The sequence below is a fragment of the Apostichopus japonicus genome, chromosome 9 (assembly GCF_037975245.1).
Source record: "Apostichopus japonicus isolate 1M-3 chromosome 9, ASM3797524v1, whole genome shotgun sequence".
Taxonomy (NCBI): domain Eukaryota; kingdom Metazoa; phylum Echinodermata; class Holothuroidea; order Aspidochirotida; family Stichopodidae; genus Apostichopus; species Apostichopus japonicus.
The window spans coordinates 6,387,684-6,651,749 of record NC_092569.1 but is presented as its reverse complement, the minus strand read 5'-3'; the positions used below and the strand labels follow the sequence as shown (position 1 = coordinate 6,651,749).

The window sequence follows — 264,066 nt, the reverse complement described above, 5'->3', positions numbered from 1 at the left end:
TCCAAGGGGAGGGGTGTCGTGCTTTCCCAAAGGCGATTCACAATATGTCTAATGCCCCATTGTTTGTCCTTTGTACACTGTATAACAATGTGCAGCGTATTGTCTGCAATTTTGAAAAATATATTATTATTACCAAGTACTCACTCCACATGTTCTTCAGCACTAGGCTATACTGTACGTATTTCGTGGACTTTTGTGGATGAAATTGGAAGCCCTCAGTTTGTAATGACTTTGTAAACTGCAGTGATTGAGATCCTTGTTTGGACAAGGTGTTGAGCTATTTTAATAAAATTGTGACAGGTGATCAGCATGAGATCCAAGAGAACTTGATACAGTATGTCATTCAAAAGCATGACTATACAGTCTGGCCTTAATTTCAAAAGATGGTTTACTGACAACACACCCTGGCAGAAGATGTCAATGATCGTTAACATGCTGATAAAAAAGATAGTACTAGCAGTATAGAAGCACAACCAAAAAACATTGGAAAGGAAAGTTAAGCTGCACTCAAAGACACACAAAATATTTTGCATGGTTCCATGACTGGTCTATGGAAGTTGCCATCATGGTATTGTATGAATGGAGACTCTGGAGCAAAATGTTGTTATTCCATATTTAATGGAGTGGCACCTGGTTAATGGAGATCAAGCACAGTGTATGTAAAATACTGGTGTAAGTCTGAGCAACTGGATATTCGAAAGACTCCCCCATATTGGAATGTTACTTTTAGCTCGAACAAGCTATGCCACTTGAACTGTTATGACTCAGAATCTTCACTCTGTCAATCTATCTAGCTGTTATCCATCTGTTATTCATCTTTCTATAGTACCTTTTTGAAGTAACTACCGAATGGGTGGTGTGAAAGCCCCTCATAGCACTGGGACTGTATGACAGCCTTTGGCTTAGCCATCCTTTACCAACTTTAAACCGTGCAGTCTTGTGTTTGAGCAAGTGGGATTGCTTGACAAAAGATTGAACTATTAAGTTTATGTAGACAGCTCAAAATTGGCAAAATACAATTAGCTTCCTAGTTGTGTTAACATGTAATAGATAACCATCAAGGTGGTAATTTTGTTCACCATACATGTATCTGTGCTAGCAGCCTAGGAGTCATCATTTACAGTTTGTATTTAGGAATTCTATAAAAATTATGTCTATTTCTTTCAGGTTGACACACGATATGGTCGAGTACTTATTTATGAATCAAGTAGAGCCTTGTTTACAGGAAATCTGCAGCATATCATACAACATGCCAGTTTCAGGGTTTGCAAATCAATCAATCTTTTGGTATATATGACCAGTTTACAGCACTTGGTAACTTATCAGTAGTATTGAAAAAGCTATGTAAATTTAGGGTTAAAATTTCACAACTTGAGTGTGGTATTACATTTATCTATGGTTGTTTAAGTGCTCTGGAAACTCTTTTTGTGATGGATTTTTGTGAAAGTTGGATGCAATTTCCTCTGCAATGTCACAATTGCAACCACAAGCATTCCTCTGGCAACTAGAAATGTTCATCCTCTCAGTTTAGTCACTGAGCCGGTGTTTGTTCAATCATCTGTTGGCAAAATTTTCAGACATTGAATGAGAAGAAATTCAATAATTTCACCTATGGCAGTTTGCAAAACTTTTGCCAAAAGTGGTCAAAACTGGCAAATACTCTACACAAAATACAAGACATCACACTCATATTTTCATGCATATTGTGTTGAAACTTTTTATCTTTTCATTCTATTTATGTCAAGAGACATGCTGAAGGGCATAAGAAGCCTCATAGAGAAAGTTTCATGAGTGCAGTAGTAGCAGAAAGAAATGACAGTAATCACATAGAGACTGATTTGGCTGGACATAACTGAAAATTATATGTTCTACTAGTTTTATCAATTTTTATGTCTTTCACCAGCCATGATTGCTAATAATGAAGGCATACTGTGCATACCTGAAAAGGCAATGGGTTGGGAGGAGGCATATTTCTTGGTTTTGCAGGTTTATGTGTATGTAGTTGTTTAAAGCTGCAGTATGGTATAATGCAGTTGAACCTCATATTGTGATAAGTTAAATACTGTCCCTGGATACAGTTAGTATTTTACCTTTGCAGACATTCTTAGATGTTTACTCATTTAGGTACTGTAAAACTTCATAGGATCAAGCAAATGATCCAAATAACTATGATTGATCACAATTCAAGTCAATTGAGAAAGCACTGTATGCAAGCAGAATAACAATTAGAATGGTTGTTCAGTGATGATAAAAAAAGGGGGTGTGGCAGAAAAGGTTTGTAGGAATTTTTTCTCAAGTTACTATCATAATTATCATATTTCTGCCACCTAATCATACAGTTAATCAAGAAGAATTTTATACTAGTGACTAATAATTAGTAAGCAATGTTAAAATAAATAACAATTATCAACATTAAAACGCTATAGAAATATGCCCTTTGCAAATCACAGGTGATATATGTTCTGTTCCTTTATTGACAGATCTATTTAGTCTAAAAAGGTTCTTTTCACTGTGAAAAGGTATTTTTTGTGGCATGAAATAGTTATCCTTCAGCAGGGTTCATATTATGTTATTTTCTGAACATTGCAGTAAATGAACCCACCCATTGTATGTTAAGCATTCTGTGGTTTCAGTCAGTCTTTTCAGTCAATTAAAATTTCCTTGCTGTCAAGGTAGTATGCAATTACCTCTTTGTTTAATTAACAAGACATATCATGTTGCATTGTGCCTGGATCAAAAACAGCAGTTAACTTAAATTTATGTGCATTTTGTGTACGGCATTTTGTAGTTTTGGTTCCTTGCTGAAAGCAAAGGAACCTTTGTAATCAGGTCGGTGTGGGTGTGTGTATGTATGTATGTGTGTGACACTTAAGTTTTTATGTACGATAACTCAACAAGGGCTATGATTGATCAATGCTATATTTGGTGGGTGGGTGGGTGGTCCATAATTTGTTGATAAAAATATTGATTTTGGTGCTCATATCATGAATATTAATGAGGTCACAGGGTTAAACCTACAGTAGACAACCATAAGTCACAGTCCCATCAAAAGTGAGTGTGTTATTGATAGGTAGCTTACACATGGTGATGTGTGTTACAATTGATAACGTGTGTATTTATGAGGAGGTGTGGCTTTGTAAGGCAGTTATTGATCTTTCTTCATAATTACATAATTGGAGTGTTCCCTGTTAATCAATGAGCAGCAGCAGGAACCATGAAATGTTTTCATTCTGGTTGACAGTACCTTGCTATGCCAAATGTATCTTGGAAATACCATAGCTGGTTGTGTTTCATATGTAAATTAGTATGTGTGCTTTGTGCTTGCTTATTTCTACTTACGATCTAGTTGCTGGAAAAAAGCAGTGATTTGTTTTGTTATTCAAGTGATATCAAAGCATATTTGTGGTGAATAAAGGCAATACTTTAATCTGGTGACATTGCAACAAGAGGACTGTACTTGGTGATTTCAATAAACTCAAGTCTCAATTGATAATGGTATTTGGTTGTTTATTTCATTAACTATTATTGACAGATGGATAAAAATCCACATTCTTGACATTTTTATTATTACGGAAGGGACTGAAATCTTGTCAAGGTGCTCTCTAGCATAAAATAATTCAAAATTATTAGATGAACCCAATTGCCTGTGATGCTACATCATTTGATGTTGTGACAACTATCTCACATGCAACCAGCCTTCACACTAACTCCGTCAGCATGTCTACAGCACATACTGAGCAGAACATTTTGGGTGTGTCTCCCCTGGGGATACTGAGCAGAACATTTTGTGTGTGTCTCACCTGCCCCCCCCCCCACCTATCTGTCATACCCTCACACTGGATGTGAATGACTTTGCAAGTGTGAGGGTCCATTGTTTAATGTTACCACAAAAAACATGACTCTCTAGGGAGGCTGATTTATTTATAACATTTCCACTTTGCCCCCTCCCCCATACCCAAGTGTTTTCGTAGGGAAAACTCGGAAAGTTGCACCTACAACAGCACTCCTATAATGCTAACAACAGCCCGATCATTTAAGTTTGGAAAAGGCAATGGTCAGGCAAAACTCTTCTTCGCACCAACATCATGCAGTATACTACTGCCAAGGGGAGTGGGGGGGGGGGATCAATAACCTCTCATAGGTTGGTCTGATAGGATGAAGAATCTCAACACTTTAAGGCTTATAGCTTTGAAATATGACAGGTTATGTATCTTACATTAATGTAAACAAAAAGGTATACATGGCTCTGAATGTAAGTAGAACATAAATTAGCTCTAAATTTAAGCTAACAAGAGCGCCCTCTACTAATATTTATCTGTTCCTTGGCCACATTTGCATGCCATTTTAATCACGGGACATTTTAAATCGGGCAAGACTATAAACAATAGTGAGTCCCATCTGTGGTCTTGTACCAACAACATAAGTTCTAAGTCAACGTGGCCTCCCACTGTGGCGTAGCCAACATTCAATTGTTAGGGGGCAAGATTTTTCTTAAGAGGGGTTGATGGTAGGAATTACCAAGAAATATATGTATTAACGGGCACCTCGTCTGCTCAAATACACATCTAATGGTTCAGTGGAACATGACACACTTTCACTTAATTTACCTCTATTGCGGAGACAGTCGTCTTGGTTTCTGCATAATTCCGCACAATATGAAAAGGATACAGTGAATAAATTTGCTACTCTAATTCACAACATGCCCAGATTCCCACAGAAACAAGTTTCACTAGGCCTATTCTCCACAAGTGGCATCATTGGTCGCTGAAAATAAACATGGGTTGCTAGCGTTAGTTTGTAACGGTTATACAACTGGCCAAATTATTGGCGCTTATTCTGTAGGACGATATTGATCAACGGTCTCCGTATGTGGGTATGATGAAGGCCCAAAATGTATAATATTTCGGTTTGATTACCAAGTTCTGACCTTACATGAAGTATGAACATGAGCCCTGAGGTATGAATACTTGTGATCAGAACTCGAAGAAATGTTAAAAAAAGTATAATTTTGAATACATCACTGGATCTCATTTGGGGGGGGGGGGGGGCAAAACTGTAGCACAAAGCAAATTTGAAGAAGCAAAAAAAAAACCTGGCTACGCCACTGGCCTCCCCTAGCTGTATAGACTCGGAATGATATCATAATTATATACCCTTACATTCTCCTCTCAATCCCTACAATAATGCATTTGATCGTCCTGATCATTGCATCAGTGGACCCAGCGAGTCCAATTCTATCACAAACAGTATTTTTATCGATTTTTATGACGTTATATTGTGGAGCGGTATTTTGCGCCAATGTAAACTTTGCCCGACTGGCTTGAAATTTTATATTTAAATAATAAAGACAAAGCTCAGTTTTGCAATGTCATATCGATTGCCTCCGACCTCTGGTAATTTTTTTATTATATTTTTTAAATTTTTGTATGTCTTTTTTAACATGCCGCCTTTTATTCAAGTATAAGAAAAGATGTGAAACTTAAGAAGTAAGAGAAAATGTCATGCTGTATATACGCCACAAATTATCATGCCATTGAATGTTGCATTTCCGACTTATTGACGTACACGACTACGTCACATCCGCTTGGAGTTAAAAGACGGGAAAATCGGGATTTAATTGACAAAACGTACCTTTCCAATTAGCTTTCAAGGTAATTATAAGTTTCAAGTTCACAGATCTTTCCAGTGCTGTGGGGTTTGCCTTAGAAAGTATTCTTATGAAGCGCCCTCACATGGAGAGCAACTTCCAATGAGCTTATACATGGATATCACGTGAAAGCATCGGTCTGCCATAATATGCATTCGAAGGTTCAGCTTCCTATAGACCTAATTCATTTAGACACCATAATTAATCAGGCTCATCCTAATGGTAAACCTATAGGGTGTGGGTTAACGCCATAATTGTTTCGAAAATTCTTTTCGAAGTCGAAATCCTTTCCACTGAATGCCGCACATGTAAATTTTAGTTCCAACCAAGATTTTGACTTTCTTAAGACTTTAATATTTTGGACATGCCATTCTCCTGTGATTCTGTGACGTTATCACACTCGTTTGGAAGGTGGGGAAGTTTTCCATAGAAACTATTAGTTCTGCAAGTTTCTTTCGATTTTTAGCCTCAGTTTGAAAATATGGCCAGTTTAGCACTTTAACCTTTAACCTTCTAAACCAGAAATGGTATGAGCATCCGTCTCGAATATGTTTGGGAACTAGTGACCCACTAAGCCATACAATTAGAAGATCGATCGGACCCCCACCCCCTTTAAAGACCCCCCCCCCCACTCTTACGGAATACCTTTGAGAAAACAGGTGTATTGGACTATATATGCTACAAAACATGTGCATTATTGTGTACGTATAGCTGATCATGTGAAGGTTTATTTAGAAGCACTCCTTCCTTCCGCAAATTGTTCTCATCTGTTATTGGTATATTTCGAATCAGCCTGCTGAACTTTGGTCCGGGGGTTAGCTATTCAAACATCTTACATCACTGCTCATTTATTAGCCGTGCTGCTGTGGTATTTTTCTTTATTATTCACTTTTCTTAGAGGATAAGAACATCATTTACAAAAGGGCAATGAGCAGCCTAGTAATGAACAAATAAGAAAGCAGAAAGTCAAAGATTTAGTGATTCCTTGCCGGGCCCATAGGAGAAATTTTGTTAGGGCTTTGATTTCAACTAGAGATTTGGATATACCATGTTTGTAGGTTATTCACAGTTTGGGCTGTATTGACCTTCACCAAAACAATAGGGTTATTTAATTGATATGGATCATCGACATACCAAGTACATATCAAAATCTTATTGCTTACTACAAAGATACTTGCCAGAGAGAACCTACAGGCAGGGGCGTAGCGAAGGGGTTTTTGTTGGGGGGGGGGGGGTGTGGAGAATTTGATTTGCCGACGGATCTGGAAGTGGTGACTGAAATGGGGGAGGGGTCTAAGGGGAGGGGGTGTCCCCCTCCCCTTTTGAAAATGTTTAGTTTTGAAACGTCCTTAGATGCAATCTGGTGTATATTTTAAGTCAAATTTGATTTGCCGACGGATCTGGAAGTGGTGACTGAAATGGGGGAGGGGTCTAAGGGTAGGGGGTCTACCCCTCCCCTTTGGAAAATTTTTAGTTTTGAAACGTCCTTAGATGCAATCTGGTGCATATTTTAAGTCAAATTTGGCACGGAAGAAGCTCCCGTTCTCCTTTTCTCTATTCAGCTTTCCTTCTTTCTTCCCCTTCCGCTCTCTTCACCTTTTCTCGTTTTGCCGACAGACCCAAAATTTGCCGACAGCGACCAAATTATTGGGGGGGTGTGACACCCCCCCCCCACACCCCCCCCCCCCCGCTCGCTACGCCCCTGCCTACAGGAACTCAGCAACTTACGCGAAATGCAGCTCGTACACCGGTTTCGTTGCGACAGTTTTGTACGGATGTCTGATCCAGACGACGAAATGATATAAGCTTGTGCATCATGATCGTAATGCAGAAACATGTATGTGATGACAGTATGGTCGATGTTGGGTACCGTAGATTGGGTATTCTGAAAACTGCTTCTCTTGACCTCAAAGGAAATTTGACACGCATGAAATTCCACAGCGATTTTGTTCTCACCAAAGGCAATCTACGTGCTTTGTTTGTACATTAACGCAATTTCACTTTTAGAGTAATTTCTCACAAGATTTTCAGACTTTCACCTCAGATCTGCTGACCTCACATGACTGTTGACCCGCGTCCAATATAATAGGGATCTCCTACACAATATGGGCCATCTACATACTAAGTATGCAATCCTTCCAAGTTACCCCTTCCTACAAGATATTGTGTTAACAAGCAGTTTAAGAGGTTTTTTAGTTTGACCTCTGGTGACCTCAAATGACCTTTGACCTCCACCAAAAACAATAGTAGTCTTTTTCCTAATATGGGTTACCCATATGAAGAGTATGAGTTACATACAAGCTTCAATTGTTGAGATATCGTGTTTACAAGAAAGTGTCTCATACACACACACACACACCCACGCACGCGCGCACACGCACTAACCCACACAATCACCATCGCATTGATTTCTTCAGTCTTTGGCAAGGAATCAAAAGAGGCCTCTTTCTGGATATAATGCCCCAGAGAACTACAGCAACTGAAATACAATGACTCAGACTTTTCTATTTTATTCTTTTTATTTCAAACCAAAAATATAGTATAAATGTAAAAATACACGAGGTACACAAAATATGAATATATAGGGTAAGAGAAAAGATGTGATAAGGAGCTTGAAATAAACTTGATTGAAATGTACTGTAAAAGTCATTACAATCCCAGTTACCTATACCACTCCACCCCCTCCGAAGACTTATAATAGAAATAATGATGATAATGATGATAATGACGATAATAATAGTAACAACAAAATAATAATAAGAATGATGATGATAAAGATAACAATAGTAATCATAGTAACAACAACAACAAAAATAATAATAGCAATAAGAATGATGAGGATGACAATGACGATAATCATAATAAAAGTAATAATAGTAAAAACAACAACAATAATAATAATAACAACAATAAGAATGACGATGAATAATAATAATAAAAGGCATTTATACATTAAGTTGCCCATGGATTGGTGTACCTGAAACTCTCGACCCGCCCACCCTCCCCCACCTCACCCCTCCGCTTTTCTTAATGGATGGGTGTAAGTTATCATGGTTCACTATTTCACTCAACAAATGCTGCAACATGCTTGGACCACAGAAACAATGAGTGCTCCAAACCACCGTACTTCAGATGTTGTCAGCAACTGTTTCCATCGTCGAGGCATCTCAAGTAACACACTTTGCATTGAATTGGTGCCTTCATGAATAAAATGTAGTAAAATAAACGAATAGTTAGGAAGCAATACAATATATTTCGTAGATTTCAGGAAGTTTAGAAAACAAAATTAACAACTGTTCATAACTTTCTGCAGATCATTTCTCATGCTTTTGCTTTGTCGTGGCTCCTGCTTCAAGGTGTCCTTGTTAATACAGGGTATTAAACAAAGTCATTGCCCACGAAACCATGAGTATGATGCATTGAATTCAATGAATTTTTAATTATTTCTAGAAGTATAGAACAAATTAAAACCATAGGATAAACACAATCATTTCACATACTGAAAGGTGCCTTGTACTTACTGCATTGGTCAGGAGAGAAAACCCATAGGATACCTTCATGTTTAAAGTTAAGCCTCTATTTTTCCATTTCTTCTTTGTTATAAGTGATTTGCTTGTAATCCTATCAAGAATATTGTTTCCCTGAAGACATACTGTGTTTATGCTTCTAATTGGCAACACCTCTCAGTTTTAGTCAGATACCTCCAGCCCCTCAACCTCCACCCTAAAGTACTACAAAGTGCTTACTGGCAGGTGGTGGTTCCCAGTGTCAGCCACTATAGAATAACAATACTTGTTCATACTTTTGGGGGTATTTTGGAACAGAGATTAGTCGAACTTTTGGCTTTAAAGGTAGTCAGTATAGGCCCCAAATTCTAGCATGCTATAACTGCTAGAAGTTTTCAAAAATACTTTCCTGGAGGTCTTTACTATACAAACTGTTCTCAAAAATTTTAAGGAACACACAAGATGACTAAATGTCCCAGTTAGGAATTTTCCTCAAAGTTTGTAATAAAAAAAAAGTTTAAGAATATTGACCAAAGGTGACCATATTTGAATATCTAGCATAGTTAGCCAATAAAGTACACCTTTAAGAGGAACCCCACCTGGAATTAGTGATTTACTTGAAACACTCTCAATGCATATCTACTTTCTTTACCGGGCCTCTATACTGCACAAAACATTTTACTCATTAACTTTTTCCTTGCAAGAATATAAAGAAATTACAAAAGACCTTTACATAGCCACAGGAACAGTGACACCAATTTATGTGTTCATTATGCTGTCCCCAATTCTCCATAGGCTTATGTATGCTGTGTCCACCACTTTCCATTTACCAGTTTCAGTATTAAACACTTCTGGGGTGGTACAGTGCCCTAAAATGGACAAAAACTAGACAGATAATATATGTGATTCAGTGACTAATGCTTGTCCTTAATGGAAAACTGGGGAACACAGAATAGCAAATACGAAGGGAGAATTTATGGAGAACACTATACAAGATGAACATTGTTCATGATAACTTTATCTGGGGTGGTTAGGTGCAAAGTTAAGCACAAATGGATTACATACAAGTGAAAATATCGGGTTTTTTTCCAGTCATCTATAATGGTGCTTATGAACACATTGGCTTTACAAGAGGTGCTCAAAATCATCCAATGTTAGCTCAGCCATGCCAACATGCTGTAATATTTGCATAGTTCAACAATTTGTTTCGCTGATGAGAAATGTATGCCTATGTGTGTAATAAAAATTTCTTTTGTTTAAACATATGGGCCTACACTAGCCTACAGAGCATCCCGGTGGGAAACTTCAGGTCCACTAACTACAGACATTTCCATACACATGGCTTATGGTGGATAACCAGTTTGCTGAAAGCTATTCTTCTCTATAATAGTTATCTGTTCCAGTAGTTCCAAAGTCTGAGATGGCAACATCCAAACACATTTTCTTTAAACAGTTTTTGTTGTTGTTTAATCTGAAGTTAGCTGCCGAGCTAACAACTCATTTTGAGCCTTTCATTGGAACACCAGTGGATGGTCTATAATGAAGTCATGATAACTTTAAAATAACCCCTACTGTTCGCATTTGCTATGTAGAGTGATTGACACTAGAAAGCTAGATTACTGTATCACAAAGAAAATTCCTATGTAGACAATGTGAGGAAATTCAACGAGAGCTTTGCGATTAAAAAATCCTGTAATTCCTTTTGTTACAAGTCTCATGATGGTGCCGAATACTTGACCTTCTTTTTGGAAACTATATGGCTGTATGATATCTGTTGATGGAATTGAACCATCTGCTGAATGAATTCTGCATCACCAGAACAGATTATATAATGGCCTAACAAGTTCCAAAAAGAAAAAAATCAATTTGGTCTATGTTTCTAGCACCTGGAACTTTAAAACTGAAGTCCAATTTTGTAGTTGAATGTCAAAGAACAAATCATACCTCAATACAATTGCCACACATACTGTAGGGAATGAAACTTTGGAGAACCATCAGCAGATGAATGTATGAATATGATGAATGTGGAGTAAGTCATGGATGTGGAGTAAGTCTCCACTATATGGAAAATACATTGCATTCCACACAGCCCACCTATTTTGAGAAGACTTCATCAGGGGAAGAATAATCTTGTGCAACCTGTAAAAATGTTTTTTTTTGCAGACAATGTTATTAATGGCACAATCAATTTACAACGAATATCATAACATGTACAGGCCTATTGAAGTTCAATGAGTTTACACAGTTGGAGACCATTGCATTTCAATATCTCAATCAGACCTTTGTTTGTCTTCAAATCTATCATATTTCTGAAATATCATGGGGAAGTAGGAATAATATCTTCTTGTTTGAACAAATGTAGGACTGGAGAAGAAACATTATATAGCCTAGACCAGGGTTGTCCAACCTACGGCCCGCGGGCCACAGTCCGACCCGCCTCAAGGCTGCGTCCGGCCCGCCAGAGATTATCTACGGTGCGAAATTTTAGTGAGCAGATATATTGATAACAATTTGAAGCTATATAATCATCATCCGAACCTTCTGCGTCCAAAAAACTGCATACAGGTCAGTTTTTGTGACACTCTCTCAGTGGAGGAGGGGGGAGGGGCAGGCGGTCCGTTCATCAGGACGGAAAATAAATCAGTACCATTAGGGCCTGACTTTAGAATCTGTACCATATGAATGTGAAAGCTTACTTTGAATCGGCAGAATAACAACTGTATAATCAGTGCGCTCTGCTCGCAGTGCTCACATTTTGTTGCCTTGGGCTTCGGGCAAAAAATCGAGCGTAGGCTATGGTTCATGCGGCCCCCTCCTTCATCATAATCATTCCATGTGGCCCTCCTCTGCAAAAGGTTGGACAACCCTGGCCTAGACCTACCTGCCTGGAAGATCCACATGAATCTTCAACACGTCCCTCATCATGAGTTTGGTTTTCAGATAAATAGGTACAGGTGCCATACGAGCTGTAAACGTTAGGCCTTTGCCTATTTAATTATTAGGGCCTAGCCTACTCCAGTCTCACGTCTCAGTGTGTAACTGACTCATATGGACGAATTATCAATTTGTCAAGTAACGCAATAACGTTATTTTGTGAAAATCCGACCACTTTTACCTGCTAGTCCTCAGCACAGTCACCGGGCACACATTGCGTTCATATCAAAAATAGGAACTGAAGCCTTCACTTTGGTTGTTCAGCGTAATAAAGTGACTGTAACTAGTATAGGCCTTGGCTATTAGTACGTAATTCCATGTACACTACTGAAACCGGGATCGGCATAAGTTTACACAAGGGCGCAGACATGTTGTTTATCCAGGAAATGCCTGCGATTGGCTGAAACCCTAAATCTTTTCTAAGATCTATTTTGATTGGTGCTAACACTCTGTGACAACGTCGTAGTGGTATCACTACGACGTTGTCACAGAGTGTTAGCACCAATCAAAATAGATCTTAGAAAAGATTTAGGGTTTCAGCCAATCGCAGGCATTTCCTGGATAAACAACATGTCTGCGCCCTTGTGTAAACTTATGCCGATCCCGGTTTCAGTAGTGTACATGGAATTACGTACTAATAGCCAAGGCCTATACTAGTTACAGTCACTTTATTACGCTGAACAACCAAAGTGAAGGCTTCAGTTCCTATTTTTGATATGAACGCAATGCATGTGTGCCCGGTGACTGTGCTGAGGACTAGCAGGTAAAAGTGGTCGGATTTTCACAAAATAACGTTATTGCGTTACTTGACAAATTGACAATTCGTCCATATGAGTCAGTTACACACTGAGACGTGAGACTGGAGTAGGCTAGGCCCTAATAATTAAATAGGCAAAGGCCTAACGTTTACAGCTCGTATGGCACCTGTACCTATTTATCTGAAAACCAAACTCATGATGAGGGACGTGTTGAAGATTCATGTGGATCTTCCAGGCAGGTAGGTCTAGGCCAGGGTTGTCCAACCTTTTGCAGAGGAGGGCCACATGGAATGATTATGATGAAGGAGGGGGCCGCATGAACCCTAGCCTATGCTCGATTATTTGCCCGAAGCCCAAGGCAACAAAATGTGAGCACTGCGAGCAGAGCGCACTGATTATACAGTTGTTATTCTGCCGATTCGAAGTAAGCTTTCACATTCATATGGTACGGATTCTAAAGTCAGGCCCTAATGGTACTGATTTATTTTCCGTCCTGATGAACGGACCACTCGCCCCTCCCCCCTCCTCCACTGAGAGAGTGTCACAAAAACTGACCTGTATGCAGTTTTTTGGACGCAGAAGGTTCGGATGATGATTATATAGCTTCAAATTGTTATCAATATATCTGCTCACTAAAATTTTGCACCGTAGATAATCTCTGGCTGGCCGGACGCAGCCTTGAGGCGGGTCGGACTGTGGCCCGCGGGCCGTAGGTTGGACAACCCTGGTCTAGGCTATATAATGTTTCTTCTCCAGTCCTACATTTGTTCAAACAAGAAGATATTATTCCTACTTCCCCATGATATTTCAGAAATATGATAGATTTGAAGACAAACAAAGGTCTGATTGAGATATTGAAATGCAATGGTCTCCAACTGTGTAAACTCATTGAACTTCAATAGGCCTGTACATGTTATGATATTCGTTGTAAATTGATTGTGCCATTAATAACATTGTCTGCAAAAAAAAACATTTTTACAGGTTGCACAAGATTATTCTTCCCCTGATGAAGTCTTCTCAAAATAGGTGGGCTGTGTGGAATGCAATGTATTTTCCATATAGTGGAGACTTACTCCACATTCATCATATTCATACATTCATCTGCTGATGGTTCTCCAAAGTTTCATTCCCTACAGTATGTGTGGCAATTGTATTGAGGTATGATTTGTTCTTTGACATTCAACTCCAAAATTGGACTTCAGTTTTAAAGTTCCAGGTGCTAGAAACATAGACCAAATTGATTTTTTTCTTTTTGGAACTTGTTAGGCCATTATATAATCTGTTCTGGTGATGCAGAATTCATTCAGCAGATGGTTCAATTCCATCAACAGATATCATACAGCCATACAGTTTCCAAAAAGAAGGTCAAGTATTCGGCACCATCATGAGACTTGTAACAAAAGGAATTACAGGATTTTTCAATCGCAAAGCTCTCGTTGAATTTCCTCACATTGTCTACATAGGAATTTTCTTTGTGATACAGTAATCTAGCTTTCTAGTGTCAATCACTCTACATAGCAAATGCGAACAGTAGGGGTTATTTTAAAGTTATCATGACTTCATTATAGACCATCCACTGGTGTTCCAATGAAAGGCTCAAAATGAGTTGTTAGCTCGGCAGCTAACTTCAGATTAAACAACAACAAAAACTGTTTAAAGAAAATGTGTTTGGATGTTGCCATCTCAGACTTTGGAACTACTGGAACAGATAACTATTATAGAGAAGAATAGCTTTCAGCAAACTGGTTATCCACCATAAGCCATGTGTATGGAAATGTCTGTAGTTAGTGGACCTGAAGTTTCCCACCGGGATGCTCTGTAGGCTAGTGTAGGCCCATATGTTTAAACAAAAGAAATTTTTATTACACACATAGGCATACATTTCTCATCAGCGAAACAAATTGTTGAACTATGCAAATATTACAGCATGTTGGCATGGCTGAGCTAACATTGGATGATTTTGAGCACCTCTTGTAAAGCCAATGTGTTCATAAGCACCATAAGATGACTGGAAAAAAAACAGATATTTTCACTTGTATGTAATCCATTTGTGCTTAACTTTGCACCTAACCACCCCAGATAAAGTTATCATGAACAATGTTCATCTTGTATAGTGTTCTCCATAAATTCTCCCTTCGTATTTGCTATTCTGTGTTCCCCAGTTTTCCATTAAGGACATGCATTAGTCACTGAATCACATATATTATCTGTCTAGTTTTTGTCCATTTTAGGGCACTGTACCACCCCAGAAGTGTTTAATACTGAAACTGGTAAATGGAAAGTGGTGGACACAGCATACATAAGCCTATGGAGAATTGGGGACAGCATAATGAACACATAAATTGGTGTCACTGTTCCTGTGGCTATGTAAAGGTCTTTTGTAATTTCTTTATATTCTTGCAAGGAAAAAGTTAATGAGTAAAATGTTTTGTGCAGTATAGAGGCCCGGTAAAGAAAGTAGATATGCATTGAGAGTGTTTCAAGTAAATCACTAATTCCAGGTGGGGTTCCTCTTAAAGGTGTACTTTATTGGCTAACTATGCTAGATATTCAAATATGGTCACCTTTGGTCAATATTCTTAAACTTTTTTTATATTACAAACTTTGAGGAAAATTCCTAACTGGGACATTTAGTCATCTTGTGTGTTCCTTAAAATTTCTGAGAACAGTTTGTATAGTAAAGACCTCCAGGAAAGTACTTTTGAAAACTTCTAGCAGTTATAGCATGCTAGAATTTGGGGCCTATACTGACTACCTTTAAAGCCAAAAGTTCGACTAATCTCTGTTCCAAAATACCCCCAAAAGTATGAACAAGTATTGTTATTCTATAGTGGCTGACACTGGGAACCACCACCTGCCAGTAAGCACTTTGTAGTACTTTAGGGTGGAGGTTGAGGGGCTGGAGGTATCTGACTAAAACTGAGAGGTGTTGCCAATTAGAAGCATAAACACAGTATGTCTTCAGGGAAACAATATTCTTGATAGGATTACAAGCAAATCACTTATAACAAAGAAGAAATGGAAAAATAGAGGCTTAACTTTAAACATGAAGGTAACTATGGGTTTTCTCTCCTGACCAATGCAGTAAGTACAAGGCACCTTTCAGTATGTGAAATGATTGTGTTTATCCTATGGTTTTAATTTGTTCTATACTTCTAGAAATAATTGAAAATTCATTGAATTCAATGCATCATACTCATGGTTTCGTGGGCAATGACTTTGTTTAATACCCTGTATTAACAAGGACACCTTGAAGCAGGAGCCACGACAAAGCAAACACATGAGAAATGATCTGCAGAAAGTTATGAACAGTTGTTAATTTTGTTTTCTTAACTTCCTGAAATCTACGAAATATATTGTATTGCTTCCTAACTATTCGTTTATTTTACTACATTTTATTCATGAAGGCACCAATTCAATGCAAAGTGTGTTACTTGAGATGCCTCGACGATGGAAACAGTTGCTGACAACATCTGAAGTACGGTGGTTTGGAGCACTCATTGTTTCTGTGGTCCAAGCATGTTGCAGCATTTGTTGAGTGAAATAGTGAACCATGATAACTTACACCCATCCATTAAGAAAAGCGGAGGGGTGAGGTGGGGGAGGGTGGGCGGGTCGAGAGTTTCAGGTACACCAATCCATGGGCAACTTAATGTATAAATGCCTTTTATTATTATTATTCATCGTCATTCTTATTGTTGTTATTATTATTATTGTTGTTGTTTTTACTATTATTACTTTTATTATGATTATCGTCATTGTCATCCTCATCATTCTTATTGCTATTATTATTTTTGTTGTTGTTGTTACTATGATTACTATTGTTATCTTTATCATCATCATTCTTATTATTATTTTGTTGTTACTATTATTATCGTCATTATCATCATTATCATCATTATTTCTGTTATAAGTCTTCGGAGGGGGTGGAGTGGTATAGGTAACTGGGATTGTAATGACTTTTACAGTACATTTCAATCAAGTTTATTTCAAGCTCCTTATCACATCTTTTCTCTTACCCTATATATTCATATTTTGTGTACCTCGTGTATTTTTACATTTATACTATATTTTTGGTTTGAAATAAAAAGAATAAAATAGAAAAGTCTGAGTCATTGTATTTCAGTTGCTGTAGTTCTCTGGGGCATTATATCCAGAAAGAGGCCTCTTTTGATTCCTTGCCAAAGACTGAAGAAATCAATGCGATGGTGATTGTGTGGGTTAGTGCGTGTGCGCGCGTGCGTGGGTGTGTGTGTGTGTATGAGACACTTTCTTGTAAACACGATATCTCAACAATTGAAGCTTGTATGTAACTCATACTCTTCATATGGGTAACCCATATTAGGAAAAAGACTACTATTGTTTTTGGTGGAGGTCAAAGGTCATTTGAGGTCACCAGAGGTCAAACTAAAAACCCTCTTAAACTGCTTGTTAACACAATATCTTGTAGGAAGGGGTAACTTGGAAGGATTGCATACTTAGTATGTAGATGGCCCATATTGTGTAGGAGATCCCTATTATATTGGACGCGGGTCAACAGTCATGTGAGGTCAGCAGATCTGAGGTGAAAGTCTGAAAATCTTGTGAGAAATTACTCTAAAAGTGAAATTGCGTTAATGTACAAACAAAGCACGTAGATTGCCTTTGGTGAGAACAAAATCGCTGTGGAATTTCATGCGTGTCAAATTTCCTTTGAGGTCAAGAGAAGCAGTTTTCAGAAAACCCAATCTACGGTACCCAACATCGACCATACTGTCATCACATACATGTTTCTGCATTACGATCATGATGCACAAGCTTATATCATTTCATCGTCCGGATCAGGCATCCGTACAAAACTGTCGCAACGAAACCGGTGTACGAGCTGCATTTCGCGTAAGTTGCTGAGTTCCTGTAGGCAGGGGCGTAGCGAGCGGGGGGGGGGGTGTGGGGGGGGTGTCACACCCCCCAATAATTTGGTCGCTGTCGGCAAATTTTGGGTCTGTCGGCAGAAGGAGAAAAGGTGAAGAGAGCGGAAGGGGAAGAAAGAAGGAAAGCTGAATAGAGAAAAGGAGAACGGGAGCTTCTTCCGTGCCAAATTTGACTTAAAATATGCACCAGATTGCATCTAAGGACGTTTCAAAACTAAACATTTTCAAAAGGGGAGGGGGACACCCCCTCCCCTTAGACCCCTCCCCCATTTCAGTCACCACTTCCAGATCCGTCGGCAAATCAAATTCTCCACATCCCCCCAACAAAAACCCCTTCGCTACGCCCTACAAACCTACAAACATGGTATATCCAAATCTCTAGTTGAAATCAAAGCCCTAACAAAATTTCTCCTATGGGCCCGGCAAGGAATCACTAAATCTTTGACTTTCTGCTTTCTTATTTGTTCATTACTAGGCTGCTCATTGCCCTTTTGTAAATGATGTTCTTATCCTTTAAGAAAAGTGAATAATAAAGAAAAATACCACAGCAGCACGGCTAATAAATGAGCAGTGATGTAAGATGTTTGAATAGCTAACCACCGGACCAAAGTTCAGCAGGCTGATTCGAAATATACCAATAACAGATGAGAACAATTTGCGGAAGGAAGGAGTGCTTCTACATAAACCTTCACATGATCAGCTATACGTACACAATAATGCACATGTTTTGTAGCATATATAGTCCAATACACCTGTTTTCTCAAAGGTATTCCGTAAGAGTGGGGGGGGGGGGGTCTTTAAAGGGGGTGGGGGTCCGATCGATCTTCTAATTGTATGGCTTAGTGGGTCACTAGTTCCCAAACATATTCGAGACGGATGCTCATACCATTTCTGGTTTAGAAGGTTAAAGGTTAAAGTGCTAAACTGGCCATATTTTCAAACTGAGGCTAAAAATCGAAAGAAACTTGCAGAACTAATAGTTTCTATGGAAAACTTCCCCACCTTCCAAACGAGTGTGATAACGTCACAGAATCACAGGAGAATGGCATGTCCAAAATATTAAAGTCTTAAGAAAGTCAAAATCTTGGTTGGAACTAAAATTTACATGTGCGGCATTCAGTGGAAAGGATTTCGACTTCGAAAAGAATTTTCGAAACAATTATGGCGTTAACCCACACCCTATGGGGTTTACCATTAGGATGAGCCCGATTAATTATGGTGTCTAAATGAATTAGGTCTATAGGAAGCTGAACCTCCGAATGCATATTATGGCAGACCGATGCTTTCACGTGATATCCATGTATAAGCTCATTGGAAGTTGCTCTCCATGTGAGGGCGCTTCATAAGAATACTTTCTAAGGCAAACCCCACAGCACTGGAAAGATCTGTGAACTTGAAACTTATAATTACCTTGAAAGCTAATTGGAAAGGTACGTTTTGTCAATTAAATCCCGATTTTCCCGTCTTTTAACTCCAAGCGGATGTGACGTAGTCGTGTACGTCAATAAGTCGGAAATGCAACATTCAATGGCATGATAATTTGTGGCGTATATACAGCATGACATTTTCTCTTACTTCTTAAGTTTCACATCTTTTCTTATACTTGAATAAAAGGCGGCATGTTAAAAAAGACATACAAAAATTTAAAAAATATAATAAAAAAATTACCAGAGGTCGGAGGCAATCGATATGTCATTGCAAAACTGAACTTTGTCTTTATTATTTAAATATAAAATTTCAAGCCAGTCGGGCAAAGTTTACATTGGCGCAAAATACCGCTCCACAATATAACGTCATAAAAATCGATAAAAATACTGTTTGTGATAGAATTGGACTCGCTGGGTCCACTGATGCAATGATCAGGACGATCAAATGCATTATTGTAGGGATTGAGAGGAGAATGAAAGGGTATATAATTATGATACCATTCCGAGTCTATACAGCTAGGGGAGGCCAGTGGCGTAGCCAGAGGGAGCCAGGTTTTTTTTCTTCTTCAAATTTGCTTTGTGCTACAGTCTTGCCCCCCCCCCCCCAAATGAGATCCAGTGATGTATTCAAAATTATACTTTTTTCAACATTTCTTCGAGTTCTGATCACAAGTATTCATACCTCAGGGCTCATGTTCATACTTCATGTAAGGTCAGAACTTGGTAATCAAACCGAAATATTATACATTTTGGGCCTTCATCATACCCACATACGGAGACCGTTGATCAATATCGTCCTACAGAATAAGCGCCAATAATTTGGCCAGTTGTATAACCGTTACAAACTAACGCTAGCAACCCATGTTTATTTTCAGCGACCAATGATGCCACTTGTGGAGAATAGGCCTAGTGAAACTTGTTTCTGTGGGAATCTGGGCATGTTGTGAATTAGAGTAGCAAATTTATTCACTGTATCCTTTTCATATTGTGCGGAATTATGCAGAAACCAAGACGACTGTCTCCGCTATAGAGGTAAATTAAGTGAAAGTGTGTCATGTTCCACTGAACCATTAGATGTGTATTTGTGCAGACGAGGTGCCCGTTAATACATATATTTCTTGGTAATTCCTACCATCAACCCCTCTTAAGAAAAATCTTGCCCCCTAACAATTGAATGTTGGCTACGCCACAGTGGGAGGCCACGTTGACTTAAAACTTATGTTGTTGGTACAAGACCACAGATGGGACTCACTATTGTTTATAGTCTTGCCCGATTTAAAATGTCCCGTGATTAAAATGGCATGCAAATGTGGCCAAGGAACAGATAAATATTAGTAGAGGGCGCTCTTGTTAGCTTAAATTTAGAGCTAATTTATGTTCTACTTACATTCAGAGCCATGTATACCTTTTTGTTTACATTAATGTAAGATACATAACCTGTCATATTTCAAAGCCATAAGCCTTAAAGTGTTGAGATTCTTCATCCTATCAGACCAACCTATGAGAGGTTATTGATCCCCCCCCCCCCACTCCCCTTGGCAGTAGTATACTGCATGATGTTGGTGCGAAGAAGAGTTTTGCCTGACCATTGCCTTTTCCAAACTTAAATGATCGGGCTGTTGTTAGCATTATAGGAGTGCTGTTGTAGGTGCAACTTTCCAAGTTTTCCCTACGAAAACACTTGGGTATGGGGGAGGGGGCAAAGTGGAAATGTTATAAATAAATCAGCCTCCCTAGAGAGTCATGTTTTTTGTGGTAACATTAAACAATGGACCCTCACACTTGCAAAGTCATTCACATCCAGTGTGAGGGTATGACAGATAGGTGGGGGGGGGGGCAGGTGAGACACACACAAAATGTTCTGCTCAGTGTCCCCAGGGGAGACACACCCAAAATGTTCTGCTCAGTATGTGCTGTAGACATGCTGACGGAGTTAGTGTGAAGGCTGGTTGCATGTGAGATAGTTGTCACAACATCAAATGATGTAGCATCACAGGCAATTGGGTTCATCTAATAATTTTAAATTATTTTATGCTAGAGAGCACCTTGACAAGATTTCAGTCCCTTCCGTAATAATAAAAATGTCAAGAATGTGGATTTTTATCCAACTGTCAATAATAGTTAATGAAATAAACAACCAAATACCATTATCAATTGAGACTTGAGTTTATTGAAATCGCCAAGTACAGTCCTCTTGTTGCAATGTCACCAGATTAAAGTATTGCCTTTATTCACCACAAATATGCTTTGATATCACTTGAATAACAAAACAAATCACTGCTTTTTTCCAGCAACTAGATCGTAAGTAGAAATAAGCAAGCACAAAGCACACATACTAATTTACATATGAAACACAACCAGCTATGGTATTTCCAAGATACATTTGGCATAGCAAGGTACTGTCAACCAGAATGAAAATATTTCATGGTTCCTGCTGCTGCTCATTGATATACAGGGAACACTCCAATTATGTAATTATGAAGAAAGATCAATAATTGCCTTACAAAGCCACACCTCCTCATAAATACACACATTATCAATTGTAACACACATCACCATGTGTAAGCTACCTATCAATAACACACTCACTTTTGATGGGACTGTGACTTATGGTTGTCTACTGTAGGTTTAACCCTGTGACCTCATTAATATTCATGATATGAGCACCAAAATCAATATTTTTATCAACAAATTATGGACCACCCACCCACCCACCAAATATAGCATTGATCAATCATAGCCCTTGTTGAGTTATCGTGCATAAAAACTTAAGTGTCACACACATACACATATACACACACACACACCGACCTGATTACAAAGGTTCCTTTGCTTTCAGCAAGGAACCAAAACTACAAAATGCCGTACACAAAATGCACATAAATTTAAGTTAACTGTTGTTTTTGATCCAGGCACAATGCAACATGATATGTCTTGTTAATTAAACAAAGAGGTAATTGCATACTACCTTGACAGCAAGGAAATTTTAATTGACTGAAAAGACTGACTGAAACCACAGAATGCTTAACATACAATGGGTGGGTTCATTTACTGCAATGTTCAGAAAATAACATAATATGAACCCTGCTGAAGGATAACTATTTCATGCCACAAAAAATACCTTGTCACAGTGAAAAGAACCTTTTCAGACTAAATAGATCTGTCAATAAAGGAACAGAACATATATCACCTGTGATTTGCAAAGGGCATATTTCTATAGCGTTTTAATGTTGAGAATTGTTATTTATTTTAACATTGCTTACTAATTATTAGTCACTAGTATAAAATTCTTCTTGATTAACTGTATGATTAGGTGGCAGAAATATGATAATTATGATAGCAACTTGAGAAAAAATTCCTACAAACCTTTTCTGCCACACCCCCTTTTTTTTATCATCACTGAACAACCATTCTAATTGTTATTCTGCTTGCATACAGTGCTTTCTCAATTGACTTGAATTGTGATCAATCATAGTTATTTGGATCATTTGCTTGATCCTATGAAGTTTTACAGTACCTAAATGAGTAAACATCTAAGAATGTCTGCAAAGGTAAAATACTAACTGTATCCAGGGACAGTATTTAACTTATCACAATATGAGGTTCAACTGCATTATACCATACTGCAGCTTTAAACAACTACATACACATAAACCTGCAAAACCAAGAAATATGCCTCCTCCCAACCCATTGCCTTTTCAGGTATGCACAGTATGCCTTCATTATTAGCAATCATGGCTGGTGAAAGACATAAAAATTGATAAAACTAGTAGAACATATAATTTTCAGTTATGTCCAGCCAAATCAGTCTCTATGTGATTACTGTCATTTCTTTCTGCTACTACTGCACTCATGAACCTTTCTCTATGAGGCTTCTTATGCCCTTCAGCATGTCTCTTGACATAAATAGAATGAAAAGATAAAAAGTTTCAACACAATATGCATGAAAATATGAGTGTGATGTCTTGTATTTTGTGTAGAGTATTTGCCAGTTTTGCCCACTTTTGGCAAAAGTTTTGCAAACTGCCATAGGTGAAATTATTGAATTTCTTCTCATTCAATGTCTGAAAATTTTGCCAACAGATGATTGAACGAACACCGGCTCAGTGACTAAACTGAGAGGATGAACATTTCTAGTTGCCAGAGGAATGCTTGTGGTTGCAATTGTGACATTGCAGAGGAAATTGCATCCAACTTTCACAAAAATCCATCACAAATAGAGTTTCCAGAGCACTTAAACAACCATAGATAAATGTAATACCACACTCAAGTTGTGAAATTTTAACCCTAAATTTATATAGCTTTTTTAATACTACTGATAAGTTACCAAGTGCTGTAAACTGGTCATATATACCAAAAGATTGATTGATTTGCAAACCCTGAAACTGGCATGTTGTATGATATGCTGCAGATTTCCTGTAAACAAGGCTCTACTTGATTCATAAATAGGTACTCGACCACATCGTGTGTCAACCTGAAAGAAATAGACATAATTTTTATAGAATTCCTAAATACAAACTGTAAATGATGACTCCTAGGCTGCTAGCACAGATACATGTATGGTGAACAAAATTACCACCTTGATGGTTATCTATTACATGTTAACACAACTAGGAAGCTAATTGTATTTTGCCAATTTTGAGCTGTCTACATAAACTTAATAGTTCAATCTTTTGTCAAGCAATCCCACTTGCTCAAACACAAGACTGCACGGTTTAAAGTTGGTAAAGGATGGCTAAGCCAAAGGCTGTCATACAGTCCCAGTGCTATGAGGGGCTTTCACACCACCCATTCAGTAGTTACTTCAAAAAGGTACTATAGAAAGATGAATAACAGATGGATAACAGCTAGATAGATTGACAGAGTGAAGATTCTGAGTCACAATAGTTCAAGTGGCATAGCTTGTTCGAGCTAAAAGTAACATTCCAATATGGGGGAGTCTTTCGAATATCCAGTTGCTCAGACTTACACCAGTATTTTACATACACTGTGCTTGATCTCCATTAACCAGGTGCCACTCCATTAAATATGGAAACAACATTTTGCTCCAGAGTCTCCGTTCATACAATACCATGATGGCAACTTCCATAGACCAGTCATGGAACCATGCAAAATATTTTGTGTGTCTTTGAGTGCAGCTTAACTTTCCTTTCCAATGTTTTTTGGTTGTGCTTCTATACTGCTAGTACTATCTTTTTTATCAGCATGTTAACGATCATTGACATCTTCTGCCAGGGTGTGTTGTCAGTAAACCATCTTTTGAAATTAAGGCCAGACTGTATAGTCATGCTTTTGAATGACATATCAAGTTCTCTTGGATCTCATGCTGATCACCTGTCACAATTTTATTAAAATAGCTCAACACCTTGTCCAAACAAGGATCTCAATCACTGCAGTTTACAAAGTCATTACAAACTGAGGGCTTCCAATTTCATCCACAAAAGTCCACGAAATACGTACAGTATAGCCTAGTGCTGAAGAACATGTGGAGTACTTGGTAATAATATTATATTTTTCAAAATTGCAGACAATACGCTGCACATTGTTATACAGTGTACAAAGGACAAACAATGGGGCATTAGACATATTGTGAATCGCCTTTGGGAAAGCACGACACCCCTCCCCTTGGATCCACCAGTACGAAGCTAAGTATTGATCCTAGGCCCTAGGGTACTAATAATTATTAAAATACCAGAGTGAATTGCCGTGCATGACACTGGCAGTACAGTTTGCAGGCCTAAGTAAGGCTAACACAGTTACATTCCTAAAATACAGTTACGCCTAGTAGTAGTAGGCTAGTACTAGTAGTAACTACAGTAGTTAATACTATGCCTACTACTACTAGTTATAGGTAGGCTATATCGAAATTCGGACTTCTCCATCACTTCCAAAGCGCCCGAATCGACCGCTCGCCATTTCTCTATTTCTATGCTCCTTCACCTTGACTATACACGCTTGAAGCACTGATCTGTACAGATCAGTGGCTTGAAGCCGGGCTGGAAGTCGCCATTCTTCTCGTATACGCTTTGCACTTTGTTTACATCTATGGGCGCAGACATCTTGATTTGGGGTGCTTGACAGCGATTGGCTGAAACCCCAAACCTTCTTTAAGATCTATTTTGATTGGTGCTAACATACTGTGACACCGTCACCCTCGAAGGTAGCCTGACATCGTCAGAAATGACATTGACCCATATAGAGCAGAATTGACCCAATCAGAAAAAGTATCCTAATGCACGCCATTTGTGTAACAATTCAAAGGCTGTGATATACGGCTCTGCAGGGTGGTAGTTCTTCTAAATGCATGAGTTCTTATTGAACGACAGGGGAAAATATGACTTATTTTGCATGAATTCTACGTAATAAGTTGATGTTAAAGTAATGAAACTTTGCTTGTTTTCTTTCGTTAACAGTGAGCACGAACTTTCATGTTTCGTTAAACTTGTCATAATCTGGTAAGTGTTACCAGCTCACTACTCTAGAATTTTTTCCCTGTATACGTTCTCTATAAACGCATCCCATCAAAATCGTATCATGTGTCATAAAATATTTTCTAATGTAAAATACTTTAGTTTTGTGGGACATACGGTCCAGTTTAAGTCATACGTGGAGCAATGCTGCTGCATCCAGGCTTCAACCATGCTTTACAGTTACGGTGTGCTCTCGAAAATAGTCTCTCGAAAATAGACAGGTATTAAGGATTGCAACAGGAACTTGAATTTTCTAGCTGTGGTAATGCTTTTACCCTAATGTTTACTCCCTGGCCTTTATTTTGGCGGGAGGGGAGGGGGACGTGGTGGTCGTTCGACGTAAATCATAACTTTTACAATTACGATGGTGTGTGTATGTGAACGGGTGACACGATATCTCAAAAAGGATATCGTTGATGAATCTCTGTGAATACCGCATTAAGTTATAAACCGTTTTGTATATGGTAGATGTCAAGGTCATTTGAGGTTAGTAGAGATACGAATGTGAAAATATTGTTTACACGATATTTCAAGATAAAATTTGGGTGAATCTCATAAATAGGATGTGGATGCTCTTGATGAACGGTACTGTTTTCATTGGAGGTGCAAGGTCATTATATGTCAATAGCTGAATATGTGAATATGATATTTTTAAGTGGTAGGCGTATTTTTAACCAATCACGAGTTAGTATGTAATATCCCATCATAGTGGTATCCCTTATCGATCTGCAGTAAGCTTTGTCGCAATCACCCAGCCTGCTTGTCATATCTGCATTATAAATCTAATTGGAAGGTCTCTTAATGACTTTTGTTGATAATATATTTAATTAATTACCTTTCCTCTAACCGATGTCACAGGGAATCCAACATTGTAACGTAATAGAATTCACTACTATTCATCATTTTATAAAATAAAATACTGTAACGACACGTCAAAGCTTTTTTTTTTGTCGTTAGCGTTAACAAGTATTTTCTCCAATCAAATGTTAAAACTTGGGTTGATTCTTTACAATATTTGACGCTTTACGGGAATTGTTTGTTAGATAAAACCTTGTAAGGGGTGTCACTTGTTTGATTTGTGAACAACTGTTAAGGGGAACTCTCTCAATTTGCCCGATTTTGGACGTCACTGAGAAGGACGTCTAGGTCACGTTCCAGGGGCCAAAAATGTTAGGTGTGGTTAAATCTTAACCAGCACGCATGTCGTATTTAATCGTGTTTTATTGGTTGGTGGTTGTAGACTGGGCGTGGCTTATGTTTCTAATAGGGTTAAGTGTAGGTTCACACGTTGTAGGTATAGGGAGTAGTTTCTGTTGAAAAGCAATTGGGATCGGAGTTAACAAGAGGCGAACCATTCTGACCATGAGTTAGGAGAAGAACGAGTCATCTATTTGCGAAAACAGTGGTGCACCAGCCCAGGAAGTCGGATCGGACGCCGAGTACCAAAACAGTCTAGAAGACCAGGTTTAACATTCCGTCGACTGCACCGTCGTTCACCATTCCGCCATCTGCGCCGCCGTTCATCATTCTGCCAACTGCGCCGCCGTTCACCATTCCGCCAACTGCGCCTCCGGTCACCATTCGGCCAACTACGCCGAGGGTCAACCCCAATCTTCAGCGCCGAAGTCTATCGTTCTGCCCTCCGTGCCGAGACCCGCCATTAGTAATGTACTGTGTTATATTGAACTTCATCGACTTCTGAGCATGTGTTAAAACATGGTTTCGTAATTTAATAATTGCCTCTGTAGTGCACTACCACTTTGCACCATCTTTACATGTATATAGATCGTAAATAAACGTTTTAAACTCTAATATCTCCCGTCGACACTCGACAGCCTCATTCCTGTGTTCCCGCATTTCCTCTCTTCCTTGCGCACACCACCGAGGACGGCGCGTTACAATACATTGAAAGGGAATTTCTTGACGGACCCAACAGGCTGACAAGATGGATTGAGACTGTGAATGGAAAATCTTTTTTGCTTTGTCACGGTGAAGTGATGACAAATATGTACTCCTGTGATACGATGCTTGGTTAATATTCGTTTTTCTTGCATGGTTTAAACATTGACATACAGAGCGAATCATCCACCCGATAATGGACGAATTATCGAGTTTGGGTATTGTCGGCGTTCCATAGGTCTAAAGCATGTGTTCGTGTATGCCAAGCCGTGATGTTGCAATCAACGCATTGTCCGTCCAATGTGAATTTTTGTGGTCCGTACACGTACAATATCTACTTATATCACATCTGTGTTAGTGTTACTGTATCTTCTACAGACCGTAGGAGTGGAATTATTACTTTGAGGTTAGTACGACAATTTAATCCAAGATGTCGAAGACAGTTAAGAGAAGAAAGAAGAGGGATTTCGTCAGTAAAGCGAACCACAGCATGAATCCTGGTAAGAACGGTTGATGCTATTAAAAACTCCTTGCCTGGACGAAATAGTACTTGGTTAGGCTAGGCCTAACACTAACAGTAACACTTAGCAGTTTGGCACAACTACATAGCGTACCGAGCTAGTACTCAGTTCTAGTAGGCCCTAATTGTACTAGAACTAGTAGTAATACTAGTGGAACACTAGTAGTAGTAGAACACTAGTAGTAGTAGTACTAAGTAGTACTGTCAGCCTATGTAGAAATGCTAGTAGTATAGTAAAGGCTTCATAATTGGAGAGGGGGCTAAAGCGCTTTCGAGGGCTAAATCTCTGCGAAAACAACTAACAAAGTGGCTATTCTTACGACTAGTCGTAAGAATAATTTCCGACTACGCATGCGCAGTTGCTATTTATATGACCAGGAGTACTATTTTTACGACAAGGAGTAACAATAATTTCCGGTTAGGGTTAGGATTGAGGTTTAGGGTTATGTTAAGGGTTAGGGTTACCCCTACTACATGCGCAGTTGCTTTATTTACTTTCCTGCGCTTGAATTCGCCTTTGTCGTAAGAATAGCTTATAAATAATTGTTACGACTAGTCGTAAGAATAGCCACGGCCAACAACTAAGTCCATGATCACTGAGAGGTTGACAAAGCTTTCGTCCCCCCCCCCATGTGAATACCGTGACATCCTTTCGCTCCCAAATTCATTCCACGTTTAGAGGGTGTATTCGAAATTTATAACAACCCCCTCACCGGGCTCATTCCCTTGTTTTAAAGGGGCAAGGGGCCCGTCAAGCAAGTCAGCTTTGCCAATTTTACACCCATTGACTTTGCACGTAAAGTCTGTGATCACTGAGAGGTTGACAAAGTTTCGGCCCCCCAAGGGAAAACGCAACATCCTTTCGCCCCCAAATTTATACAACGTTTAGAGGGTGTAAACAAAATTTATTACAACCCCCTCACCGGGCTAATTCCCTTGTGTTATATGTTACATGCTGAATTCAATACATGTGCAGTTTTTAGATGTTAAGGCTTGTCAAGTTTCAGTAATTTCTCACCAATTGTCTAAAGTTAAGTGCTGTTTTGAAGAGCACATATATGTTGCTGCTATGTTACATTTATTCATACATTCATATTTCTTTTACCTCAGATCGCCCAAAGGGTGCAGGTGGCAATAATGCAAGAGACAAAGCCACCATTAAGAGGCTGAGGATGTATAAGTCAGGGAAGCCAACCAGGTACTCTATTTTACCTTCTAAAATATAAAAGGAAATGATTTGCTTTAGGTAAAAAGAATATTGGCAAGTGTGAGACATATTGCGATGTTACTGTTTCAGAAAATTCCAGACGTTTTCCTTTGGTTTGTATTAGTTACAGATCTATTTGGCATACTCTAGCGTATTACAATGAAACACATCCAAGGAAAGGTCAACAAAACATACCACAATTGTCATACCAAAATGTCATCATTCTGCTGGAGGTGACACTGATTGTTCTGTAAAACGATGAATTGAAACCACAAAACTGTGAATTGGATTATTCAGAACTCTAATTACTCTATATTTGCATTGTTTTTTATATGAATTATTTTAGGGGAGTCCCACTGTCTAAGTTACTGTCACTGCTAAGTTGACTTATACACCATCATTTATGTAAGTAATCTATATCATTTATTCAAGTAATCTATCATCTAGATATAACAGACTTAAACAAATTAATCGTGTGCAAAATAAGTGTAACAAAAATGTTGGGACTGCTATTGGTCTGTACCACTTTTTTTCTTCTTTTTTTCTGCAACCCAATGAAATTTTTACTAAAGAACAAGAAAGCTAATGGTCTAAGAAATCAAAATAGCATGATTATTTTTTTTAACAACTTTCATTTCACCTTTTTGGATGGACATACCAATATTCTGACCTCTGTGACACAAGCTTGTGACCAGCCCAGGCCAAACTCAATTGTGCATGTACAGTATGAGTAGTAATAATATTAATCCCACAAGACACATGCTTAGTCTCTTGTGTTTGCTCACAATTATACAAATACACACCCTACGACCACACCAAAACTTGTAATTGAAATTGGTTTCTTCTGAGTATCATTGACAAATATACAGTATGTACACAAAGAGTGGATGGCCATATCTAACAATGTTTCATCTACCTTTCCTTTGTCTATTGTGAAATATCTTTTTGATTCTATTTATTGATATAATATGTATATTGATTCTTTTTAAATCAACAGAGATAGGAAAGGAAGAATTGTGCAAGCTGCCCCCTACCAGAATAGATTACCTTCAGGGACAGTAGCAAGAGTGGAACCAAACAGAAAATGGTTTGGTAAGATTATTATTTTACAGATTTCTGGTTGGTACTGATGTCTGTCCAGTAAGTCTGGCAGTAAGAAGGCAAGTCAAGAACACACTGTGACTGAAGCATCACTTAACTGCATTTTAATTTAGCCACTGTTTGTCAAGGTGACCTGTTTAATAGTTAACCTGTGAAGAAGGTCCTGCTACCATTGGACTGAAGTGTTGGGCCCTCTAACTTTTACCTGTGTATAATTTGGCAAAGTCTCAAAGATAACCAGAAATATGCCTGTCAAATAAAGTGCTGTTGAAATCTGCACCAACTTTTTATCAATTTCCTAAAAGTATTCAGTATTAAGTTACCATTTTTATATAATTTAGGAAGGAAAGCTGCAGGCATCAATTGTTCTAAATGTACTAATGTAGGCAGTAAACCCGGAAAGGAAGAACCCCATTGTGCCTGATTTTTCCTCCCCCCCCCATCCATACCCTCATCATTTCCATTCATCGACAAACCTTGATTTATGTACAAATGATGGTACTTAGAAGTATACAGCCCAGGGTTCAGGACTTTAGATTGTACACCTCCAGATGCTCATACTGTCAACTAAGCTTCCACACCAGAAGTCATATCTTAGTGTGTATTTGTAGAATTGGTACATGTATGTATGTGCTATTGTGTTTATATATTCATTACAATGCATTCACAGACTGAAATGATCCTTCTTCAATCTTTAAAGGAAATACCAGAGTGATTACTCAGACTGCTTTGCAGACCTTCCAAGAAGAGATGGGTAAAGCATTGAAGGATCCTTACAAGGTAGTCATGAGGCAGACCAAACTACCCATCACACTGCTGCAGGAGAGAGCAAAGGTAACCACTACTCATAGCCATGACTGTGGAAGAACTTGTGTGGGGTTCCCCCATCCACCACACTCACCCCTCTTAACCCCCCCCCCCCCCCCTTCAAACACAGAGAAATAGTGTAGCTCATCATTCCAGGAAGTAATCAGGGCTTAACAAATGAAAGTAATATATATATAGGGAAGTTAATATATATATGCCTTTAGCTTTTGGTAGACCCTCCATCCTGCCCCCATTTCTGTTCCTCCACTTCCCCATTCTCTCCCTCAGTGAAGGGGAAAGAATGATGATTTCACATGCTGAGAATAATGAGGAATAATAATGATGATAATAATAATAATAATATGTGACTATTATATACGTGACAATCCTCCAAACAATCCATGAAGATACAGGCATTATTCCAAGATGATCAGAAAGGGACTTATCTTCTTATCTACCACACTTTCACTTCTGTGTGACATTTAAATGAAATCTAAAAAATAAATAATTCCAGATGTGTATTATTTATCATTAATTGTTGATTGTTTTTTTCATTTTCAGCATCAAAGGGTTCATGTCTTAGATACAGAGAGTTTTGAGACAACATTTGGACCTAAGAGGAAAAGGAAGCGAGTGAATTTAAAGGTGGCAGATATTCAGGTGAAGATTGTGTTGATATGACTTAGTCCTATTTGAATGAAATCAACTTCCAATGAAGACCTAGTAGTGGATGTTTGGTTTCAATTCTAAACTTGCTTTGCTGGTTTGAAGTCTGGACACATTGTTGCATAATGAGTCGTCCCATATTAAAGCAAGCAACCTGCTGTCACTATTTTACTCATCCCATCTGTTATGTAGTCTAGTCACATGTTGATCAATCAAAAGTACCATGTTTGAACTATTGGATGTAACCTTGGTGAAGCCTTTTATTCATTTAAGTTTTTGAAAGCTGATTTTAAGGTTTAGAGCTTGTCGGTTCTTTAATGTTTGAACAACCGAGTTTGTATGCATCATAACTTCTATTACCCTGAAAATACACTTGAATGTAAACTTCCCCCTTTTTTGTTGTGGTCCATCAATGTTTACAACATTGAAAAACTCTTTGAAAATAAACAACAATACTACACCTACCACACTTACATAGCATATTAACCTAGCCTAAGGTACACTGCATACAAGAATTGCTGTTAAAAATGGTTACTTTAAATAAATGATATCATAAATATCATGGTATTGCATTATTGTGGATATAGTTTGCACAGGCTATTGCTCTATTAACTTGAGAGAATTTCATGGGAACTGGAATAAGAATTATGGTAGATAACATTTGGTTTAACTCGATTTGTGTTTGAATATTCATAGTACCATGTGTGTTGCAAGCTTTTAAATCATGTACATATTTAGCTGCATTTTTGACAGCAGACTGTACTCTTAATTCTAACGTCTCTGTAATGTTGTTCTCCAGGATCTGGTCAGCTCAGTGGAGAAATCCCACGATTCGTACAGTGAAGAGAAAGATAGTAACATCGTTGTGGAGTATGATGGCTTTAAGGATGCAGCAAAAGAGCCAGTGATGGCAGCTGGACAGTCCAAGAGAATCTGGGGAGAACTTTATAAAGTAAGTCTTAGTTTACTCTAGAATGTTCCTAACATTTTGTGCCTTCTGTAGAATCTTCCTAACATTTGTTTATAAAGTACGTCTTAGCTTACTGTGGAATCTTCCTAACATTTGTTTATAAAGTAGGTCTTAGCTTACTGTGGAATCTTCCTAACATTTGTTTAGAAAATAGTTGTCTAAGCTTACTGTAGAATCTTCCTAATTTGTTCTAATATCTTTCTATTTCAGTTGTCATCTTTGATTCTTTGCAGGTGTGATTCTGGTATCAGCTTTTTCCAGTCTTAGGCTGGAGTTATGTTCAGTATTCAGTTGTATTCTTTTAAAGGAATATTAATATATTTCTTTAATATATTTCAAGCAAGGTGATGGCAATTCCTTTTTGCCGACGTAGAAATAAATTTATTCCCAAGCTAGTCATGAAAATAGTAATTTGGGTATTTTCTATTTTTTATTTTTACAGGTTATAGATTCCTCAGATGTACTTTTGCAAGTTTTAGATGCCAGAGATCCAATGGGAACAAGGTCAAAGTTTATCGAAAATTACCTACGGAAAGACAAGCCTCATAAACACCTCATGTTTGTCCTGAACAAAGTGGATTTGGTTCCTACATGGGTTACGGTAAGTTTAAATCGATACCAGAATTTTTTTGGGTGAGAAAGAAGTAAAGATAAGAGTTTAATGGACACAACCCCAACCATCATTATTGATTTCTAAGATACCCAGATGCTAATAGGACACACAAACTCAAACATTGTTATTGACTTGTATGATACCCCAGCTGCCTATAGGATACACAAACTGAAACGTTGTTTTTGACTTGTATGATGCCCAGATGCTTATAGAAGACACAAACTCAAACATTGTTATTGACTTGTATGATACCCCAGCTGCCTATAGGATACACAAACTGAAACGTTGTTTTTGACTTGTATGATACCCAGATGCTTATAGGAGACACAAACTCAAACATTGTTATTGACTTGTATGATACCTAGATGCTAATAGGACACACAAACTCAAACATTGTTATTGACTTGTATGATACCTAGATGCTTATAGGATACACAAACTGAAACGTTGTTTTTGACTTGTATGATGCCCAGATGCTTATAGAAGACACAAACTCAAACATTGTTATTGACTTGTATGATACCCCAGCTGCCTATAGGATACACAAACTGAAACGTTGTTTTTGACTTGTATGATACCCAGATGCTTATAGGAGACACAAACTCAAACGTTGTTTTTGACTTGTATGATACCCAGATGCTTATAGGAGACACAAACTCAAACATTGTTATTGACTTGTATGATACCCAGATGCTTATAGGACACACAAACTCAAACATTGTTATTGACTTGTATGATACCCCAGCTGCCTATAGGATACACAAACTGAAACGTTGTTTTTGACTTGTATGATACCCAGATGCTTATAGGACACACAAACTCAAACGTTGTTTTTGACTTGTATGATACCCAGATGCTTATAGGACACACAAACTCAAACGTTGTTATTGACTTGTATGATACCTAGATGCTTATAGGACACACAAACTCAAACATTGTTATTGACTTGTATGATACCTAGATGCTTATAGGACACACAAACTCAAACATTGTTATTGACTTGTATGATACCTAGATGCTTATAGGACACACAAACTCAAACATTGTTATTGACTTGTATGATACCTAGATGCTTAAAGGACACACAAACTCAAACATTGTTATTGACTTGTATGATACCTAGATGCTTATAGGACACACAAACTCAAACATTGTTATTGACTTGTATGATACCTAGATGCTTATAGGACACACAAACTCAAACATTGTCATTGACTTGTATGATACCTAGATGCTTATAGGACACACAAACTCAAACATTGTTATTGACTTGTATGATACCTAGATGCTTATAGGACACACAAACTCAAACATTGTTATTGACTTGTATGATACCTAGATGCTTATAGGACACACAAACTCAAACATTGTTATTGACTTGTATGATACCTAGATGCTTATAGGACACACAAACTCAAACATTGTTATTGACTTGTATGATACCTAGATGCTTATAGGACACACAAACTCAAACATTGTTATTGACTTGTATGATACCTAGATGCTTATAGGACACACAAACTCAAACATTGTTATTGACTTGTATGATACCTAGATGCTTACAGGATACACAAACTCAAACATTGTTATTGACTTGTATGATACCTAGATGCTTACAGGACACACAAACTCAAACATTGTTATTGACTTGTATGATACCTAGATGCTTATAGGATACACAAACTCAAACATTGTTATTGACTTGTATGATACCTAGATGCTTATAGGACACACAAACTCAAACATTGTTATTGACTTGTATGATACCTAGATGCTTATAGGACACACAAACTCAAACATTGTTATTGACTTGTATGATACCTAGATGCTTATAGGACACACAAACTCAAACATTGTTATTGACATGTATGATACCTAGATGCTTATAGGATACACAAACTCAAACATTGTTATTGACTTGTATGATACCTAGATGCTTATAGGACACACAAACTCAAACATTGTTATTGACTTGTATGATACCTAGATGCTTATAGGACACACAAACTCAAACATTGTTATTGACTTGTATGATACCTAGATGCTTATAGGACACACAAACTCAAACATTGTTATTGACTTGTATGATACCTAGATGCTTATAGGATACACAAACTTAAACATTGTTATTGACTTGTATGATACCTAGATGCTTATAGGACACACAAACTCAAACATTGTTATTGACTTGTATGATACCTAGATGCTTATAGGACACACAAACTCAAACATTGTTATTGACTTGTATGATACCTAGATGCTTATAGGATACACAAACTCAAACATTGTTATTGACTTGTATGATACCTAGATGCTTATAGGACACACAAACTCAAACATTGTTATTGACTTGTATGATACCTAGATGCTTATAGGACACACAAACTCAAACATTGTTATTGACTTGTATGATACCTAGATGCTTATAGGACACACAAACTCAAACATTGTTATTGACTTGTATGATACCTAGATGCTTATAGGACACACAAACTCAAACATTGTTATTGACTTGTATGATACCTAGATGCTTATAGGACACACAAACTCAAACATTGTTATTGACTTGTATGATACCTAGATGCTTATAGGACACACAAACTCAAACATTGTTATTGACTTGTATGATACCTAGATGCTTATAGGACACACAAACTCAAACATTGTTATTGACTTGTATGATACCTAGATGCTTATAGGACACACAAACTCAAACATTGTTATTGACTTGTATGATACCTAGATGCTTATAGGACACACAAACTCAAACATTGTTATTGACTTGTATGATACCTAGATGCTTATAGGACACACAAACTCAAACATTGTTATTGACTTGTATGATACCTAGATGCTTATAGGACACACTAACTCAACTATCATTATTGATTGATGTGATAGAGATAAATATCATGAACAACGTCCGTTTGGGCGACATCTCAAATCGAATGTTCCTTAACTCACCAGGCTGAAGACTTGATCAGTCTTATATGACATCATCAAGCCACATGTGGTTCCTTTCTATTATGGTTGTCTTTACAATGTATATTTTCTGTAATGTTGAGTGAGAAATTTTTCAACCATTTCAGCCAGCATTTCGACTAGTGCTGTGCCGTTTACATGTTTAAACGTGTAAACGAACGAAACATCGTTTAAACGTTTAATAAAACCTGATGAACGTTTAAACGAAACTATAATATCAACTGAAAATTAAATTATTGGCAAAAATCGATAATCAATTCCTGTGTGTATTTTGTCTACTACGCAAAATAACAACACAACTTACGATCAGTCGAATCATAAACTGCGAACGTAATCCTACTTTTGTCCCCCCCCCAATGTATCCGGCGATATGAATGGCTTAAATTTGAACGCTGTTATCCTTTTGTGAAAACTTCCTGATTCGCGGCACAAGTGTACTTTAGATCGAGCTGACAGCGGCGGCGCAGATAAACCAGTCAATGCATGTTCGATTGAAATGATTACAATCCCTGTCCATCACGTTGAATTCTCCCACCAGACAATACCGGGTCGAATACTCGACTTGGTAATAGTTGTTCAAATTATACATGATCAAAGAAAATGTATCGATTGGAGATTGTAAAAAAAAGTCTGAAAATCAGTAGAGAAATTACCAATTGTGTACGAAAAGTAAGTTGGTACACCTTTCAAATTTTACGAAAGATCGAGCAAAACACTTTCGAAAAATTCACGCGAAACTGGCATATTGTGCTAAATGCAACTAATGTCATGTAAACAAGGCTCTAGTACACCTATTTATGAATAAACCGTAAGACCACATCTGGTGTTAAGCGGGGGGAATAGAAAGTACTTTACAGAATTTCCAAAAATATGGAAAAAATAATGTCCTACCATAGTTAAGTGTATAGCAAATAGCCTAACCACCTCGTCGGTTACGAATCTCACGTAACTACAAAAACACCACTAATTGTATTTTGCGAACTTGACGTTTTCTACAAGAACATGGAAATAATGTTAAGCATTAGTTAATCATGCCGTGTGGCCTAAAACATATTTTATTACAAGGTTTACTTTCATAATGATGGCCATAGCTTGATATCTTGTGCTGCGTGTATGGTATGACTGTGCCTCGTGTATCATGGGGGAATACTCCATGAAACGTTTCTTAGAAACGTGCCAAAAATGTTAACAAACAGGTGTTAGACAGGGCATGAGCGCACAGTTGTTTGGCAAGGTACCTGGGAAAATTCTGAGCACATGTACAGTATCCTACCGTTGTATTTAAGTTGGGTTAAACCGTACTGCAGTTGTAAGCTGATGTACGTTTAGTGCGCGCTATTCATTGTTAGGCAGTCTAGAAACGGGGCTTTGCCGAACGTTTTTTGATTCATAATATCGGAGGTTCTGTAAGTTAAACTTTCTAAAGATTGTAAGACAGATTAAATCTCTTTTCATTTTATAACATAATATAGCTACTCTAACTTTTCATTTAAAATTTTTCATCAGCTTCGTGACAATTTAAATTTAAAAAGTTGTCAGTATTTTGCATCCTCAACTGCGATTTTTTTTATCGCCAGACATGCAAAAATTTAATTTTCATTTTCCGGGGTCTTTGCCCCACCAGGGCCCTAGGGCGGTCCCCTGGACCCCACGCCTTTATGCTTGCACGCTACGCGTGCTCGGCGTTTCGCGTTTAAACGTTTAAACGAACGAAAAATCGGCCGTTTAACGTTTAGGTTTTTAAACGAAAACTCACAGCCCTAATTTCGACATTGCGTTACCTGGCATCAACATTTTGTATTTGTCTTAATCTAGCCAGCCCAATCCTATTATAATGCAATAAGTGTTGAATCTCCTTCAAGGGCACACAGAGCCAACTATCATTATTTATTTATGTGATAGAGGTAACTGTCATGAACAACTTCCCCAAACAGATGAGAAAAAACTCATTCCATTTGGAGATATCATAGATTGAATACTCCTTAAGACACAAGGCTGAGACTTGATCAAGTCTAAATATGACATCATCAAGCCACATGGCTTCATTTTGTTTCTTTCCCTTTATTTAATACAATATTTGTTTGCCGTGATAGAGATGGGTTTTGCTGAATTTAAAGTATTCAAGTTTTTAACATGACCTAGAGATTATTACAAGCAGTTTCATTGTCAACAATGTCAACCTTTTACTTTGGAAGAATGAAAAGAAACACAAAGGGAGAGTAAAATGTATCAGATCTTAAGATTTACAACTCACAGATTTACAAAATGGCTGCTCCCAGACACAAAATTTTAGGCTAAGGATATCTCCCAAACAGAGTTAGAATTTTTGTTAGCTGTTTGTTGTTCTCTCAAAAGTATGACTCAAAAGTCAAACTCGACACAATTATGTGTTGACATAGGGAATGCATTAATTTAGAATCATGACATCCGCAAAATCAAAGTATTTATTTGTCTTATTCCTCCAGAAACGTTGGGTTGCCATTTTATCATCCGAGTACCCTACCCTTGCATTCCATGCCAGTGTCAAGAATCCTTTTGGCAAGGGAGCCCTCATTCAACTCTTAAGACAGTTCTCAAAGGTGGGTAGTTATGTTAAGGGTACACTTTATAATGGTGAATTCACAGCGTGTATCATTATGTAATTATGTATTCATAATATCAAGTTTCATAGTTACATCATATATGCCAATTTAATACTATGGAAGTAACATATGTAACTGTTTGTGTAAACAATATAATGCAGGCCTTATAATGATTTATGATTATTAAGGAATCAATAAGCATACTGTGGCAGTGAGACTATTTATAGAAAATAGATCAATAAAGAAGATAAAATTCATCTTTTCATTTTACTCTTAAATTTGCATTAAGATCTTGACTTTTTATGTTTGTGTGTTTTTCAGCTTCATTGTGACAAGAGACAGATCAGTGTTGGTTTCATTGGATACCCTAACGTTGGTAAGAGCTCTGTCATTAACACCTTGAGATCTAAGAAGGTCTGTAATGTGGCACCCATCGCAGGAGAGACAAAGGTCTGGCAGTACATCACTCTGATGAAGAGGATTTACCTCATAGACTGTCCAGGAGTTGTGTATCCAACCGGTGAAACAGAAGCAGAGACTGTTCTGAAGGGTGTGGTGAGTCTGGTTTTGATAATCTGTCAGAAGTATATAGCTGGTACATTCTAACAGAGTATGTAGCAGGCATAATCTATCAGAAGTATATAGCTGGTACATTCTAATAAAGTATGTAGCTGGCATAATCTATCAGTATATAGCTGGTTCATTCTAACAAAGTATGTAGCTGGCATAATCTATCAGAAGTATATAGCTGGTACATTCTAATAAAGTATGTAGCTGGCATAATCTATCAGTATATAGCTGGTTCATTCTAACAAAGTATGTAGCTGGCATAATCTATCAGCATATAGCTGGTACATTCTAATAGAGTATGTATCTGGCATAATCTATCATTAGTATATAGCTGATACTTTCTAACAGAGTATGTAGCTGGCATAATCTATCATTAGTAAATAGCTGGTTCATTCTAACAGTATGTAGCTGGCATAATCTTTTGTTTCGTTAGTATATAGCTGGTTCATTCTAACAGTATGTAGCTGGCATAATCTATCAGAAGTATATAGCTGGTTCATTGTAACAGAGTATGTAGCTGGCATAATCTATCATTAGTATATAGCTGGTTCATTCTAACAGAGTATGTAGCCGGCATAATCTATCAGAAGTATATAGCTGGTTCATTCTAACAAAGTATGTAGCTGGCATAATCTATCAGCATATAGCTGATACATTCTAACAGAGTATGTAGCTGGCATAATCTATCATTAGTATATAGCTGGTTCCTTGTAACAGTGTATGTAGCTGGCATAATCTATCATTAGTATATAGCTGGTACATTCTAACAGAGTATGTAGCTGGCATAATCTATTATTGGTATATAGCTGATACTTTCTAACAGAGTATGTAGCTGGCATAATCTTTCATTATATAGCTGGTACATTCTAACAGAGTATGTAGCTGGCATAATCTATTATTAGTGTATAGCTGATACTTTCTAACAGTATGTAGCTGGCATAATCTATTATTAGCATATAGCTGGTTCATTGTAACAGTACTAGTAAGTAGCTGGCATAATCTTTCATTAGTGTATAGCTGGTTCATTCTAACAGAGTATGTAGCTGGCATAATCTATTATTAGTACAGTATATAGCTGATACTTTCTAACAGAGTATGTAGCTGGTATATTGCAACGTTAGAGTATGTAGCTGGCATAACTTAATAGAGCGGTCTGCAAAATTTTAGGCCTTTGGCCCAGGATCTTCAACGAAGACTGAGCCACCACCCACCCCTCAGAATTGATGAACAGAACCTAACCCTATAGTACCCTAATAGAGGAGTAACTGTTACTGCAATGCTCTAGCAGCACTGCTTTAGCTTAGGTACTGTACTAGAGGCTGTACAGTAGCTGTTATGCTGTTTACACAGAGAATATACAATGCAGGTTTCTAGTCATTGCTATGCCTACAGTGTCTCAGCATGCACTTTGTTTTTTATCATATTGGTCATTTGTACGTTTATCATGCAATTATAAGTGCAGCATGAAGCGTTGCTACTAATATGCTACATTTACATGTCAAAAAGTAATGAAATGCATTACATAAGTTGAACTTACCTGCTTACATGCTGTAATACCTCACCTTATTCTGTCCATGCATTTGAATAGATAAGTTTGGAGTGTGTGGTTGTAAGCTATCTGATCTCTGACTACCACTGAGACTGGTGAAGCTATGCACACTGTACCTATATTTGTGACATGGTTTTCTCTCTATGACCTTTAACCCCTAGGTAAGAGTTGAGAACATTAAAGCTCCCGAAGATTACATCACCGATGTTCTAGCGAGAGTCAAGCCAGACTACATGAAGAAGACGTACAGGATAGATGAATGGAAGGATACGGAGGACTTCCTGGAGCAGTTAGCAGCGAGAACTGGCAAACTGTTAAAGGTATGCTAGACAACCAACTGTAGGAATTAGAATGATTTAATAGGATTCCCTCATGCAGAATGAGCTACGATCACTCTAATGCAGGGGTGGGCAACTTTTTTGAATAAATGGGCCAGATATAAGGAGTGAATAATTGAATGGGCCGCACCTAACCAACGACCTGCTGTTGATTTCAAATATTTGATTCCGAGGGCTTTCAAGCAATAGGTGTGTGTACTAAATCTGTATTCACAAAAACAGAATGTCAATACAGTACAGTTGATAATTAATGGGGATGATAGGCCTACCTGACAGCATCGTTAGTGCCGTTAAATTCTAAGCAACTAGCTCGTTTCTGTGATGATGTAAAATAGATTGAGTTTTTTTCTTTTTCTTGAGACATCTCACAGGCTGCAAAAAAATCACTGGCGGGCCTCATGTGGCCCGCGGGCCGTAGGTTTCCCACCCCTGCTCTAATGGCATGTTAAAAAACCCTTCTCAATAGACCAGATGAAAGCAAGGTATGCTATTTAATAGTAGTTTGCTCTTATTTGGAAGTGTGTATGTTCTAGTGAGTGATCAATAAATATTGAAATGCAGCTGGGGCAGAACCTATCTTGAGTAGAGGCTATTGTACAAACAATCCAGGGAGGGCAGTTTAAATGTTTTACTTTTTAAATTTAAAGCAGGTAATTCATGTTTAGTTTGATACAGTACTTCACTGAGTAGTTTAATTCAGAAATATGATATTTCTCCTGTCTCCAGTACTCCTCAGATGGTAATAACAAGTCATGACTTATACACCCAGTCACCAAAATGAAAATTCTTCGTTAGGTTTGTGATATTTTCACCGTAGAGATTTTGCAGTGCTTCAAGTCAAGAGAGTTACTGGTAGTGGTGACCTCCTGACTCAAGTCAACATCAATATGATGTGGCTGGTTACAACTTAAACCGAGCACCCTTGAACTGCGTTAAACACGGTCGATCTGTCGCTAGTAATTCGATTAAGTTAACCAAATAACACAGCAGAGGATATTTTGAAGGTCGTGGCCACAAGTTCAAATCTATCGTGTGGAAGAGAAAGATACGATAGTAATCAACTGGTTTTGAAGATGTTAGGCTTATTGCAAAGGAAGGTGCTCATAACAGTTACTGCATACCAACTGCCAGTGCTCGATAATACATGTAAGTGGTTTAATTATTTTCAATATGCAGAAAGGAGAACCAGACATTTCAACTGTTGCTAAAATGGTCCTGAACGACTGGCAGAGAGGGAAAATTCCTTTCTTTGTGAAGCCACCAAACTGCGAGAGGGTGAGTCATCATTGAGACTTGTGTTGGTACTTCATTGTTGATGTTATTTGACGTTTAAAATATGCAGAAACCAAATCAAAAGCATGTGGGTAAATATTATCATCATTTGTACCTATTAAGAATCTAAATATTATGATGAGTACTTACAGTACTAAGAAAACCTTATTGTATCTTTTGATTTAGAAATAGATCTTTTAATTTAGAAAGAAGAGGAATTTGTTCATCATGATTTGATTGATTCACTGTATGTATTTTAGATCCTCCTGCGAGCAGGAACTCGCGAAGAAGCCATCATTGGCTTGTCAAAGTCGCAAGCTGACCGAAGTCAGTCTCTTAGATCCATATTTAACGTCCATGATTTTGAGTTGTCAATTGTCGACAACTCTGTAACTGGACGACATACGTTAATCTTGGAGTGACTAAAATTGAGGACCTTATTATTGAAAGGCACCGGCGTTAACCACTGAGCTAACACTCCTATTAGAGTAGATGGCATAGAGATGAGCTTTCTTGGTTCTTGGTGTCTGTTATTCTTTAAAGTGGTAATCACATTTTAGTCATTCATTAGACATAGGGTGTGACTTTTCAACTTGGGGGGGGGGGGGGAGAATGAGAAACTGGTGGTTGCAAAATCCTTTTCTTTCTTTCCGTTTTAGCTCAATAGTTGGTATAAGTTCCACCCACTCCTCCATCATCCCCTTCTAACCTGTCTGTTTCATAGTTGCAAGTCTAATTATGCTGTACTAGTCTCACCTACTACATACAACATCATAACCTGTGGTACTGAGGTAACATGGATAGATAGGTTGATTCTGCAACTTTCATAATACAGTTTTCATCTTTAACCATCATTTTTAACCATGATCAGGAAGCTCCAAAAGATGAAATCGTACCCCAAATAACCGACTCTGCTGCAGTGACTAAGGACACTGGCACTAGCTCATCCAATGAGTCTGCTGTTGAACAGTCGTCCACCGCCAAAGGAGAAGAGAACCCCGCATCCACCAACATAAAGACGATGACGATACGAAGGGTGAAGCAGAACTGGGGCGACATTAAAGTAGATCCCCAGTTTACAGGGGAGGACTTGGAGAACACAGATGATGAAGGAGATCTGTCTCTTGGTGACGAAGAAGTCATTGAAGAAGATGAGGAGTTGAATAAGGAGGAGGAGGAGGTGAAGGATGAGGTTGGAGAGGAAGGGCAAGCTGAGGGAGTGAAACCTGAAGAGATTAAAACAGAGGAAAGTGATCTTCCAAAGGAGGCTACTCCGAACACAGGTAAATATTACAACATTGGTGGCTGCAAACATATTGATTGGTAATTTACATTGTACATATTAATTTGACACTTGAAGTAATGGGACACTAGACTTGAAGGCTTTTGAGATGTTTGTATAGAGGTGTTGAAGGGGTATTTACGAAAATTTATTTAGATTCAAATTAAAGCCAAACACATTGATATATGCTGATAGGTTAAATGTCAATTTTTTTTTATTAAATGTTCTCTGCTGACAAATGTCTCAAATCTGTAAGTATTTCTTGACTCTTATATTTTCCGTTTCCCTTACCTATTGTCATTGCTGGCATCATCCAATGGAGATGAATTGACAATACAGATATAAACTAAATTGGTACTCACTTCATGTTACGGAAAAGCTTCAAGCGACAAGTCTTAAGGGTACCCATTGAATTTACAAGGTGAAACCATATTATTCCGTAAATAATGTAATCCTGATGTATACTTGTTTATTTAATATTAATGTCATGGTCATGGACCAGGGGGAGAATCCAGGGATGTGTGTGTCTCACATGATGAGCAAAATATCTGATGAAGAGAGGCTGTTACACTCAAAGGTCTTAATTCTTGTTACATTGCTTCTTTTGCTCATCTGGGGACAGGCAGCTGAGGGTGATAGTTTTGTGTGTATCATACTAGGTTTTTTCATATAAGTCTGATGGTATGATTTTCAAGTAACTTTATTCGGATGAAAAGATGACATTTTTCTTGAAAAAATGTGGTGAAAGGTTTCAAAATACGTAGACAGTCCTTTCTACGGGAATTACTGCCCGGTCGTTTACTCCTGTTTTGAGTTTGATGTTTTATTCTGTGATACGTAGCAAATCTGTTTTTGCTTCTCCCTATTCTACATAATAATCAGAGAGAAGCAACAGCCCTGTGGATGAAGATGGAGAAGTTGCCTCCAAAGATCAGACAGAACCGAAGAAGCGGCAGTACGCCCCGGGGATGAATGTGTCGTTCGGAGCCAGAGCTTTCTTGAACATGAAGAACCAGAAGACTTTAAAGACAGTGAAACGCCTCAAGAAGAAGGAGACGGAGAAAACAACCAGCCCCAAACAGCAGCCGGAGAACCTGACCGAGAAAAAGAAGAAAAAGAAAGGTACAGTAGCACCGTTAAACGTCGTTGGTCAGTCTTCTCTGAAGTTAGGATATCGAACTGACGAACATGAGAAAGGCAACAATCGTTAATGTGCAAAATTAGTGCTTTGTAGATCAAAGAGTTCTAAGAGATTGTCACCAGACATTGACAGAGGATGCATGGTACCAGAGACCAGAAAAAAAAGCCTTAGTCTTTACAATTTGTGGAACCAGTGACGGACCTTAAAATTCCATTTCAATACTTGCCAGTTGTTCAGTTCTGTCAGAAGTAAACCATCACTTTAAAAATATTCACTGCTATTGGTCGGATCGAGAAATCAAAATTGAAAGCTTGGTTATCGGACCACCAAGCAACCGACACTTGTGTATAGCTAGTTTGCTGTAACTATGTGACTAAGGAACTTAAATTGATAGCACACCATTTCCTTGTTCTGTTGGGGTGGATGGAATAGGTTTTCAACGTACTTATAACAGTTTGGTGAAGGGCATATAAATTTAAGAAACAAGACAATAAACACCTAGAGTTTGGCAAACAGGAGCAATGTTGGAACTGTTTGATACATTCTTGTGGAGAATTCAGTTTCATTGCAAGTGTTGGTGAAAATCCACCCATGAAAATATTTTGTTTTGACCTTGTACCACCGTGGCTCATTAAGTGTCATGTGATGGTCATATTCCTGTGAGTAAACATGAATATTGAATATTGCATCATTGTGATGATTTGCCGTAGTGTTTTATCAACACTCTTTGTTGGAATGCCATAAGTGTTTGATAGCAGCTTCAAGTTTTTTGAAAAAGTGGTGAAATTTTAATTTGGTTATATCCCAGCTATAAACAAGATGGCTGTAATCACTGAAAACTGATCATTTTGTATCATAGAGATTATTCAAAGACTGGATTTTAGTCCCAGACTTCTCTGTTTGTATGTCATGTAACAACAGAATGGATAGGTAACGTTTGAGGTTTTTCTTGTTCATCAGTGTCTCCAAAATAGGCTTGACAAATATTATTAGAGTTATCATTTGTTTTAAATTTTGATTATGTTCCGTGAAACTGTCTCTCCTCTGTACAGGACTTGAATCATTCGTTCCAATGTCAAATGATGCAGAAGATGAGGACACTCCACCAATGTCAAAGAAAAAGAGGTATTTTGAGGAGAACGAACCAGAGGGAGAAGGTTCAGGGAAGAAACTTACATCTAAGCAGGTAAGAGAAACATAATCCACTATCTTATGTTAGGTAGAACTTACATCTAAGCAGGTAAGAGAAACATAGCCAATCAATACACTATCTTATGTAAGGTAGAACTTATACAGCCTTTGGAAATATCAGTGCTCTCATTTTGTATTTGCTTTAAAACTGTTTCTGTACTCCGTTTGAACTATCAGAACAAATTCCATTACCTTGTAGAACTTGCATATCAATCAAGCCTTTCTTTTGAGTAATTTTGCAAGCATTGTTGCAATTCAATTGCCTAGCATCTTTAAGCAAAACTACACTCACTGTAAACAATCTTTTAATTAATACTGATGGGAATTAATGAAAGTTTGGGGGTTTGACTGTTTTTGATGTAACTAAAACCAAAACAAGAATTGATAGACATTTCATGACATGTTTCTTGTTAATAAACACTTTACTGGCTTGGGGTATCACTTCTGAAAGCTGTCTTTTCACAGTTTGGTTGTAGACACTCAAAAGAAAAACAATGTTCCAAAATGCAATCCATCAAAAATCATACCAGGAATGTTGAAAATATGAAAAAACAAATGCAGAGGTTTGGGAAGGACTTTATGTGAAAGGCATTGCTATTCTCAGACACAACACTCATTGAATCAAATTGAAAATGTTTGCAGTTGACTGATTTTGGAGAGAGACATATAATAGTAATAGTATACAGGGATGTGCTCAGGAATATTTGAGTGCCGGGCAGATTGTGCGGTAGTGTGATCCACACTCTGGGAGAGGGATCTCATGGGTGGGGTATCCCCCTCCCCACTGGAAAAATTTTGCACATGAAGTGTGCTTTGGTGGTGCTAGTTTTCCTATTCTGTGCCATGTTTTCTCCCAGATTTTGGTTATGGTAAAATTTGTTAAATTATCATCAAAAAAGTGCTGGGCGGAAATGTTTAAAATACTGTGCGTGCTGGGCGGCATTCAGAACTGATGGGCGCAGCCGCCCGGTGCCGCCCAGTGTGAGCACAACCCTGAGTATAGATCTCTTGATGAGTTCAAGGATATACAAATAATGTATGAATATTACATGACATACACAAAACAAAAGCATTGATGTTAAAGGAGCCTTAAAATACTTTCAAACTCCACATCATGTATATGCTGTTTGAAGTAATGTTTTTGTTTTTGTTAAATACAATATTTCTGTTGATTGCCCATTTTGATATTTTCAGAGGAGGAAGAAAGAGAGAGAAGCCAAACCAAAGAAAGTTGGTCAGCACTATTATCTAAAAGTAAACGTCAAGAACAGGAACAGAAACAGGCAATTACAAGAACTGGTGGAGAAGAGAAGGAAGAAGAAGAAGCAGACAACATAATAGCAAGTCATCTAGTAGCTGGAGGAGTGTCTACTGGCTCATGGAATCAGAGCCCAGGCACCATTCAGCTGAAGGAGTCCGTCGTAGTCTGCTGAAATTCATCCAAGTTCAGCTGAATGAATCCATGCTATCTCTGCTGCAGGGTTCATACTCAGCTGTTGGGTTCATACTCAGCTGATGGTTTCATACTCAGCTGTTGGGTTTATACTCAGCTGTTGGGTTCATACTCAGCTGTTGGGTTCATACTCAGCTGTTGGGTTCATACTCAGCTGTTGGGTTCATACTCAGCTGGTGGGTTCATACTCAGCTGTTGGGTTCATACTCAGCTGGTGGGTTCATACTCAGCTGGTGGGTTCATACTCAGCTGATGGTTTCATACTCAGCTGGTGGGTTCATACTCAGCTGGTTGGTTCATACTCAGCTGTTGGGTTCATACTCAGCTGTTGGGTTCATACTCAGCTGGTGGGTTCATACTCAGCTGGTTGGTTCATACTCAGCTGTTAGGTTCATACTCAGCTGATGGTTTCATACTCAGCTGTTGGGTTCATACTCAGCTGGTGGGTTCATACTCAGCTGTTGGGTTCATACTCAACTGGGGTGTTTATACTCAACTGGTGGGTGACTACAGGTCCATGCTCTGCTGGATGGGGCGGGGGGGGGGGGTGGTACAGGATATTTGTATCTAAGCAGATTTTCCTCCATGGGACAAGTAGCAAGACAGACTAAAAACTGCTCATAGATACATAAAATACCAGAGAAATAGAAAACAGCAGAATATTAACCAAAGTATATTGCTAGAGGTTTGTGAGCAGAACCAGATGGGAACACACAAGGCACACTCAGTAATTCAGCTGCCCTACTGGAGCATTAGAGTTATATCCAAGACATTTAATAGGATTCAGAGATGGTTGTATCCCAAGATTCTTGAATGGCTTTCTCTGGACAGGTCATACAGGTCTGTACATCATCAATGGTCTCTTGTATTTCCTCTCAGACTGTTTTACTATAGACATGTGCAAGTATACTAGTAACATCATTTCTATCTCATGCAATAATTTAAGGCATAAAAACCCACTTGGGGATTAATTTTCTTTATAAATGAAAGTTTGTATCTGTGCTTATTGACATGCCTCACAACCACTGGTACCAAGTAAACTTTCCCTATGCCAATGCATTGTTATATCAGTTTGTGGTTTCCACCCCGGAAAACTTGTGATTATGAATTACAATTATATTATAAATAGGCTGTGCTGCTTACTTGTATTATTTAATGATATTGCCAATCACCTACCATCTATGACAAAAGGTGGGCAGAATTTTACCTGTTTCAAAAGTAGTTGTTAATAAGATCAGTTTGTGCTGAATCTGACCACTGTATGAAAGTACTTTCTCTACTGTACGGCTTTTGATAACTTACATTTTCTCAACTGTGATGTACAATTTGATTGATTCTCTGTAGATAATATTCCAATGTATGATAATACAGGGATGTGCCCAGGATTTCCTGAGTGCCTGGTATAACGATCGCCGTCCTGGGGGAGGGGTTTTGAAGGTGCCCAGATGCCAAATGCTGGCACTTGTGTAGCTTTTTAAGCACATACACAAGTACTAGTTTTGCTAACAATTTACATTTTTACATTTATTTTTAGTGAAATATATTACGTAGCCTACCTGGTAAAAGTTATTAGTTTGTTTCAAAGAGATTTTACAAGGGACCAATTGAGAGCCGTAAGTAATGTCTCTTGCATGTGTAACTGATGCATTATTAGTCTGTATGATTTTGGCATAGGCTAGGCTCAATTAATGTTGAATATATTGTTAGGAATGTCAGGTTTTTAGATGAAAATAGTGTTGGGCGGATTCACAATTTTTAAGACAGTGCTGGGCGGTAATTTTTAGTGCTGGGCCGGGTCCCCCAGCATGGGCACATCCCTGATAATATTATCTGTGTTATGTCAGCATCAATACTCTCTGCTTAAGGTCAGGCATCATCTGCATTTACATAAAGTGATACGCCAGGGGCTGAAGTTGATTGCTTCAAAAAAGAATCATGGAACTCTTCTGCATCTGTGGTATGTAATATTTTTCATTCCCATGTAGTTTTCAACTAACAGCATGGACTATTTTTCGCTGCCATATAATGGTGTTAAATTGTCTGCCACTGGAATATCTTTTAATCATGCAAGTTAGATCAATAAGAAAGCTGTTCGTTTGTATCGGTAATTTACGAAGAAATCAGTAATTACCGTTCTAAACTTCGCAATTAATGTCAATGCCAATTCACTTTTAAGTTTGCAAGATTCTCAAACAACAGTATGCAGAGTACAGGACTAGTATTCTTTTGTTAGGGCCAATTGTTCAATTTCTGTTGATACCAAACATAGTTTGCCCTCTCAAAATGTTGCTTCTCATTTCCTAGTCATGATTCTGTTCACAATATGGTTAGTCATCATATTATGTACCTCGCTAGATATCAAAGTTTGTTGTATAAGATGTGTTTACATTATCAGGACATTTCAAAATGGGATTTATTTATCACTCTGACAATTTCAATAAAATATCTGCTACTATATGCAAAAAGTCAAAACTTTTGTGTCGATGTAATTTCATATCTCTGATTTGTGGGTTACTTGCACAAAAGAAATTGATTAAACTTGTCACATTGACAGACATGGAATCCATAAACATTTGGATGGGTTTCTCAGGTCATAGAAATTGGAACTTTAGTCTTAAAGATTATATACCTTGATATAAGTATGATGCAATATCTAGTTAGAAGAAGTGTGTACAGTGTGTAATATCAAGCAAAACCCTCTCCATACCTAAGAGAAAGTGAAACAAGTCCTGTCAATGAGATTACACACTGCCCCACCACCCCCCATCCCACCACCTCCCCCATCAACATTACTGCCCTATTTCTCCATTCCACCACTACTCCATCCCCAATAATGGCAGGACTACTGAAGGCCGAGGGGCCAGTGATGTTCATGATATATTGTTTGTGAAATGAATTGATTATTGGAGGCTTTTGCTGGTGTTTTTATTATCACTTAAGTTTGGTGGAAATGACAAAGTAAAAGAACACATATGATATATGAAATACACTTATCTTATTTATTGAATAAAAGGCATGATACACAGACCTTGTGTGGAATGAATACAACTTACAATAAATGTAATACTAGTGTTGCCAAATACACACCCCATACATGGTGCAGTCCCTAGCTGTGTGTTTGAATAAAGTTACAATAAAAGTAACACTAGTGTTACCAATAACACACCTCATGCATGGTACACAGACCCTGTGTGGTTTGAATACAACTTACAATAAATGTAACACTAGTGTTACCAGTAACACACCTCATGCACATCTCAAAGGATGATTGTTGGCATGGTTCTTTTCCTCATATGTCATGGTCTAACAAAAAGTGAAAACTTGGTCAAACCATAGCAGTCTTCTGTCATTCTACTCAGTTTGGTGTTGCATTTGAGAAAGTGATCTCATCGACTATATATTAGATTGAATAGTCTAGTTAGTACTTATAATTAATGATATTCACATGATTAAAAGGGTAATATTCTTAAAAATTCAGAGTGGTATCAAAATACAACCTGAACTGATAGCAGTCGTTTTTATTAATGGTCTACAAGATTCAAAATTTATTCTGTGCAAACTTAAAGGCATTGAAGACTCGCCCCAAACAGCGTTCTGCCCTGTGAAAAAGTTAACTTTCCGTTGCTTGCAAGTGAAGTTTTCTTTTTGTCGCTACAAAATGCAGACAGTAATGAAACGTGATACCTTGTTATCTTTCATCTGGATATCTGGACCTGAGATGTCCATCGCTGCTATGTACACTGTGTTAGAGGTATTGACCATAGCTGTATGTATTGACTGTACACTAGTGTCTAATTACCAACGGTAGCAAGCTGTGTGTGTATTTTCTGGGCTCAAGGGGGGTGTCTAATACTTTTCACCTCAGTCGAAACTAGGTCAGATTACCAGCATGAGACGTTACTTTGTGCGCGAGTCTTCCCACCCTTTAAGTCACCCTTTCAGCAGTTAGTTGGATTTACAATTAACATTATTTCATAAACACCCACCAGGCTCACTCTACTAAACAGTCGTATATTCTGTACAAATACTATTTATTTCCTAATTTTGCCACAAAAAGAGGATGATGAAAAAATCATATTGCTAGTCTCTGGACATCTTCAATATCTTGTTGGTCTCTTAACTTCCTACTTGTACAAATTAGTTAACTATCACCTTTGATTGGTCACTCAATACCTCTCATGTACAACACCATTACTAATCACTTTAATATGTACATAATAGACACCAGGGGTGTATCCACTGAGGGGACCTGGGTCTGTTCTTATTTGTTGTAATTTTGTTCAAAACAAAGCACATGTAGTAGAAACATTTAGCAGGGTTTGCACACAGACATGCCTAATACCAATGTTGTCTCTTACGCAGCGCTTCTTTGTTAGTCATTTCAGCATCTGCTGCTAATTGCCTCCCTCTTCCTAGATCCACCACTTACATACAGACCAACACCCTGCAGCCATCTTAGGGCTAAACAGGCATAATAAGATTGAAGTAAATAAATATATACAAATATATATATATATACAAAGACAAATATTCAGATGATATTAAAATATTCAAGAAAGATCTGGACTTTTCTGAGGGAACAAATTGCACTTGGATAGTTTTCTCTATAATAACAACAATAATTTCTTATCTCAAAGGTTTACAAGAGACGTATAAAAATTTGAAAACTCAGTATTTGATCTAATCTTAAAATGTCAACAAATCAACACTTATAGTTGTACTGCATCAAGCACCAGCGTTAAAGCAGAATAAACCAAAACCATTATTAACCTCTTTGACAGAGAGGGATCACTTTGAACATTTTCATAGAACACTTATATAATAGTTCTTACTCTGATTGAGAAGAAAATGTTGTCACATATTCACATTTTCAAAACTGGAGGTAATTTAAAAACAAAGAAGAAATGGACCATCCCATCAAAGGAGTTACATTTTGAGGTCATGTACATAGCTGGGTTTACATTTCACTAATACAACCAAGTTACAAAGTCCATGTTCAGTTAAAATAATACATTTTTATATTTTTAGCCAAAGGAGTTTTAAATTTACTTCTAATTGCTCATTTCAACATTTAATGACAATTACAAATTCAGCCCCAATTCCTATTTGCAAAATAGGATGGGCTTGTAGTGACATATAATATGGAAACATGGTAGGTGGACCGGAGATAAATACATTTATACATAATAGTTCCAAGTTCACTCATAGCTTTAATTTTTGATATGTAATCATCTTTAACAGGAGATCAGACTTGTACTCACTTTACCACAATATTTTAGTCTTTGAAATTATCATGTTTACAATGTTTTTAGACTTTGACCTACACTTCAAAGAAAGATTGACCTCTCATGACCTTGTAACAAATTTTCAAATGGTCTCTTTAGTTGCCATGGGGATCTACATACCAAGTATCAAGTACACATACCCAAGCTGTTACATATATACAAACACATACAAAATGCACAGGCACAGGTGCAATCAGCATTGCATCGATTCCTTTAGTATTATTCAGCAAAGAATGTACAAATGGCAGTGACTCTAACAATGCACAAAGCTAAGGAATGACAGGCAGGCTGGTATTTTAATTCAAGGTCCTGAATATTGTCACAGTTTCAATACTAAAATTAAATCAAATTAATTAAATCAAAATTAAAACTGTAAACAGCCTACCCTCAGTTCCCTACTTTTTCCCTACTTTAAGGGTATTCAAAGCATAATGGTCCTTGATATAAGCTCTTGAGGAGTAAAGGTCATTGTGGAAATCTCTCGATTCTCCTGCCTTGGTTCCTCTCGTTCCTTGTTTGTCTCACGAGAACATGGGTGACATCGTCCCTGCAAGGATAAAAAACACACATTCATCAAATAGATTTCATTATGTCTGAGTGCTGAACTGTTAGTGTATTTCAGTTCTAGCAAAAATAATTAAATTTGCTTAAATTAAATTTTACTGGTAAGAAGATAAGTTGCTTTTCCAATGTACATGATAAATATACTTCGTTCCTCCAACAAACTCTATTTAACTGTTCCTAAACCACGGTTGAAGACCTATGGTTACAGAAGCTTTGAATACTCTAGCTCTTATTTCTGGAACAAGTTACCAGATCACATTCGAACTTGCTATAAACTTTCTACATTCAAAAGTCTACTTCAGACCAATCTTTTCACTTGTTCTTTTGTAAATTAATCTGCTTTCTTTGTAAAGCGCCTTGAGCAGTGACTTTTGGCTACTGATTTTGGCGCTATATAAGTCTCATTTATCATTATACATCGCACAGGATATAAAATAGCTATATAAGCAACATATATGGAGCTTGTGTGAAGAAGATTTGAGACTACAGGAAGACCAGGGATGTGTCTTACCTCCCAATAAATACAAGAGCAATGACCACATAACTCCAACAGCTCTGGATGAGCGTCAGGAACAAGCTCTGTTTTTCGCAGATTCTGAAACCCTTTCTTCCAATCAAGGTAGCCTCCGATGCTTAGAGCTGGAACAGCTGGTAGCTGAAAAAAATTGAGCAAAGCAAAAGATTGGTTGATGCCTACTCAACAAATATAATAACAAAAATACATGTAGCTTCCTATGTATGATTCAAAAGACATACAAGCCTAATGTTAAGTTTGATCAGTCAAACGGTGATTCCATACAAAAATCAGAATAGGCCGTGGCCTGAATAGGAATAGGCCTCTTTACATACGAATCAGTCTAATATATGTTCACTTCAGGTGTCAATTCATTCAACAATTTCTGCTGGACATGTTGGATTTGCTACACTAAGCTTGAAGACAATTGTAGATAGCAAATATGTGAAAAGTGTGGATTATATTTGAATGAAAACCAACCCAACTATGGCAAGTCAGGTGTCACAGTCAATGACCTCCCAGTTAATAGGTCTTCCCCTTCCACCCCCCCCCACCCAGCCCCTCTTATGGTGCTAAGGGGGCTCTCCCATCCAACACCAAACATACAACTGTCTATATACATGTACTCACTTGGTATAGCTCAACCCATTTGCAGCTTTCAACTAATCGTGTAATACAAGGGATTGTCCAATTTACATAATACAATAATTAATTTAAAAAAAATACAAAAAAATAACTTATTAGCATGTATTCTTTGCTGTCAAACTTGGGGTTGTTCTGCCAACAGAGACACCATGTAATGATGATAAAACAAGTCTACAACACGATTCTTTTAAGCAATAAAACAGGCATAATTGCAATCCAAACATTGAAATTAATATTCACGAATCTATATTATTATGTTTCTTAATAACTATTTATACAGCCTCTAATTTACTTTTGATAGCAGAATTGATGATATCTTGCAGTGGAGTTACCAGTTCTATGAGTGGGGAGAATTAAAGCAGTGGCATAACAAGGAATGAAACCTAACATTGTGAGGTGGTAGGTTTGAGCACTGATTGGCTAAAGTAAATTGGTATTTGCATCCAGAAGCAGTCCACCTGAAATGGTCTTCCATCTGATAAAGCAAATCCAATGAGCTATAACCCTGTAAATTCAAACACATCAAATGTGTAGTACAAGCTACAAGCCCATGGGATTTCTACATATATGAATTTAAAAGGCAGCTAGCTTAGTGTTACAGAATGACTGCCTCCCCGGATGGGACTAACACCGTTCTATAAACTGAGTCAATAATATTTGGGATACTGAGATGATTGAATTACCTGTGCATCTGTAAAATGATACCAAAACAAACTTTCCCAGAGAAAGGTGTCGTTTCCAATCGTATGTAGGTGCTGGCAGGTTTGTGATAAATGAATGATATCCCTCGGTTGGGAGAAACATCTAAAGATCCTGTGCAGACAAGCCAGAGGCAGATCAAGCAATGTTAGCAAACCATCTTCTTCTCTCTGCAAAAGGAAAATATGATAACTTCATTTACATCTAGTAGTAGTAGTAGTAGTAAGTTGAGTCTCGTCTATCCGACATGCTCAGTGATCGTATCACGATCTTGTGCAAGGTTTATTGCTTCCTCGAAATTGTTAATGTTAACCTCCTTAAATTGCGACTTTATTTTTCCAAGCAAGGTAGTCACAGGCCGTCCTACTGGTTTAGCAGTATCTCTAAATGCTTCTCTTAAAGCAACCTTTGCTGGAGCGTCCTCATGGAGTCTTGCTACATGACCGAAAAATCTCAATCTTCTATGTGCGACTATGGATGACCAAGATGTTTGGTTGGTTTCATTGTAGAGCTCATCGTTTGATAACCAATTGTTATTGGTCCATCTAATGTTGAGAATATTACAAAGTAGTCTCCTTTGAAAAGTGTCGGTTACATTTACCATTTACATTTACCACTAAAAAATATTTCATGAATAAAGTTTGTTGAATATTATTATATATCTGAGGTTCTGGGCAGTTTTGTTTTGGTGTATGATTCCATATATGCTTAAGAAGTTGAAGTACAGTAATTCATGTACTAGCTATGTCCTGTCTATACACGTAGCCAGTACTGTAGGCAGAGTAGTTGCTTTACAAACGACATTACAAAGGACGTAGGGACATTACAAAGGACATTACAAAGGCTACGTAGTTGCTTTGCAAAGGACATTACAAAGGACAAAGAGTAGGTGCTTTACAAAGGACATTCTGCAAACTATGGTGCAGGACCCAAAAGTGGATAACAAACACTTTTGGTGGGTCTTGAGCAGATCAAAATATAAATTATCACTGGATTATTTTTAATGGGGTATCAATGCACGAATTTTGGACAAAATATATCATACTCTGTTGTCACGACAACTTAAGGAGGATAATGTTATGGTTACCTGGTAAAGTTCCATTTGTTCTATTTGCCCCAACCACAGGTCAAGGAGGTGCAGACGACAGTTATATGTCACTTGGCTGCCAATGAGCCTTCCTTTATTCAACATCATCTTGGTTCGGATGTCGGTCAGTAGTCGTATGACACGTCTGAAATGTAACTGGGTACCCACAACTAAATCAAAACAAAAGCAAATGAAAGGAATATTTGATGCAGTTTTTTATTCAATTTCCACAATCGGTAGAACGATATTCCGTTATTTTTTTACGTTCAGTAACGGGACAATAAAGGGATGATAACAATGGAATCATATGACAATGACTCTACAAGCAATATAGTAGTTGATGTGATAGATTACTTACACATTATTACCAACATGTTTAAATAGTTATTTTAATTAATATGAACAGGTACAAAGCACTTTACCACTCCTGACAAGCAAAAAGACAGACTACACTTATGAAGACTTTGTAGCTATCAAGTGTACAATATTTGACCAATCAGTGCAGCTGTTACCGTAGTGACTGGCTGTTTCCACTTACCTTGGTCCACAGCTTCCTCCAAGATAGAGAAGAGATGCTTCATAGCTGATCCACTCAAAGTACCAATATAATCCCTGGCAACAATTTCTAACAGCTAACACAGGAAAGGAAAGCAAAGATACAACAATGAGGGTGAGCAAAATACTATTAGGTACAAAATGTAACTTAAAGTGGTAAAATTAGCAATTCATGTGTGCAATGCAAATAGTGACAGCTATACACCTCATGGAACAACTGGAAACACTCATGAAAGCTATAAAACATGGGACTCATGGAGTCTAGTGTTTGCACGGGTTATCCGGGTATCCGGGTACCCGCCCGACGCGATACTACCCGGTTCCTAACTTATTACCCGAATCCTACGTAGTGTGATTTAAAATATAAAAAAAAATGGCAAATCGACGGTTAGGCAGATTTCCCATTGACTTAGTGTGTTGTTAGGCTACCATGTGGTCGAAGATAACAGCAATAACGAAGGTACCCGCCCGACGCCATACTACCCGATTCCTAAATTATTACCCGAATCCTATGCAAAGTGTGAATTTTTTTGGCAAACCGATGGTTAGGCAGATTTCCCATTGACTTAGTGTGGTGTTAGGCTACCATGTGTCGAAGATAACAGCAATAACGAAATTATTCCATAAATATCTTATAACTGCGTCACAATTTCAGCAGTATAGGCTAGATTTCCCTCATTGACTTAGTGTGGTGTTAGGCAACCATGTGGTCGAACGTAACAACAATTATGAAAATATCCATGGATATCTTATAACTGCGTCACAATTTCAGTGAATAAACATGGTTAGGCCTAGCTAGATTTCTCATTGACTTACTGTGGTGTTAGGCTACCATGTGGAAGAAGTTATTATTTATTCATTCGTTCGTTTGTTTCATGGAAGGAAAGGCTGACAAGGAATTTTACGAGATGTGTACGGATTATAGACAGGATAACTAAAAAATAATAATAGCAAGTGGCTGTTTACTGATCGTTTATTACAAATGCGATGAAATTGCGCCATAGGCGTACGGGACCATTTCAGTTTGGGGGGGCAGAACTTTTTGTGCCCGAAAGTTCCCGTGACACTATCTAAGCGGAGCGCCACCATCGGTTGGCGCGTAGCGTACAAGAAAATTTTTGGCACACAATGCCTCTCAGATTGCCGGAAACGGCACTTCTGAGGCCTTGCAAGTTGCATCTAAACATTCTTTATTTTATAATCTCACGTTTTAGAAATTTACACTTCCCCAAAAATTTGGTAAGTTAGAAGAAGAAAAAATGGTACCATCACTTTGAAGGGGAAAAATGGGACAGTATACTTTTTAAGCTCCTATTTAGTTACCTTATTTATTATTTTAACACAGTACTCAGCTACCTCCAGAAAAAACATACATTGTTCAACGACACGTAGGCGGGATAATGTCGCTGTGTCGGGTGAGACTGCAATTTGTCTCACAAACAAGTATAAAATATAACAAAGAATATGATAAACCTGTACTTCTAGGCTTGTAGGCACCCCCCCCCCCACCGTCCATGAACATGACGTTTCTTATATACACTCATGTTGGGGATGTCCAGGTCAAGGGCGGCGGAAGCACTTTTAATCTTGGGGGGGGGCACCGACATCAAAGGGCACTTTGCAGATATTCGATTGGACTGATGCAGCCTTATATTTAGTACCCCTTATAACTCTTATTGTATTATCTTATTCGTGTAAACACATCACTCCATCAACGCCCCCCCCCCCCCCAAAGGAAAATATGCATACTAGCACTGCAATATCCAATGCGCAAATTGGGAAACGAAGAACAAGTTTTCTTTTGAGACAAAATGAGGTGAAATCATGCTAGTTGCTAATGTAGGAATCTTTCGAATTAGAGTTTTTTTCTTGTTAATATCTAAACAAATCTTTTCCATTCGAAATAGCTTTGAGTTTGACCCACAGAAATTCATGAAAAGTCACGGGCTTAGCCAGGATTTGCAAAGTTGTATGCACGATTATCTGAGCGGAGCGCCACCATTGGTTGGCGCGGAGCGTACTAGAAAATTTTTGGTTTTACAAAGCCCTCAGATGGCCGGAAACGGCCCTTCCCGAGTGTTCATTCTGGTTCCCTGGCCTCTTGCTAACTTGAGTCACCTCAATTTTTATGTAGAAAAAAAGGCACATTTTTAACCTGAGGAAAAGTGGGGGGTACGTGCCCCCTGTGCCCCCCCCGGTTCCGCCGCCCTTGGTCCAGGTATACAATTGACTAGTTAGAAAAAAAATTGATTTCAAAAAGCGTGGTAGCCCAGATGAACTGCGCTTATGGTGGTGTTACACGGAAATATTCGGGCATCATGATGCTAAATAAAGAAAATCATGGAATTGTCGGGCAAAAATTTGAAAAAAGATTCGGGCAAGCTACTGCATATTTATATATATATATATATATTTCCAGAGGACAAGAAATTCGGGCAGCCTAAGAGCAGAAAAAAAATATATATATATATATTTTTTTTCTCCTCTTAGGCTGCCCGAATTTTTCAGGACTTTTGCCCGAATTTCTTGTCCTCTGGAAATTTGGGGGGGCAGTCTGCCCCCCCTGCCCCCCGCCTCGTACGCCTATGAATTGCGCGAATCGCGAAATCTCGCGGCTAATGCGAACCCTGGGCCTGCATATTAGATAGTAGTAGTAACAACTGTTTACGAGCCTAAAATTGGATATTTATATGGTGTGATCAATAGACGTGGAGAGCAAGCATAAGCAGCGACGGCAGTGCGATGTTAGTAGTAATGTTAATTATATGAAGTTATTAACAAGTTAATGAAAGAAACAATAGCAAATAGAAATTATTGAGGAAGGTTTTATACCTTATCTTACACCTACATTTTTGAATATGAAAACATTGTCAGTAGAGAATATGATTCATTTTTAATAGCATCCAATTTGTCATTTCTTGAAAATCGTGATACTCGAGGGTAAACAATTTTTTTCTGGGTACCTGGATACCCGACGGGTAACGGCTCTCGGGTACCAAGTTCCCGATTTTTGGACCCGTGTAAACACTAATGGAGTCTCCCTTGAAAAAAAGATACAGTTCTACAGGAGGCTTTTAAGCTGTTCAAGTTAGGCCTAAGGGTCTCCATGCCCCCTTGTTGCTATGTGCAAGGGAGGCTTGTAGGCTGATAGCTTGCTCAAGCTATCGGCCTATGGGTCTCCATGCTCCCTTACTGAGCTGTTCATGGGAGGCTTGTAGGCTGATAGTTTGCTCAAGCTATCGGCCTATGGGTCTCCATGCTCCCTTACTGAGCTGTTCATGGGAGGCTTGTAGGCTGATAGTTTGCTCAAGCTATCGGCCTATGGGTCTCCATGCTCCCTTACTGAGCTGTTCATGGGAGGCTTGTAGGCTGATAGTTTGCTCAAGCTATCGGCCAATGGGTCTCCATGCTACCTTACTGTGCTGTGCAAGGGAGGCTTGTAGGCTGGTTGGGTGATCCAGCTTATGGCCTTAGGGTCTCCATACCTGCTTATTGCAAGATTATGGGCCAGTTAACTTTTTGTTGACCAGACTGAAATCTTTCAAAGGCTGCCTATTGAGAACGTCTACTGTTGGAATATAGAAGATAATGCTGCTATCATTGTTGCTGCGTTGTTGTAATAAAGAGCATCGTTACACTAAGGATGAGGTCCCTCCAATTTTACCTTATTAAGATACTATTTTTCTATGCATGGTGTCACATAGGGCCTACAGCCCATCATGATTGCTTATGTTTATGACTGTTACCGAAGCAAAATATTACCTCACAGACAAAGTGGAACCTTCTTGGATCCTTCACTGCGGTGCAGAGGTCAAAGCTTCTAATTATATCACAAGCAGTCACAAATAATCCACTCTGAAATAAATCACCAAGATAGTTTTGAAAGTGGTGTGAGCATACTGTATTATATGTCTATATAGTGGCTTACGGAAGCTTTGTGCTATATGGCACTTACACTATAAACTATGGACAGCTCTTTGAATTTCAGAAAATAAGTTCAGTGTTGATCATCCACTGATCATTCACTCCCCTTACCCCTTGCACCTTCCCCGACTACATCTCAACCTCCTTTCTAAACTGTTATATGAATTCTCCATGACCCCTTATTGCAATGTGCAAGGGAGGCTTGTAGGCTGATAGTTTGCTCCATCTTACAGCCTAAGGGTCTCCATGCTCCCTTACTGCAATGTGCAAGGGAGGCTTGTAGGCTTGGTTGGGTGATCCAGCCACTGAGTTAAGTGTGGCTAATCTATAAAATTGATGTTTTATTATTTAAATTTTAATTAATATTTAAATTTTAAAATTTAATTAAAAGTAAAAATCATTGTACACCTTGAACTACTTTACCTGCCTCGATGATCTCCATGCACATGGGATAAACAGATAGTTTCTGGTAGTGTCCCCTTCATCTGAAATGAAGAACAAGGAAACATAGCATCATCTTTACTGTATCAAGGTATAGTTTACCCTCCATGCAGAGAGACACTTAATACAGTACCATGATTTACTAAAGGCTGCCATTTGAAAGAGATTTTTTATAACAGTGATGGCTTGATAGAGTATGTATACTGTTATGTTTCGGGTTCGACTTGACCGATTGAGAAGGATCACTTTCTGCTTTGCTTACCAGACTCAAGAGGTCACATTCAGGTCAATACAAGGTGTACACATATAAATTATCATCTAATAAGATTCCATACTTAAACAAGGGTGCGAGTGAACACCACGATTACCATATCAATACATTACACATACATGTGAGCAACCATCAGTGGCTGGGTATACTTATTAACACTAATCTGAAGCAGCTACATGATGGTGCTAGAAGAGCAAAGGATCAACAACATAATGAATATTGAGAAAGGTTTCATAGATGTACTGTACTTACATGAATGATCTGGGATACTTGAAGGGAGGAGGCTAACATCTCTGTTGGCCTCTGCATTATAGTTGGTACCAAACTTGGCATTGCTGGCAATCCTGCAATAAAAAAAATAAGAATGGTAGTGATTGTTAGAAATTGTTTGATGCTACTTTATAGTTTTATCTCATTTATTAATTCATTGATTTGACTATACATATAGAAGTTTATCTAAATAGTGGAAAAGCACTTGTAATATTACACACTTAAATTAGGTGCAAAGCCTTTCACAAGATCTTGTCTGGGCTATTAAACTCAAGATATGGTTGATTGGATAAAAACCTATTTTAGCTGGCTTAGCATAATACCCTGAAGTAAATCACAGAAGGTGGTCCACAATGTCACGTCGACAAATCTTCCTCAAAAGCTTCACTTTTCTCATTTTTCTTGTTCAATTATCCCTCAAACTTGATACACTTGGAATTTACCCTGAAAAGTTCTGTCAAATTGCATCTGTGTTGTAGAAATAACATTTCCAACTGTGAATAAGTGAGCAAACATTATAAATAGAGAAACAAAACATATTTAACTGAATTAACTGTGAAAACCTAGGAATCCATCTTTGTCCAAGTTGCCGGGTGAATAAGATAACAGGTGCATAACATGGCTGAGAAAATAACATGGCAGCCACATGACTGTGAGGGCACTGATGTACTTCTTATATGTACTGCAGCCTTGTGGATAACATGACACATTTCCTTTATACTGTACATCTTATTGGCAGAGATGAACGCAGAGACGTGATTCGTAGCCACAAAACGACTAGTTGACTGAACTTTGTAGCGTTGAGAGAAGTACAAAACAATTCCAGAAGAGATTAAATAGTCAAACACGTAAATGTAGTTTACTTCAAAAATAATAAAAGTGTTCATTTAATCCCTGCTTCTTATCGGGAGGTTTTCAGCATTGGAACATGTAGATGGAAAAAACATGACGAAATATCAATATGATATTTCGCAATCGTACAGTAGCACGTAAACAAAATATCTCCTTATAGGTTAGAGGACTTGCTTACTGTACACTTATATATATACGAGTTAAACAACTGGTTAAACAAAGTAGGTACATAAAAGAAAACAAGAATAACAGTCCAAGAAAAGTGGACTTTACCAACACATCTGACTGTCAGACGAAGAAGTCTGACATTTGTGCAATATGGATGGAACTGTACAATAAGAAGTAGAATTTAGTGGAATTCTAGAAGTCTGTTAGATTACCTAAGACACTTCTTAGCCATCAGGCCACAATGTTACATAGCCATCTATATTTATATACTAGGCCTATAGACCCACTGATTATTGTGATACTGTACCCAGACGTGGACAAAAACTCACCATGCATGGGCTAACTGATGGTCAGACTATGTCAATTAGTGCACCAGCTTTAATTATTTTTCCTGCATATCTAGGTCCAACTTTGAACTGGATGAAAACTCACATATATCGAAAGGCTGGTCAACAGAAGTTGGGGATAATGGGCCCCTAGCCTAGGCATTTAGTATAACCACAGGTGATGTCAACTATGTGTTAGAATCACATCGCAGCCAGACACATTTCGATATTAGTGCTAGGCCTACACTTAACAACTACAACTACTGTACTAAGCAGCTCAGTCCAAGTTAGTTTTAGGCCTAGTGACTATAACATGAACGTTAGGGCCGACCGCCTTGAACCAAGCTAGCCTAAGCCTATCTTAGCCTGCAAGGCTATAGCCGTATACTAAGTACATATAGCCTATAAGTATAGTACTAGGCTAAATAAATGTAGCTTATGACTAATGTAACCAATTCTCTATTCATTAAAGTTAAGGGTACTTGTACTACTACGGATTATAGAATACTCTTACCGATCCCTTGCAAACTTCTTAATCTGGCGATTGAGCTGACCACCGACCTCCGTTACCTTACGCCACCCGGAGCTTGTTCGTATCCAAATACTCCCTGGGCCTGGCCCCCTTGGATCTTGACCGCAGAAAGGCATAATAATTGTATTTATGAACAATTGGTCGTCTTTCACGTACTTTAAAATGTATGTAACTTAACGCAAGTGGCAGTGTGGCTGTGCATCTGGTCTCAATTGGTCCAGGATATTTATAGTTGAAGTCGTATTACATTCACCTGGGAAAATCCTTATACGGTATTTGCACCAAACTGCCTAACCTTATATGGTAAATCATATGCACGTTCTGTAGTCAAGAAGATAAATTACGTCATCGTTATAAATATTGTGCAACTCGTGAAGTGTTGCTGATGGTAGTATACGCTTATTTAAAAGCCCATTGACTTATACACTAAATCGTAAAAGTAATGTGGTCTCTAAATCCAGATCGAAGTTCTCACAAGTTCTCACGCTACCCATCACTGTTTATAGCTGACAAATTGGCCATTCATAGCATCATCAATTTCGATATCATGACCATGCAGAATTTTTGGCTATGAGAGCCTGAAGTTTTCGTCACTTGTTAATGAACCTTTTTACTCAGATGTAAACTATTTCGTACGCTGTCTAAAATTCAAGTGCCTCAATTGACCCAACTTTTGCACAACATGTAATTCCAAGAATGATCTTCAACATCCAAACCACAAAAACATCAGATTCTGCAGGTCAAAAGATGCTACTTGCTGGAAATGATTAGGCTAAATGAATGAAAATGAAATGAAATTTTAAAAAAAGGAAAGGGGGGGGGGGCGAAAATCTTTCAAACACGATAACTCAAAAAGTGAAGGTTGGATGAACTTACTCGTACATGTTATTTAGATCCCGCTTGGTTAGTACAAAACTTTTTTTTTTTGTAATTTGTTGGAAATCAAAGGTCATTTGATGACAACAAAGGTCAAAGTCCGAAAACCTCTAAAATATAATAACTCACAAGTAAAGCTTGGATGAAGGGTTTACTTGAGAGGGTACATCGATACATCTTGGTACTAAGTGCAATTATAAGAACCCTATATCGAAATGGATGCGGGTCACATGTCATTTGGAGCCAACGTTGATCACTAAAGTCTGTAAACCATAAACACTAGAACTCAAAAAGTGAATCTTGGTTGAATATTGAATAACGAGTTTTTCCTTCTTGTTGATTGATAGGGATGTGTGGGAGGGTGATCGATACACCGCTGAGAACCTGGTCGTCTTTTTCGAGATAGGGGTATTGGTCAGAGGGGGCAAGAATGGTCTGCAGGGGCGCTTTTGACACTATCTAAGCGGAGCGCCACCACAGGTTGGCGCGGAGCGTACAGATTTTTTCTTTTGAGTAAAGATACTCCCTAGATTGCCGGAAATTACCCTTTCAGGGCCTTGCTAATTTGCAGATAAACGAAGAATAAATAGCCGTTAGAGCATTTTGTCAGAAAATTACACCAAAAAAAATGTGACAAATGTCAATAGGTAGATGAGAGCGCAGTAAAAAATGTCAATAATCGCGAATAAGTAAAAAGTGGTAAAAAGCTGAAAAGGGCGCCAGCAGTCCATTTGAGTCCGTCAGGCCGGAGGGGGTGGGGGGGGGGGCATCCGCCCCCTGTCTGTATGGACGCTCCGCCACTGCACTGTCAATGGTGGCACGTGTGCATGCACAAGAGAGGGAATCCTTTGGACCGATTCACATGCTAGTATACCATACCATTTTACTGTAATAATAAAAAAAAAATTGACGATATAATTGTAATCAAAATATAAGATTGCACCATGTTATACTAATGCCTATATTTAACAATGTTATTGTGAATGCTACATTATTATGATACAATATTATTGAATGATACTATGTGAAACGGGTGGACCGGCCTGGTTAACCATGAGATGTGAGTAGTGCACGCACTCCCTGAATACAACATGTAGCAAATTGGTGTCGCACTTCAACTTTCCAATTGTTGAATTCAGAGTCCTATAGCCAGCCTGTACTGTAGTTAATCTAAGTTCGTATTATTCGAACTAACTCGTTCATGTTAAAATCATGAGTTCTGAAATCAAGGGCAGGATCATTGTATATTCCATTGTGGGTTGTCCACACTGCAAAAAAGCAAAGTCAACTCTTGAGGAGTTGAAATTGCCATATCATGAAATTAGCCTGGACTCGTACGCCGACACGGTTCGGGAAGAAGTGAGAGAGAAAACCGGTAGCAGAACTGTTCCACAGATATTCTTCAATGCTACACTTATTGGTGGCAATGATGAATTTCAGAAGTTGGTAAGACTAAGACTAGTGTAGTAAGACATGGGCGTACAGTGCAATTAACGAAATAAAAATGCAGTTTATTGCAACCCTTCTCTTCACCAAGGCCCAATTCAGTTTGTCATCGACCACCTAACACTACTGCGTTGACTGCAGTAGGCCTACTGTAGGCCCTGGGTATATACCAACTGAACTGGTAACAAATGAAAATATCCTAACTCAAGTTAGGCTACCACAGTACCAGTTGTACTTGTACTTGTAGCCTACAGAACTCTTAATCTAAGGACTTAGACTGTGTGTCAAGACTGTCAGAGTACGAGGCTAGAACTTAAAGGCATTGAAGACTCGCCCCAAACCGCGTGCGGTCATCTGAAAAGTTAACTTTCTGTTGCTTGCAAGTGACATTTTGTTTGTGTCGCTACAAAATGCAGACAGTAATGAAACATGATACCTGAGTGAGATGTCTATAGCTGTATCGTTTATACACTGTGCTGTGGGTATTGACCACAGCTGTATATGTACTGACTGTACACTAGTGTCTAATTACAGACGGTAGCAAGCTGTGTGTTTTTTTTTCTGGGATCGATGGTGGTGTCTAACACTTCTGTTACACCTAATTCGAAACTAGGTCAGATTACCGGCATGAGACGTTTCTTTGTGTGCGAGTCTTCACACCCTTTAGAAAGGGAAAAGAAGACACCCAAAAAAATTGAAAGCCTACTGTAGGCCTAATGTTAGGCCTAGCGAATACAGGCCCGTAATCAGACCATGAATTCTTCTGGGCACAAATGTTGGCTAATGTCTGTCCTGGGGAGGGGTCTAACTCCAAGGGGAAGGGATCCCCCACTTTTGAAAAGTTTAGGAATGCATTGGATTTCTAATTTTATTCTTATGTTGTGATAAAATAAGAATTTTGCACCCAATTAATATCCCAATTAATACAAACTTCAGTATTTCAAACTAAAAATACAAGTTTCTTAAAAGATTTATTCAACCATAGGGCATACTAACCTAATATGAAATGAATATAACTTGAAAGGAAATTTACTGAAAAGCACTTGCCATACAAGATGAGCAAGTAACAAAACTTGTGAGTTACTAGTATACCTCAAGATGTATCAAGAAGTATCTACTGTAGGTAACTTAACTATAGCCTGATTATTTCTGTTATATCTGGACAACCTCTGATCCTGTCATGTTCTGTGAAGTAATAATCATGTCGTCTCTGGTTTATGCAGATTACAGAAGACAAATCAAAGTTTGAACAGCTTCTTGAAGAAGTCAGAAATAATGAGCCAACGTCTGATGCGCCTCAGATTCCAAATGAAAGCTTGTTGCTCAAGGATCAGGATGGTAAGAATTGCTGTTCAAAATGAATCACATCTCTCTCACCAATATTTCACAACCCAATTCTTGATCACAAAATATCTTCCTTGGAAGAGCAGTGTTTTCACTTTTTGCCTACATGTACATAGTTCTAATTAAGTCTTCCTTTTTTTTTTTATTAATTGTGACAGAGGAAAATTGGTACTATTGCTCAAGTGTTAATTGTAAAGCACAATATTACATTAAACAAGTAAGGCCTTCTACACGCTCACTATTGGATGTTGCAGCAGTCTGGACCGAGGCACGAAAGAGGATATAGCAAGTGTGTATCTCTGTATGTATCTCTGACATGGTACAGTCTACATAGAGAATTTAGATCAGGGGTGGGCAGCCTACGGCCCGCGGGCCACATGCCGCCTGCCAGTGATTTTTCTGTGGCCCATCATCTTCACAAACACAGAGCTAGCTGCTTAGAATTTATCTGCACTAATGATGCTGTCAGGTAGGCCTGTTATCACCATTAATTATCAACTGTAGTACTGTATTGACATTATGTTTTTGTGAATACAGAATAGTACACACACCTATTGCTTGAAAGTCCTCGGAATCAAAGGTGTGAAATCAACAGCAAGTCGTTGGTTAGGTGCGGCCCTCGTCAATCTTTCACCCCTAAACTCTGGCCCATTCATTCAAAAAGGTTGCCCACCCCTGATTTAGATGATCATATATCAGGCCACTTAATGTAGTATGTAACCAAAATGCACTTTGACGACTGATTGACTCATTTGATTGCGTTTTACGTTTAGGAGAGATTGACTTCTCCTGTGAGAAGGATGAGGATGCTCTTTTAATTGATGATCTGAAAGCCAGTGGTGTCATCAAAGACCATTCCTACCTGCTTGTCTTCTCCAACAAGAATACTTTTGCCGGGACAGATTTGGTGGATTGGATAATGAAACACAAAAGTATAGGTGAGGATGCAACTGATGTAGTTTATCAATATGAAATTAATCGTTGTCTCCCTCCCCCCTCCCCACCCCCACCCCCCTTTAGAAGGTGTACTGTACATCCTGTATATATATATGAGAGGAATTATAGCTGTCATCTTGTTGTAACTTACATACACACTGCTGTAATAGTTTGGTGAGAAGTTGGGTTTATTCTTGATGAAAACAATGACCAAGTCTAAGAAGCAAAATTGCACTTACTCAGACAGCTATGTTAAGCACTGAATACCTGACACCATGCAGCACGTTAGGTCAAACAGTGCTCAGCGTGCTATAGAGCAACAGTCAGCACGATCAACACAACTGTCGTTGTTATGTTTTATGTACCTGAGATTACTATAACAAAGACTCACTGATTCCTGACCTGCATCAATTGATGATGATGATGTGAGATGTTAATTATTCATCTGTTTCTAACTTGACAAGGTCCCAGATGCAGTTGTTTTGCTTTGGAGGGTCAAATGTCAACATCATCTGACACATGTACAAGTAAAGTCACATATAATCTTTACAACTAGTAAAGAAAAAAAAGATTTTTATTTGACCTTCCACTCTCTTCATATCCTAGCTGATCGAGACAAAGCGCTTGAAATTGGTAAGCATCTGTTCGATAAAGGGTTCTTCCACATTGTGAAAGGAAAACCGGTCGGAGAATTCACAGATAGTAGTAACTTGTGTAGACTGTATGAGCATGAAGAAACTTCAGCCCTCAACTCTGGTTTGGTTTCTGATTGTGAGTCCAGGCCTGGTAAGTTCTTATTTACTTTTGATAATGAGTTTATATATTAAGGCAGCGTGGAGTATTCAGTAATTAAGCAATGTGTCTTTCAGGATTAGTTCTGTTCACAGTTCATAATATTCCCCTCATGCTTGCAGCATCCTATAATTTCCAGATATATTTACAGTATACAGAGGATATTGAATGAATGTTGGCACACTTGGCAAGGAAGTTCTCACTATTGTGTCAAATATTAGCTTTGCCTAGCTATCTAATGATAAGACTTGGATATGTAAAGTATGCATCGATTGGATACTATCTGTTCATAAGCATACTAGTATTTAAATGTATCATCATCTTCTTACTTTGGTCTTAACGTTAAGTATGAAGAAATCGGCACCCAAGAGATGGACAAGATGTGGGGGGGGGGGTGGGGGAGGGGGTGAGGGGACCATTTAGATGTAGGTGAAAATAAATGTTTATGCAGAATAGAATAATTGAGTTACATTCCTGTTAAATTAAGGAATTTTATATTCAACACCAAAATCCATGTTTGTTTTTCCTTGCATGAACTCTGTTACAGCTTCAGGGCATTGGCAAAGTAAACTCTTCTTTTTAAAGCTGGCATCTCCTGGAAACAGGATAGTGACTTCATATATGTACATGACTTGTTCAAAGATTTGCAATGTTCACGTCTAATTTTGTTATTAAGTTTTATGGAGTATGAGTTCCATCATGCTTGCTTTTTTTTCCTTCCGTTTCTCTTCGTGTTCTTCTTGGGTAGCTTCGGAATTGAGTGAGAGCCTGAGAAAGCTGATTCTGTCCATATATAATGACTTCCTATCAAAGGATGGAAAGGTATGCAACCAATCATTAAATATATATACCGTGCGTATGGCCATAGATTCACTCAGAGATATATGTGCTGCTTTTGTGTGTTAAGCTTAAATGCTGTAGTAATTCTTCATAATTAATTTTTCATAATTAGTACCAGTGGATTTTCAAATTCTTGTGATTTAGTGTAACATCAGCAGGGATGTGCTCAGGAATATTTGAGTGCCGGGCAGATTGTGCGGTAGTGTGATCCACACCCTGGGAGAGGGATCTCATGGGTGGGGTGTCCCCTCCCCACTGGACAAATTTTGCACATGAAGTATGCTTAGGTGGTGCTAGTTTTCCTATTCTGTGCCATGTATTCTCCCAGATTTTGGTTATGGTAGCATTTGTGAAATTATCATAAAAAAAGTGCCGGGCGGAAATGTTTAAAATATTGTTTGTGCTGGGCCGCATTCAGAACTGCTGGGCGCAGCCGCCTGGTGTCGCCCAGTGTGAGCACATCCCTGCATCAGTAATACAGTAAGGTACAGCCATTATTACAAGCTGACATACAGTATATCAGTACTGTTATACATAAAGGTATCCTCATGCTCTCATTGGCAATAAAAGCCTCACTCCTGACAGCTGTGTATTCTACTTTCAAGAATGAGTGTTCAAACTTAAGGAGTTCCAGTTATTGAATGTTCAGATACATACTATGTTTTATTCACTGACATAAACTCACACATTTGTACAGCCTAACACAACCCACTTTCAGATAATGACATTGAATTGCAAGCCCCACACACTCAAACCACTGAAGCATCCTACTAAGCCATTTTACTTATATCCTTCAATACGGGATGAGTACCCTATAGGGCTGGAACACTGGGCCAGACGTAAATGTTGGGGACCCCAATGGCCTGCGAGGCAACCAAGGCAGACCTTTCGTTGACATGTTACTCAAGGTTCACTGTTAATTTATGTATGCAGTGCATGTGAAGGGGCCGGACTGCATGATATAATAGATGCATGCATAGCTTCCGATTGATTTATAATTTGCTATGCACTGTAATTGGGAAATTAATTATTTATGGAGAGATATTTGATGAAACTTTGTCACTTTCTTCACTTCACTCATTGCCTTCCAATGTAATGCCCCCCCCCCCTTCTCTGGAAACCCTGGGCCTGGACACATCTGGCCCATTGGTAAGACCAGCCATGTAACTGCCGACTCCAAAAGTGTAGTTAAGTTATGTAAAACAAGTATGTATCTGTATCAAGTATGCATTTATTTTATTGCCTTTTTTGTCTGTACATACTGAACTCTTTCTGCAGGGTGTAGACTATAAGGGTATTGCTTCAAGTCCCAAGTTTGAAAAATATGTCAAAGCAACTGCTGAGCTGACTAGAGTAGCTGTTGAAGATTCCTCTGAGGAGGAGAAACTAGCCTTCTTCATCAACATCTATAACGCCCTCGTAATACATGGAAATGTCCGAGTGGGTGCACCAAGGACCCTATGGCAACGATACAAGGTATGCCAGTAAAGAAAGTTATATAAATTGAAATTTCACGATTGCGATGGACTCATTTTGGGTAGATCTGATTTCTGGTAGGGTACCAGGTGATCTCTTACAATCAAAATGACACTCAAATACAATAATAATAGTAGTATACAGATTCATACATAGTGCAACACACACATACAGTATATATGTTTTGATGTTTTGTTTTGATAGTATAGTATAAGAGACTGCTGATAGGAAAGCTTGATGCTACATCAACCAGGTAAACTCCACTCTGGTGTTTGGCAGAGTTTAGTAGTTAAGAAAAGTCACCCAAGATAGCCCCTGAGCACAACAGATCAACAACTCTCATTTTCTCCAGACTTTAGCACACTCAGTTGTCAGGGATCCTGGTACCTCATCGCAAACTGCTATGCAAAATGTTCAAATTGCTATACAAAGTGCAAAGATGTACATAGCAGTTTTGTTTTACACAGGAACCAGGAGTACAGTACTTTATTTCGAGACAAAATTTAGAGCCTTCAGAACTGTCCTGTGAAAACTGATTACATGTAATAATGAATCATGACTTGTTAAAGGGGTATCATGGCTAGATGGAAAAGAACTGATACTGCACTGTATTGAATGCACAATCACTTAAAGGCATTGAAGACTCGCCCCGAACCGCATGCCACGCTCTGAAAAAGTTTTCTTCTTGTCGCTACAAAATGCAGACAGTAATAAAACGTGATACCTTGTTATTTTTTATCCAGACCTAAGATGTCCACGCTGTGTTGTGGGTATTGACCATAGCTGTATGTATTGACTGTACACTAGTGTCTAATTACCGACGGTAGCAAGCTGTGTGTGTATTTTCTGGGATCGATGGTGGTGTCTAACACTTTTGTTATACCTCTTTCGAAACTAGTTCAGATTACCGGCATGAGACGTTTCTTTGAGCGCGAGTCTTCACACCCTTTACTACCAAAAAGGTCTGAAAAACTTATAATCTTGATGATTGATTGATTGATGTTTGGATATGTACTATTCTGATGCATGAAACATGGAAACTGAATACGTCTTACGTTCTCAGAACTGAAGTTCTTTCATGTGAAAAATTCTGTACTTACAGAAAAAGAGGCCAATTTGAATAGAGTGGGGATGAAGGTAAGGTGGGGGGGGGATGGGTGTGGCTGGGAGGCAGGGCAGATGGAGGGATAGGAGGCATGTACACATTCCCCAAAGTTTTCATCACAACTATGCTCAGTAGCCTTCAACACTTGATGAAATGTTGCCTCAATTTCCTGCAGGAAGGTATTTGCTCATAATAATGAGATTTCCTGTCTTTTCTTGTCTTCTATAGTTTTTTAACTACACAAGTTACATCATTGGGGGCCACAGATATTCCTTACAAGACATTGAAAACGGTATCTTGAGGAGCAACCGTAAAGCGGTTGGCGCCCTCTCTCTCCCCTTCAAGAAGAACGATCCAAGATTGAAAGTAGCTCTCGCCAAGAATGAACCTTTGATTCATTTTGCCCTTGTCTGTGGAGCAAAGAGCTGTCCACCCATCAAGACATATTCTGCAGAGGTAAGAAATTAACCTACGAACATCGTAATATAAATAATTACTGTTAAAGGGTCTATAGAATGAATCCGAGAGAAGCATCGCTTGATGGGAGCGAAATGCCGTGTGCAAATCATCCCTATGGCAACACACTGAAACTCGACTCCCAACAATGTAGACAGATACTGATCTACATGATACAGTAGTATACACGCAGTATGTACGATATATATATACACACTGATCTACAGTACTGTATGTAGCCGAGTACCACATATACAGCGCTAGCTAGATTGCCGAGTCGCAACGCTCGTACGTACTATACTAGGGAATTGTGTGTAACAACTCCCCGCTCGTACGTACACGGCCGTAATTAACTTTACTATTACACTTATACCCAAATATCTTGGTCGAGGTGCATATAGGGCCGGGACACAGTCTACTCGAAATACACATCGAAATTGTGTCTAGCTCTACAAAGCAAAGTAGGACTAGAAGAATGAATTGAAACAAGACGGCAAAATCTCTCTGGTAGATTCTTTTGAAAACTGGAAAACGCTGAAGGAGGTCGGAAGTTGCTATACCGCAGTCGAAGTAGCTTAGGCCTAGGTAAGTCAAATAACTTTCATTACCGATTCAACTACGGTAAGGATGTTGATGGCCTAGCTACAAGTACAAGCACTTTTGGCTAGGCCTGTAATGTTAGTTAGGCCTTACAAGTTGCATTCAGGTAATCTTAGTTAGTGTCACTGTCAGGACACATGTTAAAAGTATCTGTAATACTGTGACTAGGCCTATCCTGAATATTTGATATGGGCCAAATGTAGTTGTATCTAGTCTAGACGATCGTGAATTGCAGCCACCATTGTCAGCTAGGGTATTCAACAAGGACTCGGGAGTTGAATAGGAATATAGTATTACTAGGCTACTCCTTACTAACCTAATTTTGTGCAACTATGGAATCAATTAAACTGTGCGAATCTTTTAGGCTGTGGCTATTCTTACAACTAGTCGTAACAATTATTTATAAACTATATTCTTACGACAAAGGCGAATTCAAGCGCAGTAAAGTAAATAAAGCAACTGCGCATGTAGTAGGGGTAACCCTAACCCTAAACATTACCCTAAACGTCAATCCTAACGCTAACCCTACCCGGAAATTATTGTTACTCCTCGACGTAAAAATAGTACTCCTGGTCATAAAAATAGGAATTGCGCATGCTTAGTCGGAAATTATTCTTACGACTAGTCATAAGAATAGCCACTTTGAATCTTTTATCTAGTTTCAAATGCCTTTCGTGTCTTAAACTTCTTACCTGCCAAAATTTCTTACAAAATAATACCTGTGTTTATTAGTGCAGTTAACATCACTGTTAGCCTTACATTTCTACAAATGGCAAAGATACCTTATTTCGTTCATGGTATTTGGCATCCTCCAAAAATCCACAAGAAGATAAATAAATTGATGTCGACCTACTAATTATACGAACATTTGATAGGCCTTCCCAATATCACAGATCTATGACAGACTGCATATCCCAGATCAAAGTACTAGGTAGCAATCTTTATTTTCTGTTGGTTTTGCTTACTTTGAAAAAAAGGTAATGCCTGGGCAGCCTGGCCCACATGCTTTATTGAAGCGTAAAGAAAGTGGATGATTTTCAAGTTTTACAAAATGATATTTACATCAGGAGTCATCATTTTGAAGGAAAGGATGTAGGTACATGTGGTTAAAATATGTATGCCTTCCTAGCTAGGAGCAAACATTTGGGTGCATGTAGTTAGCGAACATAGACTAATAGTAGTCTGTAGGTGACTAAGGACAGGCCTAACTTTATTACTAATGTGACTTCTTTTTTTCCCTTTCTGATTGATGTATAATTGACTCATGGCCCACTGAAAATCCAGAAATTATGATTGATATATAATTGACACATTGCTTGCTGAAAATGCAGGAAGTATGACCAAACTCAATGCAGCACTACTACTCACCCTTAGATATAAGCACCAACTGTACAAAACTAATGGAAAGTAGATGTTGTTTTCTTGCCTTCTCCTACTCCCCAGGCGACGTTAACACTCTAAAATCAGCAAAAAGACCTCCCAACAAAACAATGTTCCAAAGGATGGACATTTTGTGGTTAACTCCCAGCATATGATTCTGCCTATAACTTAGTGTAGCTTATGAAATAATAAACTGTATAAAGCAACAAGAAAGTTTTTAGCAGAAGTTTTGCAAAAGCAAACTTTAAAGTGTTCATAATGGTGAAGAATAAGTATCAGATTGCAAAAATGGTTAGGCTAGAATATTACAATGGACATTATAGAATAATTTAACATACTAGTGCATGAATTTAGGATAGTTGACGATACTATTAACTTGGTTGAAAGGCCAACTGAACTAATTTACTGTTTGTCCTATGCATGCATTGCAAGGTAGGTATAGGCTGTACTTCCACCACATTCACTTTCCTAGTTTCCTTTATAGATCTAGTTATTTTGCTTGGTATGTATAGCTAGGCTAAGCTTCATTCTAAGGTCAGTGAAACCCAACATACTGTAGAAAGTCACATTCTGTTTTGGTTCTTTATTTAGTCTGCACTATATAGCCCTATGGTATGTAACATTTTTTTGTGCCATGTTTTCATCAGCATTTATTTTTTTGTATTAGTTTTCAGTAGATCTATGCTTCAGAGATGCAAACTTCTCATAAAATCTATCAATGCTAATGCTACATGCATACTTTCCAATGGAACAAATTATACTTGGCCAAATTTGAATACACCAAGTTCTGTACTATTCATTATTTACTGTTTACCAAGGCATGCACTGTTGCAACAAGAGATGAAGGAGGATTAGATTTGGTCTATTTGCATGGAATACCCTTCTGTCACTGTTGTAATATTTGCAAGTAATACATCTAGTGTATTCAAATCCAGCTTTTGCCCTTCATCTCCACTTCACCTTCTACATGTACAACATCTGCGTTGAGAGCATTGACAGGAAGTCATCCTACATATAAACTACCTTCAGTACATAGAGTTACAGTAGTCTCTTGTTAGCAGTATAAAGTCATGTTAGCTCATTAGCTGATTGCAATGAATAGCCCATGTTGACACCTGGAAGTCCTTCCTCTCCTTAAGGAGAAATATATATTATGGTGGGATGGTGAGCCACTTCCTGGACATCCAGCCCAGGTGGCCCTTTATCAGAGTGAATTTAGAGAGTCAGGACAGTACATGCAGAAGTAGCATTGCATCATGGTTCCTTAATGCCCCATGTCAAAACCTAAAAGCCCTGTCATGGCAACAGTGGGTTGCATGGACATCCTTCAACTACCCTGCCAGCTGACAATTTTTTAAAATAATGGCTCATGACGGTCTGTGAATAATTGTTGAATTCTTGCCAAAAGGCCAAGAATTTGATGGAAATGTTGTGTGTGTGTGTATTTGTGTACATGGTAAGACAAATGCTTGCAAACACAATTACTGAAAAGGTAAATATTAGTATAAAATATATTCTGGCAAAGAAACCCTGATAAAAGTTTGCATAATCAAACCTTATAAATAACATACGACCCCAACTTTTTCGTTCTTTATCACAGCTACGTTGGATACTGTATGTGGCGAGAAAGTACTTGGCAGCCATTGATTTCAACTTTCACAGAAACCGTCCCAAAGAGAGATGGAGATGGGAATGATGAGTAAGTGTTTCTGTCTATGCCCTCATTATATGCTTATTTAATATGTGTAGTGAATGGCATTAGATGTACAACCCATTTCAAATGATACCTTTTAGGCACACTTCTGACTCACTTCACAACAGAATATTTACATTATTACCATAGATGCAATTGGTGGTTTGTGGATTCGTTTATGTCTTAAACCAGAGGTTAAATGCATAACTAAATTGAAACACTTTCAAGGTATTTACCTAGTACATGAACATACAGTTCTACACTCCTTTTGATGATGTTAATTGTTTCTAGGTAGTATTTCATAGTGAAAACCATAAAGATTTAATTGACAGCAGCCTTAGAGCTTTATTGAAGATATTTGTTAAAATACCCTGAGTTGATTATCTGGAGGTGCACAAAGGAATATGCAAATCACAACCACCTCTTATGATTTCTTTTCAGGGTCAAGGTGAAGTACTCCACAGCCACCAAACAATGGCATCTGGTACCTGTGCAAGAGCCCAAAACCTAGGGATACATTCTGCATTTCTGGAGAACATTGTGAAAGTTCTGGTAGTTAATCTATGTTCATCCAAACAGGCTTGATAAACCCTATTGATGAACCAAAAAATTATACCAAGACTGTCCACCGTCCATAAGCCAACAATTGAAGACTTTACAGAGCACACATAATCAGTGGTTGTAGATTCTTAAGCTCATTTCCACAAATATATGATATGATTAATCAAACATTAAACAGTGGAAGTAAAATTATTATTTGCAGTTAAAAGATCGGTTTGACAAAGGAACATTCAAAACTGTACTATAATTTGCTATTTTCTTTCCCATTCGTTATCACAGCTTGCATTAGACCAAATGTTATGGATGTAAGCTCTTTAATTTCACAGGAGATAAAATACTGCAAGCAAACATCAAACATCGTTGTTAAATTGATGCCCATAAAATTAAATCTCACCAACTGAAGTCACCAAAATGGTATAACACTTCTGAAGTTGTGCGTATAGTACATTTCTGGTGAAAGTGAGACACGTGAGGCAGTTTTTGTGGACATATCGGCGAGGTATGGATAGTTGCTTTGGAAGAAAAACTATCCCATTTTCCACAACTACCTATCCTTTGTTTTTCAAAGTTGTTCATGCATATGACATTGAGAAGTGTAGTCTAAATAGGTCAATATATTAAGGCCTACATATGTCAAAATAAACATGTCTAGCATGTATTGTCTTTCCCTTAAACAATATTTGGTCCTTTCCGTACCCTCAAAGAAAGTTATCTTACAATCCATGATATGCATTGAAAAACATAAATGTTTCTTAATTTGAATATGTTTTTCTAAAATATGCCAACTTTAATTCCTGTGTACTGTAGTGACAATCCTCTGATGGAAACATGTTCCTTATGCACCAAACTGCACAGGATGGGATGACAATACTATTGTAACGTCCAGTTCTGACGGCTTTCCAGTAAATAAAGGACCGATATGCAGTGTACCTGTAGGTACTATAACATGTCCTGTGTCCCAGTATCAGTAGGTTATATCTTTGGACCATCGCCAGATTCAAAGCTTCAGGTCCATTATTAATGACCGAAAATGAACGTTTGTTTAATGTAGGAAGCAAATGTCTTGATATGATCTGCTTGGTTCTCGAGTTCTAAATGAATGTTATGAAGGGGCTTTTGCAACCCTAATCTCAAATATAAATTAGCATGTAAAACTAGCAACATTAACCACTATAATATTATTTAGCAACTATTGTCAGCCAATACTCATAGCTAGTACAGTAACTAGGTACAGTACCTCTTGATTACAGTTACACCTCTCTTCAGTGGCGTAGGAAGGTACTTTTGAGTGGGGGGGGGGGCTGAAGACTGATGGCCGGCCTAGGGGAGGGGTCTAAGGGGAGGGGGTGTCCCCCTCCCCTTTGGAATTTTTTGCATTTCCAGGTGGCCTCAGATGCAATTTGGTCCAATATAGCACACTTTAACTCCCACTCCATTTTGTAAAGAATTTTGCATTTTCACCTGGCCTTAAATGCAATTTGGTGCTCCAAATGAGATTTTTTCTCATTTAGAAATGAAAAAGGGGTTTTCTGACTTGCGGAGCGGGGGGGGGGGCGGAATGATACTTCCGCCCCCCCATATTTTTCACTGGGGGGCTGGCGCCCCCCAGCCCCCTCGGTTCCTACGCCCTTGCCTCTCTTTAAATGACTCCAATTCGTCATGAAGATAACAAAGAAAGGCCATGTTAGGGTATATCAGTAGACCTACTTACAGCAAAAAATTACTAGATACGACTTCATATTACAATTAGTATTAAAGAACTCGCACTCAATGATTGGATACAACAACTACTCTCCCACAACCGTGCATCAGTAATAACTACTTTGTATTCTTAACATGTGTATCAGGACATGAACAGTAGTTACGAGCCATGAGTACCGGTTGTTTTTGTATACAATTAAGGTATCTGCTGTGACACTGTTTTAATGAATACTCCAGAGGCATGCTATGTACAGGAATACTCTAAAATAAGACTATATAAAATGAAATGTTTTTGTAAAATGATGTCCAATCTATAAAATTGTCCTAAATAATAGAAGGGAGTTATTTTCTGTATGGCTGATGTGATGAATTCTCTCACAAAGACTCACATTGGTGTTGCCATATATATACATTCTTAAAAGTTCACTAAATTATAAGATCACTTCTCCAAAATAAAATATGATTTATGGATATTGTTTGCAACATATGCCTCCAAAAAATGTATGACAAGTTGTTAATTCAATCATACCCTAATATCAGCCTCGTCATTATTGTAAAATGTTCATAGAAGCGGATTAATAAGGGGATTAGGGGAGGCATTAAACCCAGTTCCCTCTCCCACAGTGGATCCATCGCAAGGTTTCACAATAGAAAGAAAGTTTCAGTGAGATCTGGCCAGTCAATCTCATTACACTGCTCCTGCAGTAGGCTATACTCTGACAAAATATGGTAGGAAAATTGTACCAATTATTAGTGCCGGACTGGTTGCCGGGGGTACTTGGTAAGCACCCCAGCCTTTGCCCCTGAATCATCAATTTGAAATTAAAAAAGTAAAATTTTGAAACACTTGTCAGATCTCCTTTGTTTCTTTTTCACCTTTTTGTTTTTCTAAATTTTTCCATTTTGTAGCTAATATGGGCCTGCCCAATCCCCACCAACCTCCCCCCCTCCCCCATACCCTTATCTGAAAAATCTGCTACGGTGTCACACTTTTGTCGAAAGCGGAATTGTTGATCTTTGGAGGGGAACGCATGTCCCAACAAAATATGTCCCTCCAAGGTGAAGAATATTACACCCATACATATGTCATATAGAAATACCACTATGTATTACATCAGTAAAAATAACTAAAAATATAAATCGGCATCACATCATGCACTTGGCCGACCCAAAAATTTATAAATTTGTTTGCCCACAGTGCAGAGGTGAACCTTCCATGTGTGTAAAACTTACCCACATGTCCGACACTACAAATTGTAACAGGTCATTCCAAGTAGAACATATAACAACTCCCTTGGCATTCTCCAATAACATAAACATCTAGGCCTAAACAGCATTCCACAGTCATTCTACTATGATTGAGGTGAAACAGCACTTTTCACTGCCTGAGCTCCCCCCCCCCCACACACACACACAATGGTACAACCCTTAATCGGACAGAATCAGAAGTTGGAGAAAAATAGAGGGCGCCTGTCATTAATTGCTTGGATGGATTCATTGTATAGCCCCTTTAAAGGTGATGTCGTCTTACGACATTTGACTTTGAAGTGATCTAGACCTGAAGTTGGAATGTGTATGAAAAAAACAACTAAAAGAATCAGAGGACAGATAAAATACACATTAAATAGAGTTAGACTATATGTCAGGCTTCTGAATTATGCTGGATTTATGTCACCTAACAGCTTACCACTTCATCCTCCAGGCTATGAATATCAAAGATCTTGGTTATCATATTGTTTGTTTCTCCCCCACCACCACCACCCCCTCACTTCCTTATCAACCAAGTCCTTATAGCTTTGCCACTGTTGAGATGGCTATGGCTAGTAAATAAAGATGTTGGACACGATAGGTCAGATTTCCCTGACTAAAGAAACCCGGACCAGCATGGCTATGGCTAGTTAATACAAATTTCTTTACATACTTTCATTGGACACAACCAAGAAAGTGGCAGGCAATGGGATTTACAATATGCACTTCTTAGTGTTTTATTATACCTGAATCTTTGGGTTGAATATTTCCAGTTCACCAGTATTATTCTAGACCTTAAGCATTAATGCAATCTTTAGTTTGCTGTTATTGAGACGTGTGGACCTCTTCCATTGCGTTTGAGTTATGCTACAGGGATCCTCAGCGTTTCTGTCATAATGGTCCCAACAGAGCCATGGATACGGCTCTGGGTCCTAATGCTCATGATATATCCTAATTATAGATCTAGTTTGTAAAGTGTCGTAGCATATCTCAATCTATGTGCTAGTTTGGTCCAACAGAGCCATGGATACAGCTCTGGGTCCTAATGCTCATAATCTATCCTAATAACAGATCTAGTTTGTAAAGTGTTGTAGCCTACATCTCAATCTATGTGGTAGTTTGGTCCCAACAGAGCCATGGATATAGCTCTGGGTCCTAATGCTCATGATATATCCTAATTATAGATCTAGTTTGTAAAGTGTTGTAGCCTACATCTCAATCTATATGGTGGTTTGGTCCCAACAGAGCCATGGATACAGCTCTGGGTCCTAATGATCATGATATATCCTAATTACAGATCTAGTTTGTAAAGTGTTATAGCCTACATCTCAATCTATGTGGTAGTTTGGTCCCAACAGAGCCATAGATACAGCTCTGGGTCCTAATGATCATGATATATCCTAATAACAGATCTAGTTTGTAAAGTGTTGTAGCCTACATCTCAATCTATGTGGTAGTTTGGTCCCAACAGAGCAATGGATATAGCTCTGGGTCCTAATGCTCATGATATATCCTAATTATAGATCTAGTTTGTAAAGTGTTGTAGCCTACATCTCAATCTATATGGTGGTTTGGTCCCAACAGAGCCATAGATACAGCTCTGGGTCCTAATGCTCATAATCTATCCTAATTACAGATCTAGTTTGTAAAGTGTTGTAGCCTACATCTCAATCTATGTGGTAGTTTGGTCCCAACAGAGCAATGGATATAGCTCTGGGTCCTAATGCTCATGATATATCCTAATTATAGATCTAGTTTGTAAAGTGTTGTAGCCTACATCTCAATCTATATGGTGGTTTGGTCCCAACAGAGCCATGGATACAGCTCTGGGTCCTAATGATCATGATATATCCTAATTACAGATCTAGTTTGTAAAGTGTTATAGCCTACATCTCAATCTATGTGGTAGTTTGGTCCCAACAGAGCCATAGATACAGCTCTGGGTCCTAATGATCATGATATATCCTAATAACAGATCTAGTTTGTAAAGTGTTGTAGCCTACATCTCAATCTATGTGGTAGTTTGGTCCCAACAGAGCAATGGATATAGCTCTGGGTCCTAATGCTCATGATATATCCTAATTATAGATCTAGTTTGTAAAGTGTTGTAGCCTACATCTCAATCTATATGGTGGTTTGGTCCCAACAGAGCCATGGATACAGCTCTGGGTCCTAATGATCATGATATATCCTAATTACAGATCTAGTTTGTAAAGTGTTATAGCCTACATCTCAATCTATGTGGTAGTTTGGTCCCAACAGAGCCATAGATACAGCTCTGGGTCCTAATGATCATGATATATCCTAATTACAGATCTAGTTTGTAAAGTGTTATAGCCTACATCTCAATCTATGTGGTAGTTTGGTCCCAACAGAGCCATGGATACAGCTCTGGGTCCTAATGCTCATGATCAATCCTAATTACAGATCTAGTTTGTAAAGTGTTGTAGCCTACATCTCAATCTATGTGGTAGTTTGGTCCCAACAGAGCCATGGATACAGCTCTGGGTCCTAATGCTCATAATCTATCCTAATTACAGATCTAGTTTGTAAAGTGTTGTAGCCTACATATCAATCTATGTGGTAGTTTGGTCCCAACAGAGCCATGGATACGGCTCTGGGTCCTAATGCTCATGATCGATCCTAATTACAGATCTAGTTTGTAAAGTGTTGTAGCCTACATATCAATCTATGTGGTAGTTTGGTCCCAACAGAGCCATGGATACGGCTCTGGGTCCTAGTGCGCATGATCTGTCCTAGTTAAAGATTTCCAAGTAGTTTGTAAAGCATTGTAGTACAGTACATCTCAATCTATGTGCCAGTTGATTTCATATGTCTAAAAAGATTTAATCTTCCCTAATTATGAGAAGATTTGCAGGCATGACATGATTGAAAGTACCCGAAAGAAGCTTTTTGATTAGTTAACGACCAGACATTTGTTAAGTTTGCCCAAACGAAAGGATGGGCAACATTTTGTTGATAAAATGTGCTTGTACAATGTTAGCTGGAATATGTCACACTATGGGTGAAACTGTGAATTAGGGAATTTCCAGGTAGTTTTGCCAAAAGTGTCCATCACAAAACAGAATTCTCAGTGATTTCAGAGACAGTGGCTTGTCAAGTTTTGTGGAACTAGAAAGGATGGAAGATCCCCATTGGTAAAAACAAAGTAAATTAACAATGAAACTACAGTTTGTCGATACATTTGGTTTAATTACCTCATTAATCAGGGCGTTCACGACCAATTAAAAGTGGCCGCAGAAGCATTCCTGGAGAGTGAAGACGGATGTCATGTGGAAGCAGAGAAGAGTGAAGTCCACCTTAGTCGTATCTTTAAATGGTACCAAGAGGACTTTGGGGGAAATGACCAAGAGGTAAGTTCTCCAATTTAAAGGTCCAGTTGTTTATCTCATTTATCGACTGAGTTTGCTGTGTGTCTGAAATTACACCCGAAATTGTTTAGTCAGTACAGATATATAGCCAACCATAAATGGGGAAAAATAGCATGGCACAGTTCTGTATAGAATGGAGAGGTGAATTGGGGCAGCCAATATTTGGGCATGAAAGTCTTGCTTTAAAATATCATAATGGAACTTTATAGTTTGTAGTGAGGTGGTGTTGACATTGTTGGATGTATCTCTTGTCAGTACTTAAAGTGCTCTCAGACTTGCTTTAAGAGGTTTCAATTATGCAAGCATTAAAGGGAAACAGGTAGGACTGGCTCCAAGTGACCTGTGTTGGCAACGTTTGCTTCCTCTGGTTTGGTTGATGGACAATAAAGAACTTCTGACTCGATTGATTTTAACAATCTCCTATTAGAGTATAATTATTATTGTTATTACTTTTATTTTCAGACTGCGAAGTGGGTTTACGAATACATGGGAGAAGGAACCAAGAAAGATGATTTAAAGAAAGTAATTGAAAGCAATCAGTTTAAAGTCATCTACATGCATTATGATTGGTCAGTTAATTCTCAACATTAGCCATTTGAGCTATGAGATTAAAAGTATACCCCCTACAAGTACTTTCATTGTTTTCTGTGTAAATGTTTCTTTTACAAATTAACAAAGTCACAACACTTCATAGCTCTAATTTACAGGACTAGGGAAGTAACATTCTGTTGTTGTTAATAAAACCAGACTTTTTTCGGTGGTCAGGGTAATATTAAGATGTAATAATTCTCTAAAAATCTGTAAAGCATTGGCATTACGATTCATAAATGATGAAAGTATGTGAAACAGTTTCTTCCAGGTCATGGTTTATTATTGATGAGTTTCTTCTCAATCTTGTTAAACCTATCCTTCCTACTGTCTATTGTAATCCAGGCGCGTAGCCAAGGGGGCAGCCGCCCCCCCCCCCTTGAGCATATTTTTTACAAAATTTTTTAAGGTTTTTATGAAATCGCTAGTATTTTCAAAAGAGAAGATGCTAAGATGCAACTAACAACGCATGGGAAGTGCCATTTCCGGCGATCTGGGAGGCATTTACAGCCAAAATTTTCTTGTACGCTCCACGCCAACCATTGTGGCGCTACGCTTAGATAGTTTGCAATGCCGAATCTCTAGTTTCGCCCCTCCCTTGGCAAATTTCTGGCTACGCGCCTGTTGTAATCAGTGTTGTTATTAGCAGTAATTAATTGTGTTATACTCATCTACGAGTGCATTTGATACTTGAGGTAATCAGAGGAAACCAGCATTGTTTGATCAGCTAATTGATTTATAACTAGTTGTTATGAAAAGTGCGTTCTAAACCATGCTTTTGAATACTGTCAGCGTTACAGAGACAGCGTTATCGGTTACAACAAATATTTCCATTAAATGGAAATCAAAATTATGAGGTCAAGTTTGGACAGGAAGTAATTTGTAAAAAGTTCTGTAATATGTGACTCTCTAGCTTATCCAATCAACTCATTTCATTTCTCTGATTCACAGAAATCTTTTGCTATATGTAACAGTGTACTGAGGCACCTAGCACATCTTGTTTTGTCTGTACAAAACGGATTGCCTTGGTAGTTTATGCATCATTGTTAAATAACATTGATGCAACAATCTTTGTATTGTAGAATCTTTTAAGTAATACCCAAATTAGTTAATAGGTTCTATGTCTTTTATACACACAACCTAGAAGCTTTGCTATTACATGTAACCTTGCTTTTATGCTCTCTCTACTGCCAAAATAAGTTTCTTTCTTTTTCTAGTTAATCTAAGGCCATATTCTTGTGTAATCATTTTGGTGTAATTGGGTCGGATATAAAAAAAAACTGGGTTTTGTTAAAGCAAGATGTTACAAGTAAAACTTCTAAAGGTACATTATACATATCTGACATGAAGCTGGAAACTTGTTGAGATCATGGTGACACTGACATGTGAAATTGTTGATATTGTGATTGGGTCAGTGGTGTGTGCAAAGGGGGGCAGGGGAATGTGGAGTCATTGTTTCATCAAAGTTTTCATCAAAGCAAGTTTCTATGAATGATGAATGTGACAAAGTTACAATGTTTGCTACGATTGTTTCAATTTAATTTGGACAGTTTTATATTGTACATCGCTAATAGTCAGCAAAAATGAATGTGTAGATGTGTTTGTACAAGCCTGATAAGTCTTTTCATATAATAAATGTGCCACTTTTATGAATGTGCAATAAACCATTACACCTAAACTTTGAGATAATAATTACAGAGGACTAATAACTTGTTTTGCAAATATCTTTATTGAGAGTAATATATGTGTATGCATTGCCAGCGTCTTGCATTGAAGTAATATCAAAATCTCTTGTTACCAAACTTGAACATTAAAGAAGAGGTTCCTGAATACTGTTACCCAAGTTCACCAATGAAAGGGGGCAATAGCATACCTGGCAACTCTCACATGTTTAAACCATTAGACTTGCATTAGAATGTGTAGACTTGCATTAGAATGTGTTGTTTCATGGTGGGATCTCCAAAATCCCATTTGCCAAACATCATCAACCTTATGAAGAACTGGAGAGCTAATTGGCCTGGAATTATGGATATTGTTTGTGTAGTAAACGATGCAAGACTTGTGCATGCAGATAACCGAAACTTGAAAACAATGAGTTTCATTTGATCATTTTGTTAAATCTTTTCCAGGTTTTACACCTGTAGGTGTTGGCAGACTTGCACTAGGTGTCCAAAAGTTAGTCGGTCAATCGATATAATAAAGCCATTACATCATACAGGGATGAGACTGAGCCGGGGAAAAAAATCTGAAATTATCGATCGCTGTCCTGGGGGAGGGGTTTAAGGGGAGGGGGTGTCCCCCTCCCCTTTAGAAATTTTTTGTCAGGTAAGGAGGGCTTAGATGCAAAATGGTGGACTCTAGATGGAATCTATCACATCACGTAACTCGCCAAAAATGTGTGGAATTTCTGCTTGTATAATTTATCCATTAGCTTTTTTGAACCAAAAAAGGCTTTTTTGCTTGCTTTGTGCTACTTGATTCCACCACTGGTCAAATTCGGTGTTCCTTCCCTTCACAGTCCAGCATGTTCGGCAAAAAAAAAAAAAAAAAAAAAAAAAAAAAAAAAAAAATTAAATTAAATTAAATAAAAAAAATAATAAAAAACGCGAATTACGAGGAAAAACGCGAAAATGAAAAAAAAATAAAATCGGAAATCCGCGTTTCCGCGGAAGTCTCATGCCTGATCATAGCGGTCAGTACTAACTTTTCTGTGTTACGTTTCATTGCTAAGTTGGAGCAATAAAATTGTTGTAAATATTATGACTGGAAATGATATGCAGGTGTTTGTCCAATGATCATGACGAGAATTAGTCCATTAATAGTTGCATTTTTCAGCTCTCTCGACCTCAAGTTACTTACACTTTATCTCTCCTGCAAACAGACTACGATTGATGAGTTTGGAGCAGTTGATTTGTTCACACCTTGCCATGTCTGCCTTGATCTGATAGTGATTTGGCTACTATAGCTGTGTGATGAGTTGCATAATAGACGAATAGGCAGCTCAACTAAGGTGCGAAAAGATGGGACTGATCACTCAGCTAACCAACTGGAAAAAAAACCTGCCGTTTAGTACAAATGGCGGGTTTTTGGATGCAACCTATAGCTAATGGACACTTTCGCAGCATGATAGTGCAACTTGGACTTCTGTATTAACTGTCATATGTGGATAGGTATACTTTCCTCTAATTCTATTTAACATACCGGTGGAGGATGTGGGGGGGGGGTAGAGAACTTGATGACATCCAGAATCAAATCCACTCACTATACACAAAGGTTATATAACAAGCAGTGACAACTATTGGAAGAACAATTTTTGTTTGTCCATGTGGTAGGTTCTGCAGATTTAGTGATTGACTGAAGTAGGGAGTGCAGTAACACCACAGATGTAGTTGCTGTTGGGAGTATTTTGTCATCTAAATTATGCATTAGCATCACAAAGACAAAAAAAATTATGTTGTAAGGAGGCTTGCTCTGCAGTTACATTCTGCCTTACACACGAATGGCAGGAGTGTGCCTAACATATTATCAGTTGAGAGCAAAAATGAAATGTTTTAGTTTGTGAATAAACATCCCTAGTTGCGATGGAGAGAAAAAAAAACTCACTTTGAAAAGAGTTTCTACATTGACAATGAAAAACCCCCAAAACAAATTGACTTTCGTTGGTTGCAATATATTGTGTTTTGTTTTATAGTTGGATGCCGGTAAGAGTGTTGTCATAGGTATACTTAGATAAAGACCACAGACATACCATATGAAAAATTTTGTATCGGCATGTTTAAAATAATGACACCTTCCATAAAAATTTCCATAAATAATAGAGAGGTTGAAATCATGTGTCAATAATAAAGAAATGTTTTGAATTCATTAACATTATCATTTAAGAAACAAAGCCCAAACAATCACAATGCCCAAGCAGCATAAATATGCAATAGATATATGAATATGCATAGAACTTGCTGGTATCATCCTATCCAAAATCTACTAATCGGATTTCCTTTCCATTTAACACAATAAGAATACTAGGATAGTATTACTTTTATAACAGTGTTGTGTTGTTGAACATATTACATATGCATAAACAGTACAAACTAAGAAGAAAAGATGAAGTAATGAGAGTTAACAGAAACCATGTTGAATCTTAGAGGGTATGATCGGATATCACAGATAGCAGGCAAATACATCGGAATTCTATGTAATCGGTGGATGAAACCCGTTGATGGAGTAACCTTTAGAGGTAATGGGACTGTTTTATGTCACCCAAGATAGAGCCTAAGCACAAAACCAAACAACTTGTTATACTCCAGTCCCCTTACAATTTACCGTATATTGGACAGCCTCATACATTCCTTTTGCAATATCGTCAAAGCAAACGGCTTAGGCAATCTACATTTCAATGAAATGAACACAACTTTGGAAAAAGAAGCTTTAAATGCTTCTGAAAAGCAAAGGAGGTATTAAGCAACAAATAACACATTGCCAACAATAAGCAACATGATCAGGGAGTATTAAGACCAACCAACCAACACAATGAACAGGCTACACAGTGAGGTTATAGCCTGCAGAAGGCCGTCCCATTAGCCATATGGCAGCACACTGTCTTGGGGGTATACATGTACTAGTTAACCAGTGACATTGTTTTCTATTCGTAGCTTTATACAATTAGGTAAAAGTATTGTAATATACAGAACATGGGAGTGAATATATTGTGATCATGAAAATTGTGTGGTTATATTTGTAGCTAACAATTTGCATGTGAACTTACTATTTGATAGTGCATTCACTATATCAAATGGTGCAAAGTGCTTCAGATGGTTTTGGAGGGTGAAAGTGTTTGGTGCTAATTGGAAGTTTGGTGGGATGACATAAAATGGTGTATCCTTTTAAGGACTGCAATATGCAATATACATCTAAACTACATCATGAAATTTTTACTCTCAAAACTGAGACCAAACAAGTTACATGAAAATTCCTGTACGAGTTCTCCGTCATTTCTAAGAAAAGCACATTACATCTCTTTGCCTTTGTAGAAGTGACTCACCCGCAACGTGGAACTAATAGTACACAGGCTCTACTAAATTCCTGCAAACATGATATTGTAGCATCAGTATTATATCAACTGGCACGGGTAAACTCTCCTTGCATATGGTATGTGGGTACAACCTGCCGGTTAATTGGTGGCATGGATGCCGTTCGAAGTACTTGTTAACAGACGTAGAAATACTTTATAGAATATGTATTAATGTAATACACTAGAGTACATCCCAAAACGTGTTAACACGTTGGAAGGTACCATGATAACCTTTGTAATATCCAATGCATTATTGATAATCTATTAAAACTATAAACTAAGTATCAAAATCTACTACCAGTAACAGGCTTAGACATTCTTCAGAGAGATGCTGTCGATGGGACAGTTGATAAGGTAGTGTGATGGGAATGGACTGCAACACTGAGAACTGATACAAAATAAAATACAAGAAAAAAAAAACCAACAACAAGAAGAAGGAAAGAAGGTCGCTGGTGAAGTCTTTAAGTAGCACAAGCTCCTTTACTCCACTCGGATGAGCTCCACATCAAATACCAGGGTGGCGTTGGGTGGAATCGTGTTTCAGTTGTCAAGGATGATTTATTTTGCCAAAGTGACAGCAACAAGGCCAATAACACCGACATAATGATTAATTAATTAACATTAATTAATTAACATTACTTACTTTGGGGTTTTGTTACTTTATGTCAAAGCCATTGGCTGTGTATGTAGGATTTTATCTTACTACCACATATAACCACTTTATCCATTACTCTAGTCATAAATGATCATTTAGGTTATCAGTAAGCCTTGCTTTTTAAGAAATCAAAACCAGACCTATGGCCTGCCTTCCTCTACTATCGGTACCTAGCCTACTTTCCATATAGGAATTGGGGGCCGATAAAAGTGTCAGCACAAACCTTGCTGAAGCTTAAACTACTGGCTCATTGCCACTGTTTGAATAAAACAAAACTAACTTTGCAGACTGGGTAGGGAACACTGCCAAAGGAACTGAGTGAGCCTGATGTGCTATAACACATATTTATCGTAGGCTAGCCGATTTAAAATTTTGCTCGGTTTCCGTTGATTGTTTAAAAGTGATAGTAGGGAAGAGATGTGTATATTACGCAAGTCATTCATTTACTTCACACAATCACTGATATCGGTTTTTCTCCAGCAACTCAAGACCCAGACACCAGTATACAATAAACACAGAAACAACCAAATCAAACCAAAAATGTTCATAAGCTGCAAAACAATGGTCATTGTTATATGAACAAAAACATGCCTAGTCAAGCTAATGAAATACTTTATGAATTTTGAATTGCCAAAGCGACAAAGAGTCACCATGATCAATGAAAATATCTATTCATAACATCCATTTTCTTACCATTTTTACTTGACCTTCGGGTAATGAACTATGTTGACCTCAGGTGACTTTAGACTTTAACAAATCAAAAGTTGTTTGAGTTTATCGTGAGGTGTCAGTCGTAATATTAATTCACACTAAAATTGTGTATAATCATGAAATGGTGAACTTTGCTCTCATTTATGATGATATCTTTTGGTCATCAGCAAACTTAATCTCCTACTTATCAAAGGAAGACCACACATCAAGCATGAATTTCAATAGGGATGGCTACTGACCTATCACATAAAGGTATAGTTCGTTTAAAATCCCCCGGCACTTAGCGATATATGGCCCACATCGACAACAACAGGGATGAATATTGTACTTTTACAGAGGATTTACATTCCAAGATGCTACCATACAGTATTATGTTTAACAAATTTCACTAGTTCAATATTTGCCTTCCCTTGACAACCATAGAAGATGAAAAAGCTCTTGTACTAACCAAAGGGGATACTTAAAAGCCTATACAAATTACGCCCAGCTTGATCAGCCAGTCCTTTCATATACCAGACTTTGACCTTAACTGAATATTTTTTCACCTCCACAAACACCAACATGCTCCATGCATGGTCCTGTGCATTGACTTGAATCCAAGTTTTTCAATCTGTTCTCGTAGAATACCCAGAAAGCCAACTGACTCAGTGACTGCATGCCACATTTTGAAGTATTGACCACTACAGACTTCAAATTATCAGCTAGATTCTTGCACTATGTGGACCTACCTACTGTATTTAGTAGAAGTTACTGAAAGCTTTCCTTTGAAGATTACTCGAGAATTTGACCTCTGCTGATTTCAAATGACCTTTCACCTCCCAACTTTAATAGGGTTGTTTTACTCACCAAGGGGAACCTAACTAAATATCACACATGAAGTTCTACAAGGATGTACTCTTAGAATGACCATGTTTACAAGCTTGTACATTTACACATACATACATACATACACACACCATCATCATTGCAAACATCCCTTTAGCCCTTTGGCAAGTAATTCAAAATATAACAACACAGACAGGCCATCAAATGATAATAAATCATACTAAATTACAAGTTTTATGTGCTAATTTGACAAGTAATCAAAAGGATATACTCCAGGGTAACCCTTGGATCCGTAGGCATAATCAGGTGAACACGTCAATTTTGCATTCTCTCCTATACTCATCTGCAGAAAAGAAAGAAAAAAAAAATGAACAGTTCTTGCGTAACTTACAATAAAGTCTCGCCGCGCTGTACTTACCCCTGGTCATTGGTAACTTGTCACACCTACACACCAAAGTGTGCATAATTCAAACAATCTCTCCTGGGCATAGGGTGCAGCCACAAACCGGCGCACGCAACTTTATTTACGAGTCACCTCGCAAGTCCCCATTTATACACCTGGGTGAAGAGAGGCAATGGAGATAAAGTGCCTTGCTCGAACCTGTAATCCTTAGATCACAAGTCCACTGCCTTAACCACTTGACCACAACGCAAAAAGAATGAAAGATGTAGTGATATAGTGTTACTAATTACTGTGGCACACTGTAAGTACTGTTGCAGACTATAAGTACTGTTGCATACTATAGCATTGCAGTTATTATTTGTTAATGTGACATTGAAATCTACATAGTATAGAATTGAAATATCTTGAAGTACAATACCCAAGATAAAAACACATGTGGAACAGCACAAACAGGCAAAAATGTGTGTTTTTTTTTTTTTAAATCCCAAATTTTGAGGATTTTTCATTAATCAATAAGGCAAAATAGAACCCTCCTACAAACAAGGTGGTACTATTATCTCTTCTAGAAAAAATAATCAGATATTTCAACATGACTCAGTTTGAGTTAATAGTTGACCTTTTTGGTACATCAGAGCAACTTAACAACCTCATAAGTTAATATTGAGAAAGGCTAGATCCCTGAAGTTGTAAGAACATTATACTTATAATTATTTAAAGTAAAATACCCTCACAGCTCTCATATGGTTACCTTGGTAAAAAAATGGCATCAAAACCCCTTCCTCATGCTGAATCGCAGCATGAACTACTAACTGCTCTGCACAACTTGCAAATATATTATAGGAATTTAAGGAAGCATTGTACAGTAATCATTATTTTGTGTTGTATGGGACTGGATATAATATCCTCTGAAAAATCAAGTATCCTGAACTCCTGAAGCAATAGTTTAGGAGCAATTTATCACCCAAAAAAAAAAGCACATTTTTAAGCAAAAAATACCAAAATTGCATATTTTGGTATTTAAAGGGTTGACCTAACTCTACAAGACAATGCTTTTTTTTCCATTCTATAGGATAGAATCTATCTATGCTTCTGTAATAGAAAGGTAGTAGGATGTTCAATGGATGAGAAATCAGACCTCAAAAATAAAGAAAATATCCCAGGGGGGGGGGGGTGGTGACAAAAATCCAGAGTGTGATAGTTTGGCAAATGTTGAAGCAATGAACTGATATTTTCAAAATATGCTGATTTCATGACGTTCCAAGCATACAAAAAAGTTGGTAATTTTTTGAAAGAGGTCGAACTACAAACATACTGTACTCAACAATTGGGTGATTTGATATATGACTGTACTGGCCAGAAGTTTTAATTCAAATTCAGCTTTAAAACTAATAGTGAACATTAGTGAAAACAACAGAAGCATGACCAGAGCTGAAGCATGACCACTAAACAACATTTTTCAGAGCTATTTTATAAGCACCTGCTATGCATATATAAAGGTAAATCTTAATAACCTAGATTCTAATGCATGGACTCATGGGAACATTGACTATGACCTCATCAGTCACTCAGTTCATAGGGTAACATTACTACTACTGGAAGCAAAAGATTAGCTCTGTGAAGAAAAATAAACCATTTTTTCAAACCGAGAGGTAAACCCCCAATAAAAGAGACCCTTTCCCCATTGACGTCAAGTTCTGTTTGAATTCCTGTTACCATGTCTGTTGTCTGAAAGATTAATTGAAAAGACACACACACACAAATATGCTTCTTTGCTCATTTTGATCAGTTCTTTTGGATGTGCATCCTGCAATGTAATTCATGAGGTCTTAAAATGAAGGTAAAATGAGTGAAATACGGCTAAATAGTCCTCTTAGATGACTTGCCTGAGCAACACCTTCATCCCATCCTCTGATGACTTCTCCTTTGCCGATCTTGAACTTGAAAGGCTTGCCACGATCCCTCGATGAGTCAAATTTCTTCCCATTTGTCAATGTTCCTGATGGGAAATGGTTTGATAAACTCATAATATTGTGACGTTTAATGAAGTTTTATGAATTATTGGCAGATGATTTTGGACGGATTGAAAGCTATGTGTAATATTATAATATAAACTGTAATATACCATGCTCACATAGATTGGTATTTGATAACATGTAATATCATACATAATTGGATAACATATATGATGTATCATGCTTATAGCATTGTCTATAATTAATAGATGTAATACAGTACCTAATGCTTGCACATTTTGTTTATATGTACAGTGCTCACATAATGCATTTAAAAGACCTAGGTAAATATTGAGTACTCATACCGAGGGACCTCTTCAAACCCCATTCTTGATCCTCTGTAGCTTCCTGCCCCTCCTTCCCCACAAATTTTCCCAGATCCCTTACCAGTCCTCAGATCCCAGGGTGAGGAAGAATGATTTATAAGTATCTAGGTAGTAGGTACATACCAGTGTAGTGAACCACAACAGTCTGTCCGGTCTTGGGGTAGGTTTTTCCTGGTAAAAAAAAAGGAAAATTACAGCCATGAATGAATTTGGCACTTGAGATAACATGGCAAATGCAGAGTAGGATCATAGTTAATGATAATAACAGCAGTCGGGATAGAACCAGAATCAACATTTTTTTTATATTTAAGATAAAAGTCATAACTATGTTTCATTTCTCCTCAACAAAACAATAAAGGGATCAAGTCCCATCTTTCACCAGCTGAATTTTGTCCATTTTTTTGGTAGTAGGTCTTTCTTTACGGTAACAAAGTTGTTTGGTGGTTCTCAAATTGTTCTGAGCATGAAACTTCGTACCTCTTGTTCAATTTAATTTTGAATTAATATTTTGTCGTTCTCATATTATATCAAGAACGACACTTAACATACCTTAGTTAAGGCTAAAACAAATGAAAGCGTCAGACCGGTGAAAGATGGGGCGTGATTCCAATTAAGTGAATGTGGCAACGTCTACGGAACAATAGGCTTACAGGAGGCCTTATTATAACTTTTACACAAGGTTGTGGCTATCCATCTGATCGTTGTGTGATCAAGCACGGGGCAAGTATTTGGGTCTATGAATCCAATGAACAATCACACACAGCTTTTAGAAATTAACACTATCTCATTGTAGTGGTGAGTAAATACAAGTATGATTATATTACATTATGGAATGATGGTACGTAGTTCTTCCACCCTGCATGAAAAAAGTATGAGGGGAAATTTTCTCTGTATAATACTGCCAAAGCTCAGCAAAAGGCTAGCAACAAGGTGACTCTTGGCCTAAGACATTGCACCATGGCAAAGCTAAATAATTAATCTTGTGAAATATACTACATGTAAATACCTGTACAATGGTAGGCTTATCCCTATGGTTGTTGCCAAGAGAGTAAGGGGGGGGGGTTGCATTTACCTCTCACCCTCCCCAAAAAGTATCAACTTTTCTTCCAAATGACTTGGCATGTAATCACGATTTAAAAACACATTCAAAACCAACTGACTGCACAGCTGTAGTTTAAATGATGGAAATAAAGCACCATTTTGCAACTCAGCCTCCTTATCGATAAACACCCAAACAAATTTCTCATTAAAGAGCAACCCCTTCCCAGGACGGACATCGCCAACACTTGTTTCCCCCGCACCCCTCTTCCAATGATGAGGTTAACAAGCAGTACACTAGACAAGGATAGATCTGCTTAATAAGTGAGAGCGTTATTCTTATCTCAACGTGGATCGGTTAAGTCGGCACTAGTGCAACGCTTATTAAACATAAAATCAGGTACAAATGAACAAGAGCACAGGCTTCATTGAACCAGTGATCTGGTAAGTAAGCAATTGCGCCACCTTTATTGAACCAAGGAGCGCGATACACATAGCGGCCACCTTGTGATTCCCGCAGTGAAACTAAGAAACATCAATTTTGTACTTTAAGACCCTTTCGTGGATTATTTCACCCATTAAGCAGAATAATTACAGTGAACCTCAATGTATGATTGAAGGGAAATTTTTCATAGCTTCAGTTCTAGGCCTAGCAGTTTGACTCCTAACCTGTTAGTTAAGGCTTCGTTATTGACGCACCTTCAAATATTACTAGCAACGATACAGCAGACAACCTCAATCAGAGTGACATATTTGAATAGTTTTAATCCATTTCAGGTTTATGTTGATCAAATTGCGTTTTTTTTTAAGCTTTAAACAGATCAAATTGTGTTTTTTTTAAGCTTTAAACACCCTCCCCTCTGTTTTGCACATTTGTTTCAATGGCATTTGGAAATCTTACTCACTAGTAACCAAAATTACCTCAATATAACACTACTACTCTATGGGGCCAGACCTTTCTGAGCTTAGAGGCTCAGAGCATAGCAAACAACATCCAAAGTCAATGGATGTATATTACTTAGGCCTACAGTTAGCTTATTGATGAATGTGTCAATTTAGGGGTATGAAAGAACTTGACATGGCAGACATTTTGTGGTCAAATTCTGCTCAATTGTACATTGCTTAGGCACATAACTATAAATATTTGATACATTTCTGAGGAACTACACATAAAAAACGAATGCAGCTGAGTAATTTGGATATTTCCTTGCTAGACATCGTTAATCAAATCCTTAACCTGGTGCATAAATTATGAATGAGCTCACCATGCTTCTTCATGTATAATTCTATTTACGGGGGAATTTGGTCAAACCCTCTATTTTTCTACACTGATGAGCAAAATCAGCGATATCTTCTTCACCGCTACCCAGTAAAAGAATATTAATGCCATAACCATCGCTAATATACCGTAGGTCATATCATACAGTTCGGGAGTGCCTGTGGGTTTGGCTAGGTCTAAGTTCTAACGTTAGGCTAGTCTAGCTTGTCATGTTAGGCTAAACAGTCACTTGAGAGCTAGTCTGTGAGTTCCCTCGGTTAACAATATTTACAACAAAACACTTCATTACCATCCCCCGCGCTGATTAATTCCTTTTCAACACCCATTTCAAAACTGAGTAATTTTCCCACACGTAAGTCTTGTGTGAACTGTCAATCACTTCTACCGTAGGCTAATACGGATAACTCAACACAGCTTTTCGCGGGGCTACCTTGGTACTCTTCCCGTGGACTCGTTTGCCGTTACTGTACTGTATGATCGTAAGATTTGGCATAGTATGTACGGGTATGATTATGTTACCTTTCCCCAACGTGCATGATGTTACATGTACGGAAGCATAGAAGAGACATGTAAAATTGACGTTTTGATGAGATGCATCAACTCGTCAATATTTCAAGAAGGATTGTACGATACAGGTGCCAAAAGCCTACAGTTCCTTTTATGTATGTATTGTATGTATTTTAGATCCTCCTGCAAGCAGGAATTCGCGAAGAAGCCTCATTGGCTTATCAAAGCCGCAAGCTGACCGAAGTCAGTCTCTTACATTCACTGATATTCAACGTCCATGATTATGAATTGTCACTTGTCAACAACTCTGTAACTGGACGACAAACATTAATCTTGGAGTGACTCGAATCATCGGCGTTAACCACTGAGCTAACACTCCATCAATAGGTTTTAGTACCAAAAATTCATTCCAGAATATTAAACTAACACAGGTCACCTAAAGTGTCGAACTTTTATGTCAAAAAAATACAGGTTAATTTTAAAATTATTTGTATTGACATAATGGGAAAATCAAATCGGAGTTAATTTTTCAAATGTCATGTTGTTAGATTAATTTGAGCGTCCGCATGGACTCATGGGTATGGGGATGGATATACTTACCACTTAAAAATCAAAGTAGTAAAGAAAAAGGGAAGGAATATCTGAAAAATGCGATAGCTTCGGCGCCACTGAACCCCCTTTGGGACTTTAAACTACCTTCCAGAAAAAAACTCTCAAATGTATTTTGTTCTTAAACATATAAACAGCTGATGTCCCCAGGACCCCCCCCCCCCCTACTAAATACATCCCAGAGAAACTAAACTGCTCTCTCTGACATGAATAATACATATGTAATTCATGCATTAAAATCGCTACGAGAGAACAATAATTCTTCGAAACGCTGCAGCTTCCTAGGACTTAGCCCCCCCCCCCCCACGGCCCGAACCCCCACTCGCGCTGTAATCCAATGACAGAGAAAATTAAGAGTAATTCCTTTCTGATGATGCATTTGTTTGCTTCAAAATCTCTGAAAATGCTTCATCCATGTACTCCCAGCCAATAACAGTGCACACAATTGGAAATACTTCCTAATCGTCTCGGTATAGACCTACAGCTGAAAATATAGAACAAATTGTCACTTGGTCTGCAGTCTCAAAATCGATCTACAGGTATATATCTACTTGAGAGACACTCTTCTCATGTTGCCAGTTTGTAAGTGGCTTCATCTGACAAATTTACGGAAAGTACTTTCAGAATCAGACAGCAAAAATGACAAAATAGGGTATTTATTTTACTTATCTAAAATCTGAAGAAAGACCAACATACACTGGCGAAAAAAAAAATCTTGTGAAATCGGCTCACTAAAAACAAACTAGATAAAATGCTCTCACCGAAAGACAACAAAATGGGAATTGCAAAGAAATCCTGTCCTCAACAGAGAAAGTCTAAAAGTGCTACTTAGAGGTGTCAATTATTAAACATTTGCTCACCCAGGCTGCAAACCATGGTTGGGATTAGGCGAATCAACAAATGCAAGTCCTGAACTGCAAGTATAACTTCAAGTCAATTCAAAACTCTAGCAAAATTCTCATCATGGGGCACCTTCCCACTACAGTTTGATGTAAATCGGTTGCAGATGAAAAGTTGCAGATGTAACACCCACACCCCATCAACACCCCCGCATATACGGATACATGTTATCCCTCCTCCAGATATGGATTTCAAGGTACTTATGGACATCCCTGTATACTCCGAGCTTAATTCTCAAAAAAAAAAAAAAATTAATAATTGAAGAATCCAAATATTGAACTATGTGTTAGAAAACATACTCTTTTAAGAACACTTTTATTTACAGAGCAGCCCTTTTTTGTACAGAACGGCATTTTAGGTAATTTATTGTAGCTTTTCGATTACATTTGTAACGAATTTTATGGTTTTTTATTTCCTTAATCTCTTAAAGTATTATACGTCTTAACGACCCCTATTGTTGATGGTCTTTAATGTTGTAATTTTGTATGCTTGTTATCATTTTTTTCTGCATATTTATACTGGAATAAAGAAAGAATTACTGAAATGACCCTCGATATTTGCAGACCACTGTGTATCATGGCAACAGGCAATAATGAGCCACCGATTACAAAAAAATCATCTTCTTGTTTCTATAGGAACGGTACTATAATAATAAACTAAGTTAGCCTTTAACAATAAATTATGGAAAAAAAATTAGTCGAAGTTGAGTACCAAGTACATTTATTGTGAACAATATATATATATATAAATAGATACGGCATGAAGTCGACATGTGATTGGTTGTCAACTAAGACGAATGCGTCATAGTGTCATTCAAACAAGATAATAAATACATTTGGCTGATGTCTGCCACTCTGCTCGGACAAGCAAACTTCAGATCATTACCGTCAGTTTACAGAAAATTGTTTCCACATATTTTTGAACCCACATGGTACGCATGAACAGCGAGACTAGAAGAACGATGAATATGAAGGTTTTTACTAAGATTCTGGTGGTTAGCCTTGTCACTTCCTCGATAGGTAAGCTTTACATTCATCGCATTTTTGTTAGTCGTAAAGAAGCAGAGCTTTGACTTTAATTATTTCAAGAACCCATCGGCGAAGGGTAAAACCATAAAATGGCATTAATTTAGGGGTAACATATTTTCTATTCCAACGATACAAATAACGTGCGGAACTAGCTTTCTTGGCTGGGGAGATGTGATGTATATGTCATCCTGGGGGCAAGCGTACTGTGATGGGTGGACCCTTCTTTTTGAGAAAATTTTGACAAATTAAAGGTACTTAGTTTGCAAATTATTGCGATATTTTAAAAATGTTGAAGAATGCACAACACTTAAGTCTTCCTGGAGGATGGGGTCCCCTTTCTCGTTTCGCCCTTTCCCCGTTGAAAAACTTTTAGTAAAATAGAGGGTCCTTATATAGTGGTACTATATTTTGCAATTTTTGAAACAATGTTGAAGAATTTTGAGCTGTTTAGGTTGTACCGTACATGTATGTATAATCAATACACTATACACTAGGAACCTTGTCTAGTATTGTTCTGTCTGTGGAGTGGGGTGTGGTTGGTGGAGCGTGATGGGGGGGGGGGTGACTGATCTAATAATAGTGATCCTGTTCCTTGTATTCCCATGGCTGTCGATTGTGGAATAATTACTTCAATGACATTGGTTAATCGACTTATTGATTGCATTATATATGTAAGCCTGTTTTGTAGGTATAAGTGATCTCGTAAAATTGGGAAAGAATATAAAACAATTTTAATCGTATATAGACCTCAACTGATATATATATATATATATATATATATATATATATATATATATATATATATATATATATATATATCCTTGTATTGAAAAAAACGTCATGAGCAACTTCCAAGCATAAACTGAAAACAATGCAGTTTTTCCATTTAAGTTTTGATCTACGTAAAAGCAAGGGGGAATGTTAAGTGCCATGTAAAGCTTGGTTTAACGAATATTAGGGAGGAAAGATCGAACACAAGGGGTATGGGTTGGGGCGGGGGGGGGGGGGGGGTCCGTGAGTGATACTAGTCGTTATGATTTTTGTATACATATTGTTTTGTCTATACTGATGGCTCACTTGAACAACTTGATGATACCACCTCAGCCTTTCATACAATCTTAAAAGATCTCGGATCAAAAATACATTTTATGAACAGAAAATGAAATAAATTACGGAATTTCCTCAAGGCTGGCCATTAAATCAAACCCTTTAAACTTTTGCTCTCTCAACTCATTTAGTTTGACATCTTCAGCACCCGTAAAGCGCATTGAAACACGTTTGTTAGAGTCTGCGCTGTATAAGATTAGTTATTATTATTATTATTATTATTATTATTATTAAAACTTTAAATGTTTTCATCTATAACAGTGATCAATTTTAGTCTCGTTAAAGAGGCGTTCCGGTTTCAAACACGATGACATATATAAAATTAACGACCATGTTATTATACACCGTGTGATTTTTGCACAAAATGCATCAAAATCCTATGTTCCTAAAGGCGACTATAAGGGTGACTTAGCCGATAACAGGTACATTATTCTTAAGCATAACTGACTTTCTCTATTTAATCACATTGGAATCCTTAATTCAGTTTGCATCTTTCAAAAACATCACCTTTTTGACTAAAAGTGTTAACTATCTTCAACAACATTATAAGTATTTCTGCTCCGCTTTCAAGACTATCCTTACATTACAAATCTTAACATCTCGTTTGCTAACACCGTTCTCTCTCATATCCTCTTTCCACCCTCTATTTCAAACCAATACTTTTTGAAAAGGTCTTTTATATTCTCCATATACCTTTCTCACCCTCTCTGAGTATACACTCCTAGTTTATAACTTTTTACGAAAACTTTATATCATGTGTAAGGCGCTATTAATAATTGTTTTCATTTATTTTACACAGCACATCAATATATAAATCCTGGACCATGCCCAGGAACACAACCGACGCAGAACAGTCATTTCACGCATAAAGGTAATACACAATATTATTTTGTATGGTAACGAGATTTGACAAAAACTCATTCAGCAAATATTCGGAAAACCAAACCCAGCAAACAAACCTCAACAAAACAACCCAAGCAAACCAACCCCAGCTAGCAAACCCCAGCAAATTACAAACCCCAACAAACCAACCCCAGCTAGCAAACCCTAGCCAACAAACCCCAGCAAACAAACCCTAGGAAACAAACCCCAGCAAACCAACCCCAGCTAGCAAACCCTAGCAAACAAACCCCCTGCAAACCAACCCCAGCTAGCAAACCCTAGCAAACAAACCCCAGCAAGCAAACCTCAACAAAACAACCCCAGCAAACCAATTCCAGCTAGCAAACCCTAGCCGACAAACCCCCAGCAAACAAACCCCAGCTAGCAAACCCTAGCAAACCAACCCCGGCAAGCAAGCCACAACAAAACAACCCCAGCAAACCAAACCCAGTTAGCAGGCCCCAGCTAGCAAACCCCAGGTATAGCAAACCCCAGCTAGCAAACCCTAGCAAACAAACCCCTGCAAACCAACCCCAGCTAGCAAACCCTAGCAAACAAACTCCGGCAAGCAAACCTCAACAAAACAACCCCAGCAAAGAAACCCCAGCTATCAGGCCCCAGGTATAGCAAACCCCAGCTAGCAAACTCTAGCCAACAAACCCCAGCAAACAAACCCTAGGAAACAAACCCCAGCAAACCAACCCCAGCTAGCAAACCCTAGCAAACAAACCCCAGCAAACCAACCCCAGCTAGCAAACCCTAGCAAACAACCCCCATGCAAACCAACCCCAGCTAGCAAACCCCAGCAAACCAACCCCAGCTAGCAAACAAAAATCTGCAAAAAACTTTAGCATCAACAAATCTCAGCAAGCCATATACGGATGACGACGATGGCAATACCGATGACGACGATGTAGGTGACGATGACGACGATAATGACGATGACGATGCTTCGACTATTTTAACACAGAATAATCTTGTCACGCCCCAAAAAAAAAAACCTATAGTTTTAGTTTAGACTGAAAACACGTTATACTTTTTGCATGTGCTGGGAATAACTATTAATTTTAAAATAAATAACAATACAATTATAGTGCTTACAGGTTTATTCTGTCGTATTATACCTTTAGGTATATAAGAAAGCTTTTCGAACACAGTCGTGTTCCACTTAAACATTCTATGCAATTTTTAAGCTATGGGTATACATATGGCAAGCAAGGGCGGCGGAAACACTTTCAATCTGGGGGGGGGGGCACCGACATCAAAGGGCACTTTGCAGAAATTCGATTGGACTGATGCAGCCTTATATTTAGTACCCTTTATAACTCTTATTGTATTATCTTATTTGCGTATACACATCACTCCATCAACGCCCCCCCCCCCCCCCCCCAAGGAAAATATGCATACTAGCACTGCAATATCCAATGTGCAAATTGGGAAACAAGGAACAAGTTTTCTTTTGAGACAAAATGAGGTGAAATCATGCTAGTTGCTAATGTAGGAATCTTTCGAATTAGAGTTTATTTCTTGTTAATATCTTAACAAATTTTTTCCATTCGAAATAGCTTTGAGTTTGACCCACAGAAATTCACTAAAAGTCAGGGGCGTAGCCAGGATTTGCAAAGTTTTATGCACGACTATCTGAGCGGAGCGCCACCATCAGTTGGCGCGGAGCGTACAAGAAAATTTTTGGTTTTACAAACCCTCTCAGATGGCCGGGAACGGCCCTTCCCGAGTGTTCATTCTGGTTCCCTGGCCTCTTGCTAACTTGAGACACCTCAATTTTTATGTAGAAAAAGGGCACATTTTTAACCTGAGGAAAAGTGGGGGGGGGGGCACGTGCCCCCTGTGCCCCCCGGTTCCGCCGCCCTTGATGGCAAGTAAAAACCCTGGGCAATAATTTGAAAAATGGCAGGAAGTCTTTGTTCAAAGGAATATTCCGTCGACTGGAGTTGATTCCTTAAAGGATAGATCAGAGAGAGAGATAGATCTGAAACTATTCTGAGAGATGAAAGAGGAACATCTCCTAAGCATCCTAGTGAAGATTGCATGTAATTTCTATATACCGTTTTTAAGATAACAGCATTAGAAGTTGACACGTTTTTAACCCAAACTGAACATGACGAAAACAGGTGTGATGTCATGGAAGATCCTGCTAGGATCGAAACGTCAGGCCAACTTACTTTTGTAAATTCGTTGTTATGTATACAATATAACCGAATACCTTTAACTATACTACGCATATAATCATTTACAGCTTCAAGAACATTCTCTCCAAAACGGGAACGTGGCTTCCCCCCTAATTTCACCTCCTAAAACTTAACTACTCTTGCCTTATTTGCATTAACAAATAAATCACACGCATAGCAATATGCGTGGATTCCATTCACGGATATATATAGTTTAATATATCATTCACCTTCAGTCATAGCAACCGCGTTATCTCCTTATAGTAAAATAAAACAACGAATCCTGCCTGTCGTCTTCTTCTTGTGTCTATTAACATTTGCGTACAGTCTTGATTAGATTCGCGCTTAAAAATGTACAGTTCCATTGTTTGAAAGAAAAAACTCGATATATTGATTTTGGAATTTAAAATTGCTGTATCAATTGAAAACCAAAATATGAACCACTTACCTAGACAGCATTGTTCGCTTAGCTTCACCAGTAATGTGGTAACTATGAGATCATAACATGATTGGTTGTAGAATACACATTCGAGGAGTTTTATAAGACTTACGTGTGTGAGGGGGGGGGGGGTGGGGAGGGGTGCACGTCACATGACCCATGTGGTTGATACGGTTTTTGAAAGTCTCCTCATTGACTGAGTGTTCCATATTTACATATACGCCGATGGTTAATGCACGAACATATTCTCGGTTCCCCATCCCCCCCCCCCCCGAAATCAGACTTTCTTCCAAATGGCTTACATTTCATCCGCGCAATGTCGTATATACTATTATATTCGGCCTCGCCTTGTTGGCTAAGACAAGGCTTTTACCTCGCGGAAGCCATTATTCACTTGAACATCTATTGTTACCAATTCAGATAGAAATCACTTAAAGACGACACTAATTCTTGTAACTATTGATTTAAGTTTTGTTTTTTTACAATAAACCTTCCTCCGCCAAGAATTAACCTTATCCTCAAAGCTACGGTATTGTTAGAAAGCCATTAATTCACCGATCTTCGGTAGTGCCATCCATAGAAGATGTCATATCATAATTGGCAATTTTAATATTAAAAGATACGATTAATGTTTGCGATTGATCTCCATTCATTGATTACAATTACTTAAGAAGTTTGAAGGACTAAAACATTTGAACGAATGGTAGCTGCATATAATCAATGTATGCCGGTATCGATGTATGCCATTGTCATTTATTGAATTTCTTGTTTGTTGACAAACGGGTTACTTAGAGATCTATTATTTAAGTAGAAGCTATAACCTTGTCCATGTGTATTAAGAAACATTATGCATGAATTTAAAGTGAAAGTAATTAATCACATACTTACGAAGGCAGGATCGGTGAGGAGGGGGGAGGGGGAGGAGGTTACTCCTCATTGCCGTAGACTGGATTATGATCAACGGACGCTCTTCTACGAAACAAATGCCGCCATGACAACTGCGGCGGTAATTGTATATGTACCCTACAACAAGTCTGTGCTATGCATATGCATACATAGTTAATTCTACCAATAGCCCAAATTTACCGTCCAAACCACAAACAACACCCCTCCCCCTCAAAACCCCCCCCCCCCAAAACAAAACAAAACAACAACAACACAAAGCAATGTCAATAAATATAACATTACCAATGAAGAATTGGTGGGAATTTTCTTTAGATTACAATGTTGTTCGTCAACAACTTGAGATAATGAACTTCAGTCATTTACGACTGTGACTTTAATTTGAGCGCACTCGATAACTTTCTTGTTGGGTAGGCCTAATTGGATGTAGTGTTCACTTGCAAAAGAGAAACAGTATAGGTACTTCAAAAGTTGGTTGGAATTTAACCAAGTCTGAAACATCATTTAAATAAACTATATGTGAATGTTCAGCGATGCAATGTTTGAAAGATACTACTCTACTCATTACCAAGTATCATCCGCATGTTTAACAATATATTACTAACAGTGTTGTTGTTGACTCGAGTCAATGACTTGAACTGCAACAAATTCGAGTCATATTTCTCTTGACTTGTCTTGACTTGAAATTATTTGACTTCTTGACATTATTAGATTAAACGCAACACATGTGTTATAAAAAGTTGGAAAGATATGCCCACGTATACTTGTGGTGGGGGTGGGGATGGGGGGGGGAGGGGGCATAACAAATCAACGCTTCATCCCTATACCACCACCACCACCGAAGACAGAATATATATTACAAACAAAACAACATGTAACTTGAATGTATGTACAAACACTGGCGGATCCAAGGGGGGGCCAAGGGGGGCCATGGCCCCCCCAAAGGTGAGCCAAAAAGTGTTTCCGAACATCCGCTAAATCATATGATTGGAAATTAAAAAAATCGAGAGGAATAGCAGTGGTAGACTAGTCTAAACCTTTTCGTTTTCTGGTTTAAAATTAAATGCAGAGCTCCCAACTGACCCGCAATTCGCGGGAATTAGACCCGCATTCTAACACCCAAACCCGCTGACCCGCACAAGCGTCCGAAAAAACCGCATTGTAATTGTCAAGTATATACATAAAAAAATTTGCATCAAATTTTGACTTAGCAACCATCATTTCTTTAGCATTTAGCATAATAGAGTATTAAACCTCCTTTACAGCATCATTTGAACCTCAAATTATCCTATATTTCTTTTCATTGGGGCGAGCAGCGAACATTTTCATGCCACGGGAAAGAATGAATTATCACCTACTATTCAATTTATTGATGTTACACACAAAAAAATGCATATTTCTCAGAAAATTTTGGGTGACAAAAGCCTTTCTAAGTGCCACCATTTTACATGTAGGCATCACCAGGATTCCAAAAAAATTCAAAAGGGGAGGGGGACACCCCCTTCCCTTATACCCCTCCCCCAGGACAGCGATTCGTGGCATGGACCAGCATTTGCCTTCTCAAGAGTTGGGAGCTATGTAAATGTATGAGCATGAGGATTTACAGTTTAACACCATTTTGCAGTTACAGGCTGGTTGTAAGAAATTTATAACCTATGAGAAATAAAATTTCTTGAGAAAGATGATCCCAACTTTGTTTTATAAATATTTTAGAAAATTACACCTGGGAAACATTTTTTTAGAAGTAAATTAACATCACCATTGTACACTTTTGTCGCACCAAATTGCATCTGAGGGCATTCAGCAATAGAAAATGTTCCAATGGGGAGGGGGACACCCCCTCCCCTTAGACCCCTCCCCCATATCACTCTAATGCCACTTTGGCCCCTCCCAAACAAAGGCCCTGGATCCGCCAGTGTGTACAACCCGGACAGTTGAAAAATTCGTTTCTATCTTCTTCTTTTTCAAACTTGCAAACTATAGCACTATGTTTAAAAAAAAAATGTATCGAATTTTGTCCTTCCCTAAAACTAGTCCTCCCCACGAAGATACAATGTATCACCTGGCTTTAACAAAAATGGTAGTTTCGACCATGTATACGCAGGTTGTATATTATGTAGCAGCTGATCAGTCAAGATATTCTGAATACTGAATTGTGATTTTTTCATGATTGTAACAAGTCATAGCTTCAAATATCTAATTGAGAAAGGAAGGGATCAGTGCCTGGTTTTGAAGTAAAGTTCAGTTACTGTCCAATCCACTTGCAAGTTATTTACTTAGGCATTTTGTTGCAGCTGGAGTTCCCTGATGCATTCATAAACCGAACTTACCCACATCACATCACTTTACAAAACTATCTTGTTGGATCTATCTAGCTGTTGATGTGTTGTTTGGGCTATACCTATAGACATTAAAAGTTGCTTTTCTACGAAAGAAATGCCGCAATGAATTGCGCGAATTGTCATTGTACCCTCCAACGAGACTTGCTATAAAATCAAATGACTTAATTTGATGAAAATGAAATTGACTTGTGTCTTGACATGAACAAAATGTACTTCGTTACAACACTGATTACTCATAGAACCACTCGCCATATCTTGATTCAGCATAGCGCGTCGGAAGCTTACCCGATAGATCCGCTGACGTTATGTTGGCTTATGTATCGAATGTAACCAAGACATTAATGTGTAGCATGATATTTAGAGTTAACAGTTGAGATTTACTTACTCACTTATGTGTATTCAATTAATTATAGTCACGGATCGTCCATTCTCCACCAATTCCGATGAAAGCACCACAACAACCACGGCAACAACCAGCAAAGCCTTTGAAAGCACCAGCCAAGCAATTGAAAGCACCAGCCAAGCAATTGAAAGCACCAGCCATGCAGTTGAAAGCACCAGCCAAGCAAGTGAAAGCACCAGCCAAGCAATTGAAAGCACCAGCCATGCAGTTGAAAGCACCAGCCAAGCAAGTGAAAGCACCAGCCAAGCTAGTGAAAGCACCAGCCAAGCAAGTGAAAGCACCAGCCAAGCAATTGAAAGCACCGCACAAGCAGTTGAAAGCACCAGCCAAGCAAGTGAAAGCGTGACCAGCCAAGCAAGTGAAAGCACCAGCCAAGCAGTTGAAAGCACCAGCCAAGCAAGTGAAAGCACCAGCCAAGCTAGTGAAAGCACCGCACAAGCAGTTGAAAGCGCACCATTAACCGTTGAGAGATTCGTTCAACCAGCCGAAAGCACCACCCGCCCAGTTGAAAGCACCAGCATGACGGATTGCTTCGATCTTTACAATGCTGGGTCCACTACCGATGGGATATACACCATCCAACCAACTACCTGGAATGACTTGCCCTTTGAAGTATTCTGTGATATGACCAATGGAGGAGGATGGACGGTAATAAGTGTATCAGTAAATACAAGGGGCGGATCCAGGGATGGGACGGGGAAGGGAGATGGAGCGAATATTTAATCTAAAATGTTGCTTGCACTAAAAATTAGCTACCAGCAAGTTCGTACAAAATTGTATACATATACATATATAAAGGGCGGTTCGTTCGCGGTAACTTATTACTTGTTATTACGTGTTACCTATGTTTTCTTAAGCTCTTCAAGTTCGGTAACAAATTCGATAACTAACGATTCTCGTCTTCTCCGAGAATTTCTGAATTTGTCAATGATATACACTACATTTAGCCAGACACGTATAGCCAGCTTTATTAGTGTGAGGGGCCACGAAGCTAAACTCTTGTCCCATTTTAAGAGTCCGGGAATCCCTATTTTAAGAGTCCGGGAATGTATTATTACTATAATGGTTTACTTAAGGCATGCTATTTTATGACATTTCATGGCACCATTTCGGCTCTACCAGCTGTTACGAAGTCGAATTCTTAGGGTGGTGTCAACTTTTCAACGTTCAAATTGAGACATGTTGAATTCTCCAGTTGGACATTCCTTGGTGTTTGTAAATTTGTAGACAATATCGATGACCCTTAACCGAAGTTTGAGCAACTCCCCTGAGAAATTTTGAATTTATACTTATAAATTCCCTATATGTCAATAAGAACAATACGATTAAGTTTCTGATTACTAAAATAAACACTTGGTTACAACAGAAGCTGTTCAGTTAGTTTGTTGTATTGTTGACAGATGTCTTATAGGCCTACTTTTTGAAAACCAATCTGATGATATTTTTTCAAAGCAAACGCCATCCTTTAGCTTAAAACTTCCAGTCTTTCATATTAATGGATTAGATGCCTGGTTTATCCAACCTTTCAGGATTTGGGGACGAAATCAATATGATCATTAATTGTTGAATGTATACGTATGGACCCACTAATTAATGATTTTCTGTTTGGACGAAACGAAAAACTTGGTCGAATTCGAAAATAAAATAACTCAAATGAATCTGACAAAAGTTAGAATGTGTTGATGACAGCTGCCATATTATGTAAATTTTCTGGCCACAATGTAAGTGTTGTTTACAATTAATTGCTCCATTGACGTACACACTAAGTTTTGCCACGTTCAAAGCACACCACATCCCATATTAGCTGTCATCGACATATTCCATTGTACTTTTGTTTGTGTAAACTTCCATAACATGTCCGTTTAGATTTTGAGCTACAGCCGGAGAACTTGAAACCGACCCCTTCCGACAGTTCCTTCGGAGTAATATCCACATTACGTTAAATAGGACGTTAAATATGAATATAAGAGACTGACTTCGGCCAACTTGCGGCTTTGATAAGCCAATGAGGCTTCTTCGCGAGTTCCTGCTTGAGGATTCTAAAATGGTAGAAATCACCTTTAACCGTCCTAATTTCCACATCATCATGAGTTATGCTCTTCAACAAATATACATACAAGCGGAGGACCAGTGATATATAGATATGTCCTTTTCAAAGCTATGCAGATTACCAGGGGCGTATCCAGGATTTTCCAATAGGGGGGGCGCCAGGCATGAATGATCGCCGTCCTGGGGGATGGGTCTAAGGGGAGGGGTGTACAATTTTTGCTTTCGAAGAAGGGCTGAAATGCAAAATGGTGTCATATGCATGGGCGGCGATCCGTACTTCCGAGTGGGGGGGGGGATATGACCTTGTTGACTATCTAAGCGTAGCGCCACCATGAGTTGGCGCGAAGCGTACAAGAAAATTTTGGGATTAACAAACCCTCTAGATGGCCGGAAACGGCACTTCCCGAGGTTTCCAAGCGGCATATATGTCATGTCCGAAATATCTCATAATCAGGATCCAAAATACTTTTTTTTTAATTTCGGGTGTTATTTTGGGAAAATTGCCCCTGTCAATCTTGTTTCAGGCGCAACGTTAGAATGTTCGAGAGCTCTTTTATATTATTCGATGAAGAAAATGGCCTCATGCAGGCTATTATAGGCCTATACACATGCAATACACAATTACACATAGTTACATTCCTAGGTACCGATTGCTAGGGCATCCAGGTGAAACGTGTATTAAGCATTACCCTGGTTACATGAGATTCTCAGCTGTTCGAGGGAACATGTACGTGTGTAGGCCTACTATAGGGCCTATATGAATACTATGAGGGTGCATATATGTACTATATCAATACCGTGGGCGCAATAATACATTTTGTTGTTATAGGGCCAATGAAGCCTACAGTCAACTATTTTTGCTTTATAAAGACGCTTTATTTGAAAAGATCGCACTGCGTTTATGGTAGGCGAGAAATGAAGCTAAAAAAGAGCCGTACATTAACGAAGATGCATAAATGTAGGCATGAAAATATTCTTATCCCTGGCATTTGGTGGGGGGGGGGGGGATATGGTGCATTACATCCCCTCCACCCATTTTCATGGGGGGATATATCCCCCCTCCACCCAGGATCGCCGCCCATGGCCATATGTGATCCATTTTTCGACCTTAATAATAAGCAACATTTCCAGTAAATATGGACACAAAATGCACAATTTAGTATGGCTGGCATGTCACTTAGTGTTTATAGTGATAATACAAACACAATTACCATCTATGTTTCTAAAACTATTATGCCGCCGAACTTCGCCAGAACCTTTGTTTGGCAAACAAAAAATAAAGCATACGAGAGGGGGGAGGGGGGTTGAGCGATCACCGACATCTCACATAAAGGTCGTCATCCATTTTTTTTTTTTTTTTTTGCTAAACTTTTTTTTTTTGGTGACGGCCAATAGGGGGGGCGCGCGCCTGTTGCGCCCCCCTGGATACGCCCCTGGATTACTGTCATTGTGCTATGGTACCTGTAAAGAAACGGATTCACGATATTAATTAGTGTTATTTAAAAAAAAAACGCATAAAGTATACGTGTCTCTATAATGATTAACAGCTACAAGATTGATAAGCAACAATCACTACCAAACACAAAATAGAAGTAAACCTTGAATAAGAAAGGAAGTTCTCATGGCGTGTGAAAACTACCCCTCAATTATACCTTAATAAAATAATATTAGATTGAAATCGAGAATGACGTTTGCCATAAATGTCTACTTTTTTAGGACAACTTTCAGTATATTGCACATGCGTACTTCATATAAAGTTTCTACCTCATGTTTTCCCTTTTTTAACACAGTTTTCTTTTTTGGGTGATTTATCGAATAGGTATTCCAACGTCGTATTGATGGTTCTATTGACTTCTATCGTGACTGGGCCAGCTATAAAGAAGGTTTCGGTGACATTGGAATGGAGTTCTGGTTGGGTAATGATAAGTTATATTACCTCACCAATCAGCGTAACTATCAACTCAGGATTGATCTGGTGGATCAATTTGGATCTTCTTACTACGCTAACTATGGCTTGTTCCGTATTAATAACGAAAACGACAATTATCGACTTTCAGCACTAGGAAGTTACCAAGGAAATCCAGGTTCGTTCGTGATTTAGATCAAAGTCTACTTTTTTGCTAGTTTCCTATAGGCTTGATTCACAAGAACATCCACAGCATAAAAAATTATCCATATATGACTACAAGCAACTTCGGGTTCTTGAAGAATTGACCTGTTAAGCGGTTTACACCATGGGCGCAGATCCTGGTGGGGACAGCGGGACGCTTCCCCACCAACTTTTTCAGTGGTGGGGACATGATATATACCGTGTTCCCACCACTTTGTCTTGACCAAACGCTACATTTCAAATTCCCCTGTATTGAACTTTGGCGCAGTTTGATCCAGCATCGTGCAAATGACATGCAGCAGTTCTCATTTTATTATATTTATCCACAGTTGTTAAATATTGGACAGAAACTGCATTTGCGGCAGTCTATAATTGTTTTCTGTGAGAGGACCTCAGACCCATCGTATACAAAAGTCTACTTGGATTATTTGTCCCCTGATATTTTTTCTGCAGACGCCCATGTATTTCCCCAAACTTAATTTCTAAGCCATGAGATCTAAAATTTAAGGAGGTTTGGGAGCGTCATTGGGTAGTTATTTCCGGCGATCTGGGAGGTATATTTGCCAAAAAAAGTCTCTTACGCTACGCGCGAACACATGGTCGCGCTCCCCTTAGATAGTATCAGAGAACAGACACGCGTCCCCACCATTATCCAACACTGATCTGCGCCCATGGTAAACACTAAAATGTGTTAACCGGTTCAGAATTGTTAACGAGAGAGCACAATTTTTGTTCCATTCGTTTCCATACTTCGATTTTAAAGGGGGCGGTAGGAGAACTCCCCTCACCCCACCCCCATGCGAACGCCCACACCGAATCACTTCACTAAAATCGGCACAATACTGCCAATGTACAACTGTGCCAACATACCAATATACGCTCATATATATATATATATATATATATATATATATATATATATATATATATATATATATATATATATATTTATATATATATATTGATAAATATCTCGAAAATATGCATTTGCGCGTGAACTTGTCACTTAACCTGTCAGTGGATATTTAGATTACTTTCCTCTTTCAACAATCAAAATCTACTTCATTCTGAACTATTCTTTTTACGAAGACTTTATTGCATATTTACATATAGGCTACTTTCTATGTTTGTCTTAAATGTTTTACTCTATTTACAACCTTTTAGTGAGACACAGTTGTATTAGCTTCTTCTTTGTCCTTTTCTCTTTGCAGGTGATAGTTTTAGTTATCATCTAAACCTACCGTTCAGTACTTTCGACAAGGACAACGATTTGCACAGCATTTCCTGTGCCGAGCACAATCGTGGTGGCTGGTGGTACAGGACATGCACACAGTCTAACCTTAACGGTGTCTACAATGCACCGGATGGTTCTTTCTTAACAAGTATTACATGGGTTCATCTTCCTGGAGATAGTCCGTATCATCTCAAGTACACTGAAATGAGACTAAGACCTATCTAGATACAGAGAGTTCGGAGGCGCTATATAAGTATTACGTATTATTATTATTATTATTAAACTATTGCCTTGTTGTCGTATTAATCCTCTCAGCTGCACCAATCTGTTGAAAATTAGACCATCACTTTGAAGACATATTTGCTGATATTTATACATTACTTAACCGATTAGTCTTTCTAGTAGACCAAACAATCTTTTGTTTTTGCTTATGTGAAAATTGTGCGAATTATTACAATGTAAATAGAGAACTTCAGTGTTCCATTATTTCTTTGTCCATGGTGGGGTATGATAGTAAAAGGTTTTAATGTGAAGGTTTTTAGAGTGAATGCCATAGCATGCCATATTTAAGGTTAAATGCATAAATTTAAGTATAAAGGAAAACTACCGACAGGGCTAAATTTGATTTTGATTTCTCGTTTTGTGTTATCACTCCTACAACAACGACGTTAAATGGCCTATTGAGTACCGTTACGAGATTCTTATAGTTCGCTTACTATTCCTGAAATTGTTTATATGAAACATTGGTAATCCATTATCATCCCATTATTATTCCGTAGTTATATTATTGTTACTCATTGTTATTTCGCCTTTTGTTACATTGCTATGATGTTATTGGTACATTGTACTACTTATGCTCAAATATAATAGTAATTTCCCATACAACGTCAATACACAGGCGGGGGGGGGGGGGGAGGTCGTGAGCGACATCGGGGCCCCGGGGAAAATTATATTGCTGTGCCGTCGTTTGGATATATATATCCCGGTGGAGGCTGGAAGTTTTTTCGCCGTTCTGGATTTCAATGATTTTTCTATATATATATATATATATATATATATATATATATATATATATATATAAGCACCTCGTAGCTTGTTTTTTTTTTTTTTAATTTGAATTTAGATATAAATGAAAGGTACCTCTCAACTAGCTTTTGAAAGCATTGTAGCATTGTACTGAACAATTGTATGAAAATAGGATCTAAAATGAGCTAACAAATTGCATTGTAGAACATCAAGGATGTAAAAGGTTTTAAACAAAAGCTATACCAAAGGATCAGAATGTGAAAATATTGTCAAGAGGTAGGGTACGTAAATGGCAAGATGAATACAAACTGTAAATGTGTATATTGCTAATTATCTCATTGACTTAGTTTCAATACATTATTACTAAATGTTTCATTTAAATCATACGTGTTGTTGGGACCATTTCAGTTATAAAATTACGAAAAGCCTTTAACAACATATAAGCCAATCAGTCAAACTATCTGAAATTATAAAATATGATATAGTTGTGTGGTTACATCTTACAGAATGTCCCCGACGCACATGTAGGTGCAGGCATAGAATTGGAATTTAACGACTGTCTGAATTGTTCACACTTGCGAATGACAAATTACCACTTGATCAGGTCTTCCCAGCTCTTTTCTCGTAAGAAGACTTTGGTCTTGAAACAAGACTGTAAACTTTCAATCTGATTTTTCCTTAACATGGTAGAGAAAGTTGTTTAAGGTTTTTCCCCGATTTAGCTTCACGTTATACAATTTCTCTCGTACAATTGTACTAAGACATGATGGCCGTTTACACATGGATACTACAATAAAATCAAGATCACGTGTGCAAACTTACCATGAATATGACTTGTGTATCAATTATACCAGGCTTTAATTATTGCCAGAACCAGCTTATTAATGAAATTATAATTCTTATTTGTATCATTAATAAAGTTGAATGAGTATAGACTATACCAGTAACGCCTATATTTCGAAAGCCACTGACCAAAATTGTCTCTTTTCAATCTACCGCAGACTCTCGCATGGTTTACTAGAGCTTTATACTAAGGTCAAGGTCAATATCATGGGTCCCTGTGAATATTATTTACAAATTTTAATTACTCAAAATCCTCGTTTGGGCAATAGGAACCTATGCATTGTGGAAAGGTATTGAAAAGAAGTTTCCATTGTTTTCATAGTTGAGCTAATTACGTATGTAAATATGCAAAAGAGGTCATTCTAGATACACTGAACTTTACTTTAACTATTTGAAATGTTTTTGATGACATCTTCTTGATTTTTGAAAGCTTGCTGAGTAAAAGACATGTTTGTTAATATAATTTGATGTTTGAATATGAGGGATATGACTGATTTTTGGAAGTTTTGTTAAATTATCTGTAGTACTGTACACTATACCCCAACCATACTCCTGCTCTTTCCAGATTACCTCCTTGGCATCGACAAATTCTGTAATATTAACTCATATATAGACATAGGCGTAGAAGCAATATTTGATGAGGGGGGGGGGGGGGGGCTGTAACGACTTGCCTGAAAAATATAAACATTTTTTTTCGCTCGCTCCGTGCGCGTTCAACATGTCAATGTGCATATCATATAGGCATGTGTCGGCTATAACATTGCATGCCGATTACATACAATCATATGCCGTGTTATTAACCTTCCATATTGGTTATAACTTTTTGGGAAGTTGTTACAACAATAATGATAATAATATAAGTTTAACCATTGAAAAACACATTGCAATTTTTTTTTTCAGTAAGTGCCCGAAAAATTCTCAGAATATTACCCGAATTTTCACAAAACTGCAGCCCGCCATCCGCCTCCTACGCCAATGTATATAAATAAACATTTACAACAGCATATAGAGGATCTTCACGTGACGTCACATTATTTCCGCTTTTACTTGAACGGTCATACTGGCCGTCAAACAGCAAAACAGCGTAACACACGCAATAGTGACAATAACGTAAGTTAAGGATCAAAGATCAACATGTTTCATTGAAAATGGGTAAAGTTTATTATGCCGTAGCTTGCCATGATCGTGAAAACTCTTCTCTGGACCTACAATTTTATGAGATTCCAGCCAATAAAGAACGTAGAGCTATGTGGATTTTGGCAATTCGTCGTGAAAATTGGACTCAGAGCCCTTACACAAGACTGTGCAGTGCTCACTTCATATCTGGTGAGGCACATCACATTAAGACTCCGAGCCTTCACACAAGACTGTGTATATTGCTCACTTCATACGTTTTGAGGCACATCACATTAAAATCCCAATAACATTAGACAATGGCATATTTGACAAGCAGTTATTGTAAAGACTGGTTGGTTGTCGCAATCGTAGAAAAAATCCCAAAGAAATAGGAGTAAAATAGCTTAGGTGAAATTTTTAGTATGCCTAGCCTTGCATAACATATATATATAGGCCTAATAGTAAAAACAGTTGAGACTTAGCCTTTTGTGTGAAATGTTGACAAGAAAACCTAGGCTCAGCGTATATACATTAAGCAGACTAGACTGTTGAAACATAGTGTGATTATCACTTTACTGTTTTAAAACCAAACAAGGGGGGGGGGGGGGGTGATAACAGTCTAAACGGTATAGTATTGTGGTGACTATCAACAGAATGTAATAAGTAATTCAATTTAATAGAAACAAGAAGAAAGCGCTAAAAAGGGAAGGGTGCGGAATGGGGAGGGGGATCCACACAAGATCCTCCGTGTGCTTGTAAATCAAATTGTAAAGTATTATTTATCATCTTCTCAGAAAAATGATTTCTGGTGAACTATGGTAGGCCTATTCTTAAATCCCATAAAATATTAGTGTTACAGGACTGCTTGTTGGAATTTAGTGTTAGCTATGTTTACAACAAGAAAAAAAAAATCCTGCTTAGTGTAGTAATACACATTCAAGACACATATATGGTTTAAAGTCTCTAATATTTATTCAATTTGTGGCTGGAGATGCATGGTGCTATTCAATTTTAGGCATTTATAAGTATTCTTCACAAATTATAAGTACTCTGTACAGTTCATGAAACTTGCTTGAATGAGAAAACTTTTTACTATTCATACATGACACACATACCAATAATTAATTAGGTCTTTTGCTTTCCTTCCTCTCTCTTAGGTGCAAGAAACAAGAAAAGTTTGGAATATTTCCGAAGACAACAAATTCGTTACAAAAAGAGGATAGAAATGGAACAAAACTGAGCCGCTACTAAATATTTAAGGCAAGAAAGTAAAAATGAAAGTAATGTAGCTGTTTCTACTATCATGAGGTACAGGAAGAAGGTGAAAGCTTGCGGCAAGTAAAAGTACTCAAACTGAACTCAAAAGTGCATTAAAATTTGAGAAATTAAAATTTATGTCTAAATCGAAAAATGTTATTCACCAACTTTGATGAGTCTGGATTGGTCAATGATGACACAAATTGATTGCTCAGTATAATGTTCATAGTATCAAAGTCTTCTTCGCCTTGGATATAAGATCCCGAAGTCCAAGATTATAGTTTTCTTCACTATACAAGTCCTTAATTGTGACAGATATGTGAATATTTGGAAGAAATTCATTGGCAAAGAATTTCATTACTGGCAACACTACATGTTTCTTCCGAACGATAGTATACTGTTTTCGGAGGGCCCAATCGTCGTGTTGGTACACTTTTAGTTGGCACTTCAGTTTGCCATACTCGATGCTTTTTTATGCCGATGCGAGCTAGGTGCATGTATAAATGAGGTACATTGTCCTCCAATTTGTATGCGCACACCTTCACCAGCTGCAAACAGGACCGAAGATATGTGTGAGCATACCTCCCCTAAACCAGCCATACATGAGCAATCAGCACAGATGACCTCTCCATCTGGTTTTATCGCCAGCCTGCAAGACAGTGGTGTTTCGCTAGGATGTTGAGAGTGCGTCACCTGAAAATATATTTATATGAAATGCTTAAAAAAGTTTTGTTTTGTTTTGGAAGACAGATATTAACTGTTTGGAAGGGGGTAGGGATAGATACATTACAAAAGTACCCAGTGGCGTAGGAGGGTACTTTTGAGTGGGGTGGGGGGGCTGAAGACTAATGGCCGGCCTGGGGGAGGGGTCTACGGGGAGGGGGTGTCCCCTGGATTTTTTTGCATTTCCAGGTGGCCTCAAATGCAATTTGGTGCAATATAGCACACTTCAACCCACCCACCCCATTTTGTATATAATTTTGCATTTTCACCTGGCCTTAGATGCAATTTGGTGCTCCAAATGAGATTTTTTTCTCATTTGGAAATGAAAAAGGTGTTTTCTGACTTGCGAACCGGGGGGGGGGGCGGAATGATACTTCCGCCCCTCCATATTTTTCACTGGGGGGGCTGACACCCCCAGCCCCCCGGTTCCTACGCCCCTGAAAGTACCGGTTAAAGTAATGTTTTTGTATTTCATTTTTCTTGTGCAAAGGATTTTCAAACCATTTTTAGCTCTTAAGGGGTGTGACAGTTAATCATTCTTATGGTTTTTCTTAGGCATATATTTTGAATTAGCTAAAAATAAGAAAAGAATGCTGGAGTAACGGAGGTTCAACTATGTGGTTGAAGTCGATACTTATAAAGAAATAAGTATTACATGCACTTTGGGGTGAACAGGAATCAGTTTCAGGAAAATAATTACGAAACACTATATAACCAAATTTAAATTTGGTTTCTTTTATTGAACACATGTACGTATCAGGGGCGTCGGAGCCGGTACGGCAGGTCCGGCGAACGCCGGACCAATATTCACGGCGCAAAAAGGAAAAGAAAAAAAAGAAAAAAAATAGGACTAAGAAAACAAAATATGGCAAAAAATGATGCCATGGCAAATAATGATGACGGCTGGTAGGCTAAATGTGACTACTCTGGCATGGCAGGGGTCTTGTTTCCAAGCTCGGGAAGTGCCATTTCCTGCAATCTGGGAGGCATTTTTTCAAAATTTTCTCCATTACGCTACGCGCCAACCATGGTGGCGCGTAGCGTAGTTTGACCTACAAACGTCCCCCGATAATTATGATAGATGGCCACACTCTGATTTGCCGTACCAATCACAAATAGCTTCCGACGCCCCTGCGTATGCAACATTGTTCATTAAAACATATCAAGAAGCAAATGCCTTGAAAGAAAAACATGGAGTTGCAATTCACATGGAGGGCATGAGAGTCACATAATACTATTCACCCTCCCCCCATATTCCATTTTTTCCCACAAAATTCTTATTTCATTAGCTTAGGCCAGTTAGGACTTTTTTAATCCTTTATCAGTTGCCTACATTCCAAGTATTCCGAGATTTTAACGTTCGATCCAGCTGTGACCATCGGCAAGATCATCGATAGAACAAATTAGGCCTAAGATACTTAAGCCTACAAACGGAAGTTGTATTGAATGAGCATTGTAAGTTACTTTTTCGCGAAACTTAGTCTAACGTTAGGCTTGCTAACAGTTAACAAACAGCAAATTATGAAGAGTTCATACGGCCTATGGAGGTGAAAATTCTGTTGACTGTAGCACTTGTTTTATATTTATATATTGGGGTGGACTGAAACACTAAATATATTTTCCTTCCAGTTGTAACATGGCACCGACCATATAAACTTGGATATCCTAACGTTTTTCAAGTTCATTTATCTTTATTAACCACCCCTACACCATTAAATTTATATGTAATACAATGGTTTAATCCTGTGCAACGATGAGTCATATAGGCCTATTGTCATGGTAGGTGTTCTGACCATCTTCGTTTCTTGTTAGGTGATAATACCTTCAGCAAGTCATGGAGGGTACGGTTAAATCGTTCTGCTTGCCCATTTCCCTCCGGATGGTATGGTGTGGTCTTTGTCTTCTTGATGTTGTACAGGTGGCAGAGCTCATGAATAAGGTTGGACTCAAAGTTCCGCCCTTGGTCGGAGTGTAACCTCACGGGAGCTCCAAAAAGCAAAATCCAGTTGTCCAACAATGCTCGTGCAGTTGTTCTGGCGGTCTGATCTTTTGTAGGGATTGCCCTGGTGAACTTCGAGAAAACATCTGTCATTACAAGGACATTCTCCTTTCCCCTGGCATCTTTCTCAAGGATCGTAAAATCAATGGCCAGAATTTCGTTTGGCCTAAAAGACTGGATAAACTTCAAGGGTTCTCTTATCTTGGGTGGGTTTTTGGCTCTTGTACATCGGTCACAGAGTTGGCAATGCTCTACAACATCTTGCTGTAAACGTGGCCAACAGCAGCGACCACGAACTAGTGACAGAGTTCGTTTAGTTCCGTGATGTCCTGTGTTATCGTGACACTAATAGAAAAAACCTCTTTCCGCAATACCTTTGGTAGCAACAGTTGACAGCCATCTGCACTTTGTCTGTACAGGAGTCAATTCTTTTCTTTAAGCTTGTCCCACTCCCTCAGGTACAGCTTTAGTTCAGAGCCTGGCATAACTGTTTGGTGATGTGGCTTCTCTCCTTTGTTCCAGAAGGTCCACAGCTCTGAAAGTCCTGGATCTTTGTGTTGGAATTCCTGCAATTGCTGAACACTATATAAAGGCAACAGGATAGGGGACGTCTCAACTGTTGTTCCCTCATCAGCTGGTAAATCATCTACAGTATTGGCCCATGAAGCTACAATCAAGTCGTCGGGAACCTTTGTTAATCCTGCCACTGCTACAAAATTAGAAGTAGCAATGGTAGAACTATCGTTATCGTTGTGACGTCGCCTGGACAAAGCATCAGCAGCAATGCTAGCCTTACCAGGTTTGTATTTGACCTCCATGTCAAACATTGCTAGGGCACCTACCCATCTCTGTCCAACAGCATCCAACCTTGCTGTCCTCGGGTGGGCCAGAGGGTTGTTGTCGGTGTAAACCACAAACTTGTTGCCGATCAAGTATTCTCGGAACTTTTCGGTGACTGCCCATTTCAGTCCAAGAAGTTCTAGCTTCATGCTAGAATACTTCTGCATGTTCTTCTCGGCTCCTCGTAGGGTACGGCTGGCATAAGAGATAACACGTCGTTTTCCTTCCTGGCGTTGCGTCAGGATTGCGCCCAAACCTTGAAACGAGGCGTCAACTTCTACTTCAAACGACTGAGAAAAATCTGCATCGCCAGAATGGGTTGAGTACACAAGGCTCCTTTGAGTACTTCAAATGCCTGTTGATGCTCTAAATTCCAGTCCAATTCAGATTTCTTACTCTGTTTAAGAGCCTGCATGGTCCTGGCCACCAAGGCATGTAATGGCCCTGCAATCTTAGAAAAGTTCTGAACAAACCTTCGATAGAATGAGGAGAATCCTAAGAAGGATCGCAGCTCTTTGACGAATTTGGGAGTAGGCCAGTTTTTGACAGCTTCAATCTTATCTGGATCAGCCTTTACACCGTCTTTGGTAATTCATTCTATGACCAAGGTACTTAATTTCGGGGCGGAAGAGTTCACATTTGGAAATCTTGATCTTCAGACCATGTTAATGTAGTCTTTCCAAGACAAGTTCCAGATTAGCTATGTGATCTTCAAAAGTCTGTGAAAATACCAGTATATCATCAAGATAGTATAAGACAGATCTGAAGAACTGGTCACTCAGACAGGACTGCATCAGACGCTGAAAAGTCCCAGGGGCGTTACAAAGCCCGAACGGCATACGGTTATACTCGTAGAGACCAAAAGGGGTAACGAAACTGGTCTTGTGTTTGTCTTTCTCATCGACTGCTACTTGATGGTATCCTGCTAGAAGATCGATGGTTGAGAACCATTTGGCGCCATGCAATGCATCAAGGGATTCATCAATCCGAGGAATCGGGTAAGCATCTTTAATGGTTTTGTGGTTCAACTGACGATAGTCAACGCATAGCCGAAGGGATCCATCTGGTTTCCTCACCAGGACAATCGGTGATGCAAAGGGACTGGTACTCGGGCGGATCATATTCTTCTCCAGTAACTTGCGAATGTGTTCCCTGACTTCTTCAAACTGTGACGGAGGGATTCGCCGGAAAGCCTGCTTGACTGGGACATCATCTGTAAGCTTGATCTGATGAGTAATGGTATCAGTATATCCTAGGTCATCATCAGAACTGGCAAAAACATGATGATACCTTTGGAAAAGTTCCTCTGCCTGTTGGTGTTGTTAGCTGGTCAGTCCTGGCCAGATAGGTGGGATAACATTAGAAACAGTTGAGATATTGTTGACTCTTACTTGTATGCTCTCATAGGAGACCTTCCCATCATCTATAACAACAGCCTCTAACACTTTGCCGAGAGGTGTTCTGGGTGGAATGAGTATATCTTCATCAGAAACATTAGAGATTGGCAGCTTAATTTTGCCTCTCTCTGACAAAGCAAGGTTGCTCCCACGACGATTCCCTTTGGTAGGTAAACAAAAGGCTCCACTATAACCTCTACATCCCCCCTCACATGCTGGCAGGAAGCGCTTACGACTTGGGATGTCCTTGCTGGCACCACTGTCACAGCATTCCCTGGGCTCCTTACCAATCCTTGGATGAGTGGCTGATGCCTTTTATCCTTTTCTTTAAGGGGTACCTGGTCACAGAAGGTTTCTTGGTCTAGATTTTCCAACACATTCATACCAATAAGCATGGGAACTTGTTTCTCTACTCCTACAACAAGTATCCCCCTCTGTGGCACAGTGCAGTCTCCTACCTTCACATCTGCCTCGAAGTAACCGCTGTACGGGATATGGATGTTGTTGGCTGCATTTATGGATAACCAGTGCAATTTCACCAGGGACTCACAACCAAACTTCTCCATGAAATGCCTCTCGGTCATTGTCGTCACCTGTGAACCTGTGTCAACCACTCCCCTCACTGGAACACCATTGACATATACTGTAACTTCAGGGCTCTTGCCAATAATAGAAGAAGGGATACCTATCCGTGAGCCTGGTTGCCTCTCTCTTTTACCCAGATCCTGGCTCTCGGAGCTGGATGATATTAGATTCCCTGGGCTGGACGTTGAACTGGACACTGATTAGCATAGTGGCCTTTCTGGTGACATCGATGGCACTCTTTTTGACTCTTGTCGGTCCTGGGACGTGGCTTAGCTTTACTCAGCTCCTCCAGTCTTAGGAGCCGGGCACTGAAATCATCCTGGCGGAGCTTCATATCGTCCAGCGGCTCCGTCTGACTCTTCAGAGCAGTCGTCAGACCTCCCAAAGCTCCTAAGATCTGCGAGTCTACCTCTGTGTGGTACGAGTTTATCTTCCTCCCTTGGCGTCTCCTTCGGGTGACGAAGTCGTCGTCTGCCAAATCCAAGGCTCTGTCACGCAGTTTAATGAAAGTGATGTTGAGCTCTTCCATTAGGCATCTTTTTACTTCACGCCTAAGAACACCATCCAGCAGCCCATCCCGGAACTGTACCTTAATGGTTTTGCCTGAATCCGGGCCTCCAGCCATCTGTTTGAGCTTGTCCCCTAAGGACATAAGAGCAAATCTAAAGTCCGTAATAGTCTCGTCTTCTTTCTGCAGGCGATTACAGATTTCCCGCAGAACTCCTGCCAAGGTCAACTTTTCTCCGAACGTCTCGGCCAACGTGTAGAGGATTTGTTGAGGATTCGTCGAGACATCCTTTGGGTGGTGGCGTATTTCCTGTCTAGCCAGACCCTCGAGGTGGGCCATAATGAAATCTGCTGCTTCTGTACCTTTCAGTTTTCTCAACTTGGTTGCAGCCTTAATATCATCAATAAAGTCCCCTACCAGGAGCGACCCTTCCACACCTGAAAAGACTCTAACTATCCTTCACTGCGGGATGACCAGGACCTGGGAGGTTCTTCCATCAGTGGCCTCTTTACTCTTCCTCAACTCTTCCTCCAGAGAAGCCAGCTTCTTCCGGACATCCTTCAGAGTCGACATTGTTGTACCACCGTCCTCTTTATTTTGATATTTTAACGCTAAAATTTTGGCTACCCCACTCGTACTACCAAAATGTGATGCCGTACGAGAGCATCACGAAAGAAGAATCAAAACAGATAAATAGTTCTGCTCCAATTTATTAGGGGTTTCTTAGCCTTTACTGGGTATAAGAGCCAGTAAGATATAGAAGAGGATAAAGAGAGGACGGTGGTACAACCCACAGGACGGATGCGTAAAGCTCTGAAACTGTTAATAAAAATATGAAAAGAAATCATAAGTATAAATCCATAAATGAAACCTCAGTAATCAACGGTTAATAAGACAAAATACCTCCTTGCATAATATATAGGTCTATGAAACAACAACATCTCATGAATAATAAATGGCCATGACACAGGTATTTAACTCATGCATCAAACCTTAAACGATTCATAAAATAACACTTTAGAATTAAACAAGTAGTGGAGGTAACATTTAAGTTATGGCACGTCTGCCTCTAAACAACCACAATTGCATTCTAAAAACAAATTAACACAATTTAATATGACATCGTACCTATCCATTTCGATTTACCCTCGACTGATACAACGATTCATAAACTAAACTCATGACCATAAACCTGCAAGTTAATTTACTTTGAGATACGGCATCCTAACGTTAACTGAGAAATGCAGCTAAAATAACCTCCGAGATATTCATATAGGACATACTATGACATCGTTTCATTATTTAGGATACGATATTCAATACAATATTCAGCACAATATGCATATGGTGAACCAATACACTTAACGGTACATGGGCGCAGCCATCTTGAATATAATATATAATGTACATAAATCTAACGATACATGGGGGCCGCCATCTTAATAGGTGGCGCTCTTTCACCACGACTTAGCACGTTATTACCACAAACACAGTGTAAGGCATTTACAAACAGGCTCACACTGTATATACTTTAGACCTAGGCTACAAGAAATAGCGTAAATACGGTATTATAAACGTAACATTTGCAGCATGTACTAAATAAATTGAGTGTGATTTAGAAAACAATCATTTAAGTATAATTATACATAATACGTAAACACTCTTCGTAAGCGATCATTTACGATTAGCCTACATGACTATTACACAGTGAGTATGCAACAAGGAAAGTAACGTTGCCAATACTAGACTAACAAGCACACGTGAGGACCACAATTTGGCTATATTCATAGGCATACGAGGCGGGGGGGGGGGCAGGGGGCAGACTGCCCCCAAATTTCCAGAGGACAGGAAATTCGGGCAAAAGTCCTGAAAAATTCGGGCAGCCTAAGAGGAGAAAAAAAATATAAATATGTAGTAGCTTGCCCGAATCTTTTTCATATTTTTGCCCGAAAATTCCGTGGCGAGCGTTCTTTGTTATTTGTTTTGTGACATTAATATTAATATAGGCCTAATGATTTTCTTTATATAGCATCATGATGCCCGAATTTTTCCGTGAAACACCACCGTAAGCGCAGCTCATCTGGGCTACCACGCTTTTTGCACTATCGCCCAAAATTATTGGGAACGCCGCTCACAATTGTGGGGACAAGCATGCATGGCGATTAGCAGTCTCTGCAGTGAAAAAAACCGCAGTAAACATTTTTTCTAACTAGTCAACTGTATACCTGGACATCCCAGACATGAGTGTATATAAGACACAATTTCTTTTTCATGGATGGTGGGGGGGGGGGGGGAGGAGTGCCAACAAGCCTAAAAGAACAGGTGTATCATATTCTTTGTTATTTTTTATACTTTTTTTTGAGACAAATTGCAGTCTCACCCGACACAGCGACATTTTCCCGCCTACGTGTCGTTGAACAATGTATGTTTTTCTGGGGGTAGCTGAGTACTGTGTTAAAATAATAAATACCGTAAATAGGAGTTAAAAAATATACTGTCCTAGTTTTCCCCGTCAAAGTGATGTTACCATTTTTTCCCTTCTATTTTACCAAATTTTTTGGGAAGTGTAAATTTCTAAACGTGAGATTATAAAATAAAGAATGTTTAGATGCAACTTGCAAGGCTTCAGAAGTGCCATTTCCGGCAATCTGAGAGGCATATTTTGCCAAAAATTTTGGGGGTACGCTACGCGCCAACCGATGGTGGCGCTCCGCTTAGATAGTGTCACGGGGAATTTCGGGCACAAAAGTTTCTGCCCCTCCCAAACCGAAATGGTCCCGTACGCCTATGGCTATATTTCATGTGAATAAACCACTTCTTTACTTAAAATTGATATTGGGTGATCAAAGTGAATATTTATAATTACCTTTACAGCTTCTCACATCCCGAATGCGATAGATAAAACTTTAAAATAGATATATGTAGAAATAGTTGATTACTTAATAACGTGTTATTGCTGCAGTGGTTTGACGGCGTGTGTGCAGAAGCAACGCTCACGATAGCTAAAACGGAAGGGATGCTGTACACAAAAACAATACGAACCACTGTTCTAGTGAGTGACACTACAGATAAACAATAGAGTCCACTGTGCTACGCCCGTAGATACAGGCAAATTGTCGGGTCACAGGTCAAACTAGTCGCTACGGGGAGAGTTCATGAATATGGATTTCGCCACATTGCCTCACATATACATAGGGCTTCATAGGGCTTCTAATTGGATGAAGGCATTGAATACATCATTCAATGTTAATATCCTTTGTTTCCACGTCATGCCTGACACGTATACGTTGCAAAGACTATCAGTGTTTAATAGCGAAGTCCAAGTACGGAACTCTATGTTATTCGTCTTATTTCAGTAGCTGGTGAACATGGGGAGACACCACTGTAAGCTGTCACAGAGCATATATGGGTCGAATACCTATAATTATATATCATGATAGAAACCACATCATATTATTGAGATTGACATGAGATACTGAACATGTAAGTATGTATAGTTTTCAGTAGGTGCTCATGTAGGTTCTCATATAGAGTCTACACTGAGCTTCGTAGTTAAAACGAGGTAACCATTACTGGGCGTGTCAATTGCAGTCTTCCTATATATGACAAAGCCTTCTTGAAGTTATCGTTTATATTAATTAGTTGCAAAAAGGGTGTACATAGTTTTAAACTTATAGGACGTAGAGGTGTTCGCCCAAGATATGCTATGTTGTTTTTCATGTTTTGAATGTGAAATGGTTTACGTACGCCATTCGCTGTGTAGATATATGGCAATATAGAAACAAGGGTTAACGCTATGCAAATGTGAAGTTACAAACGCACACATACTTGGCGTTTGTAATATTTTTTGCATATATTGAAACTATCCAATATACGGTTCTTGATAACTTGAGACGTTATTTGACACGTTTGGTCGACGTATACTTTCAAAATTATTGACTAATAGTGTAGAAATGAAACCCTGTTGTAGTTGATTGTGTTATACTTCTCCCTTATACCACAAACGTGTTACTTCAGATACGGATATTGTCTTTGCAAAGATATAATTAACACATAACACATCATGTGCCCGTCAACCGTTATGGAGGCTTGCATACATACCTTAAAATACAAATTGACATATAGACCCTTGTGTATGGCTGATTGATTAGACATGTTTTGTTGTCTTAAATTGTATATGTAGAACTATTATACTCGGAAATCCATTACTTGTTTAGTTAGGGGTACAGCCAGTTTGCTAAGTTAAAATAGGTAACAATATATCAGAAGAGAAAACTGCTTATTCTAATATTCTATAGTAGTATTATTATGTGTAGGTTAGTTTCAGTAACTGTAATCCAAGTCGAATTTGGCTCTAGTCAAACTGTTCTAGCTAATTTCTTGAATCACCTGTTTTTGTATTCTCCACAATTGTACCGAGCCATATTAGTATTACTAACAAGACGTTTCCACAAATTAAAAATTGTGGAACGGATAACGTCTATTCGAATTTCCAATATTTAATAGACTAGACCAGTTTTCTTACCTTTTAAGGAAAAGTCGCCCAGGAAAGAACCTGGGCACGAAAACCAAACTACCGAACGACTGATCCGCTCTCAACCTCAGTCCCCTTGCATCGGGACTATGACTGTGTGATCATCGTCGGGGTGTGCATCACCATTCCCCTCTAAAGGGAACATATACTACACACCCAGGGACGTAGCTAAGGCCTGATGATTGGGGGGGTGTAGTGGCTGAAATTCCAACTGGATGGGTTTTGGAGCCAGAAAATTCTGACTGCTGCCTTGTACCCCCCCCCCCCGCACTAATCGTCAACGATACGGTCAGTGTCAGTCAGACACCCCATCTCTCGCGACTGCACTTATGTTCCGAACTTTTTTCGATACATTTGTACCTTATGGGGCAAAGTTTTTGCTTATGTTGATGGAACTTTTAAGCTTCCGTAGATTAGCATTGGTGTTTTAATTGTATACCGTAGAGACAATGTATACCCCAACGATGTAGCCAGGAGTTTGAAAGAGGGAGCACCTTTTGCGATTGATATGGGGGAGGGGTCTAAGGGGAGGGGTCTCCCCCTCCCCTTTGAGATATTTTTGAACAATTGAAGGTCCTTAGATGCGATCTGGTGCAATTTGTTGCCAGTTTCATCATTATCATATGATATCATATTATCAGCAGATTTTGTTTCCTGTTCGAATTCTTTTACATGTTCTTTTACATAATATACCAGAAATACATTTGACGAACTTAACTGATGGACAATATAAACTTTCATATTTTTTAAGACAGCCAGATGTGCAGTGGCGTAAAAACAAATATTGTTATCGCCGTGTATTAGCAGTGTAATAACAACAGTTTTTAAACATATTTTTCGACACTGAAAGGGGGGAGCAGTCGCTCCCCTGCTCTCCCTGGCTACGTCCCTGTATATCCTGAACTCACTTGAAGCTAGCGAACAGGGTCGACCCACCCAATAGCAAAATTGATACATAAATTATCCGAATTGAAGCTGGCGAACGTTGTATTTTTTTTTTAGAGTATTCAAAATCATACGAAGTTTTGTATGGTGGAGTATAAGGATCGCGAGATACAATTTCTCAATGTGACGAGGAAAACGTGGTAAATATGACTGATTAAAGGTCAATTTTGATCGAAAATTTTATGCCACTCACAAATTACAAGAACATATGAAAATAAGAGTGCGACAGTCAGAAAAATTAGAGTGCGACAGTCGGAAATTCCGAATTGAAGCTGTCGACAGTCGGAAATTCCGACAGTCGGAAATTCCGACTGTCGCACTCAAATTTTCCAACTATCGTCATTTTTACCAAGATGGGGGGGGGTGAGACACCCCCCCACACCCACCCTCTAGCGACGTCCCTGTACACACCAATGTTGTTTGCGTTACAATATAAAATATGAGAAAATATTTAAACTTTTGAAACTCGACCAGTCAAGATAGTATAGCACATAGGAATAAAGTATTAAACAGTATTGACAATAGATCACTTCAAATTCAAGGCAAATGTTTCCTTAATATTCAGTCTACATGATTTATACCTCTCCCGTAAGCTTAGTGGTCGTATTTTGTCTGATTTGCTCTTACATTTGAAACATAGTCATATTCGTCTTGTACTCGTGCTCATGGTGTTTTACTCGCACTTAGATACTGCTTGCAGTTATGGTAAGAGCTGTCATGAATATTAATAAACCTTACCTCTAAGGTCAGATCGACACAACTTTAAATATATGCGTCCTGACTAACATAACACAAGGTGTTAAGTCTTGGGAAATCCATGGAAAATGGATAAATACAACCCACCAGCGCCGCTAAAGCTGGAAGGCAACGTCGCTGACAATTGGAAGAGGTGAAAACAACAATTTTAGCTCTATTTAGAAGCCTGCGAGCTCGACAATAAAGATGATAAAGTCAAGTGTTCAGTGTTGTTGCACGTAATAGGCGACGACGGCCTAGAGTTGTACAATACGTTCAATTTTGAAGAAGGACAACAAGGGAAATACGATGATCTCATAAACAAATTTGAAGAATATTGCATCCCAAAAAGAATGTCACCTATGAAAGACATTTGTTTAGTACTAGAGAACAACTGTCAGACGAAACCATCGATCACTATGTCACTGAACTGAAACGGAGAGCCAAAACATGTGAATTCAGAGAGTTAAACGATGGGCTTATTAGAGACCGTATAGTGTGTGGGATTGCCAATAACAGGTTACGCGAAATTTTTTACGTACACATAACCTAACTTTGGACAGTGCCTTGCAACTGTGTCGGGCTAGTGAAGCATCACGTACTCAAATGAAAACTTTGACAGACAACCAAGAAGCTGTTCATGCGATTGGGAAAGGCACATACAAGTAAAAAACTACAGAAGTAGTACTGGTAGGCCTAGAAGCAATTTCAATCAAGATAGTCAAAGTGTATTCACATATGGGAGATGAAGCCATGACTCTAGTCATAGTATCTGCCCAGCACAAGGAAAACAGTGCAGGAAGTGTAACAAACCGAACCATTTTGCAACAATGTGTCACATAAAACAAACTGACCGAGGGAGACATAAGGGTGGAAAGAATAGCAGCTCGGCAAGTCAGGGTAAAACTACCAGCAGACCAGCAAACATGTTAATTCACTCCACCAAGATCACGATTCCGGGATGAACTGTTTGTGGGAGAGTTGAACAGTGAAAAAACTGAACAGCACAGAGTTGAGGATAAACGTGAATGGAAAGTCTGCCTCATGGTCAATGGTAAACCTGTAACATTGAAGATTTACACTGGTGCTGAGGCAAATGTGATCTCGTACCAGCTGTACCGAAAACTGAGACAAAATAAAGCTCGACTGAAACCAACAAACACTAAACTCACAACATATATAGTGGTGAACCGCTAGCAGTCATAGGAATGTGTCTATTACCCTGTTCGTATAAAGGATATGGACATTCAGTGAATTTCTTGGTGGTTAATTTGCCATCAGTTCAGCCAGTATTGGGGGCTAACACTTGCATGGAGATAAGCTTAGTTCACATAGTGTATATATGGTCCACAAAACAGATGATTCTGTAGGCAGTCAACTGACAGATGACTTCAAAGATGTCTTTGAAAGACTCAAAACTAAACTAGATAGAATGGAACAACTTAATGTTATTGTTAAGGTAAATAAGCCAACATCATGGGTCAATTCAGTGGTGGTAGTAGAGAAATCAGACGGAAATATTAGAGTATGTTTGGATCCTAAAGATTTGAACAAGGTTATTGAAAGGTCACATTATCAGCTACCTACCACAGAAGAGAAATCAACTAGACTAACAGGTGCACAATATTTTAGTTGCTTGGATGCATCTTCTGGGTTTGAGCAATGTTGTCTAGATGAGAAAAATTCAGAATGATGTACTTGTAATACCCCTTTCGGTCGTTACAAGTATCTCCGTATGTCATTTGGTATTTCAAGTGCCCCAAGTGTTTCACAGAGTTGTTAAAAAAATATTTGAAAGGATTGAAGGGATAGAATCGTATATGCAAGATATCTTAATGTGGGATCGTACTATAGAGGAACATGATACTAGATAAAGGAATGTTCTCAAAAGGGATAGAGAGAATAATTTTAAGCTTAATGGGAAGAAATTCAAATTTTCACAGAGGGAAGTTAAGTATTTATTGCATATCCTATCTAGACATGGGTTGAAACCTGATGGTTCCAAAGTCGAAGCTGTTCTAGGTATGCCAACACCTCAATGTAAAAAAGATGTGGAAAGATTCATAGGAATGATCAACTACCTAGCAAACTTGGTACAAGTCTTGCTTATCTTATAAGAGAGTTAACAAAGAAAGCAATTTTGTGGGAATGGAACGAAAAGCACAATCTGGCATTCCAAGAACCCTAAAAGGCTCATTACACAAACTCCAGTACTTAAGTACAATAATGTGACAAAGAAAGTAACACTTTCTTCGTCACGCATCACAACAGGTCTAGGAGCTGTATTAGTGTAGGATGGATCTCCTATTGGCTATGCTTCCAAAGCGTTAACTGAAACCGAGAAAGGCTATGCTCAGATCGAGAAAGAGTTTTTAGCCATTGTTTTTGGATGTGAACGGTTTAATTAGTTTGTTTATGGTAAAGTAATAGAGGTTCAATCAGATCACAAACCATTAAAAGTGATAATAAGAAAAGTACTTTTCCAAGCACCATCAAGGTTGCAACGGCTTTTGTTGAGGTTACAAAAGTACAATGTTAGTATTAAGTACAAACCAGGGAAGGAAATGTATGTCCCAGATACATTATCCAGGGCTTATCTAAATAATGCATATGAGGATTTAGAGCTAGAGAAGGAGCTAGAATCTCAAGTTCATTTACTTATTGCTAACTTACCTGTATCTAAGGAAAAATGGGTTACTTTTCAGGACAAAACTAAAATAGACCCAGTACTAAAACAAGTATCTTACTGTATCCAACAGGGATGGTCTGAGTCTAAAGATCAAGCTGATGAAAGCTTGAATCCATTTTGGGGTTTTCAAGAGGAACTTCATGTTTCAGATGATGTTGTATTTAATGGAAACAAAATTATAGTGCCAAAAAGTCCAAGAAAAAAAATGTTAACTATAATTCACGATGGTCATCACGGAAAACAAGGTTCAAAGCCAGAGCTAGAAAATGTCTCTTTTGGTCAGGTATGCAAGCACAAATAGAGGATGTGGTTGACAAATGTGATATTTGCCAAATATACCAAAGGAAAAATCAAAAGGAACCAATGATACACACAATGATACACACAATTCCAAAGTGCCTTTGGGAAAAGGTTAGAATGGATTTATTTTATTTTGAAGGTAAAGAGTAATGCTGTTTGTTGATTAATTTTCTAATTACATCGAAACTTCAATGCTCAGTTACCAAACAACTTCAAAAGTCATTACTCATTTAAAATCTATGTTCGCCCGTCATGGGATTCCTGAAACTGTAGTATCAGACAATGGTCCTCATGTGGAATTTTGTCCATGTCACCAGTAGTCCTGAGTATCCCCAGGCTGATGGACAAGCAGAAAGAGATGTTCAAACTATCAAGTCAATGATGAAAAAAACAGCATCTAGTAAGCAAGACATGTACAAATGTATGCTAGTGTATATATCTACTCCCATTGATGACTTGGGTGCAAGTCCAGCTCAGTTACTTATGGGTAGAAGGGTTAGATCAACAATGCCAATTAACAAGAAACTTCTTAAGCCAGAGGTTAATAGTAAGAAAAAGATCCAAGAGAATCTAGAAAAGCGACAAGCGTCCTAAAATGAGATACTACAATGTTCATACCAAACCATTACCAGAGTTTGAAGTAGGTGAATCAGTAAAAATGCATAAGAATGGCAAGTGGTATCCTGTTAAAGTTACATCAGTGGCAACACCCCTAGGTCATATGTGGTCACTACCACCGATGGTAACTCTTATCGAAGAAATCGAAGAGCTTTGGCTAAAACACAAGTTACTTGTACAGAAACGCATGATTATAATGAAGTGATTGACAAGACTGAGGAAAGTAATGAGAATATGCATGTTCCTGATAGACCAATTAGGAATAGAAAGCCATCTGCGTGGACTCAAGATTATGTTATGTATTGTATACCAGAGAACTGGTATATATGCTCTAAAAAAAAAGGGTTTCCTAATCTCGCATGATCAGCTTTTAAATCACAAGTTTCAAATTTGTTGTATACTGTAATTGCACATACTTTAATTTGAGAAAAAGAGAGATGTCATCAATACTAGTAAACCTGATCACTGAGGTCAGATCGACACACCTTTAATTATGGCGTCCTGACTAACATAACACAAAAGCCAAATGAAAATATTAGTGTGAAAAAACTGGCAACGTTACTTTCAGGGTTTGTTTACTTTCCGACAATCGTTTAACAGTATTAGTTAACTATTCCCTATAGTATGTGTTATACTCATTGTGGCCCTTCTTGACATTTTCAGGTGGATCTTAGATTAATAAAAGTAATCTCGTAACCTCGTAATGTATGTGTAGGAAAGATCGTCATTTCTACCATAGCTGTATTATGCTTACGTAATTTTAGTGTGTGTGATTCTATCGATATACCCCATAATAAAATTACAATGGAGCGTCATGGACGTTTATTCGACATTAAAGATGTCAAAGGAATGAAAAGTTGTAATTGCCTTTGCATATTTCGAATCAGAATGTGTTTCTTTACAGAATATGGCATCAAAGAGGAAATGTAGTCTACCCGAGGGAGAGGAACAGAGCAAATGCGCAAAGAAAAGCCATGACGAAAGTAAAACAGATGGTAAACCTATATGTTCTTAACCATCACTTCACCATTCACCCCCTTACATTTTCAGATTCTTTGGAAGTTAATAGTTCCTCATCCGGACAAAATTAGTTGCATTTGTAACTTAACAATTCTTTTATTTCCGTTATAACATATTGTATAGGGTATTTAAGATCATGGAACATTATATTTGAATCATTTTGAAACACTTTATGAAGTGATGGTTCATATGCTTAATTAAATTCTCCAATAGTTTTACAGTTTTATTCTTGTTTAACGCCATAATTCTTATTTTTAGCGTAAATATATAAAACAGAAATAATTTACTCATTACCTGTGTGTAGGTTGTTATTTGCGAATCAATGATAAGCCGGTTAGAAAAGCTTCGTAAAGTACATAGATACTTCACGTCACTTATACGAAATCACGACACTATAATGTCACAAGGATTTACTGTAACCAATCTGTGGTACTATCATTGTGTGCTTTGCTGTTCTGGTCAAATGTCATACATTGTAAATGAATTATAAATTATGTTCAATGCGATCTGGAAGCTACATCTCAGACTTTGGCCGAAGATATCATTCAGAGAGAACAAATGCGACTTGTTCTGAATCATTAGTAAGCAGTTTACTAGAATTGATCACCAATTTATTTGATATCGTGGAAAATGATTTGATCAGAGACCTTCTTCCATACAAGTTAAAATCTCTATTATTTCACACAGACCGCATATATGCATTTAGAGTCATGCTTGACAAGTTGGGACAGCACTTGGACGCAACGCATGTTGAAAGAATAGTGTATTTAGAAGGTTTAAGCGCGATGGAGAAAGAAGAGATTCAAAACTCTCCAGCAGCACTATTCCAACTCCTGGAGAGTAAGCAAAAACTAAACGTTGATGACGTCTCAAGACTGAAAGAGAACTTGCAAACAATTGAACACATGGCTGCTGTCAAACTGCTCGATGAATATCAACACCGTAAGTTATATAATAATATTAGGCCCAATTACGCATGTATTGCATGTTGCCGTCAACAAATTACCAAAAACTATTTTCAAAAGCATTGCATGAGCTTGTTCTTAGCTGAAGTTCATAACAGGTATGTGCTGTAGTACACTAAATGATCCAACCACCGCGCACACCTTCGACGAATTAGCACATTTTTATTAACCGCGCAAATCACATCTACGATGTCGTGTAGTTGATCAGTTGATTGAACGAAGCCATTTTTCAACTGCATGTGATATTATCACTTACATATTTGTTAAAAGCTTTACTAAGATTGTAATTATCGATCTCCTTGTAGATTTATCCTTGAAACGTGACAGACTGTATGCCTCGCTGTTAGGCTTCTGTGAAGAAATAATTTCTTCACAGTGCAGCATTTGAAAGAAAATATTACAGAATAAAACAAAAACAGTTAACAAACTGCTTTTCCACTAGAGAGCCTGTGTAAGAGAATGTGTAAAAGAAAGTTGGCCTGACGTTTCGATCCTAGCAGGATCAGGACAATGTTAACTCAATTATCGTTCCGGCATCGTTCATTCTACTCTGGTTAGCTAGGTGTTGGACATGCCTCCAGCGACAAAAACGGTCAACCTTTTAAAAACTGCCCGGCGGAATGCTCATGTCTCAATAACAACAAATGTTTGGGAGTAAGAGGTGTAGGGTCACGTGGGTTGTCGCTGAGTTTTGTCAACGGACGACCATTAACAATGCTTTCGACTTCGCAAACAAAGTCCCCAAGATCTCTTCTGTAAGTCTCACAGCAATAGGGAAGATAGCAGCCATGACTCTTTAAATTACACCAACCGTTCGTTCCCAGACTCCCTCATATGAAAGCAGTTGGGGGAATAAAACTCTATTAAAATGTTCTTTTACTGCATATGCGTGTATTACTTTATGACAGAGGTCTCTCATGCCCAGTCTCAACTCCGCCTAACCCCCAACAAAATTAATGCCATTATCAGAAAATACGGTTTCTGGACACCCTCTGCATGCCACAAATCGCCCAAACCCATTCAAAAAAGACTCAGTATCTTCGCTATATGGACAGCCCTGACTGTTAAACAACTGAACAAACAACCATAACGTTTGACTTCAGAACGGCCGAATTTGACGTAATATAGCCCAAACACATCATCAGGCTTTAAGAAACTAGATGATCTGACAGCCTAACCCTGACTAATTAGCCTTTCCAACTCAGAACAAAAACTAGTGGACTGACTCTTACGGAGGAAATTATCTCCAGCTCGGCGAACATTTTGGACAGATAATCTGCCTAAAGGTTAATGTCCCTTAAAAAACCGCACAAGACGCAAGAGCCACGCTAAAAAAAATTCTTCATCTCATACCATGAAGAGTAAGGATTCATTAGTCTACTCTACCATAAGAGTTACCAGTAATTACTAATTGGTTGACCAATGCACGGGAACAAAATGAATTACTGGATGCACTACCTACCAATACAAATGCATCACACAAACTATTCACGGTGGCCTAAACTAAAGGCATATGCGTACTTTTATTACGAGAGTAATTTGCATTAGACACCTCAACATCAGGGGAGGAATTTACAGTACTATCATCGCAATGAATGTCATGGTATCTTTCCTACCACAACCGCGCACACTACAAACAGAGCGCTTGCCACAATTACTAGTGTTATCAGAGGCACGAATAGCTATGACACAGCTTATGCTTAATTACAACAGTCAATATCTCTCTAGAGCGCAATTATTTTAACTTATCACAATGTTACAGACGGTGTGATTGTTCACATAGTACACAAGGAGGATCAGCTCTAGCGTACGTTCCATGTTTTGATGCCTGGACACCTTCACCAGTACACGTATTGGACTTAGACAAAGAGACAGAATAGCTGTTGGAAGTACTTATTTCTTCATGTTTACACTTATTTGAACGTTTGAGATACACGTCGCCATAAACTGGGTCATTTACTTCACTGCCGATTTCACCTGCGAATTCAATAAATTCTTTAAACCCTGGATAACAACATCGGCCCGTTTGGCCTTCAATGCAGGTTTCTTCCATCTCAACTGCACATAGCTAAGAAACCTGGCAACTATTTCGATTAAGACTGCTTGAGAATCAACCTTCTTCAAAGTTTTTAACTCTGAAAGTACAGGAAATGCATTTTGCATAACATCAGCTATCTGTTGTATGTCTTGCGGTAGTCTGACTTGTCTACCAACTAAAACTCGCGTATTAACCATTCTGTAACTAAATGCGAGTTTCCAAACCGGTTTTCAATTATGGACCTAGCGGTGGGCTTATAGTCGGCAGGAATTGGTGAATAAGAAAGGACGGCAGGATACCCGGACGGCGGAGGATATACATGAATTCCGGTTGTCGAAGCCCAACGATTTGTTCAAAGTCACCAAGACGACGCTCAATGATTGCTGAACATAAAAGTAGGAGGTTTAAACCCGTTTATTTTGCACACATGATTCAACAGGACCACGGTGAAAACTTAAAAGTAAAAAATATCAAAAATAATAAACGAACATTGTTGAAAAACACACATGAATTTGCACAAATCAATAATAACATAATACAGCATTTAATTTCCCCTTATAAATAATGAACAAAAGGAAGAAGTATAACAAATAACATTTGGTAACATGAAACAAAATATAGAGTAAGATTGACACAATTACATTCTTAATGATTATAACACTCCACGTACAATCGTTGCCGGGCAAAACTAACCGCACGACAAACTGCGACATACTGCAAGGGCTTACAGTGGCTTTCTGTGGTTTACTGCAGCTTTCTGTGGTTTACGGCGGCTTTTTGGTGATTGTACAAATATACCGACAAAATGATAACCTCTGGAGAAAAATTTTCAAAGACGATACTTTAAGTCAAGATACTCTAACAAATAAGCAAAACAACGAATACACAAAAGGCAACAATAATAACAGGCACAAGCACATAGCAAAACCACATCAAGAGCAAATCTCAAGAATGTGATATTAAAACAGGTATACAATTAGGATATCAAGCCCCTTAATACCTATATAAAACAAAAAGGATACTTAAATACTATTTACGATTTCTGCTATGAGAGCACATGCGACGCCCTCTGAACCAGGAGAGGAATGAAGCATGCATGTAACTCACATAACACGTAATTATGCATCGATTACGTGAGTATGCAAAGCAAGGAGACGGGTATAAAAGGTCACACCCTAAACACCATTGGGCGAGGGCAGCATTGACCTTTGCCCGACTTCGACCAAGCGGAAATTTCCCTTAACCACGCTAAGAAAAAAAAATCACACATCGGCAACGATGGTAGTGCGTAATAAGTATATTTATACCCCTTGCTGAGTGCCGGAATAACAAATATAATGTTGTAGTAAAAGAAAAATCTCAAATCCGAGAAAACTCTTTAACGTATCTAATGACATTACCATTGGAAAGAGTCGACAACTGGTTTCCCTGATTTTAATGATGCATGTGATTTTGGTGAATTCTTCTTCCATTATGTTGACATGATTCTTAACGATATTGACATGATGGATATCATTGCTTAAGCTTATGCTCATGTTGGAATGAATGCCATTACTACCAATGCTCTAACTTTTTCAAATGTTGAGCCTTTGTCTGAGAATGACGTCTGGGGCATCAAAATGTCTAGCACAAATGCATCTTGTCTTCTTGACCCCACTCCCACTTCTTTACTAAAGGGTTGTTTAGATGCTTATTACATGCATATTTTAGATGTTTACTACTTGTATTGCATATTACAGACCTATATATAATCTCTCGTTCGTTTCTAAGCTTACAGAGAAAGCTGTCGTTAGCCATTTGTTTGTCTCATATTAACCCTGTGATCTGGTCTGTGTGTGTAATAATGTGTATCAAGTGGTGTGACACATATATATAATCTATACATGTGTATGTTAGACCAGGAAGTATCGTCGTTCTAAATAAACACAACTGAAAGCAATTACTACATTTCTACATTATTTTGCAGTGTTTCATATAATATTATGAGTTAAACATAGTGCTTAAGAATTTTGACATATTTCCTGGCAAACACAATATCTTCTCTAAAGAAGGGACAAAGTATCCTAATTCCGATGCCCGAGTGTATTGGAAAGGAAAGTATAAAGACTGTTATCTTCTTAATTCCTTAATCATGTTTATAAGTTCTGATCATCTTTCTTTCAGATGATATTGATGACTTTCCACCTGAACCAGATTATAATGACGCAGAGGACGACCACAACAGGACAGTCACCTTTGACGATATTCTTAAGATGTTAGGTCTAGAAGATAAATTTCCTGGAAAACTTCAATTAGAGGATTTTCTTAGAGTCAGACGTACTGTAGAATCCACTCAAACTGTGTACTCATTTTGGCAGAAGATTACCTGTCTTGACTATCAAGCAGGGTTGCCCCAAAGCCGCTCAATGATTTCCAGAGTACAGTACAGTATGCGAGACTTCATCTTTGCAGTTCTTCACTGCTCTGATAATTTTCTTCGACAAGATATTCTCGAAAAAATGTCCGCCTGCCAGTTAGCAGTTCCATTACTTCTATCGGGTATTAAATCGAAGAAACAGCCAATATTTTTGAGATGGGCATGTAGGAGAATTTTGAAAAAGTGGAAGGGAGCACGCGACTTATTTGCCATAGAGCAACCAATCATTAGTCATTCAATTTTCACAGTTTCTGTTCTCAGAATTGGTGAGATCGGAATGTCCAAATCACAGTTATTAAATCACATGATAGGTCCTTGTCAGGGATCTGGCGCGCATCCTTATTTTCTGACAAATGACTTAGATACGGTGAGTTCAAAATTCTCGCTTGGTTCAATAGAAAGCATTTGGTTTCTCCCCACTTCTGCGAACAAAAATGAAATATTTAAGAATGCGATGGCATTTCTTAATTTACGGGGTGATTGCTCAATCCATCCAACTCAAAGAGAATTTGCATGTACTGCAGCAAATTTAACTATTGTATTTGTACCAACAGATGAAAGGCACAACTTTGTGGAAGTTATCCGAGATGTTAAGAAAAAAAGTTGTCAAACTTTGTTTATAGCAGTTAAAGATCCTATGGGTCCCGTTGAACAACTTCAACATGACAGAAATTGGACTTTTGTCAAAGGACTTCATGTCAAAACTCTGAGCAAATATATTTGTCAAGAAATTGAGACTATTTGTGATAAAAATGACGGTAAGATTTCTTCATTGTGCGATTTTGATGCACAAAATGTAGATATTGACGAGAACATTACACACATTAAAACAGCACAATCAGCCGTCAATAATATTTTCCATAACGCCAAAGATCAGGATGTAATTAAGTTTAAAAACGAAAACTTTAAACTACAAAAAGCATGGAAAAAATTAATACAACTTGACAAAGAACGGTTTAGCTTTGACAACCAAGATGGAACAACATTTGAACAAAAACGTTCAAAAGACAAAACTATTATTAAGGAATATCGAGAGGCACAGCTGCAATGCCAACTTTCAGATTCTGTACAATGTTATCTAAACTCAGTTAAAAATGTAAGTGACCAGGAAACATTTGTTAAATATTTTCTGGGTATTTTGCATGACAAAATTTTTCAGATAGTTAGCACCAACACACATGTTGACTGGAAAACAATTTTTAAACTGGAAGAGAAGATACGTCAATATAAAACTTCTCATCCAGAAACAGGTAATTGCGATGACCAAACAGGGCATCAGGGCAGAGCCCTGAAAGACTATGAATCGTCAGTCGAAGAATGCAATAAACTACATGCAAGCTGTAAAGTAAAAAACTTAGGCTGTGAACATTTTCTGCGAGAAATAGGCCAGCAGTATGAAGCTTATAAAGAGGCTTGTTGCGTTAGAAAAACGTCAATAAACTCCTCAGAATTTCCTCTATATCCATCTATAGCTGCTCAGCTTATCTTACAAATGCATTCATTTGAATTAATGGACGGCGATACCGGATGCGTACCAATAACATGGGTTACCGCCGTGCTTGATACACTGACACAAAAGCTTAGTAACCCTAAGGTGTTAGTACTTAGTGTTATTGGCGTTCAAAGTAGTGGGAAGTCTACTCTTCTTAACAGCATGTTCGGCTTACGCTTCCCGGTTCGTGCAGGTCGATGTACTCGAGGTCTTTTCATTAGATTACTCAAAGTAGAAGAGATTATGGCCGCAAAGTTAGGATTCGATTATTTGATTGTCGTTGATACTGAAGGTTTGCGATCCATTGACCACGATGATCATAGATTCGACAATGAATTGGTCACATTTGCACTTAGCATTTCTAACGTTGGAATTTTCAATATTGGCGGAGAAAATATTGGACACGATATGGTAGGCGTTCTGCAAATAGCGGCACACGCTCTGATGCGGATGAAGGAAGTCGATTTGAAGAGTAGATGCAAAATTGTGCAACAACGTGTGTCAGATATAACATCTGGGGACATGAACAAATCAAATACTAACAGTATTAAGGTGACTCTAGATGAGGCCACAAGGTATGCTGCAGAGGAGGAAGGGTTAGAAGGTCGATACTCGCAATTCTCTGATGTTGTAGACTTGCGAGTTGACGTCGATATGCAAACAATACCATGCCTTTGGACAGGAGGTATGTCGCCTCCAAATCCCTTGTATGCTGAAAAGGTGGCAAAGATAAGAGAAGGACTCTTTGATGACATTGAAACACAGATGATAACTACTGAATTAACACTCTCTACATTCACAGAACGTGTGAGAAATGTGTGGAAAGCTGTAAAAGAAGAAAATTTTGTTTTCAATTTTCAAGACAGTGTCAGAGCGGTTGATTTTAACCAGCTTTGTCTTCATTATAACGTATGGTTAATCCAAATGAGACAATCAGTCAGGAAAAAGTCTGAAGAGGTTCTTACCAGGGTATCCATCGAATCTGCAGATTTAAAAAGTCTCATAGAAGAACAAATAGAAGAAAGCAAAAAAACTCTGAAGAAGAAGCTAGACGATTACCTTACGAATCATCAACGCAGAAATATCATTTCGAAGCACAGACAGAACTTTTTGGGAGATATTGATATCACCATGAAAGAAGTGAAAAACCAAACAGATATGAGGCTCACTGAAGAAATAGAAATCAGAAATCTTGAGCGTAACCCACCAAAATTAAATGGAGAATGGTTAGTAAAAGCAATATCAGATGTAAATGAGATTGTACCAAACATCCGGGTAGAGATAGGAGAAGCTATACCTCTGCAACCCTATAATCAGTATTTTCAGAAATATCTGAAATCTCTCTGGAGTAACTGGACAAAAGATATTAAAATAGAAAGTGGCATAATCAGAACACTCAATATAACGGATTTACAAAGTTTGTGTGAGAAACTACTTTTGAGGGTTACCAGAGATATGGCGGTTGGGAGTGAAATAAAAAACTTATTATCGCATGAAGGAGGAATAAAAAACCACGTGAAACTACCGGATTGTTCAAAATACATTAACGAAAAATATCTGAAGGTGTGGATCATAGATAAGGAAATGAGTAAAAAGAGAGATTATTTAAGTAAAGAAACATGTGACCAACAAAGCGTTGAGCAAGATCTAATTATTCAACAGAAAAGCCGTATCGTTGACGCATTTGTGCAATCTGTCATTTCCAGCAGAATATCTGAGGTGATAATGGAAAGAAAAAGAAGTTTCGACAGTAATTTGTTTCAACTAATGGTCAGAAAAGCGCTTCTGGAATTATCAACTAAGTCAGACGGAATCAAATTACCACCGACCCTAATAGCGAAAGTACTTTTGCACTTAAGTAGCAAGTCAGTGAAGAATGTATTTGGCAATGCACACGTATGTGCTGATGATTTCCGTGACTTTTACGGTGATGAAGAGAACGTTATTCGTTTGCACTTGTTTCACGTCATCAATTATTCAGATCCAGCAGTTTCTGCAGCAAATTTTATTTACCACTTCATTAAAGCTGTATTAACTAAAAAAGCAGACTCATACAATATTTCTGAAGTCCATCAAATCAAAAGAGTCCAATTACCATGGGATTTACTGGAATTCATGTCCAGTGACGGCATAGACCAACACCAATATATGTACGGTATTGACACCAGTCTCATTATGCCTAGTTTGTCAGCGATTGTTAATAGTTACGTGATGCACCAAAACTCCATCATCTCAAACAAACTTAGTAATGTTTGGAGGAATAGTATGACAACAAAGTTAGTCACTTTGGAACAGACTCATTCAATAGGATCATACAAAGAATGGACAAAGGGTCTAGTGAGAGAATGCAATATTGATCCATGCATTGTGTCCACTGACGAACTGTTCCGTGAACCTAACCATATTTTAGTCTCTAAATATCTTCAACGTCACGTAGCTCAGTGGGAGTCAGACGTTATCATAAATGTTTCAGATATACAAGTTGCAGCTGGATTGACCTACGTATGTGACGAAACATGTCCCATGTGTGGAGTTTTTTGCGATAATGTAATGAAAAGTCACCAAATTCATTCGTCACATCTTCATCGACCCAGAGGAATGGCAGGAGAAACATATTCAGGGTCGAATCACTTGGTTATAGAGGACTGTAATGTATCAATTTCATTGCCCACAGCTTCGTTTACAAATGCATTTGGTAATATAATATTATGCAAATGCTACAAAAAGAGCTTCCCAGATTGGGAAATACAACCTTTAGATGATTACCCAGGTAAACAATTTTGGCAGTGGGTTTTCGCCAGTAAAATTAAAATGTTCGCTGGTGTGTTTGGGAAAAGCACTGAATTAATACCAAACCATTGGTACTTTATTACCAAGGAAGCCGCTCTTAACAGCTTACAAGTAGATAAGACTTTGAAAACCGAAGGAAGACGGATGTTTGATGAACATATGCCATGGTGGTGTGACCAACACGAAAACTATGATCTACCTTTCAATGAAGAACTACTGAGGGCAGTTCCTGGCACAAGTCGAAGTGGGAACAGTAATTCTTAAGCGAAAAAAAAATAATTGGGTTGCGAGATTTCTTAAGACGTCAAACGTAAGCTACAGTTTTAGGAGGCTTATTGGCGGAGATCGCTTAAATTAAGTAATCACTAGAATGGTTTAAAAGCTGTTAAAGCTGTGATAGACAACAATATGTTGTAATCAGAAGTGTAAATTCTCATTATCTTACCTTAAGATGTGGTGTTCCTAAAGGGTCTTTTTTGGGCCCGCTTCTTTTCATAATATTTGTTAATGATCTTCACAGGCCAGTGATAAATTACATGCTTTTAGTTACGCCGATGACAAAGCCTTTTTTATTTGAGTCATGACTTCAATTGTCTATTTGAAATTGTTCAGACGGTATTCGTCACGGTTCACAGGTGTTTTGGTATAAATAAGCTTTCCCTTAATGTATTGTTCAGTCATGTTAATAAGCCAATTGATCAAACTATTCATTCAATTAATCTATCTAGTACGGTGATACCATACTTCAAATGTTGCCAAGTTTTTGGGGATTTTAATTGATAGGCATGTTTCTTGGAAAGATCACAAAGAAAGAAAGCATCAGAATCTTCGGTCGCCTCCGTTCAACCCTAGCTACGAAAGTTCTCACCACTCTTTAAAACACTCTCATTCTTCCCTTTTTATTTTATTGTAATATTGTGTAGGGCTCCACTTATCCTTCCAAGTTACAGTCACTATTCATCCGTTATATTCTTAACACCCATTATCTCTTACACGCTACAAATTTGAATATTCTATCATTCACGATAACAATCGTTATCAATTTGGCACACTTGTCTACAATTTTCTAAATATCCAACTTACCTGATACCTTTGGAGATTTCTTCATGATGTGTAAATGAGGTTAAATCTTTACGAACCCGATCCGCTAACCTTATAAGTACACCACTGTTTAGACTTTCACTTCACAGTGTTCGTTATGTTGCTCCCCAGGTTTAGAAGTACTTTCCTATTAATATTACACATTACTGGTATGCTTTCTCCTACACCTTCAAAGGAAAACTGACATGTTTCCTTCCGCCCAGCAGGTTGTGAGAAGGTATTTTATGTTTACTAGGCTTTTGCAGTTTCTTTTCTGTTCTGTTTTGTTCTGAAATTGAACTATTCTTTTGAAACATCAAGTCCGCTACCATCCTACCAAGGTTTCATGCATACTGAGCATTGAATATGATTGTTGGGGTCTGGAATATTAAGGCTCAGTCCCCATGGACAGCCTATCTATCTCATGACACTGAGTTTTGAGGTCTTCCGCATAAAAAAATAGTTTCATTTTCTGTATATATTAATAACGATAAATTCATTATTATGCTAATGCACTGTACTGGGATAATGTAAATAGCAAATTTATATCAAATGAAACAACTAACAAATGTAAATATTTAATTAAAGTTTTAGTTTTTTTAGTTTTTATTTAAAGTTACACGTTCCAAAACCTTTAGCATAATGTCCAAATGGTTATGGGTTTCCGTAAACTTTTCTTTAATACTGCTTTTTAATTAAATGGAAAACTAGTTCATTTTTTGTATATATTTACTATCGATAAATTTATTATTATGCCAATGGACTGTACTGGGATCATGTTAATAACCACGACATATTTTTCATCAAATGAAACAACAAACAAATGTTCCTTTTCTAAATTCAGTTTTAGTTTTTAGATTTTATTAAAAGTTATAACGTCCCAAAACTTTAACGTAACGTTCAAAACAGCTTAGTTGTAATCCATATTTGAATTTTCGCATAAAGATAATTATGTTAAGAAGTACGTTGTGTGTAAAACGTGATTTTTCTTCTACCACAACTACCACAACCAATCCGATATATGCTACTTGTGGTACATATGTATATACATGTAGAAAGATAATATTAAGAGAAATATAGTTAAGGCCACAATCTTTTCCATTAATTATTCACTAGGCTTCATTACCTTTAATTGAGATAAGGTAAATTGATTTGTTTTAATTCTATTTGTTTGATGATTTTGAGTTCGAATAAATGTGAGTTTGTACTGATCACAAATCCAAACTGTTTGACATCAGGCCACGACTGGGATGTGATGGTAACCATGGGGATGTGTGTTCACCATCACCTACACTCTTGCGCCAAACTGAAAAGTCCATTTGTACCTATTTGTAAACTACATTGTGCCTGTCTTTAATCCCAAAATGAACAGTATGTAGCATAGAGGGCCGTTTCTGTAAGGTTTGAGATGGAGTTTGGGGATTTGACAAATCAAAATTACTATCCTTTAAATTTGGTAGCCTTCCAGAAAATATTCTTTCGCCGCTCTTTCAGTGTCAAAGAAAATTGATTGTGTTTGAGCAGTGAACTTGATAGCCCTCGTGTTGGCTTTTTCGTATAGAATTTAACTTAGTCATATCATCCTCAGTAAAGCATTATATTGGCTATTAGAACAATATTTTTAGAAATGTTTTCTTTATGTGTGTGTTTCTTTGATATTCATATAGTAAAAAATTATAGTGCAAATGCACTTGTTAATACAAATGACTTTAAGTTCTTTTCAACTTCAGATATCATTTTCGGTTACATTGTTCATAACTACTGTTTATTTTATTCCATTCATAATTCTGGAGTAACACGTTTATTAGATAGTGAATCACAAACACTTGAGTTATCTTGTGTTTATTTCTCTGTATGCCCGTTTCATTGTGTAAAGCCGTAGAAGGACCCAGGCCGACAATATGATGGTACCTATAATATTATGGTGGAAGATATTTAAAAAAATATTCAATGTGGATGGGGTGTGGGATAGGGGTGGGGATTTGTCCAATGGTAAATGGATGAGAGAAAAGTTCTTGCAATTATAAAATGGGTGTTGTATAGGATTGTCACAAATTCGGAAGAGGGGTACATTCTGGCCCCTTGAGATTTATAATAAGCTATTTCTTGGAAGAGGGAATTTCGCAACAATCTGTGTTACCATCAAGGGACTGCATTAACTAGTCTTTAGCATTTAGATAACAACATAACCCTGGAAAGTAATCTTATGTTTTTTTAGGTGTTATGACGGGACGATATCATTTCTTTATTGTCATTTCATTTATTCAAAGAGCGCCACCACTTAAACTGCTAACCCGGTACAGGACTCTGTGACAGTCACATTTTGAATGAGTTGTTGTCACATAGCCGCTTACAAAATTATCGACTCCGCTCCCACTAAACTCCAGCTTAGGATCAAAGAAAGTCTACATATCAATTGGGATAAACCTAATCTCAACAAGCAGCTTGACTGTCCAGTGTTATCTTTGTTGAATTAATCTACTTTTCCTTGTGTGTTATTGCTAGTGTACATTTGTCTGCTATTACTTGTTCATTTTGCGTCTGTAACCTGATGATGAAAGTCGCTACTTTCGAAACATGTCGTTCTTTTTGTATCAATTTTGGTAAATAGATGTATAAGTTAAAGTCTGTGGTGTTTTCAATTTTTTTATTATCGAGATTTGTGCTAGGTAGACCATATATATATATATATATATATATATATATATATATATATATATATATATATATATATATATATATATATATATATATATATATATATATATATATATATATATATATATATATATATATATATATATATTGTTCGGTATCTGTCCTGTATCACCGTATCAGTTGAATACTGTTGGTTTAATTGAAATCATATTAAAATAGTCTGTCAAATTAGTATGGTGACTGGGGAAGCATCTGTCTAAAAACAGAACATATTACGGAAGAGAAATACGACCATTATATTTTCACATGCAGAACAAGCAAAAGAGAATTTAATATTGAGGGCTTGCAGTGAACACATATACTACTTACATAAAAAATATTACTTATAACATCTGTAAAACAATTATACCAAATACACCGTGATTCAAGCCAATGGCAACCCGAGAAATAGATAAAATTACAAATGTCAACAAATAATAACTAAAAACCAGTTAATGCAAAAGCCCAGGATTTAGATCTCCGTTAAAACTAAATACAATATTTACTAATTTGATCATAATATTCAATAGCAATAGACAATCATTTTTACTACTTAAAGTAAAGAACATGCAAGAATAAATCAGAACATAAAATATATAAATATTTTGTGTCCCAACAAAAGTGTACGATATATCAGGATATTTATGCTATTGATAAATGAACAAGTATATATTAACCCATAACTATTAACATTGTTCTTAATTGGCAAACGGAAACTCCCACAAATCGAACTCCAACTATAATGAACCCTTAATCTACCATGTAACTAGCAGCTGGGAATATTTTTATCAGTAGCCCCTTCCTCTTCCCCAGCCCCTCCCTCCACCAGCATGACTTTCTTGTAAGTAATTATTCTTTGTAAATTGCAAAAGATCACACAATTTCGCATTTCAGCACCCTTACCTAATACAGAAGTTGATCAAAAGTGGGAGGAGACATCCCTTCTCATGAAACCATGATCAATTCAGCGCTTTGAAACCTCACTCAAAAGTTGAAAAACGTCATACGACTAAGAAAAATATTTTAACACATGCTCTGGTAATGATGATGCAATCGAAAACGTCACTTGGTACCTGGTTTCCAGTTAGTGATATGAAATAAATAAACAGTTTCAGTAGATCGCAACCAATACCATTGACTAAAGCAAGAACAATTCTGAACCATAATAGTTTAGTATGGTAAGGTAACACATTATTTGCACTGATTGACTGTGATAACCGCAATTATTGGTATTGCTTGATTCTTTGCATAAACACAACTTACTTTTTAAAAGTTTTAACCGTTGATACTGAAGTACATTCAAAATAAAACAGTAGAATGGAACGAGGAGTAACTAGGACGTTATAATGCTGTTTAAGGAGAACATTAAGCACTTCGCCATAATCTTTATATATGCGAGATATGAAACTGAATTTCCGGTAACTTTCAACATATAGTGTACAGATCCGACATGTTTTGTTCAACGTCCTTTACACATTTAATACAGTGTGCCATGAATCTTCTTAAACATCGTAAAATATATAAATCTATTAATTTTTAATTTAAATTTGTTTAAACGGACATTGTCAATATTTTTTTATTGGAGTAAAGAAGTAAGGATTTGGCTACCAATTTGTTATTTCAGGTTAATATGTACTATACTAACTTGATTGTCCTAATTTATTACAATATAAAGCCCGTCACCGTTTTGAATAAATTACGATTATAAAATAGTAAGATTAAAATTGACTTGTGCATAACCCGAATACCCAGAGTTTCAAATAAAGTCTACAGGCAACAACTGCATAATGAATTAACTCGCTGATTGTAGCAGTGGAAATGTTTAATGTCTTACCATATTTTGCTAAGAGTATGAATATCATTCAAGACCTTGACAATAATAAACATTCCTCTTGTGAGCTAAATAACTTCACAACACAAAGGAAAGAATAATAATAACCTCTTGTAAATCACTTTACAACCGGCTTTAGAATCACTCCATTTATGATCTCAAATACACCACAACCAATTCCTTCTACATATGTCTATATATAATATCTAAGCAATATAATGAATGTCATGCAAGGTACTGACACACAGATGAACATCGTCATATAAAAGAATATAATACTTAATTCCTCGTTAATATACTCTTGAATATTATATGCATTGATCGTATTTTCATGACTATTTCAGATCTGGTCAAATAGTTGAGTCGATTGCTAAGTTAATCACACACATGTTTCTATTCAAGTGACGCGACCAGAAAACGTTTGATAATTGTTGCACCTGTGGGAGTGTCCATGGTGGATGGATACCTTTGAATCCATATCGATCTAAATAGGATAGAGTGGTATATGAAATATATGACAAGTAGAACAAGTGAAGTGGCTGAAAGTCATCGTTGTTTTCTACAACTTTGTAACGCTTAACTTCAAATCTTTCGTTGTTTTTCTATTTACTTTATTTATAATTCGTGTAGTAAGTGTGAATGAAACGTTATTCAAAATTTAAAAATAAATTACCAACTAATCTTATTACTAATCTAGTGTATTTTTAATGCAGTTCGACCATGAAGACTGATCAGTCATGTCAATGAGCTTTACGATTTGTTGTTTCAGACTATGGATGATTATTGTATAACATTTACATATATCCTTATAACATCCCCGTACATGCGTGTGAGTCGACTTCAATAACCTCAGGATAAACTACCCCCTCACCTTGAAAAGAAGAACCAATCAATATAAATTGCACATGTGTCTATTCATCTCTTCGGTTTCCGTCTTTTTTTCTTTTCTTTTTTAAATAAGACTATTATTTTAAATGTTACAGGTCCTTCAAATTGACAGTAGGCCTCTATTTAAAAGGAAGTGAAATATAATTGATTTTTTTCATGTCAATTTGAAGGTAATTATCAATTAAATATAAATATCCTTCGCAAAGAGTAACTCTTCATGTCGTTTCACGGATACGATACAATTTCATAACTTTCATTTTAGATATGAGAAGCTGACTGCGTGTTTCAGAGTGGCTGCAATGTCCACATGACGGTATCTTACGTTTGCTGCATTCACTCATAATTACAAATTTTCATAAAACAAAGACTGATTGAAATAATTTTCCTCCTTTTCTTTTACAAACGTATTGTTTTCAAATAATATATTCCTTAAGTTGGTAAAATTCGAAATCATTTAATTGTCTACTTAATCGTCATTAATTGATCATCGTTCTCAGAGCTGCACCGATATGTATATATATATATATATATATATATATATATATATATATATATATATATATATATATATATGTATATTCTGTTCTTCACATGACCATTTGTGTGTATCCCTTTGTTCACGTAGCCAATCTCTGTTTTTTGACAGAAAAGTAACCAAAACAACATTTATATTAATAATTGAACAATGTAACCGTATTCACGAAAAATCGACTAAATAAAAGATAAAAGATAAAAGGAAAGAACTTAAAGGGTGTGAAGACTGGCGCAAAAAGAAACGTCTATTGCCGGTAATCTGACCTAGTTTCGAATGAGGTGTAACAGAAGTGTTAGACACCACCATCGATCCCAGAAAATACACACACAGCTTGCTACCGTCGGTAATTAGACACTATTGTTTATAGTCAGTACATACAGCTGCGGTCAATACCCACAGTACAGTGTACAAACGATACAGCGATGGACATCTCAGGTCCAGCTAAAGATAACAAGGTATCACGTTTCATTACTGTCTGCATTTTGTAGCGACAAGAGAAAAACTTCACCTGCAAGCAACGGAAAGTTAACTTTTTCGGGATGGCGGCACGCTGTTTGGGGCGAGTCTTCAATGCCTTCAAGAAGAGACAGGCAAATATTTTAAGTTTTACCGGGAACACATTGAAACTTTACATACCCCCCCCCCGCCCCTTAAATAGGAACATATATATGACAATACTTAAAAGTAAAACTTAAGGCATACTGATAAATTAAATAAGCCAAATATAATTTCCTTGATATAATACTTTTGTTTGAGTTACTGGGTACAAAATTTGCCATATATGTACCCAATTATTGTGAAAATAAACGCGGACCGGTATTAAATGTAAATATCTATGCCGTTACTGAGATGAATAAAAATCGTAATGATATATTAAGAGCAGAAAGCTATAAAATCGACAAAAATTATACATACAGAGGACTTCAGAGAAAAGAGACAGAACATATTTTATCATTGCAGTGATAAATCGTGTAACTTAAGCAAGATGAGTTTATTGACCCAAGTTTCGAACCACATGTACTTCCATTCATGGTCTTCAAAATGCAAGCCACACAAAACAAAAACCAGATCCTGATTGATAATCAGAAATGATGTTTACCTACTGCTTTTTGTCACTTTTGCTGAAGGAGAACATTCGGGCAGTCTGATGTAGACTCAAATAGGAGTATGCCACCATAAGTGTCTTGCTTTTATAATGGTGGCACTGTTTACAATTAGTTCACGGGAAGTATAACGATGTAGTACTGTATCAGATATAATTTTACAAGTATAAGATGACTCAAATATTGTGTTTCCATTTCAGAATTCGTGGCTACTGGCTTAATAGCAGATGTTGAATGACGTATGGTGTAGCAGATAGTACACACTGTTACGTCATTTATCAGTTAAGTACTTGGGGCCACATGAAGAAAGTCTTAAGATAGTATACCAACTTTCAAGGCTTGATTTGGGATCATCAAAACACTGGAACATGCATTTCACTGTATAAGCTGTAATTAACAGGCAGAATTGCAATGCAGAACTTTGCATTCAACATTAATGGAATAAATCTACTGTTGAGCTACACATTTTATTTCCTGTTTCTTCTTGTTTATAATCAATCTTTTCAGAGCATTATGAAAACAGGTAATATACTATGAGCGTGATAAGCTTATCCTGGACAGAAAGTAAAATTGTCAGTTTGGTATAACGGAGATGCGAAACCCTGATTCCAAATACAAATGGCTTATTTACAGTAACTTGTATGTTGACTTGAAGAAAAAAATAAATATTGGTCGACACACAGCTTGCATGTACGCTATGAGAGCCTAAAGTTTCCGTCACTTGTAAACAAACTTCTTCACTCACTAGTCAACAATTTTCGTACGCTGCTGTTGGGAAGCCTAAAGGGATCTTACATTGGCTCAATTGACCCAATTTATGCACCACATGTACTTCTATTCATTTTCTTCAACACGCAAGCAACAGACATATAACAAAGATGTTCTCCTACTGCTTTTTGGCACTTTTCCTGAGGGAGAACATTCGGGCGGATTGGTACAGACTATAAAAGGAGAACGCCACATATGCATACAATCTAGCAGATAGCATGGCTTGATAAGATAGGCTCAATCAATATCGTTACGGTACTGTACCATCATTACTAATGCAATGTTATAAACATGACTATATTGGAAGTTCTGCTAGTTGTTGGGAAGGCCCTGGATCAACCTACAAGGGGTGACATCTCCTTGGCTAGTGCCTGTAAGACATAAACACAACTATAACAGTAAAATATATGATCGCGTGTGCATTTGTTTATTACGGATAACATTCCGTCCTTTTTTAACCTCAATTTAAAGTACACCTCGGCTTCTTCGAGTTTTATTGAAATCATACATGATGCTCTTCTATAAGTGGTTGTTCTCATCAAAGTACAGATCCTTTTCCTCTATCTCATAAAGCCTAGCCTTGATTCAAACAATTAGTCACTTCTCGCCGCCATTAATGAATAAACTTACTGGTATATTGAACACAAAAGAACCTTTATTAAAGACGATATTTTTCCTTAGATTTTAGTTACTGTGAACAGGCATGATTATCGAGAGATTTATAGCAATATAATTTTAATAGAATGGTGTTCTTAATACATCTTTGTTGCGGTTGCCAATGAAAAAACTTTTTTTGATATATTCAAAAACAAACTTTATTAAAAACTTTCGATTTTCTTCCATTTTATTGATAGTGAGTAACAAAAGATTTCAATACATTTGCTACGATGTTGATTTCTGATAGGATGATATGCAGATAAACCTCCACAGCTGTCTTTTAACAAGAGTTTGAGCGATCAATTAATCACCGCCAATAACGAATAAACTGAATGTTACTTTGAACACCTTCGATGTCCATCCATCCATCCATCCATCCATCCATCCATCCATCCATCCATCCATCCATCCATCCATCCATCCATCCATCCATCCATCCATCCATCCATCCATCCATCCATCCATCCATCCATCCATCCATCCATCCATCCATCCATCCATCCATCCATCCATCCATCCATCCATCCATCCATCCATCCGTCCATCCGTCCGTCCGTCCGTCCGTCCGTCCGTCCGTCCGTCCGTCCGTCCGTCCGTCCGTCCGTCCGTCCGTCCGTCCGTCCGTCCGTCCGTCCGTCCGTCCGTCCGTCCGTCCGTCCGTCCGTCCGTCCGTCCGTCCGTCCGTCCGTCCGTCCGTCCGTCCGTCCGTCCGTCCGTCCGTCCGTCCGTCCGTCCGTCCGTCCGTCCGTCCGTCCGTCAATCCATCTATTTTGTTTCCCAATGTTCTATATATAGAGATATACATTACATGCGTCTACCTACCCCAGGTATGCAGAGGCATAGCCACGGAGCACTGGAACACGTGCCTTCTCCCTTCTTCATCACCCACCCTTCCCCTCACCCCTACTCGCCAATGATCTTACTTTCTTATCGAAACAAAGTTTTTATAAAAGTGAGTGCGCATCTCTCTTCTGAGGCAACGCGCAGGACTTACGCCAGCAAACAAGTTTTCCCTGTTCCTTAAAACTGAATGTTGTGGCAAGCCGCCAAAATTTGAAATTCTTCACGGATGTTAAAGCCATTAGTTTAAAGGAAAAAAAACATGTATCAACCGATGTGTTAATCCAACTTCAATTTTCTAACCCTTTCTAATTAGAACCGTCTTATTGAATGTGTTACTTTGAACGTATCCGCTAATATTCCGTGGTCTTTACAAAAAGTCAGAGATTTGAAGACACATGTTAGGGTTAATTTTGCTCTACTTCTCTATTTCTTTAAAATAATTCGAAAGTCTGATATATAATAAAATATTCCAAAAGTGTCATTAGAACATGTGTGAATGAAATTCTACAAAAACTGGGTCTAACTGAACTGATTTAATCTGACAGTTATTGTGGAAAATTACATCACGAGTATTCTTGAAGGTCAAAACAAGTCAAAGTAGTATTGTATTGTTCAATATGGTAGTTACAGTCAATTTCATATTTAACTTATTTGTTTCTCACAATAGCTTTCCGAGTTATGGGATTTTCTATCTGAAAATTCTCTCGCCAACATGAACATATACATTCTCAAGAGGATGGGCGAGTTTTCATCTAAATGGATATTAACTTGCAGTTACGGGGTGAAGGGGCGGGGGGGGGGAGTATAGACCCCTTACCTTAAGTAAAATATATAAAAGAGCTGTGAAGAGCTATTTAACTGCAAACTGGTGTAGTTATGAACTGTTGCAAAAAGCGCACGATAGCAACTTTGAAGAAACACAAAATCATATAACAAGAGTGTGAGGGCGACATTGTTAAAAACGAGATTTATTTCTCTTTCACAAGAAACGTCTCCAAGTCGATCGACATTGACTGATAACTTACGACGGACATTGTCAAAGAACATACAATTCACAGAAGTAATTATGATTGAAATTTACGAATGCCATGTAAAGGTATATAAATATTACAGTTTGTTACGTAACGTTGTCTTGTTGAAAACGTTTCTGCGTTCCGTCCTAAGTTATCAGTCAATATTAATTGACTTGAAGAAGTTTGTCGTGAAAGAGGATCATCAAGTTCATACTTTCTGGTCATGTTCTGCTCTAGTAGTAGTAGTAGTAAGTTGAGTCTCGCGTATCCGACATGCTCTGCTCTAGGTTAATTTAATATAATTTAATTTAATTTAGTTAAATATAAGTGCAATCCTATCGACGATAAGAAAATAAGTAACACGTGAAATGGCCACATTACTGTGTTTGGGGGTTATTAGACCTTGTGAACTCGCTGATTATTATTGCAAAATGAACACCAATAATAATAATAATAATAATAATAATAATAAAACTTATAAAGCGCTAAAATCTACGAAGTATTCAATAGCGCTGTACAACCCTAATAGAACGCCAACTTGAAAAAATGGGTCTTCAAACAAGACTTGAACTGACTGAGAGTGGGAGAACTCCGCAGAGATATGGGCAGACCATTCCAGAGTTTGGGCCTGCTGATGGAAAGGCACGGTCGCCATAGGTTTTCAGTTAAGTTCTGGGAACAGTGAGAGTGAGTGTATTGCTAGAACGCAAGGTATAATGAGTATTGACCCGGAAGGACAGATCGTCTGACAAATAGGCGGGTGCCATTCCATGAATACACCATGAGAAGTACTTTGAACTTAATTCTGAATTCTGATACTCAACGATGGTGTGTTGAAGTCATAGCAGTCTACAACAAGCCTGGCTGCGCTGTTCTGCAGACGTTGCAGTCTCTGAATCAGATACCCTGGAAAACCATGGAGCGAACTATTGCAATAATCCAAATGGCTATGAATGAATCAATGAACCAAGAATGCGAGTGCCACCAATCGCTACGGTGTCTCTCAGCACAGTTGAAATTACCGTAAGCGTCATTATCACGGTCATGCGTGCTAAGTGCCTCTATACCGCGTGAAAGAATTCCCGTGTTACACAAAAGAAAGGAATTTATGTTAGGTTAGCCTGAATATGCAACAAAAGTGTTACGAGGGCCCATTGTAGCCTAACGCTAGTTACTGCTATTGAGGAACCTAATGTTATAATATAGAAAGTATTTGAAATGGCCTACGTGACAATCATTATTTGAGAAATTAGGTCGGGTTACCGTGTCAGAATGTTATAATACACGATTGTTCTGGTATATTCCTTATGATGACACACTGGTCTCGGGTTAACGTCGGTTTACGTGAAATCGCGTGTAAGCTGTGCACGCATCTTTGTGGATTCTCTGGAATGTTCGCGAGATATGCAAAGGACTTCCGCGAATAGAGAAACCGGGTCGCGTTGTTACTCAGGTGTATCGAGAAAGATCTGGAGGATTCTTGACATGGCGAATCGTATATAAACCCGCCCAGATCGGAGAGTTTCTCAGTTTCTGAGCGAATACAAGCGACGACACATATTATACCATTCTACTATATATCGTCAGTGCTCAACTGCCAGTAGTTTCTGAAGGATTGAGATATCGATACCAAGATTGATTCTACACTTCCATTCGAAAGTTTGAAGAGGACTTTGCTGTGAAACTACAGTTTTCCAGTCTTTATTTCGGAGATGGTGAAGAATTTCAGTCTCCGTTGAGGAAGTTCGTTACGCCAGGAGTTAATGGCTATAAAGCTGATTTTGGACTGACTCTGGTAATATTTAGTCGGCGAGAAGTTCGACTTGTGCTTCACTCTATTGTGGCTGGATGTCCGTCTTCTATTTTGGAGCATCGCCGGAAAGAAGGTGACTGCTGTTTCTGGGATCGCGAGAAACTCCGTCGAGGACCAGTGAATTTCGCGGTACAACGGACCGAGAATCGTCGTCATCAAGGTCGTGGCCGCTGAGGGATATCACCGTTGGAAGAGACCAGCGTGTTTTAAAGTGTATCCTATCTTGTTAAAGGTCAAGCGACACGTAGACTTGACTTTACATAATATTAAACTTAACAATTCTTACATTAACAAAAACCCAACACCGCGATTTTTTTCCGTCTCCAAAGGGGTAGAAATCGGTAAAAAGTACTATTACGTAAAAGATTCAGTGACGTCACGGGGGGAGCGCAGAAGAGTGCAAACTGTATATGTTCTGCGCAGTGCATTGGGTATGTAGAAATCTCAAACTTCTCGAAAATATAACCTTTTTCAGCAGTCTGTTACAAGAAAGTTAAGATTTGGATTAAGATGAAAAATCACAAATTTATACATAAGACATCGAACAAAACATCCACTGACTTCGTTTTTCATAAATTCCTTGCATTTTCTTCCTATCAAGCAACATAAACTCCGCAAAAATCGGCTAGATTGACTCGTTCAGGGAAAGCCGAAACAAATGACGTCATTTGTTTACCAAATCGAAAGTGCATGCTTATTGCTACAACATACAGTTTCTACACACGCACTGTAGTACGCATATATACACAGCACAGCATAGCTTATACATATCGCGACATGGCTGCCGGTGGCATTGACACACAGTATTTAGATAGCAACAGCGAAGAAGTAAGGGAAATGGAGGACATGGTGGACTATCGTGGGGAAGTTTTTCCCTACATGTTCGAACCGGAGACCAGCGAAGAGGAACCGGGATCGGACAGCGATGTCGAAATTGATCGTCTTGACGGAATACAACGGTAACGTTACGCCTAGCGTACTACTATACTGTATATAGGATAGTTGTGTCACTAGTTAGGCCTAGAACCAATAAATGTTTCCTAACTTTGTTCATACTCTTAGCTAGCCAATTTGTTGATGGGGCAGCAAAATTAACATGAAAGTGCGGTCGAGTTAAAGTTAAGGAAGTTACTATTTTCCTTAAAAGTTGTGGCAGCACATGCCCCGGAACATGTCACACAGACATATTTCATTTGGTTAGTAGATTGAAGGAGCCAATTGGAAGAGTGCACAACAAATTCAGAGGTGGTCTATTATTAATTTCCTAGCAGTTATAGTGGCAAATTAGTGAAGTTACCACAAATCAGGGAAAGGGTAGGGGGATGGAGAAGGTGGCACCTCACACCAGCTTTTTGTCATTTCCGCTTGAGCTAATTTCATAACCAGATTTTCTCAATCTAGGGAATGGATTCAGAAGTGGGAAAGAGTTGGAAACGAGGCAACATCGGCCTGTTTTATTTTCCTTTGCAGCATTGTCCCAACAGAGGCAAGACTTATAAGAAGAGGCTACCCCCTCCTTACTAGTGATGTTACTTGTAAGGAGCTTCAACAGTAGATTGCCCTTCAGAGGTGCCCCTTTTCTATTTTGACATGTTAGTACAGTATGCCCCAATAATTGAGGTCGCTATGAAGTCATTGAATTGGCTCTTTATTATTTGAACTGGTTTGTATTGTTTACAGGTGTCATTGTGGCCAATGTGCTGTGATGCCTACAGCAAAGGAGTGTAGATGTTGCAGCGAAATAGATAAGTAAGGACTGTGATGGATGAAGAAGGTGCTGCATGCATCACCTTACACCCAGGTTTTGAAGCTATGTGCCTGAACCCATTGTTTCTTCAGACAGCCTACTACATGCACCGTCAACAGTATGGTGGATGTGCACAGGAAAACAGGATCCAAGAGTAAGTATAGAATACATTATTTTTGTTGTATACCTTTATTCATTGCTCTGACCTGCTGTTGAAAGATGTAACAATACAGAGGGTGTATTCATAGTTTAGTTTGTTTCGTTGTGAAAGGAATAACATTAAGATATTGATTTGATCAAGAAAATTTGTGCACCATGTTCAAAACCTGCTTCTGATGAGGTCATTTTGTCCAAAAACTGGTGTAATGCCCTTGAGGTTAACCCTTATCATGATGACTGACATAGTAGTCATTAACACTGAGCCATGGAACCAAGTGCCACACAAAAAATGTCCACCATGCTTGTGCACGATCCATTTACAAATTTTAGTCCCCGAGATACAACGATCAGTTTGTATAAATGGCATAGCTAGGCTTACTTTAGGGGAGGCAGATTTAGGGGCCAAGCAAATTCTGGAAATCATATAGAAATTTATTTTAAATTGACGTCCACAGATGGCTACCAAGCTTTTGTGTGTCTTCATCTTTTATAGCTGGTTTTCATATGATTATTATACAGGAAATATAGACACACAGCATACAGACAACTTCCACGGATGCGCTAGCAATTTTTAGGGAAGGAGATTTGTGTTGTTCTCCCATCCTATGCAGTAAGGAGGATTAGAGAAGCTTTACCATCTGAACAGTATGAAGGATTTAAATTATCAAGACTGTGAGAATGTGGACTGTTTATGCCAAGTCATAGTATCATTTCTGCAAAGTTTTATAGAAACAGGGTTCAGTCCTGTCTGTTTTGTGGCTGAATGGTGAACATTTTGGAATTCCAGCTTACATTTTTCTGGTTCATGGTATTAACTACAATCTTGGATGAAATTTTACATTTTCAAGTTTGCGAAGTACATAACAGTAATAAATAATAAAAACTCAAGTTAATTTTTTGTATGTATTCTCTCTTGTAAGCAAAGCTGTCACTTCTAGTAGCCTGCCAACAAAATCTGGATGATTGAAATCTCAAATATACTAGGTTAAAATAGAAGAATAGTTTGAATAAAGTACCCTAAACCACTATGTCAATGGGATCTGGAGAGCTTAGGCTTTCATTTTAATAAAAGTGTAATGAGAATCAATCTGAAATTGTTCATTAATCCATGGAATATCAAGGTTACTTGATCATAAATGGGATAAAAAAAATCACATTTTACCCCATGCGGGGAACAAACAGCAAATTTCTGTCAATTCTTTTCGAGAAAAACAAAAAATTGGCAACATGTATGAAACACCAAAGTTGCATACAAATAGTAAGTCAGCATGAAATTTATATTTATGAAGTCTAAGCTCTCTAGAGAGGAATACTTGTCATTGGAACTTATTTTTAAATATAATGTTATCATTTAGTTAGTTACAACGGAAACCAGATGTAAGTAAAACTTTAATGTAAAACTTTAGCAACTTCCCTAAAGGCTGGTAGCGACCTGTTAATTAACACTGCTCTGCAGCTGTGCCAAAACATCATGTGAACAGACGATTCACAGAGTCGATTGCTCCCCACTACAATGAAATAAAATTAGAAATTGGGAGGCCATCAACTACAGTACCTCAGCAAAGCTTTTGAAATCTGCTTCGGTGTTGGTTTATGGCATCCTCATTGTTCGGATGAACATAGGAGCTTGCAAGTGGTGGGGGCTCTTTTCTGACAGGAACAGGACACTCCTCTCCCGGAGTTACAATTCTGCAGAAGTTGTGGCAAGCAGTCAAGAATTTCACATACATAATCTGTAGAATAGTAAAGATATGAAGAATAATATAATAATAGTTCATAAAAACATACCATTTAGATAGAGGCATTCCAATCACTCCATTTCGGTCAATAGGCATGGCACAGTCAGTCAAGTCTTTGGATGCCCAACTAAGGCGACAGCTGAGTACACCTCAATTGGTGTGGATACATGGGTCAGGTTTGCAGGCAGGATGTGTGGTCATTGTCTCAGTAGCTTAACCACTGTTTATATAGTAAAGTAAACATGTGGACAAAGTAACATCCTGTCCCATCCCCTTGTAATCCATGGTAAAAGAGTGTATAAGATGCAACTTTCACCATTTGTATTCAGTAGCAGATATCCAGCCAAGTGAAGATATAATATACTCTGTTAAATCCAACTACTTGTTTTGTGCCTTTATTTCTTGTTCACATACAGCTGTGACAACTCTACCAGATACAGTATGTATATGCTAACTGAAGTAAAGACTGATGGCCTCACCACACATTCCAGACTGCCCCACAGTGTTGGTGTCAAAATTAATATTGATCCTCTTTCCAGAAAGTTATAGCACCAATTGATTTTCCAGACTTATCTACTATCAATCTTGAAAATTACCTTGAAGCGTCATCTTTGTCATGTTCAGATGAGTTAACTGATGGAGTGTAGTCCGGACTACCTGGCGGTTTTTCGATGTATCCCGATGTGGATGCCACAGCAGCAGACGGACTATCATCGCCACTGTGAGATGGCCCTGGTTGCTTTGATGGTGTTCTTGTCTCTGTTGGTCCAGTCAGCAACTTCAATGGTGGTAGGGGGACCAGTGAACACTGGACTTCTACATGTATTACATTCAGTGAAAATTAGAATAAACGCTTATTATACCACTCACATACAGTGGGATGCTCTTGGACAGGGGTCAGCTGCCTAGATGGTTCACTTATCTTTTCTGAAGGAGAGCATATCCTTCTGCTTTATGTGGCTGCAAAAATATGGGCCACTCACACCATGAGCATTGCAATTGACTTCAGCTTGGTTTCATATAGTATAACTACAATGTAATCTCCCTTCTCTCAGTAACTATAGATGTAGCCTTTATATTTTCCTGTGAAGCCATCAGGTATAGCCTCCTCAACCACTCTCGTCAGGCAGGTGGATATGATGGATAAAATACAATGTATATTATCCCCTAGTCAGCCTGCCCGATGTGCAGTTTTAATTGCTATTTTGCTTTCAACGAGTCCTGTTTCTAAAATTTTGGCCCCTGTACTCACTTCTGCTATAGAATACTCTAGATGTATGAAAGTTTTCCATTCTTCCTTGTATTACCCTAGCTTACACTTCTCTACCACATTTTCTCCCCCCCCCCACCCCCTCCCCATCCATCACTCTATTAAAGCCTATTTATGGGGACCTTTCTGCCGTAATACTGCTGCCTCCTTTTTGTCTGGTAGCTTGCCCCCCATATAATTGCCTCGATGTTTTACTGGTGGATTCCTTGTATCCCGTTCAAAACTGACTACTTAAATCTTTAATGCCTGTCACCACCCTCCCCTCCCCCATTTCCCAACTGTTTTTCGGTAATATCAAGCACATGTCTACAAGATCATGCTACCTTTAGATGGAGATGTACATTCTGCAGAATCCTGCCTTTATTTTCACTGCAGTTGGTTGGGGAACAGCTTCTAGATTAATCTAAGTATTGAAAATTGGGAGAAAAAAAAATAACAAGGAAGTTATGAAAGTTCATTTAAGAAGCAGTTTGATATGTTTGAAAGTACCTGTCACAAGCGTTTTCTCTTGTAACAAAAATTGCAGCCCTACCAACAAAAATGGCAAAATGTAAGGATGTAATTTACTGTGAAACATATGAGCTATGACTCTGAGTATATAGATAGGTGGGAGCACATTATAATATTGGGCAAAATGACATGCAAACATCTTATGCTTGTTATTCTGGATTTTTCATGATGTACCACAGATAAAAGTTAATATAGCCCTAGCCTACGCCTAACTTTATCGTCGCCGTACCTAATTTAGGGCCTAACTAACTGTACGAATTAATAAGAATTAGCCTACTGTAATTTAGTAATAACACCAAGTTAATCCTTGTTGTAGTAGGCCTAGGCCAGAAAATACACTTACTCTTTTCCGATCCAGCTTCGCAACTACTGGTCTACTTGTTTCTATATCTCCTCGAGATTTGAAGATACTTTCTCCAAATAGAGAAGGAACAGCATTGTCTTGTAGACGGCGAGCTGTTGGTGTTCCAGGTCCAAGTTGCGCGGATAGGCGATAGGAATCGAAACTTTAACTGGTGAAGGGCGCACTGCAAACATAAGATTCGCTCGAAGGTCCAAGCCAATCTTTACTTATAGGCAGTTATAGGCTGGCTGAGTGCACTGGTACTAAGATATCGCTGTATACAGTGTTTGACGAACACGAAACTTTCTTGTACTGTTGTGTACCCATTCTCATCTGATATTTTGTTAACTGTTCGTGACGTATTGTTTACGGCTTTGATCTCGATTAGCATATTAGGCATATCTAGTTTTGGTAACATTGGCGGTTCCCCCGTGACGTCATTATCTTACGGAATTAGCTTGGTTATTAACTTAATTAAAACAGCAAAGGAACAATTGTGGAACTCCAAATTTGGAATATAGGGTTTTGATATATTGCTTTTCAATTTGTGTAAGTTTGAAGGAAATCTGTTACGTGTCACTTGACCTTTAAGTTTGTGAGTAATTTTCTATATATTTGTAATTACCATTTGTTGTTGTTGGTTCAGACTCCATTGTTCAATGTAGTTTACGTTCTCATTCAAATTCTCTAGACTCGTCAATTTGTCTGTGTTCCTTACGGAAACTATTATCGAGACCTCTCGCATTCCAACGTAACAATAGGAACATAAGATTTCCGACCCTTATGTTTACAAATGAATCCATTGCTTAGAATTAGAGATTCATGTTTGAGTTGAATAGCATATGCGTCATAATGTTTTGGTTTAGCATAATAAAATGAAAAATGATGTTAAGAACTAAAATGGAAGAATTTCGTCATAACATCGGGCTTTTTTATACACTTAACCATTCTTAACAATATTATGCCACACCGTTCGAGTTGCTGATTGGGTGTAAATATAAAGGCATTTCAGTGACAGTGTAACAGCATAACGATTTTATATCTTAATCAGCGTCAAGGTAATACTTTAAAAGCAACCCTTGCCATTCATCTCTACGGACTTCTCTTCTTTAAAGGAGATTTGTACATTGCCAACAACTGCGGTCCCCACGGTGACAATATCAACATAGTATCTAAGTATTTCAATACCATAATTTATCTTTTCATATTTAACGCTAGAAAACATAGCAGGAGGAGGAAGCAGAGGGGTGGCGGGGTGGGGGGGGTGGTGGTGGCTCATTTCGAGTTTAAAGAAGTGCTAATTTATGGCCGTTAGATATTATACACACATCTTATGGGACACCATTACCACAAACGATCACGTCCTTTAATATGGACTTCATAGGTTACATAAATTTCGATACCTGCGTACTTTCTCAAAAAATATAAAAATCTTTCCACTTCAATGTTGCTTTCGTCATATTCATTTTAAAAGTTCTCATAGTAAGTTTTGACCCGTTGTACTCTATTGACCACGTGACATGTGGCGTTTTACATTAATTAATGTAGTAAACATGCAAACTCTGGTTTTTTAGATGGATTTGTGATTCTGTTTACCTTTTACCTTCGTTTAATGCATGGGCATCAATCCATTTCGATGGGTAGAGGACATACTATCAAATGCCCCCCCCCCCCCTCCACACACACACACACATTTGGAAAAAGAGTAGTGTCGTGGCTCTATTTGGTTAGGGCTTAGACATCTCAAGATTCATATCATCGAATATTAGAAGTTCATTTCTATGAAAAGTGACCGATGTCACATGAACTGACAGGCCAGATATACTGGCTGTGACATATTTAATGTCAGGGCCAGATATACTGACATGGCCAGATATACTAACAGGGCCAAATATACTGACAGAGCCAGATATACTGACAAGGCCAGATATACTGCCAGGGCCAGATGTACTGACAGGGCCAGATATACTACCAGGGCCAGATATACTGGCTCTGTCGCATGAACTGACAAGGCCAGATATTCTTGCTGTGCCGCATGTACTGACAGGGCCAGATATACTGGCGATGACACATTTAATGTCAGGGCCAGATATACTGACAGGGCCAGATATAATGACAACGCCAGATATATTGACAAGGCCAACTATACTAACATGGCCAACTATACTGACAAGGCCAGATATACTGCCAGGGCCAGATATACTGGCTCTGTCGCATGTACTGTCAGGGCCAGTTATACTGACAGGCCTAGATATACTGACAAGGCAGATATACTGCCAGGGCCAGATTAACTGGATGTGCCGCATGTACTGTCAGGGCCAGATATACTGCCAGAGCCAGATATACTGACTATGTTGCTTGTACTGACAGGGCCAGATATACTTGATGTGCCGCATGTATTGACAGGGCCAGATATATACTGACAGGGCCAAATATACTGACAATGCCATATACTGACAGGGCCAGATGAACTAGCTGTGCCGCATGTACTGACCAGGCTAGATAATCTGGATGTGCCGCATGTACTGAAAGGGGCAAGCATACTGACACGGCCAGATATACTGACAGGGCCGGTTATACTGACAAGGCCAGATAAACGTGCTGTGCCGCATGTACTAAAAGGGTCAGATATACTGACAAGGTCAGATATACTGGTTTTGCTGCATGTACTGACAGGGCCAGATATACTGACAGGACCAAGATATACTGACAGGGCCAGATATATGACCAACCATATACACTTGTAGGACCATATATACTGACAGAGCCAGATGTACTGACGTAATGATCGTCAGAATGACCTTCCCTCTTGAGCAAATTATTCGGTTTCCACATTTTTTGATGATGGCAAACTGTTACTTTTGAACGCAGTGTGAAGCGTATTATGGTTTGCTTCAGGATCAAGGGTCAAAGCCTCTGGGGCCCCGGTTGCCCTTCTCCCATCCATCCCCTCAGCATCCTGGCGTTACGCAACTGAACCACCCTTTCTCCTTGTTAAGTAACAACGTCAAACAAAAGCAACACAATTAAACAATGATTGCCAATTTAATTTAAACTCTAATGATTTCCACAGGATAACACAAATATAGATATAATATTACATTTCATTTACAAGAAAAAAGGGCATTTCTGTTGAAATCAATAAAAGATCAATTACTATTATAATAAACGACGCTACAGTCTCACAACTTTTTGACACGCAGTGGTGATCATAATACTCTATTCCGTCATTTCCACACTCCTATAAACATAAGGAATTAGTATCGAATTACAGGAAACCACGTGATACCAATTATCAAATTAACACTTTGATGGTTTATCTAGCAGTTATTGTTTCATGGAAGTTAGATATGTTTGATGAGTAAAGTTCAGTTTCCTTACTTTTCAATATATTTTGAAGTACATTTAAGAAATATTTGGATAATAAGTACTTAGGTGCTTAGTTAATTCACATGCAATAACGCGCTCGTCATCAAACCCGCAAGCTGTTATGTGTAGTCCCCCGAGATTTGACCACAGACGGGTTCTCATCCAGTGTTCATCTCGTGATCTGATGACGTGCACGATATCATCGATGACACCTCTCATATTCCCAGGAAAAGAGACGTTAACTACATTTTAATGTCTTTTAGCGCCTTCGTGCAACTGCTGTTGATATTGGGGCTATATAAATGTTTTCTGATTGAGTTATTGATTGAGGATCAAGGAAACTCAAATCAGGAAAATAATGATGGTAAAGAAATTCAGCAGCTTCAAGCTTATATCACCACGTTTCCACGAATGCTAAAGTTTAATTGCATACATGATAATAGCCTATTTGAAATCGCCTGACGCGCAGAAACGCGATTGTCACATACAGAGAATATCAGAAAGTTTCAGAATGTATTTTTTTGCAGTTTTATTTTCGAAATTGAATTTTGACATAATAATCGAGCTCATGAATCCATTGATGTTAGTTTTAGTATAATTAATGATCAGTTTTGAAAGCTGAATGAACCACAATGAACAAAGCTGCTTCAATTCAACGATTAGCCTCTCTCTATTTGTTAATGGTTTGGTTCAAACAGTTAATCTGACTCGTTGGACTAAATATTCAGTTACGTTTGAAGTCATTACGTTTAAGTCGGCCGAATTTTCATCTCGGTGAACGTTATATCGCAGTAGGAATCGTGGTTAGAGAAGATGTTCTGTCCCTGGCCCCCGTTGTATTTACCATTAAGGTTTTCACTGGTACAAACGGTGTAACAGCTTACTGCTGAGTAGAACTGGTCACAATGAGTACCACCAGTATCGCAAATATTGCACCAATAATTCGAATGCCACCAACCGCCTCCGTGTTTGGACGCGCAGTGGTATTTATTACATTCATCATTGTCTCGATCATACGTGCTGAAATCTTTGCCCTTGTTTTTTTCGAGAAAACGTGTACCTGCCAAAGGAAGAGACAATTAGGACGGTTCGTCGACGAGGACTCCATATAATTAACTTGAAAAAAAACCCAGTACATCGCGGAATATTTTTACTTGTTTACAATGCAAGTATGAAGATCACTTATAGGTTACCTATATTTCACAATATATATAAATATATATATATATATAAATATATATATATATATATATATATATATATGTATATATATATATATATATATATATAAATATATATATATGTATATATATATATATTAATATATATATATATATATACATGTATATATATATATATGTATATGTATATAGATATATATATATATATGTATATGTATATGTATATATATATGTACATGTATATGTATCTATATATATATATATATCTATATACATAGATAGATACAAATAAAACACGACAACTAAAGCGTATGACCGAAAAAAATTCTGATATAAAAGGGCCTATATTTTCCTTTTTTCATATTATGTAAATGTGCTATCTTCTTCTATCGTTTTACGAATATGCCCTGGTCTCATTACATCGCCGACCGCTTTAGAATACTGAAGGCATTTAATAAATATCACAGTTACTTGGCTAGTATCGATCTGTTTGTCTTTTGTGGTGGCTTACAGTGAAATATATTAAAAAGGTGAAATTAGAAGAAGGCTTAACAAACCTGTAGTTCCGCTATGGCTGCCAGGTATGTCGAGTCTGTAGTTATCGCTCTCTGACATTATTCGGAACTCCGAATATAAAGCATATTTAGAGTCTCCATTTGAAGTAGTAACATCGAAGCGAAGCGAGTAATCTTTCTGTTTTGTCAAGTAATAAAGTTTCTCGTTCCCAAGCCAGAAATCCGCATTGATATCACCAAAACCATCTTTATACGCAGCCCAGTTTTGATTAAAACTAGTACTGCCACCAATGCGACGTTGAAAAACCTGAATAAGAGAAAGGCAGCGAAATGATCTAAATGGACCTCTAAGGGAAGGCGCTGAGTAACATAAATGCTAAACAGTCTCCTAGGAACTTATGAAATATACCACTCATAGGCTTTGGATACATGTTTGTTTAATTATCATTATTTGAAGCATTTGTTTTAAATCTGTTGTAAAAATTTACTTTTGATTATCAGGCAATACAACTGTTTGAAAATACACTTTATACTACACTGTCACACAAAGTTGATTTATGCTGTAATAACTTACAGTCCATCCTCCACCATTATCCATTTTACAGTAGACACTGAACGCTGGACCGGGCCATTCAGTTGGAAGGACTGTGTAAACGCCATCTTTTGTATGACCAGCGTCGTAAACATCCTTACAGTCTGTGTACAAACATACACAAGTTTCACCGTCACCTTCATATCCTTCATTACAAGAACACTTTCGTACTCCATTCTTCAGATCACACACAGCATTGGTACTACAGCTGTAGTCATCTTCACAGATCAGTTGGTTATTGTTACAAGAACACTTTTGTGTGCAGTCATCGTTAACGTATGTTTCTCCATTCTTGAATTGAATAGAAGAAAATATAATAATGGCATTTATTAAACAATGGACTTTATACTTACATTTTGTGTTATCGCAAAGTCCGTTAGCTTAAGTTCATTTCTGATTCGTTTGCACATTCACGTGATATTTTGATCTTGTAAATACTCACTGGTATAACCAAGTTGGCCTCTGCTACGAAACACCCGCATTCACTCGCACTGATGCAGTCACTCCCTTGCATTAAGAAACCAGCTGGACAGGCACAGCCCTCACTTCCCAAACAGTCACTATTACAACCAGATTGTCCGTTGGGATCTTCACATGTTGCTTGGCAACTACAGGTTCCGTAGATCATGTTCGTAGGGCACGTAGGAACAAATGTACCTGCGAGTTGATTAAATCGAGACTTTACCATGATTGAATTTTCACAATAATACATGATTGTTTTTTATTCAATTTGCATGTACCGATAAGTCGTGAAAATATATATATGATAGCTCACACTACCGTGACGACTATGAAAGCATTTTGTTCAGAAATATATGGTAACATTTGATATGCATATCGGACTTACTTGACTCCGTGCTTTGCAGTTCGGTAGTGGATCTAGTACTTAGTTCCGTTGTTTCTTTGGTTGTCTTAACTACATTCAAGTGAGACAAAGTTAAGAAGAGAAGAAATGATGTTGATGAAAACATTTTTTTGTACTTATCAGTTAAACCTGAGATGGAAAACATGGAAACCCTCTAGATTGGACCTGGCGGTATTAAGCCCTATTCATTGGGTAGCTCACACCACAGTGACGACTGTGAAAGCATTTTGTTCAGAAATATATGGTAACATTTGATATGCATATCGGACTTACTGGACTCCGTGCTTTGCAGTTCAGTCGTGGATCCAGTACTTAGTTCCGTTGTTTCTTCGGTTGTCTTAACTACATTCAAGTAAGACAAAGAAGAGCAGAAATGATGTTGATGAAAACATTTTTTTGTACTCATATATCAGTTAAACCTGAGGTGGAAAACAAGAAAACCTTTAGCTTGGACCTGACGGTATATTGATTGAATTTTGCCTTTTTCATAGGGTAGCTCACACTACCGTGACGTTTATGAGAGCGATATGTTCCGAAATATATGATAACATTTGAAATGCAAATCGGACTTACTGGTTTGCGTTCCTTGCTGTTCGCTAGTGAGTCTAGTACTTATCTCCGTTGTATCTTCGGTTGTCTTAACTATATATTCAAGTAAGACAAAAAAAGGAAAGAAGAACGATGTTAATGTAAAATCAGTTCAACTGATACATCAGTTAAACCTGAGATAGGAAAATTGGAAACCTTTAGATTGAACCTGGCGGTATTTCAATTTAGCCCTCTTCATTGGGTAGCTCACACTACCGTGACGACTACGAGAGTATTTTGTTATGATATAAACGCCGTATAAGACTATGGAATATGAACTTTTTAGCAAATATGGATCTAACATAATTCTACAGAGTAAACTTTCTTTCGTCTTTAACCAAACATTGTTGTCCGTCTTTCTGAGTGTTGATTCAATGGTCGGAATATCATTATAAACGGAAAGGTGGATTCGACTACATTACTTTACCTGATATAAGATTGACAACAAATGCGAACATTGTTAACAATCGTCCAGCTTGTCATGAAATAACAAACACAGTGATAGCTGTCATTTACTAATAAACTTTGTCATGTCCATGTTGATAATTTCGTTGAAAGTTGTGAATTTTGTGAAAAAACAAAAATAAATAAATTAATGAAACACAGTGACGTCAGGCGTGGATCCAGATGAATATAGTGTGTAAACCTTAACCCCCTTTTAGACCTCAACATAATTTCAAATGTTTTATTTTCAAGCACGACTAAAATTAATGGACCATGGATTGTTTACTTAGCTGAAATATTGAAAAATGCAGGAAAAAAATCCAATTTGATAATTAATTTCGTCTCTTCAACAATGAAATGATTGTTTTTTCTTTTTCTATTTGTTTCAATTTGTTTTCTTCTTTAACAATGGATGATTTTTTCCCGTTTGTTTCTCTCGTGTTTCTGCTTTAACAATGAAATGATTGTATTTCTATTTGTTTCTCTTTGTTTCTGTTCTTGTTGAAAATTTAGGGGGGAATGCGAAACTTTCCGACCATGAACAATCAACAATGCCAAATAAAACAGTCAGTTCGCTGGAAAAAAAAATCATTAATTTGATTTTTTTTTATTTGCATTTGAAATTGCTAAACTAAATATATCAGTTTTTGACTTACTTTTGTCTCCCAAACAAGGTAAACAATGATCTCCTTTACATGGAAACTTCGAAGCAAAATCACACAATCCTGCGAATCGAAAATAAGAATAAAAAAGCGCAAAAACAAGATTTGAAAACGATAAACTAATTTTGGTAATGTTAACCTTTGAGGTTTTATCCTATTTTTTATAGTTTATGTTCGATCATTATTCAATGACACAGAAGGGTACGGCAGGACTGGAGTTAACTGACGTCACCAGCGGAACATCGGCGCGCTAACCGTCTTTAAAGGGTGTGAAGACTCACGCAAAAGAAACGTCTAATGCCGGTAACCTGACCTAGTTTTGAATGAGGTGTAACAGAAGTGTTAGACACCATCATCAATCCCAGAAAATACACACACAGCCTACTACCGTCGGTAATTAGAGTATTAGACACTAGTGTACAGTCAGTACATACAGCTGCGGTCAATACCCACAGCACAGTGTATAAACGATACAGCGATGGACATCTCAGGTCCAGCTAAACATAACAAGGTATCACGTTTCATACTGTCTGCATGTTGTAGCGACACGAACAAAACGTCACTTGCCAGCAACAGAAAGCTAACTTTTTAAGATGGCCGCACGCGGTTTGGGGCGAGTCTGCAATGCCTTTAAATGTCTACGAACACCTATGAACAACATTGTTTTAATCACTTTAATAGTCTTTAGAAGCCATGAAAATAGCTGCAATTTCCATCAAAATCCATCAAGGTTTGACCAATTTACAAATCTTTTCTTAATTCTAGTTTTATTTATGAATAAACATTAGCTACTTATGCACATTGAGGATGTAAAGGGAGTGACTGCCTATTTTTCTGTTATGTTTTGCCTTTGTTATCACAACCTCCTTTTCAAGGACACTGAATACGGGCGATTTTTTGAAATATTTTATTGTATTCTTTGAAAAGAAGAACGTCACATAATTCAAATGATATATTAATATTATTGTTTTTTGTTATTATTATTTACCATATTTATGTAGCGCTCTTTTCATGCTTAAACATGTTCAATAGCGCTTTACGATGAGAACAAAATGACAAAACCCTTAAAATATGGATATGAAAAATAAAATGGACGCAGCTTAAATATTAATATAAAAATATATATATATAGCTATATATATAATACGAAGGAATAATATATGTGGAATAATATTTTTGGGCTTTTAATTAGGGGATAACTTATTAAAGGCTAAAATAAGAAATATTGATGAGCGTAACACTCCATGCCATAGTTTGCATATATATATAATGAGTTTCTCGATTTATCAAAGCGTCAAATGTGTATATCTTGGAATCGAAAAGAGCTTTTTCAAAAATGTCAAGAGATTTTGAATGAGCTTATTACACACATCAAAAGGACTGAGTCTGTGGCAAATTGGCTAGGTATCCATATTCCTTACAAATTTGCCAGTTACCTACGGCAACAAATGTCGTGGCCATTTAAATAAGTTATGTATTATGAGCCCTCAGACGAATCTCGATCATTCAATTTCAACATCAAACCAAGGGTCAAAACTAAATTATAGGACTCAATATGTTATGCACGTTGAAATAGAAAGTCCTTAATGACGTTTCAAACTTTGAAAATTGTGTTTGTCATTTTTGAAAGCTAAAGAATTGTCATGGTGCCCTGCCATTTCAATGGATAGCCAAGGCAATTTCTAATTTGCCATAAAGAAATCATTGCTCCTCTCAATTCTTTATTCGAGCCCTATTGATTCATTGCTCGAATTACTTTAACGGTCAACACCTTCTGAGTAAGATGATGTTAGTGCGTCTTGTACACTCTATTCTAAAACGTGATGATGACGATGAAAGAAATGTCTTGGTAATAAATTGTTGTTATATAAACTCTTGAATTCAACCACCATTCTTCTATTATAATCTGGATTACACGTAATTCATGTGGAGTAGGCCTACTCTTAGGGAAAATCTCTTTCAGTAGCCTATAATCAAGTGAACTAAAATTTGATCTTTTATAGCAAGCCTCCTTTACGTGAACAGATACTAATGCGGAATTTTGATTAAGAAATTGAATTTCAGATAGCATAGAAATGACATATTTTAGGAACTTAAATAAGTATAAACAAAATATAGGGTACATGCATCGAAGCCTAGTGAGGGAAGTATTGAAAGATGCATTATCGCTCTCAGTCCTGAACTCGCGGACTGTTTTGCTCGGACTGGTTTGCTCGAATAACTGTATAAGCAAACGTGGACTACCTTCTCAGTAAGAAGCCGTTATGTAGATCATCCATAGTAAAACATGTTGTTAAAAGGGACGATGACGATGAAAGAAATATTTTGGTGTACAATTGTTGTTATTTAAACTCAACCACCATTTGATTATATTTCTTTATTATGATCTAGATTACACGTTATGTTGTTAGTGTTCTCTTATAACCCTGTTCGAAGCCTATATACTTAGCATAAACACTATTATCCCATACAGCCTTTCCTTAAGTAAAGTTCCATCCGAGTACAGATTTCTTTGAACCTAAACTGCCAATAATATGGAATACTATTCCATATAATGTTGCTATAGGACTATCTATTGTAACCAATTGAGGAAGTAGTGAAAAAGTGTGTAAAATGCAGATAGGCTCACTGACAGAATCATGTTATGATTGCATCCCGATATAGCATAGAAACATAACTGGGTGCAGAGGGGTATGCAAGAAACTAAATAGAGATATATAAATGATCTTGTTAGCTGCAAGATGGCTGCCAAAGAAAATTTAATTTCCATACAGCGATGCGAACACAAGGTTACAAAAGGGTTTAATCTGTAGTATTTTTTCTTAAATTCAATAAGACAGATACAGTATCCTGTTTACCCTATTAATCCTATTTACATTTAAAATAGAACAAAAATCATAACGTACTCTACTCCGTTTTTGTGGAACTGGATTATTTTTGGTTATTATGAAAGAGAAATACTTACTTCCGGCTTGCACCGTACCGATGACGATCACTTCCAAAAAGAAAAGTTGAAAAAACATCTTTCTCTTCATTTTTCTTACGTTTCGCCGTTCTACGTGTCACTGATGTTTGGCGTTGAGCTGTAATCTGTAACTTATTGGATGCTGCGGTATCTTAAATAGAGCACATGGAACTTAATCTCGCAAATATGGGCACCAATCAAGAGCACTTGATGAAAAATTAATATGCATAAATATTAGAGAACCAATTATAAAGCGATACGGTGATCACATCGTTTATTTCATTGGAGAACGTTTTGTGACAGCTCTCTAATTGGAGCTGTCTCGCTGGCCTTTATGTTCACAGCATTATTGAATTGAACTTATTTCCCAGAATAGGAAATTCGGCTTACACAGGTCGTAAAAGAAAAAAAAGCAATAGTATAAGTATCAATAGACTGCGATACAAGTATAGTATTACAAACATATATACAGCAAGTCCTACAAATAAGAAACTTATCTTCTCACTTGTGAATTTAATATATGGATATAATTAGGCACATATTAGTATCTGTAGCGGGCCCCAAGTGTACGTGGTGGGCATAAACGCAGTCCAGAGGGGTTGTAAATGTAGTGCTCAAACAAGGGGTGTTGGGTCTTGCATGATTTGTTTCAATGTATTGCAGACTCTCTCATGATATACGAGCAGTCTAACGGAGGTAAGTGAACAACAATTAACCCGCTGAACAACTTTCCTAGATTGCTCAGTCATCTTCACATCGATTCTTGTAACATTGGCAAAGTAACAAATTATGTTATACATCAAAACACTTTGAATGAGGGATTTATTGAACAAGGTCATGATTGTTTTTATCCACTCTGAGGTTCTTCAGTTTTCTCAAGAAATACAGCCTCTGGTTTGATTTCTTATGTACAATTGTGACATTACTAGACCAGTCAATTTTGTTACTCAGCATGGTTCTTGTATCTACTTATCTTCTACGTGTTCCCCATGAACATAAATGGGAGCGTGAGTTACTGGCTTGCGACGCAATCCATAATCAGCTCCTTAGTTTTGGACACATTAAATTAAGTTGTAACAAATGATCATCGCACCACTGGACAAACCTTACAATCGTGGTGGCGTATGAGTCAATGTCATCTGACAGGTAACCAGTAATGACAATATCATCCGCATATTTGATGACGCTACAATCACTGGTCATACTCTGACAGTCGCTGGTATACAGGGAAAAAATCATGGGGAGAGGACACAGCCCTGAGGCGCACCTACACTTAAAATCATTTCCCCTGATTAGACATCGCCTACCTTCACCCTCTGAGGTCTATTTCTAAGGAAATCATGAATCCATAGGGTAATTCGGGGAGATACACAGTATGCGATTAATTTAGCCGTAAGTGGGGGACAATTTTGTTGAATGCACTAGAAAAGTCTATAAAAGTAGATCTCGTAGACTGTCTACCATTATCTAAATGAGAGTAAACTTTGTGCAGATATAACAACACCGCATCCTCAATTATGTGACGTAACTGCGATGTACAAGATGCGATCATTATGTGTGAGAGTACTCTCATCGTGAGGATAACGTAAGGATAAGGCAAATTAAACAGTGCTGGCTCCAGCCTTCCCAAGTGATAGAGGGGGGGGGGGGATGGTGGGGGTAAGTAGGGTATAACGCATTGAAACAAATTCCAATAAGATAATCACATCACGAGATAATTTAGTAGGCTAGGGAACACGTCCTACCCCCCCCCCCCTCCCAACACACATACACATCGCCATCACCATCCAATATCTTCCTTTGCCCTCGGAAAGGGATTTAAAAAAATGAAATTGAAAGGTCAATGTTCTTAAAACCTTTTATTGCTCCTAATTATATATGGATATGTATATGGAAATGGATATGGATATATATATATATATATATATATATATGTGTGCGTGTGTTTGTGTGTGTATACAGATATCCATGTATTACAGATCGATACTAAGCGCTTTAGATAGTCTAGCTGTTTGTGTCGTTTTTTATCTCCAAAGTTTCGAAGGTTCGCTTCAGTTTATTGTTCCTGTTGCGATTACGATGGAATCATGTATGGCATCAGCTTTGGCGATCATTATCATTATCAAAACATATACCACGTCTGCGTGTTATTTTTGGATATAATTTATACTCTTTATGCAGCCTGTATTCATCTGTCAAATTAAATTTCAATTAAAAAAGGGTCGTTAAATCTTTTATCACGTCGCCTGATCGAGAACGAGTTGACACTGCAGCTATAATTAATCAACAGCAAAAGAGTTTCTGCCAAGTTATTATATGCATTACTTTCCTTGTATGACAGGCATCTATTATCGATGCAATAATATAGCAAGGACATGTATACATACGACCGACTTCTTTGTTTGTACCATCATTATAGTAAAAAATGGAGCATATTCTATGAAAACAAGCGCTATATGATATTCAAATAAATCCGGTCGAGTTACTTTCAATTAGTACGAAAGCTTATATTGAGCTTACAAGAAATAGGCTAAGTATATTACCATTAAATATGGAATATGATAGTACAATCATGGAGATATAGAATTAATAATAATCATCGGTACACGCCAATCGTTGTATGTTTTAAAGGGATATCCGACTGCTGGAGTTGCTTGCTAAATATAAATGCTGGTTATTAAAATAAAAAAAATCCTGGGGTCAAAACAAAATCCTCTTAGTATTTCGTTTGGTACACGTGTTAGGTTTTCAAATTTTGTGTTATTTGTGAATCTAACTACAGCAAAGTGAATGATGTTATCACGGCAATTGAACTGAAAAATGTTTTTCATTCATCATAATATTTTACTTGCATATGCACAGAGAAGAATAAAGTTTCCACAAAAAAAGAAAAGTTTCATGTTGATGAAATTTTAATGCTGAGAACGTTGACAACTAAGCAAATCTTCAGACTGTAGGCCTATCAGGTTTATGGATACATCAAACGGGAGATTATTATAGAAAAAGCAAAGGTCTCGAAAACATTTGCCATTATGACATCAATGCAGACCACGTATTGTGATGCCCACCCTCGAAGAATGAAAGATTAAGCAAGTCAAAAATAGACCAATACATTCAATCAGCAATATTATTTATATTCATATATATATACACTCTAAAAAACAAAGTGCTGAAAACAGCACATAGAGTGCTATTTTATAGCACTTACCAAGAGCCCTATGAGGGACTGCACCCTAAGTGCTATAAACAGCGCTCTCAAAGGTGCTAACCATACAAGCACCTGAAAAGTGCTACAACAGTCCCGCACTTTAAGTGCTACCACCAGCACTGGAAAGAGCAAATATAGCACCTGTAAGTGCAAGTCCTAATTAATCTGTATCACTTGCAAAATATGGAATGCAAAGGGTAGGTCAAAACACAGCATCTCCTGACTGAAATAAAAGGGAACACATTTTTTTTTCTTTCTTCCTTGTATTGCTTCCTGTACTTGAGAAATAAAAATTCATAAGTTACACTTATACCAAATAGTAAAGACGGATTAGCTTAAGTATCTCAGCTAAACCCTTTGGTTACTATAAATTTAAGGCTGTTGACCAGAAGTGCTAGAGTATATCCATGCATAGTGTTCTAGCCTAACTTTATGTTTACATTTAGCCATGGATGTTACAATTTTCAAACATGATATTAATTTTCTGTATTAGTACTGAGTGATATTTACAGGAGATGGGACTATGCACCCCTAAAATTCAGTAAAATCAAGATTCCAACTGGAAAAGATCTCAGATTAGACAAAAATTAAATTTAAAAAAAAAACACTTTTTTGACCACCCGTGACCCAATGAGGCTTTGTTCCCATGGTCCCTTATTTTGGACAACACCTTCAAACCTATTCACTCCACTCTTTTGATTAAGTCAAATGAAAATAACACCAACTTGATCCCCAAATGGGGCAAAATTAAATTGAAACATAACACTGAATAACATCTAACAGTCTGAATGAATGTTTTAAAACATGATAAAATTAACAGTGACAACACCCAATCAAGACTAAGTTAGGTAAACCTACGCTCCCGAAGGGCGAGCAAGTACCTGACATATTGTGAGTCATTAATTAGTAATGAGTAATTTGTGTGAGTGGCTGTGGCTGAGATCTGGTGCAAGCAGTATCCCTCCCATTTTTATAAGCCCAAACTTAAATCATCAACTGTACAACCTGAATAACTGGTCAAAACCTGAATTTATCCATCATAACCAGGTTCATCTGGAGATGATTTTAGAGATATATGTGGGTCTAAGTTGTGTAGTGTTCAGTTTTGTATTTGTTAACCCTGTGTTGTAGGCCTTATATTTCTGTTAATGTCGAAAATCCAACTACACTTTATATAATAGGTATATGCTGAGCTCTAAAGGATTACTAGAATTGAAACACTGATCCCAAAGTAAAAACATACAGCATGTTTTTCTACTACAAAATGGCCAATGCAACTTAAGAAACGTTAAGAGAAATGTTGAAAGAGATTAATGCTAGTAATTAAAACGAATAAATTTTAAGACATGCTTGCAACAGACTTTCCTTAATGCTTTTTAACTAAACTGTGAACAGTCTCTACTCCACATTTTGCAAAGCAATCCTTATCTCCTTAACATGATTACTTATCTTTTGACCTGTTAGGCGTATGCCATACAACACAGTTTGGATAAAGGTGTTGAAATCTGTGAGCTGCACCGCATATGCTACATTAAAAACATAATGAACTTTCATTAAATTATCTGTAGCTGCTACAATTCCACATGCTTGCCTGGAAACAGGTAGGGCAACTCCATCCAGAACTACAAAAAAACTGCTGCAAGTCAGTCACATTGCTTCCAATGGCCAAGAGGTGTGGCTATTTACTGCTGAGTTGGCTTTTCCTTGCATATTCTTCCACATTTGTTCCGATCTAAGAAGAAAATAAATTAAGCAAGCATTAATTTCCAAAATAATGCCAATTTATCTAGTAACCTCTGAAAACTTCAACAAGTCCGGGTGAAAATTAGTTCACATCCTGCTTGCATCACTAACCGTACTATTATGTATCTTGCCTGAACTGCTGCCTGGCTAGTGCCATATTTTAACCAAATATAAAATCCATGTTAATATCTAACCAGCTAAAAAGATATGCAGATATTACTTGATATATAATTAAGGATGATCTGGCTCAGGTACAGAATAGTCTACATTGACCCACATCTGTATCAGATAGTTTTATGTGGTTGACTCTTATCTCCTGAAGGAAAGACACACTTAATAAAAGCACCTACCTGGACCGCCCAGCGCAGATTGAGCCAAGGGGCTGAGGCCTAGAGGACAGAATGTCAGCACCAATATCCCCTAGGCTCAAATGGTTGAAGATTGATCAATCTGCATGAATTTTGGCAGATCTTTCCCACTCAACACACAAAACAACTTACTGGTTGCCGGGCGATGAAGTAACGGACATTGTCATCTCGACTGCATTTTCCACTTTTCTTTGTGTTGAAAGACGGCAATAGGTGAACCAATGCAAAGAGACCGTACATGGATGCATGTTCTAAAGCAGAAAATGAAGTTTCTTAATAATGAAAAACATAAAAACAGATTACATATCTCAACAAAACAGATGTATATGTCAACAAAATAGTGTGACGTGTCAGTTAGTAATTGTTTGTTCCTACTACTTGCTCTAGAAATTGCAATATACAAATTACACATAGGCACTGCATGCCCCCCCCCCCAAAAAAAAAAAAAAAAAAACATTAATCTGATATACTTTCATGTCCACTGAACCCAATTACATACGCCTATGTCAATTTCACAGTCATAGGTCTTTTCAAAGTCACTAAAATAAATATGGTGGAAGACTGAAGGATTTCTGGGATGCTTCTATAATTGAAATTGGTTAGGCCAGGAAATTAATACTTTTGCTTATTGAATACACTGTTGGGTGGAGGAAACTAAGGCATCAAGTGGTACAGTAACTCGTATCAATGAATGAACCAAGCAAGTGGCTATACAGGTACAACCCTACACCACCAGACCTACAACATTGGTTCTAGAATGTTTCTAGAATAATAACACACCCCTCCACCCACAGCGCTTTAACAGTACGTGGCTCAAGAAACAAATTTCCTTCAGTTAACTCTTACTCCACAGCTGTAAAGAAAGCAAAAGTGAACAGGATTGCCAGCTTAGTCAATTTTAGTGCATGGGCCTAAGAACTGGCTACAAATTTTAGTTATAACCTTTGATCTGAAATCTGGATACAAGTTTTAATCCACTGATTTCAACAATTTGCGAGCAATCTGATAATAATCTGGCTACTTTTGATTCACACGCTGCAGCCTGAATTGACACTTAAATGATCTTTGACCTCAATTTTTGGATACATTCGTGATGGGTCCCCTCCCATGGATCAGTTTAGCCAAGTTAGCTTCAGTACTTGAAAATTCACATAAGACTGCAGGAGATAATACCACTTAATGAACTATCGTTAAACAGGTAGATGCCCACCAACCACATAAGCTCCCACCAGCTTCTATGGTGTCAGAACTTAAGTCTTCTTCAAAATCTAGATTGGAATGTAATTCAGTTTCGGTTTAATCACTTTCATTCATTTCTTCCATGTATGTTTAAAGAAAGTTGGGTACCAGACAAACTGTTAACAGCATTGCCACTTTTCTGTACATGATTTTACCTATAGCAGTCTTTTAAAGAGCTAGCATACCAAATATTCACTACAGAAAACTTGACTGAACTTGCATAATGAGAGTCACATGACTACAAAATGTTAGCACTTTTTTGAAACATACCCTCAGACTTTTCTGTTTCTTCAAATTCAAACAGCAGAGCTGAGTTGGTGAGTACATGCTATGTACTTCCAAATGAAGCGGGAATGTTCCCCCCATTTCATCAAAAAGTTATTGGCGACCTGATATCCATACATCTGCTCAAAGTCTTGCAAAATCTACAAGTACAAGAATAGAACAAGAAAACATGCAATGAATCTCAAAACATGTCAGGTTTCTTTCATTTTTCTGCAAAAGCTCGAGTCTATAAACAGTTTCGATAAAAAAAGCATGGTTAAAAGTTTCACCGAAATTTGTTTCAAATTAATTGGAAAATTTAGCCTACCTATAATCTTTCACTTTTCATGACAGAACATCTTAAATGAAGCATATTTACATTGGGAGTCATCATTTCAAAAGAAAAACATACTTTTAGTAGGCCTTCCTTGATAGGTGCAAACAAGGCAAACATTAGGGTACACAACATTAAACGATGCATGAAAAATGGGAAACACTATGAAGGTCAAATAAGAATAGGATGTATACAATTACTCTGATCATTATTTTATGTTTACATTTACTTTAATTTTTCTCTAAACCTGAATAATGTATGACTGTGAAGTATGGTTTGTACTTGTACTTTGTAGGCTACTTCATTTTGTAGTCGGCAATCACACACAGACCTTACACTGCAAAGTAACATTAACAACACCAACGTGAGGCCTGTTACCACAATAATGTTAGGCCTAGGCTAGGCTACCACAAATTCAAAGCGTAATATGGAGTGGCAGGCCTTCCACAACGTTCTCTTGTGGTCGTCTAGCGGCCATCGGCTCATATTCTTTAGGCATTGGCATATAAACCAATACTAATACTTATTGCATTGGGCCTGCCTCTCTTATACGTTAAGACTCTGTGATGGTCACTTGTGCAAACACAGTAGACTGTAGTACCAGTAGCACACCTCAATCGAATCACCATTGGCGGCCATAAAGTTAGGCCTTATAAATGTTACAATAAGGAGGTAGGCTAGGCCTATAAACGCCCAATCATAAACTTGGCATAACCTAATGTTATATCAGAGCGCATTTGGCATTTACATACGTGAATAGACCTATGAAATAAGTGGTAGGCTACCATCACTAAGACGTCGACAGAGGAATTATTTCAAGGGAATTCCCGACGTCATCAGCGAAGCTAGGTTATTGAAAACATGAATGATCACTCAAATTTCATAAAAGGTCGCCATATCAGCTTTCAAATATTCCTTACTCTGGTGAATATTCACAGATTTCAATTCAGAAACTTACGTCTACCGGGGGAACGTTCGTCAGTTGTCACGTCTAGCGACGCGATATGCAACTATTTGGTTATAACCAATAGCGTTGTTGCATGTTACTGACGTCACCGCCTTCAGCCAATCAAAAGTTAATACGAAACTTTCAGCACTTAATAAGTGCAGTGCATCACAACTACGGCGATAGCACTTTGGTATGGTGCAAGTTATTTAACACTTGAAGGTTGAGATACTAGCTCTTAAAGTGCTAATTGATGACTAGCACCGTGTTGGAGCTACTAAATTAGCACTTCAGTTTTTAGAGTGTGTATATATATATATATATATATACATATACATATATATATATAGATAGATATATATATATATATAGATATATATATATATATATCGGGGTACTACTATATATATATATATATATATATATATATATATATATATATAGATATATATAGATATATATATATATATATAGATATATATATATATACTATACAACAATGTAACAATGCATTCTATATTTAAAATTCACTTTATAACTGAACATTAAATGGAACTTGCTTGACGAAATCATTCAATCAGCCTGCAACTTGACAGCAGAATTATGATGAAAGTGCACTGCGTAGTAGCCAGAGTAGGCACGTCATAGTACCCCGATCTTCTATATCGCTGAACAAGGAATGGAACAATTAAACGGAAAGTAAATTTAAAATTATTTTAACTCCCAAAATCTATAAATGTGGGAAAAGGATGGTGTTTGGGCTTTTTGTGGTTATTTTTGGTTGATACAGTATAAAGTTAGAACCACTGAGCCTAGAAGCTTTATTAGTCAATGATACAAAGATGTTTGTTTAACTCTCATTGCGGTATGGTAACGTAGTCATTAGAGGTTATTCGTATATAACAGTATGAGAACATTCTAGTATCAGTTAAGGCTGAAAGCTCAAATGACCAAAGAGTGAATGAACCAGCATATATTGAAAGATAAAAGTGATCATGTTGCACTGATTTATGGGGACGAGGGTGTGGGCGGGTATTAATGCGCAGGTTCTGGCAAATTGTCTTCCAAAGTCTCTTCCTAAGTTTTAATCTTTTAAGGATTAGGAGAAACTGTAGTGACGAACACCAATATTATCGTCTTATGGTCTGTTTGGATTATCGGAATACAGATTATATGTGCGCTGTGATATAAATGCATGAGTTTTAAGTACGAAGATTTCGTTGAACAAATATATATTTGCCGTTATTATATTTACTGAGATGGCTATGATTACAAAGAACAACGATGATGCTGGATATGTCACTTGCATCATAATTATGCTGTAAGACGTGGGTGTGGCCTATGTGTCAAGTTTATGCGCGTTTTTCTCTGCGCAATGAAAGTTACCACATTGTTTACAATATATTTATATATATATAAATATATATATATATATATATATATATAGCTTCATTAGGACTACCCTATCGCAACGCGTTTCCTCTGCTCCTTTTTTTCATTCTGTAGTTTGTTTTTGTATAGACTCTCTAGAAACTCTGTATACTCATCCCCTACTTGCGATGCACTGGTTGCAATGACTAAGCGAAGCATTGCCGATTAACGGGGCAGACAGTTTTACTTAATAAATTACTAAGCTATCTCCTCTGGGCGGGGATATACTTTGAACCAGAGTTCAGTTTTTACCAGATGTTTAAAATATAGTATATACTAAAGCGATTGTCCCATTAATCTATATTGTTTATGCTTTTAAGTTAAAAAGTTGGAGAAGTCAATTTCAATTATAACCAATGTGACCTTTAATAAACATGAACTTTACACACAAGTAAAAGTCTTTCATAAAATCTATTCCAACCACGCTCCGTTTGGCCAGACTTTTTGAACTTTGAATATTGATGAAAAATGTGTCCTAAAATGCTCAGTTTCACAGGCATCTTGTTCATCAAGTTAAGAGGACGGTCGAATTTTCATCTCAACGAATTGGAGGTTGCAGTTAGCATTAGAGAAAGTGTTTTCTCCGTTGTTACCATCGTAGACACCGTTGAGGTTTTCATAAGTACAACCTGACGTACAGCTGCTGCTGTATTGGAAATAATCGCAATTGTAAGTAGAAAAGCACCGACACCAAGTATTCGAGTGCCACCAGCCGCTTCTGTGCTTCTCTGCACAGTTGTAGATACCACATGCGTCATTGTCTCTGTCATAAGTGCTGAATTGTTTTCCTCTACTGTATTCGAAAAAATTACCTGTGAGGTAAGATAGTAAGAACCATCAGTAATTAATGCTAGTACAATAAACAATAGCGTACGTATCCTGATATATTGCACACTTTTGATAATAAATAAGTTTCACAATGTACTGGGAAGAAAGGAGGGTGGGGAGGGAGGGGAGGGAGGGGAGGATTACCTTGAAAGAGATTCAGAATTCATTATATTTCAAGTGCTGATTTATTCTTTACTGTTCTTAATTTAAATTAGGTTTCCTTCTGAATCGAGGTGGATTTAAATAAACTGATGTAAATTAACATACAAACTATGCTTGCCAACAGGAGAATATTGTCTGTTGATATTACTTATTGCGTAAAAGTCAGAGGGTCGGACGTTTCGATCCTAGCAGGATACTCCTCAGAGGCCGAATTACAAGTTACAGTAACGGAAGGGTCCCTTCTGTTTCTGTAACTTGTCACTATAATTTGTCATTCGGCCTATGAGGAGGATCCTGCTAGGATCAAGACGTCACGCCCTATTACGTTTACATATTATATTACACAGGCTCTTCAGTGGATAAGCAGTTTGCTAACAGTTTGTTTTATTCAGATATTGAATATTATGATAAAATTAGTAAAAATTGTATTCTGTCCTAACGGAGAGCTCAATCATGGGCTTTCCATTAACTAGTTTTTATTTAGTTATTATTTTTTAATATTTGTAATTTTATCTATGTCTCGGGTGGTCTTTGTCTTGAATCACGGTGTATGGCTCTTCTTGATTATATTGTTTTACAGATGTTATACTAATCATTATTCTGCTAATAGTGTGTGTTTACTGCACGCCCTCAATTTTTAATTCTCTTTTACTGGTTCTGTGAAGATATATAGTCGTATTTCTCTTCCATAATATGTCCTGCTCTTATACTGATGCTTGCTATTTCTGCATACGTTCAAATTCATCTGCTGGTCAGACTACTTCAATATTTTGTCAGTGATACCAATGATATCGAATTGATATGTGTATAGGATAAATATCTAACACTATACGGTCTATTTAAAGTAATGAGCCCAGATAGGACGAGATTGTTTGCAAATTGATTTTTGTAAAGAAATCCTGAGATTACTGGCTCAAATCCCATTCGAAAGAAAGCGTTCTTTGCTTTTCCAAGATGATAAAATCAAAACTTGCGAAAGTAAAAAGGCGCTTCTTTACATCAATTACAACTACTTGAGATGGTTGAAAGGGAGATACAAATCAACAACAACATGGTATTTTTGATTACTTCATCACTTGTTCTGTTTCTATCGGTTTTTGCTTTCTAGTTAATGCGCGACACTGATCATACATACCCTGAAATGGATGATAAACTATATAATTTTCTCGTCGATACAACTGGAGAAGTGTGAAGTGTGAAATGAGGAGGGGGATTGTTGTTGTAAGGGTTTCTGTTCAAGTGTACTTATACATAATTTGTTGGTAATTTTTAACATCAAAATGTGGTGGAACCGTGACGACCATTTTCTCATGAAGTTTAGTGTGAACATAACAAGTAATTCTAACTTGACCTACTATCCAAGGAGAGGCGCAAATAACAAGTATGCAACAAACCTGTATTTCCAATGCTACTGCCCAGTTTATTCATTGTGAAGTAATTGCTTTCAGACTGTATTTGAAACTCTGTATATTCAGCATATAAAGCCGATCCACTAGAAGTAGTGATGTCAAAGCGAAGCTTGTAGTTTCTCTGGTTCGTCCAGTAATGGAGCTTTTCATTTGCCAGCCATAAGTTCCTGCTGTCACCAAACCCTTCTTTATACGCAGTCCAGTTTTGATAAAAAACTAGTAGAGCCATCAGTACGACGTTGAAACACCTGAAAGGATAGCGGGTCAAAATAATGAAAGGTAATGATGGGCGAGCAGTTGAATCATACTAACAGGAAAATTTAACTTACGAAATACCAAACGAATATATATTTAACAAATATTATTTCAGTATAAAGAACGTAGGACTTCCTTTCTTTCTTTAGGGGGAGGGCAATTTTTTAGGATTGTCATCCTTTTCATCTACTAAAGTATTTTTAAGTTATACTCGATCCCTGGTAAGGAATTATAAAAGTGCAACAAAACTGAAAACCGAAACTCGTACTTCCATTAGCGTCTGCTATAGACTTAATCATTATACCTCACATATACACAGTTGAAACATTCATGTTGTTCAATAAAGACTTACGGTCCATCCTCCACCGTTTTCCATTTTACAAGATACGTTGAATGGTAAACCATGTCATCCAGTAGGTATGATTGTATATACGCCATCTGGATTCTCTCCATCGTCATATACATCCTGGCAGTCTGTGTACAAGGATTCACAAATTTCACCTTCACCTTCATATCCTTCATTACAATAACACTGTCGTACTTCATTCTTGACATCACACATAGCATTGATACTACAGTTGTAGTCATCCTCACAAATCAATCGGTTATTGCTACAGGAACACTTCTGGGTGCAGTTTTCGTTAACGTATGTTTCTCCATTCTAAAACAGATGAAATGTAATCTATACATTGGTAGCCTTAACACAAATGTCGTAAGATTAATTAAATGATGTGATCAAATATCCATTTAAAGGGAAAATCGTTAAATTGTCAGCTGACATTTAAATAGATGTCACAATAGCTCACCGATATAACCAAGTTGACATCTGTAACGAAACAGCTGCATCTACTCGCACTGATACAGTCACTTCCATTCAGCATTAAGCCAGCTTTGCAGATACAGCCCTTACTAGCTAAACAGGTACTTTTACAAGCGGACTCTCCTTTGGGATCTTCACATGTTGCTTCACAAGTGCAGTTTCCATAGATCATGTTCGGAGGACACGTATACATCAAAGAACCTGCATGGAGATAAGAGCAGTTAAGCATTGAAATCTCATGATTTTTTTTTTACATATTTCCATGTCGTATCATCTTAATATGAACTAAACGACGGAAAGCTGATTGCAACTTGAAAGAAAGCATGTTAATAAATCACTGATCACTTATATAATTACATGATATTAGTAGTAACATGCTACGTGACTTACCTAGAGTGGAGCTTTGTGGTTCAGTAGTGACTGCAGTAGTTTGTTGTTTTGTATCTTGCATTGTCTTACCTTTATAGGATAGGAAGGATGTTTGGTGACAATTTTGTATTAATATAAATGCTGTAAAGTGGGTTCAATTAATTGGAAAGAGAACTGTATTTAATTAAGCCCTCTTTCTGGTTGCTTGCACTTCAGTTTAGACTATAGACTTATCTTGTTTAGTAAGAAGATGGCATGAGACGGTGGAAAATAAGAATATCATTAACAACATATATAAATTAGCAGCTTAATTGTTATCGTATTCCCCATGAAACAGATAATAATAAAATGATATGTCTGTGTATCATAATTTAATAATCTCTTCTATAGTCATGACCCACTCACTACATAACAGGAACTTAGTCATAAAAATTGCAAACTAATGCATAATTAAAGTGGTTTTAAATATTGTTACCTGATATTATAACAATGCGTGTGATACTACGGGACTTACATGAAGTCGTGTTTTGTGGTTCAGTGGCCATTGCAGTATTTGGTTCCTTTGTTTCTTGCATTGCCTCACCTAGAAAAAAGGATAGTAAGGATGTTTAGTGACAAGTTTGTATTAACATAAATGCTGTAAAGTGAGTTCAATTAAATGGAAAGAGAATATTGTTGAATTAAGCCCTCTTTCTGATTAGTTTGCACTACAGTTCTCAGTTTTCATATTAAAGTGGTCTAAGATAGTCGCAAATAAGAATATCACTCACAACACAAATAAATTAACATGATGTTATCTTAACAGACCAAACAAGGAAGAGAAGCGGATGTTTGAAGTGGCTGTCTTTATAGACAGAATATTGTTAATAATGTAAATATTGTACAAATTTACAAGCCTGTTCTAAGGGACAATATCTTCTAGACCTATACTTTATTTTTCCAAATCAAGACCTTGTTTTTAAAAAAAAAAGATAATGAAATGAAAGAATATTTTCAAATTGAAGTGAGGAGGATGACGTGTCTTTGGTGACAGAAATTTGTTATATAAAGTTTAACTAATGAATTTATGCACGCAGATCATGAAGATATAATAACGAACCAACAAATACCGGTCTTAAGTGATGTCTCTAAAACAATGGAGTTTTGTACCAGTATTTTTGGTTGAAATAAAACTTAAACGAGCTAGGTTCACGTCGAGTTTCAAAACAACTTGTAACACAGGCAACGGAAATACATCAACTTTTTGGCATGTTAAACTTCTTATAATATAAACCATAGTTTGTCAACATTTTGTGTTCTGCATATTTTTACTTACATTTACCAGGCGAAGGTAAACAGTGACTTCCTTTACATGGAAATTTCGAAGCAAAGTCACACAATCCTATGAATACAAAAAATGAAGAAACATCAGAAGCAGCTACATGTACAAGCACAAATCAGAACAGAACATGGAATTAAAAAGTAAATAAGTAAATTTTAAATTCGGATGGTATAAAAAACCAATATTGGAATCGTCAAACCTTAAATGATGCATTTGGCAGCAGTTCTCGTACTGCAAATTCCAGTCCAGATGTGTTTCTTTGCATATTGAACTAGTTGTCTGTATACTAAGAGAGAAGAAGCGTTTCTGGGTATGATGGCCAGTTATGTGGTGTAACTTTAGATAACTAATCTATTTGTCAGGTTTGTGATACTATTTCTCTTGTACAACCATCTAGAACTAGACTCAAGTTCTGATGAAACGTATTCCTTAGGCATAAGGTTAACTTTTGTAAACGAAATTTAAGTTGTCATATATTAACTGACCTAGGAACTGTAAACACAGCATATTTCTAGAAATCAACTGGTGTGACTCTAATATCACAAAAAACCTAGATAAACATACAGAAGTTAGTAAAATATAGGTAACCTGTAATCTAGACGGATACACGAATAGGGAAGGGTAAATATGTTAATATTCAAGCAGTTCGAGGCCCCACAAGAGTGAAGAATCCTTGCTCGAAATTGGCGAAATGTTGTGAAAGTTGCCTTGCTCACGTTGCTCTTGTTTCACAAGGTTACTAAAATAAGCCATTAGAAGAACTTCAAATCTGCTGCAGTATGTCTAAGAATAGTGTGATAAAGAAAAGTGGAAGTCTACATAGTTAATCAAACAGAAACGAAATTGAGAACAGAACAAGATGTACTTTATGTATGCTCAAATTCTTCAACCAAGACAGCCTGACAACCCCCACGGGAGACTTAAAGAGACTCAACATATTGTTATTTTGTTTATGGTAAAAAGAAAGAAAAATGGAATACACAATTCTTATGATCATGTAAAAATATATACTTACTTCCGGCATCCGTCATATCGATGATGATTAGTGCTAAATAGAAAAGCTGAAAAAATTTCTTTCTCTTCATTGTGTTCTAAGTTGACCGCTCTACTTGTCGTTGATGTTCTCCGTTAGGCTTTGAATGACTGACTTGGCTGCTGTGATGTCGTTAATATATACTACGTAACTTTGTCTCATATATGTTCCTGTATTAAGTTAAAGCTGATTGGCCAAAGCGAATAAGTATCAATATCAGAGCACGAATTGTACAACGATATTGTGATTACGTCATTTACTAGAATTAAATAATAAATAACGCTTCCAGCAATATTTAACTTATACTAACAGGAGTTGAAGCTACGCATATAGCGTCTCCCGTTCTATTCAGTCAATACATTTTCAACCGCTTATTATTTGTTTCACGTGATAAACTTTAATTTATTCCCAGCTTAAGCAGACGCACTCTTGTTACTAGAAAGGCTCTTTATTAATTCGAAAAGTAATATAAAAGAGAGGTTGACTGTTTACAACGTATCAATGAAAACTGAGAAATTGGTTATTAATTACCTTAAAGCAGATAAAGAAAATCATTAAAAGAACTGGCTGAGAAGTTTAATGACATTTTTTTTAAATAAACAACCATTTTCTTCTTTGCGCTTTCAAATTCATTCTTATTTAACAAATATCAGTATACCAATATAATGTATTTTTTTTAAAAAGTGGTTATAAGCTTTAAAAATGCATATATGTCAAATGACATGTATTAATACAGTAGTGTAATGAGTATTTCACCTTACACCTTAACTGTAAATATATATATCTATATCTTTAGCTTTTTCTATAGTTTCGGTCTTCAGAAATTTCCTATAATTTTTGACGGTGGGGTATATTGTGGGGTAACTTGCTGTTAGTAACTTTCAGTTAACCGGTGATAATAATCAAGATACAATTAGCTTTGGATGGAGGAATGGTGTTAAGCAAAACTACCTTCTTTGGCGTTTAAAATATGTTTTCAGAATTTTGTTAATTGAAATATCTTTACAGAAATGAATTAAATTTAAAAAAGTATATATATTTATGAAAATGATCTATATTTAACATGCTATCCCATCCCATCCCATCCCATCCCATCCCATCCTATCCGTCCGTCCGTCCGTCCGTCCGTCATTCCATCCGTGCCTTGTCCCTTCTTCACCCTCCTCACCCTACTCCCCTGCTCTAATTTCCTATCGAAACAAAGTTTTCATAAAGGTGAGTGCGCATTTCTCTTCTGAGGCAACGCGCAGGACTTACGCCAGCAAACAAGTTGTCCCTGTTCCTTAAAACTGAATGTTGTGGCAACCCGCCAAAATTTGAAATTCTTAACGGATGGTAAAGCCATTAGTTTTAAGGAAAAAAACATGTATCAACCGATGTGTTAATCCAACTTCCATTTTTCTAACCCTTTCTAATTAGAACCGTCATATTGAAAGTGTTACGTTGAACGTATTCGCTAATATTCCTTGGTCTTTACAAAAAGTCAGAGATTTGAAGACACATGTTAGGGTTAATTTGGCTTTACTTCTCTATTTCTTTAAATAATTCGAAGGTCTGATATATAATAAAATATTCCAAAAGTGTCATTAGAACAAGTGTGAATGAAATTTTACAAAAACTGGGTCTAACTGAAATGATTTAATCTGACAGTCATTGTGGAAAATTAATTCAAGAGTAAGTAAGTATTGTAAATAGTATTGTATTGTTCAACATGGTAGTTACAGTCAATTTCATATTTAACTTATTTGTTTCTCATAATAGCTTTCCGAGTTCTGGTATTTTCTATCTGAAAATTCTCTCGCCATCATGAACATGTACATTCTCAAGAGGATGGGCGAATTTTCATCTAAACGGATTTTAACTTGCAGTTACGGGGTGAAGGGGGAGGGGGGAGTATAGATCCCTTACCTTAAGTTAAAAATATAAAAGAGCTGTGAGGAGCTATTTAACTGCAAACTGGTGTAGTTATGAACTATTGCAAAAAGCGCACGATAGCAACTTTGAAGAAACACAAAATCAATATAACAAGAGTGTGAGGGCGACATTCTTAAAAACGAGATGATTTCTCTTTCACAACAAACGTCATCAAGTCGATCGACATTGACTGATAACTTACGACGGACATTGTCAAAGAACATACAATTCACAGAAGGGATGAAGTAATTATGATTGAAATTTACGAATGCCATGTAAAGGTATATAAATATTACAGTTTGTTACGTAACGTTGTCTTGTTAACTGCTCTAGGTTAATTTAATATAATTTAATTTAACTTAGTTAAATATAAGTGCAATCCTATTGACGATAAGAAAATAAGTAATACGTGAAATGGCCACATTACTGTGTTTGGGGGTTATTAGACCTTGTGAACTCGCTGATTATTATTGCAAAATGAACACCAATAATAATAATAATAATAATAATAATAAATGAACTAATAAAGCGCTAAAATCTACGAAGTATTCACTAGCGCTGTACAACCCTAACAGAACGCCAACTTGAAAAAATGGGTCTTCAAACAAGACTTGAACTGACTGAGAGTGGGAGAACTCCGCAGAGATATGGGCAGACCATTCCAGAGCTTGGGCCCGGCTGATGGAAAGGCACGGTCGCTATAGGTTTTCAGTTAAGTTCTGGGAACAGTGAGAGTGAGTGTATTGCTAGAACGCAAGGTATAATGAGTATTGACCTGGAAGGACAGATCGTCTGACAAATAGGCGGGTGCCATTCCATGAATACACCATGAGAAGTACTTTGAACTTAATTCTGAATTCTGATACTCAACGATGGTGTGTTGAAGTCATAGCAGTCTACAACAAGCCTGGCTGCGCTGTTCTGCAGACGTTGCAGTCTCTGAATCAGATACCCTGGAAAACCATGGAGCGAACTATTGCAATAATCCAAATGGCTATGAATGAATCAATGAACCAAGAATGCGAGTGCCACCAATCGCTACGGTGTCTCTCATCACAGTTGAAATTACCGTAAGCGTCATTATCACGGTAATGCGTGCTAAGTGCCTCTATACCGCGTGAAAGAATTCCCGTGTTACACAAAAGAAAGGAATCTATGTTAGGTTAGCCTGAATATGCAACAATAGGAAGATAAGATTTCCGACCCTTATGTTTACAAAATTAATCCATTGCTTAGAATTAGAGATTCATGTTTGAGTTGAATAGCATATGCGTCATAATGTTATAGTTATAGCATAATAAAATAAAAAATGATGTTAAGAACTAAAATGGAAGAATTTCGTCATAACATCGGGCTTTTTTATACACTTAACCATTCTTAACAATAGTATGCCACACCGTTCGAGCTGCTGATTGGGTGTAAATGTAAAAGCATTTCAGTGACAGTGTAACAGCATGACGATTTTATATCTTAATCAGCGTCAAGGTAATACTTTAAAAGCAACTCTTGCCATTCATCTTTACAGACTTCTCTTCTTTAAAGGAGGATTGTACATTGCCAACAACTGCGGTCCCCACGGTAACAATATCAACATAGTATCTAATATTTCAAAACCATAATTTATCTATTCATATTTAATGCAAATAACATAGCCGGAGGAGGAAGCAGAGGGGTGGCGGGGTGGGGGGGGGGGGTGGTGGCTCATTTCGAGTTTGAAGAAGTGCTAATTTATCCCCGTTAGGTATTATACACACATCTTATGGGACACCATTACCACAAACGATGACGTCCTTTAATATGGACTTCATAGGTTACATAAATTTCGATACCTGCGTACTTTCCAAAGAAATATAAAAATCTTTCCACTTCAATGTTGCTTTCGTCATATTTGTTTTGAAAGTTCTCATAACAAGTTTTGACCCATTGAACTCCATTGACCACGTGACATATATGGCGTTTTATATGAATTAATGTAGTAAACATGCAAACTGGTATTTTAGATGGATTTGTGTTTGTGTTTACCTTCGTTTAATGCATGGGCGTCAATCCATTTCGATGGGTGGAGGACACACTATCAAATGTCCCCCCCCCCCCCCACACGCACACTTTTGGAAAAAGAGTAGTGCCATGGCTCTACTTGGTTAGACCTCAGACATCTCAGGATTCATATCATCGAATATTACAAGTTCATTTCTATGAAAAGTGACCGATGTCACATGAACTTACAGGCCAGATATACTGGCTGTGACATATTTAATGTCAGGGCCAGATATACTGACAGGGCCAGATATACTAACAGGGTCAGATATACTGACAGAGCCAGATATACTGACAAGGCCAAGTATACTGCCAGGGCCAGATATACTGGCTCAATCGCATGAACTGACAGGGCCAGATAAACTTGCTGTGCCGCATGTACTGACAGGGCCAGATATACTGGCGATGACACATTTAATGTCAGGGCCAGATATACTGGCAGGGCCAGATATAATGACAAGGCCAGATATACTGACAAGGCCAGATATACTGACAAGGCCAGATATACTGACAGGGCCAGATATACTGATGGGGCCAGATATACTGGCTGTGCCGCATGTACTGTTAGGGCCAGATTTACTGATAAGGCCAGAAATACTTACAAGCCCAGATATACTGACAAGCCAGATTTTCTGCCAGGGCCATATTAACTGGATGTGCTGCATGTACTGTTAGGGACAGATATACTGATAGGGCAAGATAAACTGGCTGTGCCGCATGTACTGTTAGGGCCAGATTTACTGATAAGGCCAGAAATACTTACAGGCCCAGATATACTGACAAGCCAGATATACTGCCAGGGCCATATTAACTGGATGTGCTGCATGTACTGTCAGAGCCAGATATACTGCCAGAGCCAGATTAACTGGATGTGCCGCATGTACTGTCAGAGCCAGATATACTGCCAGAGCCAGATATACTGACTATGTTGCATGTACTGACAAGGCCAGATATACTGGCTGTGCCGCTGAGAGGGCCAGATATATACTGACAGGGTCAAATATACTGACAAGGCCATATACTGACAGGGCCAGATAAACTGGCTGTGCCGCGTGTGCTGACAAGGCTAGATAATCTGGATGTGCCGCATGTACTGACAGGGGGAGACATACTGACACGACCAGATATATACTGACAGGGCCAGTTATACTGACAAGGCCAGATATACTTGCTGTGCCGCATGTACTAAAAGGGTCAGATATACTGACAAGGTCAGATATACTGGTTTTGCTGCATGTACTGACAGGGCAGATATACTGACAGGACCAAGATATACTGACAGGGCCAGATATATGACCAACCATATACACTTGTAGGACCATATATACTGACAGAGCCAGATGTACTGACGTAATGATCGTCAGAATAACCTTCCCTCTTGAGCAAAATATTCGGTTTCCACATTTTGTGATGATGGCAAACTGCTACTTTTGAACGCAGTGTGAAGCGTATTAAGGTTTGCTTCAGGCTCAAGGGTTTAAGCCTCTGGGGTCCCGGTTGCCCTTCTCCCATCCATCCCCTCAGCATCCTGGCGTTACGCAACTGAACCACCCTTTCTCCTTGTTAAGTAACAACGTAAAACAAAAGCAACAAAATTAAACAATGATTGCCAATTTAATTTAAACTCTAATGATTTCCACATGATAACATAAATATAGATATAATATTACATTTCATTTACAAGAAAGAAGGGCATTTCTGATGAAATCAATAAAAGATCAATTACTATTATAATAAACGACGCTATAGCCTCACAACTTGTTGACACGCAGTGGTGATCATAATACTCTATTGTATCTTTCAGAATACCTTTTTTTTTATTCCGTCATTTCCACACTCCTATAAACATAAGGAATTAGTATCGAATTACAGGAAACTACGTGATACCAATTATCAAATTAACACTTTGATGGTTTATCGAGCAGTTATTGTTCCATGGAATTTAGATATGTTTGATGAGTATAGTTCAATTTCCTTACTTTTCAATATATTTTGAAGTACATTTAAGAAATATTTGGATAATAAGTACTTAGGTCCTTAGTTAATTAACACTGTATTCACATGCAAATAACGCGGTCGTCATCAAACCCGCAAGCTGTTATGTGTGGTCCCCCGAGATTTGACCACAGACGGATTCTCATCCAGTGTTCATCTCGTGATCTGATGACGTGCACGATATCATCGATGACGCCTCTCATTTTCCCAGGAAAAGAGACGTTAACTACATGTAAATGTCTTTTAGCGCCTTCGTGCAACTGCTGTTGATATTGGGGCTATATAAATGTTTTCTGATTGAGTTATTGATTGAGGATCATGGAAACTCAAATCAGGAAAATAATGATGGTAAGGAAATTCAGCAGCTTCAAGCTTATATCACCACGTTTCCACGAATGCTAAAGTTTAATTGCATACATGATAATATCCTATTTGAAATCGCCTGACGCCCAGACACGTGATTGTCACATACAGAGAATATCAGAAAGTTTCAGAATGTATTTTTTTGCAGTTTTATTTTCGAAATTGAATTTTGACATAATAATCGAGCTCATGAAATCCATTGATGTTAGTTTTAGTATAATTAATGATCAGTTTTGAAAGCTGAATGAACCACATGAACAAAGCTGCTTCAATTCAACGTTTAGCCGCTCTATTTGTTAATGGTTTGGTTCAAACAGTTAATCTGACTCGTTAGACTAAATATTCAAGTATGTTTGAAGTCATTACGTTTAAGTCGGCCGAATTTTCATCTCGGTAAAGGTTATATCGCAGTAGGAATCGTGGTTAGAGAAGATGTTCTGTCCATGGGCCCCGTTGTAGTAACCATTAAGATTTTCACTGGTACAAACGGTGTAACAGCTTGATTCTCCTGTGTAGTGGAATTGGTCACAATGATTACTACCACTATTGCAATAATTGCACCAATTACCCGAATGCCACCAACCCCCTCTGTGTCTGTACGCGCAGTTGTATTTATCACATCCATCATTGTCTTCATCATACGTGCTGAAATCTTTGCCCTTGTTGTTATTGAGAAAACGTGTACCTGCCAAAGGAACAGACAATTAGGACGGTTCATCGACGAGGATTCCATATAATTAACTTGAAAAAACAGTACATCGCGGAATATATTTACTTGTTTACAATGCAAGTATGAAGATCACTTATAGGTTTACCTATATTTTGGATATGCCATTTCACAATATATATATATATATATATATATATATATATTTATATATATATATATATTTATATATATATAGATAGATAGATACAAATAAAACACGACAACTAAAGCGTATGACCGAAAACAAATTTCTGATATGAAAGGGCCTATATTTTCCTTTTTTTCCTATTATTTAAAGGTGCTATCTTCTTTTATCGTTTTACGAGTATGCCCAGGTCTCATAACACGGCCGACCGCTTTAGAATACTGAAGGCATTTAATAAATATCACAGTTACTTGGCGTATCGATCTGTCTGTCTTTTGTGGTGGCTTAGAGTGAAACATATTAAAATGGGGAAATTAGAAGAGGGCTTGACAAACCTGTAGTTCCGCTATGGCTGCCAAGTCTGTCGAGTCTGTAGTTATGGCTCTCTGACATTATTCGGAACTCCGAATATAAAGCATATTTGGAGTATCTATTTGAAGTAGTAACATCGAAGCGAAGCGAGTAATATTTCTGATTTGTCAAGTAATAAAGTTTCTCATTCCCAAGCCAGAAATCCACATTGATATCACCAAAACCATTTTTATACGCAGCCCAGTTTCGATAAAAACTAGTACTGCCACCACTGCGACGTTGAAAAACCTGAATAAGAGAAAGGCAGCGAAATGATCTAAATGGACCTCTAAGGGAAGGCGCTGAGTAACATAAATGTTAAACAGTCTCTTGGGAACTTATGAATTACACCACTAATAGGCTATGGATATATTTTTGTTTAATAATCATTATTTGAAGCATTTTCTAAATTCGTTGTAAAAGGTTATTTTTGATTATCAGGCAATACAACTGTTTGAAAATACACTTTATACTATACTCTCATACAAAGTTGATTTATGCTGTAATAACTTACAGTCCATCCTCCACCATTATCCATTTTACAGTAGACACTGAACGCTGGACCGGGCCATCTAGATGGAAGGACTGTGTAAACGCCATCTTCTGTATGACCAGCGTCGTAGACATCCTTACAGTCTGTATACAAACATACACAAGTTTCACCATCACCTTCATATCCTTCATTACAATAACACTGTCGTACTCCATTCTTCAGATCACACACAGCATCGGTACTACAGCTGTAGTCATCTTCACAGATCAGTTGGTTATTGTTACAAGAACACTTTTGTGTGCAGTCATCGTTAACGTATGTTTCCCCATTCTTGAATTGAATAGATGAAAATATAAAAATGTCATTTATAAAACAATGGACTTTATACTTACATTTTGTGTTATCGCAAAGTCCGTTAGCTTAAGTTCATTTCTGATTCGTTTGCACAGGCACGTGATATTTTGATCATGCAAATACTCACTGGTATAACCAAGTTGGCCTCTGCTACGAAACACCCGCATTCACTCGCACTGATGCAGTCACTCCCTTGCATTAAGAAACCAGCTGGACAGGCACAGCCCTCACTTCCCAAACAGTCACTATTACAACCAGATTGTCCGTTGGGATCTTCACATGTTGCTTGGCAACTACAGGTTCCGTAGATCATGTTCGTAGGGCACGTAGGAACAAATGTACCTGCGAGTTGATTAAATCGAGACATAACCATTGAATTTTCACAAGAATATATGATTGTTTTTTTATTCAATTTGCATGTACCGCTAAGTCGTGAAAATATATATATGATAGCTCACAATACCGTGACGACTATGGGAGCATTTTGTTCCGAAATATATGGTAACATTTGATATACATATCGGACTTACTGGACTCCGTGCTTTGCAGTTCGGTAGTGGGTCTAGTACTTAGTTCCGTTGTTTCTTTGGTTGTCTTAACTACATTCAAGTGAGACAAATGAAGAAAAGAAATGATGTTGATGAAAACATTTTTTGTAGTTATTCATCAGTTAAACCTGACATGGAAAACATGGAAACCTTTAGATTGGACCTGGCGGTAATAAGCCCTATTCATTGGGTAGCTCACACTACCGTGACGACTATGAAAGCATTTTGTTCCGAAATATATGGTAACATTTGATATGCATATCGGACTTACTGGACTCCGTGCTTTGCAGTTCGGTAGTGGGTCTAGTACTTAGTTCCGTTGCTTCTTTGGTTGTCTTAACTACATTCAAGTAAGACAAATGAAGAAAAGAAATGATGTTGATGAAAACATTTTTTGTACTGATTCATCAGTTAAACCTGAGATGGAAAACATGGAAACCTTTAGATTGGACCTGGCGGTATTAAGCCCTATTCATTGGGTAGCTCTCACTACCGTGACGGCAATGAAAGCATTTTGTTCCGAAATATATGGTAACATTTGATATGCATATCGGACTTACTGGACTCCGTGCTTTTCAGTTCGGTAGTGGGTCTAGTACTTAGTTCCGTTGCTTCTTTGGTTGTCTTAACTACATTCAAGTAAGACAAATGAAGAAAAGAAATGATGTTGATGAAACATTTTTTGTACTGATTCATCAGTTAAACCTGAGATGGAAAACATGGAAACCTTTAGATTGGACCTGGCGGTATTAAGCCCTATTCAATGGGTACGGTAGCTCACACAACAGTGACGACTATGAGAGCATTTTGTTCCGAAATATATGGTAACATTTGATATGCATATCGGACTTACTGGACTCCGTGCTTTTCAGTTCGGTAGTGGGTCTAGTACTTAGTTCCGTTGCTTCTTTGGATGTCTTAACTACATTCAAGTAAGACAAATGAAGAAAAGAAATGATGTTGATGAAAACATTTTTTGTACTGATTCATCAGTTAAACCTGAGATGGAAAACATGGAAACCTTTAGATTGGACCTGGCGGTATTAAGCCCTATTCATTGGGTAGCTCACACTACCGTGACGGCAATGAAAGCATTTTGTTCCGAAATATATGGTAACATTTGATATGCATATCGGACTTACTGGACTCCGTGCTTTTCAGTTCGGTAGTGGGTCTAGTACTTAGTTCCGTTGCTTCTTTGGTTGTCTTAACTACATTCAAGTAAGACAAATGAAGAAAAGAAATGATGTTGATGAAAACATTTTTTGTACTGATTCATCAGTTAAACCTGAGATGGAAAACATGGAAACCTTTAGATTGGACCTGGCGGTATTAAGCCCCATTCATTGGGTACGGTAGCTCACACTACAGTGACGACTATGAGAGCATTTTGTTCCGAAATATATGGTAACATTTGATATGCATATCGGACTTACTGGACTCCGTGCTTTGCAGTTCGGTAGTGGGTCTAGTACTTAGTTCCGTTGCTTCTTTGGTTGTCTTAACTACATTCAAGTAAGACAAATGAAGAAAAGAAATGATGTTGATGAAAACATTTTTTGTACTGATTCATCAGTTAAACCTGAGATGGAAAACATGGAAACCTTTAGATTGGACCTGGCGGTATTAAGCCATATTCAATGGGTACGGTAGCTCACACTACCGTGACGGCAATGAAAGCATTTTGTTCCGAAATATATGGTAACATTTGATATGCATATCGGACTTACTAGACTCCGTGCTTTTCAGTTCGGTAGTGGGTCTAGTACTTAGTTCCGTTGCTTCTTTGGTTGTCTTAACTACATTCAAGTAAGACAAATGAAGAAAAGAAATGATGTTGATGAAAACATTTTTTGTACTGATTCATCAGTTAAACCTGAGATGGAAAACATGGAAACCTTTAGATTGGACCTGGCGGTATTAAGCCCTATTCATTGGGTACGGTAGCTCACACTACAGTGACGACTATGAGAGCATTTTGTTCCGAAATATATGGTAACATTTGATATGCATATCGGACTTACTGGACTCCGTGCTTTGCAGTTCGGTAGTGGGTCTAGTACTTAGTTCCGAAGCTTCTTTGGTTGTCTTAACTACATTCAAGTAAGACAAATGAAGAAAAGAAATGATGTTGATGAAAACATTTTTTGTACTGATTCATCAGTTAAACCTGAGATGGAAAACATGGAAACCTTTAGATTGGACCTGGCGGTATTAAGCCCTATTCATTGGGTAGCTCACACTACAGTGACGACAATGAAAGCATTTTGTTCCGAAATATATGGTAACATTTGATATGCATATCGGACTTACTGGACTCCGTGCTTTTCAGTTCGGTAGTGGGTCTAGTACTTAGTTCCGTTGCTTCTTTGGTTGTCTTAACTACATTCAAGTAAGACAAATGAAGAAAAGAAATGATGTTGATGAAACCATTTTTTGTACTGATTCATCAGGTAAACCTGAGATGGAAAACATGGAAACCTTTAGATTGGACCTGGCGGTATTAAGCCCTATTCAATGGGTACGGTAGCTCACACTACAGTGACGACTATGAAAGCATTTTGTTCCGAAATATATGGTAACATTTGATATGCATATCGGACTTACTGGACTCCGTGCTTTTCAGTTCGGTAGTGGGTCTAGTACTTAGTTCCGTTGCTTCTTTGGTTGTCTTAACTGCATTCAAGTAAGACAAATGAAGAAAAGAAATGATGTTGATGAAACATTTTTTGTACTGATTCATCAGTTAAACCTGAGATGGAAAACATGGAAACCTTTAGATTGGACCTGGCGGTATTAAGCCCTATTCATTGGGTAGCTCACACTACCGTGACGGCAATGAAAGCATTTTGTTCCGAAATATATGGTAACATTTGATATGCATATCGGACTTACTGGACTCCGTGCTTTTCAGTTCGGTAGTGGGTCTAGTACTTAGTTCCGTTGCTTCTTTGGTTGTCTTAACTACATTCAAGTAAGACAAATGAAGAAAAGAAATGATGTTGATGAAAACATTTTTTGTACTGATTCATCAGTTAAACCTGAGATGGAAAACATGGAAACCTTTAGATTGGACCTGGCGGTATTAAGCCCCATTCATTGGGTACGGTAGCTCACACTACAGTGACGACTATGAGAGCATTTTGTTCCGAAATATATGGTAACATTTGATATGCATATCGGACTTACTGGACTCCGTGCTTTGCAGTTCGGTAGTGGGTCTAGTACTTAGTTCCGTTGCTTCTTTGGTTGTCTTAACTACATTCAAGTAAGACAAATGAAGAAAAGAAATGATGTTGATGAAAACATTTTTTGTACTGATTCATCAGTTAAACCTGAGATGGAAAACATGGAAACCTTTAGATTGGACCTGGCGGTATTAAGCCATATTCAATGGGTACGGTAGCTCACACTACCGTGACGGCAATGAAAGCATTTTGTTCCGAAATATATGGTAACATTTGATATGCATATCGGACTTACTAGACTCCGTGCTTTTCAGTTCGGTAGTGGGTCTAGTACTTAGTTCCGTTGCTTCTTTGGTTGTCTTAACTACATTCAAGTAAGACAAATGAAGAAAAGAAATGATGTTGATGAAAACATTTTTTGTACTGATTCATCAGTTAAACCTGAGATGGAAAACATGGAAACCTTTAGATTGGACCTGGCGGTATTAAGCCCTATTCATTGGGTACGGTAGCTCACACTACAGTGACGACTATGAGAGCATTTTGTTCCGAAATATATGGTAACATTTGATATGCATATCGGACTTACTGGACTCCGTGCTTTGCAGTTCGGTAGTGGGTCTAGTACTTAGTTCCGAAGCTTCTTTGGTTGTCTTAACTACATTCAAGTAAGACAAATGAAGAAAAGAAATGATGTTGATGAAAACATTTTTTGTACTGATTCATCAGTTAAACCTGACATGGAAAACATGGAAACCTTTAGATTGGACCTGGCGGTATTAAGCCCTATTCATTGGGTAGCTCACACTACAGTGACGACAATGAAAGCATTTTGTTCCGAAATATATGGTAACATTTGATATGCATATCGGACTTACTGGACTCCGTGCTTTTCAGTTCGGTAGTGGGTCTAGTACTTAGTTCCGTTGCTTCTTTGGTTGTCTTAACTACATTCAAGTAAGACAAATGAAGAAAAGAAATGATGTTGATGAAACCATTTTTTGTACTGATTCATCAGGTAAACCTGAGATGGAAAACATGGAAACCTTTAGATTGGACCTGGCGGTATTAAGCCCTATTCAATGGGTACGGTAGCTCACACTACAGTGACGACTATGAAAGCATTTTGTTCCGAAATATATGGTAACATTTGATATGCATATCGGACTTACTGGACTCCGTGCTTTTCAGTTCGGTAGTGGGTCTAGTACTTAGTTCCGTTGCTTCTTTGGTTGTCTTAACTACATTCAAGTAAGACAAATGAAGAAAAGAAATGATGTTGATGAAACATTTTTTGTACTGATTCATCAGTTAAACCTGAGATGGAAAACATGGAAACCTTTAGATTGGACCTGGCGGTATTAAGCCCTATTCATTGGGTACGGTAGCTCACACTACAGTGACGACTATGAGAGCATTTTGTTCCGAAATATATGGTAACATTTGATATGCATATCGGACTTACTGGACTCCGTGCTTTGCAGTTCGGTAGTGGGTCTAGTACTTAGTTCCGTTGCTTCTTTGGATGTCTTAACTACATTCAAGTAAGACAAATGAAGAAAAGAAATGATGTTGATGAAAACATTTTTTGTACTGATTCATCAGTTAAACCTGAGATGGAAAACATGGAAACCTTTAGATTGGACCTGGCGGTATTAAGCCCTATTCATTGGGTAGCTCACACTACCGTGACGGCAATGAAAGCATTTTTTTCCGAAATATATGGTAACATTTGATATGCATATCGGACTTACTGGACTCCGTGCTTTTCAGTTCGGTAGTGGGTCTAGTACTTAGTTCCGTTGCTTCTTTGGTTGTCTTAACTACATTCAAGTAAGACAAGTGAAGAAAAGAAATGATGTTGATGAAAACATTTTTTGTACTGATTCATCAGTTAAACCTGAGATGGAAAACATGGAAACCGTTAGATTGGACCTGGCGGTATTAAGCCCTATTCATTGGGTACGGTAGCTCACACTACAGTGACGACTATGAGAGCATTTTGTTCCGAAATATATGGTAACATTTGATATGCATATCGGACTTACTGGACTCCGTGCTTTGCAGTTCGGTAGTGGGTCTAGTCCTTAGTTCCGTTGCTTCTTTGGTTGTCTTAACTACAATTAATTAAGACAAATGAAGAAAAGAAATGATGTTGATGAAAACATTTTTTGTACTGATTCATCAGTTAAACCTGAGATGGAAAACATGGAAACCTTTAGATTGGACCTGGCGGTATTAAGCCCTATTCATTGGGTAGCTCACACTACCGTGACGACAATGAAAGCATTTTGTTCCGAAATATATGGTAACATTTGATATGCATATCGGACTTACTGGACTCCGTGCTTTTCAGTTCGGTAGTGGGTCTAGTACTTAGTTCCGTTGCTTCTTTGGTTGTCTTAACTACATTCAAGTAAGACAAATGAAGAAAAGAAATGATGTTGATGAAAACATTTTTTGTACTGATTCATCAGGTAAACCTGAGATGGAAAACATGGAAACCTTTAGATTGGACCTGGCAGTATTAAGCCCTATTCATTGGGTAGCTCACACTACCGTGACGACAATGAAAGCATTTTGTTCCGAAATATATGGTAACATTTGATATGCATATCGGACTTACTGGACTCCGTGCTTTGCAGTTCGGTAGTGGGTCTAGTACTTAGTTCCGTTGCTTCTTTGGATGTCTTAACTACATTCAAGTAAGACAAATGAAGAAAAGAAATGATGTTGATGAAAACATTTTTTGTACTGATTCATCAGTTAAACCTGAGATGGAAAACATGGAAACCTTTAGATTGGACCTGGCGGTATTAAGCCCTATTCAATGGGTACGGTAGCTCACACTACAGTGACGACTATGAGAGCATTTTGTTCCGACATATATGGTAACATTTGATATGCATATCGGACTTACTGGACTCCGTGCTTTGCAGTTCGGTAGTGGGTCTAGTACTTAGTTCCGTTGCTTCTTTGGATGTCTTAACTACATTCAAGTAAGACAAATGAAGAAAAGAAATGATGTTGATGAAAACATTTTTTGTACTGATTCATCAGTTAAACCTGAGATGGAAAACATGGAAACCTTTAGATTGGACCTGGCGGTATTAAGCCCTATTCATTGGGTACGGTAGCTCACACTACAGTGACGACTATGAGAGCATTTTGTTCCGAAATATATGGTAACATTTGATATGCATATCGGACTTACTGGACTCCGTGCTTTGCAGTTCGGTAGTGGGTCTAGTACTTAGTTCCGTTGCTTCTTTGGTTGTCTTAACTACATTCAAGTAAGACAAATGAAGAAAAGAAATGATGTTGTTGAAAACATTTTTTGTACTGATTCATCAGTTAAACCTGAGATGGAAAGCATGGAAACCTTTAGATTGGACCTGGCGGTATTAAGCCCTATTCATTGGGTAGCTCACACTACCGTGACGACAATGAAAGCATTTTGTTCCGAAATATATGGTAACATTTGATATGCATATCGGACTTACTGGACTCCGTGGTTTGCAGTTCGGTAGTGGGTCTAGTACCTAGTTCCGTTGCTTCTTTGGTTGTCTTAACTACATTCAAGTAAGACAAATGAAGAAAAGAAATGATGTTGATGAAAACATTTTTTGTACTGATTCATCAGTTAAACCTGACATGGAAAACATGGAAACCTTTAGATTGGACCTGGCGGTAATAAGCCCTATTCATTGGGTAGCTCACACTACCGTGACGACTATGAAAGCATTTTGTTCCGAAATATATGGTAACATTTGATATGCATATCGGACTTACTGGACTCCGTGCTTTGCAGTTCGGTAGTGGGTCTAGTACTTAGTTCCGTTGCTTCTTTGGTTGTCTTAACTACATTCAAGTAAGACAAATGAAGAAAAGAAATGATGTTGATGAAAACATTTTTTGTACTGATTCATCAGTTAAACCTGAGATGGAAAACATGGAAACCTTTAGATTGGACCTGGCGGTATTAAGCCCTATTCATTGGGTAGCTCTCACTACCGTGACGACAATGAAAGCATTTTGTTCCGAAATATATGGTAACATTTGATATGCATATCGGACTTACTGGACTCCGTGCTTTTCAGTTCGGTAGTGGGTCTAGTACTTAGTTCCGTTGCTTCTTTGGTTGTCTTAACTACATTCAAGTAAGACAAATGAAGAAAAGAAATGATGTTGATGAAACATTTTTTGTACTGATTCATCAGTTAAACCTGAGATGGAAAACATGGAAACCTTTAGATTGGACCTGGCGGTATTAAGCCCTACTCATTGGGTACGGTAGCTCACACTACAGTGACGACTATGAGAGCATTTTGTTCCGAAATATATGGTAACATTTGATATGCATATCGGACTTACTGGACTCCGTGCTTTGCAGTTCGGTAGTGGGTCTAGTACTTAGTTCCGTTGCTTCTTTGGTTGTCTTAACTACATTCAAGTAAGACAAATGAAGAAAAGAAATGATGTTGATGAAAACATTTTTTGTACTGATTCATCAGTTAAACCTGAGATGGAAAACATGGAAACCTTTAGATTGGACCTGGCGGTATTAAGCCCTATTCATTGGGTAGCTCACACTACCGTGACGACAATGAAAGCATTTTGTTCCGAAATATATGGTAACATTTGATATGCATATCGGACTTACTGGACTCCGTGCTTTTCAGTTCGGTAGTGGGTCTAGTACTTAGTTCCGTTGCTTCTTTGGTTGTCTTAACTACATTCAAGTAAGACAAATGAAGAAAAGAAATGATGTTGATGAAAACATTTTTTGTACTGATTCATCAGGTAAACCTGAGATGGAAAACATGGAAACCTTTAGATTGGACCTGGCAGTATTAAGCCCTATTCATTGGGTAGCTCACACTACCGTGACGACAATGAAAGCATTTTGTTCCGAAATATATGGTAACATTTGATATGCATATCGGACTTACTGGACTCCGTGCTTTGCAGTTCGGTAGTGGGTCTAGTACTTAGTTCCGTTGCTTCTTTGGATGTCTTAACTACATTCAAGTAAGACAAATGAAGAAAAGAAATGATGTTGATGAAAACATTTTTTGTACTGATTCATCAGTTAAACCTGAGATGGAAAACATGGAAACCTTTAGATTGGACCTGGCGGTATTAAGCCCTATTCAATGGGTACGGTAGCTCACACTACAGTGACGACTATGAGAGCATTTTGTTCCGACATATATGGTAACATTTGATATGCATATCGGACTTACTGGACTCCGTGCTTTGCAGTTCGGTAGTGGGTCTAGTACTTAGTTCCGTTGCTTCTTTGGTTGTCTTAACTACATTCAAGTAAGACAAATGAAGAAAAGAAATGATGTTGTTGAAAACATTTTTTGTACTGATTCATCAGTTAAACCTGAGATGGAAAGCATGGAAACCTTTAGATTGGACCTGGCGGTATTAAGCCCTATTCATTGGGTAGCTCACACTACCGTGACGACAATGAAAGCATTTTGTTCCGAAATATATGGTAACATTTGATATGCATATCGGACTTACTGGACTCCGTGCTTTGCAGTTCGGTAGTGGGTCTAGTACCTAGTTCCGTTGCTTCTTTGGTTGTCTTAACTACATTCAAGTAAGACAAATGAAGAAAAGAAATGATGTTGATGAAACCATTTTTTGTACTGATTCATCAGTTAAACCTGAGATGGAAAACATGGAAACCTTTAGATTGGACCTGGCGGTATTAATCCCTATTCATTGGGTACGGTAGCTCACACTACAGTGACGACAATGAAAGCATTTTGTTCCGAAATATATGGTAACATTTGATATGCATATCGGACTTACTGGACTCCGTGCTTTTCAGTTCGGTAGTGGGTCTAGTACTTAGTTCCGTTGCTTCTTTGGTTGTCTTAACTACATTCAAGTAAGACAAATGAAGAAAAGAAATGATGTTGATGAAACCATTTTTTGTACTGATTCATCAGGTAAACCTGAGATGGAAAACATGGAAACCTTTAGATTGGACCTGGCGGTATTAAGCCCTATTCAATGGGTACGGTAGCTCACACTACAGTGACGACTATGAAAGCATTTTGTTCCGAAATATATGGTAACATTTGATATGCATATCGGACTTACTGGACTCCGTGCTTTTCAGTTCGGTAGTGGGTCTAGTACTTAGTTCCGTTGCTTCTTTGGTTGTCTTAACTACATTCAAGTAAGACAAATGAAGAAAAGAAATGATGTTGATGAAAACATTTTTTGTACTGATTCATCAGTTAAACCTGAGATGGAAAACATGGAAACCTTTAGATTGGACCTGGCGGTATTAAGCCCTATTCATTGGGTAGCTCACACTACCGTGACGGCAATGAAAGCATTTTGTTCCGAAATATATGGTAACATTTGATATGCATATCGGACTTACCGGACTCCGTGCTTTGCAGTTCGGTAGTGGGTCTAGTACTTAGTTCCGTTGCTTCTTTGGTTGTCTTAACTACATTCAAGTAAGACAAATGAAGAAAAGAAATGATGTTGATGAAAACATTTCTTGTACTGATTCATCAGTTAAACCTGAGATGGAAAACATGGAAACCTTTAGATTGGACCTGGCGGTATTAAGCCCTATTCATTGGGTACGGTAGCTCACACTACAGTGACGACAATGAAAGCATTTTGTTCCGAAATATATGGTAACATTTGATATGCATATCGGACTTACTGGACTCCGTGCTTTTCAGTTCGGTAGTGGGTCTAGTACTTAGTTCCGTTGCTTCTTTGGTTGTCTTAACTACATTCAAGTGAGACAAATGAAGAAAAGAAATGATGTTGATGAAACCATTTTTTGTACTGATTCATCAGGTAAACCTGAGATGGAAAACATGGAAACCTTTAGATTGGACCTGGCGGTATTAAGCCCTATTCAATGGGTACGGTAGCTCACACTACAGTGACGACTATGAAAGCATTTTGTTCCGAAATATATGGTAACATTTGATATGCATATCGGACTTACTGGACTCCGTGCTTTTCAGTTCGGTAGTGGGTCTAGTACTTAGTTCCGTTGCTTCTTTGGTTGTCTTAACTACATTCAAGTGAGACAAATGAAGAAAAGAAATGATGTTGATGAAACCATTTTTTGTACTGATTCATCAGGTAAACCTGAGATGGAAAACATGGAAACCTTTAGATTGGACCTGGCGGTATTAAGCCCTATTCAATGGGTACGGTAGCTCACACTACAGTGACGACTATGAAAGCATTTTGTTCCGAAATATATGGTAACATTTGATATGCATATCGGACTTACTGGACTCCGTGCTTTTCAGTTCGGTAGTGGGTCTAGTACTTAGTTCCGTTGCTTCTTTGGTTGTCTTAACTACATTCAAGTAAGACAAATGAAGAAAAGAAATGATGTTGATGAAACATTTTTTGTACTGATTCATCAGTTAAACCTGAGATGGAAAACATGGAAACCTTTAGATTGGACCTGGCGGTATTAAGCCCTATTCATTGGGTACGGTAGCTCACACTACAGTGACGACTATGAGAGCATTTTGTTCCGAAATATATGGTAACATTTGATATGCATATCGGACTTACTGGACTCCGTGCTTTGCAGTTCGGTAGTGGGTCTAGTACTTAGTTCCGTTGCTTCTTTGGATGTCTTAACTACATTCAAGTAAGACAAATGAAGAAAAGAAATGATGTTGATGAAAACATTTTTTTGTACTGATTCATCAGTTAAACCTGAGATGGAAAACATGGAAACCTTTAGATTGGACCTGGCGGTATTAAGCCCTATTCATTGGGTAGCTCACACTACCGTGACGGCAATGAAAGCATTTTGTTCCGAAATATATGGTAACATTTGATATGCATATCGGACTTACTGGACTCCGTGCTTTTCAGTTCGGTAGTGGGTCTAGTACTTAGTTCCGTTGCTTCTTTGGTTGTCTTAACTACATTCAAGTAAGACAAATGAAGAAAAGAAATGATGTTGATGAAAACATTTCTTGTACTGATTCATCAGTTAAACCTGAGATGGAAAACATGGAAACCTTTAGATTGGACCTGGCGGTATTAAGCCCTATTCATTGGGTACGGTAGCTCACACTACAGTGACGACAATGAAAGCATTTTGTTCCGAAATATATGGTAACATTTGATATGCATATCGGACTTACTGGACTCCGTGCTTTTCAGTTCGGTAGTGGGTCTAGTACTTAGTTCCGTTGCTTCTTTGGTTGTCTTAACTACATTCAAGTGAGACAAATGAAGAAAAGAAATGATGTTGATGAAACCATTTTTTGTACTGATTCATCAGGTAAACCTGAGATGGAAAACATGGAAACCTTTAGATTGGACCTGGCGGTATTAAGCCCTATTCAATGGGTACGGTAGCTCACACTACAGTGACGACAATGAAAGCATTTTGTTCCGAAATATATGGTAACATTTGATATGCATATCGGACTTACTGGACTCCGTGCTTTTCAGTTCGGTAGTGGGTCTAGTACTTAGTTCCGTTGCTTCTTTGGTTGTCTTAACTACATTCAAGTGAGACAAATGAAGAAAAGAAATGATGTTGATGAAACCATTTTTTGTACTGATTCATCAGGTAAACCTGAGATGGAAAACATGGAAACCTTTAGATTGGACCTGGCGGTATTAAGCCCTATTCAATGGGTACGGTAGCTCACACTACAGTGACGACTATGAAAGCATTTTGTTCCGAAATATATGGTAACATTTGATATGCATATCGGACTTACTGGACTCCGTGCTTTGCAGTTCGGTAGTGGGTCTAGTACTTAGTTCCGTTGCTTCTTTGGATGTCTTAACTACATTCAAGTAAGACAAATGAAGAAAAGAAATGATGTTGATGAAAACATTTTTTTGTACTGATTCATCAGTTAAACCTGAGATGGAAAACATGGAAACCTTTAGATTGGACCTGGCGGTATTAAGCCCTATTCATTGGGTAGCTCACACTACCGTGACGGCAATGAAAGCATTTTGTTCCGAAATATATGGTAACATTTGATATGCATATCGGACTTACTGGACTCCGTGCTTTTCAGTTCGGTAGTGGGTCTAGTACTTAGTTCCGTTGCTTCTTTGGTTGTCTTAACTACATTCAAGTAAGACAAATGAAGAAAAGAAATGATGTTGATGAAAACATTTTTTGTACTGATTCATCAGTTAAACCTGAGATGGAAAACATGGAAACCTTTAGATTGGACCTGGCGGTATTAAGCCCTATTCAATGGGTACGGTAGCTCACACTACCGTGACGGCAATGAAAGCATTTTGTTCCGAAATATATGGTAACATTTGATATGCATATCGGACTTACCGGACTCCGTGCTTTTCAGTTCGGTAGTGGGTCTAGTACTTAGTTCCGTTGCTTCTTTGGTTGTCTTAACTACATTCAAGTAAGACAAATGAAGAAAAGAAATGATGTTGATGAAAACATTTTTTGTACTGATTCATCAGTTAAACCTGACATGGAAAACATGGAAACCTTTAGATTGGACCTGGCGGTATTAAGCCCTATTCATTGGGTACGGTAGCTCACACTACAGTGACGACTATGAGAGCATTTTGTTCCGAAATATATGGTAACATTTGATATGCATATCGGACTTACTGGACTCCGTGCTTTGCAGTTCGGTAGTGGGTCTAGTACTTAGTTCCGTTGCTTCTTTGGATGTCTTAACTACATTCAAGTAAGACAAATGAAGAAAAGAAATGATGTTGATGAAAACATTTTTTTGTACTGATTCATCAGTTAAACCTGAGATGGAAAACATGGAAACCTTTAGATTGGACCTGACGGTATTAAGCCCTATTCATTGGGTAGCTCACACTACCGTGACGGCAATGAAAGCATTTTGTTCCGAAATATATGGTAACATTTGATATGCATATCGGACTTACTGGACTCCGTGCTTTTCAGTTCGGTAGTGGGTCTAGTACTTAGTTCCGTTGCTTCTTTGGTTGTCTTAACTACATTCAAGTAAGACAAATGAAGAAAAGAAATGATGTTGATGAAAACATTTTTTGTACTGATTCATCAGTTAAACCTGAGATGGAAAACATGGAAACCTTTAGATTGGACCTGGCGGTATTAAGCCCTATTCAATGGGTACGGTAGCTCACACTACCGTGACGGCAATGAAAGCATTTTGTTCCGAAATATATGGTAACATTTGATATGCATATCGGACTTACTAGACTCCGTGCTTTTCAGTTCGGTAGTGGGTCTAGTACTTAGTTCCGTTGCTTCTTTGGTTGTCTTAACTACATTCAAGTAAGACAAATGAAGAAAAGAAATGATGTTGATGAAAACATTTTTTGTACTGATTCATCAGTTAAACCTGAGATGGAAAACATGGAAACCTTTAGATTGGACCTGGCGGTATTAAGCCCCATTCATTGGGTAGCTCACACTACCGTGACGACTATGAAAGCATTTTGTTCCGAAATATATGGTAACATTTGATATGCATATCGGACTTACTGGACTCCGTGCTTTGCAGTTCGGTAGTGGGTCTAGTACTTAGTTCCGTTGCTTCTTTGGTTGTCTTAACTACATTCAAGTAAGACAAATGAAGAAAAGAAATGATGTTGATGAAAACATTTTTTGTACTGATTCATCAGTTAAACCTGAGATGGAAAACATGGAAACCTTTAGATTGGACCTGGCGGTATTAAGCCCTATTCATTGGGTACGGTAGCTCACACTACAGTGACGACTATGAGAGCATTTTGTTCCGAAATATATGGTAACATTTGATATGCATATCGGACTTACTGGACTCCGTGCTTTTCAGTTCGGTAGTGGGTCTAGTACTTAGTTCCGTTGCTTCTTTGGTTGTCTTAACTACATTCAAGTAAGACAAATGAAGAAAAGAAATGATGTTGATGAAAACATTTTTTGTACTGATTCATCAGGTAAACCTGAGATGGAAAACATGGAAACCTTTAGATTGGACCTGGCGGTATTAAGCCCTATTCATTGGGTACGGTAGCTCACACTACAGTGACGACAATGAAAGCATTTTGTTCCGAAATATATGGTAACATTTGATATGCATATCGGACTTACTGGACTCCGTGCTTTTCAGTTCGGTAGTGGGTCTAGTACTTAGTTCCGTTGCTTCTTTGGTTGTCTTAACTACATTCAAGTAAGACAAATGAAGAAAAGAAATGATGTTGATGAAACCATTTTTTGTACTGATTCATCAGGTAAACCTGAGATGGAAAACATGGAAACCTTTAGATTGGACCTGGCGGTATTAAGCCCTATTCAATGGGTACGGTAGCTCACACTACAGTGACGACTATGAAAGCATTTTGTTCCGAAATATATGGTAACATTTGATATGCATATCGGACTTACTGGACTCCGTGCTTTTCAGTTCGGTAGTGGGTCTAGTACTTAGTTCCGTTGCTTCTTTGGTTGTCTTAACTACATTCAAGTAAGACAAATGAAGAAAAGAAATGATGTTGATGAAACATTTTTTGTACTGATTCATCAGTTAAACCTGAGATGGAAAACATGGAAACCTTTAGATTGGACCTGGCGGTATTAAGCCCTATTCATTGGGTACGGTAGCTCACACTACAGTGACGACTATGAGAGCATTTTGTTCCGAAATATATGGTAACATTTGATATGCATATCGGACTTACTGGACTCCGTGCTTTGCAGTTCGGTAGTGGGTCTAGTACTTAGTTCCGTTGCTTCTTTGGATGTCTTAACTACATTCAAGTAAGACAAATGAAGAAAAGAAATGATGTTGATGAAAACATTTTTTTGTACTGATTCATCAGTTAAACCTGAGATGGAAAACATGGAAACCTTTAGATTGGACCTGGCGGTATTAAGCCCTATTCATTGGGTACGGTAGCTCACACTACAGTGACGACTATGAGAGCATTTTGTTCCGAAATATATGGTAACATTTGATATGCATATCGGACTTACTGGACTCCGTGCTTTGCAGTTCGGTAGTGGGTCTAGTCCTTAGTTCCGTTGCCTCTTTGGTTGTCTTAACTACATTCAAGTAAGACAAATGAAGAAAAGAAATGATGTTGATGAAAACATTTTTTGTACTGATTCATCAGTTAAACCTGAGATGGAAAACATGGAAACCTTTAGATTGGACCTGGCGGTATTAAGCCCTATTCATTGGGTACGGTAGCTCACACTACAGTGACGACTATGAGAGCATTTTGTTCCGAAATATATGGTAACATTTGATATGCATATCGGACTTACTGGACTCCGTGCTTTTCAGTTCGGTAGTGGGTCTAGTACTTAGTTCCGTTGCTTCTTTGGTTGTCTTAACTACATTCAAGTAAGACAAATGAAGAAAAGAAATGATGTTGATGAAAACATTTTTTGTACTGATTCATCAGGTAAACCTGAGATGGAAAACATGGAAACCTTTAGATTGGACCTGGCGGTATTAAGCCCTATTCATTGGGTACGGTAGCTCACACTACAGTGACGACAATGAAAGCATTTTGTTCCGAAATATATGGTAACATTTGATATGCATATCGGACTTACTGGACTCCGTGCTTTTCAGTTCGGTAGTGGGTCTAGTACTTAGTTCCGTTGCTTCTTTGGTTGTCTTAACTACATTCAAGTAAGACAAATGAAGAAAAGAAATGATGTTGATGAAACCATTTTTTGTACTGATTCATCAGGTAAACCTGAGATGGAAAACATGGAAACCTTTAGATTGGACCTGGCGGTATTAAGCCCTATTCAATGGGTACGGTAGCTCACACTACAGTGACGACTATGAAAGCATTTTGTTCCGAAATATATGGTAACATTTGATATGCATATCGGACTTACTGGACTCCGTGCTTTTCAGTTCGGTAGTGGGTCTAGTACTTAGTTCCGTTGCTTCTTTGGTTGTCTTAACTACATTCAAGTAAGACAAATGAAGAAAAGAAATGATGTTGATGAAACATTTTTTGTACTGATTCATCAGTTAAACCTGAGATGGAAAACATGGAAACCTTTAGATTGGACCTGGCGGTATTAAGCCCTATTCATTGGGTACGGTAGCTCACACTACAGTGACGACTATGAGAGCATTTTGTTCCGAAATATATGGTAACATTTGATATGCATATCGGACTTACTGGACTCCGTGCTTTGCAGTTCGGTAGTGGGTCTAGTACTTAGTTCCGTTGCTTCTTTGGATGTCTTAACTACATTCAAGTAAGACAAATGAAGAAAAGAAATGATGTTGATGAAAACATTTTTTTGTACTGATTCATCAGTTAAACCTGAGATGGAAAACATGGAAACCTTTAGATTGGACCTGGCGGTATTAAGCCCTATTCATTGGGTACGGTAGCTCACACTACAGTGACGACTATGAGAGCATTTTGTTCCGAAATATATGGTAACATTTGATATGCATATCGGACTTACTGGACTCCGTGCTTTGCAGTTCGGTAGTGGGTCTAGTCCTTAGTTCCGTTGCCTCTTTGGTTGTCTTAACTACATTCAAGTAAGACAAATGAAGAAAAGAAATGATGTTGATGAAAACATTTTTTGTACTGATTCATCAGTTAAACCTGAGATGGAAAACATGGAAACCTTTAGATTGGACCTGGCGGTATTAAGCCCTATTCATTGGGTACGGTAGCTCACACTACAGTGACGACTATGAGAGCATTTTGTTCCGAAATATATGGTAACATTTGATATGCATATCGGACTTACTGGACTCCGTGCTTTTCAGTTCGGTAGTGGGTCTAGTACTTAGTTCCGTTGCTTCTTTGGTTGTCTTAACTACATTCAAGTAAGACAAATGAAGAAAAGAAATGATGTTGATGAAAACATTTTTTGTACTGATTCATCAGTTAAACCTGAGATGGAAAACATGGAAACCTTTAGATTGGACCTGGCAGTATTAAGCCCTACTCATTGGGTAGCTCACACTACAGTGACGACTATGAAAGCATTTTGTTCCGAAATATATGGTAACATTTGATATGCATATCGGACTTACTGGACTCCGTGCTTTTCAGTTCGGTAGTGGGTCTAGTAGTTAGTTCCGTTGCTTCTTTGGTTGTCTTAACTACATTCAAGTAAGACAAATGAAGAAAAGAAATGATGTTGATGAAAACATTTTTTGTACTGATTCATCAGGTAAACCTGAGATGGAAAACATGGAAACCTTTAGATTGGACCTGGCGGTATTAAGCCCTATTCAATGGGTACGGTAGCTCACACTACAGTGACGACTATGAAAGCATTTTGTTCCGAAATATATGGTAACATTTGATATGCATATCGGACTTACTGGGTTGCGTGCTTTGCAGTTCAGTCGTGGATCCAGTACTTAGTTCCGTTGTTTCTTCGGTTGCCTTAACTACATTCAAGTAAAAAAGAAGAAAAGAAATGATGTTGATGAAAACATTTTTTGTACTGATTCATCAGTTAAACCTGAGATGGAAAACATGGAAACCTTTAGATTGGACCTGGCGGTATTAAGCCCTATTCATTGGGTACGGTAGCTCACACTACAGTGACGACTATGAGAGCATTTTGTTCCGAAATATATGGTAACATTTGATATGCATATCGGACTTACTGGACTCCGTGCTTTTCAGTTCGGTAGTGGGTCTAGTACTTAGTTCCGTTGCTTCTTTGGTTGTCTTAACTACATTCAAGTAAGACAAATGAAGAAAAGAAATGATGTTGATGAAAATATTTTTTGTACTGATTCATCAGTTAAACCTGAGATGGAAAACATGGAAACCTTTAGATTGGACCTGGCAGTATTAAGCCCTATTCATTGGGTAGCTCACACTACAGTGACGACTATGAAAGCATTTTGTTCCGAAATATATGGTAACATTTGATATGCATATCGGACTTACTGGACTCCGTGCTTTTCAGTTCGGTAGTGGGTCTAGTACTTAGTTCCGTTGCTTCTTTGGTTGTCTTAACTACATTCAAGTAAGACAAATGAAGAAAAGAAATGATGTTGATGAAAACATTTTTTGTACTGATTCATCAGGTAAACCTGAGATGGAAAACATGGAAACCTTTAGATTGGACCTGGCGGTATTAAGCCCTATTCAATGGGTACGGTAGCTCACACTACAGTGACGACTATGAAAGCATTTTGTTCCGAAATATATGGTAACATTTGATATGCATATCGGACTTACTGGGTTGCGTGCTTTGCAGTTCAGTCGTGGATCCAGTACTTAGTTCCGTTGTTTCTTCTGTTGCCTTAACTACATTCAAGTAAAAAAGAAGAACAGAAATGATGTTGATGAAAACATTTTTTTGTACTCATACATCAGTTAAACCTGAGGTGGAAAACAAGAAAACCTTTAGTTTGGAACTGACGGTATATTGATTGAACTTAGCCTTTTTCATTGGGTAGCTCACACTACCGTGACGTTTATGAGAGCGATATGTTCCGAAATATATGGTAACATTTGAAATGCAAATCGGACTTACTGGTTTGCGTTCCTTGCTTTTCGCTAGTGAGTCTAGTACTTATCTCCGTTGTATCTTCGGTTGTCTTAACTATATATTCAAGTAAGACAAACAAAAAGAAAGAAAAAAGAAGAACGATGTTAATGTAAAATCAGTTCAACTGATACATCAGTTAAACCTGAGATAGGAAAATTGGAAACCTTTAGATTGAACCTGGCGGTATTTCAATTTAGCCCTCTTCATTGGGTAGCTCACACTACCGTGACGACTACGAGAGTATTTTGTTATGATATAAACGCCGTATGAGACTATGGAATATGAACTTTTTAGCAAATATGGATCTAACATAATTCTACAGAGTAAACTTTCTTTCGTCTTTAACCAAACATTGTTGTCCGTCTTTCTGAGTGTTGATTCAATGGTCGGAATATCATTATAAACGGAAAGGTGGATTCGACTAGATTACTTTACCTGATATAAGATTGACAACAAATGCGAACATTGTTAACAATCGTCCAGCTTGTCATGAAATAACAAACACAGTGATAGCTGTCATTTACTAATAAACTTTGTCATGTCCATGTTGATAATTTCGTTGAAAGTTGTGAATTTTGTGAAAAAACAAAAATAAATAAATTAATGAAACACAGTGACGTCAGGCGTGGATCCAGATGAATATAGTGTGTAAACCTTAACCCCCTTTTAGACCTCAACATAATTTCAAATGTTTTATTTTCAAGTACGACTAAAATTAATGGACCATGGATTGTTTACTTAGCTGAAATATTGAAAAATGCAGGAAAAAATCCAATTTGATAATTAATTTCGTCTCTTCAACAATGAAATGATTGTTTTTTCTTTTTCTATTTGTTTCAATTTGTTTTCTTCTTTAACAATGGATGATTTTTTCCCGTTTGTTTCTCTCGTGTTTCTGCTTTAACAATGAAATGATTGTATTTCTATTTGTTTCCCTTTGTTTCTGTTCTTGTTGAAAATTTAAGGAGGAATACGAAACTTTCCGACCATGAACAATCAACAATGCCAAATAAAACAGTCAGTTCGCTGGAAAAAAAATCATTAATTTGATTTTTTTATTTGCATTTGAAATTGCTAAACTAAATATATCAGTTTTTGACTTACTTTTGTCTCCCAAACAAGGTAAACAATGATCTCCTTTACATGGAAACTTCGAAGCAAAATCACACAATCCTGCGAATCGAAAATAAGAATAAAAAAGCGCAAAAACAAGATTTGAAAACGATAAACTAATTTTGGTAATGTTAACCTTTGAGGTTTTATCCTATTTTTTATAGTTTATGTTCGATCATTATTCAATGACACAGAAGGGTACGGCAGGACTGGAGTTAACTGACGTCACCAGCGGAACATCGGCGCGCTAACCGTCTTTAAAGGGTGTGAAGACTCACGCAAAAGAAACGTCTAATGCCGGTAACCTGACCTAGTTTTGAATGAGGTGTAACAGAAGTGTTAGACACCATCATCAATCCCAGAAAATACACACACAGCCTACTACCGTCGGTAATTAGAGTATTAGACACTAGTGTACAGTCAGTACATACAGCTGCGGTCAATACCCACAGCACAGTGTATAAACGATACAGCGATGGACATCTCAGGTCCAGCTAAACATAACAAGGTATCACGTTTCATACTGTCTGCATGTTGTAGCGACACGAACAAAACGTCACTTGCCAGCAACAGAAAGCTAACTTTTTAAGATGGCCGCACGCGGTTTGGGGCGAGTCTGCAATGCCTTTAAATGTCTACGAACACCTATGAACAACATTGTTTTAATCACTTTAATAGTCTTTAGAAACCATGAAAATAGCTGCAATTTCCATCAAAATCCATCAAGGTTTGACCAATTTACAAATCTTTTCTTAATTCTAGTTTTATTTATGAATAAACATTAGCTACTTATGCACATTGAGGATGTAAAGGGAGTGACTGCCTATTTTTCTGTTATATTTTGCCTTTGTTATCACAACCTCCTTTTCAAGGACACTGAATAAGGGCGATTTTTTGAAATATTTTATTGTATTCTTTGAAAAGAAGAACGTCACATAATTCAAATGATATATTATTATTATTATTGTTTTTTGTTATTATTATTTACCATATTTATATTGCGCTCTTTTCATGCTTAAACATGTTCAATAGCGCTTTACGATGAGAACAAAATGACAAAACCCTTAAAATATGGATATGAAAAATAAAATGGACGCAGCTTAAATATTAATATAAAATATATATATATAGCTATATATATAATACGAAGGAATAATATATGTGGAATAATATTTTTGGGCTTTTAATTAGGGGATAACTTATTAAAGGCTAAAATAAGAAATATTGATGAGCGTAACACTCCATGCCATAGTTTGCATATATATATATAATGAGTTTCTCAGATTTATCAAAGCGTCAAATGTGTATATCTTGGAATCGAAAAGAGCTTTTTTAAAAATGTCAAGAGATTTTGAATGAGCTTATTACACACATCAAATGTACTGAGTCTGTGGCAAATTGGCTAGGTATCCATATTCCTTATAAATTTGCCAGTTACCTACGGCAACAAATGTCGTGGCCATTTCAACAAGTTATGTATTATGAGCCCTCAGACTAATCTCGATCATTCAATTTCAACATCAAGCCAAGGGTCAAAACTAAATTATAGGACTCAATATATTATGCACGTTGAAATAGAAAATCCTTTATGACGTTTCAAACTTTGAAAATTGTGTTTGTCCTTTTTGAAAGCTAAAGAATTGTCATGGTGCCTAGCCATTTCAATGGATAGCCAAGGCAATTTCTAATTTGCCATAAAGAAATCATTGCTCCTCTCAATTCTTAATTCGAGCCCTATTGATTCATTGCTCGAATTACTTTAACGGTCAACACCTTCTGAGTAAGATGATGTTAGTGCGTCTTGTACACTCTATTCTAAAACGTGATGATGACGATGAAAGAAATGTCTTGGTAATAAATTGTTGTTATATAAACTCTTGAAATCAACCACCATTCTTCTATTATAATCTGGATTACACGTAATTCATGTGGAGTAGGCCTACTCTTAGGGAAAATCTCTTTTAGTAGCCTATAATCAAGTGAACTAAAATTTGATCTTTTATAGCAAGCCTCCTTTACGTGAACAGATACTAATGCGGAATTTTGATTAAGAAATTGAATTTCAGATAGCATAGAAATGACATATTTTAGGAACTTAAATAAGTATAAACAAAATATAGGGTACATGCATCGAAGCCTAATGAGGGAAGTATTGAAAGATGCATTATCGCTCTCAGTCCTGAACTCGCGGACTGGTTTGCTCGAATAACTGTATAAGCAAACGTGGACTACCTTCTCAGTAAGAAGCCGTTATGTAGATTATCCATAGTAAAACATGTTGTTAAAAGGGACGATGACGATGAAAGAAATATTTTGGTGTACAATTGTTGTTATTTAAACTCAACCACCATTTGATTATATTTCTTTATTATGATCTAGATTACACGTTAGGTTGTTAGTGTTCTCTTATAACCCTGTTCGAAGCCTATATACTTAGCATAAACACTATTATCCCATACAGCCTTTCCTTAAGTAAAGTTCCATCCGAGTACAGATTTCTTTGAACCTAAACTACCAATAATATGGAATACTATTCCATATAATGTTACTATAGGACTATCTATTGTAACCAATTGAGGAAGTAGTGAAAAAGTGTGTAAAATGCAGATAGGCTCACTGACAGAATCATGTTATGATTGCATCCCGATATAGCATAGAAACATAACTGGGTGTAGAGGGGTATGCAAGGAACTAAATAGAGATATATAAATGATCTTGTTAGCTGCAAGAAGGCTGCCAAAGAAAATTTAATTTCCATACAGCGATGCGAACAGAAGGTTACAAAAGGGTTTAATCTGTAGTATTTTTTCTTAAATTCAATAAGACAGATACAGTATCCTGTTTACCCTATTTATCCTATTTACATTTAAAATAGAACAAAAATCATAACGTACTCTACTCCGTTTTTGTGGAACTGGATTATTTTTGGTTATTATGAAAGAGAAATACTTACTTCCGGCTTGCACCGTACCGATGACGATCACTTCCAAAAAGAAAAGTTGAAAAAACATCTTTCTCTTCATTTTTCTTATGTTTCGCCGTTCTACGTGTCACTGATGTTTGGCGTTGAGCTGTAATCTGTAACTTATTGGATGCTGCGGTATCTTAAATAGAGCACATGGAACTTAATCTCGCAAATATGGGCACCAATCAAGAGCAATTGATGAAAAATTAATATGCATAAATATTAGAGAACCAATTATAAAGCGATACGGTGATCACATCGTTTATTTCATTGGAGAACGTTTTGTGACAGCTCTCTAATTGGAGCTGTCTCGCTGGCCTTTATGTTCACAGCATTATTGAATTGAACTTATTTCCCAGAATAGGAAATTCGGCTTACACAGGTCATAAAAGAAAAAGAAAAGCAATAGTATAAGTATCAATAGACTGCGATACAAATATAGTATTACAAACATATATACAGCAAGTCCTACAAATAAGAAACTTATCTTCTCACTTGTGAATTTAATATATGGATATAATTAGGCACATATTAGTATCTGTAGCGGGCCCCAAGTGTACGTGGTGGGCATAAACGCAGTCCAGAGGGGTTGTAAATGTAGTGCTCAAACAAGGGGTGTTGGGTCTTGCATGATTTGTTTCAATGTATTGCAGACTCTCTCATGATATACGAGCAGTCTAACGGAGGAAAGTGAACAACAATTAACACGCTGAGCAACTTTCCTAGATTGCTCAGGCATCTTCACATCGATTCTTGTACCATTGGCAAAATAAGAAATTATGTTATAAATCAAAACACTTTGAATGAGGGATTTATAGAACAAGGTCATGACTTTTTTATCCACTCTGAGGTTCTTCAGTTTTCTCAAGAAATACAGCCTCTGTTTTTTTTAGTTTTGGTCACGTTAAGTTGTAACAAATGATCATCGCACCACTGGACAAACCTTGCAATCGTGGTGGCGTATGAGTCAATGTAATCTGACAGGTAACCAGTAATGACAGTATCATCCGCATATTTGATGACGCTACAATCACTGGTCATACTCTGACAGTCGCTGGTATACAGGGGAAAAAAGCCAGGGGGAGAGGACACAGCCCCGAGGCGCATCTACAACTAAAATCATTTCCCATGAGTAGACATCGCCTACCTTCACCCTCTGAGGTCTATTTCTAAGGTAGTCATGAACCCATAGGGCAATTCGGGGAAATACACCGTATGCGATTAATTTAGCTGTAAGTAGTGTGGGACAATTGTGTTGAATGCACTAGAAAAGTCTATAAAAGTAGATCTAGCATACTGTCTATCCTTATCTAAATGAGAGTAAACTTGGTGCAGATATTTCAACACAGCATGCTCAATTATGTGATGTACCTGCGATGTATAAGAGGCGATCATTATGTGAGGGAGTAATCCCGAGGATAACGTAAATTAAACAGTTCTGGCTCCAGCCTCCCCAATTGATTGGGGGGGGGGGGCAAGTAGGGTATAACGTAGTGAAAAAATTCCTCAGTATGATATTAACATCACGAGATAATTTAGTAGGCTAGGGCACACGTCCTACCCCCCCCCCCCAGCACACACACACATCGCTATCACCATCGATTATGTTCCTTTTGCCTTCGATAAGAGATTAAAATTGATAACTGAAAGGTCAATGTGCTAGAAACCTTGTATTGCTCCTAATTACATATGGATATGTATATGGAAATGGATATGGATATGGATATATATATATATACACATATATATAAAACTGCAGCTATAAATATAATAGAATATTAAAATGCAGCTATAATTAATATATATATATATTAAACTGCAGCTATAAATATAATAGAATATTAAACTGCAGCTATAATTAATATATATATATATATGTGCGTGTGCTTGGGTGGGTGCGTGCGTTTGTGTGTGTATACAGATATCCATGTATTACAGATCGATACTAAGCGCTCTAGATAGTCTAGCTGTTTGTGTCGTTTTTTATCTCCAAAGTTTCGAAGGTTCGCTTCAGTTTATTGTTCCTGTTGCGATTACGATGGAATCATGTATGGCATCAGCTTTGGCGATCATTATCATTATCAAAACATATACCACGTCTGCGTGTAATTTTTGGATTTAATTTATACCCTTTATACAGCCTGTATTCATCTGTCAATTTAAAATTTAAATTAAAAAAGGGTCGTTAAATCTTTTATCACGTCGCCTGATCGAGAACGAGTTGACACTGCAGCTATAATTAATCAACAGCAAAAGCGTTTCTGCCAAGTTATTATATGCATTACTTTCCTTGTATGACAGGCATCTATTATCGATGCAATAACATTGCAAGGACATGTATACATACGACCGACTTCTTTGTTTGTACCATCATTATAGTAAAAACCGGAGCATATTCTATGAAAACAAGCGCTATATGATATTCAAATTAATCCGGTCGAGTTACTTACAATTAGTACGAAAGCTTATATTGAGCTTAAAAGAAATAGGCTAAGTATATTACCATTAAATATGCAATATGATAGTACAATCATGGAGATATAGATATCAATCATAATCATCGGTACACGCCAATCGTTGTATGTTTTAAAGGGATATCCGACTGCTGGAGTTGCTTGCTAAATATAAATGCTGGTTTTTTTTTTTAAAAATCCTGAGGTCAAAACAAAATCCTCTTAGTATTTCGTTTGGTACACGTGTTAGGTTTTCAAATTTTGTGTTATTTGTGAATCTAACTACAGCAAAGTGAATGATGTTATTTTGAACTGAAAAACGTTTTTCATTCATCATAATATTTTACTTGCATATGCACAGAGAAGAATAAAATTTCCACAAAAAGAAAAGTTCCATGTTGATGAAATTTTAATGCTGAGAACGTTGCCCATTAAGCAAATCTTCAGACTGTAGGCCTATCAGGTTTATGGATACATCAAACGGGAGATTGTTATAGAAAAAGCAAAGGTCTCGAAAACATTTGCCATTATGACATCAATGCAGACCACGTATTGTGATGCCCACCCTCGAAGAATGAAAGATTAAGCAAGTCAAAAATAGACCAATACATTCAATCAGCAATATATATTTATATTCATATATATATATATATATATATATATATATATATATATATATATATATATATATATATATACGATGTAACAATGCATTCTATATTTAAAATTCACTTCATAACTGAACATTAAATGGAACTTGCTTGACGGAATCATTCAATCAGCCTGCAACCTGACAGCATAATTATGATGAGAGTGCACTACGTAGTAGCCAGAGTAGGCACTTACCCCCAACCCCATCTTCTATATCGCTGAACAAAGAATGGAACAATTAAACGGAAAGTAAATTTAAAATTATTTTAACTCCCAAAATCTATAAATGAGGGAAAAGGATGGTGTTTGGGTTTTTTTGTGGTTATTTTTGGTTGATACAGTATAAAGTTAGAACCACTGAGCCTAGAAGCTTTATTAGTCAATGATACAAAGATGTATGTTTAACTCTCATTGCGGTATCGTAACGTAGTCATTAGAGGTTATTCGTATATAGCAGTATGAAAACATTCTAGTATCAGTTAAGGCTGAAAGCTCAAATGACCAAAGAGTGAATGAACCAGCATATATTGAAAGATAAAAGTGATCATGTTGCACTGATTTATGGGGACGAGGGTGTGGGCGGGTATTAAGGCGCAGGTTCCGGCAAAGTCTCTTCCATAGTCTCTTCCTAAGTTTTAATCTTTTAAGGATTAGAAGAAACTGTAGTGACGAACACCAATATTATCGTCTTATGTTCTGTTTGGATGATCGGAATACAGATTATATGTGCGCTGTGATATGAATGCATGAATTTCAAAGTACGAAGATTTCGTTGAACAAATAAATATTTGCCGGTATTATATATACCGAGATAGCTATGATTACAAAGAACAACGATGATGCTGGATACGTCACTTGCATCATAATTATGCTGTAAGACGTGGGTGTGGCCTATGTGTCAAGTTTATGCGCGTTTTTCTCTACACAATGAAAGTTACCACATTGTTTACAATATATTCAAATATAATATATATTTATATATATATATATTTATATATATATATACATATATATATATATTTAAATATATTGTAAACAATGTGTTAACTTTCATTGTGCAGAGAAAAAACGTTAGGACTACCCTATCGCAACGCAAAGCAGTAAACACACGCCGACAAACACGTGTTTCCTCTGCTCCTCTCGCTGATTGTTTTCATTCTGTAGTTTGTTCTTGTATAGACTCTCTAGAAACTCTGTATACTCATCCCCTATTTGCGATGCACTGGTTGCAATGTCTAAGCGAAGCATTGTCGATTAAAGGGGCAGACAGGGTTACTAAGTAAATTACTAAGCTATCTCCTCTGGACGGGGATATATTTTGAACCAGAGTTCAATTTTGTACCAGATGTTTAAACTAGCATATACTAAAGCGATTGTCCCATTAATCTATATTGTTTATGCTTTTAAGTTAAAAAGTTGGAGAAGTCAATTTCAATTATAACCAATGTGACCTTTAATAAACATGAAATTTTACACACAAGTAAAAGTCATTCATAAAATCCATTCCAACCACGCTCCGTTTGGCCAGACTTTTTGAACTTTGAGTAATTATGAAAAATGTTTCCTAAAATGCTCAGTTCCACAGGCATCTTGTTCATCAAGTTAAGAGGACGGTCGAATTTTCATCTCAACGAATTGGAGGTTGCAGTTACCATTAGAGAAAATGTTTTCTCCGTTGTTACCATTGTAGACACCGTTGAGGTTTTCATAAGTACAACCTGACGTACAGCTGCTGCTGTATTGGAAATAATCGCAATTGTAATTAGAAAAGCACCGACACCAAGTATTCGAGTGCCACCAGCCGCCTCTGTGCTTCTCTGCACAGTTGTAGATACCACATGCGTCATTGTCTCTGTCATACGTACTGAATTGTTTTCCTCTGCTGTCAACGAAAAAATTACCTGTGAGGTAAGATAGTAAGAACCATCAGTAATTAATGCTAGTACAATAAACAATAGCGTACGTATCCTGATGTATTGCACACTTTTGATAATAAATCAGTTTCATAATATACTGGTAAGAAGGGGGTGGGGAGGGAGGGGAGGATTACCTTGAAAGAGGTTCAGAATTCATTATATTTCAAGTGCTAATTTATTCTTTACTGTTCTTTAGTTTAATTAGGTTTCCTTCTGAATGGAGGTGGGTTTAAATAAACTAATGTATATTAACATACAAACTATGCTTGCCAACAGGAGAATATTGTCTGTTGATATTAATTATTGCGTATAAGTAAGTGGGCCGGACGTTTCGATCCTAGCAGGATCCTCCTCAGATGCCGAATGACAAGTTACAGTAACGGAAGGGTCCCTTCTGTTACTGTAACTTGTCACTGTAATTTGTCATTCGGCCCCTAAGGAGGATCTTGCTAGGATCGAGACGTCACGCCCTATTACGTTTACACATTCTATTACACACTGGCTCTTCAGTGGATAAGCAGTTTGGTAACAGTTGGTTTTATTCAGATATTAAATATTATGATAAAATTAGTAACAATTGTATTGGGTCCTAACCGAAAGCTAAATCCTGGGCTTTCCATTAACTAGTTTTGATTTAGTTATTATTTTTTAATATTTGTAATTTTATCTATGTCTCTATGGGTCTTCTTGATTTAATTGTTTCACAGATGTTATACTAATCATTATTCTGCTAGAAGTGTGTGTTTACTGCACGCCCTCAATTTTGTATTCTCTTTTACTGGTTCTGTGGAGATATATAGTCGTATTCCTCTTCCATAATATATCCTGTTCTTATACTGATGCTTGCTAATTCTGCAACGTTCAAATTCATCTGCTGGTCAGACTACTTCGGTGTTTTGTCAATGATACCAATGATATCGAATTGATATGTGGATAGGATAAATACCTACACTATACGGTCTATTTAAAGTAATGGCCCCAATAGGACGAGATTGTTTGCAAATTGATTTTTGTAAAGAAATCATGAGATTGCTGGCTCAAATCCCATTCGAAAGAAAACGATCTTTGCTTTTCCAAGATGATAAAATAAAAACTGGCGAAAGTAAAAAGGCGCTTCTTTACATCAATTACAACTACTTGAGATGGTTGAAAGGGAGATACAAATCAACAACAACATGGTATTTTTGATTACTTCATCACTTGTTCTGTTTCTATCGGTTTTTGCTTTCTAGTTAATGCGCGACACTGATCATACATACCCTGAAATGGATGATAAACTATATAATTTTCTCGTCGATACAACTAGAGAAGTGTGACGTGTGAAATGAGCAGGGGATTGTTGTTGTAAGGGTTTCTGTTCAAGTGTACTTATACATAATTTGTTGGTAATTTTTAACATCAAAATGTGGTGAAACCGTGACGACCATTTTCTCATGAAGTTTAGTGTGAACATAACAAGTAACTCTAACTTGACCTACTATCCAAGGAGAGGCTCAAATAACAAGTATGCAACAAACCTGTATTTCCAATGCTCCTGCCCAGTTTATTCATTGTGTAGTAGTTGCTTTCAGACTGTATTTGAAACTCTGTATATTCAGCATATAAAGCCGATCCACTAGAAGTAGTGATGTCAAAGCGAAGCTTGTAGTTTCTCTGGTTCGTCAAGTAATGGAGCTTTTCATTTCCTAGCCATAAGTTCCTGCTGTCACCGAACCCTTCTTTATACGCAGTCCAGTTTTGATAAAAACTAGTAAAGCCATCAGTACGACGTTGAAACACCTGAGAGGATAGCGGGTCAAAATAATGAAAGGTTATGATGGGCGAGCAGTTGATTCATACTAACAGGGAGTAACGAAATACCGAACGAATATATATTTAACAAATATTATTTCAGTATAAAGAACGTAGGACTTCCTTTCTTTCTTTAGGGGGTGGGCAATTTTTAGGATTGTCATCCTTTTCATCTACTAAAGTATTTTAAGTTATACTCAATCCCCGGTAAGGAATTATAAAAGTGCAACAAAACTGAAAACCGAAACTTGTACTTCCATTAGCGTCTGTTATAGACTAAATCATTATACCTCACATATACACAGTTGAAACATTCATGTTGTTCTATAAAGACTTACGGTCCATCCTCCACCGTTTTCCATTTTATATACATATGGGCTTTTTCATTTTTTTCCTTCAAAATCTTATAAAATTTGGCTTGAAATTAGTGTGTAGGGTAGGTAATTAAGTCTTCTAATACAAATGTGTAGGTCCCCTATGAGTACACATGCCACATTAACTTTCATGTTGCTGTTATTAATGTGTATGAGCATAAAATTGTGGAGCACATTTAGGGCGGTGTAGATCCCTTGAATTTTATCCTCAGTCCTTGAAGTTTTATATGGTCAGACTATAGTTTGCCTTATTAATGTTTTTGTCGTTTATACCTGCAAGCATTCTCATTTCTTGCCTTAATCTCTTTTACAGATGAAAAGAAGAACTTAGCTTTCTTGCTGTTGCCATTGCTTTTTCGAGGACGGGCAAAGACGAGCGGATCTACTACGGTGACTAGTTGCCTTCAAGCATCCATAGACGATCAGCCAGTAAGCAAAATCATTAATTATATATTTTTTTTGGTATTCTTTTGGTGGTACACCTTTTGGTTCCTTTCGCTTCTCGGCCTTTTGGCTAAGATCATGTGTAGTATCTGTTCCCTTCGGGAATGGTGATACACACCTGACGATGATCACACAGTCACAGTCCCGATGCAAGGGGACTGGGGCTGAGAGCGGATCAGTCGTTTGGTAGTTTGGTTTTCGTGCCCAGGTTCTTTCCTGGGTGACTTTTTCTTAAAAAGTACCTTTTGGTTCATACCAGCTCAGCTGAAAGTTTGTTTAACCTCATAAACTTGGTGTGTTGTTGTTTATAGTGAGCAGAAGAATGCTACTTATTGTGCTAGTGGTCAAAGGTCATTTGAGGTTAACAAGGGCCAAACACTTAAAACCTTGTAAATATGCTAAATTAAAGAGTGAAAGTTAGATGAATCTCATATGTGATGCATATAGGTTTGCCAACATGAGTACATGAACCCATTGATTATAGTAGAGGTCAGAGGTCATTAGAAGCCACCAGGGCATTTTTTTTAAATTACACTAGTGATGAAATGGGGGAAGGTTCAATAAATTTCATCGTCGGTATGTAAACCCTGGTCATAACAATGAAGTGATCCGGTACTTGATAGTGCAAGGGAAAGGTCATTTGACATTAATGGGGTGGGCGTTACACTTTCAAAACCTTGTCAAGATAACTATGTTGACTTTCCTGACCTGTTTTTTCTTTTAATTATACTGGTCCACAGTATCATAGCATTGTTCAGAAGTCTTAAAACTCTGTCTATCCACCTGTTTTTGTTACATTTTATTTGCAACTCGAGGAGTTTATTTTCTTTAATTTGCAGTCGGTGACAAGTGTTAGAGGACTACTGCAAGACAATATCGAAGGATGAGCGACCACAGCCATTCATTCTGTGCTTAGGAGAGAGCAAAGGTTCCCCTCAGCATTTTTTTGTGATAATTGAGAGACATCCAATAATGCAGTCCTCACTCCTAACGGCAGTAGACTATTTGTTTTAAAGTCATTATGTGTTGGACATTAAGTTCCAAACTCAATGTAAGGGGGTTTGGGAGGTTTTCCATGCTGAGGTATATGAACTTGGTTTTATCAAAAGTCGTTCACTGAGTGCCTTTGGAGCTTTCGTAGCAAGCAGAAGTGTTTAAGGGTCAAAGTGTCTTGCAACAAACTTTTCAAATGGTTTCTCGGTATTAACCTGACATGTTCACAGGTTGCTTTAGTTTCATATATATTTACATATTAAAGGGAAATAGTAACTGTTTGCCTTGGCAAACTGTACCTACAAAAAATCTGTATTTTTTTTGGGGGGGGGGGGGGTGGGGGTAGATTTGTTATTGTATACAGTTGTGAAAGGTTGAGGCAGGGTTGGTATATCAAACAAACATTTAATTTTGTGTGTTTAACAGATCAGGTGCCAGCAGTGTCCCTATGATCACTTATAATTGTGATCTTGAAGCTGCTTTTATTTCTAGTATGTAGAATCAATGTGGGATGTGTAACCATTTGGCTTTTGTTTGAAAAGATGTTTAAATTTTACAGTTCATCAATCATCTAAGCATAATCAAAATGTTAGCAAAATATGCCTTGGCTCCTTGTTAAAGCAATTGCAGATACAATGGTGTATCAATATTTTTCGGTTTGTGTGTCCTTGTTTAAAACATAAAATGGTTAGCTTCAATTGACTATATGTTGGAAATTATCAGTGATATTATATTCACTTATTAAGACCAGAATTGCTTGAAAGAGACCAACATTAAGCTGTACATGATTGTGTGTTGCACCTGTACCTTGTGCAGTTGATGTCAACATACAGGAGGTCTTCTGTGGTCAACACATTTCAAGAACTGAATATAGTAAACAATGGCAAAATATGGATAGCTAATATTTTCAGCTTTAATATTGTTGATATGTGTTTATCCCCATTGTGAGTTTATGAAATTATTGCTTTGGATGGAAGTCACAGATCATTTAACCAGGTAAATAGAAGTCAAGCACTGAATGCTGTGAGAATTCATACTGGAGGAACAATCTGAAGTCGGCTAAGACCAGAAAAATAAAAGTATGAAAAACATGTAATACTTGTTTGTTCTTTATCATTCTCTGTTTAAGCTTTATAACCTATTAAATAAACCCAGTTGTATGAAAAATGTTACAATCCAATGTTGGTATTGTATTAGTTAACCAACCACTATTATTTTTAACTAGCTGTTGGGCAAGAATCATTGGGTAAAGAAAAATCCATTGGTAAAAGGTTTTACACAACCATTGGGCAAATCGCTGACCAACATTGTTGGGTAAAGGCGTTGGGCAAAGGTGTTGGGTATTTATTTAACCGTTTGCTGGGCAAAATCATTAACCAACTTAGTTGGGCACTTTCTTGCCCAATATCAACCAGGAGGCATACGGACCCAACGGTTGTGTAAATAATTGCCCAGGTTGGGCAATAATTTGCCCAACAATTTTAAGAGTGTATACATCCTGGCAGTCTGTATACAAGGATTCACAAATTTCACCTTCACCTTCATATCCTTCATTACAATAACACTGTCGTACTTCATTCTTGACATCACACACAGCATTTATACTACAGTTGTAGTCATCCTCACAGATCAATCGGTTATTGCTACAGGAACACTTCTGGGTGCAGTTTTCGTTAACGTATGTTTCTCCATTCTAAAACAGATGAAATGTAATCTATACATTGGAAGCCTTAACACAAATGTCGTAAGATTAATTAAATGATGTGATCAAATATCCATTTAAAGGGAAAATCTTTCAATTGTCAGCTGACATTTAAATAGATGTCACAATAGCTCACCGATATAACCAAGTTGACATCTGCAACGAAACAGCTGCATCTACTCGCACTGATACAGTCACTTCCATTTAGCATTAATCCAGCTTTGCAGATACAGCCCTTACTAGCTAAACAGGTACTGTTACAAGCAGACTCTCCTTTGGGATCTTCACATGTTGCTTCACAAGTGCAGTTTCCATAGATCATGTTCGGAGGACACGTATACATCAAAGAACCTGCATGGAGATAAGAGCAGTTTAGCATTGAAATCTCATGATTTTTTTTTAAATGTTTCCATGTAGTAACATCTTAATATGAACTAAACGGCGGAAAGCTAATTGCAACTTTAAAGAAAGCATGGTAATAAATCATAGTGCAAATTAATGCATAATAAAACTGGTCACATATATAATTACATGATATTATTGACATACTACGTGACTTACGTAGAGTCGTGCTTTGTGGTTCAGAAGTGACTGCAGTAGTTGGTTGTTTGGTATCTTGCATTGTCTTACCTTTACAGGATAGGAAGGATATTTAGTGACAATTTTGTATTAATATAAATGCTGTGAAGTGGGTTCAATTAAATGGAAATAGAATTCTCTTTATTTAAGCCCTCTTTTTGGTTGTTTGCACGACAGTTTAGACTATAAACTTATCTTGTTTTCGTAAGAAAGTGGCATGAGATGGTGGAAAATAAGAATATCATTAACAACACAAATAAATTATCAGCTAAATTGTTAACGTATTCCCCATGGACCAGATAATAATAAAATAATATGTCCGTGTATCATAATTTAATAATCTCTTCTTTTAGTCATGAACCTCTCACTACATAACAGGAACTAAGTCATAACAATCGCAAACAATTGCATAATTAAAATGATTTCTTATATTTTTACATGATGTTATTTCAATGAGTGTTATGCTACGGGACTTACCTGGAGTCGTGCTTTGTGGTTCAGTGGCCATTGCATTATTTGGTTCCTTTGTTTCTTGCATTGCCTCACCTGAAAAAAAGGATAGGAAGGATGTTTAGTGACAATTTTGTATTAACATAAATGCTGTAAAGTGCGTTCAATTAAATGGAAAGAGAATATTGTTGAATTAAACCCTCTCTCTGGTTAGTTTGCACTACAGTTTTCAGTTTTCATATTAAAGTGATTTAAGATAGTGGCAAATTTTGTGGTCATTAACGACAGAAATAAATTAACATGATGTTATCTTAACAGACCAAAAAGGAAGAGAAGAGGATGTTTGAAGTGGCTGTCTTTATAGACAGAATATTGTAAATAATGCGAATATTGTAAAAAAAATTACAAGCCTGTTCTAAGAGACGATATCTTATAGACCTATACTTTATTTTTCCAAATCAAGACCTTGTTTTAAAAAAAAAAGATCATGAAATGAAAGAATATTTTCAAATTGAAGTGAGGAGGATGACATGTCTTTGGTCTCAGAAATTTTTTATATAATAATATTTTATATTATTATGCACGCAGATCATGAAGATATAATAACGAACCAACAAATACCGATATTAAGTGCTGTCTCTAAAGCAATGGAATTTGGTACCAGTACTTTTGGTTGAAATGAAAATTAAACGAGCTATAGGAAGACGTTGAAAACAACTTGCAACACAGTGAAAGGAAATACATCAACTTTGTGTCATGTTAAACTTCTTATAATATAAACCATAGTTTGTCAACATTCTGTTTTTCTGTTTTTTTTACTTACTTTTACAAGGCGAAGGTAAACAGTGACTTACTTTACATGGAAATTTCGAAGCAAAATCACACAACCCTATGAATACGAAAAATGAAGAAACATCAAAAGCAGCTACATGTGCAAGCACAAAGCAGAACATGGAATTCTTTACAAAAGAAGCAAATATGAAGTAAATTTTAAATTCGGATGGTATACATAACCAATATTGAAATCGTCAATAACATTAAACAATGCATTTGGCAGCAGTCCACGTACTGCAAATTCCAGTCCAGATGTGCTTCTTTGTATATTGAACTAGTTGACTGTATACTAAGAGAGAAGAAACGTTTCTGGGTATGATGGCCAGTTATGTGGCGTAACTTTAGATAACTAATCCATTAGTCAGTTGTGTGATATTATTTCCGTAGTACAAACATCTAGAACTTCATCTGATGAAACGTATTCCGTAATCAGTCAGTCCATAACAAATAATGTACTGTGTAACGACTGCGCAAATTAAACCAAGACTTGGGTATTTAAACGTCTTCAAACGTTTGAAGAAAGGCATAAGGTTGACTTTTTTAAACGAAATTTAATTGGTCATATATCAATAGCCCTAGAAACTGTAAACACAGCATATTTCTAGAAATCAACTGGTGTGACTCTAATATCACCAACAACAAAAAACTAGATGAACATACAGAAGTTAGTAAAATATAGATAACCCGCCGATAGTTTACATTTTCCAATCAATTGTCTGTATTCTAGACGGATATACGAATAGGTAAGGGTAATTATGTTGATATTCAAGCAGCTTGAGGTCCCACAAAAGTGGAGAATCCTTGCTCGTAATTTGCGAAATGTTGTGAAAGTTGCCTTGCTCACGTTGCTCTTGTTTCACAAGGTTACTAAAATAAGCCATTAGAAGAACTTCAAACCTGCTGCAGTATGTCTAAGAATGATGTGATTTAGAGAAGTGGAAGTCTACATAGTTAATCGAATAGAAACGAAATTTCAAACAGAACAGGATGTACTTTATGTATGTTCAAATCCCTCAACCAAGACAGCCTGACAACCCCCACGGGAGACTTAAAAAGTCTAATCATATCGTTATTTTGTTTATGGTAAATAGAAAGAAACTGGAATATACAATTTTTAGTATCATGACAAATCGATACTTATTTCCGGCTTCCATCATATCGATGATGATTATTGCTAAATAGAAAAGCTGAAACAATTTCTTTCTCTTCATTGTGATCTAGGTTGACCGTTCTACTTGTCATTGATGTTCTACGTTAGGCTTTGAAAGACTGAATTGGCTGCTGTGATGTCTTTAAAGTAGACTACGTATAGCTTTGTTCTCAGCAAATATATACATGTATTACTATAAAGCTGATTAGACGAAGTGACTAATTATCAATATAAGAGTGCGATATTGTAATTACGTCATCGACAGTAAATCAGCTTTGTCACTTAGGTTTACATTTAGTTTTTTTCTTTAGAATAAGACAATTAATCACGCTTCCAGCAATATGTAACGTTTACTTTACCAGAGATAAAGCTTGGCGTGTAGCGTCTCTCGTTCTATTCAGTAAGTTCATTTTATTGGCTTTGCGTGATAACCCTTCAATTATTTCCAGCTAAAGCAAACGCGCTATTGTTACTAGATAGGCTCTTTATGGATTCGAAAAGTACAAAAAGAGAGCTTGAATGTTTAACATATATCAGTGAAAACTGAGAGAATGGTTATTAATTACCTTACTGCAGATATATTAATGATAAAATAAATTGAAGCAAATCGTTAATAGAGAACTGACTGAGAAGTGTAATTACACTTTTTTAATGAAAAACCATTTTTTTTTTAAGCTTTCAAATTCATTCTTATTAAACAAATATCAGTAAACCAACATAATGTAGAATAACAAATTGGTCCAAGACATGGTTATAGGCTTTGGAAATCACATGACATGTGTTAAAAAGTAGTGCTATGACTGTTTCAACTAACACAACACAGTAATTGTGGATATATATTTCTATCTTGAGTTTGCACTATACTTTCAGTCTTCAAAAATTAATTTGATTATGCTAAATTTTGTGCTTAATTGCATAAATTATGCCTACTTTTTTGGACGGTGTGTATATTGTGGGGTATCTTGCAATAAGTAACTTTCAGTTAATTGGTTAAAATAATCACGATTTGATAAGACTTTCATGTAGGAATGGTAGTAAGCACAATAACCTTCTTTGACGTCCAAGTTACGTTTCAGAATTTTCTTTATTAAAATATCTTTACAGGAATGAAGCGAATGTTATACAAAACAATACATATTTATGAAACTAACCGCTATTTAATATACATGGAGAATTTTCAAAATGTTTTAGAGATCTTATTTTGTTCAGATCGCTGCATTAAGTTAATAATACTTTGTAGACCTCTATGGAGATACAACGATGCTTGATGCTTTTTCACTGACAAAACAATGTAACAATTTGCTGTACACAGTAACTATAGTCTCATTTACTATATGAGGTAAAAATTTCAACTGATTACCAGCAGATTTCAACAGATTACAATAAGAGTTCTGGTGGTAACATTGTCGATGGGAATATAATTTTGTGTATGGAAAGAATCACATTGAAAGGTTCAGCAGATAATATAATGTTGTGAAAGTTACGTCATTCTATTTTCAACAAGAAAAAAAATGGAAGTAAGAACCATGCGTTTGGTACAGGTTATATGCTAATGTTTTAAGCTTCAGATGTCGGTACTCCCTATAGTTATCTTGGTGGTCCCGATTAATTACAGTTTGGTAACAGCCGTGCTTTTGTTTTGTGTTTGTTCTCTCCTGTCGTGTCCTTTCGTTTGTTTAGTCTAAAGTACTTTGGTGTTGCTGTTTAATAACAACAACAAGTCACTAAGCGGCTGTGAACTATGCATTTATAATATAGAGTTTAAATGTATATGCCAGTTACATTGTTATTGTTCTGTCAAATTCCTTACATGTCCTTTATGTGTTATTTTTAATTCAAGTATGACCTCTGTTAAAAATACTCTCTACTTTAAATTCAGGAGCATACTTATTGCTATGATGGGTCGATAATCGTGTGAGATCAGTCATGACATACGTTTTCTATGAATGGATATCAAAGCCCAGGCGGTTCAATACTTTGTCTAGTTCCGATCCACTATTACACGCTTAATCATAGCACCATGTCACTATAGGTCTTCAGTGTCTTCCCATGGACATTGACCAGTGAAGGATAAGTAACGTGAACACCGCCGTGTTTAATGCGATAAAGGTAAACAAATCACCAGTCATCCCGCCATCGCTAGTTACCTTACCAATGGTCACTTGAAGCTTATACGCTAATAACCGGAGAGATAACAACCCCGTACAACATATGGTAACGTGCACTTATTAGGTGTCCATATCAATTGCTCAGATGTTCTCATTCAGGAAAAGTGCCCAAAAGCAGTAGGAGAACATCTTATTTGATATGTTGTCAATCAGGATCTGGATTTTTGTGGCTTGCATGTATCTCTCTCGCAATATCATAGTTTAATTAAATCATTGTTTCATTGAGCCTAACGGATGCGTCATATCTTAAATGACAATTACCGACATAATAGCTGCCCAAAGTATTTACGACATTAAGAGTGAGCTGTTACACCGATTTAATGTTTACTGTGATAGCTTTGTCTATAATGAGGCGAAACTTACTCTTTGTCTGTTCAAGGTAAAGAACTTCATTTATTCATCAGTGAATACATTTATGACACGATAAATCCGACATTGAACCTACGTTTCAAAAATCGATATTTTTACTTGATCTCAATTGGGTGCAATAAATGGTACCAGCGAAGCTGAGCAAAGCAACTGCACTATCAGGGGCGGATCCAGGGGGGGGGGGCCGACCCGGCCCCGGCCCCCCCTTTTTGGAAATCAGTTGCGTTTTTTTTATGTGGGAGTACTTCAAATTCCTAATAGGCATAACTTGGTGAAAGAAAAGCCTAATATATATCCAGCTGCTCTTCCCTGAAACGCGATCGTTTTCATTCCAAATTTGAAACTAAGGCAATTATCAGGCCTACGCGACATCACGTATTAATTAGATACGGCTCAGTACTATAAGTGCTGACTATTACTGTCAGGGAAAATCAATGCACAGTTAGCAAGTATATCATAATTATCTGAATGAAAGGGGGTGTAGGCGGTTTTACACTATCTAACGCAACGTAGTCGCCAAGAACCTGAAGTATTTTTAAGGGAGGGCCCGAGGAACATGAACTTATAGCATGCTCCTCGTGGTGAAACATAATTGCACCTATTAGGTGAATTGAGTGTACTGTTAATAGTAGGAGAGACTAGTGTAGGTTCTTATGACTAACTAGACCGGTTTCTGCTCTCAAACTTTATAGGAGGAGCTTCATCAGTAGTAGCTTTTGAATATTTTATATTCGCCCTGGGCGTCTCGTTCTCAAAATGCATCTATTTTCTGTGCACGAGTTTTTATGGACTCATAGTGCAGCTATAAGAGCATCTAAAAGAGCTTCGTGTGAACCTTGAGAGTCAGCTGATTCTTCGTTAGTATGAAACCTTGAGTTAACAAGTAAATCTTTGAGATTTTGGGCCCTTTTGTAGGCTAGAATCGGTTCTTTTGGAAACAGTTTGGATAATTCCGCGTGCAGGGGCGTAGCGAGCGGGGGAGGGTGTGGGGGGTGTCACACCCCGCCCCCCAATATTTTGGTCGCTGTCGGCAAATTTTGGGTCTGTCGGCAAAAGGAAAAAAGGTGAAGAGAGCGGAAGGGGAAGAAAGAAGGAAAGCTGAATAGAGAAAAGGAGAACGGGAGCTTCTTTATCGGTTATTTCGATTTTCCAGTTCTTCATCTGATAAACTCATTCACCAATCCAATCACCCGACGCCTGCAAGTTAAAAACCTCTCGGCAAATAACTGATAATGTCACGGCCGTCAGTATAGCTACTGTAGCCAGGCTCAGCTAGACGAGTGCCAGAATCGCCGGCAACTCAGTGAAAGAAATGGAATTAAAGGCTTCCGTATAGGCCGCAGCCCATGAGTCGTGCTATCGTGTGACAACGTGTTGTTATTATCCTCTGTTCAGAATGACGTCATCGCAGATGTCATTCGTTCTCCGTGGAAAACTTAAGGACACGGCTCACGAATTGTACACAATTTTTAACGTTTCTCGCTTGTATATCAATGAATGTTGTTATTTCTCATTACCGGAAAGTTTTCTGAACATTTTCATCACGAAGTTTCACTATTTCAACGATCGGTGAAAGAGAAAACACGGTTCGATAATTGGTCCCAATTAATTCTTCTTCTGCCGACTGCCATAAAAATAATATCGAAATGGAAATTCTACAGTGCCAAATTTGACTTAAAATATGCACCAGATTGCATCTAAGGACGTTTCAAAACTAAAAATTTTCAAAAGGGAGGGGGACACCCCCTCCCCTTAGACCCCTCCCCCATTTCAGTCACCACTTCCAGATCCGTCGGCAAATCAAATCCTCCACCCCCCCCCCCCCAACAACAAAAACCTTCGCTACGCCCCTGTCCGCGTGTTGCGAGATTAAGTGCCAATGTTTCAAAAGTACATTTTTCAAATGCGTGGTTTTGATATGGGGTGTATAGGTAAGCTTGAACACCATTTGTGGTTCCTTTTGTTTAGGTTTGGTAGTGAGGTATTGCCCACGGTTTTCAAATTTTATGCCTTTCGTGGCTGAGGCAATTTCCTCTTTCTTATAGTTACGGCGTAACAGTTTCTCTGTGAACGCATTCTTTTTCTGTAAGAAATCAGTCTCATTGTTACATAGACGTGCGTATCGTAAGACTTCCCCTTTAATGAAGCCTTTAAAAGTGGCAAGTGGGTGTGCAGAGTTTCTGTCTAGGTATTGGAAGGTTTCCGTGGGTTTGGTGTAGACTTTGGTGTCTAATAACCCATTGATTTCAAACCTTGGACCTTTGAAGATTTTCAAATCTAGGTATGTTACCTCGGTGTGTAATATTTCTACCGTAAACTTTAAGAAGCGGTGAATTTCATTCAACCTGTTTACTAGTTGTTCAAGTTCCTGAGGTGAACCGTCGTAAAGCAATAGAATTTCATCTCTATAGCGGAGCCATTTTAAGATTTTAAAATCTGTCGGTAAAATCTGGTTTTCCAGTCTATGCATGACGATATCACAGATTTCCGGAGAGGCTTGGCTACCCATGGCGCAACCGATCTTTTGTAGATAGAATTGGTTATTGAACTCGAAACAGTTTCTTGTTAAAAATAAGTTCAATTAGTTTGCGCATGGATATGGAAGATATTTTATTTATTCCATATTCGCTTTTTTCCGCCTTTTCATAGACTTCTTGACATATATCTAATGCCTCCTCTTGGGGAGTATTGGTATACATGGCGACGACATCGAGTGTGGCAAGTACTACTGCTTTTGGTAACGGGGTGGCTTCCACAATTTTCAGAATGTGATTTGTGTCTTTCACATAGGTGCTTTGTTTTAATACAATAGGAAGCAAGAAATAGTTCACAAATTCCGATATTTTTTCGGTCGGTGATCCGTTTCCGCTTATTATCGGGCCCTCCCTTAAAAATACTTCAGGTTCTTGGCGACTACGTTGCGTTAGATAGTGTAAAACCGCCTACACCCCCCTTTCATTAATAAGTATATTATAATTATCTCATTGAATATATCTTGTTTTATGTTTTTTCTTGGGGTGAATCTGGTGTCATAATTTTCGCGCAAAAGAAAAAACGAATCGACACAATAATAGTGTATCCATTGTACATGCACTGTTGAGCGTTGTTAAATATGTGTCTATCGAGAAAAAATATGTGCACAAAAAAGCGTGTCTGCAACGTTTCTGGTTTTTCTAGTTTTTGGCGAAATGTTTCACCATTTTGCATCTAAGCACTCACAATTAACCAAAAATTTCCAAGGGGGAGGGGGACAACCCCTCCCCCTAGACCCCTCCCCAGGACGCAGATCCCTAAAGTGCTACCATGGGGATGTCGGCCCCCCTTTCTCAAAATCCTGGATCCGCCCCTGACTATAATATTCTTTGAAAATTAATATGAGCTTACATCATCGATAAAAAAGGATCCATTCAGTTGTTGATATAATGGTGCTTTGTTCAGAGCGAGTACATGTTTGTATTTCACTTTTAATAAACGTCGTTTAATTTTCTAAACCCAATGGAGTAGTAAATTTGATATAAATGGCATAGCCTATGTATGTATAATTTGTCTTTAATCGCTTCTCGGCCTTTTGGCTAAGATCATGTGTAGTATCTGTTCCCTTAGGGAATGGTGATACACACCTGACGATGATCACACAGTCACAGTCCCGATGCAAGGGGACTGGGGCTGAGAGCGGATCAGTCGTTTGGTAGTTTGGTTTTCGTGCCCAGGTTCTTTCCTGGGTGACTTTTTCTTAAAAAGTATCTTTAATTAAAGTGAATAAAGAATACCACTCTTACACCAACACATGTTCTCAACTAATGTTAGAAAGGAAATATTGCGTGGGTCGCCTTCTCTTCATTATTGGAAGATAGTGAATATCCTTAAGAAATACTGTAACAACACTTAAGTTCCCTTCGCCGGGTTTTATTTAGCAAACAGTTTAGAATTCAAAAACAGCAAACATGGTTGATAGCTTATTAAAAATTATTAACTTGTGTGATGTAAAAACGTATAGGCTATATATATATATATATATATATATATATATATATATATCGAGTTAGGGAAAGCTATATGTAATTGAGGTTTTGAACTAAGAGTGCGGAATTGTTTTTTGTTTTGATATATATATATATATATATATATATATACAGGTGCGTATCCAGGGGGGGCGTTGGGGGCGCGCGCCCCCCGGGTAGGAAAAAGAGGAGAGAAAAAAGAGAAGAAAAAAGGAAAAAAGAGGGGAAAAAGAGGAGGAGGAGAGGAAGGAAGGGAAAAGAAAAAGAAGAAAGAGAGAAGAAGGAGAAAAGGAGGGAGTAAAAAAAACGCGAAGACACCGGGAAGAGAAATAGGAACAGTGACATCATTACAGCGCTGAAGGGTAGCCAGTGACGGATCAATGATTTCGTAAAAGTGTGCCTCACCATACCCCTTACACCGACAACTCCATTTTTTGACGTTTCCATTTTCCTCTCTCACTAATGATGTATATATATACTATATATGGTCTATCATAACGCGTGTGTAGAATTGTGCTATGAAACCAACTGTGGCTGGTCTCGAACTCGACCGTGTCGTCGGGGAACATGACGCATTTTGGGATGGGGGCGACCGCCCCCCCCTCCCATTCAGCATTTTTTAAATGATATCGCTAAGTAATTTCAAAATAGAAAGTGCTTAGATGCAACTTACAAGGCCTGAGAAGTGTCATTTCCAGCGATCTGGGAGGCATTTTCGGCCAAAATTTTCTTTAACGCTTCGCGCCAACTTATGGTGGCGCTACGCTTAGATAATTTGCCTTCCAGGATGAAAATCCTCAAAACTGTCCGACTTGCCTGAAAAAATAACCAAAAATTTTCGCGCGCGGAGCGCGCGTTCAACGTGTCAATGTCAATATCATATAAGCAAGCATCGGTTATTACATCGCATGCCATCATGTACCGTACGGTCCGTTCAAATTGCGCAGTATACCGCGGGATGCTAATGTAAACAACGACATTTCTCATGTAGATGTATAAAAAGCATGGAGGTCCAATAATGTCAAAACTCTCTTTTACATTAGTAATAGCGAATTAGGGGCTGCACCCCCGCCGCGCAGTGGCGGAGCGTCCATACGGTCAGGGGCGGATGCGCCCCCTGACGGACTCAAATGGACTGCTGGCGCCTTTTTCAGCTCTTTACCACTTTTTACTTATTCTAGATTATTGACTATTTTATTGCGCTCTCATCTACTTATTGACATTTGTCACATTTTGTTGGTGTAATTTGGCGATGACACCCTATTCTTCGTTTATCTGCAAATTAGCCAGGCCCTGAAAGGGTCATTTCCGGCGATCTAGGGAGTATCTTTACTCAAAATTTGTCTGTGCGCTACGCGCCAACCAGTGGTGGCGCTCCGCTTAGATAGTGTCGAAAGCGCCCCCACAGACCATTCTCGCCCCTCCTGACCAATACCCATAGCTCCGCCACTGCCGCCGCGCCTCCTACGCCTATGTGTGTAGTGTTCGGTTGAAGGAAATATCTGTTATTTTTCATTTTCTTCAACCAAGTTTTATAATAGCCGTTATAAGCGAGGTTTAATATTTGTACACCAATAAATTAACTGTGTCTGAAGTTTCGAAAATTTCTGACCAACAGTCTGCATCACACTTCCCTCTACTCGTGCAATTTTGACCGGTCTGTTAGGGGTTGAAGGTAGTTTTTCTATATTGGCTGTCCATAGATGAAATTTTGTACAACATTATGGGTATGTTTCGAAGTGAGTTTATTCACGAGAAATGTGAATTTTCAAATTCTGAACAAATTTGGGGCTTAAAACCTTGAAAAGTGGGGCTGACGGGTATTGTGGGCCGCTACGTAGAATCACCTACAAAAGCAAAGACCATCAGGACATGCGATCAGGTCGAACATGACGTGTTCCGGGTTGACAATCTTCAAAAAGGTTATGGATGGAAAAAAAAAACTATTAGGAAATACTTGGTTCTCAGGCCAAAAGTGTACATCTGGTTGGTCATTTCAAGCCCGAGAAGTGCCGTTTCCGGTGATCTGGGGGGTATCAAAACCAGAAATTTTCTTGTACGCTGCGCGCCAACCGATGGTGGCGCTCCGCTTAGATAGTAATTCGCGCCCCCCGGGTTAGAAAATCCTGGATACGCGCCTGATATATATATATATATATATATATATATATATATATATATATATATGCCAGCACAGTTTATATAAGCTGTATCTTGATGTAATGAACATACATTTTTTCCCTGAAACATATAAATAAACATCTTCTATCTCTAGATGTAGCCAGCAAATATTCAATTTTACACTAAATAAAGAACAACAAAAAAAAACATGAGCAAAACTGACATTAACAAACCTTTCTTGACGAGATAAAATAAAAATCAATCTCATAAGCAATTATAAATTTATTGTTTTTTTTTTAAGACAACTCCTCGACCGTATTTTTTTCTCCTTTGTTTTAAGAGCGAGCGTGTGTAGCCACTCTGACCACGTGATGGTTTTGTTTTTTGTTTTGTTCTGCTTGATTCTTTTCACCAAACTCACTATCTCTAATTGTGTAATAATTACATCAAATTGTCAGTAAATTTGTCATCTGTCGTACCTCAACCTCCCCCCCCCCCCCACCCGATCACCTTCATAGTCATTCTACGAATTACCGTAACTATATCTACCATTGTTTTTCAATGCATGCATGGGTGAACTTCGTTTAAGCCCTTAAAATGTAAGACGGTTAAGGCAGAGTAAACAAAAAGAAGAAAGAAAGGTTTGTTTCTTCTTATTTACACAATGATAAAAGCGACATTTACCATATTCAAGACCCACAGTACTCATGACGTTGATAGTTGCTGGATAAACGAGTGTGACGGGAAAGTATTTGTCATGGCACCTCTACTGATAGAGGTGTCTACATGCTTTTAAATCCTTATCTGAAATTTTCAATTCATAAACTTGTCACAGGCAACAATGGCCGGCATATTCTTCTGGATATTAAGGTTCTGAACACGTCATTCTCACTTGTCTCTTTATACGGCCCTTACCGCGATGAAACCTTATTTCGAGCATCTACATCTCTTACTCAGGGATAGACTGCAGAACGTGTTAATAATAGCAGGGGACTTTAACTATGTCTTTAATTTAGATTATGATAATTAATAATCTCGAGCAGGTGCGCTGCAAACGTCACACCTACTATGCACACAATCTTGATCTGGAAACGCAAAGACAAATGATTTACGACGTACGCTCTCTAAATCAGTCTCGTTTCAAATCTACAAGGGCGCCATCGTAAGGACACAACAAGTAGGCAATTCATTATAAGTTGCAAATATCATCCTACAATTTCGGTATATAGGCACAAGTAAACGTTCATTCAAACAATGTACTCTATAGCGTACTTCCTTGTCCGTAAGCAACTTTGAGTAACTTTAACGTTTAGAATTCACATAGAACCATTGAACCAAAGGGAACAGTTTGTTTTCACTGAATTTGAATTTCAAGCAAGTTTGTGTAGGAAACCAGCTCCAAATGAATGTCAGTTATGAATTGTCCATCGTCATTGCAACCTTGCCTAGGTCGATATCGGTATGCCTGCTATACACACTAGAGTGTTGCACAAAAACAGACACTTGTAATATGATTATGCCAAACGCATATGTTATCTAATAAGCTGGTCGGTGGGAGATACGATAGATTATAACATCACATTTCTAGCAAAGGGGCTGAGTGAGTATACCTCCGGCATTTCACTTGCACATACAAAGAATAATTGGAAAGTTGAAGAAACCAACATAAAGCTAGTTATTACAATGTGAGCGTTGAATGGTTCTCCTGCCGATCCCCAGGAACTGATATATTGTAATAAATGAACGAAAGCACGAAACAAAATAGGGCATTTGAAGATGAACAGTTTTTCCAAGCTTCCCTTCTTTAGATATCATGTGACGTTTCAAAACTTTGACCCCTGGTGACCGAATTACCTTTGACCTCCCCCACAACCGTAGACTTCTTTTACCTAATGTGGTACTCCTACACACCAAACATTAGATCGGTCCGAACTTCTCTTCTTAAGATATCGTGTTAACAATGAGCAAGGCGTCACAAACACACACACACATGCACACACACGCACACATACATGTTGGTTTTACATTCCAACCGAGTACCCCATTGTATTTTCCATTGTTCAAATCCACGTACCCTAACCTTAACAATACCCCATACAATAGAAATTCTTCCGAGGACGTGGTGATTCTTTAGAAATCACAATCGAGGACCTGGAATTCTTTTGTCCTCGGTCAGATAGAAAAACAAACGCACATGTATACCCACACACACAATCATCCGCCTGCATCACTACAAAGGTAACGATTATCATCGAAACCAAAAATACTTAGATAAAATAGACGAAATTTCGATATGAAATGTCTACTTTTATTTCATATTTTCTGGGCCACCGTAAAAAGATACAAAACAACATTCTTCTGGTTTCTTCGGTATTTCCTCCCCGTGCTCAACCCTCAATTGTTGAAAATTTATCCGCAAGCACAGTTGTATGTGAATCGTTAAATGTTAAAGTGTTCTACTGCTCACCTCTTCTAGAATTAAAAACTAACCGGCCATGTTGGAGCACAGTGTTGGGGTGACCATATCAAATACTATTGATAATGAAGAAACTTTATATCACATAGCTAGGGCTGGTATAAGACATCATCTGCCACCCTATGCATACATCATGAATGTTAAATTATTGCTAATGCACATGACTTGTGCATTTTCCCATTTTAAAGGGATAACGAATAATAAAAACTACAAAAGATGTGTTTAGCTAAAACATCTTGCTCATGGTTCTTCCTCTTTGCACAGGTGCACCGTTTTCCCTTGGATGGAAGCTATCAAAACTATTTCTGGCGTTGCTATTGGTCACCATCAAGGAACCCTTTGAAGAGCAATACGTAATGAGGAATACTTTATAACATTAAAGTGTATCCTGGCATAAACAATGGTAACGTTTCTGCTGGAGGAAACCTCTTGCCCAAACCCTTGATGACGTCATCATTACCTTCCCTTACACATTGCATGAATTAATTATCTTTTGAAATTGTCGATGCGGAATTGGAACACGACGCTTACTGGGATACATAATTACATGTAATTGAGAAAATTAATGTTTATCATTTCGCAAGTTACAAGCTCTAGACAGAGTTATTATTCTTGTTGTTGACGCGTTGTGGAACGGCGTTTTGGGTGCGTCAACCTTCCCATCCCTTCCCTCCCTCTCCGTTTCTGTCTCTCTCCCACTCCTCATCCCTACTTTACTTCCTCTCATTCCTTCGTATCTATCACGTATATTAGTGTTTTAAGAGGTGCGAATAAATATGAAGTTAAAACATATTTTTCCTTACTTAATATTACTCGGAGACGGATTTACCGGATCTTTGGCCATTAAATAACCAGATCTGCATGTGGGTCACATAAGCACATCACGGCACGACGCACACGCAGGACACATGTCACAAAAATCCATGTTAACGTTATCAGCAGGTTCAATGTAATGTTCAGAGAGAATCGGTTCTTTCTCGTATTAGTTGTGTGAGATTCGGACGGTTATTTGATGTAAATTTGTTAAAAGAAATAGAATTTGTGTTTTGCCTCGTACAAAAACTGTCCTTATGGGGAGAAAACAGGCTATTTTCCCGTTTTATACCGGCATCGTTGTGTATACTTCTTTTTCTAACATTTGAAGCTGACAGAAACTCCTATTCTTGCTTTAACTGATATTTAAAAAAAAAACAATCTGACAAAGCTGATGCAAACTTAATTTTTTATTTTGTTGCCAAATTTTGAAATGAAACGATTTATTAACTTGAACTGATCAATTGATCATTTTGCTACATTTTTAATAAAATGACTAATAAATTGATGACATTCGATAAATACTCATTTTGCAGCACAATGTTGAACTCCTCATTTATTAGATTAAAATAATTTGTCAAAAATCATTGCAACTGTACAGTATGTCAACTGAACCAAGAATCGTTGTATTAAAAACTGCTACAGTATATTAACTTAACATATTTTAACATTGTGACGACACATTACGATTCCATACTTTCTGGAAACCAAGGATTTAAGCTTTCCAAGATGACACAAAGAGAGTAACAATTCTACTGTCAGTATTTAACCCACTGTCACTATAATTTTATCACCCACCAATTTGTACTATTACAGCTGCTGCATTACTATTTCATCTATAAACTTGTCACACGATGTTTCGAAAAACATATATTTAAATCAAGTTCTTGAGTAATTAAGTCGGTTTATGAGGAGTTAGGCGGCGAAACGGGTTAAGTGGGTGCTAGAACCATCATCCAGCTTCCTTAAAAATGGATATAAATGACATGGTTAATATTCAGTGGCGTAGCTAGAGGTTTTGGGTGCAAGAGTAGAAAATTGACGCCTATGACATTTCCACCTTTCGAAATCTACTGCCTTGAAACTGTGTATTGAAATACCCGAAATTTCCGTGACATGTAGTCATTGCAGAAGACAGAACAGAATGTAGAACAAAGAAAAACGGTCGAAGTGGTCTGAAAAGAAATCACAATCTATAAATTTGCTAATAAAAGCAGCTACATTCAGTTCAGATTCTTATTAGTAACTGGAAAATATTCATGCCTGACGACAAACATCAATTTCGTATTTCTTTTTTAAAAAGTGTTTTTTTTAAAACTCCCATTCTCCCATTTCAGCGCCCTGCTAAACCCGGCGCCCGGGAACGTGCCCTTCCTTGACCCCCCACCCCCCTTAGCTACGCCACTGTTAATATTAGGATTTTTTTCAAGTTTATAATTCAATTTATGTTTCGGAATATTCACCGTTCAATTTCTTATAAGCATGCAAACTTGGATAATAGAACAAGAAACATGTCCATTGCTACGATTTTTTGCGTTGAAATATTTTGATATGCATAAGCGTCATCATTGGAGAAAATTGGCATTGTTTTCCAGCACTTTAATGCGACTTGTTTTCATTATCAGTCACGTGACTTCTCTATCCGTATTTTCAGTCAAATAAAATTCGCATTTTTGTCTACACATCCCTCGTATTCCCAGCTAAAAGGGACGAAGCTTCATTTCTGTGTATTTGATGTTGAAGTAGTTGCCGGGTAAGTAGTCCCAATGAGGACTGCTTTCAGCACCTCGGCTGGCATGGTAGTCTCCATTGAGGTTTGAGTAGGTACAACTATGGTACCACCAGGCACCGTGATAAGGAACAGCGCAGTTGGAGCTATACCCATCGTTGTCATTGTCTTTGGTAGTGAACCTGTAGTTGAGATGATAACGAAGAGCATAACCATCAGGGTTGCTGCGAGAGTCTGTAAAATGAGGACAAAGAAAAGAACAGTTGGCGTTCCATGTAATGTTACTGAAGATAAGACCTTCTGAAATTGCTGAAATAAAAAGCGGCGTTAAGAGTTTTATTTAGTAAGAGTTTCATTAATTAACTATCGTTTATAATTCATTATTCCAATAATTGCAAATTAAATGTTATCTTGTATTATTTTTTAGTTTCTTTCCATAATGTTTTTTATCGTTTAGTAATAATAATTATCATATTTCTTATCATAATCGGTACTGCTGAAATCACACATGCTGTAACATTTAATAATTAAGTACAAAAAATTAAACAAAAATACATAAAAAGAACATGAAGTAATTAATACTCCATTTAAAGAATTGACGTGTCAGTAGGTGTATCAAAAATTTCGTATTGTTTTTCAATGGGATAAAACGTACTAAAGTCATGATGACTGATACGGCATCATTGGTATGACTAAATTACACAAAACCAAACACTGTGGCCTAAAACTTGGTTTTGCCCTTCTGATACAGTTCGATGATGCTAATGTAGATTGTGTGCAAATGTATATTCGAAGAAAGTATTGTTTTCATGGTGCAAGATTGTTGCTTGGACGTGTTTGGATATGTCCGTATTTAGCTGTAGTGTATATGGGTAGGTCTGAAATCGGAACAGAGACATGGTGTTTGTTTTAGTGATTTATGAAAGGAAGGATAACATAAATCAACCCATCTACTCATCATCATCATGTTCTTATATTTGCATTATCACTGCAAATCATTCACTTATTCAAGTCTTCGGTCAATTATATGTAGGAAAACCTTATAATATGACATCCCAAGGACAATACACGATAAAGAACATTTAACCATGCGCACACCGTTAAAGCATTTATACTTGTAGAATTGTGAAGATATCTTAAGGATGTGTATGTAACCAAATAAATTGTAACAAACCCGCTGTTCCACTGTAGGTTCCTAGTTGAGATAACCGATATTTATCGCTTTCGTCATTGATCCGGAAGTAGTCAAACTTGGCGTAGTATGGAGTACCATCTCTGTTCACCATATCAATCCTGATTTCATATCTCTTTTGACTTGTCAAGGTAGAAAGTTTATCATTTCCAAGCCACAACTCGTGGTCTAAATCTCCAAAACCTTCTTTGTAACTGTCCCACCCGAGGTAGAAATCCACGGTTCCATCCAAACGACGTTGAAAAACCTTTGTTTAAATGTGTGAATAAGAGGAAAACTTTTGTCATGACCAAATATGGAAAAATATTGACGAAATTGTCAATAATCAAATAAACATTGAAGATGAAAAACGTTCACTTAAACGAATTTGAAGGAACTGATAAAGAAAAAACCTCGTTGAAACATTGTCATTAAAGAAGTGTACACTATGTAGATATTTCATTCCACTGCAGATATAAGCCTGAAATGAAAATCTGACAAAATCACAGATCGCTTCGAAGGTATCACTGAAACGTGAGGAAGCAGATGCTAAGAAATGGATTCAGAGTGGTTATATTTCTTACGGAAAATACATTTCATTATGTTTTCACAAAAATAATATAACCTATTTGCATATTTAATTCGTCGTTTTGTATTCTATGTAGGATGGAACAGAATTTTTTGATATATGACAAATGTAGTTCATAGCAAATCCAATACGCAAGATTATCCATGGTTATGTATTAACTTGTATCAATAACGATCACTATACAAATTTGTGATTTACACGTGATATGTCAAGTTACTACATCCCTCAAAATGTAGGCTATACTCTATCACTTTTGTAGTTTGTGTAGAATTAGTGCTTTGTAAAGCAATTTAATGCATTGTATTTTAGTAGCAGCAAGGGTAATTTAGTGTATTTGTTTTAGTGCAGTGTAGTATAGTATAGTGTGGTCATTGTGGTACAATGTCATACACTGTAGGTAGTGAAGCTTACTGCAATGCATTATCTGTACAGTGTAATCAGTACAGATAGCATTGGGTGTTAATTATGGAATGACTTACCGTCCATCCTCCTCCATCTGTCATGTTGCAGTAAACCTCAAAAGCCTCGCCAGTCCAGCCGGTTGGTTTGATTTTGTATATACCGTTGTCCCTAGATTCATCATCGTAAATTTCCTGACAATCTTTAGGTGGTCTCGTGCAATTTTCACCGTCTCCTCTGTAGCCACCAGTACAATAGCATTGTGTTATGTTGTCCCTGTCGTCACAAACTGCGTTAGGACTGCATGCATATGCTTCATCCCACGTGATCTGCCCGTCGGTACAAACACCTTTTCTTGAACAGTTAAGGTTCACGTAAGAGCCACTTTCCTGAAAAACAAAATTAATTCTTACTTTCCTTTTTACAGTTACAGTTTGCATTTTTAGCCTGATGGTGGGTTTATTATCATTCATGGTAAATAATGTTCGGTTTTATGTCTTGTTAAGCACTAAAATTCTCTACGCGGAGTATATTATAATTTTACAGGTATTCCTATAACTGTATAGTTAAATGAACTTATAATTTATATATTGGAGTTTGATTGGACTTATATTGCGCTCATTCTTTTACTATAAACAGTATGAACAGTGACTGTCGTTATGGAAAAGATTCGTGAACTTTAACGTTGTTGGAAAACTGTCACATTGCACAGTCTTTGACATATACCCGCAGATTTGATTGCCCAAAAGTTAGACAAATGAAATGAAAAACAACTGACTGGAATAACTGTTTGTCCCTCTGATGCGTAACATCCACACTGTTCTTGAGGTACACAGTCTGATTCCTTCATGAAGTATCCATCGGAACAAACACAGGCTTCGGCTTCATTACAGACCCCAGCCTGACACATTTCTGGAGCACCACAAGTCCGCTGACAGGAAATACTACAGTTTCTATAGACCATGTTGTAGGGGCACATAGTTATTACGTCTGCAGGATGAAATATGTCGGTAGGTTTAAGAAAATACCTCAAATTGAAACATTATGATGATTTAAACTCCGTTATGTATATTCATTGTAATGACCATGCTGTAAAACTTGTGTTAATAGCCGATTTAACTACACACGCCATCAGGAAAGCAAAACATGGCCGGGTGTAAATGTTCTCTAGCGACATGATCATAGCTTCTTATTGTTCTCAGATAAGCTCTAAACATTTATGACAACTGCTTTTCTGAATAACTGAATTCATTAGTTGTCATCCAGAAAAAGAAGGAGTAATTTCATGAAGTTACAGTCTCACCAAATAGTAATAAAAATTTCAAAATGAAGGTGGAAGTTATATAAGTGAATGATGAAACAGTAGCAGATCCACGACAGTATAGGGCGTGGCTCATTGTTGTTGAGAGCAGATTCAAAAATAGGAGGATCACCCAGAAAAGAAGAAGGTTTTAGAGATTAAATTGCACAATTGAAGGCATAATTAGGCTATAAATTATGTCTAACACTCGGTCTCTACGTAATAATTTTCCAATAACTACAACCTTTTTAATGTGACATTGAAATTAGAGGGGAGGGTGGGGTACAACCACAGACCCCCGAATCCGCGCCTGTAAGGGCTTTATGAATTCCAAATTGTCATCTGTAGAGAACTAGAGGTAATTTGACCTGAAACCTCAGCTAAGGGAAACACACATAAGGATATTAAGCAGAAATATTGATATAACTTACCTGTTCTTCCAGAGAACTGTCCGAGGCTGACAAACTTGAAGTTGCTGAACTCATCACTAATGCGGAAGTTGTCCTAAGAAACCCGGATGAAGGAAACGTTTGATAAAGTCATCTCAATCACAAATTGATACTTCTTTTGATTGGTCAAGTAAGAAAGTTTGTCATTGCCGAGCCAGAATTCCTGAGCTAGAAAGCCGAAGCCAGACTTGTAGCTGTCCCAGTCACGGCTGAAGTCGATGGAACCGTCAATGCGACGCTGTATTACCTAATGGTGTTAATGATTTAGAAACTGAATTCTAAGCAGGTTATGTGTAATGAACGTCACTAGAAACCACTCTTTTGACAAATATTGTGTACTGCCTTATATCAGGATGCACATATTGTGTATAATGTTAGTACGAATCTACAGAATGGGGAGAAAGGTTTGGCGAGGGAATTGTCGGGCACCAATGTCCAATCGGGGATGCAGGTTCTGTTTTAAAAAGAGTGCAAACCACAATGAGGGAAATATTTAACGTTTGTCTTAAATTTAAGCCTGATAATTACATTTAGATACATTTGACAGCCTATATGCTATGATATATGCTATGATCCCCTCCCGACATCCACTCTTACCAAAGAAAGATGACAAGAAACTTGTAAAGTGAACCCTAGTTGAGAAAGTTGAGACCTACCGTCCATCCACCAGTTCTGTCTGTGTTATCACAGTAAACCTCAAAAGGCTCTAGACAGCCATCTGGTTTGATCACGAAGACACCAGTAGAGTTATCGAATGAACATTGCTCCTGGACTTCTCTGCAATCTCTCGGGTATTCCGATTGTTGATAGAAGAAATACGACGAACCTAGTACGTTTAAACAAAATTGGATTTCTTTGTGAGCTGAGTCACATTGGTATTTTAGGTTACATATAATTACCACAGCCTATGTCCCAGTTACATGCGATGAATCCAATGATTCAACGTATTTTATACGGTGTAATGAATGTTTCCGCTGTTTTTTCCATAACAACTCCCTGTCCATAACAACTCCCTGCTGATACCCATCTGTCCGTTGGAAGTACACAAAACGTTCGATTCAAATGGTGCCGTGTAAAATATACCCTTTCATAAACATTAACATAGTTATTACTGAACGGTAATAACGACCGCTTAGGAAGTAACAGCATAAATATAAAATCACTTACCGAAACTACTATCACCGGTGACATCATTGATTGTCTCTAGAGCATCCTGTCAAACGGAAATAATACAAAAAGTAACAGCTCAGTTGAATGGCTAGTAAACGTATTCATGTATTTTATATAATAGTATTATAAAGTAAACTAGAGCATATATGGCTCACTATCAGAACTGTCTTACACATGACGGGAATTTGGGTGTTTGTTTGTGTTAGTAGGTTTGTGATGACAATACCGTTGTGTTTGAAACAAAACAAGGGTTAAGTGGGTTGGGGAGCGACTTGTAACTTCTAGTTCACAATGTGACAATGATAATGACTGCCAGTAATGGTGATTAATCATACTATTGTTTCGAATGATAAATCCGTTGACCAAACTCGTATCCAGTTAACGTCCAATTATTTAACTTCCTTTTGATAGTAAATATAGAGCCATTGACATGTACACAGTATAACAAAAAAAAATTATAAGGAGAGTATATCATTTGAAACAAATAATTATTCAGCGAGAAAACTTTCACCCTAATACACATCGATACTAACAACGTTGTATAAAATTAAGAAGTTAATATATAGAATTTCGCATATTTGAATTAGATGCGTGACAAAGCCATTAGACACACACGTCTAGGTAAGACTCAATTACTCTGATGTGGACCTTCCATCTAGTACATTGATATGTACCTATGCCTCTTTAACTTAAGAAAGTATAATATAACAATAATATCCTGGTTTGCACAAATTAAACTAACACAATGCGCTAATAATTCAGTTTGGGGAAGCTGAAACAATATATCACAATACTTATACTGGCAGTAAAATTAAAATCACGAAAATACAATGATTTACTTTGAGAGAAGAATAAACCATAAACGAGATTTTTCCTTTTCCTTTGAAGAGACAAAAACTGAATTTGAAAGTTGTTTTAAATAACAGACACTAAAAGTACAATATTTATTAATATGTTAATACTCAGATCGATTTGCCAAGTTCTCTATCTTAAACCGCTTGTAATAACAGTCCGTGCAGTAACATAATTTTTCAGTGGGAGAACGCCGGCGCTGGGAAGAGCCCATTAATAGTAGTATCAAGTATTACAACGAGAACCCTAAATTAGCCAACAGAGATATTGTAGAGAATATTTGTTTATAATATTTCATGTATGAGGCAACCGTGCTCTCACCACTTTCGTTCCAAATGCACCATATCCTAGAAACACGTTCCCTTTTGCTTTCCAACTAATATTCAGCTGTATTGATATTTACATTAATCTTTAATTGTTAATAAAAATATATTTGTTAACAATTAAAGTTAAAGAAGTCATCTACAGGGATTGTCCGTGATAGAAGTTTTTCAAAATGATTTAACGATTTGACTATTTTCTGATCTAAAAAGAAAATCCTACATTCTGTAATTCACTTTTTTTCGGTTTACTTTTTGTAATATATAAACCTTTGTCTAAGAATAACACTCAGGGGTGTCACCATAACAATAACGTGTGAACTTTAATATAGAGCTATAATGCACTATAATATAGTTTCCCGATTTCGTTCGAAACTAGGGAACGGTTTTATTCTCTAAGAGATCAATTTAAATAGAAATTCATCTCACAGCGGAAATGACTGAATCAAATTCAAACAGATACTTCCATTGAGTTGTGTACGGTACGTACAAGCAGACAAGAACAACAATATCATAATAGTAAACGTTTTACAAAACATATGTTCCATGAAATAATTGCATCCACCGATATACTGCAGTGCTCTAACTAAATGAATTAAATTTATTTCATGATTAAACAAAAACACATACAGAATACACAAATATTGAAATAGGGTTATAACTAATATAGCGTCATACATTTTCGTCCTTGAAGTAAGCCTCGCAATTTTTGGCATCGGAATGCCCCTTTCCATATTCTTCAGGGAATTGATTAGGACCATAAAGCAAAGCCTCAATGAAAAGTCAAAAAACATCTCTTAGGGGAAAAACATGAAATGTGTAACAGAAATTGCTTGTGCAGTATTTCGACCAATTGAAGGGTTTAAATGAACTTTAAACAAGTTGATCTGTTATCATTCCCTGCTAGCGATTCAGCGCAAATTCACTTTTAAATGAGTTTAATTTCTACTTCGATTTTAGCCATCATTAAACTCTGCTGTCTATAAGTCGATTTTGTTGACAAGACTATCATTTGGTCGACACAAACTGCGTCATGGGAAGTTCTAATTCAAGCATAAATAAAATGCTTAACTTCGAAAGCAAATAGGATTGAAATTGCTGTAGTAAAAATTGTTGCACAATCGATCAAATTTTACATGCGTGTTGTTGAGGAGACAAGGTTACATTTTCTGAATACTGTTATTACACATATGTTCCCAGCAATATAAATTACAAATAGATTTACACAGTTTTGATATTTTCAATACTGTGCAATCGTGTTTAAGCAAATCAAAGTTATATACTAGAGATGTTGTATGTCACATGCGTAAAGGCACACCGCAGAGGAATTACATTTTTTTCTAAATATTCTATTTCTTTACGGAATAATGTTTGCATTTGTCTTTTGTCTGTTGACTGCTGAAGAAAAGAGCTTTACGTCTTATAAAATAGCAATGAAGAGAAAAACGTTGAAGGCTTGCTCAATGTATCACTTAACGTTTCAAGTGCCAATAAAGTTTACCATTTACGAATCATATTTTTCAATCTTTACAAATCGCTATTCATAATTGTGAGACATCAGTGAATAGACGTCAGAATAAGCAACCGAAAGTAAAAATTACGAAGTACGTTTTTTTCTAGAAATTATGATTTGCTATTTTCAAACGTTTTACGACAGATAACAGTTTGAAGTGATCTGACAAAATACCAAACGATTAATTGTCACTACAATGCACGAATATGTTAAAATGTCGTATATTTTCAACACAATTTTCTAGTTCTTACAAACTGTTGTTTGAGCGACTTGTTTGTTTCTTGCTCTATCCATTAGAAAGGACTTTTACCTAAGCTATTGATCCCAGCAAGTAAAACTATTATTGACAGATTTATTACAAAGTAAAAAAGAAACACAGAACTAGAGTATATGTTTTATACTTATCATATCCTCTCTAACCCCAAATCAAGGATTTCACAAAGAGATATGAAAATTGGATCTTTTAACTTGTTTTAAGAACAAGAAACTGCTTTCAATTAAAGTATGATATCAACGAAGCAGAGAGGAGAAATGTCAGAGCCTGAGACTGGTATAGCTAGCTCTCATTAGCATGCGTAGATATAGCGTCACTTATATGAATAGGCTTTTAAGGTTCTGATGTTGCCAACAATTTGAAAGTGTAGAAAGAGGTAAGAAACACATTAGTAGGATGATGAAACTTAGATAGCGTTCGATGAGTAGCAAATTATTTAGAATTGTAAGTTTCTGTACTATCATTAAATGGCTTAAAGCGTATACTAATAAACAGTTATGTTGAATAGAGATTACTGCTTGTTTCAATAATATCATTTAACATTTGATTATTTTGCTTAACTCCACGATCGGAATAATATAAAATTAAAAATAATGAAAAACAAATTGTGTGACAATATCAGTGATATATATTGGGGGATGCAATAGCTTGCTATTTTGAAGGAAAAAAATTGGGACGCTTTCTTATGAACTTTGCATCTTTGATTCTTTTTTAATAATGCTTGGAATAAATTTTCAGTTAACTTTAAACATGACAGCAAACTTAGTTTCATCGACTAGGATCTTGCGCCAATATATTATGATACCATTGTCTAAAAGTTCATATTGAGAAGAGAATGACATAATGTCGTTTAGAGATGAAACACGATTTAAAAAAGTCAGTTCTGTAAACTTGAATCGATTAATAATTTGATTAAAACTACTTGATGAGAGCTTATCCTGTTATCCGTTATTTTTAAGTAAATTAAACTGGCACAATTATATTCGATTATGTCCCTTTATGTATATTTTTACTAATACTTTTATTAATTTGAGAAACTACTATATTTCAATTGTAAAATCAAGTTTTTTGTTTGAGTATTTGTCATTCGCCCTGTTTATAAAATAAGTATTAATGATACCATGTTTCGTTTGATTAAGAAAATCTTGTTTGAAGTTATGATAATACACGAATGAATTCAACGCGAAGCTTTAACATATTTTGGATATTTTTAAGTTTCAGATTTACTGTCGGAAGGAAAGTTAAGTTTTTGTGTTCAGTTATGAACAAAATAAAAAATATAAACGTACAATTCTTTGAAAGTCACGATCTTTAACATACTTCCTATCTCAAAGTTGTTACACACAAGTTAACCATACTGATGCAAGATATTTCGATTGTCTCTTACACAAGGTTGAAAAGAATATTTAACATAATTATTAGCTTAAAAAAAACTCGAAATTTGACTTTAATTTTGTTTTGTTCTTACTTCATGGAATATGAATAACCGTATATGTAAACTTCTCTGCATTTTCATCTATATAAAATGAAAGTATTTAACTTTGATCTGAAGGAGTCAATAAATAATCAATCTAGTGTCAATGACTATTTTGCCTTTAAAATGTTAATATACCGTTGACGAATTTAATTAACTACTTGTTTTTTTCTTGTGTTCATGGTTTTTCACCAAGGTAATGATGTTTTAAAAATCATCAACTACCGTATGGGCCAGAATAATATCGCTAAAATTATTATATATCTTCCAGTGTTGGGTCAGTGTTTAACAATTAGAAATTTTAAAACCTGCGAAGTTTTAACTAGAAATACAAGAATATCTCTTCTACTGCTAGAAAGGAAATAAATTACTAACCTATAGCGATATACTCTACCATGTTACTGAGGCTTTAAAATTATCTGGAGCTTAAGAACACGTCTAGCAATTTTAATTAAATAATGTGAGAGGTATAAAAAAGTGTCAAGTTCTAAAACTCACCACTCGATGTGAAAAGAGACAGCCTGTTGTCAAAAGGAAAAGAAAAACTTCAAAAACTTTACACAATTTGCTGATCATCTTGATGTTGAAGTGAGCTGGAGTGTTCAGTGACCTGCTCTCTTCTGAAATAATCGTTGATAATGATTTACACCAAGATGAAGCTGGAAATTACGGAATCATTTAAATTTACATGTAGCCTACAGTGCAGGAGACTGACCATGTGTTACCCATTGTGTTTTTTCTCATATTTCACTCATCATATACCCTTCAACACTATCTCTTTGGTAATAAACGTCGCTCATCCACATCGGTAGATTTTTCAACCCGGATATACATATAATGAAATTATTAATTACAAATTTGTAATATTTGCCTTCTAAAATAACATTCTATTTGTTTTGTTTAAGTGCTTTAATGAATTTTGAAAATGTGAAACGCATTAACATATTACAGCTATAATGTTTTTTTTTTGTCTGGCTGTTAATTAAATACTATTGAAGATGGTAACGTATTGAATGTAGTCTATAATATTGTAGTTACCGCGATAGTTTGGGGCATATAAATTGATATCTTAGTTGATCTGAATTTATATATTTCCGATGTTAGTTGAATTTTCCTTCTCGAAAATAAGAGGTTTTGACTAAATGACCCATCTTCGGGCTCTTGTTACTGGTAATTTGCAAGGTTCGTGACCGGGAAACGTTGGTGCTATGAATGACCTACTTGTCAGTAGTACGGAAAATGGTGAGCGCTACCCAAGAAAACCGTCTGCAAGGCCATAGAGTCCGCATTTCATCAACGATGTAACTTTGTGATGCAATCAGGGAATTGTTGAATGGTTTGCCAGTCCGATATGAAAATATGTCAATAAAATCCCAAAAAGAGCAAACAGTAGCTCTTTTTTCTTCTTTTTATGTGTAAATTTTAAAGATCTTGTGGAGTTGTTGCCATTTAATAGAAAATTATTACCAATATTGGACATCGGCATGCTCACATTGAATGATAATACCATAATAATATATAGCTAAAAAAAAATCCCTAATTGCTTTGGGTTGTTGGCTTTCTTGCCTGACACTGATCTGTACTGAAGCGTAGAATGGACATGTAAATTGAACTTTTCATGAGATGCCGCTACTCATCAATATGATAAGAAGTTGAACATTGACGCTATGATGACATATTCTAAATCGTGAAAATGTCAATAATTTGCAAATTGACGTTTTGACGACATCATACAAATTCGTCAAAATGAAACAAATAAATGAATATTGACGTTTCGGCGATATACATCAACGCGTCAAATGAATTAAGTATGAAATTTACTATTGCACTTGCACTCTTCCAAATCTGGGAAAATAACAAAATCTGGTTCAATGTCGTCAAAACGTCAATCTTTATATATTCTTCATTTCTTTAATGCATCTCGACAAAACGTTGATTTTAAGACTTGTTTTTGCCAATTAATGAGTTCAAACGATGTAGCAAAACGTATATTTGTCATTTTTTTCGCAATTTTGACGAGTTAATCACGCTAAATTGTCAATTTTAAGATGTTTGTTATTTTGATGAGTTGGTATTGGTCGACAAAATGTCAATTTTCAGATTTGTGACATTTTGAAGAATTTCTACATCTCATCAAAACGGCACTTGACATGTCCCTTCTACTCTTCCATAGATCTGCCATTCTTGAGATGAAACGCTCACCACGCAAAACACAGCAGTAAATTAATAAATTAACTCATTTCAATATTAGAATCTTACATATATATTGATTAAATATTTCGAACAGGTGGATCAGAGCTAGGGTAAGGGGTATGTTAAGTGTGAGATAATAAGTTCGGGGTTGGGGTTAGTAGTGAAGTAAAGTGTTTAAAGGGAGGGGGAAATATTCGTACGTACCTGTAGAGCCATATGAGCATTTATGTTCCACCCAAATCCTGGTAACAAAACAGGTCTCCTCCATCCGCTTAGTTCCAGATTCCTATATAGCTTGTAACACTTACCAGTAACTTACAAAACTGCCACACATATCACAGTCGGCATCAAAGATAAGGGTATGTGTAGAATGAACAGTGGTACTGTTGGGAATAGTTGGGCTAGAAGACAATTGCAAGACGGGAGCTGTGTCCTATTACTTGAACAACCTAACAGGGGAATAAAAAGAGGGAACTGTTATACCAACAAAACTGAAATTATTTAATGATAAACCTCAGAAGCAAAAAAGTCAGATAAAAAATTGGAAAGGATTTCTTATGCCATTCCCCGGCAACTTACCCAATAGAATTGTACTATTTTAGTAATATATCTTAATATTAATCATGGGTGCTTGGCGGTTAGACTGGGTTTACGGAGACGACCTCCATATGAATATCAATGATGAATTGTCCATCTTCATTGCAACTTTGCCTAGGTCAATATCGGTATGCCTGCTTTACGCACTATAGTGTTGCACAAACAAGCAATAGTGATATTATACACCCCACACATGTAGTTGGCGTGTTAAATGTTGTTGTAGTGACGGGAAGCCAGCGTTAGGGGATTAGTAAGTAGAGGTTATTCGTAAAGATATTTGAAGTTCATAAAATTTTAACATAAATGCTGACACGAAACCAATTGCGTTACCTTCGGATAAAAAGAACGTTGAAACAGTACAAAATGTGGTACAATCCACTCAATTGTACAGTTCCAGTAATAACGGTTGTTAATGCTTCTTGGCAAGATTTGTAAAGCCCTGAGTTAAGTCCTGATCCTTGCTGCGAAAAAATTGTTCTTGGATCCAATGGTTTAAGCTTTCCAAGACACAAGGAGACCAATAATACTATTTTCAGTTTTTGGTCAGTTAATGTTCTATTATTTCTTCTATTATTTCACGTCGCTGTCAAATATTCAAGACAGAGAAATTCTTATTTCTTTTGTTATATATTTACTGCTAACATTAGAAGTTTTATTAACCATTTAAGTTGCTAATCTATCATAAGGAAGGGTAAAGCACGTCTCAGTGACTGGCAATTATTTAAAAGTCTGCACGCCAGGGAAACATTTACAAAATTATGTATTATTTTTTTTTTAAATAAGCCCAATATTTAATCAAGTAGCCTAAAGCAAGTGTTGGGGTTGGTGTTTATGAGTAAATGAGGTGAATGGGAGATAGGTGGTCCATTAGAAGCCAAGCAGGACTATGATAATTGTGTTTTGTTTTTAGGTGACTTCAGAATGATCCATCATACAGCCTAAGAAAGACAATTTTTTTTTTAGCGATGATTAGTAATTTGACAAACAATTATATTACGATTTGTGATATTTGTTCAACACTAAATGTTTTATCAATGAATGAACACTAACAACTTTTGATGACACCATGAGACGCCTGTCCATTGGTTGTGCATTATGTTTGTTGACATCACAACGGTATAAATTTTTGTCATTGATGAAGGAGATTCGGACTATTTGTACTATAGTTTAGGGTCGGATTGGCCTACCGTTTTACCGGCTCGGATTCGTATCGCCGCTGTGTAACGAGCCACCGACATGTCGATGAGACCCGAGCACAGATTTCCTATTGGTCTTGACAGATACTACAGTTCCGTCTGATGCGTCTAAATGCGCTCCTGTTTCAAATCCCCAACGTCGCTGGTTAATGACTTAGCCAGTAACAATATATGTCTCAGTCCATCGATATCTTAATGTCACGTGAATCTATTTTAATTTTAGACACGTGACTTGGCGTTCCATACTTCCAGTGATACAACAATAACGCTAAGTTCAAATTTCCGAATCTAGCTCTAACGAAATGTCAACGAAATGTTCGTATTCTTTGTTAATAGCGACGAAAAGTTAATGTTACAACACTGTCAGGTAAATTATACCATTCAATACTGCGATCACTAACTTAAGTAGCATGGTAGATGGAATTGAGGTCGGAATAGTCGCTAATCAATTATATTACCACTAGGCGCCGTAACAGGTAAAAGCACAGTTATTACTATGAATATCGTTGTCACTATCTTTGGTAGTGAACTGATAGTTCATCTTTGCACATTGAACTCGAATAGTTTATTTTATTTCTCATTTAATAGAAATTATTAGGTAGTTTTGATTCATATTTCTTAACAATTCTTGAATCTGATTGGCCCGTTGTCGTCAGCTGACCCTGCATTAACCTATGAATAATGCACGGTAAATTCACCGGCGGATGAATATGATTTGCAAAATGAAAAAGGAAATAAATCAGATCAAGTATGGGATGGCAAAAATCCCCGGTGGTGTAGACACCCCTCAGCAAAATGAAGCCCAACATTCCTGAGAAAGGTAACATTCAGACCGACTCATCATAGTGTGCGAGCAAAACGATGTCATCATTGAGCAAGCGGCCATCGAGACATGATCATGCTTAACGTTAGTAATCAACCGATTCACACATAAACTACCGTAACTACTGTAAATATTAGAGTTTTGTACCATATTAAAAACTGGTTCGTGCTGACAAATATGATACATCGGTTGCATGTGATATTACAATTATAGTAAGAACTGTCGATATGTGTAATCCAAAAAATGCATCAAACTGGATTTGTTGGGATTATTCATATCCTCAGTACATACTGTAATTTTAATAGCCCATGCTACCGTTTTATAAACGGTCCAGTTTTCACTGGGGAACAAAACTTAAAGATTTATAGTAGTTACTGTGTTCTCTGTGTGTATCGAGTGTAGTTATCATATCAGAAGTTATTGGAGGCTACGAATCAGAAAAAGAGGCAATGTTAACATTTCCTGAGAGCAGCGATCCAAGGAATCGAACCAAGACAAAATGGTTGCCTATAGGCAATGGCAGAACAATGTCGACATTAACACTTACGAAACGTGTAACCGATAAGCCTAGGCCTACCGTTACTGATCGGAAATACAGCAGCAAATGTATTTCAGATATTCACGTTTCAAGGAACAGTAAAGGTCATTCCCCAAAAGAAGTATTGTTATTGGTACTGGTCCACCCCTTTTTCGTCTGATCAAATGTCAAAGTGAAGATTGTGCCACAATAGTTAACTGTTTGTTCAAGCCTTAACTTTCTTGATGGAATTGTTGACATATGTGTTTCAGATTTAACAGTAAAGACATACCTTAGTACAGTGTATAGTGTGAACTATGCTGAGTACGTATCCGTAGTATACGTCAGAAATTGGTATGTTAATTCACAGTATCGCTGTACGTCTTGATTTCATGAATTTTC

The 264,066-nt window shown here is 37.5% G+C and overlaps 10 protein-coding genes, 6 long non-coding RNA genes and 2 pseudogenes across 22 annotated transcripts; 10 read left to right on the top strand and 8 right to left on the bottom strand.

Moving 5' to 3' along the window:
• Positions 1-23,472: 23,472 nt before the first annotated feature.
• LOC139973725 (uncharacterized) lies at positions 23,473-25,346 on the bottom strand. Its single transcript, XR_011795304.1, has 2 exons — positions 25,123-25,346; positions 23,473-23,656 (listed from the first exon to the last, which is right to left on the bottom strand). It is a non-coding gene; the product is annotated as an uncharacterized lncRNA (long non-coding RNA).
• A 2,505-nt stretch (positions 25,347-27,851) lies between these two features.
• LOC139973109 (uncharacterized) lies at positions 27,852-50,267 on the top strand. Its single transcript, XM_071979538.1, has 15 exons — positions 27,852-28,051; positions 29,182-29,269; positions 30,276-30,370; positions 31,080-31,213; positions 31,748-31,846; positions 32,652-32,804; positions 33,265-33,423; positions 38,883-38,996; positions 39,321-39,554; positions 41,280-41,438; positions 42,633-42,731; positions 43,600-44,011; positions 44,893-45,132; positions 46,204-46,337; positions 47,537-50,267. The coding sequence occupies exons 1-15, from the start codon at positions 27,982-27,984 to the stop codon at positions 47,678-47,680; spliced, it is 2,334 nt and encodes a 777-aa protein (XP_071835639.1). The 5' UTR covers positions 27,852-27,981; the 3' UTR covers positions 47,681-50,267.
• A 2,976-nt stretch (positions 50,268-53,243) lies between these two features.
• LOC139973110 (F-box only protein 32-like) lies at positions 53,244-64,219 on the bottom strand. The gene is made up of 9 exons (XM_071979539.1): positions 63,911-64,219; positions 62,033-62,124; positions 61,492-61,553; positions 60,907-60,999; positions 57,128-57,221; positions 56,590-56,759; positions 55,487-55,672; positions 54,156-54,299; positions 53,244-53,627 (listed from the first exon to the last, which is right to left on the bottom strand). Exons 1-9 carry the CDS (start codon positions 64,042-64,044, stop codon positions 53,502-53,504), a joined length of 1,101 nt encoding a protein of 366 aa, XP_071835640.1. The 5' UTR covers positions 64,045-64,219; the 3' UTR covers positions 53,244-53,501.
• Positions 57,230-57,665, top strand: LOC139973111 (uncharacterized). The gene is made up of 2 exons (XR_011795142.1): positions 57,230-57,429; positions 57,605-57,665. It is a non-coding gene; the product is annotated as an uncharacterized lncRNA (long non-coding RNA).
• Positions 64,220-65,873: 1,654 nt separating the features above from the next.
• Positions 65,874-89,895, top strand: LOC139973070 (uncharacterized). The gene is made up of 9 exons (XM_071979447.1): positions 65,874-66,250; positions 67,474-67,588; positions 68,368-68,532; positions 69,137-69,316; positions 70,071-70,144; positions 71,441-71,638; positions 72,972-73,199; positions 83,613-83,756; positions 84,237-89,895. The coding sequence occupies exons 1-9, from the start codon at positions 66,017-66,019 to the stop codon at positions 84,363-84,365; spliced, it is 1,467 nt and encodes a 488-aa protein (XP_071835548.1). The 5' UTR covers positions 65,874-66,016; the 3' UTR covers positions 84,366-89,895.
• Positions 73,581-77,558, top strand: LOC139973073 (uncharacterized). The gene is made up of 3 exons (XR_011795135.1): positions 73,581-73,784; positions 76,780-76,878; positions 77,314-77,558. It is a non-coding gene; the product is annotated as an uncharacterized lncRNA (long non-coding RNA).
• On the bottom strand, positions 88,017-97,161 carry LOC139973072 (peptidyl-prolyl cis-trans isomerase Fkbp12-like). Its single transcript, XM_071979448.1, has 5 exons — positions 96,969-97,161; positions 94,486-94,533; positions 93,908-94,020; positions 91,891-91,964; positions 88,017-89,965 (listed from the first exon to the last, which is right to left on the bottom strand). The coding sequence occupies exons 1-5, from the start codon at positions 97,003-97,005 to the stop codon at positions 89,911-89,913; spliced, it is 327 nt and encodes a 108-aa protein (XP_071835549.1). The 5' UTR covers positions 97,006-97,161; the 3' UTR covers positions 88,017-89,910.
• Positions 97,162-99,540: 2,379 nt separating this feature from the next.
• Positions 99,541-114,273, top strand: LOC139973487 (uncharacterized). Its single transcript, XM_071980216.1, has 5 exons — positions 99,541-99,714; positions 101,630-101,701; positions 107,999-108,636; positions 111,857-112,121; positions 113,359-114,273. The coding sequence occupies exons 1-5, from the start codon at positions 99,624-99,626 to the stop codon at positions 113,604-113,606; spliced, it is 1,314 nt and encodes a 437-aa protein (XP_071836317.1). The 5' UTR covers positions 99,541-99,623; the 3' UTR covers positions 113,607-114,273.
• Positions 114,274-126,914: 12,641 nt separating this feature from the next.
• LOC139973372 (interferon-induced very large GTPase 1-like) lies at positions 126,915-147,922 on the top strand. The gene is made up of 4 exons (XM_071979995.1): positions 126,915-127,158; positions 134,401-134,491; positions 135,204-135,458; positions 139,683-147,922. Exons 2-4 carry the CDS (start codon positions 134,404-134,406, stop codon positions 144,479-144,481), a joined length of 5,142 nt encoding a protein of 1,713 aa, XP_071836096.1. The 5' UTR covers positions 126,915-127,158; positions 134,401-134,403; the 3' UTR covers positions 144,482-147,922.
• A 9,749-nt stretch (positions 147,923-157,671) lies between these two features.
• LOC139974100 (uncharacterized) lies at positions 157,672-161,466 on the top strand. Its single transcript, XR_011795394.1, has 3 exons — positions 157,672-158,404; positions 159,126-159,346; positions 159,871-161,466. It is a non-coding gene; the product is annotated as an uncharacterized lncRNA (long non-coding RNA).
• Positions 161,467-166,244: 4,778 nt separating this feature from the next.
• On the bottom strand, positions 166,245-174,535 carry LOC139973711 (uncharacterized). 2 transcript variants are annotated; one of them, XM_071980556.1, is made up of 9 exons: positions 174,395-174,535; positions 171,424-171,492; positions 170,309-170,377; positions 170,009-170,077; positions 169,718-169,786; positions 169,313-169,527; positions 168,853-169,161; positions 168,321-168,585; positions 166,245-167,642 (listed from the first exon to the last, which is right to left on the bottom strand). In XM_071980556.1, the coding sequence occupies exons 1-9, from the start codon at positions 174,462-174,464 to the stop codon at positions 167,332-167,334; spliced, it is 1,446 nt and encodes a 481-aa protein (XP_071836657.1). In that variant the 5' UTR covers positions 174,465-174,535; the 3' UTR covers positions 166,245-167,331. The 2 variants fall into 2 exon arrangements, with proteins under 2 accessions (XP_071836657.1, XP_071836658.1); XM_071980557.1 differs by lacking the exon at positions 170,309-170,377.
• A 2,546-nt stretch (positions 174,536-177,081) lies between these two features.
• LOC139974392 (uncharacterized) lies at positions 177,082-182,797 on the bottom strand. Of its 3 annotated transcripts, none has more exons than XR_011795472.1 (4): positions 182,303-182,797; positions 181,223-181,377; positions 179,846-179,964; positions 177,082-179,334 (listed from the first exon to the last, which is right to left on the bottom strand). It is a non-coding gene; the product is annotated as an uncharacterized lncRNA (long non-coding RNA). The 3 variants fall into 3 exon arrangements; XR_011795471.1 differs by having other exon boundaries at positions 182,509-182,797; XR_011795470.1 differs by having other exon boundaries at positions 181,223-182,797.
• Positions 182,798-184,022: 1,225 nt separating this feature from the next.
• LOC139973712 (uncharacterized) lies at positions 184,023-235,502 on the bottom strand. The gene is made up of 9 exons (XM_071980558.1): positions 235,142-235,502; positions 233,990-234,055; positions 233,194-233,262; positions 188,285-188,353; positions 187,792-187,860; positions 187,388-187,602; positions 186,934-187,242; positions 186,312-186,574; positions 184,023-184,739 (listed from the first exon to the last, which is right to left on the bottom strand). The coding sequence occupies exons 1-7, from the start codon at positions 235,209-235,211 to the stop codon at positions 186,988-186,990; spliced, it is 813 nt and encodes a 270-aa protein (XP_071836659.1). The 5' UTR covers positions 235,212-235,502; the 3' UTR covers positions 184,023-184,739; positions 186,312-186,574; positions 186,934-186,987.
• Positions 195,676-221,951, bottom strand: LOC139973710 (uncharacterized). 3 transcript variants are annotated; one of them, XM_071980553.1, is made up of 10 exons: positions 221,802-221,951; positions 218,840-218,908; positions 217,721-217,789; positions 216,549-216,617; positions 210,099-210,167; positions 199,016-199,084; positions 198,613-198,827; positions 198,153-198,461; positions 197,623-197,887; positions 195,676-197,118 (listed from the first exon to the last, which is right to left on the bottom strand). In XM_071980553.1, the coding sequence occupies exons 1-10, from the start codon at positions 221,869-221,871 to the stop codon at positions 196,802-196,804; spliced, it is 1,521 nt and encodes a 506-aa protein (XP_071836654.1). In that variant the 5' UTR covers positions 221,872-221,951; the 3' UTR covers positions 195,676-196,801. The 3 variants fall into 3 exon arrangements, with proteins under 3 accessions (XP_071836654.1, XP_071836655.1, XP_071836656.1); XM_071980554.1 differs by lacking the exon at positions 210,099-210,167; XM_071980555.1 differs by lacking the exons at positions 199,016-199,084; positions 210,099-210,167.
• On the top strand, positions 229,073-231,705 carry LOC139973713 (uncharacterized). The gene is made up of 2 exons (XR_011795299.1): positions 229,073-229,427; positions 230,282-231,705. It is a non-coding gene; the product is annotated as an uncharacterized lncRNA (long non-coding RNA).
• On the top strand, positions 229,493-229,708 carry LOC139974598 (U2 spliceosomal RNA; annotated as a pseudogene).
• Positions 235,503-241,239: 5,737 nt separating the features above from the next.
• On the top strand, positions 241,240-241,452 carry LOC139974604 (U2 spliceosomal RNA; annotated as a pseudogene).
• A 6,038-nt stretch (positions 241,453-247,490) lies between these two features.
• On the bottom strand, positions 247,491-258,968 carry LOC139974018 (fibrinogen-like protein A). 2 transcript variants are annotated; one of them, XM_071980932.1, is made up of 8 exons: positions 258,837-258,968; positions 253,903-253,948; positions 253,392-253,561; positions 252,718-252,982; positions 251,765-251,976; positions 251,067-251,375; positions 250,002-250,266; positions 247,491-249,061 (listed from the first exon to the last, which is right to left on the bottom strand). In XM_071980932.1, exons 5-8 carry the CDS (start codon positions 251,963-251,965, stop codon positions 248,799-248,801), a joined length of 1,038 nt encoding a protein of 345 aa, XP_071837033.1. In that variant the 5' UTR covers positions 251,966-251,976; positions 252,718-252,982; positions 253,392-253,561; positions 253,903-253,948; positions 258,837-258,968; the 3' UTR covers positions 247,491-248,798. The 2 variants fall into 2 exon arrangements, with proteins under 2 accessions (XP_071837033.1, XP_071837034.1); XM_071980933.1 differs by lacking the exons at positions 253,903-253,948; positions 258,837-258,968 and having other exon boundaries at positions 253,392-253,808.
• Positions 258,969-264,066: the final 5,098 nt, after the last annotated feature.

What these genes read in the sequence shown, in the direction of transcription:
- LOC139973109 (XM_071979538.1), top strand. Translation starts at nt 27,982, where the DNA reads ATGTCGAAGACAGTTAAGAGAAGAAAGAAGAGGGATTTCGTCAGTAAA. An exon ending in ACCAAACAGAAAATGGTTTG is followed by an intron (nt 30,371 to 31,079) that starts GTAAGATTATTA and finishes CAATCTTTAAAG; the next exon opens with GAAATACCAGAGTGATTACT. An exon ending in AGACTGTTCTGAAGGGTGTG is followed by an intron (nt 39,555 to 41,279) that starts GTGAGTCTGGTT and finishes TTTAACCCCTAG; the next exon opens with GTAAGAGTTGAGAACATTAA.
- LOC139973110 (XM_071979539.1), bottom strand. Translation starts at nt 64,044, where the DNA reads ATGCCTTTCTGCGGTCAAGATCCAAGGGGGCCAGGCCCAGGGAGTATT. An exon ending in AAGTATCCCAGATCATTCAT is followed by an intron (nt 61,554 to 62,032) that starts GTAAGTACAGTA and finishes TCTTCATTTCAG; the next exon opens with ATGAAGGGGACACTACCAGA. An exon ending in GGAGGAAGCTGTGGACCAAG is followed by an intron (nt 56,760 to 57,127) that starts GTAAGTGGAAAC and finishes GTTTTGATTTAG; the next exon opens with TTGTGGGTACCCAGTTACAT.
- LOC139973070 (XM_071979447.1), top strand. Translation starts at nt 66,017, where the DNA reads ATGAGTTCTGAAATCAAGGGCAGGATCATTGTATATTCCATTGTGGGT. An exon ending in ATGATGAATTTCAGAAGTTG is followed by an intron (nt 66,251 to 67,473) that starts GTAAGACTAAGA and finishes TGGTTTATGCAG; the next exon opens with ATTACAGAAGACAAATCAAA. An exon ending in CCCTATGGCAACGATACAAG is followed by an intron (nt 71,639 to 72,971) that starts GTATGCCAGTAA and finishes TGTCTTCTATAG; the next exon opens with TTTTTTAACTACACAAGTTA.
- LOC139973072 (XM_071979448.1), bottom strand. Translation starts at nt 97,005, where the DNA reads ATGGGTGTTGAAAAGGAATTAATCAGCGCGGGGGATG. An exon ending in ATTAATCAGCGCGGGGGATG is followed by an intron (nt 94,534 to 96,968) that starts GTAATGAAGTGT and finishes TTTTTTTACCAG; the next exon opens with GAAAAACCTACCCCAAGACC. An exon ending in GGGATGAAGGTGTTGCTCAG is followed by an intron (nt 91,965 to 93,907) that starts GCAAGTCATCTA and finishes TCTTTTCTGCAG; the next exon opens with ATGAGTATAGGAGAGAATGC.
- LOC139973487 (XM_071980216.1), top strand. Translation starts at nt 99,624, where the DNA reads ATGGTACGCATGAACAGCGAGACTAGAAGAACGATGAATATGAAGGTT. An exon ending in CAGTCATTTCACGCATAAAG is followed by an intron (nt 101,702 to 107,998) that starts GTAATACACAAT and finishes AATTAATTATAG; the next exon opens with TCACGGATCGTCCATTCTCC. An exon ending in CCAATGGAGGAGGATGGACG is followed by an intron (nt 108,637 to 111,856) that starts GTAATAAGTGTA and finishes TTTATCGAATAG; the next exon opens with GTATTCCAACGTCGTATTGA.
- LOC139973372 (XM_071979995.1), top strand. Translation starts at nt 134,404, where the DNA reads ATGGCATCAAAGAGGAAATGTAGTCTACCCGAGGGAGAGGAACAGAGC. An exon ending in TGACGAAAGTAAAACAGATG is followed by an intron (nt 134,492 to 135,203) that starts GTAAACCTATAT and finishes TATTTCACACAG; the next exon opens with ACCGCATATATGCATTTAGA. An exon ending in GCTCGATGAATATCAACACC is followed by an intron (nt 135,459 to 139,682) that starts GTAAGTTATATA and finishes TCTTTCTTTCAG; the next exon opens with ATGATATTGATGACTTTCCA.
- LOC139973711 (XM_071980556.1), bottom strand. Translation starts at nt 174,464, where the DNA reads ATGAAGAGAAAGATGTTTTTTCAACTTTTCTTTTTGGAAGTGATCGTC. An exon ending in CGGTACGGTGCAAGCCGGAA is followed by an intron (nt 171,493 to 174,394) that starts GTAAGTATTTCT and finishes TTCGATTCGCAG; the next exon opens with GATTGTGTGATTTTGCTTCG. An exon ending in ACTGCAAAGCACGGAGTCAA is followed by an intron (nt 169,528 to 169,717) that starts GTAAGTCCGATA and finishes ATCAACTCGCAG; the next exon opens with GTACATTTGTTCCTACGTGC.
- LOC139973710 (XM_071980553.1), bottom strand. Translation starts at nt 221,871, where the DNA reads ATGAAGAGAAAGATGTTTTTTCAACTTTTCTTTTTGGAAGTGATCGTC. An exon ending in CGGTACGGTGCAAGCCGGAA is followed by an intron (nt 218,909 to 221,801) that starts GTAAGTATTTCT and finishes TTCGATTCGCAG; the next exon opens with GATTGTGTGATTTTGCTTCG. An exon ending in ATAATGGTGGAGGATGGACT is followed by an intron (nt 197,888 to 198,152) that starts GTAAGTTATTAC and finishes TCTCTTATTCAG; the next exon opens with GTTTTTCAACGTCGCAGTGG.
- LOC139973712 (XM_071980558.1), bottom strand. Translation starts at nt 235,211, where the DNA reads ATGAAGAGAAAGAAATTGTTTCAGCTTTTCTATTTAGCAATAATCATC. An exon ending in CGATATGATGGAAGCCGGAA is followed by an intron (nt 234,056 to 235,141) that starts ATAAGTATCGAT and finishes TCGTATTCATAG; the next exon opens with GGTTGTGTGATTTTGCTTCG. An exon ending in ATGTCAACTTGGTTATATCG is followed by an intron (nt 187,243 to 187,387) that starts GTGAGCTATTGT and finishes CATCTGTTTTAG; the next exon opens with AATGGAGAAACATACGTTAA.
- LOC139974018 (XM_071980932.1), bottom strand. Translation starts at nt 251,965, where the DNA reads ATGTGCCCCTACAACATGGTCTATAGAAACTGTAGTATTTCCTGTCAG. An exon ending in AGGGACAAACAGTTATTCCA is followed by an intron (nt 251,376 to 251,764) that starts GTCAGTTGTTTT and finishes TTTGTTTTTCAG; the next exon opens with GAAAGTGGCTCTTACGTGAA. An exon ending in AACCTACAGTGGAACAGCGG is followed by an intron (nt 249,062 to 250,001) that starts GTTTGTTACAAT and finishes CTCATTTTACAG; the next exon opens with ACTCTCGCAGCAACCCTGAT.